Genomic DNA, 204190 nt, shown 5'->3' with positions numbered 1-204190 from the left:
AATTGTTGTTGCATTTGATTTCACTGGAAGCTGATAAGTTACCTTATCTTGTAAGGATTGTGTATTAAACGGGCGGGGTAGAGCCTCCCCCGAAATTTTATAGCAAATCCAACATAAAATGTAAAAATAAATGCAATGCAAATGCAATGTCAACTGCTGTGTGGTCAGTTACCCACTACAATGTTTCATTATAAAGTGGAAGCAAAAAGGGACACTCTGAAACACACACAACTTTGTCATTCTGTGATCTTTTTTAAACTATATGTATATATATATATAACTATAACTATAACTATAACTATATGTACCGTAATCTGCTCATTAACTTGTCTGCTCCACATCCTCAATAGTCTGTGGCAGACGGGCATTTTTTGTCTCAGGAAGAAGCATTGTCAGGGTGCCAGCAGCTAAAGCCATAAGGGAAAAGATGAGACTTGATAAACCGACCCACACCTCGTCCAGGAAATTAATCAGAGGGCATGCTGCCACGCCGAGACGGGCCAGGAAGGAACAGTAGCCCATCCCGTTTAGCCTGCACAAATGCAAAGAATGTGTCACTTTAGCAAACCACTGATTCAAATGTGGAGCAAAGACAGCACCAGCTCTTTAGATACTGTACATATTTCATAAAATGTGTACAGCTATGTCATAAGATATAGTTACTTGTTACCACATTTTTTTTATGAATAAGCTTTCAAATAGTATTTCAAATGAAGTGTACACATTTTCCACAGGTAATGTCTGAAAGATCTGAAATCATTTATCTTGGTGCCTTCCCCCCTGTTTACTTTTGAAATATGCAGCATGCTTTACCCACCTTACGACAGTAGGGTAGAGTTCTGCTGTGTACAGAAATAAAACCGTAAGAGATCCTTGGGCAAACATCTTGCCCATTGCCCCCAGAACTGTCTGATAAGCCCCCTTGTCTAAAAATAAGACACAGACAAAATATTGTAGTAATCTTTGCTATTTTTTTTTTACTTTCTAATTTCTGCAAGAGTCTCGCTCTCAATCACTTACCGAGAGGGATGAGCATGTTGCCCAACAAACACAGTCCAGTCAGAAAAAGTCCTCCAGCCTGATTTAATTGTCGGCCTATTGTGTCCAAAGTGAACAGGACAAACATTTTGGCAGGAATCTCACTGGCACCATGGATGAACTGTGTCAGATAAATGTTCACGCCAAATCCAGTCACATTAAAGCTGATTCCATAGTAACTGCATGTCAATCCGAACCTGCAAACAGATCAGCCAACATATGTTGATCAGTATGTATACATTACCATGGGTGATACTATGAAAACCACATTAGTAGACCAAAATCATTGACTTTTTTCAGATTACGTTACTGTTCTTCTTGTTTCATCAAAGTACAGTATTTCAGATAATGCTATCCACAGTCACTCATTTTCGGCTCTCCAGTTTTATACAAATAAAGTGGATCCCCGCATATTCTCAATTTAACATTCGGGTCCCAGCAAATTTAGTTTTAATAATTTTTTTTCCTCCAAATATAGTAAAACATAAAATGTACAGCCTACATTTGGATTACATTTCAGAGTAAGATGGCGGCGTTGCTATTTGACTACAGAAGCACAGCCTTCTACAGTCAACTTTACAATTAACAATCCGGCCCCAAAACTTGCAGTGAGGTGAACATAAGTCATATATGGTCGTAAGTCCATCCATCCATTTTCCTCCGCTTATCCGGGTTCGGGTCGTGGGGGCAGCAGTCTCACTAGGAAAGCCCAGACTTCCCGGTCCCCGGCCACCTCCTCCGGGAGGACACCAAGGCGTTCCCAGGCCAGCTCTGAGAAATAATCCCTCCAGCCTGTCCTAGGTCTGCCCCGAGGTGGTCTTCGGCGGCCAAATCTGGTTCTTGGAACATGGAGAGTTTGGAGGGGGGACAGCGAGCCGGTGTAGTGTATGGTGGCGCCTCAATGCAGCAGTATAATGCAGGCTTTATTAGTGTAAAAAATAAAAATATACTTTTTTATGGATGTCTCAATTACTCACGTTTATTTTCTATTTGTGTAACCCCCGCGAACATTGGGGATCTATGGTAATGTGGTAGTTCTCTTGATAGGTGGTATGGTTTTTGTAGTTTTCCATCTAATAAGCCTTCTAGGGATTTTTCTTCCACTGTGTTTTGTATGAAAAAGGAGTTAAACCATTCATTTTCTATCCAGCCTGTCCCAACTGACTTCGGGTGAGAGTCAATCACAGGACACATATAGACAAAGAACCATTCACACTCACACCTACGGACAATTTAGAATCTGTAATTGGTCTAACATGCATGTTTTTGGCATACGGGAGAAAGTACCAAGGGAAAACCTAGCACATGGACAACATGCAAACTCCACACAGAGATGCTCCAACGGTGAGTCAAACACGGATTTCCTGATCGTGAGGCAGCGATGCTAACCACTACTCTAATGTTCTCTGGAAGTAAGCCATCAAAACAATATATTCTGACATACCAGTGGGATAAAAAAAACCCCCACAGATTTATGTACTGCACCACACAGTGCCAGTAAGCACAGCCAGTCTCCTCATCCTGGGGGTCCTCACCAAATCCAGGACTGAATATTTTCTGTTTGCATTTTCTACTATTATTACTTTGGACAAATTCTAGAATGTAAAATTGGAAAAAGAGTGAAATTCATTACACTAGGTGTCAATTTATGAATTTGAAATGTACAGTTTATTTCACCTCTGGATTGAGCTGGTCCATGAACTGCTCTCTGTGGTTGACCTTTGCACATTTGCTTAAGTAAAAATGTGCACGGCTGACGTTCCCCTGGCCTATGAGCCATCTGGCAGACTCTGGCATAATCCTGAAAAAAACAACATTTTGTTGTAATTTTATTAGTAAGGCTCAGGCTTACCTCAGAAGGTTAAAACCAACGATGCGTGGTTGTAGACAACCTCAGTGCAGTTGATTAAAATATTTAATCACGATTAATCATATTTTTTTGCTCATAGTTATCTTACGATTAATCACATTTAATCCCAGATAGAAAGAAGTTGTTATTAATAATAAGTAGGGATGTATATATATATATATGTATATACATATACATAGACACATACATATACATACACACACACACATATATATATATATATATATATATATATATATATATATATATATATATATTCGGCACTATTTTCTGCTCTATAGCTAATGTAATCTGAATTACTACTGTGTGGGATCAATAAAGTTCTTATCTTAGCCATCTGAGAAGATCAAATACATTGTTTTTGGTGCCTAACTGTTTTCCAAGTATATTAGCTCGTGTGTGAATGAATAAACGAGAGGAATTAACTTAAATTTCTTAGTAGAAAGGCACTTCATAAAAGTAAGTACAGTACATTTATTTGTATTCACTTACAGCGCAGCCTTGCCACATCCAATATGGCGGCGACATTGACGACATTTTTCGGGAGTCACCTCCATGGTGCAAGTGGACATTTTATAAGCCCTCTTTTCTTTACTCCATAAATTCCATAAAGTTGTTTTGGCCACTGAAAAAATACACACAAAAGCATTTGCTAGGAAGATATGTTATGTTATGTGTTTTATTCTATTTATTTATGTATGTGATACGGAAGTGGATATGACATTTACATCTACGCTACGTGCATTGCGTAAGTGTTTACATAGTTCAGTTTTGGTGGATGTCATAAGACGATAGAAACATCAAGAGTCACTTATAAAATAACCTCCCAATATATTACATATATGCTATAACTACCACAGCACGTGACGTCGCAGAAGCGCTGTCGTAAAAATTTGGTATATCACGATATTATTGGTGGCCGATATTATCGGACATCCCTAATAAATATACATATATATACTGTATATACAGTATATATATATATATATATATATATATACTGTATATACAGTATATATACAGTATATGGTCAAAGCACAAAAACAGGTTCTACAAAATATCAAAGACTGATCCAAAAAATGTAGGATTATTATTTTGGTATGAATCACAATACGGGGGGAACCATGGCGATTGTCAGAGGTCCGAGTGCTTCTCTAGTTCGAGGAGTTTTCTGCTCTCCCCAGACTCTGTTTACTCTCTCACTGTAGGAACTAAACATCTATGTATTTTGTGTCTAAATATAACTGATGTTAGCGTAACAGGTATGAAAAAGATGTTTTTCTTTATTTTTCTCAAACTCCTGCTGAAGTCTCCTGGCGCCCCCAGGGGAAACTGTTGCTCTAACTGGTTATTTTGGTGTACATGTCACTCAACAGTTGTTGGCCAGACGACCATAAATCCCGAGTGTTCCTTGGTTTCTTTTAGTTAAACCCATCCTTCGTAATGTTCTGATGGAGGCTATGTTCAATGTTATTTTGAAAAAATAAATGCATATCCAGGCCGCACGGTGCCCTATTGATTCGCATGTTGGCCACACAGTCAGGCGATCGGGAAGATCTTGGTTTGAATCTTCGCTTGGGCTGTGTGGAGTTTGCATGTTCTCCCCGTGTGTGCGTGGGTTTTCTCCGGGTACTCCGGCTCCCTCCCACATTCCAAAAACATGCATGTTAGGTTAATTGGCGACTTGAAATTGTCCATAGGTATGAATGTGAGTGTGAATGGTTGTCTGTCTATGTTTGTCATCAGCCCTGCAATTGGCTGGTGACCAGTCCAGGATGTACCCCGCCTCTCGCCCGCTGGGATGGGCTCCAGCATAGAAGAGCAAGCAGCATAGAAGATGGATGGATGGATGGAAACCCTTCCATTATGTATACCGCTTGTCCTCACTAGGTGAGTAGGGGTATGCTAGAGCCTATCCCAGATGACTCGCCATCCAAACGCAGGGCTCATATAGACAAACAACCATACACACTCAAATTCATACCTATGGACAATTTAGAGTCTCCAATTAACCTAAAATGCATGTTCTTAGAATATGGAAGGAAGTCGGAGTATCAGGAAAAAACCCACGCATGGACAGGGAGAACATGCAAACTCCACAGATTCCCAAACGGAGACACAAACCCAGATCCCCTGACTGTGTGGTCAGCATGCTAACCTCTAGGCCACCATGCGGCTCATAAATGCATATATAAATATTATATAAACAAGTACAAAAGCCAAGCCAGATATAATAGTAAAGGACCGATAACTTTACTAATGTCCAATTGAAAAAATGTAATAAATAATTCTGGGCTAATGTGATTTTTTGGATAGTCAATTAAAGGCAATTATAATTGTATATAAATGGCGGTGCGTTTTCACCTGCTTGGTTTTCAGCAGCGCCTTTAGTTTTCCTTTTTGCCTAGTGGTATTTTTCCCTGCTAGTACTTCGAGTAGCACTTTGTGTTTTCTTTTTTGGCTTGAGCCCTGTGTCTTTGTCATCGGACTCTGGTCATTTTTGCATTGCTGTCTTTTTGTATTAAACCTTTTTGTTGTCATCTGAGTGTGTTGTCTCTGCATCTCTTACGCTGAGTCGTGACACAAATTGAGGCTAATACAACTTGTTTTTTGTAACCTTTTAACTGTTTTCTGCTCAATGCAGCTGTAACCATCTATTGATTGTAATATTCTGCCGCAGGGTTTTTTCTTTTTTTTTTTTATGCAAAAAACAAGCTGCAAGCAACAAATGGCACCAGGGCCAGACTTTGGATACCACTGATGAAAATGCTGAAAACAGTAAAGTCGGTCAATCATTTCTCCTTACCATGTACAACTGATTCCCAGCAAGGCCGGGATGGTTGCTACGGCTGTCAGGTACCTCCAGTCTCTTACTAAATAGGCCAGACCAGCAAGCAGCATTGTGTTCACACTGCAGTCCATGCCTATTAAAATACTCAGTGTACAGCTGTGCTTGATGTCAGTCCATTCTATACCTACAATATACCAAAATACACACATACTCTTATTAGAGCTGACTGATACAAAGAGTTTTTTTCAGAATAGCAAAATCAAAATAACTTCATGTTTTTGCTCAAGTGTTGTTGACATGATGATTAGATTAGAGCAACTCTGACAATACATCAAAACTTTTGTAAAAAGTAAAAGGAGCATTGATTGTAGCAACAACAAAGCAATCCAATGAGCTAAGTCAGTAACGAGTTTCCAAGTCAAATCATACATACAACCAATTCAACATCCTTAGTGGGAAGAAGCTGATTTATTTACCAATGACATTGATTAGCTTTGACCTGTTTTGCTTTGTTGCATAAAAACAACACTGAAAGGATGAGATCGACACTCACACAGGGCATTGGTGATTACGGTGATTCCGGAGCATCCAAATCCAGTAAAGAACCGCATGACTGCAAACATGGACAAATTGTATGACAGAGCACTTGCAAATCCAAAGCAGGTGGTTGTCACATAAGACACCAAGAGCACTGTTTGTTCTCCTGCCAAACCTGCAAGAGAATACATCATAGAAAAAAATAATCTTAGATGGAAAATAGTATGTTCGGAAGAATCTGTTAATAGTTATGCTGCATAAATAAATATCTCTTAGGCTTGGGGAGAATGAAACGTGATATGTAGTTATTTGTTATCGTCATTACTAGAGGTGGAACGTATGTGTACATGTATTTGTAATCAGATTTTTCATTAGAGTACAGCGCCGTACCGAGATCCTACATGGAACGTATCGAGTGAGGGACAGTCAAGTGTCTACTGCGTGTCACTGCGCAATACGTACCCGGAATGCAATCGGTCCCGCGCATGCACAAGGGCTATGTCACTTCCTCCTTGAGCTGATTTTTAAGACAGCGCTTGTGCGACGTCACGAGTGGTGGTGGTTATTTTTTTAATGAACATAAATGGTCAATAGCCGTACTTCATATAACATGTGTCATATGTTGGGAGGTTATTTTATAACTGAATCTTGGTACAATACTTCATAAGTATGGGGATGTTTCTATCGTTTTATGACATCCACCAAGACTGAGTTCCGTAAAAACTTACGCAATGCACATAGCGCAGACATAAACGTCATGTCCAGTTACGTGTAACCTACATAAATAAACAGAATAAAACACATATGTACACAATGTAAACAACTATAAATAGAGTGCAATGATGGATTCATCTAGAGCAGGGGTCTCAAACACAATTTACCTGGGGGCCGCTGGAGGTACAGTTTGAGTGAGGCTGGGCCGCATCAAGTATTGGGAGTAGGGCTGGGAATCTCGGGGTTCCTCACGATACGACACGCGATACATGGCTCACAATAACAATAATATCTTGATACAGTAATAGGGTGAATCAAATAAATAAATCAATAAATTCACAGTTTATTGCATTCAGCTGGGATAGGCTCCAGCTTACCCGTGACCCTAATGAAGACAAGCGGTATAGAAAATGGGTGGAATTTTTTTACCACATTTTTTAAGTGACTCACTCACTCTTAGTTCAGTGTAGGCTTATGTGTGCATCCTACAAGTAACATTGGCTTGTCGCAGGCCGTATCACAGTCATCTTTGAAGACAAGTTGCGGGCCACAAAATGTGACTCGGCAGTCCGCAAATGGCCCACGGGCCACGACTTTGAGAGTGTAAAGCTTTTTCAGTTTTCTTTGTAAACGGGGAAATACCATCCATCCAAACATATCTTCCTAGCAAATGCTTTTGTGTGTATTCTTTCAGTGGCCAAAAACAACGTAAAATTATTTATGGAACAAAGAAAAGAGGGCTTATAAATTATCATGGATATGATGACGAAAAAAAAACGATTGATTATGTTGTTACTTCTCAAATTTCTATCTATCTTAATGATGTTTTTGGGAGTGGAAGCGAGATGCTTGCTGTCGTAAAATAGATTGACGGATGGCGTAGATCAGTGGTCCCCAACTCCCGGGCCGTGGGTCATTTGGTACCGGGCCGCACAGAAAGAAAAAATAATTTCCATTATTTAATTTTTTTTAATGTTTTATTTTGAAAAGTGGCCGGATTCTCTCTGTTACATCCGTCTCACTTGACGCATGTCCATTGTGCGTGTGCTAACTTTATCTCATGCCGCACAGACAGACTACTACTGTATTTTTACCATTTTTCTTTCACCTCATATTTGGTGTCAAATGCTGATACTATGAGGGAATGCATAAAGGTAAGTTTTGATGACTTATTGAGTGCTAATGTGCACATTTGTCTCAAGTTAATTCATGCTAGCGCACTGCCTTTTCCCACACACGTCAAACAGCGATGTAATAATCTCTCTGGAAAAACTTGGCTGGAACTTGAAGTGGTGGATGGTGGGTCGGCATTCATTTTGTGCTTTTAATTTGATGTTATTCATGTCTTAGTTTTATAGTTTTACACAATACATAATAAATAAGATAAATTAGATCGCTATAATGTGCGAACCCCCACCACCACCACCACAAACCCCGGTCCGCGGGAGATTTGTGGGAACACAAGCTGGTCCGTGGGTCAAAAAAGGTTGGGGACCACTGATGTAGATTACACATGCCGAACATGTGACTGCCGAAAAATAGGCCGACCGGATGTAGACATGTTCTGCACATGTTCTGCACATGAACCGATTGCGTTCCGGGTACGTATTGCACAGTGACACTCTGTAAACAAATCCAGTTGCGGCCTATTCTTTGGCTAGTGATATCACCAAAAAAAAGCCAGAGCTTGAAAACCCTCTTCCGTCATTAAAAGCTTCTGTTTGGGAACACTTTGCTGTCCGGATGAACGGAGACAAATGGATGGGAAGAAAGTAGTGTGCCGGCATTGTTCATTCAAAATGGGGAACAGGGCTTGGAGCCGGAACTTTTAAGGCAATAAGAACAATAAAATAATAATTCCAACTGTTACTGTTAACCTTGGTGGCATCATTGTACTTTCCTAAACTGAAACGTCTTTTTATTTGAAAATGTTTGAAAATTCATTGGATAATTTACCTGCTAGCAGTTTGCAGCTTTTTGTTTCATTTTAAAAATCATTAGAGCTGCTTAAACAAAAGCTTAGCATGTTTTATGTTGTGCATTTTCTTCCCTTACGGTACTACAAATGAACCAAACCGCGACCTTAAAACTGAGGTATGTACCGAACCACGATACCGTTAAATTATAGAGTTAAATTATAGAGTATGCATGCAGTAAGGTAATTCAGACAGTGTTCTTTTTGGATTGTGATGTATTAACTATTGCAAGATGATTCCAATGACAAACAAAGCATTTAAGAACATATCCTTATGACCTGTCACTAAGAGTACCAAGCACTCCTGCTCCAAGCATGGCGCCCATGAAGAAGATGGTTGCTGTGGCTTTGTTCATTCTTCTTCTCTCACAAACCAAATCCCACTGTCAGGGGGCATGAAGACAGTCACTCAAGAATGAAGGATTTACAGTAAGTGATGCTGTGCAAAGCATGCAGTTGAAACTCACCTCTGATGCCAGAGTAGACTTGACGACAGACGTATCATACACCCATCCGTTCTGACAAAATACTGTTGGCAGCTCAGTAACGTTGGAGGAGTTGAGCAACAGATGATACTGAGGCTCAGCAAACATCTGACAAGAGCTCAGCGTCCCATCCTCCTGGACCGGAATATTAACAGCGAGCCTCTGCCCAGTGGACAGATTCCTAAAAACCCTCCCATCATTTAAAGCACTACTGTTGCAGTGGTGAGAAGGAATAAATGCGACGAAATTATTTAGCAGAAAGTGAAAAAGCAAACTCATACGTGGAATTACCAGCATTAGCACCAGCCTAAATTGGAATCTCCCAAAGCCGTTCAATTCTGCTATCACATCATCAAACTTCATCTTGAAAGCTCAACTGGAAATGTGGAGTCAATGGACTGTTATTGTGTCGCATGCAAGTAAGCAATCTTTAAGAATTAACATATAAGTTAAATCATTTGCCAACACCGTCATATTCATTACAATCTAGTACTGTACATGCCATTTTTGTTAATGTCCAACCGGTTTATCTTAATGGTCTTACCAGGTAAAAAAATAGCAAAGGTCATCATGCTGTGGCTGATTTGAGCCATGGCAAAGTCCATTTTTAGAAGACCTGTTATTTGTACGCTTGTTCAGAATGACTCGTTTCAGGGGCTAATATTTGATGACGAAGTTAAACTTTGAACGCAAAACTGATATACTTGAAGCAAAAGCTTGTCAATGCAAGCAAGAATTTCCATAGGACAGTTACAGTGTTGGAAAGTTGATGTCATGCAAAATGGGAATAACGAGATAACTGTAAAACATTTAACAGAATTAAATCATCATTAAATCATAATTCAATCATAAAGCTTGCTCTATGACCAAATTAAAAAAAGCAAGTTTCTAGTGCATATTTTTTGTCATCTTTTCTGGTTGCTCCAGGCTCTGTTTACAACCTAACCCAGAGGTCTCCAAACTTTTTTCTTCTAAAAGCTACTTTTACAAAATGAAAATGCTCAAAAGCTACTATTTCTGTAACATTTATTTTCATAGCTTATTTCAACCCAAACAAACTGAAAACATTTATTTTGCCAGAACATTAAAAGTGTTGGTGTCCACAACTGACATTTTGCATTAAAACACCAACAAAAAACATTGTTCATCTGCATCTTTTATTCTAGTACGCATTTCTTTACCCCAGCTTTCATCTCCATTACAACTACTTTAACAAAAACAAAGCTAATTGTGTTTAATGTTGATTCATCATTAATAATGTCTGAACTGAACAGTTATAAAAACACTAAGAGCCAAAGACTATATTCTTAGGCCCTTTGGTGAGCTGCTCAAAGTCAGCTGGCGAGCCACTGCTAGCTCCTGAGCCAATGTCAGAGTCACCATTCACTTGCCGTGTCCCTCATGCCGAGTGAGTCTAGTTTCGCAAGTGGTTCACCCGGGTGGTATTACCCAGGTTCTTTGAGTGCTCGGCTCACTGTTAGTGAGCTCGAACAGGAACAGGAAGCAGAAAGGAGAGTTGATTTGAGGCAAGGAGCATATGTGTAGCTTCTTCCACGGGGTTAATACATTTATACAAATGCAGTTAGAGTAACAATTGCACAGTTAATGCCATGATACCCGCTTTCCTTTTTAATTCAGCTTTAGTGGCAGCAGGGTAAACAAGGTAACTGAGATAATTACCCGCGAGTCCTGGTTCAGTAAAAAACGTGCAAGTTTTGAACGACTCGGCCAATACTCCATCTCTACCTGCAACCATAAGAACTAAAAAGCAATTCATTTAGCCTTTCAGCATCACTGAAGTTAGTTAAACAGGTTTGAGGGTGTGCTCATTGGCCCTGCAGCAGCAAGACTCAGATAAATCAAAATACTTCCAGCATACTCTCCAGTGAAGTAATGATATATGTTCTCAGATACTGTAAATACTGGATATCATGACATTTTTATCCGACTTTAATATTCATTTTAAACGGTAGCTAAAAGTGAAGGTAAGCTTTTTGTCACTCTTAGTTCTGTAGGTAATTGTTTGTGTAATCTCACCCTTGTACTCCTGAAACACTGCACACAAGAAGGTGACAATTCAAACCTTGCACTCTTACTGTGTTTCCTGTGGTGTTATTTTTTCTGACAAGCACACCACCTGGTGGCACTGTTATTAAACCCTAAGGTTTGGTCCCCTAAGTCAGACTGACTTGATATTTTCACACACAGTTCAGTACGTGCCACATAACACCCATTGTATGACCACAAATTGGTATACAATTGTTAAAGGGTACCGACAAGCATGTCTGTACAATTTGAGCAAAATTGTTTGAAAAACCGCCATCAAGCAAAGCGTTTTTGCAGGGACAGCGGTGGGACTTAGTCATTGAGCATTTGTCTAACGATTATAAAACATTGAGCATATCTGGATTCCATGTATGATAGTCTACCAAAGCATTTTGAGTACAACCCTTAGAGCAGTGGTCATCAAGGTTTTTTTCTTGTGAGTAACATTTATTTCCACAGCTTATTTCAGCACAAACAAAACGAATATTCTTGTTTTACTGGAACACTCACATAATGCTGGTATCCACAATTCATATTTTGTATTTCAGAATGCATTTCTTTCTCGTGTTCTCACATTACTAACTGACAACCTGAATGAAAAGCAGGCTTGCGGGCGCCTCATACGGTCGTGAGGGGCTACCTGGTGCACCGTGTTGGTGACCCCTGCCTTAGGGGGTGCCACAAATGTCATTTTCACGGGGTGTCGTTCACATGCTTGATATATTTCTGCATGGCTGTGTTTTTATAGCCCTATCTTGGCAATCTTGCTCCTGTTAGGGATTTACAGCAACCTTGAGGATTGTAATAGCCACATGTGATTTATCGGTATGAAATAAGAACCAAATACACCAGATTTTTTTTCAGAATATTTATTAAGTCATACACTACAAACTAGCCAGACCAATATTGTGTTGTGTGATATACAAGTTATGAAAGGGAGCAGTTCCAGTTATTTTGAGGAGGATTTTAACGGGACTTTTGCAAACCACATAATTAAAGAGGAGCGTTCTCGTCAGATGTGCAGTCTGATCTTCTGGAACATACAGACCATTGTCATTGTCGACACTCTAAATACTAATCATGTGTAATCCTGTCAAAATGAAGGTCTATTACCTTGTCTGTTCCACATCTTCAATAGTTTCCGGAAGACGGACATTCATTGTCTCAGGGAGAAGCATTGTCAACAACCCGGCAGTTAAAGCTATCACGGAAAAGACAATGCCTGGCAAAGCAACCCACACCTCCTCAAGAAGAGTCACCGGGAGGGACAGTGACACGCCGAGACGGGCCAGGAAGGAACAGCAGCCAAAACCATTCTGCCTGTGTTAATACAAAAACATTTCTAAGAATCTAACAATTTCAGTAGGCCAGTGCTTCGAATATGGACTCTTATGACTCTTACACGTTCTGGACAATGTGTGTTATACTGTATTGTGATTTACATGATGTTATACTGACCTCATTACTGTAGGATAGAGTTCTGCAGTGTACAAATACAAAACTGTAAAAGCTGCTTCAGAAAACATCTTGCCCAGTGCTGCCACTATTGTTCGAAATGCTGCGTAATCTGAAATATGACATCCAAGAAAGACATTTTTAATCCCAACAAGCTGCTCTTTATCATTTGCTATTTAGACTCAATCTTGATCACTTACGCGCTGGAATTAAGACGTTACAGAACAGACAAAGTCCAGTCAGAACAAGTCCGCCGGACTGATTCAGCTTTCTCCCGAGTTTGTTCAAAGAGAAGAGGATGAAAAATTTGGCAGGGAGTTCAGAGACACCGTAGATCAACTGTGTAAGGTAAATGTTCACGCCAAATCCAGAGATATTCAAACCAATTCCGTAGTAACTGCAGGCCACTTCAAACCTACAAACAGAAGATTAGAAAGTGTTTTCAGAATTTCCTACCGCTAAACGTAATACAGTAGAACCTCTGAAGTCGCAATATATATATATATATATATATATATACTGTATATACTGTATATATGTATGTTCTTAACATAGTTGAATGTGCTGACAACAGAATCACACTAAAATTATAATTGGAAATCATTATTATTATTGGGGGTGTCTTGCTGTCCACCTGTTGTATATTCCATTTGCATAACAGCATGTGAAATTGATTAAGTGTTCCCTTTATTTTTTTTTAGCAGTTTATATATATATGTATGTGTATATATGGCCCCTGGTCACTCTCTGGCCACCCCACTGGCCATCTATACATTTTACGTATCAACTTATTGCCACCCTTATGTGAGTAATTGTCTCACTTTGGCCACACCAATGAAAATGTTCTGGCTCCGCCACTGTAACAAGCAGAGAAAAAAAGCGTATTCTACTGATATATTATACTGTCACCTATGCGCTTTACTAGTTTTTGTGTGCTGAAGCACAGTTTGGTGCCCAGAGACAAACTCATGGCACTAACTCTTTGGCACACATCGTAAATGAACGAGTGGCCTCACCGCCAACTTCTGTCTCAACCACTTTCCTATTGAACCACTCTCACCTACTTTTGTTCTTTTGCCAACTACAAGGACACGATTCTGTTTCTCATCCGCTTCACTTTTGAGACAGCAGATTGTCAGTGGGATAAACGGTCACAATGTCAATGGTTGTTCATATCAAGATTGGTCAACTACTTTTTAAACATTTATATGCAAATTAGATTCTGAAACCGATTATTTCTATGGAAATAATGTTTTGAAATACAGTATGAACAAACTAAATGTAGACCAGTGAATGGATTTTGAATGGATACCACCACAGACGTTCTACTGTAGCACTCCACACCAACTCATTGCATGTAAGGTATGTATGCATTAAAGGGGCAGTTTTAAAGGTGTAAAAAAGGTCTAGTTATATGATACATACCACACAATGCCAGTAATTAGAGTCAGTCTCCTCATGCCGGGAGTCCTCACTAAATCCAATAAAGAATATGTTCTCTTTCCATTTTCGGACACTGTTAATTTGGATAAACTCTGAAAAGAAAAACTTGAAATAATTTATTCAAGTCAGATAAAATTGATGTCATTCTTGACCAAATATTCACAAATTTGTAAGATTTTGCACCTCAGGTTTTAGGTGCTCCATGAATTGCTCTCTGCGGTTTACTTTGGCACACTTGTTAAGGTAAAAATAAGCACGGTTCACCTTTCCGTGGCTTTTCAGCCATCTGGCAGAATCTGGAAGCCACCTGCCACACACATTTGAGCAATGACACACACATCTTCAACTATGATCTTTGGCCATGGTGAAATTGGTTTCTTTGTTCAATACAGAAAGATTGACGTTAATCTTTTTCCTCTTTTCGTCATTTCTCCTTACCACCAACAGATGATGGCCAACAAGACTGGGGTGTTTGTTGCGGCTGTCAGGTACCTCCAGTCATTGACTAAATAGGCCACAGCAGCCAGCAGGGTTGTGCCCACACTCCAGTCCAAGCTTAATAAAATGCACACTGTGGATCGATGCTTGACCTCTACCCATTCTATACCTAAAATGAGCAATGAAATTGGCACTAAAATCTGTGTGTTGTACTAAAAAAAAAAAAAGAATTTCTATGTTGGCAGTAAGTTGAGTGAGGGTAAGATTAATGTTAATAAATAAGTTATACTCCAATTAATAGACATGTTTTTGAACAATAAAATGTCATTTCACTTACAGAGGACAACAGTGATTATGCTGATTCCAGAACATCCGAATCCAGTAAAAAACCTCATGGCTGCAAACATGCTCAAACTAGTTGACATACTGCTTGCGAATCCAAAGATTGTGGTTATCAGATAGGACACCAGGAGCATTATTCTCCTGCCAAACCTGCAAGACAAAAAGAAAAGTATGAAATTGAAAGTGCTAAAAAAAGTAATACAGAGTCTGACTTTGGTGATTTATAACTACAGTACTAGAGATAACATAACTTTCGGCTTCAAACTCAGCTTTACAATGGCAGCCATGCGAGCTCAGACAGTGATGGAAATGGTCCTCAAAAGATGAAAAAATATGAATCTGTTCTCCTCTAAACTAATATCATAAAAGAGTGTAGAGCTGAACTAATGATGACCTGTCACTGAGAGTGCCAAGCACTGCTGCCCCGAACATGACGCCCAGGAAGAAGATGGTTGCTGTGGCTTTGTTTACTTTTCTTCTCTCACAGACCAAATCCCACTGTCAGGGGGATTGAGGACAGTCAAGACAGTCACTCAAGAATGAAGGATTTATGTGATGCTGTGTAAAGCATGCAGCTAAAACTCACCTCTGATGCCAGAGTAGACTTGACGACGGAAGTATCATACACCCATCCGTTCTGACAAAATACTGTTGGCAGCTCAGTAACATTAGAGGAATTGAGCAACAGATGATACTGAGGCTCGGCAAACATCTGACAAGAGCTCAGCGTCCCATCCTCCTGTACTGGAATACTGACAGTGAGCCTCTGCCCAGTGGACAGATTCCTAAAAACACTCGCATCATCTGAAGCACTAATGTTGCAGTGGTGAGAAGGAATAAATGCGACGAAATTATTTTGAAGAAAGTGAAAAGGCAAAAGCAAACGTGGAATTACCAGCATTAGCACCAGCCTAAATTGGAATCTCCCAAAGCCGTTCAATTCTGCTATCACATCATCAAACTTCATCTTGAAAGCTCAACTGCCAGTGTGGAGTGAGGGGCAGAGAAGATACAAAAGTCATGTTGCAGAGTTAATAGTCACTTATGGGGATCTGTGACTGTGTGGTAAGACATTGAAAACAGCTTGCTTGTGCAGTCATATGAGACTAATATGGAAAGTGATTCATTTTTAAGAATAACCTTGGTAGTTGCCGTTGTACGTTCTATGCCAATACCTTACAAACGCTATCTTGCTTGTTTTAGTTGTGGCTGACCTAATTATGCTTAAACAAAAAACATTAATAATTGGCATCAAAAAGACCCATTGTTGTCTTCCTTGGTGTTATTCTTGACCAGACAGTTAAAGTTGTCATAGGACAATAATTGACGACAAGGTAAACTGACCGACGAGTGTAAATACTGATTTGTTTTGAGCTCAAGCGTTTTCATGAAGAAATGTTGAACGTCTACATGTCTACATCACGGCTACGTTTTGAGTAGGACCTATGGTAATGGTAATGGTTTCATTTTATTTGAAAATGCATACAGGTTACAGTGGAATACATCACATAATTCAATTCACAGTTCCACATGTCCAAAACGAGTCGGAAGAAGCAAAGCTTATTTAATCCCACCCCGCATCCGTTCCACATCTTATGCAGTACATTTATTCACTTCCTGTATTCCATATGTGTTTTTTTAATACATAGAATAATGATAAGGTAATGTAACAATATGATGATGTAATTATACATTTTTTTCACAATAAATATAATAATCAGTATAATAACAAATAAATAATAATAAACAGAGACAAGCATAACAAAACAAGTTCAAGACTCGTCTTCCTTGTATTTTGCAAACATCAGTTGCTTGTATTGTTTGATGAATTCGCTCAACTTGGTGTGTTTGAGTTCCTTACTCAGTCCGTTCCATAGTTTAATTCCACATACTGAAATGCTGTGGGGTTTTAGCGTTGTTCTCGCACATAAGTGTTCCTCTAAGATCATATTTCTCCTATCTTGTAGGAAAGTATTGTATGACATTTTGGGGTATTAATAGGTTATTGTTAGCTTTATGCATTATTTTAGCGGTTTGAAAAAGTACTAAATCTGCAAATTTTAATGTTTGTGATTTAAAAAATAAGGGATTTGTATGTTCTCTATCTTCACCTATTCACAAGTATTTTATGCTTGATCCACAAATTCATGCAATGTTGGTGAACAGAATTTGGGGAAATCAAATTGTTATCACCACACAAATATGTAAAATATGTAAAACTTTGGACTTATCCATACATCCATTTTCTATATTGCATATCTGTTAAAGGTGAATATAAAATTTGTGGTCTATGCATCTAGCTGTCCACCCCATGTTGGGTACTGACAGCACCATTTTTGAGTGTCTCATGTCAGTGTTAAGTCCCTTAAAGGTGCTACCCCTTCTTGGCTCCAAATTACACTTTTCTCACCGAAAAATATAACATTACCACCTCGCCTGGTTTCAAAAAACCAAAAATGTCTATATTCTTCACAATTATGATTATTTGTTGGTTGGCCTGAAAAGGAAGAGTGGCGTTCATCACTGTCAATCACTCATGGCTCATGCACATGCACATGCCCATAGTGTGCAAGCACATACACATACATGCAGTCTCAGAAAAACTATTAACATTTAGCAGTGGCTGAGAAGTTGCACCGTATTCTGCCTGTACGCACTGGGATTTCGAGAAACGAGAAATAAATAAAATTACATTTTTCCACTTTTTCCTATGCTTGTGGTATGGCTTGCATGCTCTGAGGAGGAAACCGCAATATATAGTACGTTAGAACGTATAGCGCCTCGTTGCGGTACATGAACCTTACGGACAGCACTTTTAGAAGGCAGTATTGGGAAGGTATGCTGACAGAAATAGTTAAAACTAATGACAAATGTGTCAAGAAGATTGACTTACACCTACCTATTAGTCAAACAGTCAAGTTCTCATGTATTCAACATTTATTGCCAATTCAATTTGCTGTGTCACATTGCTGTGCTTCTTCTGTCTTGTGCAGACTGAATACATCTTGTGGACTGGCTGAGCTCAGCATCACGGTTACACTTGACAGGATTTTGTTTCTTCATTAGATTGCCTTCCCCCTTGTTGATATCTTCCTACAATGTAAACACATGATGAATTTGATACGAGGGCTACTTAGGTCAACAAGAACATGGATCATCACCCATATGGTATTGTCTTGGCACGCTTAGAAGCCAGGCTGACAGGTACTACAATGAGAATTAATTATGGTAGTACAGTGGAACCTTGGTTAGCATCATTAATCTGTTCCAGAAGGTCTGACGCTAACCAAAACTGAAGCTAACCTATAAGAAATAATGTAAATCCAAATAATCCGTTCCAGAAAGCCAAAAATGTTAAGACAAAACACGTTTTTACATGCAGAAAACAATTCAAAATGCACATAAATATATTCAAAGGAATGAAATGAATGAAAGGGATACAGTAAGTGAACATTTACTTTTGCCTTCACTGAACATGCCATTCTTGACTGACGGAAAGCAGGAATGCGGTGGCGGTTGAACTCGCTGCCACATCGTGTCGTTTTCAATGAATGTGGAAGTAACCTTGAATGTTTGTTTATCCCTTTCATTTGTCATTTACTGTGTATGCATTTATTGTTTCATCAATTGTTTCATGCATGTAAAAATATAATTGTCAACCGCTGATTCCATCATTGGCGGGTGACGTAACTTCCTGTTCCGGTTGCCATTTTGTAAGCTAGCTAATAGGATGCCAACAAGGGAGGATTTTTTATGATTAAAAAAATACATTAAGAACACAGTTGGACTCACGCAGTGTATTAACAGCACGACAACACGCGCTTTATAGAATGCACACAAACCGAGGCAACATTTTGTCGTAAATTTTCGACGTTAACAGAAAACCACACAAAAGCGTACGCTAGTGGAGGTTCCACTGTACCTGCTGGTGTCAGTGGGAAAGTGTCAATGGCTTGTTGAGCTGAGTGTACTAAGAACTATTCAGTGGAAAGTAACTGACATTGCCCAGTTTACCTCGGTTTATCAACATCCTCAATGAACTCAGGCAATCTGGTATTGTGCGTTTCAGGTAGGAGTAAAGCCACTAAACCAGAAACCACTGCCATTGTGCAGTAGATCATGGATGGTAGGAGATGCCACACGTCCTCCAGAAGCACGATCAGTGGAGATATGGACACAGCCAGTCGTGCCACAAAGGAAGTGTAGCCTAAGCCATTCTGTCTGGATAATAAGAGGTTAATGTAACGCAATACATTACACCACAATAGAAATGGTTTGCTTAGTGCATCGCTGACTAACCGTACAACTGTCGGATAGAGTTCAGTTGTGAAGAAGAATATGACTGTGAATGATGCTTCGGACATGGCTCTGCCTAGGACTCCCAAAACTGTACGAATGGCCCACTTTTCTGAGGGTGATCAGAAAATACGCTGTATGTAAGTCATGCCTGTGACTGATTATAAACTGAATATGGAGAAAAAAAAGAAACCTTTTGCAACAAACATGTTGATAAAAAGAAAGAGCCCTGTCAACAGCAAGGTGGCCGACTGGGCCAGCCGTTTTCCCATTTTTTCCAGGAAGAAATACAGGCCGATCTTCACTGGCATTTCGATGGATGCAAATACAAACTGTGTAAGGTATGGGTTTAATCCAAACCCGGTGATATTCAGACTTATCCCATAATAAGTAAATGCAACCCCAAACCTGAGAACATAAAAAGAGACACTCAGTACCTGTAAAATAAACAAAGTAATACATCAGCAATAACAGCAGAGTGGTTCCACACAAGGTGTTAACATGATAGACTGTATGTTTTTCATTGCAGAAACATACAGCTTCATCCATTTGAATAAGTTTCACGCTAATTTATCAGTTTACCGAACCTATACGTGCGTGTGCGAAAGTCAGACAGTGTTTGACTTTTATTAGTCGATGGAGACATGGAAAATCCAGGCTTTATCCAAAGTTCAGATATCCACATAATCTCTACTTACTATTTAACACATAATATCTAATTTGTGCAAAGCAAAACTTACAGTCTTAATACTTAACAAGGGAATAACCTTTGAGCGCCAGTCACACAATCAGTATTCAGATCAGACCTGTTTCATCAATGAATTGCTCAAATAGAAAGCAACTGAGAACATACAGTACATTTTCCCTTAAACAATCCTTAAAAATGAGACTCACCATACGATGCCTGAACATATGGCAATTTTCCTCATGTTTGATGTTCTGAAAAGATCAATAGAAGTGTACGTTCTGTCATCTTTTTTATCCTCTACAAACTCCAGTAATGTCTGAAAAGCAAAGATGCAGTCTGTTTCTTCATGGTCATCTCTTCACTAAACCAAAGCAAAAATACACCAAAATGTACCCTTGGAGTAATGGTGGTCATGTGCATGGCTCTGTTGTTCATCTTTGCACATTGACTGATGTAATAATGAGCAGCATCTACCTTCCCGTTAGCCATGAGCCACCGGGCCGACTCTGGAAGCCACCTGAAGACACAGATAATGGAGTCGTTTCTTCAGTATTTGGGTGCAAAGTAAAAGCTATGACCCTCGAATACCTCCAACCAACCAGCGCCAATAACAGTGGCGAGGTAACAGCCAGAATGAGGGGCCTCCACTCATTCACCAAGTATGCAAATCCAGCCAGAATCCAGGATCCGACTGTCCAATCAAGGCTGAAGATTATACCATAGAGGGTCCTTTGCTCCACACCAAACCACTCTATATCTGTAAGCAAAGTTAACATCTGCTTAAATCCCCAAACTGAAACTGTTGTTAGCCAAATCTGACTATGCCATTAGTTAACGTACTGAGAACAAAAGAGATGATGCTTATTCCAGCGAGCGACATCCCGGTAAAAAAGCGCATAACTACAAACAGTATATAGGAAGTGGAGAATGCACTTAGCACTGCAAACAGCATTGATGAGAGATAGGACAGCAAGAGCATCCGCCGCCTGCCAAACCTGGTGAGTAAAAGAAGAAGCAAAAGTGTTTATTTACTCAAGCAAGAGCTTGTTCCCAAGAAACATGTTATTTTTGTTCTTCTACCTGTCACTCAGAAATCCAAACAAAGGGGCTCCAAACATAACGCCAATGAAGAAGATGGTGGCTGTCGCCTTATTCATGCCTTTCCGGTGGCATACGAGATCCCACTGTAAACCAATGAAAATTTGACATGAGGCAAATGTATACGGCAAACATAAATTAAGGATATGTGCCACGAGTGGAATGAAGGCAAGTGACATAAAATATTCAGTATTTAGTTAGATACATGCTGATATCAGCAGCATGCCATTTGTTTTATGCGAGTAAATACGTTTCTGGTAATAAAAGTTCTGGGAAATATTGTCAGAAAAGGTGCTTACGTTTTCTTTATGTTTACAAGCAACATATAATAATGCATTTTGAAAATACAACTGTAAAAAATAGTGATAACTTACCTCCGTTGCCAATGTCGATTTAAAGTTGCTGTTGTCATACACCCATCCATTCTGACACTGAACAAGCAATGAGTCCTTACTGCTGTTCAACATATGTGGATGTCGAGGCTTTGAAAACATCAGACAGGAACTTGGTGTCCCATCTTCCTCTACTGGCGTACTAAGCGCCAACTTCTGTTCCAAAGTCAAATTGAAGAAGATGCTTTCATTATCCAGAGCGCTGATGTTGCAGTGGTGAGAGGGAACCCCTGCCATGAAGTTATTCAGCAGGAAGTGACACGGCAATGTGATCCGAGATAAGAACTGTATCAGGACTAATCTGATTTGGAATTTTCCAAAGCCATTGATGTCTGACAGTATGTTGTCAAATTTCATTTTGACAAAGTCACCTCGATGTAGAAGACATGAAGTGAAAGTCTGCTCTGTGCTAGATACATTTACCATCGCAATGTTAATCATTACAATTACTCGTACCCGTGTCTTCTTTTGTGTTTAATTTATGCAGAGTCGGTGCAGCTCAACTTGGAATAATTATTCGGAATTTGTGCTATGCAAACTAGGATCAACATGCTGGTAGGGTCATCGCCATCATGTTAAAGAGTGCAGAAGTGTTTAGTTTACAATAGAACTGTTATTTTATATGTTATATGTTTATATGTTAACTGTTATTTTATTTTCAAAAGATGTCTGCGCTGCATTCATGTACTTGTGACAAGGGTATAGGGATTTGTCCTTATTGGAGCTGTGTGCGATGCTAACTCAACTGTGTCCAAAGGGGCAAAGACACCTCTTCTTGCTCTTTAAATAGACTAGCCAAGGAGCAAAGCAGTACTTGAGCAAGTTGGTAGGGGACGTGAACATCTGTAATTCATAACACGTGCTTGGATTTAATTTATCCATCTGTGGGCCCTCTGAGAAGAACGATGCAAAGCTGGTTATCAACTACAGAGCCATAAAGAGTCACTTCAAGGGGAAAAAAATGAATAATGGGTACAGTAAGTAGCAATTTATCCATTTGCTCATCCTCTTGTTTATGTCTGGCAAAGGAAATATACATACATGTATCTATTTAACATCTAAATGGATAATTGATAATCCTGTTGTGCATTGATTTTTAACCGGTTTACAGAATGTGGTTGCTTTTGAGACCTTTGGGTTTCTTATATGTGCAATGTTCTCTTAAAATTAACAGTAGACAAATACACTACTTGCAACTTGTGTTACTTTTAATGAGTGTTCATAATAATAACATAATGTGCATTATGTTGTTTTACTTATCTTGACTGATAGCATTTCCACCAAGACAGTCACTATTTTCCATAGGAAACATGGTACCCAGTGCAGTAAAGCTGTTTGATTGATTGGTTTTATGTCATGTTATGTCACACTTTAAAATCACTAAAAACATTAGCTCCAAGGCTGTGGCTCCATGGAAACATCTAATCCGCTAGAGGTCAGGCCTAAAGGGGGTCATGCGTCAGAGCAGGAGTTCATTCATTTGTCAAGGATGCTGACTACTTGTTTCCATGGAGACAGGCAACCATAGCCAATTTAATACCATACTAGGAAGCAGACATTCTTGCTGGATCAGGAGGAAGTCTTGATGACGTGAATGTGCTGAAATGATGTGGAACCAAGTGTGAGAAGTGTGATAGAGACACACAACTCTTGGTAACTTCAACTAGCCAAGTAGCCAAGTACACAATGCATTAATCACTTTCTACATAGTCATGTAAAAACAATACACATACTGACATCAGTATTTCACAGGACTGTATGTGACAATATGTGATTTAGGTTCTACTTTTCAAAGCAAGTTGAACATACATATTCACACAATTCCGTTCCCTTCTCACCTGATGCTGTCAGGTCAGTTCTCAAATTACACGTGTGCACAAATAAAACATGGCCAATTGTCAAACCAAAGGCAAGATAGCAAGCAAAGTAACCAGTGACCCACGGAAAGATTGGCATGCATACATTTGGCTTTGCTTATACAGTACACACAGTACACGTCATTATTTATTAGCTGACTTCCAGATCCATGGGATAACCAGCAAGGAAAAAAATTGTTCTTTCAATATTATGACGCCACCTTGTGGCAAATGTTGAGATGTGTCATGATGAGATGGGCTTCTTTCTGCCAGCCACAGTTATTCTTCGGCTCTGGACCAATGTCTCTAGGGAAAGGCTTTTTTGATTCAGCTAAAAATATACTGACATAATACAACACCACTGACAAATAAACAATGGTTTTACTTGTTGGAGTCAAATGTAAGGAACAACTGATCCTGGTTTCAAGTCATAAATGGAATTGTTGACAGTCAATGCAGTGCTTGTTACACTGACACCGACCTTCCATGTATAAACAGGAAAATTTGGAGAACATCCAGCCAATTGTTTTTCTTGTGCAGTTGGAAATGAAGGCTGCTATCCTCATGATATTACATACCTTTCCATTTAGAGCTCTAATAAGTTGCACTCCTGCAAGAGCTGGAACTCAATTTGGTGTACCACTAAAGCTCAGTTGACTTAATCTCAGCAAAAAAATATTAATACATTTTCAACAGCTGTTTGTTTTCCATCTAAGGTATCACTGGTGATATCCAAGATGTTGTAAGTGAATCAGAAATGGAACCAGAAGCTGAAGACCCAGAAAACATGGATTGGTCAGTTCCTTGGTTGGGCTCCAATGGTTCTCAAGAACGTGGTATCCTTGAATCCCTGGCAGAGTCCGATAATGAAGATGCTGTCAGTGTTGCGAAGAGAAGCTTTGACCCACAGCCGTCTCCTTTCCCAAAGTCTAATGCAGAGTGCCCAGACTTTTTCGACTCACGAGACTCTAACTTAAGTGGAAGTGAGAAGGAAGGTTTATACGCAGAAGAGGATGACATCGACCCTAATGAATCAGGAGACACAACTACAGAGTCTCCATGCATCAAAGCCTCACCAACTTCGCTGTCATCAAAACCAGAGCGCCACGACTCTCAATCTCACAGTGGCCAGACACCGAGATCGCTCTCCCTATGTTCTTCCTCCTCCCATGGCTATGCCCCCGAAATGACCCCAGCCTTGACCCTGACCACAGAGGAGCCCCTAGGGGCCAATAATAGGCCAGGCCCAGGGACAGGGAACAGGAGGGTTGAATCTTCAGAGGAAGGAGGGAGCAGTGAGGCACCTCCTGCTGCAGTTTTCTTTGGAATTTCAGATGAGGGTGCTGAGCAGCCACAGAAGTGGAACTCGGAGTCTGAAGCAGATCCGTGCAGACCAAACAGCAACAGGGCAAGGTGGACACGTGAGTAACGTATTGAGTTTTTTTTTCTTATAATCTTTCTGATATTTGATGATACCGGCAGTGCAAACTTTACAGTGAGTAGTTGCTTATTTTCACATTTGAAATACAGTATGTACCATTTATTAATAAGGGAACATAAGCAAGTCAGCAACAGTTATTTCCCTTTATATGTTTTCATAAGAACACATTTAAAACTGTAAAAATAAACCCTGCAAAGCTCTATCTGCGATTGTCTATTTTAATATAGTTATGTGGAGCCTATTTGAGGAGGACTTGCCGTGAAGATTCCCATGGCTTTATTAACCAGAGTGGGATAAGAATAAAATATGACCATATGATGAGGGCGGCAGAAACAAATTTGATGGACACCAGCATATGTCAGGCTGGTCTGTCATTTGATCCTTCTTCCAAATGTAAGGCTGCAATGGAAAGTGTGTGCCTACTTTGCTTGCCTGACGGCCCTCCCCAAGTTAGCTGTAAGTGAATATGATGCTTTTATTAGTGCGCTTGCTTCTGTGGATGTAACTTTACGGTCTGTCAGTGTGCTTGCTTCATATAAAATGATTATCACAATGATGGATTTAACTTCCGACTGAAGTGGGACATTACCAAACCCAAAATGTTGATTAAAAGTAATTACTTTGTTCCTCTAAAAAACAGTTGCTTTGTTTAAATTTATATATTCATTCTTTCTCTCCCTTCCTATATCTTAGGGCTTGGTCAAGATGAGAGCCAATCACAAAGACAGGTCAAAGAGACCAAGTCCAAATGCAAGCGAATTGCTCGCCTTCTAACTGATGCACCCAACCCTCAAAATAAGGGGGCCTTGTTGTTCAAAAAACGCCGCCAGAGGGTCAAGAAGTACACTCTTGTGAGTTACGGGACTGGTGACAGAAAGCTTGACAGTGAAGACCAGTTAGAAGAAGAAACTGAGGAACTAAGTACAGCTGGGTATAACTTTGTTACGACCAGCGATTCTGAATTTGAAGAAGAGTATTCTGTATACCACTGTCAACAGGATTTAAGTCTGAATTGGAGAAGTGTTAGAGAAATGGAAGCCTTACCCGGGACAAAAGGGAAAGGAGTTATGATGTTTGCACACCGACGCAAACGTATGGATGAAATTGTGTCGCAGCATTTGGAAGCAATGTCAGAACCTGGATGTGCGGAACCAAACAATACCTATGACACAAGAGAAACGTACGATCATTCTGATTATGAAAACTACATGGACAGACACATTCAACAAATGAATCAACAAAGATCGATGGTTACAAATAGAACAGCAAAGCCCTTTTTGGGATTTCAAATTAGCCCAACTGATCACGCAATTCCTGCTGGTGCCTTTCCAGTGAGAAAGAAGTCTGAACCAAAATTGAAGGTACCTGTTCCTATTATTTCGAGTCCACGTGTTTGGTCCCCAACTGGAGACATCATAGCTTCCAGAGATGAAAGAATATCTGTGCCAGCAATAAAGACCTGCAGCCTTCCAGAGTCAAGGCGTAAACAGACATCGAGACAAAGATCAGACCCTCGTCATCAAAACAAAGGGCAAAGCAGAGCTTATATGGAGTCAGAGGAAGACTGTTTTAGTCTCGGTGCTGAAGCTTGTAACTTCATGCAACCCAAACCAATTAAGCTTAAGAATCCTCCTCCGGTTGCACCAAAGCCTGCCATCAACCCCAAGTGTCCACCTTGGCTAAGAGGTCCCCCTAGTGAACCCTGTATTCCATCAAGAAAACCAGGTTCACAACCTTCCAACTTTCCTGTGGGACATCAAAGCCAGCACCGTTACTTCCAACAGGATTTGGTTCAACCTCAAAAGTTGGCCAACTGTGGGGGAGTAGGTCAAGCATCAGCAACAAGTCAAACACCAGCCACTGGCCGAGCATTGGTCAGCTCCCCTTCTCAGCCTCATCCTCAGCCAACCACAAATAGCTGGAGCAAACAACTGCCAAGACCCACTGTGAGTATGCGGTCCTACAGTCCGACTTACAGTCCACATCACCCACAGTCAAGGAGTAAGCTAGATAGCTCTGTGAGTTCTGTTGCCTCTTCTGCACCAAAACCTACTGGGTCATTCACACCGAAGATATCAATGGCTCCTACAAAAGATCCAGTCTCAGGGAGAGGTTTTGATAGATCTGGTGATGCTCAGACCATGACAGGGAACGGGTTGCTTTCCAAAAGACAGCCCAGAATGGAGACGGTTCTTAGTGGTGGTCACGCAGCAAACCAGACAAGATCGTCCTCGCCAACGTTGTCCTTACCCAATTCCTGGAGATATTCATCCAATATTCGAGCACCACCTCCCTTATCTTTTAATCCCCTTCATTCCCCTTTTTATACTCCACCAACAGTGAAAAAATCCCCCTCAAGTTCCAAGGAGACGACAAAATCTTCCCCAAAACACCTCAACACTTTAGATATCATGAAACATCAGCCACATCATTTGGACTCATCACTGTTCAAGTATGATGCCCCCACAGAGGCTAAAAGCCCCAGCTCCAAACCTAGTCCACCCTCAAAGTTTGACATTACCAAAAAACTCAAACAAAGAGCTACCCATTCTCACTCTCCTATTATCTCTGAGCCTGATTTTGAAAGTAAGTCAGAGGCCTCTGCTAAGTCCTCAGCTAAGTCATTTGGAGCAGTAAGTTCCCCAAATTCCTTTACTCGGCAAAACACCAAGTCAGCTGAGCCTGTTGCAGTCGTCGAGCACTTGGATGAAAAGCACGTTGGCTATCGCACAACCACAAAGCAAGCACTGCGCATTCATCCTGCAAGCACCTCTTTCCGGCAGTCACCTAGGGATGATAGCATAGCGTCAGCTTTTTCTCCCGCATCAATAATTGCTAGAGGCGCACGTCAAATGGCTCCTCGGCCAAAATTCTCTGCAAAGAAGTCTGTTGCGACAACCAAACAGTGGAGGCCTGTCGCAATGCTGAATTAGCTCTATAAATAGTTTTGCTTTGGTGATGCAGTCAACACTGAGATGATGGAACACCTTGCTTAAACAAAGCAGCCTATGACTCCACAATGAGTCCAGCATGAGCTTGAGCATGCAGCATGCCAGCAAAACTAAACAAGGTGGTGTATGCAAATATAAATCCTTCATTCTATGTGGAATATAACTTTGGTCATCTTCCTTAAGACTGAAGAATGCTTCAAATAGGAAGTCAAAGTAAATGTGAGAACAATTTGATGTTGAATGTTTCTTAAGATGTACTTATCAGACAGAAGTAAACAATAGCAACGTGTATTACACTTACATCAAATCTACTGTACAATAATAGATCATCTGGTACGCACATTGCATATTCATACTGCATTTGTATTAATAGAGTGTGTGAAAGGCCTGTTTGGGAGAAACAGCATGCACTTCTTAATTAGTATATATGAATTCATTTTAAATTTCTTGAGTCTCATTCCGAAGTCATCAGACTTTCTGTGTCCTATTTTATGTCAAATTTAATAAGATCTGATTTCTCAGCTTTTAGTGACTCAAAAACAAATCTTGTCCAAGTCTTGTCTTGTATGTCGTCTCACATGAGACGGTTTTCATGCACATCTTGTCTTCAGCACAATTAAAATCTCTTTCCTCTTTCTTGTGCACTTCCTGTATTTGTCAAGCTTCTATGTATGTACTGTATTTCTGCTTTTTCCTTATATTTCCACTGTCATCTTTCTTCGACCTATATGATCTATGCTATTTAATATTTGTAGCATTTTAAGTACATAAGTACTTACATAAGTACTTACATAAGTTTAAGTACATCAGACTAATAGTAGTAAAGTCATCTGAATAGTGCATACTTGTTGAACGAACAACATGACTCTTTACCAGGACTCTAGACCCTAACAGCATTTTCTTTATTTTAGATAGAAATATTGTATCTACGTATCATAAGTAGGGGTGTAAATCTCTTTGTAACGATAACTACATCAAATTTCAGATAAAGGGATATAAATTTTGGAAATATGGGCCATTATTTTATTCTAAAAACAATATACAGTTAGAAATCCCACCATTTTTGCATGTTTAATGCGAGTGGCATTTTTTTCCCACTTTGCACCTTCTAACTTTGTCCCATGCTGCACAGATAGAGCACTATACTGCATTTTCCCCATTTTTCTTTCACCTCACATTTGTTCCGAAATGCTGATACTATGTGGGAATGCAAAAAGGTAAGATTTGATGACCTTATTGAGTGCTAATGTGCATATTTGTATGGCGCACTTTCTGAAGAACAAACTCTAGCACTATGGTGGGTCTGATGGTGGGTCTGTATTCATTTTGTGCTTTTAATTTGATGTTGTTCCTGTCATAGTTTTAGACAATACATAATAAATCAGATAAATGACATTGCTATAATGTTACTGATGCGTTAGAAAATCTTTCCTGGTGATGAGCTAGTGCGCTGCTAATGCTATTTACATTCATTCTTGTCTTCAGCAATGGTCACATTGACACAAGCCCCCAAATAGCTGTCCTCGGCTATGCCTACCAACCCAAATTTTAGCTCACAGTTCAAAGCAAAACCTCAGCTGAGAGATGGCTCGTATATAAAACACACTTCTCGCTTCTCGTTGGGAGGCGGCGTAGTCCGTGACAACTCAAATCACAGCGACAGCAGATACAAAAAACTTTGGCCTTGTTGCAATTCACCAAATAAATCAAAATACCCTTTTCTTTGTCAATTTCTGCTCAATTTTTGCTTCTGCTTGTAGCTCCACATTCACCGCTGCGTTTCCTCAAACTACGGTGTGGGCCGAAGGTTAAACAGGACTTCCGCATGCTAATTGCACTTTAAAAAAATACTGCTGTTATAGGAAATGTCCGATAACGTGTTATTATTTCTTTTTTTTCTATGTTTGTCACACTTAAATGTTTCAGACCATCAAACAAATTTAAATATTAGTCAATGACAACACAACTGAGCACAAAATGCAGTTTTTAAATGTAACTTTTTATTATTAAGGGAGAAAAATAATCCAAACCTACATGGCCCTGTGTGAAAAAGCCATTTGCTGGGCAGACTTACTGGGCACTTAAGCCAATTAAAAACAGTGGCGTACCCAATCCCGCCCCACAAACTGTGACGGTAACTACTGCAGATCACCGATTTTCAGCGGGGTTATGTTCATACATCAATTTTTGGAGAAAAAAAATGATTTTTTACCAAAAATCTGTGAATTTGTGGGGCTATGTATGCTGTATGTACGGAATATTAATTTTTTAAGACAATATTTCACAATTAATTAATTATTAACAATTAATGGACAATTTAATAAAGCTTAATTTATTAATTTATAATTTGCATAGAATGTATGCAATTAATATGTATATATCTATATTTAAAACCCTACATGATAATACGCCTGTGTTGTTGCTTAATTTTGTGAACCAGGTAAGTTCTGTGAAGTCATGCATCATGACACTATCCATGTGCATATTTATGTAGATTAAATAAAATGTTTTTCAAGGGAACAGTAAAAATAAACATTAACTGCTCAGTTCTCTGTAAGACCAGATGGTGGCAGCAAAGTCATCACAATGCTCATTGTGTATTTTCTTTCTAGGGACTTGGTAGAAGAAGCTCCCTTAGCCTGCCCAGGCGCCCCAGTTCTGAGTCTAAGTTACCTGTGAGCTCACCAGGACCCCGGTCATGTCTGCAGCAACAGCAGCAAAAGCCTCTCCACAAAGCAGCCTGCAAGCCACCCACACCCTGGGAGGCGGCATCCAGAAGCCCCTTTGGTTCGGTGGACGATGCCTTCTTCATCCAGAGCATCCCGTCATCGGTTGCTTCGCATGTCCAAGTTGCAGGCCCCCGCAGGTCTCTGCCAGAGCCTCCAGAGGAATGGAAGCGTAAGGTGTCGCTTGATGCTCCACTTGTCAGCCAGGGTCACTGTCGTACGACCTCAGCTTATCTGACAGTGCCCATGAGAATGAAATGTACACCTGAGAAAACAGCAGTATATGGGCCTCCATTTAGACCAGCCCAACTGCTTAAGTCTGCAAGCAGGCCCAGAATTATATAAAACACACAAGAAAACAACAACAACACCAAAGTGACACCCTTTGTATCGTGCAGTCCAAAGAGGTTAACTCAATTAAAACAGAAGATATACACTTTGTACACATAAATTGTATACAGCAAATATAGTAATGCAAAGTAATGTCATACTTGGGAGGTGAAATGTCTGTCCCAAATAAAGGAAAATGTGATCAGTTATGCCAAAGATCTACAGTATATTTATGGTCTTTGATGAGCAGGAATGTATTAATGACATAAATGAGCATCCATTTAGGCTGCAAATATTATTTATAGATTCAGTGTAGTCTTGCTGATTAAAAATGGTCTTAGTGATCTTGAAAGATTTAAAAGTTGTTTTGAGTAATATAGTTTGAGCTTTGTAATGAGAGATCATTTTAAGGTATAGCACAGAATGATTAATAAAGAATTAAACGTGTGAATGTACACCTCCAGTGCTTTGAGATCACAAATATTGCATGATTCCTTCATTTGTGTCATTGTTTCAAGGGCAGCTTTGCTAAAAAGACATTACCGTAGTGTACTAAACTTTGTATTTCAGCCATTTAAAAACCGTATTTCCTCTTGATGTACTGGTGAACACTGCCTTTATTTGTGCCACTTTTGTGTATGAAACGTTTTGTTTGTGCTCTCACATATTAAAATATGCAAATACTTTTGACAAAGTGAATTTCTTTCACTTTTAATGACAATATCGTATTGAATTTGTGGATAAATCACATTATATTTATTAAGTGTGATACCGTCGCTTTGACTGTAACACTCAGTATCATGCCAGGGCTGTTGTACAACCACAATAATAAAAATTGTTACATGAATACCTCTCTATCAATCAAAACATCTTTTCACATAGCTCTTGCATTTGGTGCACGCGATGTTGTTGCCAAACAATGGAACTTTATGGAGTTCTCGGATGCAGGCCAAATTCTGATTTGTTGACACTTTGAAACACCTTTTATCACAGCAAATAACATATATAGAAGTAATCTTTTCCGGGGTCAAAGTGTCACCATCGTAGGGTAAGGTACATTTTCAGCATAAAAGGAGATGTACTTGTGTTATTATTATTATTATTGTTATTATTATTATTATTATTATTATTAAGACATAAAACAATAAACCACTAAAGTGGTGAGTCTCACCTACTTTTTCCATTAGTCACACAAGTGTAAAAAGAAGATAACCACTGCGAAGTGTTGCAAAAAACCCAGAAAACATAAAAGTAAAAGTAAAACAAATATACAGTTAATCCTTTTGGTGACTGATGAGCTGAAGTATCACAAGAAATGCTTTTGGTGTCAAGCAGGATCCCGGTTAAAGTTTTGTGACTTTAGAGGTGTACGTTTTGGGACTTTAGTGGATTCCACTGTATTTATTAACTGTTATTTTAACGGTCACACTTTACAATAAGGTACACAAAAATACAGTAGTTACTGAGGAACTAATGAAGAACTAATGAGGAACTAATGACTAAGGCACGTACATTTAGACTAGTTACTGAGGAACCAATGAAGTACTAATGAGGAACTAATGAGTAGAGTAGTTACTGAGGATCTAAGGCACATACATTTTGATTAGTTACTGAGGAACTAATGAAGAACTAATGAGTAACTAATGAGTAGTGGTTAGGGTTAGGGTTAGGTAGGTTCATTCCTCATGAACTACTATAATTTTGTGTACCTTATTGTAAAGTGTTACCATGTTAACACCTAGAATGTCAATCACCAAGGCTGTACTAATGACCTTGAACTTGCTTTGGAATCATTTGGTAGATAATCATCTTATATTGACAAAAGTCAAATTTCTTTATTTTAATGAACTTAAATGCAAAACACAATCATTTCAACGCAGTAAAACAGTAAAGTAAATAGAAGGACAGACAGAATGGACAGGATTACACTAAAAATACCCCCATTTCCCCAACTTTGCAGAGGGGTGGTACATTCCCCCAAAGGCCAATTATATTTTGGTGAGGATCTGGATAAAGGGGGCTAATACAGGAATTTATTATTACAGTTTGAGTTATGATGGCATCAATGTTTTTGATTTTTGTCATCCTCTATGAACCAGGAAGTGGCCTGCTAACTAACTCACCAATGGACAAACTGCCTTGGTGGAGGTCCGTGATATTCTAGTTTTATGTGGTCATTAAAGTATTGCTCAAGTAATATATTTAATGGTGGACTGGTGGAAGACTTTTGCACATTACCACATGTTGTGTATACCATTATTAAAAGTCAGTAATCACACATGAGAAGAACAAGATGACTCTGTAGAGACAAGTCCTCAAGAGGCAGCCGTATCTTGAACTTGAACACGTGTTGCCTCAGAGGTTTTACCTTAACTCCTTCAGATATGTTGACAATGACAATTCAGACACAAGAAAATAGTTTTACCACTGTCAGGGGGAGGGAGGTTCTCCCCTCACCCCGACAAATGATCATAATTGGACCTGTGTCTTGTTCCATCCTCTACATGCAAGCTCTCCATGCCCTGTGGCGTTCAAGAGTGCTTTAGAGTGTTTGTCAGGGTATATTTAGCCTATTGATGTAAGCTGCATTCCATTCACAACAGACACAGAGACACACTGGCAGTGTGGCTTTAGTGTCCACGAGTGTGAAGATCAGGGAAGATCAAACCAGCGACTGTTGGTTGACCTCTGAGCGTCGCCCGCTTCCCCTCAAGGATACTTCTTGTACACTCGGGACACCATCACAGGTAAGCAGGGACCACAGAGTGTTTATTTGGCGAATGTTTGGTATATTTCACTCCCTCTATGAATTCCAAATTCTATTTTTAATATGTGTTTAGTTGATATGCAATATTTGATAAATTGACATTATGTACTCCTTCCTTTTATTTGGTAAGGAAATTATTCATATTTTCTTGAAATTGTGCTTGAATACTTCAAATCCAACAAATTCTGACTTTACTTCATAATAAAAATAATACAGCAATCTCTTTTAGAAATAATATATATGTCATATATTCATGCATGACCTCACAATGTTTAGTTACCACCACAACGCTTACATACACCAACATTCAACCAGTGTGACAACTTGAACAATGTGTGTGTTCCTGTCCTATTATAACATACTGCAACAGTACCATCAGATTATGTAATACATTTTAATCTGACGACTACAGCTATATGGGTACAATTTTAACAAGGCGAATAATAATATAAAAGATTTTTTGCAGCAAGGAGTTCAAAGTTGAAATGCAAAAGTACCGTGATTTAAAAGAAATTATTGTTATTGTTATTATAACAATGCAATGATAATAAATTTGAAAAGATGAATAAAAAAAGTAAATTTATGTAAAAAAAAAAACCCCACAAAATTAATAACACAAATAAGCAAAACAATTAATAATATAATATAATAATAGTTATTATTCTTAATTAGTTAAATAATTAATTAATAGTCATTTATGCATAATGTTGTGGGTTTAAAATGTTTTATTATTTAGGATGTATTTCAATGAGTTCTCTTCAAAGACTCAAAGGGGCTCCAATTTATTAATCTCTCCGACATTTGAATACCATATCCATCCACTCCAGTCATTCAAATATATGTATTATATATTGTATTATTATTAATAAAAATAAGAAACATATTTCAAAATATAAATTTGTTATATTTCATTGTGGAAATACTTGTATAATTATAATATTTAGTAATTTTTATTTTTCTGTGGTGTATTGTAATATAGTACAATATCCCTGACAAAACACAAAACATTATTCGGAATTTGATACACGTTAAACTTTTCAGTTTTCGTTATTGTAAACGAAGATAATAAAATATGACAGATTTATGACTTTTCTGTGACAGCTAATTTAAAATGGCACCAGACTCTTCAAGTTCATCTTTGGCTAGTCAATGCTGTCATGTTTAAAAGTCCAAGCAACCACATCTAAGGTCCTGTATTTGTTTCCAGCACTCCTGCTGCACTCTGACAACCTTGCCAAGCCCACAATGTCACAATTCTGTACAATGCCAGCTGGAGAGAAGAAGAAGCATGCAGCAGCTATTTGTCGTGAAGTCCACGGTACCAATGGTATGGCATATAGCCGAGGCTCAGCGAGCCGACACACTGCTGCAAGTCAATATCCCTCTGAGGGATATGAGTGCAAAATGTCAGGGTTGCTATCTGCCATAAATAAGCTAAGGGACTGATTTACCACCTATAGAGGCCAATCCTTTGTCTTTGCCCTTTACAAAGCTCTATTTCTGGGTGGGTCAATGGGTGGGACAGGGGAGGGATCTTGTGTAGCTATGAAGGTCTGTGACAGCTGGCGGCCATTCGGTCACTGTTTGCATATGAGATGGCAACGAGTGTATTCAAAAGTAATTCTCAGGGATGGCGACAACTCAGGTTCCATGACAGGGTTTAAAGAATATGACATGGAACTTTTTGTGAAACCATTCATCTGATGAAAACACATTCCAGTGCCTAAATTTATGTTGTCAATCCTGTTGGCTACTTTATGGCCATCATTCATCCTCTAATTGTGGCAGGAGTTGGCTGCTCCCCTCACTAGCTGTTCAATGGTAATTTATTTAATTTTAAATGTATTTCTTTTAATTTAATTTATAATTTATTTACACTGATTTATTAGGTATCAAAACAAATGTATATTTTGATGCTAGTGTAAAGGAGATTAATATAGTTTGATCAACTATGCTCTAAAAATATTCCCATCCTTAGGGAAGGGCATAATGGATAAAGGATTTCGCAATTAATTAGATAATAAACAAATAATTGCATCCTAATACAAATGTGTAAAAATGTTGTGCATAAGCAGATGCTCTTGATTCAAGCTCAACTACAGTGGTACCTCATTATTATTATTAATTACTAATAATATTATTGTTGTTATTGTTATTAATTCTTAATAATTAATTTAATATGTTTTCCCATAGGAAATTATGTTCCATACACCCAAAAATATTAACAAAAAACACATTATATAGAGAATAATTATAGTTGTATATGCAGAAAACTATATAATAATTATAAATGACGAATGGATGGAACTTATTGTTGATGCGGACTTCCTGTACATCCTGGTGAGAACACATTTCAATGTGTTTTTCACCTTCTTCATCAAAGTGGTTGCACTCGCAGCTTTCTTTGGTCCCATGGTGGGTTGTTTAGCAATCGTACAGACAGTGAGTCAGCAATGCCTAGGGTGCTTTGTTTAGGCACTGGATTTTGCGGAATGATACAGTACAGGGCAAACAGACTAGTTTGTTACGTGTAATATTATCCTGTGATCCCACGCTGGCTGCACAAAAGTTAGCCGAGTGAACCACTATACTATCAGAGACCTTTTGTATAAAAGAGACATATTTACTTGCTATATTCAAATGTTATTTTGCTGGCTCAAGTTGCTCATCCTAGTGTGCTTGATAATAAGATTGTATCTGTCTATTTACTAAATAATGTATTGTTACTTAATTGTATCTTTTGGACAGAAATATTGGGACAAATGACCATTAGACCCGCAGTAAGTAAAAATGGAAGATGATATGGAATTTGTCATAAAATAATGTCATAAAATCGTTTTTGAAAAACATTTTAAAGTCAAAATTAATATTTGTAAAATCATGTCTTATTAATATCAGTGAAACTGCTACAGCGAACCAAAATGTTGATAGCAGCTTCTTTCTAAAGCTTTGGGGCAAATGCTGGTGTTAGGCTAGTCCTGCATCTGGGTGACAGGACATTAGGTCGCATTACTCAGTGCTATCTACCCATGCTGGCGTTAAATTCTGGAGGCAGTATGTTGAACTCTGTGGCTATTTCCACTTCTATTGTGTAACAGCTTTGGTAATGGTAATGGCCATCTCGGAAAACCCCATCCATCCATCTTCTATACCGCTTATCCTCACTAGGGTCGCGGGTAACCCCCGCTATCCCCGCTGACTTTGGGCAGCCTATCACAGGGCACATATAGACAAACAATCATTCACTCTCACATTCATACCTATGAACAATTTAGAGTCGCCAATTAACCTAACATGCATGTTTTTGGAATGTGGGAGTAAACCGCAGTACCCAGAGAAAACTCACGCACGCACGGGGAGAACATGCAAACTCCACACAGAGATGCCCAACGGAGATTCGAACCCAGATTTTCCCAATCTCCTGACTGTGTGGCCAACATGCTAACCACTAAGCCAACGTGCGATCCGTCTCCGAAACCATTATTTTAAAATTTACATCATAACTCCTCCTCTGTTGTTTGCTAACTTGCTACAGTACAGTAGTGTGTGTGACAGGAAGAATGCTGTAACTCTCTTGGGGGAGAAGTCATTGGGCTGCACCTGCTGGTTTGCGTGTATAAATCTCAATTCAATTCACTTCAATTCAATTATACACTAAGTCCCCAACCAACGAAAACAATTGGTTCCAGACGGCCGTTCTTATGTTGAATTGTTCTTAAGTAGGGGAAAAAGTAATATTACCAATAATATAGGTACTACATGTACGTGTATACTGTACATATATACATATATGCATATGTATGTAAATATAATTTTGGATGCAGTAGTAATATTAAACGAGGATAATTAATGAAAAAAACAATAATAAAAATGATCTAATAATACGTAATGATAAACGTTATTTACCTGTGAAGAGGAGTGGTCGAGCATACGTCGTTGTGGAGGAGTTGGAGGAGGAGATATTGGAAAAAAAGGACAAATGGTCGTCGTCGTTAGACTCTTCTAAAAGAGATAGTGTCTGTTGGTCCCATTAGCAGTGTCACAGTGCCCTCTACTGGTCAAGCATTTAGCAGTATAAATAATGGAGTTAATGTACTAAAAAGCAAAATACATGAAAAAATAGACCAGTCGGCTTGTGTTCGTATCTCTGAATGTTCGCATGTCGGATGTTCGTAAGTTGGGGACCTAGTGTATAGCGCCAAATTACAGCAACAGTTATCTCATGGCACTTTACACATGAAGGTCACACTCATAAATGAAAACAGAGAACCAACTGAAACCCCTTACGAGCAAGGATGTGGCGACAGAGGCAAGGAAAAACTCTCTCTCACTGTGGGGCGGCCGCCTGTCTTGATGGGTTGGATTGAGATAGAAAAATAGTGATACATATCAATGTATCAGGGGTCAGGTCTAACTATATGCTTTAGCAAAAAGATGGGTTTTGAGTTTACTTTTAAATGTCTGCACCCCGTATTGAGTTGGGGAGCTGGTTCCATAACAGAGGAGCCTGATAACTAAAGGTTGAGACTCCTGCAGCAGTATTTGGGACTAACTGAAGGGTATTTAAAGATTTCTTAGGGCACCCTATTAACAGAGAATTACAATAATCCAGCCTTGAGCATGTACAAGTTGTTCGGCATCTAGTAGTGGCAGGAATTTTCTGATTTTTTTTCATGTTTCGGAAATTAAAATATGCTGGTCTTGACACTTGACGTCATATTTGGGAAAAGGGAAAAGGTCCTGATCGAAGATGACACCAAGGTTTCTGACTGTATTGTGGGGGGTGGGAACCAAGGGCTATTATTTCAGTTTTATCTGAGTTTAATAGTAAAAAGTTTCAGGTCATCCACCTCTTGATGTCTTTTAGACACTCCTGTAGTTTGGACAGCTGATTAGTTTCATTGATAAGTACAGTTGTGAGTCATCTGCATAGCAGTGGAAGTTAATGGAGTGTATTCTAATGATATTGCCTAAGGGGGACATATCAAGGCTGAACAATACAGGCCCTAGCACGGAACCCTGTGGGATGCCTTGATTTACTTTCACGTGTCTGGATTCTTTATTACTAATGGATAGAATCCGTAGGCGATCTGACAAATTGGACTGATACCATTTTAATTCAGTTCCTTTAATGCCAAGCGCATGTTTTAATCTCTGTGTAAAAATTTGGTGGTCAATTGTGTTGAATGCTGCTATGAAGGTCTAATAAAACTAATTAAAAAAAAAGCACTAAAATTGCACAAAAAAACCCTGCGAAACAGCGAGTCTGCAAAAGGTGAACCACGATGGAGCGAGGGAACACTGTACATCCCCTAAGCAAATGAAATTAAATAGGCTTCATGTTGAAAAAAATAAAAGGTTATTTATCAAAATTCCAACAACATATTCAAACGGATGTCCATTTTATATTCGGTTTAAAAAAAAAGATGCCTTTGAATTGCTTATGAATATCATTCTTCATCCCCAGAAAATAGAAAAAGTAAAATATTTAACTTAGTTGTTTTTTATAATTTCAAAATACTATTTGGGACACCCTGTATTTTAACAGATTATTCTACCATGCAAGCTGTAATATCATGGCAGCGGTACATGTAATGTATGTCAACTACATGATATGTTTTAAATTTGCATTGTTGCTTTACAGGGGATGTGATGGATCTAGGAAAGAAGCACAGCACTCCTAAAGACATCATGCTGGAGGAGTTGTCGCTGCTCTCCAACAGAGGCTCCCGCCTTTTCAAGATGCGACAGAGACGATCAGAAAAGTACACGTTTGAGAGCATACAAAACGAGGCCAACGCACTACTTAATGTGAGTCTGCCACCGACACAACAAACAGTGATATTTATCAGAAAATATACTTCAGAAAGTGCTAGAGCACAGTGATGATGAGAAAAGAAACTTGGCTGAGAAGCTACTTCGTTCGTTTTCGCGTTTACCAGTGTCCACTGATATGTGCGTCCAAGTGCATAGAAGTTAAGATAATCACCCTCACTTTCCTAAACTTTAGTATCTCAAGACCCAAATTACAAATATGTAACAACTATGTAAAAGTCCAGGGCCAACATTATATATGTGGGTTTTGTTTTAGTAATGCTTTAATGACAGCACATTAACAGCCAAAGATGTCAATGTATAAACTTGGGTGATTTGGTTGTATTCCATATAGGCAAGGCCAAACACATTGGCATCTTTGGCCAACAATAATGGAAACACTTGGCATGCCAAAATTTTTGTCCATGACTCTGACCTCCACCAAAGCGGAATGGAAACAAAAACAGGCGACTTCCTGGCTCATGGAGGATGAGAAACAGTTGAATAGTGCAGTTATGATTCTGAAGATGGACCATTTCTTTGATGCCATAATGCAATTTTGCCTTAAAACTTTTGCCCAGTGCTGCAGTTTAACAGATAAAAAACACAACAGCCATGTTATGCTGAACAGTCACGAAAACAACTCACTCTATTTTAACTTTTGAGTCCCGACAGCTTTGATGATATCCAAAACTGCCCCAATTAACTTTATTGTGTTTTGCAGAATGATATTCTGACTGAGAATGCACACATGATTGAAATTAAAGTGGAGGCACCAACCAATGGAAATACTCCTAACCCAGATGAGACACTTCAAGGTAATGAAGCTCCTGTTTTGCCATTCATTGTAAAGTGGATCCCCAGCAGATTCAGCATTCAAATTCACAGTTAAATTTATGTTTCTTGACTGGTCTGAACATTTTTTTTTCTGAAAAATATTTTGTGAAATGCTAGTATTCTCATCTGTTCAATGTGACTTTTGTTTCTGCACTCAGTACTAATCTTGCCTATGTCAGGGCAATAAGATATGACTGTGCTCTTCGGCTGTCCTTTGTGACCGATAATGATGAATTATTATTATCTTTTTATGTGTTCATGGTTATCTTACCATTGGGATTGCATACTCAAGAAGCTGCCTGCAGGTAAAGGCAAGGACCATAGATTTGGCTGTGACACATACTTAAAATGAAAAATTATAAACATTTTTTAAAAATTTGTTGTTAAAATTTCACTTCGAAGTCCAAGATCTAAAATAAACCAAAGCGAAATAATATATCGATAATAATTACATTAGTAAATAACCTTTTTTAAATTTGTCATGACTGAAAGAAGCCACAACAAGGAGGTTAAAGAGCCACATGCGGCCCCGGAGCTGTGGGTTGCCTACCACTGCCCTCGACTGGTCACCAGTCAATGTTTACACTCTCACTGATGGAACTAAAAATCTCTTCATGTTGCCTTTAAACATAACTGAAGTTAGCTTAGCAGGTTTGAACATTTTTTTCTTTAGTTGCTGTGCCTATGAACACCCATGTGCCAATCAGTTAAATAGAAACAAAACCAAAAACAAAGAACCCTACATCTCAGATTATAGACGTTATAGACACATGTCAACATTTCAGCTTGTTTTCATTATTATTATTATTATTATTACTAGTGCTGTCAAGAGATTTTAAAAAATGAGAGATTAATTCATTATGATCTGCAATTAATTGATGTAATTAATCTCTTTTTTAATCGCACCTAAAAAATGCTGAGAATATTCATTTAAATTGATTACATTATTGTGGCAGATTAAAATATTGATATACTGTAAAACAAAAAAACTGTCTTTATAAAGTAATTTATTGTTTTTAACAGACTTGAACATGCATGAATGCAGTCCTAACCATTTACATTCCGCTGTATTTCAGACTAGTCCCAAGCCTTTAGTTTCAAACACCAAGAGGGAATACTGCTTTGCTCTTTTGTCAATTTCCAAATAATTAAAAAATAAAAATAAAATAAAACATCAGGTCCAACTAAAGTGCTGGTTAACATATCAAAAACAGTAAGAACACCTTTCTGAGCAGTACAAGTATTGAACACCAAGGTCTCTGGTTATAGCAACACGATTGAGAGAACCCTCCACCAAAATCTTGCTGATTTTGGTCAGCAGTGTAGTCCTGCACAGTGGCTTGTATGATGGGTCATTGCAACACTTCTGTTAAACCCCTCATCTTCCACTCTGTTTATCGGCCTGCGGTTCAAGGCTATAATCGGATCCAAAGTTTTCTCATGGTACAGACAAACCACGCTTCAACGGATGTTTATCTTCTCTTCTCCAGGAGATACCATGAAAAACTATAACAATGCAATTATAAGCATTTCATGGGATAAAATACGTGAATGGAAATCAAAGCAAACAACCTAACAAAAATGAAACCGACCATACATTTCGGATCGAATCTGCAGTCATTAAATTCATCTTTATATTAGTTTTTTTATGCGCCGCATATGTTCTTGCATCATTCCTGAACTCTCCCTTAATCATGCGACAAGTACCTGCAAGTGTCCTCCGCCTTCATTTGGTATGACATGTCCCGCAATACTCAGTTTCTGCGACAGCTAAAATCGCTATCCACTCGGCAAGAACATTTGTCAGTTAAATTAAAGATTAAAAATTACATTAACGCGATTACAAAAATAACGCACTAAATAGGGCTAGAATTAATTAATCACAACTAATTTTTTAATGTGACACCCCTAATTATTCCATTTTTTTTCCATTGTGGCCTTTGTCCTCCTTCTAAGTCTTCTGATGCGGGCCCTGTTAAATTGGATTTGTAGAATATGCCAATGGCCATTGATAACACACGGTTATGGGCCGCAAATGGCCCACGCACCAGACTTTGGACACCCCTGATTTAAGGCTTTTCCACATTCAGTATGTGAAGATGTGATTTACAGCATTAAAGGATTTAAACGTGTTCACATATTCATTTGTTGCATCATATTTGCTGTATCAGTTTTTCTGGTCATTTGTCGCCCATATTTCCTCCACTGTCACTGTTCCACTGTGGGCTAAAAATAAGACCTACTGCCAAACATTCAAGCATGAGCTAGCGATTATGTAATGTTGTCATAAAAAAACGACAACACACTGTAGAGTCATAAGGGCTTGGATAGAAGTGATTTGAGAGAAGCACAGTTTGTCGCATATCACATTCTACAACGGCTGTTTACTTTGTAGAATCTTTTTTAAAAGGATGATTAACAACAAGTTTTCGTCTTGTGTGATCCGTCAAAGCTCCCAGCTTTAGTCCTGAAGGGGTGTCATCCCATGTGGACATGTTATATGATAAGAGTACACCTCAAGTATGCGCTATTTTAAGACCTAAGTTCATAATGATGGACAAGTCAGCCTGCCAAGGCTAAGAGCTTTCTAAGCACGCTCTCTGTTCATAATCCCACCATAAACCCCAAATCTTTGCTCTGTTGCTGCAAAAGCAAATGCGACATTGTTGTGGCACATAAATGATCGCATCATAGTCAGTGGTGTTTCTATATGAAAAAGTCTACATACCAGGAAAACAATGCCACTTTGTGTTTTTTAAACTACAATCTCTTTTTCAATGGCAGTGTATTAAACTACACAGACAGGTGTACCTCCCTTTTTTGGGGAAGGGAAGTGAGGGGGACGCCAATAAAAAAAATCCATTTGTGAAACTGCTAAACTAACGTAAGCTAAGCTGAAGGCAAAATGTATGCATTTTTAGTTGATAGCAGACCTCACACTGCAAAAAATGAAATCCAGCAAGAATAAATACTTGAAATGAAGATATTTTCTCTTACCAGGCACTTTGTATGTTAGACAAGTGTTTTTCAGTTATTTTCTGCCATGCCCATCCCTAGGGGACAGAATTTTTTTAATGTTTGGAGGTGTTCGAAATGATCATGTAAACTGCTAATGCTAATCATTAGCACGTACAAGGGGATTTCCAATGTAAATTAGCATGGAGCTAGTGCTTTTGTTTTAATGCATTTCATTTATGTTGAATGTGGGAGAGAAAGTGATTGTATCTTATGTAAATCATGATCATCATGTTTTATTTCTGTATGTTCAGTTTTACAGTGCTTTAAAGTAATAGCACTCACATGGTCTGTATAGAGAACCTATTTATTTATCTTAAATTTTAAGTACTGAGATCTGAGAAATATTACTTCCTTTCTTTTTCTATGCCGCTTATCCTTATTAGGGTCACAGGGGTATGCTGGAGCCTATCCCAGCTGACTTCGGGCGAGAGGCGGCGTACTGGTCGCCAGCCAATCGCAGGGCAAATATAAACAAACAATCATTCACACGCGCATTCAATTTAGACAATTTAGAGTCAACAATTAACACGCATGTTTTTGGAATGTGGGAGCAAACAGGAGTACCCGGAGAAAACCCATGCACACAGGGAGAACATGCAAACTCTCAAGCGGAGATTCAAACCCAGGTCTTCCCGATCTCCTGACTGTGTAGCCAACATGCTAACCACTAGTCCACCGTGCGATCCAGAGATATTACTTAATATAAGCAAAATCATCTCCCAACACAACAAAAAGTCAGAAATTTAAAACTGGACAAAAATGAAACTATGGTTTCTTTCAACGTTACCTCCCTGTTCTCTTGTATTTTAACCCAGGATGCAGTGGAAATTGCGAGGCAACGATTAAACCCTTCGAGACAGATCCAACCCAGAACAGATATGCCTTTTGCTGGAATTTTGCCTTAATACCACATATTTTCAATTAATGGGAATATTTTACAGATAAAAGCATGGTCGTTGGCTCTGTTAATATTTAAGGGAACAGCGCCAAGTCACTGGTGCACGTACTGTATGTACCAGGACAGATAAATATTTTGGATCCTGCACCAAACCCTAAGACAAAAGCTGCCCTACCTAGTCACACTAGAAGTGTTCTGTGATGAAGCCTGCTCGGATGAGAAGCAAAACTTCTAAAACAACCTGAACAGTCCAGGTGTGATCGAATCAATGCTGAGAACGTAATCTCCAAACACAACAAAAATATGTGACATCTGTTAAGAACAGCCCCTCATGGGTCACCACTGGTTATGATTTCATTTAAACTTTGTGTGCCTCTCTGCCAGATACAAATGCAGAGCAGTTAAATGCCTCCGCTATGCCCAAATCCTACCACTCACCATGGGAGGAGGCAATCCGTGATGACCCAGGCCTCGCTGACACTTTCAAAGTGAGAATGCCCGCCATGGACCCTCGACCTGAACTTCCTGAGTACAAATGCTTTAACCGGTAAGACAAGTGTGTGTTTTCATGTAAAAGAACAGGATTTAGAGTGTTGTGTACATTACAGAGTTGCGACCCCTTATGGAGGCTTTGACAAAGCCCCCCGAGGAATCACATTCAAACTTCCGGAGCTGGACCTCAACCCGCCCAAGTACCCAGAGCTCCAGGAGCCGGGAATTAAGCGGCCCACCTTCAACAGAACAGCCCAGGGATGGATACCTGAGGGTACCCACTTGATCTTACCCCAAATCACCCTAGAGTCCATTCAAGTGCCTGAGTCGGATGATCTGTAATCACACAGTACAGTACTCACTGTACTCACAAAGCTGCCATTTTTTGGTTCTTCCATGCCATGGACAACAGAATGTTTCACTCTGCTACCCGTAAATTATTGGTGTGTCTGTTGTACACTGGGATTAACTTCATGTAAATAGAGAATTGAATGTGATGCAAATGTTCCAATAAGAGTTTCCGATGGATCTGAACATGTGATGTAAATAAAGAATACAGCTTATTTATTGACTGCACACAATCAAGCAAAAGGAAAAGCAATAATACTAAAATGGCACTCAGTAGAGAGCAAACCTCTGTCAAGGGTGAATCATTCATAAAAATTATCTGTGTTGGTTTGTCTGTACGTGTACTATACTTATACACCTACATTCGTTCACGGAAGATCAGGTATCCAAACAGCAAAAACAGAATATAAATTAGTCTAAACATACAGGAGCACTGTTTTGTGTTAGTTTTTGTGTCTATGTGGTTTGCTTCCTGCTTCCTGGTTTGAGAATGACCTATGTTAGTAAAAGACCGACTGGACGAGAGACGAAACAGTATAGGCATTTCATATAATGTTTACCGTGACTAACATTATCATAATATTGTTCAAATTTGCAGAAAAAATTAAATCGCACTTGACCGTAGACCTCTTTGGAGGCACAAAAATATTTATCTAAATAGCTGTCAATTTACTCGCCTTTTGCCATATTTTGTTGTGGCTGAATATAGTAAATGACGCAGCATTGTAACACGCATTCACATTTGACTTCCTCTTTTTACTTTTTTTGTGAAGTTGGCTAACAACTTTTGCACACAGAAAGTCTCAGATGCTAAACATGGGATAATGGTCATATGTAAATACAACAATCAGGTGTCAAAAATGTGCAACAATATGAAATATTCATGAAGGTTTACTGATAAATTATATACAGTTTCATCTCTAGACAGGACCATGCCATTTGCACCCTCCCCCCAAATTTTGTAAAAACCTTTGGTGTAGTTTGTGTAATCCTGCTAGCAATCAAAACAATCAAGCTTGGTTGAGGTCCAAATGTTGCTCAAGTTGACTGAAATTAGGCGGTTTACAATGGCTTAAAAATCTGACATGCTTATGCGTTGTACACATAAATACACTGGGTTCTCTACTTACGAACATCTGACTTGCGAACATTCTGGTCTATATTTTCATGTACTGTATTTTGCCTTGTAGTAACACTATACAGTACTTATACTGCTACATGCTTGACCAGTAGAGGGCACTGTGACACTGCTATTGGGACCAACAGGTAAAGGAAGACGATGGGGAGAGAGTGTAAAGGAGAAATGGAAAGCTAAATTGTAGCTGTATGATGCAACCCTGACAGACTGTGTGATTAAAGTTTATGAAGAGTTAATAGGCCTGCTTAATTCTACACCACCCACAGAACACTACCTCTTTTAGAAGAGTCTAACGACGACGACCATTTGTCCTTTTTTCAATAACTCCTCCTCCTCCTCCACCACAACGACGTATGCTCGACCACTCCTCTTCAAAGGTAAGCAACATTTATCACATTTATTACGCATTATTATATCATTTTTATTAATATTGGGATTTTTTTGTTAATTATCCTCGTTTAATAATACTACTACATCCAAACTCATATTTACATACATACGCATATATGTATATATGTACAGTATACACGTACATGTATTACCTATATAATTGGTAAATTACCTTTTGTTTGACTTACGAACAAATCGACTTGCGAACGGTCGTCTGGAACCAATTGTGTTCGTTAGTTGGAGACCTAGTGTAAATCTAGAATAGCTCTCAAAAGGGTGCAGATCTCTGCCAAGGCCGAGCAAACCTAAACATGTCAGACTTGTGTAAAACTATACTGCTCAGAAACATTTGGAGGATTTGGTTGGTCTTTTCCCCACTTAGCACCAATGCAAGTGGACTACTGGATAACAACGAAAAAGGAAATTTTCACTGAATCTACACCTTTATTGCATTCTTTACCCCTCTACAATGCTGTTAATGTCCGTCCTTTCTTGAAACAACCACGTGGGTTCGAATCATGTTTTTCCCCATGCCTGCGTGTTTTCTCGCCCCACATCCCAAGAACATGCATGTGAGGCTAAGTGAAGACTCTAAATTGTCCATAGGTGTGAATGTGAGTATGGATGGTCCTATGTGTCCTGTGATTGACTGGAGACCGGTCCAGGGTGTACCCCACCTCTCGCCCAAAGTCTGCTGGGATAGGCTCGAGCTCACCTGTCACCTTGAACAGGATAAGCAGTAGAAAATGAATAAATAAACATATAGTAAAAACTAGAGAAATATACAAATAATCCTGTGGACAACATTAAGAGAGAGAGGTTCCAGACTCAGTGAGGATTATTGGTTATACACAGAAAGAAGATTGTTGATATGAGTGTGTATGGAAATAAAAGCTGTGAATATATGAATGATATCTCAATCTGCAACCTTGCAGACATGAATAGAAAGAATTTGCGTAAGTAATGATGGTGACTGTCTAATTTTGGTGAGAGTGATGATAGAACCAAAATGCTGTAGATTAGTGCACAGTGTGTGCGTCATGCGTCTCTTTAGTGCAGCGAGAAGACAGATGGAGGGACATTACAAACTTGGCTCCGGTTTGTCACAAGAGAGGACGTCCCCGACTAGTTCAGCGGCAATTAAACTAATAAGAGAAAATAAAGAGCACAGGAAGAACTCTTCATGTGTCTGTGGGGACATGATGATGATGAGGGAAAGGCTATAAACAGACACGCACACATGCTCCACTTTACTTTACACATGACACTTTACACACCCCTCAATGGAGCTACATTCATCAGACACTTCATTAGGGACACCTGTAATACAAAAAAATACAAGATTGACATGTTGGTGACCTCATTGAACTTCATATTCAAATATTAGAAACACTTCTCAGTAGGGATGTCATGAGACACAGGACGATACACGAGATTGGGTCTACGAGAACAAGACGAGATTTTAACATTACTTTAAAGAAAAGTACACAGAAAAAATCTAAAAAATATATGACAATATATTGCAATCTACTACTTTCATTTCTACTACGTTACACTTTTTTGCACTCTGTGTGTACGTATGCGAATGAGCCCGCCTCCACCCACCGAGACTGTATGTCTGACAAAAGGGCTAACTCTGTTCATGTCGTTGTTTTATGGAACAAACATGTGAAGGTGCTGAAACAATCCACAGAGTGAATCTTCTTCCTGCTTTTTTAGGACATGACAGACATGCACATGGCAATATATTATTGTTATTATAGTTATTATTAATTATTGCGTTCTTTTTCATTTATTGTGAGATGAAATAATTCATTTATTATAGTTCCAGGCCTGCCCACGAGACATTTTTTTAACGAAAAATCTTGTCATGTTTTAATTTCACAAAATCGTGTGACATGAGATCTTGTGACACCCCGACTTTTCAGTATGATGCAGTGCATGTACCCACAGTCCTGTACAGTATCTACAAGTGCCCACTGATACTGTGCCCAAATAAAACATGACTGCTGATATGCACATGAGTGATGGGAATGTCTTGGCTGTTATGACTATTTCCAATTAGACTGTTTTCAGAAAACATATGCCTGGAAAGTCGCATAAAACTTTTAACAGGCCGTGCATGACATCACGCGAGTCCTCAGCGAACCTTGTCTGTGTTTTGCCTTTTCTTTGGCTTTTTGTGGCCTTTTTACAACCCTTCAGTAGAAGAACATGAGAAGAAGAAATACACTGGGATTTTCTCTATTTTTTGCCAGATGGCTGTTTTATATGAATGGTACAGACACGGAATGGGGTGAACAAGTCATCCCGCCGCACATTTACAGATAGTATCAGATCTGGGACCATGCCTGTGTAAATGGTGCATGCCGAAATGGCGAGGCAAGGGTGTGAAATTTCACACTTCTCACAATTGCCACACTAGATGATCGCGCTGATGTTGTCACACATCTAATTGCTTGATTACTGGATGCCACGTTGTTGTGTGAAAGCATACGCAATTGTGAGAATATGTCGTGTAAAAGGCTTTTTTTTTTTTTACTGTAGTGCCCGCCTTTGTGCGTTTAGTCATTCCTTTTCTCTGGTTTAAATTGTAAATTCATTCTTTTAATAGAAACTAAAATAGAAAGTGGTTAAATGACGCTATCTGCAGGGGGAAAAAAGAGAGTGAATCCAGCAGAAGCCGCTGTCTCACAAGTAAATTTACTTAAATTTTTTGAGCAGGACGATGCTTTGACAAGATGTTTTATAACTGCATGCTTTAAGTATAGTATACCATATCCTGTATGCCTGTACACGGAACATTGGTTTTTGAACACTCCTGAACACACCCAAAGTTAAAACTTTTTTTTTGCTTTAAAAGAAAGCATTACAGAACCACCACAGAGGTTTCGCTGTTTGCCAAACAATTGTACAGGAGTGATGCAACCATCCCGCATGCTGTATTGCTTTTTTGCTGACCCGGGTTGGGGTGCACCATCAGCCTCTTTGAGTCTTTGTGTGTACTCTTAAAACCTGCTCAGCTCTGCAGGCTTTGCCCTGCAGGACCCTCCATCTGGCCCCCTTTTGTGAATCCATGTCCCGTTTTAAAGATGGAAATATCTCATTTATAACATTGGTCATCCTATCGTTTCAAGTATTCCAAGTTATTTAATTAGGAAAAGAGTGAAGATGAATGTTTTATAGCTAAAAGAAACGTGTCATATTTGCACATGTGCGGTTTGACTGTGAATGATCTAAATATAACACCAGTTACCTGACATTTGAGTCTTTCTAAAGCAGAGGCAGGGCTTACTCCCCACACTGCTGCATGATTATGAAACCGGTGCAGTCATGTGATGTCTTCTCTCATCATCATCATGACAAGTTGGAAGTCTGACCTTCCTCCTCCTCCTCCTCCTCCTCCTCCTCCTCCTCCTCCTTCTCCAGCACACTCTTTGCCATGCAGGGGATTGCAAAGAGTGCGAACACAGCGGCAGTGCACTTGAGGCTACACTAGGGGCGGAGTTTGACCTCCCAAGTCTCCAAACATCACTAATCCGCGTCGGACATTCTGGCCACAAACCATCACTGGCCTCGTTTATCACTCACACAAAAAGGGAAGGGGATGGGGGGAATTTTAAGCGAAATTAAAGTGTCCCGGACAGCTCTGTGGCACCAAGCAGAGGGTTAAGGCTGCAGCCTGCGTGTCGGAGGGATTGCCAATGGTGCACTATGACAGATAGCACTGCACATATCTGCAGTAGGCGCTCCTTGCCCGCTTTGGATTCGCACGATTTGGCGCAAAAACAGAAAAAACATTGGATTTTTGACAGACCACTGCGATAGATTCTGCATCCCCTCTTTTTAAAGGTGAGTCTGCATGCCTCATGTTTTGCTACGAGGGCTGCCATGCAAGTTGCGGCATGTTTTTTTTTTTTTTTGCCGTCTACACTGTTGGCCATGCTTTTGCTAGCCCTTGCAAACTGCAGCTTGTTTTTAACGCACACATTATCGATGTGCATGTTGTTTACATGCAAATTCAACACTGAGAAGCCCAAGGCACAACCAGTGTGTTATGTCACACTTGTATAGGCCACCCATTAAATGGCAGCACATGGTGTCACAGAGTGCATGGTGCAAAAAACGTGGGGGCACTGAAGCTCTAGGGGCTTTAATTATGGATTTACATAATGACCATAGTGTCATAGTTCATTTAATAAATGTGGGGACAGAAATTAGTGGAATGAGTTATTTTTTTTTAGCATGAAAATGCTCATTTATATTTTTTACTCAAATGCATTCTGTTTAAATCTAGACCGTGACTTGACTATTATTATTATTATTTTTACGTTTTTATTATTTTTTGGGGTGACAATTTAGATTGGGATCGCAGCACAGATGAAGCCATAAGTCAAAGTGTCATTTTGAATAAAATAGCTCGTATTATTGATGGGAGTGCCTCTTCCTCATCCTATCAAAGTGATAATTCATTATGGCCATAAAAGATTAATGTTCCAGTGCAAAGCTACTGAAATTTTAAATGTCCTGTTCACCAGAACAGATGCCATGACTGACTGTCTCCTTGAAAAATGATGCATTTGAAAGTTTTGAATTTGTGGTTGCTGATATTGAAATGTATACACTGTCCGGACACTTTATTAGGTACACCTGTACAGTCCCATTAGATCAAACACAAGAGCTGTATCGAAAATCTTGCCTTTAAAGGTAATAACACACATTTGATTGAAACTGTCAAGAGGTACTAACCTAACAATATGATTATTATTGTGGTGTGCAGTGGTGTAGGCATCATATTGAGAGGTGTTTGTGATTTATTGCTAATAGATAAATATTTTTTCTGCCAATTTCAAAAGCAATTTAGCATATACATTAACACAAGGTATGAGCAGGGTTCCCCCAAAGTTTTCATCTCAAGAGGGATATGGAAATTTGCTTCAAAAACTTACAAAAACACACAATGTGTTGCCATACCATTGACATTCATAAACAACACATCAGACATGAATCTATTATATTTAACAAACAATAAAAAATAAAAAAAATATAATAGTAAAAATAGACCCTAGGTTTAGAAAAGGATGGATATGAGCATTCAAACATTATAGAATTAAATGTATAGGTATTTCTCTGTTATTCTGGCTTCTGTATGTGTACAGTCTGTCTGTAGTTCCAGGAATGAGCATGATATAGAGCAGGGGTCACCAACGTGGTGCCCGCGGGCACCAGGTAGCCCCCCCACGACCACATGAGGTGCCCGCAAGCCTGCTTTTCATTCAGGTTTTCAGTTAATAATGAAAGAACAGTAGAAAGAAATGCATTCTGAAATACAAAATGTGAGTTGTGGACACTAGCATTTTGTTAATGTTCCAGTAAAACAAGCATATTCGCTTTGTTTGGGTTTAAAATAAGCTCTGAAAATAAGTGTTACAAAAATGAGTAGCTCTTGGCCATTTTCATTTTGTAAGTAGCTCTCACAAGGAAAAACTTTGGTGACCCCTGATACAGAGAATAATATTCTACCTGAACTACCATCCATCCATTTTTTGAACCGCTTGTCCTCACTAGGATTCTTCCTGAACTTATTGCATGTTTTACCTCATACTATACTTGCAGTGAGCTATTGCACTGTCTACAGTTCACATTCTTAACCGTTGTACAAAAACCTCCATAAAATATAACACTCTGTAACTTTTTGAAGTGCATCTGTCACGCAAATGTGCCTCATAATTGTATGTTTTGCATTGTATTCATTCATTGCAATTTCCTATACAGATATGTTTAAACATTTTATGATGCTATACTCATTCATTCAGTTTCTATACCGCTTGTCCGCATTAGGGTGAAGGGTGAGCTGAAGCTTATCCCAGCTAATTTTGGGTGAGAGGCGAGGTACACCCTTGACTGGTCATTAGCCAATCACAGGACACATACAAACAACCATTCACACTCACTCACATTCATATGGACAAATTAGAGTCCCCAATGAACCTAACATGCATGTTTTGGGGATGTGAAAAGAAGACAAAGTACCTGGAGAAAACCCGCCTTTGTCACAAGCCTCCCAAATAGCTGTCCTCGGCTTTGCCTGCCAGTAACTAGCGGCTCGTAACCCAAATTTTAGCCCGTAGTTCAAAGCAAAACATCAGCCGAGAGACGCGTTGCATCTAAAACAAACACGTTATTTGGGACACTCGTATGCCAAAGTAGCACTGTATAAAACACCAATAAAAAATACCTGCAGTGCTCCAGTACCGTCTCTCTTCTCTCTGGCATTTGACACTAGACCTACTCCCTGACAACTCAACTCACAGCGAGAGTAGATACAAATAAGTTTGGTCTTGTTGAGAGAGCCATCTGCCAGGGCTTTGAAGCTAAACTTACCATTCAAAATACCCTTTTCTTCGTCCATTTCTGCTCAGTAGTTGTTCCCGCTTGTGACTACACATCAACTGCCACACCACGGCGTTTCCTCGAACTGCGGTGTGGGACGAGGGTCAAACAGGACGTGTGCACATTAATCGTGCGTTAAAACAAATAGTGGCATTAAAGGGAATCTTCGTTAACTTGTTATTAACTCGTTAACTTTGACAGCCCTATTTATAATACTATAGCATTTTTTTAGGGCTAGATTTTTTCATCCAAAACGCATTTTTTAAAATGTTGAATTTATTTTATTTTGTTTTAGTAAGTAGTATTTTAACCTTTGTAACTATTCTATATGTGTGAAAAGAAGACAACCTCTATTAAGTTTATGTTATTGATGTATATCACTCAGTCTTAACTTTAAATCTGCATCTGTAATCTATGTAATCTTATGTGTCACACAAGTGTAAAAAGAAACGTGATAGGGTCCGAACATATTTTTACCATACATTTTGGTTGCACTATCTGCACCAGCGATTGCAACAAAACACTTTCTTGTGAATGTGTTGCTTTAGTTAGCGTGTTTATGGCTTGCATGTATGTTTTAACAGTTCCTTTCCCCCCCTCTGCCTTTCAGCTGCCCTTCAATGTCTAGAAGCGCATGTATGAAGATGCCCTGTGGCTGATCTTGACCATGCTTTCAACAAAGCGCTCGGCAGGAGCGTGGGGATGAAATGGATGGAGCCAAAGGCCAATGCACTGCATCAGCTCCCGCTTTCCAGCATGTCCAACGGCAGCAAGTCCCCCCCGCAGTCGGGAGAAGGTAGAGGATATGATGATGATTCATCTGGCACACCTCCAATTCACTCATTTGGATTAGTGATGTAATAAAAACTGTGTCCAAGATGAACTTTTATCAACATCAACTTGTTATGGCGCCATAGTTCACAGTGCCATGCAACGATGATGATGATAATCCTGCTGAGCTGTCAGTGTAGTAGCATCATTTGAACAAGACTGAATGTGAGCGTGTTTAGGCCACATTGGCTGCTTTGGACTAATGCAACAATACATGCAGCAGCCATAATGGTGCAGGCAACACTGGCCCTTAAGGAAAAACTCTGTTTGTTGCAGAAGTACTTTCCTTAGATAAATAGAGAGCCAGGATTAACAATTCGCAGATTGCGCAGAATTCTGTCAATTGTGCGGAATTGCGTTTTGAAGCAGTTGAGGCAACTAGTTTGCTGTCTAAAGAAGACGAAAATGACATCAGTAATGTCATGTGACGCATCACATCATTGTTTCTGTTTGTTCCAAAGCATTTAAAATTTAACTGTTACAAAAACTGTAAAAATAATGTAAAGTTTACACAGTAGTGTTAACATACAAATACAATACAGTCGTCCCTCGGCACATCGAATTTTGCGGCTTCACTCTATCACGGTTTAAAAAAAAAAAAAAAAAATCATGCTGTTTTGTGGTGGAATACAGCCCATTAGTAAAACACATTTGTACATTTAAGCAAATTGTGCATCTTGTTTTCCCAAAACTAAGCATTTACAAACATAAAAATGGCTAAATCAACTAAATAACAACTCTAAGGCATTCAGAAGATGCATTCAGACATGATGAGTTGTAGTATTCTTAAATTTTTTTGTAGATTTATGAAAGTAAGTACATTTACTTGTATTAATTTACAGCGCAGCCTTGACACATTCAATATGGCGGCGACATTGACGTACGTCTCAGCGCTCTATGTGGTGTCTATGTATATATGTGTACGACATTTACAATAGCACATACAGGTACCAGTCTTATTTATGTCTTAAATGACCTAATGTTATTATGTTGTTATTATGTTATTCTGTTATTATGTCTACTATAATGGATAATAGGTAAAGTAATAGTATAAAGGTGATTATAGGGGTGCTATTTCATGGGCTCTAATAATGTTAAAACCCGTATTTAGAAGGTCGCAAACATGTTTATGTTTATATTATATTATTTTAAGAATATTCTGTCTAAAAAGACGGAATTCTACTTCATAATTCACTTATCATGGTTGGGTATGGTACCAGTTAACCGCGATAAACAAGTGTATCGTTGCACATTCACAATTCAGCTTTCACGGCCCCGCAAATTTGCAGACTTTTGGTCAGAAATATATATCTTTAAATGTGTGGCAGTAAATAGGCCATTTTTTTCAAAGAAAACACATCTCATTCACCCGGAGTCAGTAGTAATTTGTAAATATGTGATAACATAGGTAAAATGTACAGAATATATGTAACACTGTGGAAAAAAAGCACACAATCTTTACATGCTTATTTCTTTATGCTTCACTGCTAATGTTTTTTGAAGGTAGAATGAAGGTAGAAAGACCTGCAAGACAACCACAGGGATAAAAGTAAGGAGTTGTTCTCTTTTTATTATTGTTTCATTTAACTCTTGTGTTTAATCTTTTTATTACTGTATTTCATATGTCCTTCATGTGTTCTGTATACAGATAGAGTGACTAAGGAGTTAGTTTAGGTATAATTTAGGTATAACTTTATAACTGTAACTCATATCACACACTCTAGGAACGGAACTCGTTTGTAACCCGAAGTGAAGTGGAGACCTGATGTTATTGTCCTTATCTGCTATTGAATATTCTACCTCGAAAAAAGGCCTGCACAGCATTGCAGTCAGGATCCAAAGGCCCGACAACTGTTATTCTTTATGGTTTAAATCAGGGGTGTTCGCAGTGTGGCCCAGGCACCATTTTTGGCACGTGGCGTATTTTAAAGATAAAATAAAAGCATTCATAATTTGATATATTATTAAATATTATATTAATTTGGTTTGTCACCCACAACACAACCCTAAGATGTTGTTTTGTTCAGGTAGCTTAGCAGTATAACAGCTGCAGTACATCCAGAATGCTGCTCACACTTGGCCTGTCACCCTCCCTCTGTAACTGGGTGTTTAACTTTCTAACAAGCAGGCCCCAGTCAGAGTCCACAATCACACATCCAGCTCAAGAATTGTGAGCACTGGGAGTCCACTCCTCTACACGCACTTCACCTATGATTGCGTGGCCTCCCAGAACAACACCAGCATCATTAAATTTGCGGATGACATTACAGTCATCGGACTGATCACTGGTTGTGTTGAAACATCATACAGAAGAGAGGTGGCGGACCTCATAGCTTGGTGTCATGATAACAATCTCATTCTCAATACAGATAAGACCAAAGAGATGATCATTGACCCCAGAACAAGGGAAAAGGAGCTGCATAGACCCCTGTTTATTGATGAGACTGAGGTGGAGAGGGTGAAAACCTTCAAGTTCCTTGGCACACACATCAGCGAGGACCTCACCTGGTCTCACAACACCCAACAAATTATCAAGAAGTCCCAAAGGAGACTGTACTTCCTGAGAAGACTGAGGAAATTTGGCATGTCCACCAAAATCCTTAGTTGCCTCTGTAGATGCATCGAAAGTGTCCTTACCGCCTCCATCACTGTTTGGTACGGTAACTGTACAACACGTGATAGGAAGGCACTCCAGCGGGTGATCAAGACCTCACAGAACATTGTTGGGGCAGCCCTCCCCTCACTGAAAGACATTTATAAATCTAGAGTCCTACGCAGAACACACAACCTCATCAAGGACAGCACACATCCACAACATTCATTATTCACACTCCTACCGTCAGGCAGACGCTACAGGAGTTTGAAGTCCAGGACCACAAGGCTGGCAAACAGCTTTTACCCACAGGCCATCAGGCTCCTCAACGAAGCACTCGCACACGCCGCACGCAACACACGCACACACTCATAGCACTTTATTTATTTATTTATTTATTTGTATTAATGTCTCTTCTGTTGTTGCTTAATTTATTGGTATTAATGTTTCTTCTGTTCTTATTCATTTTCTTGTGTTTTCTTTCTTTTTTTGGGAGAATGAACAGAATAAGAATTTCATTGCATAGTATAACTACCTGTCTTACTGTGCATATGACAATAAAACTCCGGAATCTTGAATCTTGAGAATGCTGCGGCTCGAGTCCTGACTAGAACCAGGAAATATGACCATATTAGTCCAGCACTCTGCACTGGCTTCCTGTCGCTCAGAGAATAGACTTTAAAACAGCTCTGCTTGTGTACAAGTCTTTTGCACCAAAGTAGATCTCTGACATGTTAGAGCCACATAAACAATCTTGAGCTCTGAGAAGCTCAGGGAGTGGTTGCCTGCGGGTGCCCAGAGTCAGGACTAAACATGGTGAGGCTGCGTTTCAGTTTTATGCTGCCAAAATCTGGAACAATCTTCCAGAAGATGTGCGACAATCCTCAACTTTGGCAATGTTCAAATCCAAGCTGAAAACACTTCTGTTCAACTGTGTATATGACAACTGAAATTATTTCATCTGCACTCTTCGTTCTTAATCATTTGTGTTTAATGGAATCATTTGTGGAACTTTATGTAATGATTTTAGGTTGATTTTATGGAATGATTTTATGAAGTGATTTTACTCTTCCTTTCTGTAAAGCACTTTGAATTACCTTGAGTATAAATTGGGTTCTATAAATAAACTTGCCTTGCCATAAATTGACTTACACTTGAACGGTTTTAGCATCTTTAATGCACAAAATGTATAAACGTGGCCCCCCGTATCATTCAATTTGTCTCTATGTGGCCCTCACGGGACAAGGTTTGGACACGACATGACAGAACACTACTACTACACTATTCAAGCATCATCCATCCATCCTTTTTCTACAGTATGCCGCTCATCCTCATTAGGGTCGCAGGGTTATGGTGGAGCCTATCCCAGCTGCCCAGCTGACTTTGGGCGAGAGGCGGGGTACACCCTGGACTGGTCGCCAGCCAATCGCAGGGCACAAATAGACAACCATTCACACTCACATTCATACCTATGGACAATTTAGAATCACCAATTAAACATTCATGTTTTTGGAATGGATTCAAACATCAAGAACTGATCATACAGTATAAAATACATAATTTGACATTATGACATTTCCCCTTGTGTCCCCAGCTGCAAGCTCTAACTCAATGGCATGGGTGAAGATGTTTAAGAAACCTGGAGGAGGCGGCTTGAAGAAGTCTTACCAGCCTGGCAGCATGTTGTCTCTCGCTCTCACCAAAGGCCTCCTGAATGAACCCGGACAGAATAGCTGCTTTCTAAACAGCGCTGTTCAGGTGAACTCTCTCTCCATATGCAATCCATTTTACTCCTTCATGTTATTTTGTACAAGCTAGCTAGTTTGCTGACTGTAGCTTCGCTGGTTTCAAGCTAGCTTGCTACCTAACCAGCTATGGCTGGGCTGGCTATCTACCACATGTCACCTTTTTGCTCAAATGTACACTTTTTGGGCCTGACAAATCCATTTAAAAATGTAACTTGCTCAATAATTGTAGCAGCAGCAGTGATTCTGTCACCCAGTCATTTAGTGTGTTTACATGTCAATCTATAAGCTGTCGCTACCTGATCTGGAAACACAATTTGGACACAACGTTGTTGCTAACAAAGGTGTCGCAGCGGTGCAGGGGCCTTTTTTGGCCCGCAGCTCATTTTTTTACTGGCCCTCAGCATGTTCTAAAAATAAAATAAATTAATAATATATATTAATACAGGGGAACCTTAGTTAGCATCATTAATCCGTTCCAGAAGGTCGGACTGTAACCAAAATGGATGCTAACCGAATAAATTTTCCCATAAGAAAGCAAGTAAATCTAATTAATCTGTTCGAGAAAGACAAAAAAAGATACCACAAAACATGTTTTTTTTTATAGTTGCACAATTATAGTTTTACATGCAGAAAACAATTTGAAATGCATACAAATGCATGTAAACGATGAATGAACATTAAAGGTTACTTTGACCTTTACTGAAGACGTGTTGTTGGCAAAGACACAATGTGGCAGCGAGATCAACATGGACCCCACCTATGTGTTTTGCCCTGAGTTATTTCTTCAATTCAATAGTGTTTCTTACCTCTGCTTTTCTTTTGATCACGGCTGCAAAATAAAGCAAAATGGAGCCAAAGAAATTTGCGAATGCCAGCATTTTGATAAAGAATGTCAGATACACTATTGAATTTAGGAAATAACTCATGGCAAAACACAAAGGTGGTGTTCTTGTTTGATCTCGCTGCCACATCGTGTCTTTCAATTTGTGTCAATCACGTCTTCAGTGAAGGTAAAACTAACTTTAAATGTTCATTTATGTCTTTTATTTTTATGCATGTAAAACTCCATCCATCCATTTTGTATGCCGCTTATCCTCACTAGGGTCGTGGGTATGCTGGAGCTTATCCCAGCCGACTTCGGGCGAGAGGCGGGGTACACCCCGGACTGGTCGCCAGTCAATCGCAGGGCACATATCACATTTTTATTTCAATCTGGGGCTACAAATAGAAATAGTGAAAATGAACAAAAGTTCCTGTACTGTTGTTTCGGAAGAGATGGCTTTTAGGGGCCAGTAATGTATTCATATTAATGCCATTTTTAACCATGCATTGTTTGTTCAGGTTCTGTATTTTTGTTCAGGTTTTACGCCTTTTCCAAATGAAATTTTAGATTGAATTCCAAGTTGTATGAGTGCTTAGAACTCAATCCAAAATACCACATTTTTCCAAAGGTAAGGTTGTGTAGATATAAGCGATACTGCTTTAGCGATGCGAAGGTATCATAGGAAGATCATAGCACTTACAGTATTCTCCATCATAGGAAGATCATAGCACTTACAGTATGTCCATCCTTACCAGGTGCTTTGGCAGCTGGACATTTTCAGGAGAAGTTTGAGGCACCTCTCAGGGCACTTTTGTCTGGGTGATTCCTGCATTTTCTGCGCATTGAAGGTTTGTTGCAGTTTCACTTGGTTGATAGTAATGTAGTAGTCAATGTTGTTATGGTTAGCTTTTATTATAAAAGTTGTGAGTGATGTCTTATTTTTTTGGCTTTCAGAGCATATTCAGCCAGTTTCAGCAGAGTCGTGAGCGTGTGCTCCCCTCAGACAGCCTGCGGAACGCCCTTGCTGAAACATTCAAGGACGAGCAACGCTTCCAACTTGGCCTCATGGACGATGCTGCCGAGTGCTTTGTATGTTGACACTGTACCTTTGGCTCTTAAAAGTCAGTGGACTTTTAAATGGAAGTAAATTGGCATGGGCCCGACTACTCACGTAGACTGCATACAAGAAAACAGTACAGTACGTCCCTCGCCACTTTGCGGTTCAAATTTCGCTCCTTCTCTCTATCACTGTTTTTCAAAAATATATTAATTAATATATCATGCTGTTTCATGGTTGAATATAGCCTATTATTAGTAAAAAATATGCATATTGAAGCAAATTTTATGTATTTTTGGCCCTGATTAAACATTTTCAAGCATAAAAATGGCTAAATGAACTAAAACATAAATACAAGGCATTTAGAAGTTGCATTCAAAGACGTTGATGAAACGTAGTATTCTGTGCTGGTCACTAGGTGTCAGTGGTGTTACTGTGATGTTTGGTGAGACACACAAAGGTCAGACTTTATGTTCTAGCCGTAACCCACACGAAGCTAAGCTCAACTCTGAACCCGCAATGTCACTTCCTGTCCGCCTACCACTTTTCTCCTCTAGGGAACACATTTATAGCTACACACAAAAGTCTTATTTCTATCTTAAATGACTTATTTACTCTTATTATGTCTACTATATTGGTTAATATGAGTGTAAAGGTGACTGGAGGGGTGTAGAGGTCTTCATGTGTAGAGGGCTGTGATATTGTTAAAAATCGTATTTAGACGGTCGAAAACAGGTTTTCTAAGCTCTAATTAATAATTAATAATTACGAAAATATTTTATTTATAAGTAGGGAATTATACTTTGTGAAAATTCACTTATCTTACTTGGGTCTGGAACCAATTAGGGATTGCTGTATTGTTTGTTGTGATGTTTCAAACAATTGACAATTCCTCTCCATCTGGAAATCAGTGTGACTTCACAATTAAAATACAATTTAATTGGGTTGTCGTGAGATTTTGTGTCACGAGCTCTTGCGGGATTAAAATGTGACGAGATTTGTTGAAAAAAAAAGTCTTGCGAGAATAAATAAATGAATTAAGCGCACGATAAATGAAAATGAACACGATAATTTGCCGGCCTCCATATTGCCATGTGCATGCGTGCCAGGAAATGATTGCAGTACATCATTTTTTTCTTTTAGTAACTTTATCTTACTGCTATATTTATACGAATGAAATCTTTCTTTGTTGATTGGCTTGAACACATGATTCTGCTGCCTTTTAGTGAGAGACATGTGATGTCAATTTCATAAGATAAACTAACCACCCCTGCACTTATTTATTAGGAGAACATCCTGGAGCGCATTCATCTGCACATTGTCTCAGACACTGCGACCGATTCTTGCTCATCCAAATCCTGCATTACTCATCAGAAGTTTGCAATGATGCTCTACGAACAGGTAACATTCTTATTTATCTTGCTTTTTTTTTCCTACAATACTCCTACAGTATAAAATGTGGATTCATGTCGACCTTTTCCATTGCAGTTTGTGTGTCGCTGCTGCGGTGCATCATCAGACCCTCATCCGTTCACAGAGTTAGTCCACTATGTCTCAACCACTGCTCTATGGTAGGTACTTGACTTACCAGTATGTCTTTAAAAATAGAATATAGGCCAAAATGTACAAACTAAAACTTGTACCGCTAAATCCTTTTAGTGGCGCCTGTACCAGTCGCAGTGCTTGTCTTTGGTACACGATTTAATAAAAACACATTTTCAAATCTGCCTTTGTGGATGACTGTGACGTATTTGAGTCAACTTTGACTTAAACCAAGTTTGACGGTTAGCGAAAGTGAAAATAGATGTGGCACATTATGCAGTGGAACCTCGGTTTTTGTAGGACTGTCTTGGGTATTGTATGGCCAAACAGTGAGCCTAACAAACTATTCTATTTACTCACACGTCACTCCGCTGAATCGAGTGCCCAAACAATGCATCTGTGTGTTAGCGACTCAGTCTTTGTAATAAATGGATAGTTGTTCTTTTAGAGTTGGGACACAAAAGACAGATTCCTGCCATGGAATCCTTTAATCATCTGTAGTATGTGTGGGTGTTTGTGGGGGGGGGTTACATGTTCATAGAACGATGAACAACTTGTATCGATCTCCTTCCTTCCTTATAATAAGCAAGGTTCAAGTGCACTGCGTGTCAGACACTAATTGAATGTGGCTGCAAAATGACACCAAAGAAAGTTGCAAAAAGAAGAGAAACACGAATGAATTCAAAGTACAAAGGTAGCGTCTTTTACAATAGGATTGTAATGTGAAGGTTCCTAGTTAACACATGTTGCAAGGGTAATGGTTTAAGAGAGACACATTAAAGAAAATGATTGAGCCAGTGTGTGTAATGATGATTGTATGTGCTGCTGAAAGTCCACATGGCTCTTCCATCTCCTCCCTCCACCCTCCACTCATCACCGTGATCAACAACAACAGTCTTTAATAAAGGTAAAAGCAATGTTAAATGCCCATTTATCCATTTCATCATTCATTTATTTATATTTTGAGTTGTTTTCTGCATGTAAAACAATAATTATTCTCTATAAAATGTGTTTTTTGTTCATATTTGTGGGTGTCTGTAACAGATTAATTGGATTTACATTTTTCCTAATGAAAAAAATTGCTTAATTTTTCTTATGCTTTGGTTTTGTCGGCCCTTTTGGAACGGATTAATGACCCAAACCGAGGTTCCACTGTATTAATGATTGTTTGTCCAATCACGTTCGTTAGCCGTCTACTTCCTGCTTTCACACTTTCATTGTCACTCAGTCAAAAAAACAACAAAGGTGAGGTAACCGTAAACCGCCTTATCTTTATTGTCTATTTGTTGGTGGAGCTACTCCCTGGTCCATGTGTGAATGACATAGGACGTAAGACTTAAGACACTCATCCCTGTGTGAATGACTGGAAAAAAAGCTTTGACCTGCTTTTGTGGGGAAATCGTTTGCTCCCACCTGTTGCTTTAACTCATGAGACCCCAAATATAAGATGACTTGTCTTTTTCAGACTTTTGGGGGCGAAAATACCGTCATATGTTCAACTTGGTCATGATTAAAGATACCAACAAACATGTCTATTAGCGCTGTTTCACTCGCTTGTCACTCGCTTGTCTCAAGAATATATTCATATCATCTGGTTTCTTGTGGCCCATTTCGGTTGCACTTTGATTTTTTACTGTGTGAAAAGAAACCAAAGCAGAGAAGGGAACGAACAGTTTTCAAACCCAGAGAAAGTGAATTATTTGGTCTGTGAGCGTCTTTTATATTCAGTTAAGAATGACTGATTGAGTATCATTCCAATGTAATCTCTAACAAAATGCAAACCATCTGTCTGCTGTGTTTGTCTATATACAGCCAACAGGTAGAACGCACAACAGGGAGGACAGAGCGTCTCAGGTCAGACATGTTTGGAGAATTGCTGCAGGCGGCAAACAACACAGGCGACCTCCGCAACTGCCCCGTATGTCATTCATTGCCTGCATGCTTCTTTGACAAGCTCTTTTAAAAAACAAGTCTCTTGTGAGCACTTAGTCACCTACTAGCGACTAATGATTTAGTCTCTCAGCTAAACGGTTAGCAGGTTTCTGTAGAATTGACACACCATGATGAATGAATGAACTTTTAAGAGTACATGTTGTTCTTTCTGCTGTGGTGCTGCACTTGAAGGAAGGAGATGGTGCCAGAATGGTGTTAGGATATAAATAGCAGTAAGGGCTTAGCCTCTGTTTTTTCTTTCATCTGTATTTGCTGCTGCTGCTGCTGCTGTCTTGTGTCAGTGTTGTGAGCCTTGCCAGTTTTCTTTCAAAATTTGCAATGCAAACATAACAATACGTTAATATTGCCCTATTATGAGCAGTACATTTAGTGTCAGATAGGTTTACTGTCAGCACGCTAATAAAGCCAATATTTATTTTCTAGCTTTGGATGATGCTTGCTCCTCTGGTTCCACTTTGCTATGCTAGGCTTAATGTTTTACACTTGACCTATATACTGTACACTTTAAATGTCCACTATTATGCAATTATGTGTCCCTAGAGCCTGTTTATGAACGCCAAACTTGAGAAAAATCTGTCATCTTCTTCACTTGCTTGCTCCACTTTTGAGAGACGAGGCGCACAAACGGTCACTTATCAAGTTCTGCGTTTGACATCATGAAGGAAAAACTTCCTTCCTCATGGACATGATAGTGCCTCTGACACGTACCTAGCTATAGAGCCTGCCTCGTGTATACGCCTACCGTTTCACAGAGGATAGCTTTGTATATATACATTTTAAAGGCTTCACTGCACATCTTAAAATGCAGCTTGGCGCTCTGCCAACTATCTGTCAGTCAGCTACAGACATGGGAGATGAAATTTTGATCATTTGGTTGTTCTTTAGCAAATAGGCTAACCTAGCATGATGTTGCTGTAAAATGTGACTGTACTGACTGACATAGCTATGCTAATGTTGCTAATGTTTTTGTCCTTCTGACCCACTTCTTAATGTTATGTTGTTGTATGTGATATACAATATGGCATCTATTATGGCGAACAAGCGCAGAGTTTACAGTGTATATGCAAAAAGTGGATAAAGTGCACGATAAAGCTTCTAGGAGCCACACACTGTCAGAGACAGGTATGGACAAACACAGTTCATTAGCGGCTACACAAGCAGTGTCTTCCCAATAGGACTAAAAGCACCTGGATAGATTTTGGGGAACACACTTGGACCTCGGAGACTTAAAATTGTTTCAGTATTGAACAAGTAACAGCTAGCAGCTAACGTTAGCAGTCACTTTTGCTTAATCATCATATTCATCTTCGTCTCTCATTTACTGGTGGCTGGCATTATGCCTGCACCCACTTTTGAGGTAGCACTGTATAGCCATTGTTATACAGTCAAACCTCGGTTTTCGTACGCCCCAGTTTTTGTATGATTTGGTTTTCGTCGAAAATTTTCACTAAATTTTGGCTCGTTTTTTGTACGCTGTCTTGGTTTTCGTACAGTATTGCACTTAAAAAACTAGTATATTTGCCCTTTACTGTATTGTTCCGCGCAAACCAAACCAAACGCACAAATAAAACTGCTTTTCATGCGTTGCTGACTCACCGCCTGTGCATTTTTTATGAGTAGGACTGCTAAATAACCCGACATAGGGCCAAAGAAAGTTGTGAGCACCAGCAATTTGATAAAAAAGGCGAAAAACAGATGAATCATTTCTTGCCAAGATGTACTAGAAGTCTACATCAACAATAAGTTCCATCCAGTCGTCATTTCTCATTATTTCACATTGCTTTCTGCATGTAAAACTATAATTATTCTCTATAAAATGTATTTTTTGTTAATATTTTTGGGTGGAGTCATTGGATTTACATGATCTCCTACGGTAAAAATTGCCTCGGTTTTTGTATGTCTCTTCTGTATGTCTGATCTTTTTGAACAAATTAATGACGAAAACTGAGGTTCCACTGTAAAAATATATTATCTTTATTTGGGGAATGCTACAATTTGCTTAATTCGAATTTTTTTCAGCGAGACTGCGGCCAAAGCATCAAGATCCGCCGTGTACTCATGAACTGCCCAGAGATCGTCACTATAGGTTTTGTTTGGGATGCGGAGCAGTCCGATCTGACAGATGACGTCATTCGGTCACTCGGCCCACGGTTGAATTTGTGTGGGGTAAGTTGATATAATAATGTTTGCCATCAAACCTAAATCAGACAAACGGTATGGTATCGTACTGTATGATTTATTAGTTTCAGACAAAAACCTGTCATACTTCATCCAAATGTTGAGATTGCACTCATTCATTGGTCATTTTTTTGGCATTTTCACCCACTTTGAAACTAATAATGGTGCTGTTTTGAGTGCTATAAACCCTCAAAGACTGAACGCTGAATGGCAAACACATGTTTCTCTTTATTTGTGTCTCAGCTTTTCAACCGTGTCACAGATGAAAACGCCAAAAGGAGTGAGCTACATCTAGTGGGGATGATCTGTTTCTCCAGCAAACACTATTCAGCCTTTGCCTATCACACCAAATCTTCAAAATGGATGTTTTTTGATGACGCCACTGTAAAGGAGGTAAAGGGGCCTCTGCTGTGTTTTATCTCCCCATCATTGTCTGTTAATTGCTCTTAAAGCCAACCCGTCTCATTCTCAGATCGGCTCCAAATGGAAAGATGTTGCCTCGAAATGCGTCAGGGGACATTTTCAACCACTTCTTCTGTTTTACACCAATCCTGAAGGGACGGCGGTGTCTAACGAGGATGCACCAAGACAGACCACGATGTGTCCTCGATACAAAGGCCAAGTAAATGGTGAAGGAACAGGTAAGGATCCACTATCACTCACACAGTGGATAAATGTCAATTAATTTAAATACCACATAAATTTACCATTGAGAGACTGGACTCCTATGTTCTATGACATGTTATAAAACATGTCTGCCTCACCGTCTGGAGATTCGGGTCAGACTCTGTGGATACAGCGGCTGCCACCCACATCCCAAAAACATGCATGTTAGGCTAGTTGAAGACTCTAAATCAGGGATGTCAAACTCGTGCCATGGAGGGCCGAGACACTGCAGGTTTTCTTTCCAGCCGGTCACTAAATCAGGTGATTTTAATGATCAACACCTTCAGTTTGAGGGAAGGAGCTCATCAATTCAATCACCTGCTGAAGAAACTGGTTGGAGAGAAAACCTGCAGCGTCTCGGCCCTCCAGGGCACGAGTTTGACACATGTGCTCTAAATTGTCCATCAGTGTGAATGTGAGTGTGAATGGTTGCTGTCTATACGAGACGCCCACAAAAATGTCTATTTTTTACACCAACCCCCTCCAACACTTCTGCTACTTTGACATTAACGTTCTCCTCCAATTTCAGATCAACATTTCCAATAACAGTGACTTTGGTTATATTAGAATGTTAGATTTGATTCAGCGCCAGAACCTTCCCAGTCTGTCTTCAGTATGCCTCACACACTTATTTAACATTTTTTCTTCTCATAGTCTCATATTAGTCTTCTCTACGCTCTTTACCCCTCGTTGAGGCTGGGTCCATACGTTGGAATACATTTTGCAGAGAAAAAGCAAAACACGTGTGTAGTTAATGATTCTTGCTGAACTGAGGTTCTGGCGGTTCCAACTTGGAATTTTTGTGCACCTTTAGTGCCATCTGTTTCATCAAAATGTTTGGTCACAGTCAACTGAATTGTACAATCTCAGCAGCGTTTGACTCAAAAGTTTCCACTGTCAGTGTCTCTTTGCAAAAATTCAGCTGCTGCAGAACAGTAAGGTGAAAATGGAAAATGCCTATCTTGCTAGCAGGATGAGATACCTCTAATTAACTCGAAACTCAAAAATTAATTAACCCCAAAACCATGAAAAACATCACTGAAGTAATGACTGTAAGTACCTCTGTAAGTTCTGATGGGTCTGCACATATGAGACTTATGACTGGCCTCGGGATTTGGGTGAGTGCTGTTAAATCGCAGGCAGAAAGATTTCCCCCGCCCTGTGTGCTGGCTTGAACTTGACGTGAGGATGATGCCTCTGTTGCATGCAGATTACCACCCACGCCTTTTTCCCTAATCCCTGCTCCTGTGGCCCAGTGTACTCATGAGCTCGCTGCACAGCCGTCACTCTTCCTACCCTGCTAGATGGACATTTCACATGTTTTGCATCACTTTATTTCATTGCTTGTTTTGTTGGCAATGAAGCCTTGCCAGTTCCCATGGATTGTTTTGCTTTAGTGTGGCGCCCGGACTCTTTGACTGGCATGGGAGTGGAGTCTTGTTTTGAGAGTAGTTGTAAGTAACTTGTTTGTCAAATATAGCAGTATATGTTGTGTACTTTTAAAAACATACCGTGTTTGGTACACTCGCACAGTCTAATGAGAACCAAAACTGAAACTGTATACACAATGATGCCTTTAAAAAGATTATAGTTTTCAGTTTTGACAGTTCAAACAATATGTTTGCTCTTGTGGTTGTAGTTTGCAATGCAATGTGCTCACAGTTTACATAATAGTCGCATACGGGAAAAACACCACAGGGATGGTGAAAGTGGCAGCACATTTAACAGCGTTAATGATGCAGTTATATTTTTTCACTTTACTAATGAGGCTCCTGCATTATGCAATCATTCTACAGCAGGAAGAAAGGTGAGCGTGTTGTATTTGTTGCTGCTCACAATTTTGTGATAAAATACAGGTATAATGGAAGAGCTGATAGCTAGCTAGCTAATAGCTAATAACTTTTTAGGACATGTCTACACAAACATAGGTATACATAAAAATTATGGATGTCAAAACAGGGCGTTAACAGCGGTAACAAATTTATTTCATTAATTATGTTACATTTTTTTGTGTAATTAACTCATACCATGATGGCAAACCACGTCTCTCTGTTAAGTAGACAGATGGCGACACAGTGTCGCTCCCCACAGAGTCACACAGAGTCTGACGCTCTGGAATAACTTTATTCTGACCTGAACACATCAACAGCAGTGCAATTCCAACACCATATATGTATCTCCAACTCAGAAACACGTCCGTTCAGCCTCGGAACGACACTTTCTCATTACACTAGAATTGTGAGATGCATTCAGGGACACTCCGAACATCATATTTATTATGCGTTTATGTGTGGTCTAAATGAACAGAAAGACAAAGATAGACAATAAGTGGATATTCTTATCAGTCACTTTGTAACTCTTAATGCGGAAGTACAATTTGCTGCATTTTAGTATGCTCATAAATCCCGGAAAATAAACTCAAAATGTGAATTCGACTTAAGTAACGTGGTGTCTAAATCAATTTTGAGACACGCGTGCTATCTTTTAGCTTGATTAAAATTTTCAGTTCATTTGGATTCTCAGGGCATTCATTCGATCGCGACTGGACTGTTCAGGTTGTCTTTGAAGACGTTTGGCCTTTCATTCGAGCAGGCTTCATCAGCTTATGCTCAAACACCAGGTGGGACACACACCAGTCAGACTAGATAGGACAGCTCTAGTCTTTTTTTCAGTTTGACTGATCTGTCCATATGTAAAAATCAGAATCAGGTTTATTGCCAGTTATAGTTCACAGTGGTTCCCAAACTTTTCACTTCCCTTTAGATATTTGACTCCTGCCCACTTAAAAAACATAAACCCCTTTTTTTTAAATCGTCATTAACTTGAAATATTGAAAATTATTAATTGGTTAAGTAAGTAATTGTGGTTCAAAAAGTTTTATTTTGCATGGTCAAATTAAGTATTCGTCCTACATATCTTTTATTTCGGCTGCATCTTGGGATCCTTCTGTTTCAATGGGTTGGAGCTTCACTTTTTTCCAATAGATCTGATTTAAGTCTGCATATTAATTTTATACCAAATTGAAAGGGGAATTTTAACAAATATGATAAAGCAGTTTCCAAGGTACAAAAATACATACGACCAGATATAGAGCCTCATTTTTGGGGGAATCCCCACTCTCTCATCCAGACACACATACTGTACATTGACAGCTTTTCACAGCGCAGGGATTGGAACACAAATATAAATTAAATTGTCAAGATTAAACACTCTTAACGCACAACATAATCATCAAACTTACTTGTTCATATAACTCACACGGAGCAATGACAAAATGCCGTCTCCTTCCTTCTTCCTGCTCTGACTATGCGTTATGTACTCTGAGGCGTTCAGGCGTACCTGTAATTGTTTTTCATTTTTATTCACGTACTCCCTATTGGCGTACCCCTGGGGGTACGCGTACCCCACTTTGGGAACCTAGGGTCCCCATAATATGAGGAATTAGTTCTTGTGGATTGGTGCAACAATAAAAAAGTAAATAGAAAGTATAAGATGCCATTACAAATAAAAATATAAACAAATGTAAAATTGACAGTTTACCAGTGCAAAACAGCAGCAGAACTATTGATCGAGTTAAATAGAAGCATGGAATTATAGCATTATTTACAGGCATATTGAGGTAAAATTTTACATGCTATATATGTAAGACGATCATAGTTAGTTTATTTTATATTCAAGCATGATATTTAAGTGTTTTCAACTATTCACCTCTTTCCTGAACTGACTTTCCTCATCTTTCTGGGATTTGGGGTATAGTGCCATCCATCCCATCTATTTTCTATGCCGCTTATCTTCATTAGGGTCGTGGGGGTTTCCAGCTGACTTTGGGCGAGAGGTGTCGTACACCCTGGACTCGTCGCCAGCAAATCGCAGGACACATATAGACAAACAATTATTCATGCTCACATTCATACGTATGGACAATTTACGGTAATTAAACTAACATGCATGTTTTTGGAATGTGGAAGGAAACCGCAGTACCCGGACAAAACCCACACACGCACGGGGAGAACATGCAAACTCCATACAGAAATGCCCAAGCAGAGATCTCCCGACTGTGTAGCCAACATGCTAACCACTCGGCCACTGTGCGGCCTGGTATAGTGCCAACTATATATATATATTTTTTTAATGGTATGGTATGGTTTATTTGTTTTAGACATGCTTAACAAGTTACATTAAGGAACATCATGTGGGTACATTTGCATAATTCAACATGTCTGAAAAGGAGTTGGAAGAAGCAGAGCTTATTTAACTCCAACCCTTCTCCATGTCTTGTACTAAAAATTCATTCACATCTTAACTTTTACATGACGCATACAATATTTTACTTGTTTACATTTGATCATTTACATTTTGTTCACTTCCTGTGTAAAGGTGTATCGAGATGCAGTGCAGTGTTAAGAAAATGTTAAAAATAAGAACAAATAACATTAAAATGTAATAAAGTAATAAAATTGAAAAAATGTTAATAATAAATAGAAACAAGTTAGAATAAATCGAGACGTTAAATAAGACAAGTAAATCAAAAACATTGAGGATAAAATACAGCTCTGGAAAAATCTAGGAGACCGCCTCAGACATTGACTATGCAAGTTCTTCTAATCTAATAATCTTCCTTATGTTTTCACCATGTTTTATTTTCTACAAATAAATGCTGCATGAAATGACAATATTTTGATTTGGAATGTAGGCGTAATGTTGTCAGTAGTTAAAAAATAAAACAAATGTTCATTGCTTCACAACACATCGTAAAATCTGGGAAAATAATCATTTTGCAGTGGCCTGTAAGACTCTTTCAGAGCTGTATATGACGAAATCACACACTTTATAAGTCATTTGTGTATCCAAATTGATCAATAGTGGTGATAATCAAATGTAATCAAATGAAATGTGTTTCTTAAAATTGTTGAATTTGGCCTAATCTATGTTATTGTGGAGTTGCTATTGTTGACCGCTTTTAACTTCCAGCTGTATCAAGTCTTTGTGAGTTGCGTCTTTTAAAACCTATGAATAAACTAAAAATGTTCAATATTAGAAAGCCTGTATACATTTTGAAATACTTTGAGGCTCACTTATCTAATTGCCAGATGTGCACTACTGCAGTATTATTGCGTACTGATTGTAGGAAGTTCCCAAGATTCAGTACAACACAATGCCATTATGCTTTGCAACATTTTTGAGTTTTTTTTACTTGGGATCATTTCCAATTAAATTATCGATAGACAAAATAACTGTGATTTTACTTCAATCTATCAGAAGTGATGATATGCTGGTGGTTGACGGTTGTTGATGGTTTATCTCCTCAGTGAAAAATCCTCTTGGCAGTCCAAATAGATTCCAGGATCCTTTTATGGAGAATTTGCAGAGACCAGGTGAAACAACAAAAAAGGACCGAGTACACAGAAGAATAGACACATCCCAACATAAAGGTAACATCTTTTAGTATGGGCGGGAGCATTAATAAGAACTGGTGATGAGAAAATTCTGGTTGTCTGCTTTCTGTAGATATGACACATACAAGATCGGCCTCTCCTCCTGGAAATGGACCGAAGGAACAAAAATGTAAAAGCTATCCACGCAATGAGAGGTCGCTGACCCATTCGAGCAGAGCATCTCAGGAACCACGTGGACAATCCCGGCCCACACAGGGTGGGGGGCACAGCAAAAAGAACCACTCATCTCCTAGTTGCTCCGATCAGGACAGCTCCCAGGATCAGTGGGAAAATGGCGGGAGTGGAGGAAGCCGGAATAAATCAAAGTCTACTTGGAGACCCATTCGTGAGGTGCTTAATGTAGATACGGTACTCAACGAACTGGAACAACGGCGTCAACAGCAACATGACAGCCCTCGACACACGAAGACCTCGTCTCAGGAGCGGGTGCATGCTGAACAAGGACGAGATCGCGAGCGGGAACATGTACGAACCAGAGATGACCGCAAGCAGAAGTGTTTAATGACCATTTACGAGGACGAGCAGCGACAAGAGACTGAAAGCCACAGCTCAGTGGAGTCGGACAGTAAGGCTACACAACAGAGGGGCAGCAGGCTGACGGGTGGTGCCAAGACGCTTCTGAGGAGCGACACCTGGACAATTCAGAGGACCGAGTCGGGCTATGAGAGCAGCGACAGGCTCAGCAGTGGCTCCACAAATCCGGACTCGCCGGGCGTTGACGGCTTTGCTGTCAAAGAGCAGAGGTCGACAACAGAAACCCAGTTCCAAAGGTAAGAAAGACCTGCTCTTGTATATGAAAACAGGTTCACATTTAGAAAGTGAACACTATAAGAAAAAGCACTGTCTAGTAGGACAGTAATAATCAATGAATTCTGTTTTCAGAATTTAATCTTGCAGTGAGGTCAAATTGAGTGCACTACTTGGATGCAGCCAGCAGAGGTGTTGTTTATTCAGTCTCAACTAGTTTGGTCTGAGGAAGAACATGGGAAGCTGAGCTACGTACAGCCAAGTACAGATCCACTAGGGCAGTGTTTGCCAACCTTCATTGAGCCAAAGCACACATTTTATTTTTGAAAAATCTCACGACACACCATGACTTTGTTGTTTGAATGGCAACAGGCGGATATATAAGTTAATTACGTACCTTCTGCCATTTACAGGAAGAACATTTCATTGTTCTGCCTGTCACTATACATCTACATTTATAATAAATAATCACTGCACGGCCGCACTGGCTTTGAAGCAACAGTTCAGAACATTCAAATACTGTGGTTCAATAGATGACCAATTGAAATAAAAATCTGGACTGTTTTCAATATTAGATGTGTTGAACTATTTAAATATATGTTTTGTTTTGTTTGCTTACTGCAAACTACTGCAATTTTATTAACTTTGCAAATAAACAATTTACATTGAGGGTTGAATAATTTTGAGTGCCACTGTACATACCTCAGTCATTACAGAGGACATTTCATTTTACACTTTTATTGCACCTCAGTTTAAGTCCAAAAGAATTATTTACTTGTTAAGATTACTTATGTTCAAATTCTGACATAACCCTACAGAGCTAAGAAAAAGCCGTTAAAAAATAACTTTGAAAAGGATGTGACTACTGCTATTTTATATCCATCCATCCATTTACTATACTGATTGTCCTCATTAGGGTCATTGGTGTGCTGGAGCCTATCCCAGCTGATGTGGGGTGAGAGTGAGGTACACTCCGGACTGGTCATCAGTCAATTGTAAGGCCACAAACAAGAGAGAAAACACATGAGCTCCACACAGAGATGCCCAAATGAAAATTCAAGCCCCCCTTCTCATGACTCTGAGGCCCATATGCTAACCACTAGTCCACCATGTGGCCCTACTATATACCATATTTTATTTAAAACCAAACTTGATCTGTAGTTATGAAGTGATGTTAAACTCTAGTCACAGAGCAGACAATAAAAATAGAGGACATACTTTACATATTCAGTGTGGGTAAATAGTATGCACAAGTAAGTTAGAGTCAAATCAGTATTATAGCAACATTTGTGCTATATATTCACTCATTTCTGAAAATCCATGTGTGTATGTGGGTTGTTTTGACTAAATTGTCTGCCTTTTGCTATTTTAGCTTTTGAATATTTGGTCTCACACTCACATATGCTACTGTTGTGTGTTTACTTGCGCTTTGTGGCTGTGAGAAGAATCAAATTCCCTCTTCGTCTTGAAAACATGCTGAAATTCATTGTCATGTTTTTGCCTTTTACTCTTATTCGCAGCCAGCTGCACCCAAAGGGAGGCGATGCAAAATCGAGTCTAACGTCCTCACCGTCACACAATGGTATGTTGTAAGTATTAAAAAGGCCTCCTCCAGTTTGTCTGGCATCATAAAACCCTTTGTTGCTCATAAAGTTCAAATAACTGCAAGCAAACAGTCAACTGTATGTTTGGTCAACTATATCCCTTCATGCCATGACCACTCTTGCACGTTGGTGATAATGGTGATGGTTTGATTTATTTGAACATCAGTATACATCACATATCACAAATCACACTTCCACATGTCCAAAAGGAGTAGGAAGAAGCAGAGTTTATCATGTAGTCTGAAGGATCTCTTAGTCCATAATCTAAAAGAACAAACTGGTGAGGTGTCATCTCCCAGTGCTAATGACAAGGTGAGTAAATAAAATGCAATTAATGCCAGAGGTCGGCATTGAAGCTTGGACTGACTTTCCTCACCCAGTGCAGCCTATGCAGGTTTTAATCTGATGATAATCCCACAGAGCTCATGCAGAAAGCACAGCTGGACACGGCTGCTGGCGCCGTCACAAATATCTTCCCGCCTCCTGCATGACTCCCCGTTGCCTCGCTCTGACGCACAGCAACAGCTTATATCCTGGCAAGGACCTTTGCAGGGCAACAACCAAGAAAATAGTCTATTTTTATAAAGGGCTGGAATTCAGCGCCATGCTGCCCCTTGCTGTGCGGGTGTAATAAGGGGTGTGCTGTGTGCTCATGCTTTCATCCAGCTGTGTGCAAGTGGAGGGGATGGACTCCTTGCTAATGCTGCCACCTTGTGTTTGCATAATATGGTAGAGTTTAGGGTTAAAAGCTTCACTGTCATTGATGATTAATCTCAGATTTTTTGAATTAATCTAAACAGATTAAAATTCTAAATATTTCCTGGAATTTTTGTTTAATCTCAGAATTGTGTAATGCCTTACAATTCTGATATATGTTGTAGTGTATAAATACATTTGTCTCATAATCATAATAGTGCCTTTGGTACTGCACAAATTCTGTGTAGTGGCCATGTGACCAGGAAAATAAATGCAAGTGAATGAGTGTTATCTATGCTAGCAAGCTCAAGGGTTATTCTATTATATAATATAATATAATACAAAACAATAAAATAACTTTTATTTGATTCATCATGATTAAATCAGTTACATGGATGTGTAGTTACATAGATGCATTATGGTTGGAAGAGAAAATTAACCGAATTGCAGCCCCTAAATCCTATTTAACATCCTTATTTTTGTTCAGTTATGCAGAAGATGCATTTTCTGTTTACTTCATAATGATTACTTGACTAACTCTGGATGGACTGCAGTGAATAGATTCACCTTCTCTTTATTTTTCCCTTTCAACCTCACCTTTGTTTTTTATTCAATTGCAGGTAAACATCAGGCAAAACCTCAGGGAAGGAACCACGACCAGGTTTCACATTCACATCTTAAGTGCAGTCCAAGTTCAAGGTATTTTTCTTGTTAAGTGGGTTCTCATGAAATGTGTTTAAGTGTTTAAGTGCAGGGCCATTTGCGGCCCATGGCTTGTTTTTATTGGCCCTTGGCACAATGTTGAAATAAAATTACATAAAAAAAAAACATTTTGAAAAATAGAGCAAAAGGGAAGAATGTGAAGAGAAAAATCAGAAATGTTGATACTAATAACTAATAATAAAATAAAGATTTGTCTTGAAGTAGATATATATCATTTTTTTGTCTTTTTAGAAAATAAAAAAAAGTATAAAAATATCAAAGTGTCCCCTTACATCTTTTGTTTGCTTTCGTTCAGTATGCAACCCTAGATGAAAAAAGTTTGGACACCCCTGTTCTATGTCATGGCTGTTTTAGACATTTGTTTGCCCCCTTCCTGATTTTTTACTTTTTGCACGTTTGTCACACTTAAATGTTTCAGATCATCAAACAAATTTAAATATTAGTCAATGACAACACAACTGAATACAAAATGCAGTTTTTAAATTAAACTTTTTATTATGAATGGGGAAAAAAACCCCTACATGGCCCTGTGTGAAAAAGTGATTGCCCCCTAAACCTAATAACTGGTTGGGCCACCCTTAGCAGCAACAACTGTAATCAAGCGTTTGCGATAACTTGCAATGAGTCTCTTACAGCGCTGCGGAAGAATTTTGGAGGGAGGCTTGGAGGGTTTTCCAGCACGGAGCATCTTTTTCAGGTCATGCCACAGCATCTCAATAGGATTCAGGTCAGGACTTTGACAAGGCCACTGCAAAGTCTATTTTTACAAAGTGCTGTGGGCCAATAAAAGCTGCAGGCCGCGAACGGCCCCTGGGCTGCACTTTGGACACCCCTGTTTAAGGATGATTGTCCCAATTGATTCTTTGTTTCAAAACTTGTCAAGGGAGTGGGCAAAACGTTTTTCAATTTTGTTCATGAAAAGTTGAATATACAGATCGCAATCTTGTCAAAGCAATCCCGGTTCACATGTACCTCACTGAACGGCACTGCAGTTTGTATGCCAGGCAAGTAGCTTGTGGATTGGGAAAGGTGTTGAACAAACTTTCCTGCCGGGTACCCACAGACGAGCCATCCATACCCCCAAATTAAACAACATCATTACTAAAAAGGCTATAAAAGGCTCCTTAATTTTGATGACTCACTTTCTCATAAACCCTTTTGGATGTAAGGTGAAACATCTTCCAAAACCAAGAAGAGGTCTTTGTGGATTATCATGTTTTTCAGTTGTTGATATCATGATGCTATTATTTGTGACTTTGGTGCAGGCGCAAGTCCAAGTACACTTCCAGTAACTGCAGAAAGGCTTCAGAGCGGGAGTGCGTGGCTCCAGATAACAGGCAGAGCGAGCAGCAGGAGCTGACAAGCAGTCGAGGCCATGCGGGGGAAAGCGTGGCCCCAAGGCACGTTACCAAGACCAGCAGCTCGGAGTGGAACAGCTCAGATGACCTCGCTCTCTCCGAGCCTGAGGAAAGAGACACTTACCGCTCCAATGACGCCGCCGCCTCCGACCCACAGTGTCCTCACGTCCCCCTAACGTATCATTCCCCTGGCAATGCCGCCATAGAGCCTCTCCAGCTGAGCAATCAGCGTCAGCTCAGCACGACAGGGACGGGCTCTCCCCACCTCCGACCCAGCCAGCGGCTCTCCCCTCATCAGGGCGAAACAAGCGAGGCCGCGTTTCGCCCCAGGACGCTTCAAGAACCCTTTCAACCAAATCCTCGCCTTTCCACCTCATCCTTCGTCAGCCCCCACAGGAAGCCTGACATCTCCGGCGTGCGGACCTTCTCGGACGCCAGCTCTAAGTCGGGCTCGGACCCGGAAAGGAGCACGCCGTCGTCATGCGAGAGTGACGACAGACTGGCGGGGTACAGAGCAGAGCAGGCGGCGTCTACTCAGGAGGTTTCTCTCACCACGTACTTCAATGTGGATAACTGCATGACGGAAACGTACCGTCTCAAGTATCACAACCAGAGACCGCTGCTGCTGTCGGCCACGGTGCCACGAGCAGCAGGCCCATCTGAGCGCCGAGATGCTGCACTCGCTGCAGACACGCAAGATGCGCAAGTAGCCAACCCTGAATCAAGTAAGTTGAATCTGTCTTACCCAACAGTTATATAACGACTGAGATTGTTGATGTGTTTATATTCATATTTTTCCAGGCAATACAAGCAATAAACCCACTGCAAAATGGAACCCAGTGACAGCCAAAGGCCTGGATGAACGAGGCTTTTTATGACTCTACCCTTTGTTTACATGCATGAACTGTGTGGTCACATGAGATTGAAACTGGATGCCAAAGAGTTTACAGAGTGGAAATACACCTTATGAACGAAAGTATTGGGACACCTGCCCTTTTCTATGACAGCAATGGTGCCCAAACGTTTTGAAGGAAAATTGAAAGGCAGGGGGGCACTTTGATACATTTTGTGCATTAACAATGCTAAAACCAATCCAATGTAGGTCAGTACAGTATATGCTAAGCTATCTGAACAAAACATTGACATCTTAGCTTAATGTGAAAGGTGACAAAGCAAATTAGTGTAATAGCTAATAACAAGACAAGAATTGACATTTTGCACTGTTGGATTTTAAGGTGGTTGTAGGTAGAGCTTCAAAATGCAAAAAGTAGAAATGGGAGTGAGACAAACACATTTTTAAGTAAGCCATTTATTGCAAACAACCATTAAACTGGGCGAGAGGCGGGGTGCACCCTGGACTGGTCACCAGCCAATGGCAGGGCACATATAGACAAACAACCATTCACACTCACATTCATACCTATGGACAATTTAGAGTCTCCAGTTAACCTAACATGCAAGTTTAGGACTATCCAAAAAACAAAACCCTCTTAAAATAGAAATAACATTTTCAAAAAGGACTCAGTAATGAGTAGCTGCGCCATTCTGGTTAATCTTTTCCAAAATGAGTTTGGGCATGCTTGATGCCAGTGTTTCCAGGAGGCTAGTGGGAATGTTGCTCCAGGTGGTGAAGATGGCTTCATGGATCGCATCCACTGCCTGGAACTGATTTTTGTAAACCTCCCTTGCCATCCATCTCCAAATGTTCTCACTTGGATTTAGATCAGAGGAACGCGCAGGATGGTCCAAAAGAGTGAATTGGCGCACAGCCAATTGGATCCTCCAGGTCAGGGCCGGTGAAATGTTTTCCTCTACCACGTGACTTTGTTGTTTCGTCACCCCCAGGATCTTTTAAGAAGTTTAAAATGAACAACATCTGCAGCAATGGCGCGCTGCAAGATCAACAATCTGACCACATTCCAAGAGAGAAAGCTTTTTTGCCTTTGCCATCAAGAGATCATGACAGTGTGAATACCTGACAGAAAATGACACATTTTTGCCAATATTTTGCCTTTTAAAGGCTGTGGTCTTAAACTTTTGATCAGCTGGTGAACAGCATATTTCACTTTAATGGTTTAAATTGCTTACTCAAATGTTTTTTGTCTCACTCCCATTTTTTCTTTTTGCTTTTTGAAGCTCTGCTTGGAATCTCCTTAAGCTCCAAGAGTGCAAAACGTAAATTCCTGCAATTTTTCAACTGGTCTTAAAATGTTGATCAGGAGTGTATATCTCACTAATAATTAATTACATTTCTACAATTTGTAGAGGTTTTAATAAAAAAAAAAAAAAACTAGCTCCAGGCCCTCTGGCCACACGTTGGACACCCCTGATGCACAAAATATGCTGTTGGTTCCCCTTTGCAGCTATACAAGATGAATAACTGCAAGATGTTGGAGTATGTCCATTTGTGAGGTCAGAGGTCACTGATGTTGGACCTTAGGGAGGGCTAGCTAGCTCACAATCTCTCTTCTAGATCATCCACACCAAACTCATCCGAGCATGCCTTCAGGGGACCTTGCTTTGTGCTCTGAGAACAGACAAGAGTCTTCCCCAAACTGTTCCCATAAGGTTGGAAGGAGGAATGTCCCAATTGAAATTGCCCGAAATGACTTCAGATTCAAGGAGGAGAATTCGTTGATTAAGAGATGTGTCCCAAGACTTTTGTCCTTATGGTGTATGCTGTGACACCTCTAAAATGTATTTATGCAAGCTTGTCACTGATGAGTGAAGCCTTGTTTAAATATGAAAGATTTTCTGTATTGCTTTTTACATTATTAACACACGCTCTCTTAGACACACACTGTCTTCCACTTTTGGTTTTCACCAACATCTGGACACGTTATATTTTGCACTGAAGCTTTTTCAATCCTATTTTTGACGCTTTATGCTAAAATGTTTATTTTTTTATTTGTGATTTAAACCTGCAGAGTTGCTGCAGAATCAAAAACGTGCGTTCTGCAATTGTCATGGAGTGTGATGCCATATGTTCTCAGCGAAGCTCCAGCAAGTGTACACTTTGTAAAATAATACTACAATACTGTATGTAGGCACCCAGGTTGAACATTGTACAAAGATTAGTGGTCATCTGCCAAAGATATTGCATAATATAACATGTGGTTGGCTAAAAATATCAAAATGATGAAAATGCGGATGTACATTTGAGTCCAGAAGTATTTCGAGCAGTGATTCTCAACTGGTTTGGCTGCGAGAACTATGCGGACAAAGACAAATTGTGGAAATTCAACTGAAATTTCTCAAATACCTTGCAGCTCGAATTTGAGGTACAGTCGTCCCTCGCCATTTTGCTGTTCGTATTTCACGGCTTTATCACGGTTTCTCAAATATAGAGTAATTAATAAATCATGCTCTTTTGTGGTTGAATATGACCTATTATTAGTAAAAAAAAAAATTAAAATTGAAGCAAATAATACAAATTATTACAAAAATACATAATCATTTTCAGGCAATGTTAAAAACCGTGTTTAGAAGGTCGTAAAGAGGTTTTCTATGCTCTAAATTCACTTTGGTCGGGTCGGGTCTGGAACCAATTAACTCCAATAAATGAGGGGTTATTGTAATGCTAAATAAAAGTGTACGAGCACAAAACAAGTTTAATGAACATTTCAGGAACAATAGTTTTTTTTATCCACAAACTGAAAATGATTTGATTCTAAATTATATAAAAGTTTGCTATTCTAACGTTTGGTCTACTTGCTAGCTCAGGAGACAGATAACAGCTTTTCAGTAAAGACCGAGTTGAGTTGAGTTGAGCCTTTACTTTCAAGTGAACGCACATAAATAAAACATGTCAATTATAACTTACATGACATACAAAATCATTTTCTCTGTGGCATTCAACATGAACAAAAATGCGCTAGCTCGATGCTAATTTACATTGAAAATCACATCCAAGCGCTCGCGATTAGCATTGACGATTTTACATGGTAAGTTCGAACGCTTCCGAATATGACAATTAAATAGACAAATGAGATGTACGTTCCACTTGAACAGCTGATATATAATATGCATAAAATACAGGCAAACACTTTCTAAGTCCCAACAAGAGACAGGGCTGGCACATTCAACACCTTAATGGCAATAGACTACTGATAAACGTTATCATGCGTCGTACAGCTATTTCAGCTCAAGCTAAAGGTCTACATTTCAGTCACATATTGATTGGTTTTATTTCAAATACGTTGAGGTGGGATATAAACGCAAAATCCTAAAAACACAGTCACTGTCCAAATACTTCTGGACCTCCATTAAGTGTGGGAGGTATCAGGTCAGGAGATCACATTGCAACATAAAGACTTATCAAGTTGTTACAACTGGTATCATTTATCACTTCTTTTACAACGTATGTTAATGACTGACCGGGGGATGTAAAAATGTGTTGATAAAGACGCGTCCTGTTAGTGATTTGAATAGGGTCCAATTAAAAGCAGACCGAAGGCCTGTACTTGTACAAATGGGTACAAAAGTTGCATGCCAGCAGTCTACAAATGTTGCAGCCATTTGTGTTTTACCGTCCATTTGTGCTGCTTATACTATTTATTTTTTCTCCTCTTAAAAGTAAACATCTGTACAGCGTATGTGCAGGTGTTGGGAGAATGACAGCAATGAAACGAACGCGCCAATCTGACCATAGAAACAGACACGCCAGAGTGTGCCGGAATTCTCGAAACGTGCATGTGGCCTTTGCTTGTATGTAACAGAAGAAGCATGAGCATGAAAATAGTCCAAAACAACATAAACTATCCAGTATTTAAGTGTATGAAAACATAATGTACTAATCCAATTGCTGTGTGTTATTCAACTGATTTGGGAACGTTTTTTAACACACTTGAATGTCGTTCTCTGTTGATAGGTTTTGCATCTGTTGTAAATATGGCGGTATAAGGCAAATAATGGACTTCAAAAACAAGGATGTCCAAGTTATACTATGCATTAGTTGTAATAATAAGGTTACTTTGAAATTTGTAATGTTTTATTTTGTAATGTCTTAGCGGAATGCATCTAATAAGACTCTCTGGACATTTCAGTGGGTACACTTGCACAATAGGTCTAATACAAGCTGGGTGAAAAATGTAAAAAATATTACATGTGGTTGTAGGCTGGAGTGGTCCACAATTGACTATCATAAAACATAATAAATATAATGAAACATGATCAAAAGATCATCTAAAATAAGTTACTAATACAGTATATGCGAATAAAAAATACAGTCAAACCTCGGTTTTCGTACGCCTCAGTTTTTGTATGATTCGGCAAAATTCACCAAAATTTTGCCTCGGTTTTCGTCCACAATCTCGGTTTTCTTACAGTATTGCTCGTAACAAACCCTGTACGGTATCGTTCTGTGAAATCGAGTGGCCAAACAAAGCACCCTATGCGTTGCTGACTCAGTGTCCGTGCATTTTTTTATTAAATAACCCACCATGGGGCCAAAGAAAGTTGTAAGTGCCAGCAATTTGCTAAAGATGGTGACAAACACTATTGAATTCAATCTTGCCAAGATGTACGGGGAGTCTACATCAACAATAATAACTATTAGACACTTAAAATTACTTTGCATTGTTTTTTGCATGTAAAACATATTGAAAAAAAATTTTTTGTCAATATTTTTGCTGTCTGGAATGGATGAATTGGATTTCGCATGAGAAAAATAGCACGTGAATTCAACAAAAAAGCGAAACATGCGCATTTTTTTTAAATAGCGCTTTTTGTTTTCAGCAGAGTCCCCAAGCGGCACACAAAGTTCAAAAATTGGCTTGATTTTTCGATAGACCAGAGTTCTTCAAAATGAGGGTCTTCGCCCAAAATGGATCACTGGTCAATTGCAAAATGATATTATTGTAATGAATAATGTAAACTGAGGTACCGCTGTATAAATAGTATAAATACAGGACCTTGTTTGGCTACAGTGGGGGCAATTTATTAAAAAGTACAACCACAATATTAAACCTCGTTGTCAATGACAATTATTGTACGTTTTTGACACAGCTTATTAGACGTGTAGGTGTACCTCATATTTTTGGCGTTATAATTTTTTATTTTTTTTTATTTTTTACAAGATCACTCCTTGCTTTATCTCATATGTATTTCTTATTACCGGTATTCTTTTCATTTGCATTCTTTTCTCTGCTAAACCAGTCGCTAATGTGTCTTTTTGTTTGTGTTGTGTTGTTAAGCATCACTCCTTAAATGTGCAGCTCCTGCTCCCACATGCTTTATTCAGCGGTACTGTTTCCAACGAGACACAGTGTGTGCGATACAAGGATGCCTTCAAAGCAGTTGATTGTGCGGTTGTGGCTAGAATTGATTGTTTCTTGTGGATTAGAGCTATTGTTAGCGTCTGACACCAATGATGTAGCACCTTTTGTCTTTTATGACGCGGCCACTATTTTTTCCCTTCTTATTGTTTTCAGTCTCTGTCTGTACAGAATTGTAATATTTTAGCTTGTCTGTCTGTTTGTTTGTTGCAGAGGTTGTATTTTACACTCTGCGTGTCTTCTGTTGCATCACGAGTGCCTTGACATTTTTACGAGTGACACCATGTTTGTTTGTGGGAGGCGAATGATGGAGAATGTGATGTCAAAACAATTTCAATATGCAGCGCTGCTGAATGACGCAGTTGTTCAACTATCATTGGCACACCATGAAGATGTTTCATAAGAGATTAGAAGTGCTAATTGTGTAAAAGTCTTTTGTCCCTCGTCGCGTAACGTCACCTTATTTCCTCAAACGGCAGCAGGTGCTGTGGTGTACTCGGCTGCAGAGAGTACCCGGTCTTTTTTGGATAAATGCTTGTTTATGTGTAGAGCTATAAGCGCTGATATCAGTTAAATGCCCCCTCCTGTGTGTTTAACTGGTTCACATTTGTATCCTTTTATGATTGGTTCCTTTCAGTGAGGCAGTTGGAGACAGAAGACGACTGAATAGAAGACAACCCCTCTTTTTCAAGACTGGTTTTTGACGAAAATAGACCAAATTGATCTTTTTTTAAGTTGTTTCCAACAACTTTCAGGTTGCAATAAAAAAGGATATCCTGTTCCTCAGCTGCTTGACAGTTGTTTGATGACTCTGCCGCACTGATCACCAGTCTCTTCAAATTAACATCGTAGCTCCTCCACTGTTGTTGGCTAACATGCCAAAAACCTTTTTGAGACACTTTTTTTGTGAGTGACAGCAAGAAAAGAGGGGACAATTTGTTTGGTGCCACCTGCTGGTTTGCAACTATAAATTTTTAATTAAGAAGGTTGGAAGAATTGAAGGCGACTCCTAAAAAAAAAATAGGGTTTTATGTTGAAGTCAGAGCAGACAAGCCTAAGTCAACCCTGCACTTGCAGGATAGCTGGAAGGTGACATGTTTTGTTTGTCGCACGTTCCATTAGTTAAGTGCTTTGTTTCTTTTTCAACCCAGGTTGGTTTGTCAAAAAATGGCTGTCCCCAAACATTTTCAGCCCAAATGAGAAATTTGATTCCTCCCTAGGACCTAAATTTACTAAAATCACGTACAGTAGATCCCCGCTATTTGCAGAGGTTACCTTCCAAGACGACCTGCGAATCGCCAGTAATTGAGATTATTTTTCGCGCACAGCTCGCCCTGCATGCTCCAAACCCTCCTACTAGCTTGATGTTGATGTTCTCCTTCGAGTTCAGATCAACATTTGCAATAATAATAAGTGATTATAGTTGACTATAATTATTACATTACATTCAGCTCCAGAAGCCTCCCTTCTCTCGTTGATTGCTATTGTTCACTCACGACACAATCCAGCTTTAAGCCCGAAATATGCCTCACACACTTCTCATTCAACTCATTCAATCCCAGCCGTTTTTCAATCACTCCCATACCGGTCATTTTAGACTATTTTTGATGTGTGCACGCGCGTGTGCATGCGTTAAAACGTCCCTACAATGCGTAACGTTCTGCAAGAGACACTCCCCCACGTTCTTCCACACCCTCCTTGCTGTCATGTATGTTTTTTCCATTCACATTCACATGCCAAGCGCTTATCAAATGCACTTCTGCCACCCTGTGGCCGTTTTTATGGCTTAAAACCGCTCTAAAAGTGACACCCATTAGCGTGCCGTTGCGTCTTTTTGCCTCTCAAACAAAAAAACTTAAAAGATGTGTAAATACGTCTTTGGGATCGGGCGCTCGGGTTTATAAAAACGTATAAATACGTCTTTGGTATTGAATGAGTACGATGCATTTAAAGTATAAAATGCATACTCGCCACTAATGGATAATAATGGAAGGTGATCAAAGTCACATGGAAGCCTTTTGCCTGGTCGTCAGGCAAGTGCTAGAGGCTAGCAGGCCAGAGAAGGTGTTTCTCCGAGCTGCGTCTAGATAATCCACACTGCTTCCAGTAATCATTTAAGATTATATATTACTTTGCGCTCGCCTCGCTGCGAGATTTGAGGCTGTTGTGAGTCAAAGCCAGTGCTTCATTTACTTTCACATCTCTTTTTCACACCACCATGGTGGGTTCAAGGACTGCCGAACAGAGTGCAAAATCTCAAAGCTTGCCGAAAAAGCATTTTTAGTGAAACATAAAGACATAAACATGTAAAAATGGTGGGCTGTCTAACAGTGGTACGTGTACGCTGTACATTTTACCTGTACTATCATCACATATTTATAAACTATGAGTGACTCATGGTGAATGAGATGCGTTTTCTGCGGAAAAAAAAACCCAACTAAAAATAATCGAAATACTTTTTTCACCAAAAATCTGAAGGAGGAATCGCAACTATGCAGGGATCCACTGTATTGCCAAAACATTTACACCAACAAAGGAAAAAACATCTTACTGGGACATTTGCAACCCAATGGAAATTGACCCAAGGAAAGGAACTTTGTGTGCTGCTTGGGGACTCTGCAGAAAACAAAAAGCTCCATTTAAAAATCTGAAACATGTAGCGTGTTTCTTGTTTTTTTTGTTGACTTCACTGTCCTGCTGCTGTGATGTCACCTATATATGAATACATATGAATCAGGGGGTATTGTACTGTACCGTGTGTTGCTATTTTTTGCCCTATCTATTTGAGGTGAAGTGTTTATGTGACAAACGGTCTCATTAGGCCACTTTTTTAGGATATGCGGTACATGACTCGTCGTTCAACATCTTTGCGGATGGTTTGCCCACGTTGACTTCCATTTTCCCCATAGGCATAATCTCGTGTCATCTCTGGTTCTGGTTCTGTGTGGTTCCGGCTGGTGCTGCCTTGTATGTAAGGACGTGTTTGCCTCAGTGGTTTTCGCCGAGGCTCCATACGAGTAGCAAATCGATTTCGGGAAACGTCAAAATCTGTCTTGCACTTTATATTTTTGTAGATAATATATATTTATTTTTTTTATTTATTACTGTTGAATAAATTATTGTCTCACATTACCCGTGTCTTGCTTGAAAGTGAAAGAAGAATTTGTGTGTGTGTGTGTTTTTTTTTTTATTACTGCAGTGTCAAATCCAGTGCATTTTTAGATTTATGCAGTACACACAGTGCACTTTGTCCAGGTTATGCAAGTAGACGCCATGACTACTCAACACAATACAGTACTGCCGCTAACCCGGACTAGAAACACCTCCCAAGGTTGTTCTTCAAGTTTGTTCTAAGCCCTCTTGAAAATTCTTTTAGCGTCCACGCCTTCATAGTTGTAGTTCTGCGGGAGGAAGACAAAAGCGTCATACAACCTAAGGGGCTCATTTGTGATGGATTGCGTGGTTCATCATGTGTGCCCCACCTGTATGAGCTCATCTCCTTGCACAATTCTGGTGGTTGTCAGTTGCTTGCCGTTGTCTTTCCTGTTGAAAATGCCCTTCAGCATGTCCCCCTCCATGGCCCATGCGCCCTGCAGGGGGTCACGTCCATTCAAATATTATTTATATGGCACCGATTCAAAGTTTTGAAGACTCTTTCTCGTTGAGGTAACTTCGGTTGTGTATTGTTCATAAGTTTCTGGACACATTCTCATTCAATAGCATGAAAAAGTGTCTCCAAACTTATGATTGGTTCTTTACATGAAAGAAAACCAACAGAACTTTGTCAAATGAGCCAACACTGGCGACAGAGGCAAGGAAAAACCTCAAACGGGGACTCAAATTTAGTTCAAAGTTGTTTTTGTGATCTTTTCCACATGAAATGTGTTCTTTTTCCACAGGGGCTTAAAAATCCCATTTGCGAATCATATCGGTACAAAAAACAAACAGCCAAAAGGTCATTACATCGTGCATTACGTCACGACTTCAGTCCAGCGAGCATCGTAAGCCAGAGAGTGAAGTTACTGCGACACGTCCTGGCTGCTCAGTATGTGTTAAAGTGACAATAAGTGTAATACTATAAAAAAGGGGGCTTAATATGAAGTGAAAAAGCCTGGCAATGTCAATTTTCCATCATTTCCTACAGGAAAAAACGATCTGAAACAAAACTGGAGGTTGACCCGATTGTGTTTAACATCAGAGGTTCCACTGTAAATGTAGAAGTAAACTATCAGTTGAACATGTTCACCTTAGAGTATTTCCCAGATTTCTCAACTATACTCCTCATTTCTAGAAATGTAGCATCACTGTTCCGCCCCGGTACAACCAGTGCCAAAATAAAAGCCCTGCTGTCAGTTGCAGGCTGTGTTGTCTGCACACAAATCAACTCTTGCAACCCTAAAGGTTCAAAATCTGATTTGTTGGGTTTATGAACGGAGCAGCAACACGCTGACACCAAACGTCAGCAGTCGTGTCTTGTTTGGTTTACTTACAGATAGTTCCGTCCCGTCGGCCAGGCTGTACTCAAAGGTGACACCCAGGGTGAAGTCTATTTCCAGGGTGCGGAAATTGCTGCTCTCCTTGACGTGGAACTTGTCTCCGTTCTGCGAGATGGTGATTTTGAGGTTGTCGTGGGCGGCCAGCTTCCTCTTCACCATGTTGATACCTGTCAACAGGCGCAAAACGTTAAAGGTGTGAATCACTCTTTGGGCCATGCAAAGGCATGGCTTTTTGTTTGCCTCTGTAGCTTTATGCACTGTAGGTGTGTTCAGGTGGGATAATCTTCCAATTCAAGTGGCTCGTAAACGTGATTTGACATTGTGGCCCTTAATAAGGAACCGCATTTGGGAACCACAGTCCTCACGAAAAGGCAGTAGAATAAAATCAACACTGGTAACAATAAAGACAGCTTGTAGTTGTATATACTGTACTGTAAAAAAAAAAAGTTAAAATAAATGATTATATTACATCAAGATGATTACTAAATGTTTTAAAAATTGTACTAATACACAAAAAGGCTTCAAAAATATACTTCAGTTCAAATTTATTTTTTTAAAGGTATTTTAATTAATGAGCGCCAAATAAAGTGTTAACAACAAATTATGATTTATGATTACATTTATGGTGAAAAACACAAAACATAGGCATACATAAGAGTTTTGATGCATTACGCATATATCATGTTAATTTTACATTTTTTATTTAAGAATGATTGCAATATTATTATGATATGACATTTCATACATTTTCCTATTTGTATATTAAGGCTATAAATGCATTATATTGTTTCGGTAAGTATTATTATTTAATTATATGATCAATAATTGTGAATCACATTTTATATATTTTCTTACTTATATGTAAATTATATCAATTTATTATGTTTATTTTTTAAAATGATTTAATTCTAATTATACATAATTGTAATAGAACATTTCATAAATTTTCCTATTCATACATTAATTACAGCCATTCATTTTAACCTGGTTATTTAATTATAATGATGAATCATTGTAATATCACATTTAATACTTTTCCTATTTATATATAAATGATATTCGCTTGCATTTATCACATTTGCATTTAATTATGTAACATAGCATTTTTCATGTCTACAGTACAGTATACAGTGTATATTTTTAATGATTTCAATCAAGGCTTTACACCTAATTCTGTTCCAAATATTACAATATGATTGTAGCTTGACAAATATTGTAAGATGTTCACCGCAGCACACGCACTGCTGTAACCCAATCAGGAACCCAGCAAAACAAACCATTGGCATCCTGTTTGCTCACATACCCATCTGCTCCATGAACTTCTCATAGTTCTCATTGCGATCCACTTTCCAGTCGCCGTTGAAAGTCATTGTGGTCGTGATACGGGTACACCAAGGATGGGGGCGGGGGGGCGGCCCTGACACTGCAGCAAAAGAGTGCTTTTTACCGCGAGCTCGCCTCTTTTATAAAACACTCTTATCTTTCCATCTATCGAAGTGCTGATGTGGCTGTCTAAAGCTCATGTCTGGTCAGGTAAATACTTACGGCTGTGTTTGATTGGACAGCTTTACCGCACTTCCTGACAGACAGAGAAGCAGTCCAAACGTGTGTGTGTGTGTGTGTTTACTTAGGGGGCAGGTCCATGTTTAGTGCGTGTCAAGTACACGCAGCATTTCTTTACAAAACAAAGTGAGAACAACTTCAGGTTTAAGAACAAAGAACGAATGTGTGGATTGCATTTCTGTGCACTGACTAACTCCTGAATGCTCTGTCAGTGCGCTTTTTCTGTGATGAAGTAGGTTGTTGCATTGTTGAAATTTTATTGGGGGGGGGGGGGGGCACAAAAGAGTGCTTAAAAAATGAAAAATGAACGGTCGACGCAGTGCAATATTTGCAGCGCCACCAGGGAGGGTGCGCCACTAACAGGATTAAACACCTCCGCATACACGGTGTGCAGTGGTTAGTGGGTACTCAGTGACGTAGTTAAGCTACACTTTGTCTATCCAGCACCATAAGACACTCTCCAACACACAAACAACAGGATATGTGTCGTTGCTTTTTCAGAGTGTTTTCAAAAATTAAAACTAATTTGTGAACGTGTACTCCGATGTAAAGAGACTTCCAAACATTTATGTTCAAGTTCAATGGTTTGATATTTCTATACTGGTTATGAATAGCCCTGTGAGGAATTCGTAATGAAGTAATTCATAAAAAGTTCATCCATCCATCCATTTTCTACACCGCTTCTTCCTCATTATGGTCGCGGGGGCATGCTGGAGCCTATCCCAGCTGACTTCGGGCGACAGGCGGGGTACACCGTGGACTGGTCGCCAGCCAATCGCAGGGCACATATAGACAAACAACCATTCACACTCACATTCATACCTATGGACAATTTAGAGTCATATCATAAAAAAATAATAATCATGGCTACATTCAGACATTTCATCCTTTGGTTAGCAAACTCATTAAAGCCATGCACACTTTTATCACCCTACCTCTGAAAAGAATCAGGAACAAGGAACCCGAATCCAAACGAGGAATCGGAATCGGAATTGGAATCGCTCAAATTCAAACGATGCCCTACTCTAATTATGAGAAAATATTGACTGTTAGACCACCGGTTCTGCACTGGTTCATATATAAGAACATCCAACAGCCAAGAACATCACCTCCGACCCCACTCACCCAGCACACCATCTATTCACACTCCTACCATCATGGAGAAGGTACCGGAGCATCACATGCAAAACCACACGTTCTAGGGACAGCACCTACCCACAAGCCATCCGCCACTTGAATATGCGCTAACACTAACAGGACTCCACCACCGAACTACTTCTGCTTATTTTGCACGCTGTTACTCCGGCAGCCCTGTACAACCATGCACTTTTACCAATGCACTCTTTCAATGTTCTTACGCTGTCATTCCTGTCTTCTATGTGCTATTTCTGACCCCTCCCTAGTTTTGTTTCTCGAGTTGTATTGTCGTGATTGTATTGTCAAACTGTGAGCACACCAAATACATTCCTAGCAACTGTATACCTATACTGTTGATCTGGCTAAGAAACGTGAAACTTGAAACTATAAGACAAGCCTGATTGTAAGACGACCCCTCTTTTTCAAAACCAGTTTTTGGAGAATTATTTTTTTGAGACAAAAAAATCAAAATCATGAATGTATTTTTTGTTTTATCAGATTTTGCATTGGGTCTGCGTCGGGTCACTTGTGTGTGTGAGTGACAGGAAGAAAAGCATGACGCGGGGAGAAGTCATTTGGTGGCAAGTGTTGCTTTGTATGTATAAATCTCTAAACCCTGACTTTTTAGAATAATGCCCGCTGTTTTTCCCCGTTTTAAAATATTACTATAAAAATATGATATCATTCATTTTTTTCTGTATGTGAACACCCCTGTTATAAACCCTTAAGGATCTGTTTAGTTCTTGTCAGAGAGCACACTACCACTTGCAGAAACTGCCTGCCACAATCTGGTGGGACAAGCAAACGGAAGCCTGTCTCTCCACAATCTTTGTCACTATTGCAAACAGTAAAACCTCGCAAGTGGTCTGCGCTGCCCTGAGTGGTACCTCCAAGTGTCACCAATAAGATCAGAGTGTCCCAATGTGAACCAGACTTGGCTCTGATTTGAATGTGAACACCTCAATCTTACCGCTGAGCTAAGCTCTCATGACACGATGGCCTGTAATCGCAGTCAGGATGATAACGAGTCTTCACTCATACCTTTGACCTTCATTTGGTCATGGCTCACGCAGGAGACCTTTGATATCTCAGGTTCTACTCTAGAATGTGCGTGTCAGCGTCTGATTACGACAAATGTTCAACATCGTGACTCTGCATTAACTATAAGCTTGCTTTGAGCCCAAAGACAGGACACCCCATACTGCTGTGCACTGCACTTCACTGTATCTTAACCACTGTAGTTTTGCACTACAAAAGCGTGAAAGCGTGGAGGGAGGCCGAAATGCAGATTAAGGAAATGCAGATGAGAGGGAAAAGATGCAACCACCTTCGTTGGGAGCCGGAAAAGAAGGGTGCGCATTTAAGTGTTTCTTGAATCATACATTCATTCGCTAATTAAATACAAGCCATCAACAAAGGTCTGGAACAAAGCATCTGCCGACGGGGCGCGCGGGAGTGAGCCCCATCTCCGTGACGCTGTGCTATGCATGTCTGAAAGCTGAAAAAAAAAACCTCCATAATGCAACCCAGCCCCTGACCAACATCGGCAAGAAGGCAGAGACAAGCATGGATGTCCTATGCTTGGCACAGAGACCATCAGTGGAACATGGCTCATTACACAAATAAAATAAACAAAAACCCAGCAAAAGTGGAAAAATACAGCAAAAATGCATAATGTAACTACAAAAAGCTAAAATGTTGATACTAATAACTAATAAAAACACAAAGATTTGTCTACAAATATTTGTACAATGTTTGTTTTTATGATAATTTGTTTTTTTTTATTCTAACTGTCAAAGGATAGCTGACGTAAATAGACCAAAACGAGCAGCAGGGCGACCCACCCCACCAAACCAGCCGGCGGGGCCCAACAGCCACCGGGAGCCAGACCGTCACCCCGTCCCCCATAACCAAAAGCGCAACACACCCTGCTGTTTGACGCCCCTGCAGAACAAGAAGCTCCATTGTTCCACTGAATGAAAAAGCACCCCAGATCATGATGGTGCCCCCTCCACTGTGTCATGTGGAGAACATCTCAGGTGGGATCTCCTTGTCATGCCAGTAACGTTGGAAGCCATGACGACTGTGAAGGTTACATTTTTTCTCAACTTTCTTCCACCTTTCAGTGTCCCAAGTTTGGTGATCTGGTGCAAATTCCAAACGGACAGTTTTGTGACGTTGAAGGAGACGTGAAGACGTTTTTGCCTCTTAAACCCTTTCTCTCGCAGATTCCATATGATGGTTACTGGACTGCTCTTGGCACCAATCACAACCTTCATTTGAGCTGAGGATCGTCCCGTGTCTTGACGGACAGCCAATCAGATCCTGCGGCTCTGGGCCACTGACATTTTTTTGGGTCTTGCACTTGACTTAATTCTACAATGTGCTGATGGCCTTCAGTGATTGAGTGTGTTATCTCCCTAAAGATTAGTGTCTAGTTTCATGGCAGGGATGAACTTGAACAGCTAATATTTAACACAATAATGCATCAGATCTGATCCAGTGAAGGCTAGATCTAGACCTGCACAAGCTAATGAACGCCATTTTATCTTTGGAAAAGTACCACATTTGCTGCAGCTCTTCTAGTGGATGTCTAATTTACATTGATTTATTATATGCTGTTTGTTTTTATAGTATCCATGGTAACGCTTCTCTCTGTGCACTTTGTCCAGTCATTATCTTCACACACTCCTGCTCTTTATTCCATCCAACATGTAAGGCTGCTATGATCCAGTGCAATAACAGTGCACACCTAAAACTCACTGTGAAAGGTCTGATTGTTACTTTGTTTAATTTATTATTCATATATTTTTCCTCAAGAGGCACCTTTTATGCAGTGAGCAGTAGTACATTAGACCAGTGGTCCCCAACCTTTTTTGACCCACGGACCGGCTTGTGATCCCACAAATCTCCCGCGGACCGGGGGGGTTCGTACATTATAGCGATCTAATTTATCTTATGATGTATTGTGTAAAACTAAGACATGAATAACATCAAATTAAAAGCACAAAATGAATGCCGACCCACCATCCACCAGTTCAAGTTCCAGCCAAGTTTTTCCAGAGATATACACATATATACATACATATATATATACATATATATGTATACATACATATACATATATATGTATACATACATATATATATATATATATATATATATATATATATACTGTATATACATACATATATATGTGTATATATGTGTGCATATATATATATATAAATATAGAGATATATATATATAAACAGGGTGCCCCAAAAAATGTATACACCCTTAAGCAGCTGATAACTCAATAGTTTTTTCTTTGCAAATTAAACCCATTGAAATGAATGATGGCAGACAGACTGAACTCTGAAGAAAGGAAATTCATTCTAAAAAAGCGGGATTGCGTCACGCTCTGGAGTGTCTGGAACCCAGATGCAGAGGCGGGAGGCAGGTGAGGTTTTCGAAGTCTTTAAGTCTTTCAAAGTTCCAAAACGCAAACAAAAGGCGACGGCACCATGGAATAAAACTCAAGAGAAACCTGGCGGGGGCAGGCAGCTGCTGGAGGCACAAAAGCTAGGCAAAAGATTTAGGTTCACCTGAGGAGACGCTGCACTTGAGTTTGTGGGAGACTTGGTGGAATAATCTGGCGTTTCACAGCTGACAGCACTCAGCATAAGTAGACGGGCAATGATAGGTGCCATGTGCATCCAGCAGCTACGCCTCCAGCTGGGAGTAGGGGATCTAAGACGACAAAACACAAAGAGAAGACAGCAAAACAGAACAAGAAAGCGTGTATGTGACAGTACCTCCCCCGCTACAAATGGGCGCCACCTGGCGGCTTAAATGACTTCTATGGGAAACGGGCCGCATCCCTCCCAGTCCACCAGGTACTGGAAACCCCTGCCCCTTCTTCTCATGTCTAAAATGGCTTTGGCTGAAAATGCTGGGTGGCCATCGATCTGAGAGGAGGCACCTCGGAAGGGCTTAGATCACTGGAGGTGACGGGTTTGAGGAGGGAGATGTGGAACGTCGGGTGTGTCCTGAGGGAATCCAGAAGGGGAAGCAAAACAGAGGAGGAATTAATGATGCGTTCAATAGGTTAGGGGCCAGTATACCTGCGCTGTAGCTTTTCGGAGTCCATGTGGAAAGGCAGAGCCTGGGAAGATAGCCACACCCTCTGCCCAGGCTTACAATCCAGAGCAGCAGTGCAATGTTGGCTGACGAGGCGTTGGTTTCGCTCCAAAGTACATGCCAAACCCCCCTGGTGTTGCACCATGCCAGGTGGGCACGGCGTAGGTGGGAGGACACAGAAAGGTCTACCGACTCCGATTCCAAAAAGGGGAAGGCACCAATGGGGCTGGTACCTATAGGCCCAATGAAATGGAGAGAGAGGCCGGTGGCTGAGCTAATGAGGGTGTTGCTTGGCCTGCTCCGTCTGGCCATTAGTCTGAAGGTGGTAACCGGACGGCCAGCTGGGCGATGTCCCCAACACCTTGCAGAAGGTCTCCCAGACAGCAGAGAAAAACTGTGGCCTCCGGTCGGAGACCTCATTGAGAGGGATGCCATGCAGCCGGAACACGTGGCGAACCAGCAGGTCCGCCATCTCGAGGGCTGAGGGATGCTTTGGGGGAGGGCGACGAAATGGATCAGCATGGAAAAGCAGTCCACTATTGTCAGAATGACAGTGTTGCCGTTGGAAGGTGGAAGGCCTGTAAGAAAGTCCAGAGCAACGCGGGACCAAGGACTGGAGGGAATGGGCAGTGGCTGTCAGAGTCCGGCTGGAGCCTGATGGGAAGGCTTATTCCGGGCACAGATGGAGCAGGGGGCCACAAAATCCTTGGTGTCCGCATGAAGGGAGGAGGAAGATATTGCGAGATACTCCCAGGTAGCACGCCAACTACGCCAACAATGTCCTGGGACCACAAACAGGCGTCCGGCCGGGCAGTTCTCCCGCTTTTTTAAGGTCATGCCACAGCATCTCAATAGGATTGCGGTCATGACTTTGACTAGGCCACTCCAAAGTCTTTGTTTTGTTTTCTTCAGCCATTCAGAAGTGGACTTGTTGGTGTGTTTTGAATCATTGCCCTGCTGCAGAACCCAAGTTGGTTTCAGCTTGATGTCACAAAGAGATGGCCGGACATTCTCCTTCAGGATTTTTTGGTAGACAGCAGAATTCATGGTTCCATTTATCACTGCAGACCATCACACTACCTCCACCATATTTTACTGTTGGTATGATGTTCTTTTTCTGAAATGCGTCGTTACTTTTACACCAGATGTAATGGGACACACACCTTCCAAAAAGAACCACAGAGTATTTTCCCAAAGGTCTTGGGGATCATCAAGATGTTTTCTGGCAAAATTGAGACGAGCCTTAATGTTCTTTTGGTTCAGCAGTGGTTTTCATGTTGGAACTCTGCAGGCTGTTTTTGCCCAGTGTCTTTCTTATGATGGAGTCATGAACACTGACCTTAACTGAGGCAAGTGAGGCCTGCAGGTCTTTGGATGCTGTTGTGGGGTCTTTTGTGACCTCTTGGAAGCGCCATCGCTGCGCTCTTGGGGTCATTTTGGTTGTACGGAAGGTTCACCACTGTTCCATGTTTTTGCCATTTGTGGATAACGGCAAAAACTATTAATGATAATAATGGCTAAGCCGCTGGACAAAAGGTAACGAAAATAGCTGCTAGCAAAAAACGTACTGCAGGGTAAAAAAATCCAGGCCAACAGGTGGTGAACGGAAAACGCTGCTGAATACTAACAGGAATAACAATAGCTGAGGTGTGCCAAAAATCGAAGCGCTGCTGGAGTAACCAAGCAGGATAAATATAATACTCACTACCACGTAGAACACAGAGGTAGGACAAAACATGAGCAGGCCAAGAATGGCGCAGGTTGTGAGCGAAGAGCAAGGGAACAATCTGGCGCTGGAGTGCTGCCTTCCACCAGCTTAAGAAGGTGGTGAACAAATTGGCTGCAGGTGTGTGCCGACAGCTCCGCCTCTGCAGGCCAGCATGCACTACAACGAAAAGGCAGCCAGGCGGCAGCAGAGCGACACCACAGACACAACATATTGCAGTTGTGAGTTGTTGAACGATATCAACTACTTTGATTGCCTGTAAACTTTGAAACTGTGAATGTGAAATACTGTTAGTAGTTAGAATAGCAGTTTCGAAGTTTACCAGTTAGATTTTATATTTACAGTTTGTTATACGTTTTATATTGAGAGATAGATCATGTCGACTTGTAATTTACATGCTGGAAAAATGTGTGCACCCCTGATATATATGTACGACGTACATAAATACTCATATTTTTAAATATAGTCAATATATTACACATTTATGTATTTATTATAAATATATTTTCTATGTTTATAGTAGGAGGTACATCTTTGAGACTTGGTCATTACCTCCGCCAAGCGCAGCGCAAAGCGCAAGCGCAGTGCACGGGTTACAGTATATTTTGCTTGCTTCTCTGTTTGTTTATGTTCAAAATAAATTGAAAAGTTCTCAATGGATTCAATGAAACTTTCAGGAATTGTCGGAAATGGGGTATGGCAGAACTGATTAAATTTTGGGAGTGATCCCGATCACCGTTTGGATCCAGGATTCTTTAACATTGCAAGATAGGACCGTTCTGCAAAAAATGATCAGAGCACTTTGAACAAAATACAGGACAAGTTTCTACAAATTATCAAAGAGTGATCCAAAAGATGTATAGGATTATGATTTCGGTGTGACTCACAATATGGGGGGAACCATGGCACTTGGCGGAGGTGTGCGCTCACCGAGGGCTTCTCTCGTTTTAAAAGTAGCTCGCAGACTGAAAAAGTGTGAGCAGCCCTGGTTTAGGATATCTAGTGGCCCACATAGAAAGAGTTTGGACACCCCTGCTCTACAGTATCTTCTATATTACTCTTCAGCCTGTTTGCACTCTTCACCTCTCTTTAATTGACATCAATAAAGTGTGTTTTTATTGCCGTGTTAAAGTGTATATAGTACACTGCTAACAAACATATCCGCTATCAGCACTGAGATAAAAGACAAACACTTCATAATCGCATAATGAAATATTGCTGATATGTTCCTTCCTACAGATATGCTTGGATATTCTTGCTTGGAACAATAAACGAAATAATGAGTCATCTCTGGTGACGTAATGCTGTAGTAGTGCTGAATCAAAATATGTATCATTATGACCATTGACCTCAGGTATCTCAAACAACTGGGGTTATGTCGTTAAAAAAATCTACCTTGACCTTTCACCTCATCCACGCTGGCTAAATTCGAAACACAAACAAGTAATTTAACTTCATAGAAAGACAGAAACAATGTTAACTGTTATTGTTATTAAAGGAGTGTGATCCCGGTACAGCCACTAGAAGGCGCCCCATACACAGTAAACGTTACATGAGCGAACAAAGGCTGATGTCGCCACTGATAAAATGTTGAAATGAAAAATAATGTACTGTAAAGCAACACGTTTTATTTTCTCATCTTGCATTTTACACGTGTAATGCAATTACATTGTCACAAATATTAGTTCAGACTCACTGAAATTGCTTCCTCCCACATTCTAAAAACAGTCACTCTGGTTTCTCGTTTCCATAAATAGAGACCTCCAGCAAAAATTAAACCTATCCAACAACATGATGGTAATAATAAATATTAAGATGTCGAAATGTCAAATATTAAGGTGGCTTAATACTATTCTATAAATGCAAACAAGTAGTAAATATGCTGCTTTGATATGAACTCACATTCCAAATTATAATGCCATCCATCCATCTTCTTTGCCGCTTATCCTCACTAGGGTCGCGGGTATGCTGGAGCCTATCCCAGCTGACTTCGGGCGAGAGGTGCACCCTGGATTGGCCGCCAGCCAGCCGCAGGGCCAATGTATAATGTACTGTACATATTTTGGTCAGTGGGCAAAACAGGTGCATCTCAATAAATGAGAATGTGGTGCAAAACGTTTTTGATTTCTGGAGTTTCATTCAGATTTTAGATACCAATTTTTTTTGCAGCTTTTTTAAATACAGAGCATTCCACTAGTTTACAACAATGAACTTTCTTTTGGCAATTTTAACACATTTGATGAGATATTGAATTTGGGGCTGTTAGTAGCAGTAAGCTCTAATCATCGAAATGATGAAACATATTCTTTTTTGTGTGTGTAGTGTCATTGATAGAATACAGTATTTTCCCTATTTGAATGAGACTTTTGAAATACTGTACATTCCAATTTATTGAGATTTCTTTGACTTCCAAATATTTTGGCAAGTATCAGACATCAGACCAAATAACGTACACATTCTCAAACATGGAAGCGCTTAAAAGATGGGTGACAAACACTCATCATTTCCCACAGGAACGTGAGGAATTCAGAATGTTTGTGCCATGATTTAGGTGAACTCAAATGAAGCAACATTAGGAATTTCTAACTTTAAATTGGTACCTTTCACACAGACCCATTCACTGCTTATTAACTTTAAAACATCAATATCATCATCTATATATTTAGACTTACGCATTGCTAACGGTAAAATCGAACTATTTCTTTTTTTATTTGTGAGTGTGTATTTTTACCTATGAAAAGTGCTTTCCAAATACAGTTATTATCATGAACAAATACTAAGCTACTTAAAGTCTTTATGACACACTGTATGCTAAAAAATATATATACTATGGTGTGGCAGAGCACAATGGCACAGTTTCATATAAATGTATTTGGATATCAAAACCAGGTTATTTCATTGAATACATCTGCTTGACTAGACTGATTGTTAGGCTTGAAATTGAAGGGGACTCAAGGTGTGCCAGTGGACTTCCTGGACAGGAACCACACCTTCATGGGCTCCTTCTTTCCCTTCATGGTGACGGGGCCACGATACTCCAAATTGAACTGGGGGTCTGCGTTCTCTGCTGACTGCAAACACCTGCAACGCAACATAAAATCACAGGTATTTATACCCCGCACCTTATGTGGTAAAAGGTGGCATTCAATTGCCATGTTTTCATCTGAAAGTGTATGCTTTTATTTTGAAGGCAATCTGTTTACCCACAATGCCTTGAGAAACCAGGAAGTGTCAGCATAAACATGTGTGGAGGGAAAATGCTCATTTGTTTTGTTGGTGTTCAGTTGAAGTCTTTAAGCCCCGAACTGGACGGAGTATCAGGGTACAGTATGTACTTAAAAAAGTTATATTAGTAAAACTTTATACAATACATCCACTCTTTTCGCCGACGTTATGATACGGGACCACCAGCAGTTGGCGAAAAACTGCAAGTAACTGACAGACCCATAAAAATGTCTATTATTGACACGTGGCTATAATATAAGGTTCTTGATGAATAGATAGAATTGGAGTCATGTCGTAGCCGAGCCGCTGAAGAAAATGCAAAATCTTAACACTTTATGAAAAAACATTATCAGTGAAGCACTTAAAGACATCGACATGTGAAGATAGTGGGCTTTCTAACTGGTACATGTACGCTGTTTAGTTTACCTGTATTGTCAAATACATTATTACTGACTTATGGTGCGTGATTTCTGCGGAAGGCCTATTTTTTTGAAAAAAAAAAACAAAAAAAAAACAATAAAACTGACCAAAAATACGCAAATTTGCTACCAATTTGCTTTAACGAGTATAAAGGTAAATATAGGGGTGTTATTTTATGTCTAGAGGGCTCTAATAATGTTAAAAAAAACATATTGTATGCTCTATAATTACAAAAATGTTTCACTTATAAAGGAGGAATCCTAAAGCTGCGGAAACCGACGGTCACGGTCGTATTTGGACCCAAATTAACCGCAATAAACGAGGGATTATTGTACTGGCTAACAAGTGACTCTTAGCTTAATGCAGCTATCTTTCGCACTGTAGCTGTTCATTTTCTAAAATCTAGCTAATTCTAACTAGCAACGTCTTTAAAGCTATCTACAGTACTATCAAAGATGGCGCCCTCCGTGGCAGACGTCTCTGTGACACTCTCCCGTGTTTTTCTATTTTTTGCTATTTTATTGTTCATTTTGGACATTCAACACACTCACGCAGTACATTACAACAGAGAGACACTTTTGAACATCGGCAGGGTTCACCATGAACTTTCATTTAGCCTCTCAGACTTTGCCTTTCTTCTGCGCCGAGAGAACGCAGCAGCCTGCGGGCCTGGTGAGCTGAATACCCGGCGAGCAAAGCATCCGAGGCGTAAACGAGGCAAGCGAGCCGGCCTGCATGCTAGGCTAAAAGCTAGAGCGACGAGGCCACCGCTACCAAGCCTGCTGCTAGCCAACGTCCGCTCTCTTGAAAACAAGATGGACGAACTACGAGCAAGGATTACAGCTCAACGTGAGATCAGGGAATGCTGTGTCCTCACCTTCACAGAAACCTGGCTGACGGAGGATATACCGGACTCGGCGATCCAGTTGGAATCATTTGCTGCTTACCGGGGAGATCGGACTTTAGCGTCTGGTAAACACAGAGGTGGCGGTGTCTGTGTTTACGTAAACAAACGGTGGTGCACAGACGTACAGACGATGGAAAAGCACTGCTCGCAGGACATTGAGCTGCTGATGGTGAAATGCAGACCTTTTTATTTGCCTCGTGAGTTTAGCGCTGTGTATTTAACTGCTGTTTACATCCCACCACGAGCTAACACTGCTAATGCACTAGGCCTCCTGCATGACATCATTGATAAACACGAGACCAAACACCCAGACGCTGTATTCATTATATCTGGCGATTTCAACCACTGTAACCTCAGGACTGTTCTCCCCAAATATTACCAGCATGTGAGCTTTCCCACAAGGGAAAATAACATCCTGGACCAAGTCTACAGCAACATGAAAGGTGCTTTGAAGGCTGTTCAAAGACCCCACTTTGGTAAGGCTGACCACATCTCTATATTCCTTTATCCAACATACAGACAACTTCTTAAAAAAGCTCCCCCTGTACGTACAGCAGTTAAAGTATGGAATGAAGAAACTGATCAAGTACTTCAGGACTGCTTTGGCTGCACAAACTGGGATGTGTTTAAAACTGCAGCGGGGAGGGAAGATTGTACTGTTGATTTGGATGAATATGCTTCTGCTGTTACTGGCTACATTAGCACATGCATAGAGACTGTTACCACCACCAAGTATTACAGAAAATACCCTAATCAAAAACAGTGGATGAACTGTGATGTAAGGGCTAAGCTACGTGCTCGTTCGACTGCATTTGTCATGGGCACCGCTGATGACTACAAAAAGGCCAGATATGACCTGAGGAGGTCCATACGAGAGGCCAAAAGACAGTACAGACAGAAGCTGGAGGGCTACTATTCCACCTCAGACCCTCGGCGCATGTGGGCGGGGCTCCAGCACATCACAGACTATCGACAGCAGAGTAGCGTAGCCACGTCCAGCCATACCACACTTCCAGATGAGCTGAACGAGTTCTATGCCCGCTTTGACACCCAAACTCCTGATGAGCAGAGAGGGTGGCTGAACCTGGGGAGCACACAGGACTCACCTCTCATGGTGACATCAGCTGATGTGCGCAGGGTTCTAAACAAAACAAACCCACGAAAAGCAGCAGGCCCAGACAACATCTCAGGACGTGCACTTCGGGTTTGCTCATCAGAGCTAGCTGATGTGCTTGCTGACATATTTAACCTGTCGCTTGCACAAGCATCTGTACCGACCTGCTTTAAGTCCACCACCATAGTGCCCGTACCCAAGAAGAGCAACGTGACCTGCTTGAATGACTATCGCCCTATAGCACTCACTCCTATTGTTATGAAGTGCTTTGAAAGAATAGTCATGACCCACATCAAAAAGAGCATCCCGGCGGCAACTGTGGACCCTCTACAGTTTGCATATCGCCAGAACCGGTCCACGGATGATGCAGTCAACACTGCCATCCACACAGCCCTTTCTCACCTACAGGGCCAGGACACATATGTCAGAATGCTATTTATAGACTATAGCTCTGCTTTTAATACAGTCAGCCCCCACAAACTCACAAATAAGCTCCTCACACTTGGCCTGTCTCCCTCCCTCTGTAACTGGGTGTTTAACTTTCTCACAGGCAGGCCCCAGTCAGTCAGAGTCCACAACCGCACATCCAGCTCAAGAATTGTGAGCACTGGGACCCCACAGGGGTGTGTGCTGAGTCCACTCCTCTACACGCTCTTCACCTACGATTGCGTGGCCTCCCAGAACAACACCAGCATCATTAAATTTGCGGATGACACTACAGTCATCGGACTGATCACTGGTGGTGTTGAAACATCATACAGAAGAGAGGTGGCGGACCTCATAGCTTGGTGTCGTGATAACAATCTCCTTCTCAATACAGATAAGACTAAAGAGATGATCATTGACCCAAGAACAAGGGAAAAGGAGCCGCATAGACCCCTGTTTATTGATGAGACTGAGGTGGAGAGGGTGAAAACCTTCAAGTTCCTTGGCACACACATCAGCGAGGACCTCACCTGGTCTCACAACACCCAACAAATTATGAAGAAGTCCCAAAGGAGACTGTACTTCCTGAGAAGACTGAGGAAATTTGGCATGTCCACCACAATCCTGAGTTGCTTCTACAGATGCACTATCGAAAGTGTCCTTACCGCCTCCATCACTGTTTGGTACGGTAACTGTACAACACGTGATAGGAAGGCACTCCAGCGGGTGATCAAGACCTCACAGAACATTGTTGGGGCAGCCCTCCCCTCACTGCAAGACATTTATAAAACTAGAGTCCTACGAAGAACACACAACCTCATCAAGGACAGCACACATCCACAACACTCATTATTCACACTCCTACCGTCAGGCAGACGCTACAGGAGTTTGAAGTCCAGGACCACAAGGCTGGCAAACAGCTTTTACCCACAGGCCATCAGGCTTCTCAACGAAGCACTCGCACACGCCGCACGCAACACACGCACACACTCATAGCACTTTATTTATTTATTTATTTATTTATTTATTTATTTGTATTATTTGCTTGTATTAATGTCTCTTCTGTTGTTGTTGCTTAATTTATTGGTATATATGTTTATGTGTTTATGTTTCTTATGTTCTTATTCTTTCTTGTGTTTCCTTTCTTTTCTTGGGAGTATGAACAGAATAAGATTTTCATTGCATGGTATAACTGCTGTTTTACCATGCACATGACAATAAAACTCTTGAATCTTGAATCTTGAATTAGCATTATATATACTGTAGTATATATGTAATGCTAGTGCTAATCTACTATATAACCAAATACCTTCCAACTCAAGGAATCGATTAATTGATCATTCAAAATTCTGTTAATTTTGTGGAACTAATTGTTAATTAATCAGGTTTTGTAGCAAATGAGGAAAAATTGATTGCACAACTTGGCTGAATACAAATTTGTTGAGACTCAATCAGCAGCGCCTCTGCTGGTTGCAGCCAAGTGGTACACTCCATTTTGCCTCAATTGCTTCAAGACATGACTAATCAACATCTGCACAGTTAACCATTACACGCTTAAGGATCGATTCCTACGAGGTGCTTTATTTAGTGTTATGTGGCATGTGTGTTTAATGTTGGGGTTCACGATTGATTGTAATTCCGTATGCTATGTTGTTGTTGTTTTCTCTTGTTTTTTGTTCCAAAGCTTTTGAGTGTTAAAAAAATTATATGGCATCTAACGCTCTCCTAACTATATCACTGTACTTTGTATTATCTAAAATTTACATCGAAATTATGTGTAGATATCTAAAAAAAATATTATGAAAACATGTCACTCATTTCCGAAAGTGAAAACCATTTATTGTATGAATTAATTACGCACAGAAATATGTCAAGCCTTTATTTCTTGCAATTTGGACGATTATGGCTTACAGATAATGAAAACCCCAAATTAAGTGTCTCAGAAAATTCTATTATTACATAAGATTAGTAAAACAAAAGGTAATAGAAACAGGTTTCTGAAAAGTATGTTCATTTCCATGTAGTCAATCAGTGGTCGGGCCTCGTTTTGCATGAATGACTGCATCGATGCGGCCACCTTATACGTAATGAATCTATATAAGATAGGAGTTTCACTCCCTGAAATGAGTGACAAAAAATATTGAACTTTTTAATGATATTCTGTTCCTATCGTATTGGCTTACCTGTAAGTATACTCTGAAACGTTGATTTGGCCCTTTTCGCCGGTGGTTTCAGTGCGACTTGTGAGGTTGACTGTGTTTCCAAACAGGCAATAGCGGGGCATCCTCTGGCCAATCACTCCAGTCACCACCTCTCCTGTATGGATCCCAATCGTAATCTGAAAAAATATTTTCCCCACATCTCAATCAGCACCAGGGGCGGACTTCCCATTAGGTAAACACAGACAACTGCCTTGGCCCCAAGAACTGCCAGGGACCCCAAACGTCTCATAAAAACGGCTTATTGATTTTTTCCCCTTTGATTTAAAGTACGTATTACTTTTTTAGTCTTAATTCACATGCTTAAAACTATATCAAAATGCGTAATCTGTCATGATCGTTTGGACTGCTCCCCCCTCCCTTCTCATGCAATGGACTATTCCATGTTACTGCATGTGCAGATTGATTCCGGTGGTGGCGTGGTTTGGAGAAAACTGATGCGGAGTTACCCCAGTGGGGTGGAGAAGAGCAGAAGGCGAGAGGGAAACAGTTTTTTTAATCCAACTTCGGTAGACAGCCAGAGGCTCTTGACAGCAGCACAGCTGACCGAATGCAGTCATGTTAGAGATGAAGCTGAGAGTGATGCTCTTCATCACAAGCATGTGAGTATTCAAGTGATAAACTATACTAAATGTTGCTTAATGTTCTTATCAATTACAGTAAAAGTGTTGAGATGATTCACTTGTTAGGTTATAATAATCCCCCCAGGAGGATTTAAAGGACTTTATCTATCTTAGGAAACTGGAGAATTTTCTCATACTCACACTTGTAAGTAGAGGATAATTTTCTTTTAGGGGTGGGGATATAAACATGTCTATCTAACTAGCAACTTAAGCTGACAGATAACTAGCAGAAACGTGAGCTAAATTACATACTCACCTTTTGTAAACATGGACGTTAAAAAAAAAAAAAAACTTTTGTCAGAGCAGTACAAGGATGTGGGGGGCCCCAATGGCTGGGTTTGCCTTGAGCCTCCAAATGGCTAAATACGCCCCTGCTGAGCACAAACACTATACTGTTGAACCTCTGAATTATGATGAACCACAGTCTTCACAAAACTCGTCAAATTTGGAAAGTACTGAACCTTGGTTAGCATCATTAATCCATTCCAGAAGGTCGGACTATTTGTTAATTGGTTCCAGAAAGCCAAAAATATTAACACAAAACACATTTTTATAGTTCACATGAAAACAATTAACAGAAAAACTATTCAAAATACACATGAATATTGAATTACTTTTACCTTCACTGAAGATGTGATTGTTGCCAAAGACACCATGTGGCAGCGAGATCAACACAGGCACCACCTTCCTGTTTTGCCATGAGTTATTTCTTGAATTCAATAGTGTTTCTCACCTCAATAACCCAAAAAGGAGACAAAAAAAGTTGCAAGTGCCAGCATTTTCATGCAGACAGTGAAAACCACTGTTGAATAAAATAAAAAATAAAAACTCATGGCAAACAAGGTCATGTCCATGTTGATGTTGCTGCCACACGATGTCCATCAACTATCATGTCTTCAAAGAAGGTCAAAGTAACCTTAAATGTTCATTTACCCCTTTCATTCATCATGTATATGTATTTAGTAGGGGTGTCATGAGACACACAACTCCCAGGATGAAACAAGAATGAGACGAGACGCGATTTTAACATTAAGTACAATGACAAAATATGACTGGAAAAGCAAACTTTTTATTTAACCGAATCACAAAACCATGCAGTTGCTTTTTGAAATGTTTATCGTCCCACAAATTGACGCTAAACGATATTATTGTCTACATTTTCTACAAAGTAAACCACTGGTATGATAATATAATAATAATAATAAATATGTCATCTTTCACTGAAGTAAAGGAATTGGCATTTGTGACATGTTTTTTCTGACAGACAAGTCATACTGTCTGTTATTATTTTTTAATTTTATTTTTGCAATGAGCTAAATTCCGCAGATGGCCCCTGGTGTGTTTTGCCAGCAAGATGAGGTGCTGCCAAGTGAAAGAATGTGTCTCTCTCTGTTTTAGAGCTTCCGGACCGGCATCGCACTGCTGCCGCACAGTCAGAGGTAGAGATTCTGTGTGGCAGATACTTCACCTTTGTTGACCGCTTGTATTTAATTACGGAAAAGATGCATCACACGAGAAACTCTTCCTGTCTTTCACTTGTAATGCGCGGATCTCCTCTACGCATGACGTGTGTTATGAAGCGGTAGCCACAGTACGCCATCATATCGGACACATGCTCCACGCAGCCCCGGTGCTGCCATTATTAATGTTGACTGTGATTAATGATCACGGTGATTAAGGTTGCAGACAAGTCCATACATCTACGTGTTTTGATCTGATAAATACTAAGTAACGTTGATCAAATGTAGAATTATTATCATTCATAACAGCGATGCCATAGGTCACAGTCTGGCTTCTGGCTACGCTGGTCTTGTGACCCACTTTTTCTTTAAATGAGAAATCTCGTGACACCCCTAGATTTAGAATTGTTTTATGCATGTAAAACTGTTTTTATAAAACTATAAAAATGTGTTGTGTGCATTTTTTAGACTTTTGGCGTAACTTTGTTAGTTAGCAAAGAATGACAGAGTCAACCGCTGATGACATAAAAGATGGGCGACGGAGCTGACTCCCGATTCCTGTTTCCATGTACAGTTGTTCTTTCAATACTGCGGTTTGATTATCGCTCCCTTGCTACATCATGTTTTTTCAGAAGTTAATTAATTAATTAATGATCGCTGTTTCATGGTAGATCATGGTCTATTATTAGTGATATGTAGTATTCTGGTCACTAGGCAGCGGCAGTAATGACACAAAACATTGACATATTACCAGGGATGTCCGATAATTATCGACCTGATATTGGCATAAAAATGTAATATCGGTTGACATCGGTATCAGGTTTTTCCCTAATGAAAACTGATAATGAAAAACTGCTATATACTGTATATTGGCCTATGGGCTCCCGTACATGCCGTCATCGAGGCATCCAGCGGCGCCAATACATGGAAATACTACACATCACGTCCTGTGTTAAAGGAAACTTCCATTAACGCGTTAACTTTGACAGCCCTAACTCAAACAACTTCACTTCATGCACTGGTTTTCAGTGCATGAAGGTACTACAGTGTCTGAGATGAATGAGAATCTATTTTTAGCGGTGGGATCGTGAGATGATTTGAGTCTGTACTCCTCTGAAATTTGACTCCTCTTCAGTCTGTGCCCCCAGCACAAAATAAGCCTTTTGTTGAGGCAGATGTGTTTTTCCAACAGTACGTCTTCACAATCATTGAAACAATAACAATCGCCAACGCTCATTTAAACAAATGTCTACTGTTTTGTGTCCACGTTTTCACTGCTTATTGTTTCAACCTGCAAATATGTGACTGTTGTAGTATTCTGCATTTGGCAGAACAGGAAGTGGTACATCTTTTTGGTATGCGCTTTTTAATGCGGAAACTGTTGCAGACGATGGTTAAATGTGCAGTTAGTTGAAAGTATTACACTGTAACACTGGAAAACTATTTCATGTGATCAATACATGGCTGTTCTGAAGATAATAATGCTTGGTTTTAAGTGACACTATCAGAAAGGTATTCATATAACTATCTTTATTGTTGGGGTTGTCGTTTTCAATGATGACTGCACTGCATCATTGTGAGACCTGTTAAAAATAAAGGAATAATTATATATAAACAATCAAATATATGATTATTATGATGAATCACCATTTGCAACTGAGTCTGAATTATGCCTGTTACTACTGTATTTTATTGACAGAAAGATAAATGACAGGACAGGATTAAACATATTTTTGTATGTATGTAAAGTTGTCCCTTGCTACATCACAGTTCGAATATCGCTCCCTCACGGTTTTTCAAAAAGTAATTAATAAATGGTTGCTGTTTGCTGCTGGACTATGGCCTATTATTAGTCCAAAAATATTGAAAGACAAGTCATATGTGGTATTCTGGTCACTCGGCGTAATGTTACCTTGATCAGATCTCTTATGTCCCTGCAGTGATCCCGTAGCCTGCGCATTATTGTTGCGCAATGTGGTGTAAACAAAGAGTAACAGGAGTGTAAAGGTGACTATAAGGACGTTATTTCATGTCTACAGGGCTCTAACGATGGTAAAACACCATATTTAGTCATAAGTCATCAGAACAAAAGGCAGTGGTATCATCCGCAAATAATACCAACTTTAAGTCCTTTGTGGCTTTACAAATATACAAATTGAACATTGGAGTACTCCATGGAAATAATTTCTGATCGTAGACATACTGACATACAGAGGTGGAAAGCTTGTTGCTATAATATTGGCCTCCGACATCCCTAATAAAAATATGAACTATATTCAACTATAAACTATATAACCTAAAGAAAAAAACTTGTAGTAGGAGTCTGTGCAAAACCACAATAACAAACACATGTATCGTAAATAAATACTTCTCTGCCAGTGTCAATCAGTGAGGAGACTTTTTGACATGTTTCTGTCGGATCTCATTTAATGCCTCCTGGAGCACTTATTGAAATACTTGTATTCAAATATAAATGTAAATGTATTACAATATTTGTAGTACTTTAAGTAACCATTTCATTTCATGGTAATAGGAAAAAAGTTGTAATCATTATCATCACATTTACAATAATGATATACGAGTCTAATACTGTATACATTTCTCTCATAAAATTCATTATGTGAAATAACATGCTTCTACTGCCTTCTGGTGTGAGGTTGACTGAAATCCGCTGGGAACCAAATATGGTTCCTTTACCTTTAAAGGGCTACATTGTGCACGTGTGCCCAAAGTGTGAGTGTGGCTTGTATAAAGTATGTCTACACAGCCTTCATAGCTCACCTGTACGGGCTCGTCATCCACTTTGACTTGTCCGGCAATCTCCATCATGTCCAGGGCGAGGTGGCAGATTGACTTGGCGTGATGCGTACACGGCTCTGGCAGGCCACTCACCGTCATGTATTTGTCACCGACCGTCTCCACCTGTGCATAACATTCCATCACATCCAGTGCGTGGGACAATTTGCTTTATTTTCAAGTGCATCATGTGATCCCACTGATTTCTTTAAATACACACAGCAGCCAGAAATAAACCCAAGCACTTGCAGATAAACACTCAAACACTTACATCAGCTTGAGACATTCAGGGCCTGAAATAATGGGACCACCAAGCCATTCAGCTTGTAGAGTAAATATTACTTCTTTTGGTGACCCATTCAGTGCCTGAAGCCAATGGAAGCCCAGCTGGAAGTGGAGGAGGTCTGTTTGACTTCTTCAAGTGCATTCTTGTCTGAAAGCCTGGAGTGTAAATCTGCTGCATGAGGCGTACAAAGTACTGTGGCGCTCTGCAAAGCTGTGTTGTTTAGAACTCTGTACTACCGTTCCCGTGGCGAAAAACTCAAGTCAACGGCTATAAATAGTCTTTTGTGAACACGCAATGAGGGTAATTGTGTCTCTGCTGTACTAAAACAAATGAAATTTTATCATTTGTACTTCTTGCCCCTTCTGTTCCCCCTTAGCGTCTTCGTAAAAGTAATGCTTTTCACCTTGTATACATAGGGGTTGTTCCGAGAGTCTGTCAAGATGTCGAAGCGGGTGTAAACATCATTGAGCAGGTTGACTATCTTGATAGCTCCCTCAGCAGATGCATGCTTGCTGCAGAAGGCATTGAAGCCCACGATGCCACTGAAGAGGATGGTGACGTTATCGTAGCGCTTCGCTGGGACAGGACGTTTGTGTCGTAGCTCGTTGGCAACAGATGGCGGCAAGACGGAGTACAGCAATCTGAAAAAAGCAAAGAAGTAGAAGTAGAAGGAGGAGGAGGAGTGATGGTGTTGTCGACGGCCAGACGGGATGCTGTCCTTTTTGGATCGGTGCTTTATTTGCTCACCCACCACCTTTTGGCCATTTCTGCACGCAGGCTGCATTTGGATGGGTGGTGTTTCTATGGTAACCAGTTAGATCATGGTGGTCTGTTAAAAGCAAATACTATGAGGCACATCTTTTGAAACACACAAAAATCTACCTTCCCAAGGCAAGCACAGTCTATTCCATGTCACTGGTTGACTTGAATTGGATTTCATTTTCATTTTTTCCCCTATGTAATAACAGAAAGTGATAACTCTTAACAGTTTTCTAGTGCAGTTACATCAGAAATGTGCCGCTGCCTAAAAGATTTAACTTTATGGTATACTATCTGCTATCCTACATCGCAGTGTGTTCTGGATCTATGGTCGTCATCACACTTTTCCTCTTTGCCAGTGGTGGAATCACATGAAAAATTGAGGAGTTAATCCTTGAACTTCTCACTAAGCGTGTGAGAGATGCTGAGGTTTTATGAGATAAGCTGATATTTCACATGACATCACTAGGGGTGTTACCAGAGCTCGCAAGATTAAAAAGTGACAAGATTTCTCGTCTCGCGAGAACAGGGCAGCCAGAAGCCAATCAGACTGTGAACTATGGCATGGCTACTATGAATGATAATGAACGTAATGTGGAAGTGGCAGTGTGCGTGGCGTTATTAGAACCACACATTAAGTGCTATATACACACACTTTAAACCCTGCAATCCAACCTACCTTGGTGTTCCCAGCGTCAGCGTGTGATGTGTGGCTGTTTTTTTGTGCGTGTTAATATCCAAGCAGAAGCTGTAGTAATTCTACATTTGATCAAAATTACTTAAAAGGATAGTTTGATTTTTTTTTTACATGAAGTTGTATGACATCACCATCAGCAGTGTAGTCCATCAGCAGTGACTTACCCCCCCCCCACTTGTTCCCGTCAGCCCAGTTCTGGTTAGATTTCGGTGATGAGAAACGTAGTTGCAGTTAGTTATTAGGGTTACTTAAGTAAAGAGTTTGGCTTCTCAAAACAATATGTGTTCGAAAGGGTAATACATTTGCATGACAAAAATGCCTCCTCGAAAAAAATCGGACCTCAGAAATCGGTTGTCCATTGTTGTGTATAGGCCTGTCACAATGATCGATAAATTGATTAATCGAACGTTTTAAAAAAAGGAAGTCGATAATTATGCCGGCCTCGATAAATTCACATGTGCATGCATTCGTGGTTGTTTCTTTGTTTCTCTAAACCACACAGGCTGGATGACAAGAGGGTTCACTCTGAATCTGTCTGTGCACATTGGTTCTATATGGGATTGAACGGAGAGAGTGAACCCTCCTCTCATTCAGCCTCTTTGTGGAGGTGGGGCTACTAGTGCGTGGGTACAGAGTACTCGAGTGCTAGCAGCAAGATAGCCTCGTGAGTCAGCATACGCTAACATGAATGAAGGCACAGACGTAATGGTTTCTCAGGCAAATGCCACATCTACAATGTGGGAATATTTCGGTTTTAAACAGAATGAACAAGATGAGCACATGAACACCCACAAACCGGTATGTCGCATTTATTCGAAAGTAGTGACGAGGAAGGAGGGGAACACGACCAACTTGTATGCACACCTGAAAAACAACCATCCTTTTCAGTTTTCCCAACTGGGGAAAAAAATACAGCTGGCGGTGCAGCAGAGCCTTCATCCCGACAGCCAATGCTTTCTGAGGAGTTTGGTCGGCAAAGTAAATACTGCATAAACAAAACAGCGCAAAACGATGCACGCTCATAGACAGTGTCGCCCGCTACAAATGCAACCTTTCAATACGGTTGAAAAAACAACATTTCGGGAAATGTTATAAATGTTTGACAGTACGAATTGCCTGGGAGAACATTCATGTACATGTCACAATCAGCAATTCCTGAACCGTATAACCGAGTGAAAGAAGACGTGTTGAAGGACATCAGAAAAATTGCATTGTGTTCCAGCTCAAATATGACCCCCTACATTAGTTTAACAATACACTGCATAACTGTGTGTGTGTGTTTCATTGGAGTGTTTTTTTTTCTTAACAGGTCTATTTTTGGGGGTTTTAGTTATGATTGTGATTTGCAATTGAAGTGTGACTTCAAGAGAGACCATTTTATTTTCATTCAATTTTTTTGTCTTTTTTTTGTTTGTTTAATTTTATTATTTAAAAGCTCTTGGCATTCCAATTACAATGTTAAATACGCTTGAAAAATTAAAGTTTATTGTTTTTGATACAAACTCTAACTTGTCCATAGGTATGAATGGTAGAGTGAATGGTTGTTTCCCTATATGTGCCCTGCCATTGGTTGGCAACCAGCCTCTCGCCCGAAGTCAGTTGGGATAGGCTCCAGCATACCCGTGACCCTAGTGAGGATAAGCGGCATAGAAAATAGATGGATGGATGGATGCTTTTGATACGATCTACTCTCATTATTATGCCATATAATTAATGTTGTCAATAATATCGATTAACGACAATAATTTGTAGGACAGGCATAGCAGCATGCTATGTTTAAAGTGGCGGCCATCTCTTGTGTGCCTGAAGTGATCCTCTTGCCTGCACTTGCGCCATGTCTTGTAAACCAAAAATAACAGGCGTGTAAAGGTGACTATTGGGTTGTTATTTCATGTCTACAGAGCTCTTATAATGGTAAAAATCTCATTTAGCAAGTCATAAACAGTTTTTTTATGCTCAAACTACGAAAATGTTCCATTTATTAATATTGAATCCTACTTTGCAGAAATTCACATCGCAGTCGGGTCTGAAACCAACTATCCACAATAAACGAGGAACGTATTCTACCTTCAAGGTACTTCAAAGTGCTTGAAACTGTTACCTCATTCAACTACTGATGATGCAGCACCAAATGCAACTAAGATTTCAGTATCTTGCTCAATGACACTGACAGGGTCACAGGGGGACTGAAAGAGGATTGAGCCCACAACCATCCGATGACCACTTTACCGCTTGAGCCATGCCGACACATAACTCATAATTCATATGTACTGTATTTTGTTCAGACACAGGCTCTCTTAAAAAACATTAACTGCAGTGTTACATTACTGAGTCCTTCAGTCAAAGGTCAGACTAAGAGAATCAATACATTCTGACCCTGCTGACACTTCATTATTTTTGTGAATAACAAATAGCATATACAATCTTAAACTCAAATAAAAAGAGTTAATATAAAAACATTAGGGGAGCAACTGCAATACAAATGGAGACTTCAATTGGTACACTCTCAAGTCACTGTGAGGCAGGAGTGTGCTTAATACTTACTACAGTAGTGGTATCTGTTAAAGGGGCTGTATCCAAGCCGCCCCTAATTATATTTTTGAAACCAAAAAGTATAAGAATGCAGCATGTGTTACCAATAGTGGTTTAAAAGAACAGATTGTACAATAAAAGTCTATCATTTTCACAATTACAAATTAAACTGCATAAAAATAGTCGTGCAGCCAAAATAAAATAACTGCCGTTCGCGGCTGTCACTCACTGCTGTCTCGTAGACAAGCCGTATGTCTCCATATCCGTAGCCAGTGCACACATGCAAATACAGTAGCAAGATTTGGAGTCATTGTGTGTTCGTAATGCTGGCAGTGCGTTTGAATGTTGGCGCCGTCTAGGTAGCCGGAGGACCCCGTTGCATAGGGTCCCTTTAAGAATAGAAATGAGGAGTAAATATAGTCCAACCTGTCTGTCTTTTTCTTTTCATCCTCCAGAGCCCGAAGTGTATGCTGCAGGCGGTCAGTTAGGATCTCCAGCTCCTGAGTCAGCTTGTACTCCTCACGAAACTGCTCCCCCAGCAACACCAAGTCACGCGTGGCATCATGGAGCGGGATGTCGCTCAGGTACAGGCCCCTTCGCGTCAGATCATCCAGGTTCATCACACTTTGTGAGGAAAAAACAAAGTACAAATGCGGAGATAATATTGCTACTGATTGGCACACATGGTTCTACTGCCTTACAGTGAGATGTGTATTTTGACTTAAGCATAAGTCACCATCATGCCCTTACTTCTAATAGAGTGTTGTGGTGTAAGGGGATTATATTGTGATGTCTATGTGAGCATCTTCTAGTCTCTTTTTTAGTCCCACACTAATTGTATTTTATGTTGGGAAACAACCTAGTGCAATGACTAATCTCTTGCTCCCTGCTGTAAAAGTGTCTTCGATCTTCGAGGCCCAGGTGTCTTGAACCCTTCTCTTCTCTTTCCAATATCATCTCAAGAAACTGGTTATACAAGGGTGATTGAGGTTAATGGAGGTAACAACGCACGATAATCAGTAATTGGCAGGTTTCATTGCTTGTGCACCACTGTGTCTGCAACAATCTCAATTGTTTAAAAAAAAAAAAACTCAGATTGTCCTCTGCAAGAAACACAAGCATTTCACATTTAACATCTAAAAACTTATGTGCACTGTGGACTTACCTAGGCGAGCAAAGAAAAAGGATGTTCTCCGCTTCAGGCAAATAAATCATCTGTCCTTTCAACCTCAGACAGCTGATTTCCACTCCCGTCAGCTCATCCTCATTCTCCACAGTCTCCACATTTAGCAGGCCCTCCTGCCAGGGTTATACCACCTTTATGAATATTTCATTGCCTATTCCTCCACAAAACAAGCCTAAAAATGGGTCACCAGTTCATCTCATTCTTATTTTTAAATTCCAAAGCTTGCTAACAATTCTTGCAGGCATTGTTGTCCAGTGGAAATATGAAATTGAAAGAGTAAATTATTTCCATGGCATAAGAATGGCTTTTTTTTTTAACTTAACCATTTTATAGGGTTACATTCTAACCCTGGAAATGTTATTTTTACTTCAGTAAAAAAGTAAATATGTTAGTTACCTTTTCAATAATAAACATAAAACATAAAAAAAATTACCACCATGTCTCAGTTTTCGTACACTGTTGCCGTCTGCTTCAACTAAGGATTTTCATAGTTGAATCTGATTTGTTAGATTTTGTCCATAGTCGACTAATATTCGAATGTCAGCAGAGCTAATGGCGATCCCGACAAATAAACAGATCTCATTTGTGACTTTTTCCACCTTATAGAAACAGGATAAAATATTGTAAATGAGCAGGATAAAAGCACTTCACTTTCTGGAGTCATCTTTAACCTTTTCAAAATACTTTCACACTTTGGATGATTTTTTAGTAGCCATCATGAGCCAATAAGTCCGTGTATGTCGACAGTAGGAGTGACAGTAAGGATGTCGTGAAATCTCGTGACAAGATTGTTTGGAGAAAAGCTGTATCATGAGAACAGGTCAGCCAGAATCCAATCAGACTGTAAGTGGCAGTGTACAAGGTATTATTGGAACCGCATATTATTAAGCATATCAGCATATCATTCACTTCTGATACATTGATCTACCTTGCTTCGCAGGACAAAGACAGTGTTGATGTGGGAAAGAATGCCGTGATAGCTGAAGTCAATGTGCGGGCGGACCAGGGAAAACACTGAAGTGAGGATGCAGGCGCCAGGCTGGAGCTGAAAAGAGTGGGGAATTAAAATATGCATAATTCAGTCTCACCAGATTCCAAATGGTTATGTATAAACATTTCAGGTGGCCAAAAGGTCACCGCTCAAACTGCAGTTCTCTCGATGATTAATTTATCAGTGGCGCTGCATGTCAAACAGACTAACCTGAGGCAGAACTCGGTAAATGGCGTTGCCGCACTGTGTGAGCGTCAGGTCTTTGTCAAACATCAGGTGGAAAGGAAAGGCCTTGCAAAACGTGTACGGGCTGATGCGTGTCTCCTGCGTGCCATTCTCCTCGAAGCCGTCAAGGTCCTCGTAGAAGGCCTCTTCCTCTGAGTCCTTTTCCTCAATCAAGAACTTGATGTGGTCGCACTCCTCGCTTTTCGGCTGGATCATCTGAAGTCAAATCTGAAGCTGAAACTTCCTTATATTGTTATAAAATAAGAGGGACACCGGTTCAGTACGGTATGTGTTTAAATGTCTTTAAACATGTTTCCATTGTAAAAGGTTCTGAAATATCTGACCTCAAACTGGCCCACTTTTCAGTACCCCTTCATTGGGGTGTCAATCACAGTGGTATGCTTCAGTACACAGAGTGGTGCTAGAAGCATTGCACCTATTTCACATGTTACAATGAAATTAATCAAATGTGAAGAAAACTGAAAGCTTCCATGTGATGGACTAGTGACCAGTCCAGGGTGTACCCTGCTGGGATAGACTCACCCGTTACCCTGAACAGGATAAGCGCTTGATCGAAACATGGCTTTACTCTCCTTGCATAAACATTATTACCTATTATTGCAGTATGTATTATTTGATCATTAATCTCAAGTATTTTATAATGGATATAAATAAAGATAATAGAAGCACAGACAATGACATTAATCAGTGCTGGCATAAGGCACGCTGATGTCAGGCTGCTGTCTCTGCCCTGTTTCCACAGCAACCGCGGCTAATATTTCCAAGATTGTGTCTCGCATTTGGAGCTTGTGCAGTATTTCTCCTCTTTTATTACACACGCACGCACACACACGCACAGGCATAGATAGATATAGATGCTGAAAAAATATCCTGTACAATATGCTTCGGGGACATAGAATGGACAGCATCGTTTGAATAAAGCTGGAGAAGGAAGGTGACCATTAATGTCACTGGTAGTCTTTACAAGGCTGTGGATCATTTGCTGAATGTTGGCATATAATTCAGACATGACCCGCGGACCACATCCGGCCCTTTGCCTGTCCCTGACTGGCCTGCGTAAGGTTAATCAAAATGTGGAAATAAAATTAAAATAAGTTTGCTTCACGCATCCATTTAAACATACATTTTTTGCGTATGTACGAACACCACTTATGTCCTTTGCTTATGTCTGTGAATCAGTGCGTGCGCACACCTTTACCTAAACCACGTCACTCATCAATTATTTATGTTGTTATCTTTCTTCAAAGTCATACATTTTTATGACTACAGAGAATCATTTTATGATTATTTGTTTTGCACAAGTTTACCACTGTCACTAATTTTTGCAAAATCAATGGTCACATGAATTAAATTGTCTTTATTACGCACATGAATGTGGTCGTAGGTGAGCGAGTGTGCTGTGGGACTGGCTTTTGGATCATTTTTCATCTCTCCTCATTATTTAGATTATGAATTGTGTTGCTGGTCATTATGGCCCGAGACCACCTCTTATGACTGTGTCAAAAGCGATGAAGAGTGCTGGGCCTGGGTGCGATTCAGTGTGCTCACACTAGCCAAACGTACCATGCTTTAGGTGTTAAGTGGGCCCGGGCATGTTAAGATTTGCCACTTAATTGCCCACCTATGATATAAATGGTTATAAAAGTGATGGATTCCAGTACAGACGCCCTGAGAAGACTATTACTTAGATCTAAAAATATCCTCTTTGGCACAGTTATTAGCCAAAAAATAATCTGCTCATCTGACACAGCGCAGCTCTTACCAGTATAATGTTCTTGTACTGCGATCTAATTGTAGCCGAAAAAAGAGGAATGGCATGTAAAAGGGCAAACCTTCATCTCTATCTCTGTTCCATGTATTTGCTGTGCAACGGTTTTAATGATGCCAATCACGATGTCCTGCAGGCCTTCTCTCTCAGAGTAGTAGTGGAGGATTAGATTGTTGCCCTTCTCCGCATCCGTGCACCGGAAGGAGGGAGCCCTCATTCCTGGATAGATGGTGCCCAAGTGATCGTGAAGGGCGTCCAAATTCTGAGAATCATTGTAAAAAATGTATGTGAAGTCATTCAGTTCTCCCGCCAATGAAAAAAAACAATTGTACAGTACTTTATGACGAGCAGCTAGCGGTCTACATAAGTACTTCTTTATGTACACTTACATGCCTTTTTAAAAAGATGTTGACATCATTGTACATATAAGAACCCTGTTCACAGCCTACAGATATGAGTTAAAAGGCAGTAATATGCATGGCAGGCAGGCCAGTATTTGGCAATGTCATTTTGTAAAGACAACTTTGAACATTGTGTTCTCAGACAAAACCGCCTTGAATATCCTTCATTTTTATAAAAGGGAAATGCCTGTCAAGTTCTTCTGGACTTGAGCCAGCCTGCACTTGAAAAGGCTGAGGCTAGGTGTCAGGTTAGGTTGATAGTCTTTAATTGTCTACTAAATTTACCAATTCCTTTACTCTTTGCACAAGAACAGAGCTTCTTATGATGCATGTCATATAGGTATCAAACAATCAAATAAGTCATTTTTTCATAATATTCATAAAAGAGATTTGAAAGACATGTACGTTTAGCATCATAATTGGCATAACAATCGTCATACTCTTTGAGGATTAGTGCAGTCATGTGATGTTTATATTTACCAATGTATTCTGAAATAAGCCAAATCTGGTCTTCTGCAAGAATCAACATGACATCTCTCTTACATCTCTATGAACAATCGTAGTTGGAATCCGACTTTTGAGTTCGCCTGGCTTCTTCTGTGATGTGATGTACTTTGTAGTTGATGCTGAGTAACTTGGAGAAACCCTAACTTCTATGTCAACTTCAACGACTCGGGACAGTTTGTACAGGACAGTCTGTCCTCTTAGCGTATTTTGGTCAACTCCAACTGTGACGTATGTATCCTTTTTATGCCATTTTCTTCTTACAAAAAGATTAAGACCACCACTACTTTTCCAGAACTTGCTGACCTCCACTTGGATGAATCTGAATCTCTGGGATGGGTATCCTTTGGGGGGGTGGTGCTCTGCCAGGCGCTTGGGCGTTTGTCGCCGCTGTTGTTTGTGCTCTGCTGGGCCGCTGTCTGCGTCTTTGCCTCCGGCGGTCTGTCTGCGGGCTTGTCGGGGGTGGTACTCCGGTGCGCGTGTGGTGCGCCGTCGGTTCTGGTGGCGTGTCTGGCTTCCGGTGGCTGGTGGGGTCTGGCGGCTGGTCTGCTGCTGGTCTCGCCTTCTCGGTGGTCATCCTGCCTGCAGCTTGGGGGTGCGGCACTCCCACTCCGGGGATTTGCTGCCCTGCGGGTGTCAGCAGGCTGGTTCGCCCGGCTGCTCGCCCGTTTGCCCACCCGCTTGCTCATTTGCTGGCTTTCCTCCTCGCCTGCTCCTCTGTTTGCCTTGTCTTTAGCGTCCTGCCATTGGGATGGGGTGGCCTAGGGTTTTCCTGCTCCCTGGTGGTCCGCGTTCTCCACGCCTCGGGTTCTGGGTTGTGTGTCTGCGCCCTGGGTCTTGCAACGAGGCTTCCGGGTGTCGAGCAGTCGACCACAGTGTGTGTGTGTGTGTGTGTGTGTGTGTGTGTGTGCGCGTGCTTTTATTTGTTTATTTTATTTATATTTATTTATTTATTTATTGGGGTGGGGGGTTACACAGGGGTTTAGGGGGGCTTGGCCTGGCTATGTTGGGCGGGGCTTACTGGGTGGTGGAGGGTGGCCCCTCTCCTTTCATGCATTCTCAGTGACAATTACACGCTCACACACTCGTGCACCTTTAAATATATATGAAGACTTGCACACATACAGAGATACCTGTACACACGTACATTTGCTCACTCACAGTACATACGTACTTCCCCACATTACTCACCGAGTTAACCAGGGTGTTATTGTGTTGTTGGTTTTATTACAGCGACGGTGATGTCGGCAATATGATTATAGTTTTTACAATGGTGTGCATTACAGTTATTGTCATTCTGATCACTATCATAGTTAATAATTTAATTGCTACTATTGTGTGTGACTGTTTCAATGCACTATTGTCCTTGTGGTTGTTGATATTATTTTGTCCCTTCCGTAAGGGTCTTTATAGCCGTGACAGACATTTGCTGATGTAGTCCTGTTTGTTTCTGTTGTTTTGTTACTGTTGTCACAATTGTTGTTGCTGCTGTTGTCCTTTTCTCTGTCTTGTTTGTCCCCTTCTTATCCCCGCACTCCCCCACGCCCCCTCTGTTTTCTTTTCTCTTCTCTATCCCCTCCTGCTTCGGGCTGGCCGCTCCAAATTTGCATAATAACAAAACATCTGTAGTTCCTAAAGCGCAGGTTTTGCACCTACAAAATTTGAGTCCAGTGCTTACATCCTTATAGGTTCCTAATCTATAAAAAGTTGCGGCCTGAATTTCTGTGGCATTTTGCACTGAAAGAAAGAGGTCCCTCATTGCTTCTTCTCGTTCTTCTACTGACAATGGTAACTTTTTGCCTTTTTGTAGGAACCGCCTCCAACTTTGGTTCAGCACTTTTCTGTTCCTTTAATTTGAGCCACTTTTTTGCGACTTGCCATACAACTTTCACCAATTTGGAAAGGCTACTGAATCTTTTCACGTCGATAAGGTTTTTAAACTGCTTCCCCGGCACGCTCTCGTCTTTCTGGGTGAGATAGTGTGGCGGAGAATACCCTTCTTTGGAGTTTGTTTACCTGTTCTCTGGCTCTGGTGTTATAATTTCTGCTTTCTTTCGAACACTTTTTAGGTCAGTCTTCCACTGTCCATTTCAGGAATTCGGCTCCATTTTGCCATGTGGCATTCTTACTTAATTCACCAGAGTGTGCATCCTCTTGTGATGATGTCGGCAATGTTGAACTCTTCAAGGATCCGCCATCAATCTTCTACTTATTTTTTTTTATTTGCCCTATCCTGTTGAAAAAGAAGGTTTGGTATCCATAGCTGTGTCTTTGAATGGCTGTGAGGACAGTTTGACTGTCGACTCCGTGAAACCAGTGAATAATCTTTAGTCTTTCCATACAGTGGTGTGAAAAAGTGTGTGCCCCCCTTCCTGATTTTTTTCATTTTTGCATGTTTGTCACACTTACTTACTAAATGTTTCAGATCATCAAACAAATTTAAATACTAGTCAATGACAACACAACTGAACACAAAATGCAGTTTTTAAATGAAATTTTTTATTAATAAAGGAGAAAGAAAAACAAACTACACTGCCATGTGTGAAAAAGTGATTGCCCCCTAAACTTAATAACTGGTTGGGCCACCCTGAGCAGCAACGACTGCAATCAAGCATTTACGGTAACTTCAAATGAGTCTCTTACAGCACTGTGGAGGAATGTTGGCCCACTCATCGTTGCAAAATTGTTGTAATTCAGCCACATTGGAGGTTTTTCCAGCATGAAGCGCCTTTTTAAGGTCATGTCACAGCAATAAGATTCAGGTCAAAACTTTGACTAGGCCACTCCAAAGTCTTCATTTTGTTTTTCTTCATCCATTCAGAGGTGGACTTGCTGGTATGAAGCAGCAAAACAGCCCCAGACCATCACACTACCACCATCATATTTTACTGTTGGTATGATGTTCTTTTTCTGAAATGCGACAGTACTTTTACGCCAGATGTAATGGGACACGCACCTTTGAAAAAATTCAACTTTTGTCTTGTCAGACCACAGAGTATTTTCCCAACGGTCTTGGGGATCATCCATATGTTTCCTGGGAAAATTGAGACAAGCCTTAATATTTAGAAGTGGTTTTAGTCTTGGAACTCTGCCATGCAAGCCGTTTTTGCCCCGTGTCTTTCTTATGGTGGAGTCAAACACTGACCTTAACTGAGGCAAGTGAGGCCTGAAGTTCTTTGGATGTTGTTGTGGGGTCTTTTGTGACCTTTGGATGAGTCGTTGCTGCACTTTTGGGATCATTTTGGTTGGCCAGCCACTCTTGGGAAAGTTCACCACTGGTCCATGTTTTCGCCATTTGTGGATAATGGCTGTCACTGTGGTTCGCTGGAGTCCCACAGCTTTAAAAATGGCTTTATACCTTTTTCCAGACTAACATATCTCAATTACTTTCTTTCTCATTTGTTCCTGAATTTCTTTAGATCTCTGCGTGATGGCTTTTTCACACAGGGCCACATAGGTTTGGATTTTTTTCTTCCTTAAACATAAAAAGTTTCATTTAAAAACTGCATTTTGTGTTCAGCTCTCTTGTCATTGACTAATATTGAAATTTGTTTGATGATCTGAACATTTTAGTGTGACAAACATGCAAAAAAACAAGAAATGAGGAAGGGGGCAAACACTTTTTCACACCACTGTGTATTTCTTGAGTGTGACTGCAAATACTGCCCCACAGATTTTGCTTTGACAACATCACCCTTCTGATCTAGTGTAGTCAACTTAGCTTTTGACTTTACGAGTCCTACTTGAATCCATTTGCCTGTGTTCAATCTTGGGTACATTACGGATTTGTCACTACCGTCAGAAAATGTGATCCCAAACGGCTCTCTCTGTCAGTTAGATGGTGTGGAAATTTGAGGGAATTCAATTTCTGCGATTTGTAAGTATTCCCCAAACAACTGTAAGGCTACGTTCACACTGCAGGGTGTGATGCCCAGTTCGGATTTTTTACGTGGTCGCTCACATTACCTAACAAAAACGACATGTTAATGTAACCGCAAAGGGTCTGGAAAGTAGTGTGGATGCACAAAAGCACAACACCAATCACATTTCCATGTGTTTACAGAAGTAAAGATTGTTGCAGTGTGTGCGCTCGTGATGTGCAATACCATTTATTTAATTTCCGATTCGATACTGGGTAAAAATTTAGGCTGATATCTGCGATACCGACCCAACACTGTGCAAATTCACCTAATGTGTCTGGTAAATTTTAAATAGTAGTGTACAGTATTTCAAATCATAGCATAAAGAATACAATACATCATAGTTATTTATTTATTTTAAACCTTTAAGTATAGTGAGGTAGTGGGTTGATTTACAATATAGCCAAGCAAATATACGTCAGAAAAAACAAATTTTTGGACACAATCATATAGCTGACGTATCAAAAGTATCACTATTTTGATTTCAGAATCACCTTTAGAGCATAAAGGAGCTGGTACCGAAGTACCAATACGTCAGTATCGATCAACACATGATTACCGTGCTCTCTTTAACGCGTTAGTGGTCATTTCAAGGATTTCGTGCAACAGGAGTCAATATTTTCTCAACCAAATGAGTCCGTGTAGGAGATTAAGAAGAAAGAGGGCAAGAAATTTGGCTATGGCAATTCATAAACAACTTGCTGCCGTGTCTGTTCCAATGTCCATGTGGGCGGACAGTAGTGGTGAGACATTGACGAGAGCTGCTTCGCTAACACTTTTTAAAAATAGTATTCGGCTGAGAAGAAGAACTTTTGCCTATATCGGTGAGTGCCTCTATTCAAATTTTGAACAATAAACCATGCCTTTCCATGACTGCCTACATCCGTCAGTACCTTTAACATCTCGATAAACACGGCATTACACGTCTTCCGATGACCTATAAGTCGGATATATGCAACCTGACCGTTCATGCAGCAGTCGCATCGCATATATCCAACCTATACGTCATCTAATTCCTACCGGTGTTCCAATGTATACCCTCGTGAACATCAGTTGAATGGCATTGTACCAGAGAAAGTCATGTATTGTGCTACAAAAATGGCAAGAAAAAAGGGAATTAAGAAGGGAAGGGAGACAGACCATTTTAAAACCATTTTAAAAATGTAGCTTTTTCCTCCAGAGAAATTGAGTGTTCTAAAACTTTCGACCGGTAGTGTACGTCTGGTCGAACGTACACTACACTGTGCATTGATCGTATTAACATTTCATATTGAATTTTCTTCTCGACACTTAGCTTAAAAAGTGAGCAAATCCCTCGGATGAAAATCTACATTTCTTACACATAATTTCTTCAGGGAATGCTAGCGGATCAGTGTGATCTCAAGAAGCCACTCGCATCGTAGTGCTGCCTGAATTATTCTTGCTCCCAGGTCCATCAGGTTGTCCTAAATGGTGACGCCATCTCCAAATAAGTTACACAGTGAAGCAGCGACGCTTTCATAGCCGATTTTAAACTGAAACTCTGGACATAACATGGTGATCTAGCCAGGTTCAAAGAGAGCCACCTTTGTAGTACATGCAAGCCTGGCTTTAGACAACAGACCTCGCCAACTCACTGAACTCACTTTGCAGGACACACCTTAGATTTGGTTAAGGACGTCTGGTCCTTTCAGTAGAATATTGCTCATACTTCTTCCTTCAATTCTTCCTTCAAACTTTTGACTGCTGTTCCAGATGAGTCGCACAGGAGTCACCGAATGAGGATTTGTGGCAATCCAAATAGCTGACGTCCCACAATGTTCCCCTCTAATCATTTAATGTCTCATCACTGAGTTTTGTTGCTGTTGCTGCTCCGCGTTTGACCATTTCATGGCTTTGTAGGCTTGTTTCCAAGATGTCTTTTGAGATGTAGTTGAGGCCCTTTTTGATCACTTCAGAAGTTCTCTTTCCTATACCAAAGTCATTTCCTTCCTGGTTTCTAAATTCCACAGCGACATCCTCCACATTGGGGTTTTCTTATACCTCATTTCATTTCTTGTCTCCATAATAGTTTGGATCCTGGTTTGTAGTTCCTTCATCTCACCCTGTGGTACCTACATTTCTCACACTGAAATAGCTCGCGTTGTTTCAGCCACCTCTTTTGCAAATTTGTCCAAGTGATTTGAAGTCTCGTTAACGTCAGCAGGGGACAGGCATTTAACTAAGTCAGTGTTTTTCAGCCCTTCTAATTACAATGAATGTTCAATTTCTTATATTCAGACAAACCTTCTTATGGTATGTTGAGTGGAAATTTGATCTTGATATGTTTCCACTGTCATCTGCAGTCTTCTTCAGAAGGGTCAGCTACCCACTGTGACGTGGCACTTATCAGCTGTACTTCCAAGGCGTTGCGAACCTGACAGGCCCAACTGGTGGGTTGCCACGTCACAGTGGGCAGATGACCCTTCATCCAATATGACAAGATTCTGACAATTATGACACAGAAGTTCAAAAGGTGTTGTATGACGCTCATAAAGGTCTATCTATAAAACAACAGTAAACTCCCACAGGCCCCTTTGTAACAATTCACAATTCAGAAATGGATCCGCTCCCTTGCGAGCAAAAAAATCAAGCATTTTACCTGAAGGAATTCACGAACATTTGATCCCAGCACTCGCAAGATAGTGTCGTATCCAGACTCTTGGCAAAACTCAAAGAACATCTTCCCAAACATCTGCAAGATGTCTCCCGCATCAATTTCTGAAAAAAGGGATAAAAACACAGGAGGGGTGTAGCTTGTGATATAATGTGGGAATTTGAGTTTAAATTCATGTAAATCCAGTGAAACTGCGTAACAGATTTATCCCAATGGTTGCCTCGACTAAAGCAGGTATAAGAGAAAAAAAATACTCACTGAGAACTTTGCTTGCAGCGCCAACAAGATCATATGTTTTGGCATCCTCATATATGATTCTCACGAGGAACTGTCCCTCGATGTCGAGTTGAGCCTCTCTCCTGAACACAAAAGCCTATTTTATATAGAGATCCTTCTACATTGCCTTAACAGTAGATCTGTCATTTATCTGCCTGTGTCTTTTATACAGAAGCCAACGAACTGGGATATTGCTGCACAGTGTCACGGTATATTGCAATCAGATAATTAGATGCGTGATGATGCCGGCAACAGAGACTGGTGTGACATATAAAATACTTGTCGGACAGAGAGACAATGGGATGGGATAAGTGAGTCTCAGCATTGCCGAGTCCCGCCTCTGTTCCGGCTCCGATACAACCTCTGAAAGATAGAAAATTGCTGTGCCCAATTCCGTATCATATACAGAAAAAAGGCATGAAAGTTATTTTAAAGTGTCTACAATTAATCTAATGACAAAATGATAAAATTCAACGGGCAGACACAACTCTTATTTTACAGTCACATCGGAAGTCATTGCAGTTACTATCTAAAGTACTGTAAGTGTAATCAGCTTTAAAAGACCAGTCAATCATGCGTATCACAGTGCATTTATAACAGCACATTTATCAAATAGAAAACGCTATTAAGTTGTAATTAGGCTGTTTGGCTAAGATAACAAACAGTATTTATAGCGCTGATTAGATCCCGCAACAGCTGAAAAAACATACCAGGCCCTAAAAGTCTTTGCACGGAAAATGGGGATTCATTTTTCAATTAGTCAACTGATAGAAGTTGGGAAACAAGACAACGGTGATGAGTTGTACATCATACATCATTGAGATATGTCTGCACAGAGTCGACGCCTGCCGGCCGAAGAATAACAACATAGAAAACATTAACAGAGGACAGCTGCTGCTCTTTTCTTTCAATTCGTTTTTTTTCTTTGAGGGTCACGGCAGGTTCAGGGCACGATGGAGCGAGCCAAATATTCCATCGTGCTAAAAAAATGTCATGTTGACATTATGCTGTGTTTGTAGCTGATAGAACTGAAGGCGCTCAAGAGCAACACATTGAAAAGCTGTCGTACTTTTCACATTTTTTGCAGCAATCCTTATACTTAACCCACGCTTTTTGCTAATATGCTACAAATAAATTGTAATTACATCAACATGAGACAAATTATTTTATCTTAAGTCAAGGACCTGCAAAGTTTGCACAAGTTAACTTAAAATATTGAATCTGCATGATAGTTAACTCTCTGTAAAAACAAAACCCATGGTTCACATCACAGATATAATGATGGATCCAAACTATCTAACCCTGACGTATGAATGCATTTGTAATGATCAGTAAATGTATCTGATGAAAGCGCACAATTTTTTTTAACCCATTTTCATTGCCAATAAAGGACATTACCTTTACACTCATGATCCAAAGCATACAAAGCATGTGGCTATGTTCCATCAGCGTTCAGTCATACGCCAATCCAGGCCAGCATTGGAATCAATTGCAATTACATTGATTATAAAACAAAATGGCAACCACTGATGGCAATACATGGAAAGTGAGTGTAAGAGCAGAGTGAATCCTCTGAATTTGAATGAACTTGGAAGTTGTACAATTTGGTATTGGTTGCAGTGGAGTACAGTCTAATTAAGCAAAAGTCATCCCAGGTAATGATGTATGCCTCAAAAGTAAACAACTCAATCGAGCGTTGCTGGAGCACTTGCTAGTTTCTCTCTACAGTATATGAAAAGAACAGCAAACAGTCAATAATGGATGTAATTATTAAGCATGCGTCGATCTGCGCCGTTTCTTAATTTTAGGGGATCTGAGATCGTCCGACCCTTACATATGAAACTGTTGTTATTGACCGATTTTATCCATTGAGCTTATCTACCCCCACAAAAGGTCTGAAAGTCAGCCACTGTCACCTCTTGCTCTGCCAGAGTGACAGCTAGCAATCGAGCTAAGGCCAGTTAATGCTAGCCCCAGCAAAGAGCCAGGCAGCAGTAGGATTTCCAACTCCCAGAAAAATAGATAGGGGACATCTTGAAACAAATTTTGAGCTATTTGACACAAGCCTGAGTTTAATTTGATGCCTGTTTTAGAGCAGGGGTCTTTAATTAAAATTGAAAAATGTCTGCTTATGATTTTTTTTTTCACAGCGAAGGTAAATACAATACAACACAATTATCTTGGCCACTAAATTGCATTTAAAAGAAAACGCGACCAAATTTCACACAAGTAATAAAAGGTTTGGCTGTACAGTGAAATGAACACTAGCCTTATTTTATTTAAAGTTAAATAAAACTGGCCGGTTTCTCTGAAAAAATACTATTAAATAACAATTTAATTAGTGTCTCAAAGAAAAGCTGCAACAGTACCTCCTCTTAGATTTTCTTGTTATTGTTGTAGCTGACATTGGGATTTGCCTGATTTTGTCACACAATTCCTATTTTTCTTTACTTTTGAGTAAGTCTCTGCAGCAAAAGCACTCCTTCCCAACTCTCCCGTCAGTGAAAGGTATTTTGTTATGCTCCAATATCCATACAATCCTTACTGAAAACTATTTGCACGTTGCTCTGCTCTAAATGCATGTGTTGTGACTCACATAGACTTTTCATACTGGGCTCTCATATCAGACTTCAGTGGACACTTCCCTTTGAATGATCTGTGTTTTGTGTCGTAATGGTGCGCCACATCTGCGCTTTTGACCAGCGCTACAGTTTCAGAGCATATGAGACACAGCGGTTTGGCACTAAACTCTGGAAGAATTAACATATATCGGTCCATCGATTCACTTTTAAATGCTTTTTTTTTTTTACTTTTCTTACTTTTGAGCAAGTCATAGTTCTCTCATTCCTACTTGGCAAGTAAACAAACTATTTCACTGGCTCATTTTGAGTGACGTCACCACGTTTGCTGTCACATAACCAAAAAACTAAAGTAATTACACCCGCACACTGGTACCGCGATCGGTCCGCGAGCATGATTGTATGTTATTATATTTCCCGTTCACTTTAATTGGTCACGGATCCATAAAGGGCCATCACTGAGTCCGTATCTGGACCGAGGTCCGCCATTTGGTGATGGCTAATGACCAGTTGTTTGACGCAGACAAGTTAGTGACATCAGTGGGACCGACTTAAAAGATGCTGTCTGTTATAGTTGTACACAATGGAGGCAGTAGCATTCGAACGTACTATATCCCGCCCTCTTCCTGCTCAGCCATGACTTAATTGTTGATAGCGTCTCTGAGACTGTGTGTATGAGCATGTGCACACACAAGTGACAACCATTAACGCAACTAGTAATTATGAAGAATGTAGACTTTTTTCACACAATCTGTTCTTTGAACCCACTATTGGTAACATATGCTAGTCAACAATGGTGATGTTAGCTCCCGATTCGCCAGCCTCAGATTTGTTTTAAAGTGAAATTAACCTAATAGGCAGTGCGATAATTTGTGCACTGATTGTCTGTTTGCCTGACACCCACTATTGTTTTTGTAAAACCTTTGTTTTATTTATGAAAATTCAATAAAGGCACATTTATATGTTTTTTTTCAGCATCTAGATTAACTTAGATCTGGTCCATTTTGAAAACCATTGGACTTCTCAAATCTGGACTGGATTCACCTACAGACCCTAAAGTGTTCATAAAAACAGTTTCTGATTTGTGAAACCTTTAGTCTACTTGTGAAAATGCAATAAAGGAACCATTGTTACATTTTTTTCAGTATTTGTTTCAGTGGTTTTTAAGTGGACCAGGTCTAATGTGGTCTACATGCTTAAAACACAGATATATGCCTTTATTGCATTTTCGCAAATAGACTGACGGTTACACAAATCAGAAATTGTGGTTTTATGAACTTTCATGGTCTGTGACATAATCCAGTCTAGATTTGAGAAGTCTAGGCACAGTGGTTTTCAACATGGACCAGGTCTAATGTGGTCTAGATGCTGAAAAAGCATATCCATGTGCCTTTATTGCATTTTCACAAATAGAGCTATGAATCTTCATGATCTGGAGTTAATCTAGACCAGATATGAAAAGTCTAAGTCAGGTGTCTCAAACTCCCTTTTGTAGCCCCCTAGTTGACATTAAAGATGGGTAGTGTAAGTGTGGTCTTTGAAGAGGGCAGAGGCCTTGGAGGTGCAAACACAAACCCACACTAAACTTAGAGAGCTTGTCACACAGAGAAATGAACAGGGGTGGTGACTAGACAGACCACTAGGGCTGTCCTCCACTAAGGATTTTCATAGTCGAATCTGAATCGTTTTGTCGGTTTTGTCACAGAGCTAATGGCGATCCCGACAAAGACAGCTCATTTGAGACTTTTTCCACCTCAAAGAAACAGGCTAACACCCTTAGATAAACAAATACGCATGGTAGGTGTGCAACAACAGTACCTTAATTCATTTAAGTGACACAGAAAGCAAGATGAACAAAACTGAAACACAGTCGCTGTCGGCACACTTCAGAAAAGTGCGCATAGAATCGGAACAACCTGGTTATGTTTAATTTATTTGAACATGCATACAAGTTACATTGAAATACACCACATATTACAATTCAGTGTTCCACATGTCCAAAAGGAGTAGGGAGAAGCAAAGATTATTTAATCCTACCCCACATCCGTTTTACATCAATTGCAATACATTTGTTCACTTCCGGTATTCCAAATGCACTCTTGGTTTAAAATACATAGGAAAATGGTAAGGTAACGGTAAACCAACATGGTTTGAAAAACAACAACTTGCCAAAACTGTTAGCAGCCTCATTTCTTGCATTAAAATTCACTGTCAGGATATAAAATGAAGTTGGCATATCAGCCTGTTTGTTGTGGCGTCAAGTGTAAGAAGCTGCAGACATCAGTTGCGTATCACTTTCTGGAGTCATCTTTAACCTTTTCAAAATACTTCCACACTTTGGATAATTCTTTGGTAGCCATTATGAGCCAATAAGTCAGTCGATGTTTGTGGTCTTCCTAGCATTCAAAGCTCACGCTCGCCTCAATTCTTCTGGATTGTGCCACTTGAAGCGTGTGTTTTTTATTAATGCGTAGTATAGGTCTTCTGTTAAACACACATCATTTAAATTTTTTTATTAACACACATGAGGCTGTTTTTGAATGAAAATATTTATAACAAAAACAAAGGCAATCTTTGTAAAAATGTTAGCGAAGCAGCAGCCGTGGCCTCCTCATGTAGTCAGAATGGTACAATCTTGATCACATGACATTTTTATCTGATTTGACGGCGAGATTGAAAGTTGAATCAAACTCCTCCGAATGGAACTGTTTAATAGTCGACTACTCTAAGAAACCCCTACTGACCACTACTACAATCGCGATGCCAACACAAAAATGTCAGCACATGTAACATGTACCCGTCAGTAAACACACATAGGGCCACTGCTGCTATGGGGAACAATCAACAACTATGTTAACTCTAAAAACATAACTTCAGCAAATTCTTACAAAACAAGTACTGCAAAGCATGCTGGGAGACGGCATCACTCTCAACACTTGATGCGGCCTAGCCTCACTTGGACTGTACGTCCAGTCTGAGACGCCCGGTCTAGGTCCAGTGGTTTTTGAACTGGACCATGTTTACTACGTTCTAGGTCAGTGATTCCGAACTGGTGGGTCGCAGGGTCTTTGCCAAAAAAATAGTTTAATGATCCGACGTGCTGTTCCCTTGCTACACCACCAAGGTCCGTGCATGGTTATGGGCGACTTAGACTGAATCCCAATTCTACCCCTTAACCCTTATCTTACCCCTTACCCCTAGATTTTACGCGTTCATGAGAATCAAATGGTGTCCCAATTCTTCTTGGGGTGTACAGCCCAAGAAACCAAGTGTGGTCAGGGCCACACTTGAAATGAACACATAGGAGGAGTCTACTTGGATACAACACTCCAGCGGCAGAGAGGAGACAGACAGAAGCATATAAATGTACGTAATTAAGCATAATTATTGATTTTCACAGTAACGTCGCTCATGTTTTATAAGATATTCAATCATTTGCTACTCCACGTAAATATTCGGCATGTTTTCAATTGCCGGTTGTCACTAGTTCTAACTAGCCGGCTGACACCAATATCACTCACTGCAATCCACAGCATTTCATAAGTGATTAGACAATGATTAGATAGCGACCACATTTGCCTGTTAAGTGTAAGTTGTATTTTTGCTCGCAAGGGGACTCTACAATACTGAAGTGTACTGTGACGTTCACTGCATATATGAGCTATCACTCATGTAATGCAGTACATCGGAGTGAAGTCTGTTTGCTGTGAATTAGCCACCGTAGTCCACCAATTCTCATGGTGAGATATGTTCATTGTATTCAGCATACAGTATGGATGGTCAGGAAGTGAGCTAAATAAAACATGTAAACAACATGGCCATATGGGGACAGCACGCTAGATTATCAAACTTTATTCAACTTTTGGAATAACATTGTCCAATTTTTGTTTTTTTACTATCACTCTATTTGTTTTCAGCACACTAATACTATACTACTATTGCTGTTTATAAAGAGTTAATAGTTGGAGCCCATCAATCATGCATACGTGTCATTCCTGCAGAAGATGCTGAGCCAACTGAAGTCAGCCGCTACATCACACAGCACTCACATGACAACTCAAAATCTGCAATCCCAGTATGGAAAAAAAAATGTAACAAAATGCCATCCCGGACTTTTTAATAAAAGAATCTGCGTGACAACAACAACAGGAGGACAGGAAGGTTTTTAAACATTGAAATAATGCTTGATAAGCTTTTTACATTTGTTGATGTTCATAAAGTTTGTTATGTTGTTATTTCTATTTCATATGTATATTTGATACATTTTCTATTTTTATAAATGTTACAGTGCTGGTTGTAAGCTGTTATTAGAGTTGTCGTTTTGCAATAAATGTCACAGTTTGTGACAAAAAAAAAAGTGTGCCTTTTATTTATTTTTTTTAAAAAGGTGTTCTGGGGTAGGCAATGTAACACTGAAAAAATGTAGAAATGTATGCACCTTAATTTATGGTAGGACATATTTATTATGAACAATTATCTCATCTGCCTATGTCACAGCCAGCAATGATATAATGAGAATCAAGTGGTGTCCTATTTCTTAGTGGGTTCTTCCCCTTGGCACTAGGTTGTAAAGGGTAGAGGAAGGGGTAAAGGCTGGGTTATACTTTCTGCTCGAACGAGCCGCGCTGAAATCCGCTCGAGAGACCGTGTGTGACTTTATACTCCGTGCAGCATCTGCTCCCAAACTGCAGGGGGTAGTATATCAAAAACACGCGTCTACGGTGGTGCTAAACTAGAGCAGAGGAAGTTTGCCATTGTTTACTTGACTTCCAACATGGCGACACTTGCGGGTCTACTTCTTGAAGAAGAGGAATTGTGTTGTATTTATTTGCTGCTGCGACAGAAAAGGAAGAGAAGGCGGTCCACTCTTCCTTTGAATAGGAGTGCTGCAATCGCAGCTTGTCATTCTTCCCACCACAGGGACTTGTACCGCGGCGGGAGAGTGTGCTTACAAAAGGCATGCTGAACACGGCAAAAGAAAATAAAACCAAACAACTTGACTTAAAACACAACTTGTTTCTGTGTTTCTTCAAACTCCACACAGAGATGCCCAACGGAGATTCAAACCCAGATCTTCCCAATCTCCTGTGTGGCCAACATGCTAACCACTAGGCCACAGTGCAGCCCATGATCTATTATATTGTTTAAAAATGACAGACATGTTTTCTTCTCTTCTTTTCAATAAAGATATTTCAAAATAATACATTTTAAAGCTGTAATTGTAATACCGTGAAAACGTGATATTTTGCCCAAGTTTATCTACCGTGAGAATCTCATACCAGCCCATGCCTAGCTGGCATACAGTGTTATTGAATTAAAATTACACAGCCAGTGCTTAGCAAAGGCTCCTGTGCATGTGTATGTTACCTGGGGCGCAGCTTACATGCATGGAGCAGGAAGAGGGCAGGATTTTTTTAATTTTTCCATTCAACTTTATTTATGCCATACAATTTACAATAACATAGCGTCAAACCATGGCCATTAACAAAGAGGGCAGGATATAATGCTTGGAACATAGTAAAATGTTAGCGCCCTCTCAGCAGCCCCGTAACCATTGCAAACAGTCTTTTTACATTTAAAATTTATATGTTATTTAATAAACAAATAAGATATTTCCGCAATTTGGGTCGCTGCTTGTCATTGAATGGTGACAGTGGGTCACCATTGCATTTTTACAAATAGATAAACATTTCACAAATCAGAAAATGCGTTTTTATGAATATTCAGGGTCTGTAGATTATTCTAGCCCAGATTTGAGAAGTCTAAGTCCAGTGTTTTTTCCAGGTCTAATATGGTCTAGATCAGGCCAAGCATTTGAATCCTGCCAGCCAGGCACTTCCAAAGTATTTTATTTAAACTTTTAACATACAAGCTTGCAACACGACTTGCAAGTAGTCTGAGTCAATCTGAAACAACCTTTTGATGGTTTAAGTAGTCTTTCACATGCAGCAATCCAGGCAACTATCTCACCCGCGGTGCCAAACAAACAAGTCAACAAATATGTGACACACAACTTAACCTACCCCCTGCACCGTATGGGAAGTAGAAAAGAAGGGATGTTTACAAACTCTCTTTAATAGTCAATGTTTTATCGTTCACAGTGCATATTGTCCATCACAAATCAATTATTCATGTACATTCCAGGTGTCTTATTCAGTAAAAAAAAAATTGTAAAATTCAATTTCATTATTTGTTGTGGTTTGATGTTTAAAGTGCTCCTGAAAAAAGGGACGTGACCATATAGCAGATTGTATGACACTGTTACAGATAAAATAGGACAAATAATTCCAGGTGGACTGTTAGAATTACAGGCTTAAAATAGTGTGTGTGTGTGTGTGTGTGTGTGTGTGTGTGTGTGTGTGTGTGTATCACCGACACCGGACAATTTTTTCAACTCAAAAGGTTTGCACACTCCTGGTCTAGATCCTGAAAAAACATATAAATGTGTCTTTATTGCATATTCAAAAATAAAATAAAGGTTTCACAAATCAGAAACTGTATTTTTATGAACCTTCAGGGTCTGTAGGTTAACCCAGTCCAGATTTGACAAGTGTAGGTCCAGTGGTTTCCAAACTAAACCAGGTCTAATGTGGCCTAGAGGCTGAAAACACACAGGTGTGCCTTTATTCTATTTTCACAAATAGAATAAACATTTCACAAATCAGAAACTGGCCTAGGCAGTGGTTCTCAACTGCTTTGGCTATGGGACCTACCATCACCCTTCATTGACAATCGGCAACCCAATTTGGAGAAATCTTTGAATGTAAACTTCTCAAATATCGTATTTATTTAATAAATTACATTTATTTATAGGGTTGGGCATCGTTCGAATTTGAGCGATTCCAGTTCTGAGTCCTTGTTTCCATTCCAGTTCCCGACGCTTTTTAGAGGCAGGGTCATAAAAGTTTGCATGGTTTATAAGTGCGCTAACCAGAGTTCTTTTGGATGGAATGTCTGAATTTATCCATGAACTGTGTGATGATATGAACGTTTTATCAACTTCACTATGAATTTCTTACAGGGCTATTCAACCAGCATATAAATATCAAACCATTCAACTTGAATATAAATATTCTGAAGTTTCTTTTTACAGGAGTACACTTTCACAAAAGATGTTTACTTTTGAAAGGCAGTATACTTTGTTGCCTCAATGATGACATAAGGTATTTTTTATTAAACCCTTATATTGTGAACACAGGTAAACAGGATATAACCGAAAGCGCTTATTTTGAAGGCGTGTGTTGTGTGAGTTGCTGTGTTGTGTTGAGAAGGTCCCTTGACTGTTGCTAACAGAGACATAATAAACTTGCCTAGCCGTAGCCATACACAGTATCCCGTCCTTTATTTACACAAAACTACCACATCAGCTAGCATCCTGAAACCCTGGGTTACATTGGCTTGAGACAGACGTCATTGATTGTTTGACTTCCCAGATTGTGACTGCTGAGAGGAAGTCCAACATAGCGTATCAAAGACGAGGTACTGTGTTAATTCTCCACCATGAATGTGTGAATATGAATCATGTTGATCGTGCACCCTACTTTGCGTGATATAATTGTGTTGCAAATGTTGCACTGAGCCAACCGCTCTTTTTTTAAGCCAAACTTTTCATCCGGTTCTTCTTGGCTGGTGCTCGCCGGTTTCTTCTTCGTTGGTGTTTACGGCTATTTCTTCCGGTCGGCGAAGTGCGCATTCAATCTAGGAATCGAAATAAATACATTTAAACGATCCCGGGAGAATCAGAATGTTAGTTCCGTCAATGCTTGCGACTCGATGCCCAACCTTATTTATTTATTGAAATGTAAAGAGACTTTTTGCAACAGGTATGAGGCTGCCGAGGGGGTGCTAACTTTTGAAAGTGTTGCAAGCATTATATCCCATTCTCTTCCTGCTCCGAGCATGTAAGATGTGCCTCAGGTAACATACACATGCACAGCAGCCTTTGCTAAGAAAGTGCAGTTTGAATTTGAGGTAGTGCACAATTACATTGTGTGCCAGCACAAAAGTTTCATGATCAGCTCAGCAACAATACGTTTTTATCCACACATTATTTATATATATTTATATTTTTAAAAAGTGTGTCAAGGTTTGCAGTAGAGTACATGTTATATCTGGGGAGTTGAATCAGAGCATTTGCACATGGACCTGGATGTGAGCTGAAAAAAGAAGTTAAAAATCAAACGAGTCCAGTCGCTCTGATTCAACGCTCAGTAGGTAAGTTTAATAATAGGAGGACCATTTCTTCTGTAGACCACCCCTCCGCCTGTGCCAATAGATCACTTTACAATGCAGTTAATTTCACTTAAAATTTTCCCTTAAGTGCCAAATCTAAATCTGGCAAATCGGAAGCCACTTTCAGCATCGTTACTAGCTGGTAGTGCTAGTGTTCTTATATTTTTGGGGTAAAAAAAGTGGAAATTGGAACAAGGAGGTATAGCACCTTAAGTGGGTTCAATTTCAACTCTGTAAAATGATCATATTGTTTCCTGGTCCGCCTGTAGTGTGAGCCTGCTTGTTAATCATTAAAGGCAAACATCCAGTGGCCTGCGTGATGTCAACTGTGCCTGCTCACATGCCAACATGAACGTAAAATAATTGTTTTAATAGCACTCACTTGATGTCTTCCCATACTTCCGGTCCGTAATTCCTTAAAACGAGCAGCTCCAAGGCGTGATTGACAAACCCATACTGTAAATACACGAGAAACAAGCACATTAATAGCGTGCTGATCACTGCCCCGATCAATTAAACTTAGCGATAGGCACTTGTTGTTACACACTATTTACTCAACATGGAACATTTTAAATTGTATGTGACCCGATTGTGTTCACCTGTTAATATGCGGAGTAAAGCCATTCAGGAAACGGCAAAAAAAACCCGTTACGTCGCCTGCTAAACAGCTAGTTTCTCCAGCGTTAACACATTAAACACGATCCAAATATACGTACCATACTGGCAGATCCTCTTCCTCTCACTATTATCAAGCAAAAATTGTCAGCTTTTGCACAACCTTCATCGTTTGACACAGATGCTGATGGTTTCCACTGCGTCCATACCTCCCCGCTCCATCCGTGTATGATTGACAACACTTTCGTCCAATACCTCGCTTAGAATGTCCATTATGTAACGCACAAAGGACCAATGAGAACGAATCTTGGTTTGTTTAGCTGATGCTAGTGAACCAAAGCTCTGCAGTGTGGGAGCTGCTTTTTCTCAAAACATTTAACCGACTTATTTCAAAATTACAGTATACGAATATCTGCATAATTATTCCTATTTACTTGTCATTTAATTGTATGCTATTTTTGTTCAACATTATTTACAAAATATGCTGATCTAATATGACATGATCAGTAGTAGCTATAGATATCAACTTCATCATCAGTATGAGTGCATGAATATAATAGTATTATAGCAAACTATTCACCCAAATGAACCAATCTACCTCATTTATAATGCATGATTCTGTTCACAAAACATTTTCTGAAAGATCCTAATAAACCAGTAGCACCATATGAAAAATAATTAAGACTTTGATTAAATGTTTTTATAGTATACAGTTTGTTCTGCTTCTTCCTACTCCTTTTCAAACATAATGCATGATTCTATTTAAAAAACATTTTCTGAAAAATCCTAATAAACCAGTAGCACCATGTGAAAAATAATAAAGACTTTGATTAAGTGTTTTTCCAGTATACAGATTATGCCCTGCTTCTTCCTACTCCTTTTCGAACATGTTGAATTATATAAACGTGATGTACTTCAATGTAGCTTTGTTAAGCCTGTTTGAAATAAAATGAACCATTCTCATTATGTTTTATTTTTGTTTCATCTCTTGTTGTCATTTGTGGTACAAAATGTTCTGTATATGCTCTGGAATCACAGTCACATAAGTCAGTTTATTTATTGCACTCTTGTTTACATTACAATAACAATAAACGCACATCCTTATGAGTGATAGGACATTCATTGGATTCTTGTGTTTTAAGCTGTTTGTGCTATGAAAACAATGTAATATATAGAGTATAAATGTGTACAGTGAAAACAGTAAAAATACTTCACTAGGAAACTGGAATGTATAGGCTCCATTATGGGAAAAGTACTTCAAATATATACTTTGTTGGAAGAATTTCTGGTTGCATTCATGTGAAGAAAACCAAAAGTCATAAAACCTTTTACACTAAATGTGCCGTACTGCTTCCATAAGGCACCTGAGTCAACTCTGTGAATATTAGATCAGAATACTGCATAAAATTGTAAATTAAAAATAAACCCCCCATATTTTACACTTTTTTCCAAAATCACCAATACACGGAGCAAATTCATTGATTTTGTAGACTTTTGCCAATCACGTCAAGGTGCAAGCAGAGAGACGGGAGAAATGTCTTTCTAATATCCACAAAAAAAAAAAAAAAAATCTAGAACAAATTGCTCATTTTATCATTGGTTCGGCCAAAAAAAACAAAAAATCAAAAAAAAAATAAACAAAATAGAAAATGTTTTTAATAGTTAATAGTTCATGTTAGCAACATTTATTTTTTGTGTGTATTGCAATCCTCTTATTAAAATATGATGACAAAACAGTCTTAAGATCTTCCGAAGAAAATTAATACCTTAAATGAGACCTCAAAATGAATATTCTATAACTCATTGTGGAGTGAGTGTTTGTACAGATGTAAAATAGCACAACATTTAAGTCTGATCATAAAGTGACATCTTTATACACGTAACAAAAATATAAATGTGGCACTTTTGCTTTTGCTCCCATTTTGCTCTTGAGCTGAACTCAACATTTTTTTTCCATGGACACAAAAGAACTATTTTCTTCAAATATTGTTCTCACATCTGCGTAAATCTGTGTTAGCGAGTGCTTCTGCTTTGCCAAGATAATCCATCCATTTCACAGGTGTAGCATATCAAGATGCTGATTAGACAGCATGATTATTGCACAAAGGTATCTTCAGCTCCACTTGACTACAGTTCAACAACAACTTCTATGGCATCATGCGGATGACCGATTTGCTGATGTCGGATTGAGTGACCCATGGCGGCAGTGGGGTTATGGTATGGTCATGTTCATATTATGAACAACTAACACGGGTGCATTTTATTGAGGGCTATTTGCATGCAGAGAGATACCGTGACAAGATCCTGAGGACAATCACCTCATGTTGCACCATGATAATGCACGGCCCCATGTTGAAAAGCTCTGTACATAACTCCAGCACCAGTACTTACATGGTCTGCATACTCACCAGACATGTCACCCATTGAGCATATTTCATATGCTGTGGATCGGTGAATATGACGTGTGTTGCAGTTCCAGTATCCAGCAACGTTACACTGCCATTGAGGAGGTGTGGACCAACATTCCACAGACCACAACCAACAACCTGATCAACTCTATGTAAAGAAGTGTTGCACTGTTTTAGGCAAATGGTGTTCACTAGGCATGTGCCGATCCGATCTTCAGGATCGTGATATGCCACACCTGTGAGGTGTATGGGTTCGCTCTGCAAAGGAGAAGCGCTTACTAACACAGATTTAGACAGATCTGTGTGCAATATTTGAGAGAAATGGGCCTTGTGTACATAGAAAAAGTTTTAAATCAGAGTTCAGCTCATCAAAGATGGGAACAAAAACAAAAGCGTTTATATTTGTGGTACAGTTAAATAGAATCTGAGAAAGCTAGCACTGGAGTGTCCAATCTAAGCATTGCAAAAAGGTGCTGTGTCTACTCAAAGCTTTCTTCAGCTTTAGGTCTTCGGTAACAGGTAACTTCGGAAACTTGTTTGTTACATTTATAATCACAATGTCATTTTATGCCCACATTGCAAACAAACTGCAGACTGCTTTGGAAAAATGGTGCTAGATCAGTGGAATTGGTAGAATGAATGAGTAAAGTTAAGTACAAAAAGGTAACTATTTCTTTGCTGGTCCCTATTGGTCTTGAGGATGCAACGGATACAACGCTAGCTTGCTCGGATTGATAATGATGCTGCATTTGAGACTGGTGGGAAGTCAGAAATACAATGTGTCACATGCAGCAAGATCTGATGACAAAGTGCCAATTGAATGTAAACAAAAAACCTGGCTGACGACCAAGATAAGAAAAGACATCCAGCTACTTTTTGCTTTGTTTTTTAATAGACAGTTTTCTATATCTCTACCAATATTCTGAGGTAGTAACAGGCTCTGGGCAAAGCCTGTGTAAATTTTGAATACTGTAAATAATGTTACTCAATACTGACTTCTCCCATGCTGTTGTGTTGAAAGCAAGTATTGCTGTCGAACAAGTATTGTTTGAATCATATCAGAAGTTGACTTTGATGTTGTCAATCAAATGGTGTCACTGTGTCAAAGCACACGCAGTTACACTGGGTTCTGTGTGAAAGGCACAGAAAAAATAAATGCTGGATCTTCAATTATGACTGATGCAGCAATGTGATATAGGAAAGAGGCTACTGTCCTCCAGTAACTCTCTAGGGGCACTGTTGTTCTTCAAACATTCCAATGCACGTTTCTTAGTCTGACTTCTGAAATTTCTGACTTCCCAGTTGCCTGTGATGCAGCATAACTGTATTTTTCAAATAACTGCAGGAGTGATGGACACTTAGCAACATCATCAATATCTGAACAACTCCAATATAGAAGCACTGTTTTGACGATATTGATAGAGAGTTCATGGTCGTGAGCTCTGCAGCAGCTGGACTTCATATCCGAGCCAGTTGTTAGGTTTTGAAGGAAGCCTCTAAAAAGTAACAAACACCAGGGATGTCCTCTGGGAAGTTGGCCGGAAGCTCCTGCCTGCTCCTGGGAATAAAGACAAACTCTGGACGATCCTTCAGCAATCTGGGACAAAGAGTACACAAATAAAACATGAATCAAATGCACATACAATGTGGTAAATGATTTGACACCCGAGGAAACACAGCACCCCTCAAGACTTTCAGCTTCCTGTCCAGAACATGTTTTCGTTCCCCTTTGTAGCCTGGCAACAAATGATAGTGGACAGAACATTGAAATGTGACATTGTAATAATTACCTGTGCGTTGTCGGGCTGATGTTGATTTTTCGAGGTTGACTGCAGGACTCAAACTTGTTGGCCAATGTGACGTTATTTCCAAAAAGGCAATAACGTGGCATCTTTACCCCAACTACACCAGCCAGTACCGACCCAGTGTGGAGGCCAATACGCATCTGCAAAAAAATTTCAAGTTGGCTTTCTATTTCTAAACCCACTTTCTAGCATGTGAACGGGGATATCAAAAGGATGCAGGAGCCATTTTGATATTTTTTATTTTGTAAAAAGGCTAAAAAAATATATTTAAAGTAAAGCTGTCAGAAATAATGCATTAACGGCAGTAACAAATTAATTAATTACGTTGATTTTTTTTTTGCCGTAATTAAAGCATACACATCATGGCAAACCACGCCTCTCTGTTTTGACAGCGGACAGAGGGAAGTGAAGCAGCCCACAGTGTCACATAGAGTGTGACACTCTTTTTTTTTTTTACTTTATTCTAACCTTACAGCAATAGCGCTGTTCAGGTTGCACACAATTTACAATCAAAACATTGGCATGTCCAACATGTCTATGTTTTTGGACACGACTATTTGTTTTTGTAAACTAACACTTCTTTCTACTCCTTAACCGCAACAAATCAAAGGGAGAGAATTTGTCAAAAAAGGCACCCCTACTGTGTTGCTCGTGCTATTATTTTCCTGACAGATACACCACAGAGTGGCACTAGTATTAAACCCCAAAGTTTGACCCCATACAACAAGGGCTTCCAAACAACGGCCCGCGGGCCATTATATCTAAAAAATTATGAACTATGGCCCGCATATAATATGTACTTAACGGTCGGGGGGCCTTGGGCAGCCTGCGGCTCCTTTTTATTGGGCTGTGGCACATGGTAGAAATATAATTAAACAAAAAAAATGCAAAAACTGGGAAAATAGAGCTAAAGGCACTATGTAAAGGGAAAAAAATCCTTGAATGTTGACACCACTAAGAAACTATAACACAAAGCTTTGTCTTTCATTGTACTGTATGTTTTGTTTAACCTTTTTACAAAATATAAAAAAAAAACATATACAACTATTAAAGTAGCGCCTGCATCCTTTAACTTTTCAGAATGCGGCCTTCAGTGGAAAGGGTTTGGACACCCCTGCCATACAGTCATGGCCAAAAACATGTGAAAAAAAATGTATCTCCATTTCAAAAACATGTCTCCAACCTAAATTTTTCATGCGACCCAGAATTCCTAGCTGCTACTGGCTATATGATATGAAAAAAGGGACCGTACAGTCACTTTAATTTAGACAAAAACATATTTGACTTACTTTAAGAGAACATACAGTATATCACTCATGAAACTTGCAGAGGATGAGACACCTTTTTTAAGGAGACTTTGGATGTGAGAGTACATTGTTGGAACTTCCAGGTTCGTGGAAGAGCACTCGTCGAACCTGGTGTCTTCCACCGCAGAGAAAGGCTGGTCATCTCATCCGATTAATTCAATTATTTTTCGGGTTATTTGCTTAGCCTTTTGACTGTCGTGGCATGTGTTGGCAGTTAAGTTGCACACAGCAGACGTTGTTTTTGTTGTGGTGCGCCTGCGCACTGTGAAGGAAAGTGGCAGGAGGACACTCCCCAAGATGTCAGTTAGGGCAAGACACTACACTCCACGCGGGGATCGCTGCAATAGTACTGGCCACAGGATCGGCTTATGTGATCAGCGTTGACAGACATTTATCGGCATATGCCGATTACGTGACTTTTCATGGAAATCAGCCGTTTTTTTGGAGCATCCCTAATATACTGCACATATTATATGACTCCTGATTAATTCATTTGTAAACTGTGATTAATTTGATTAAAAATTTTAATCATTTGACAGCCCTAAAGACAAAACCTTGTAACAGCTTTGTGTTATCGGTGAAAGCGTATTATTAATTATTAGTATCAATATTTCAGTCTTTCCTCAATTACACATTTTTCTTCTTTTTTTTCTATTCCTGCTGTTAATTTCATTTCTAGGATGTGCCAATAAAAAACTAGCTACGGGCCACAAATGGCCCCCAGGCTGCACTTTGGACACCCGTGCATTAGCATATACAGTAGTACAAGCTTTCGGGTATTCCTTTCAGAGTGGCAAAGGTTCCAAACATATGTTATTATACAATTATTATACAATACCGTAGTGTCAAAATATTTTTAAAATAAAAAAAATGTATGCAATACATTGTTAGTAATTATTGTTATAATCCTTACATCAGAAAACTTTTTCTGTATTAGGATTATAATTATTCCAAAGTTACTTAATTGTACTTTCCACAACACTGATGTTTTGGAATATGTCCAAAAATAAAGCTCTTGGGCCTTGGCAGATTTCCGTGCTTTCCCACGGATTACCGTACTGTCTTTCTAGTCTTTACCTCCTCCTAGTGCAAAATGTCAGAGCAAAATTTATTGTTTTAATCGCCACCAATTTCTATTAAACTTTGATTAGGGTCGGCACATGTGCTAAGCCAGGGGTGCTCACACTTTTCAGCCAGCGAGCTACTTTTAAAATGACCAAGTAACAAGATCTACCTCCTACTATAAACATAGAGAATATGTACTGTGTATTTACTATATTTATAATTATGAATATATATGTACATTGCACATGTGGGGTGCACACACTTTTTCAGCATCACATTTTTTGGGAGAGGCATGGTACACCCTGGACTGGTTGCCAGCCAATCGCAGTACTAAATACTAATGCTTAGTATTTCACATTCATAGTTTAAAAATGTACAGGTCGTGCTCGACGTAATGGGCACCCCTGTGCTAAGCAATCTGAACGATTAAATGTTGTCACAAATGTGTAAAAAAATGTGAAAACAGGAGCCTATTTTCTCCCTTTGTCATTACAGTCCACCTGCATTCGTCCCAAAAAGGGTGGTGATCATTGATGTACAGGATGCCGGTTTGGTGGCTGTCTGAGTATTCTAGTTAATGTAAATTTTAATTGGGGGGAGATATTTCCTACCTATTTCACGCTTGTTTTTAGTCAAATTGTAAGAGTATTGTACAAAGTTTATACATGTACATCAAGTTAAAAAGCGAACTTGTTCTCTCACCTGTATTGGTTCTCCAGTTGGTGTTCTAACTTCGTCAGAAAGCTCCATCATATTTAAGGCCATGAGTGCAATCTGAACAGCATGAGTCTCACTCTCCTTATGTAAGCCACCAGCTACACAATATGCATCACCGATGGTCTCCACCTGAAATGAATGAATGACATTTCTCGTAAATTGAAAGGTTTCCAACTTTCCAGGAATTTTGTAACACTAACTCACATAACTTTTTTTTTTTTTTTACACAAATCCTATGTACTTTCTACAGCAGTGGTTCCCAAACTTTTTGCAGTCACCCCTTCAGACATTTGATCTGAAGCCATGTAACCCCTACTCCTGCACACTTCAAAAACATAAGCCTGTTTATCTTAATTAACTTGAAATATTGAACCTAATTAATTGGTGAATTAATTTGATAGTAATTCCAAGTCAAAAATGTGTATTTTGCATGATCACATTTTGATAGTTTCACATGAGCACTGATAGATAAGTAATCATCCTACATTATCTTTTATTCCAGTCTGATGTTGGCATTTTTTCATCTGAATGGCTTGAATTTGAGCTTCACTTTTTTTGTCCGCTCAAGATGCCTGGTTTAAGTCTGCATATTAATTTAATACCAAATTGAAGGGGAAAGTTTAACAATGATGACGAAGCAGTATCCAAAGTACAAAAATACACACAACCAACAATAAAGCCTCATTTTCAGGGGAATCCCCACTCACCGTGACATGTTTTCACCGCTGCGCCTGAAGATTAAACACTCTTAAATGCACAAAATAATCAGCAAACTGACTCATTTGTTCATACTCTGTCTCTTTTCCGCTCTGTTTTCCTTGCACCGAGAGGTGTTCAGGCGCACTCATAATTGTGAGTGTTAGGCATAAAATTGTTTTTCATTTTTGTCCCCCATGACAATTGGTGTACCCCAATTTGGGAACCTAGGTTCTACAGGACTTCCATCACGGTGAACTAACATCTATGTTACAAGTGTATTGAAAATATTTAGCAGCATTAATAAAAATGACAAAAATGAAACCAAAGTGGACTGGCTCTGTGGTCATCCTTCAGCGGAAGACAGAGAACTGACAGCAAGCAGCCATAACATTTCAATTTTACTTCATCCTTTCCCATTTTAAAGTCGTCGTCTTCTTTCATGTACCTGGAGAGCACTCTACAACTATGTGAGAGACAAAGTGAAACTATTTTTAGACATATACACGTGGAGTGGAACCAGGATCCTGAAGGAGCTTACGTACAGCGTTTTACGATGTATTTGTCAAACATGCAGTGCTCTCAGTTAAGTCTTCACTGACATGTTTATACCATCCAGCCTTTGGCAGACCTCGCTGATACCCGATACACACTGGGCGTCAGTCTGCTGGTATTTGATGCAAATCACTCCAGTGCGTAAATCTGAAGGTACTATCTGGTGTGTTAAATTATGAATTTGCTGTCAAAAAGAAAAGTGCAGCTCTGTTTTTGAATGGTGCTCTTTAATTTGGAGCTTGCTAAATATAGATGTATATTATAGTGGCCATGACAGAGAGGCTAGACTCTTGCTTACGAACCAGTGAGATGTTATTTTAAGGTTCAATCACCATATCCACCAAGTGGATCAGCTCGGTTTTCGTTTTCTGCTGTCAAAAGTTAAAGGCTACTAATATAACCATGCCACTTTTTCGTACCCATCTTTGGGGATATGAGATATAATAAGGTAGATAGTAGGAGTGTCTCGGGACATCCAACTCACGAGACGAGCCGAGGCTCGAGATTGAGTCCATGAGACAAGACAAGATTTTAATATTAATTTGAAGAAAAGTACAATGGTCATTGTCCAATTACACCACTGTTGTGATAATATACTGTATAATAATAACAATGCAGCTCACTCTTTTTCTCTTATTTGCTTGTCTTTGCTAGTCAAATCACGGCTGCCCAGCTGGCCTTCAATATTGTTAATAAAAAAAATTATAATATCAAACAACATATACATACATTATACATACATATACATTTAAAAACAAATCTTTGTTTTATTAGTTATTAGTATGAACGTTTTAGCTTTTCATGGTTGTATTATGCCTTTTTGCTCTATTTTACACTTTTGCTAGGTTTTTATTTATTTTATTTCTGCAGTGAGCCACGGTCCACAAATGGCCCCTGCACTACATTTTGGACATCCTTGTGTGTTTTGCCAGAAAGGCATGGTGCAGAGAGGCAGCGGAGGATTGTGTCCAAATCTGTTGATTAGGGGCTTTGTTACATTCTGGAGGATTTTTTTATAGCTTCCAGACATGCATTGCACGGCCTTACGGCGATGGAGCCTGTCTCCCGCTCGCCTCCTCGGTGGATACATGGTCTGATATACCTTGGTCTATTTACAGCACTTTTTACTGTACTGTAGCTATGTTGCACTGCAATAATAATACCCCATTTATATTCAAAGGAAGTGCTGCAACGTACCTTGTAAACATCAAGCTCCCCACATTGGTGGTCAAACCTGGTGTACAGCTCGTTGAGCATGGTGATCACTTGCATGGGCGTACACAGCGAGCAAACAGCGGTGAAGCCCACCAGGTCGGAAAACAGCATGGTGACCCGTTCAAACTTTTTGGCCTGTACCGTCTGGCCCTGCCACAGCTGCTGCGCCACAGTGCCAGGGAAGATGGAGAAGAGGAGGTCTACCGTCTTCTTCTTCTCCTCCTCAAGTGCCTGGTGAGCCTGCTCCAAGGCTGCTTTGGCCTTCCCGAGACGTTTCTTCAGACCGTCTTGTGCTTTAGCCTGCTCGCCCACCAGGACGACGTCACGCAGTGCATTATGAATTGGGATGTCGGACAGGTAGAGGCCACGACCCGTTAGCTCCTCCAGCTTATCCACACATGGCGATCCCAAGAACAATATCACGTTGGATTCGGAAACGTAGATCATTTGGCCCTTAAGGTCCATCAGCTGAAAAGAGAAAAAACCTGATGAGAGGGATCAGTTTTCAGAACTACAGTACTCCCTTGTTTATCGTGGTTAATTGATTTCAGACCCGACCGTGATAAGTGAATTTCCACCAAGTAGGATTCCATATATATAAACTGAATATTTTCGTAGTTACAGCATAGAAAACCTGTTTCCAACCTTCTAAGTATGGTTCTCAACATTGTTAGACCCCTCTCGACATGAAATAACATCCCTACAGTCTCCTTTACACTCGCATTACCCAATATAGTAGACATAACAGAAAATAAGACATATTAAACACAAATAAGACATAACATTGACCCAGACGTTCGCATTGGGAGAGTTCCTTGTTGCTTTTTTTCTGGACAGCGTACGTCCTGCGGTGGCTATTGTCTCATCAATGACATTTCTGACACATAGTGACCAGTATAGAATACTACGTATGTCTTTGAATGCGTCTTGCGAAAGCCTCATATTTATGTTTTTGCTCATTTAGCGAAAATATAAAAATTTTGCTTGAAAATTCCTAATTCTGGCCAAGAGTAAGTAAAATGTGCATAATTATGTATTTTCTTAACTATAATACCATAGTCAACCACAAAACAGAAACCTTTTATTAATTTATATATTTTGAAAACCCGTGATCGAGCGAAGCCGTGAAATTCGAACTGGGAAGTAGCGAGGGATGACTGTACATCCATAATCCCATTCAGGGTCGTGGCAGGAGCGAAGTCTGGACTTGTCACTGTCCATCACTGTGTGATTGTGAACGAGACATTGCGTGGGAAATGATCTCCCATAAATCAGCTATGTGAATCACTACACAAACAATGACCATAGATAGAAATAGAGGACTTGGCTCTTGTGGCACACTTTAAGTCAACTTACAGGAAGTCAGATTTGTTTTGTGTGTCCTTGGACAACACACAAACTTGCTCAGGACATATGACTAAGAAACACAAAAGTATTGGCAGCTATACAGTGTGCAACTACATCAGCAATGCTAGAGACAGAATATTTATTTATATTGAAGCGGAATGCTATTTCTAAACATGACAAATGCCAACCAACCAAAGCCCACTTTGATTCCCCTCACTAACACTTAACTGTCTTCTACTAAACTTCTCTGGTCTAGATTAGAGCGTTGCATATCCTGCTTATTTCATATGTTTATTGTCTTGGGGATTTCATTTGGTCTATATTTAAATTGCTGTATTGACTGTATTTTTTTTCTTTCATGTGGGGTCAACAGATTTATACATGCGACCCAACGTGGCGCCTCAACAACTTCTCCTCCACCCAGCTGGGGTTTTTCTTCCTGTCGCTCTCGCAACACAGAAGCCTGCTTAAAAAGAATGTGTCAAAGTTTGGGTACGTTAGCAAACAACAGAAGAAGAAAGTCAGTCTACCCCCCTGGCAGCTGTGGATACATATGTAGATTACCATCACTAGCGTGTGACTGACGAGTGAAGGAATAATGGGTTCACTGTGAAGCGCTTAGGGTACCTTGAAAGGCATTATATAAATGTAATCCATTATTATTATCAATGAAGTCATCAAACAACCGTCGAGCATCTAAGAAATCTTTATCCGTTGTTATTTCACTGGTATTGCTAACATGATTTTTTTAAAAAAGATTCATTTTGCCTTTTCTTTTTCATCTTCTTCGAGGCGCCATTTTATATCAAATCCTCCTCATCCGTCAGCCAGAATGGCCCTTTTTCTGATTTTGGATGGATTTCCAGGACTTGTATGGTTTCGCCTTTTGTTTGGCATTGTTGCTAGGCATTTGCTTTCAACTTCAGCAGTTAGCCGCTAGTTTTGGCTTGCTACCAGCTATCAACACTTGTAACTTGTTGATTTCAAAGAATCTGTACCTCTCGCCTGTTTGTCTTCAAGTTGAGGATGGCAGCAATCTGTTTTGATCTTGTGTTCCCAAAGTGTCGTCAGGAAAGCACCAAAATAATTCCAAACTAGTATCCTAGTATCGACCGCAGACCTCTTGTCATGTACGTGCTTTCCAGTCAACAACAACAACAACAAAATGATGGTGATGATTTCAGTCACTTTACATAATACATGAAAACAACTTGGAAGTCAATCAGCATCACAGATTGTGTTCAGTTTTGTATGTTCCAATGTACTACAGTTTACAGTAGTTTGTGCTCACGACATCTCCTCTGTTGGACACCTGTTTGCCAAGAGGAAGGCCTCCGATCAAGTTTAGGGATGTTCTTAAACGTGACTTGTCTGCTTTCACAGACAACGTGAACACGTGGGAGAGTATTGCATCCAAAAGTCCATCCTGGCACTCTGCCATTGCTGCCGAGGAAAGCTGAAAGGCCCTTAGCAGGGCTATAATGTATTTTCTTTGGGGTTGTATCATCAAAGCTACTGCTTTTGTACACTGACCTTTTACAGCTTTGGAACATGCCTGTACCCTCTTGATCCTAGGACACTTTTTTTTTTAAATCAAGCTAATGACCTGGAGGCCTGACTTCCTTCAATAATATTATTTTGTACATAATATAAATGCAAGGCTATGTCATACCATAACATTCTTACAGTCATAAATTCATACAGAAGGAATATGTTTACACTCATCAAAGAGCCGCTATATGACAGGAGTGCTCTGCTGTTTTTAAGAACCTACTACAAAAAAAAAAACCCTCTTGTCAAAGATCTTCTGTAAGATAGGAGTGCTCTGATGTTGTTTAAGGACGTACGGCAAACATGCTAGTCAAAGATCCTCTCTGTGACAGGAGTGCTCTGCTTTTTTAAAGATCGCCTGCAAAAAAAACCCAAAACAAAACGCTTGTCAAAGATCCCCTTTAGGAGAAGCGTGCTCTGCTGTTTTTTATGGACCTACTACAAACACGTGCTTTTACTATACAGACAAACAATACAACAATATTAAACCAGACAGCAAGTTATCAATTCTCCACATTAATAGCAGAAGCATGAATGCAAATTACTTTTAACATAAGACAATACCTAAGCCAATTAGAGAAACCCTTCAAGGTAATTGAAATTTCAGAAACTTTGATTTATGCAGAGAAAGGCATAGATTTTGAGCTGTAAGGATCCGAAATGAACTATATGAACAAGAATAACAAAAGTGGAGGAGTAGTGGCTCTGTACGTAGATAAGCATCTGAACTACAAAGTGGTAAAGAACATTCATTCAAAATGTATAATATTTTAGAACGAATAACCATTGAAATCTGTAAAGAAAAGAGCAGAAATGTATTTAGTGAGTTGTTTATATGGAACGCCTAAGTCAAGCATTGAAATGTTCAAGGACTGGACCAAAGCAACCTTTCCAGACATCAGCCAAAAATATTCTTTGTATGTGGAGATTTCAAGCACAAGATAAAAGATGACTTGTTAGATACAATGTACAGTTTGAGTCTATATCCTAAAATCACCAGACCAAGCAGAATAACGGACCATAGTGCCACGCTAACTGATAATATATTCACAAATGATTTTGATAATAACATGACAAGTGGTCTGCTAATTAACAATATCAGTGAACCATCTTCCAATATATATGATTTACAATGTAAATCGAAGAGAAAGGTGGAAAAAAGACATTTCAAATACTATGAACAGAGGAACACTTTTCAGAAAGATCTGGAAGAACAAAGTTGGATGTCTATTGTAAAAAAAGAAGCATATAAACACTTTATAAATATTTCTATGAAGCTGTATGATAAGCACTGTCCATTGAGGGAACTGTCTGATAAACAAAAGAAGAGAAATCAGCAATCGATGACAAAAGATCTCCAAAATGCTTGTAAGAAGAAAAACACATTATATAGGAGATTTATTATACAAAAAACAAAAGAAGCAGAAAATCAGTCTAAGATGTACAAAAACAACTTAACAAATATCTTAAGAGTACGGTATGTAAGAGAGAATAGTATAGTAATCTATTAGACAAGAACAAAAAGAGCATTAGAGCAACATGGGGCATTCTAAACAGTATTATCAGGAATGGATCCAAGAAAGCAGATTACCCTCATTACTTTATATGTGGAAATGCAAAAAAATGAGCATATGAACAGAGTAGTAGAAATTAATCAATACTTTGTAAATATTGGACCAAATTTGGAAGAAAGAATCCCAAATAACTTATCAGCGGAAGTAGGGAATGAAAGTATAGACAGCAATCCTAACTCTTATGTTCCTCACTGGTGTGACAAAAAAAAAATGATAGTGTCAATAAAAGTAAAGCAAAGACATCAAGTGACTGTAATGGAATTGACATGAGAACGATAAAAAGGTCATCAACGACATTGCGAAACCACTGACATACATTAGTCATTTATCATTTCAGACTGGTATATTTCCAAGCAAAATGGAAATAGCTAAAGTAGTACCAGTTTTCAAAAATGGAAACAAACATAAATTCACTAACTACAGACTAGTTTCCTTATTACCACCATTTTTCAATCATCGAAAAGCTATTCAACAACAGGTTAGATAAATTTATAAATAAGAATGAATTACTTATGGGCAGCCAATACAGATACAGAGCTAACATTTCAACTTCCATGGCACTAAGTGAAATAACCGAGGATATTACCAACGCTATAGACCGTAGAGAGTGTGCTGCTGCAGTATTTAGGGAAGCATTCGATACAATTAATCACAATCAACACTTAACTAACAAATTAGAAATGTATGGAATCAGCGGGTTAGTCTTGAACTGGGTAAAAAGCTACTTAGCAAACAGGAAGCAATATGTGAGACTATAAAAACATACATCTGCAAGTTTAAATATGTCATGTGGCGTAGCCCAAGGGTCGATACTGAGGCCAAAACTGTTTAACTTATACATAAATGACATCTGTAAAGCCACAAAAGACCTAAAGCTAGTGTTATTTGCAGACGATACTACCGTATTCTGTTCTGGAGAAAGCACACCAGAGCTAATTTTTAAAAATCACAGATGAAATGACTATACTAAAAAGATGATTTGCCAAAAATAGATTATCCCTGAACCTAAGTAAACTAAAATAATGCTATTTGGTAATAGCAGAAAGGATACCTTTGCGCATGGATGGCGTGGACATTGACAGAGTGAAGGAAAATAAATTTATAGGCGTGATAATAGATGACAAAATGAGTTGGAAATCCCACATTAAAAATATACAACATAAAGTGGCAAGAAATACTTCTTTACTGAAGAAAGCAAAATTCGTTCTGAACCAAAAGTCACAACTCCATACTCTCTATTGTTCTCTAGTCCTATCATCCATTCATCCATCCACTTTCTATGCCGCTTCTCCTCATTATTATGCTGGAGCCTATCCCAGCTGACTTCGGGCGACAGGCGGGGTACACCCTGGAGTGGTCGCCAGCCAATAGCAGGGCACATATAGACAAACAACCATTCACACTCACATGCATACCTATGGACAATTTAGAGTCTCCAATTAACCTAACATGAATGTTTTTGCAATGTGGGAGGAAACCGGAGTACCCGGAGAAAACCCACGCACGCACGGGGAGTACATGCAAACTCCACACAGAAATGCCCAAGGGAGAATCAAACCCAGGTCTTCCCGATCTCCAGACTGTGACTGTGTGGCCAACATGCTAACCACTAGACCACCGTGCGGCCCCCATATCTAACTTATTATGCGGAGATACGGGAAACAACGATAATAGTAGACTTCACTCACTAACTGTACTACAAAAAAGATCAATTAGGATATTTTATAATGCTGCTTACAGAGAAAAACATCTATTCCTAAAATCACAATTATTAAAATTTGTTGATCGAGTAAACTTTCAAACAGCTAAAATTATGCATAAAGCAAACAATAACCTGCTATCGAAAAACACAATACAATTCTTCTCATCAAGAGGAGAAATGCAGTCTTAGGAAAGAAATTGCATTTAAAATACCTAGGCCCGAACAATGCTAAAAAACCTTTAGCATATCAGTATGTGGAATGAAATTATGGAACGGATTGAGTAAAGAACTCAAACAATGCACTAAAATGACCCATTTCAAGAAACAGTACAAGCAGTTGACATTTACGAAGTACGTATAAGGAAGAAGAACACTTAACCACAGAGAAATACTATGCCGAGCCATACAACAACTGCACTTTATGCAATTAGCAGCAGTTTGTCCATACAGATTTGTGCTTTATCACTTCTCATGTTATTCAGAACTGGCAAAGGGAACATGTTGAATGAATAATGAACAAATGTATCAGCAATTGATGTGAGATGTAAGGAGCTGTGAAATGTATTAGCAATTTGTTGCGAAACAAAGAGGGGCTAGGATCGGATAAACTATGTTTCTTCCTACTCCTTTTGAACATGTGGAACTGTCAATTGTGATGTGACGTATACTGAAGTGAAAAGAATGTTCAAATAAATCAGACCATGACACCATAACGTCAGTCAGAGTGAGTGACCGGAGTGCTCTGATGTTTTTAAGGGCCTACTTTAAAAACACTCGCCAAAATTCTTCTGTGCAACCGGAGTGCTCTGCTGTTTTTGATGACCTACTGCAAAAACGCTAGTCAAAGATCCTCTCTGTGACCAGATTTCTCAGATGTTTTTAAGGATCCAATTTAAAAAAGAGCGCTCTGTGTTTTATGGGCATGCTGCAACAACATATAGATCTTATGTGACCGGAGTGCTCTGCTGTTTTTAAGTAGGAAAACGGCAGTCAAATATCCTATTTATGACAAGAGTGCTCTGCTGTGTTTTATGGACCTACTACAAAAACATCAGTCAAAGATCTTCTGTGTGTGTCCAGATCGCTCAGATGTTTTTAAGGATCCAATTTAAAAACACTCATCAAAGACTTTCTATATCAGTGGTCCCCAACACCCTGGCCGTGGGTCATTTGGTACCGGGCCGCACGGAAAGAAAAATAATTTCTATTATTTCATTTTTTTTATGTTTTATTTTGAAAAGTGGCCGGATTCTCTCTGTTTCATCCGTCTCACTTGACGCATGTCCATTGTGTGTGTGCTAACGTTATCTCATGCCGCACAGATAGACTACTACTGTATTTTTACCATTTTTCTTTCACCTCATATTTGGTGTCAAATGCTGATACTATGTGGGAATGCATAAAGGTAAGTTTTGATGACTTATTGAGTGCTAATGTGCACATTTGTCTCAAGTTAATTCATGCTAGCACACTGCCTTTTACCACATACATCAAACAGCGATGTAATAATCTCTCTGGAAAAACTTGGCTGGAACTTGAACTGGTGGATGGTGGGTCGGCATTCATTTTGTGCTTTTAATTTGATGTTATTCATGTCTTAGTTTTATAGTTTTACACAATACATAATAAATAAGATAAATTAGATCGCTATAATGTACGAATTATGGCCCTGGTCCGTGGGAGATTTGTGGGAACACAAGCCGGTCCGTGGGTCAAAAAAGGTTGGGGACCACTGTTCTATATGACAGGAGTGCTCTGCTGTGTTTAAGGACCAACTGCAAAAACACTAGTGAAAGATCCTCTGTGTGTTTTGAACTGAACTGACCAAATCCAGCCCATCAGTGACATGAAGGGGCAGCCAGTTGAATAGCCCTGCCTTACAGGATACCTTAGCGTAGCTTAGACTGCTCTTTCTGTTAATGCACTGTGATGATTACAGCCTCCCTAGACTCTTAACTATTTTGAAACTAGTTCAACACGATGCTCATGTTCAGCTGAATAATCAGCTGAATAAGCAATCTTATTTCTCTATATTTGCTTCGCTCATCCCCGACTGATGTTTTACCTCTGATCTGAAAGGCTTCCTGCTGTGAGGCTATTCAAACAAGTATGGATCACCTCTGACAGGAAGTCAGCGGTCATGTTTACTCACAGAGACGTCTCAGTTCTCGTCATGGCGACCAGTTGCACCCTCACATTAATAGCACAAGCTGGGCTGTGCCTTTGATGGAAAAAAAGGCTTTGACATTTGCTTGTGATCTCGGCTGGTGGTAGAGCAGTGATCTCTACTTCGGGCTGAGTAGTGCCGCTAATAAGCTCGACTACTCACAAAAACGAGCCTGATTTCTTTCTACCGAATTTCGACATTCAAACAAACACCAAGAGTGGCCTCATTTTGAGTTCTTAACGTACCTTGCCTGTGCTGTCTGCTCCGGAAACCCCGTGCTTGATCCGAATGACAAACTGGGTGTTGAGCATGGTAAGGATACCTTGAAAGGTGCATTTGATCTGAGGGCACATGATGGAGAAGTGTTCTTGGAAAGTAGAAGGACGCCTTAGACCGTCCTTCCTGGTCAGTCGCTTCCTGAGCCCGTGACCTATTTGCACCAGAACCAAGTCCTGGTCCAGGATGAGATGGAAGGGAAAGATGGTGGAGAACAGAGAGGTAGGAAGGGTCCCAGCTGAGGTTGCTCTCAGTGGACTTGGGCTCAGGTTTTTATCCCCTTTAACAAGCACTGTGTATAGAAGACTGGGCTGTGGGTTGGACTGCAGGATGCTGTCTTTGGCCGTGGGTGGGTCCATCAACACATCCACTGTGATGTGATACAACAGGCGGGCTGCTGCCTTGATGACCCCAGGGAAGAAGAGCTCAGTGGTGGGACAAGGGTTGAAGAAGTAGACGGTAAGCAGACCCGGATCTTTGTCTAAGCACAGCACCGACGCTTCGTTTATACAATCCCCTCTGCCCGCTTTGGGAGCATTGCTCTGCTTCAGGAGGACATTGAAACTATTGAGGAAGTCGTGGAGCGCTCCTCCAACCACCCTCAAAATGTGGCCATCCTCCTCGTAGCACATGCGGAAGAGCTCCTCACCAAGAGACACTTTCAAGGCTTCCATTGGGGTTGCTGCAGGATGAGAGCAACAGAACATGATGTGTTGTACGTAAAGTACTGCATGCCACTTGTTTTGTTGCTTTGCTTTCACAACATCAAATAGTAGGACATTTACTGTTAGCAGGATTACACAAAAAATGCTGAACTCATTTGTAAAATCTTTGTAGAGGGTTTGCATTTTTGGTGAGGATGTGGATAGAGGTTATTTTGGCTGTTTGAGTCATTATGACACCATTGTCATATTCATGAGCCACTCTGAACCAGGGGACCGTTGCGCAGAAGTAGGACTCAGAGATGCAAGATAAATGACTGAGCTGAGCTCAACCAACCCAAAACAAGAGTGTCTCGGCTTAATTGGTTGCACAAAGCCCAAGCCAGGATGAGAAGACGCTGATAAATCAAGCCAGGTGAATCCAATCCCGCGCATACAATGCGCGTACAGGGCTTCCTTAAATAGACCCCGCCGTCGATCACAGAGTCACGGATTCACCATTGTAACAAGAGGGGAGCACTTTCCCCCTACAGAAGCGGAAATCCTCACGGAGGCTTACGAGAAGGTAACCATCATAACACCAATCCAAATAATTAATGTTGCGTTTGGTGCTTGTTTAACAACTCAGGAACAGCGGTGTACAGTAATATCTATGAACTCTTTATTGTTTATTAGCACACTTGTAGCTTCAACAGCCAGTTTCCCCTCGAGCGCTAAGCCTTGTGGGTAATGCAGTACACATCCACAACCAACACAATTAACATCTCCGAAAACGTAGTCGCACTGAGATTATGAATCAATTTAAATTGTTGGTGAAATTGACTGCAGATTTGTGTAAAATTGTGTAAATGTAACACCATTGCATATTGTATAACTCTTTTATCTTGTAGATGTGTATTTGTATTCATATGATATAAGTATTTTATATATAGTATGTGGGAAACTGTAAATGATCTAATAAATGACATAATGATGACAACATAATCTAAAGTCATTTATCCACAATGATTGAAATGAATGCTGACAAATGTTGAAATAATGACAGCGGGTGAAGTTGAATGTGATAACAATGTGTAGCGGGCAGTGGATTAATTATTGGTTTCCATTTATGGTGACTGCTGACAGAGATAAGGGATAGGATGAAATATATCCTGGACCAGGGGTCACCAACGTTTTTCCTTGTGAGAGCTACTTTTACAAAATGAAAATGGCCGAGAGCTACTCATTTTTGTAACATTTATTTTCAGAGCTTATTTTAAACCCAAACAAAGCGAATATGCTTGTTTTACCAGAATATTAACAAAATGCTGGTGTCCACAACTCACATTTTGTATTTCACAATGCATTTCTTTCTACTGTTCTTTCATTATTAACTGAAAACCTGAATGAAAAGCAGGCTTGCGGGCGCCTCATGTGGTCGTGGGGGGCCGCGGGGACCACGTTGGTGACCCCTGTCCTGGACCATAGCCTGGTCTGGAGCAGGCTAACTCCACAGAATAAATCTCCATGTCAGGACATATCCCACTTTCCACTATCCCACTTTTCTGCAACCGGATCACGGATAAGTTGAGCCAGGATAACCAAGATATCCTGGTTTAATCTCTTATCCTAGTTTTGTGCAAGTGGCCCATGGAGTGATGTTGTAGTTGTATATGGTCTGTAAATTACAGTACGTGCCGGTTTTCATTTGATGTGTTTTTAGTCTAAATTTTCACCAAAATTTGTCCTCCATTTAGTAAGAAGCATTATTTAATTACATCTCACCAGGATGTACGGGAGGTCTGCATTAACAATAAGTTCCATCCATTTGTCATTTATTTGAATCTCTTATAACCTAAGAGATAGGGCGAGGATCTCGGTCATCCATGAGGGGCTCACAGTAGAGCCGCTGCTCCTTCACATCGAAAGGAGCCAGTTAAGGTGGCTCGGGCATCTAGTCCGGATACCTCCCTGGTGAGGTGTTTCAGGCATGGCTAGCCGGGAGGAGTCCCTGGGGCAGACCTAGGACACGCTGTAGGGATTATGTCTCACAGCTGACCTGGGAACAACCTTGGTGTCCCCTCAGAACTGGAAGAGGTGGCCGGAGACTGAGAAGTCTGGGCTTCCTTGCAGAGACTGCTTCCCCCGCGACTCAGACCCGGATAAGCAGGAGAAAATAAATGAATGGATGGCATTTGTCATGTGTAATTATTTCACATTGTTTTTGTGTATTAACAGCTCCAAATGAACTGAAAATTTTAATTAAGATAGCAAAAGAGAGAACATGTCTGAAAATGTATTTGCCTAGAATTCGTCTCTTTAATAGTAACATCTGAATCACACTAACTGTGTTGAGTTCAAAGACACCACATAATTTTAGCAGCAAATTGTACTTCCACAGTAAGAGTTACTTTAGTGAGTGATAAGAATATCCACTCGCTGTTTTTCTTTGCCCCGTGACCCTAATGAGCATAAGCCGCATAGAAAATGGATGGACGGATGGATGTTTTTCTTGTTTATTTACACCACACATGCATCAGACATGTACAACAAAGACATTGTTGTGATGTTCGGAGTGTCCGTGAATGCTCCTCTCTGTCATTTAGTAACAATGAAGAAGTGTCGGACTAGAGACGTGTTTGTGGGTTGGAGATACATACTGTATATGGTGTTGGGATTGCACTGCAGTTGATGTTTACATATCAGAAGTCATTAAAGTGCGTCAGAGTCTGTGTGACTGTGTGGAGACGCGATTGTTTCTCGGTCTGCCGTCATAACCCAGAAGTGTGGCTTGACACGATGCGCATGCGTTAATCACGCAATTCATGAAATAAATTATTTACCATCATTAACAAGCTACTTTTGACAGCGCAAGTATTTTGGTTTACACAGACCCTGCCCTACCGAATTTTATATGGCGCCCCCCTCAATCGGTGATTTACATGTGTTTACAAAAGAAATTGAATGGCATTGTTTTGTCCATTGTCCTTCATTTGTAAATTGACATGTCACCCAGTTTACATGGTTAACAAATTACAAAGACTGTAAATACAAAAAAATCTTAAACACAATATAAATGCCCTTACCACAACATGAAAATATTCTAAATAAGTGAATAAATAACAATTATAGTAATAAATTATAAAAACAGCAATCAACAATTCCTTTACATTCGAATCCATGTGAACTTATAAATAATTATATTGAAGGTGAATTTTTTCTGGATTTTTGGCGCCCCCTGGAGGCCACAGTGCCCTTAGCGGCTGCCGATATTACCTAATGGGCCAGTTGGCTCTGGATTTACATTATTTCCTATGGGAAAAATTGCATCAGCTTTCATAAGTTTCGGTTTTCATCAACCTTTTGGAACTAATTAATAACCAAAACCCAGTTGCCACTGTATTGATAAAATAACAAATCAAATCAAATGTATGTCAGAGGTGTCCAGTTACCTGTTTGGGTCGAGTGAGCGTTCATCATCTCCATTAAATGCTCTGTTTCATCTCTACAGTCCGTGCAAAAAACTGCGGCGCTGCAGAACACAAAATTACAAGCACTCAGCTTTTGAAGATGTATTATTTTTGGAACTTGCAGTAACACGTCTAACATTCACGTTACATTTCTTTTCACTGGAACAACGAACCACAAGCATGCATTATGTGCAAGTATAGCAGAATGCTGTATCATGACAATTTCAACAACAACATTTTAAATATTCAATTTGTAATTGGCCGGCTTTCCACATTAATATCTTGTTTTAAATCACATGGTATTGGAATTACTGGAGAAATACAGAAAATGCGCCGTGGGACATGTCGTGGTGCTCTTCGGTGCATTTCTAATGATATTATCTTTTATGATGGCAGAAGTTTAATTACAGCTCTTGTTTGGGATGTGATTATGAGAGAATACATGAGTTGTGTACCACAAAACCTGCTCTCCTTTTTTAAAATAATGTAAGAAGGTTAAAATATTAGAAACAGCTCTCAGTATGAAGCAGTACTGCAACCACAACAATAAAGACATTGTTAAATTAAAGAGTTGTCTGACAGTGTCACTCAAAATGTAGCATTATCAGGCTTTATTTTTAAAGGCAGAGTTTAGCTCTTGTACCCTGAAGCTGTACTTAATTTTGTGGTTAATTAGCGTATGCAAAAATGTTTGAAAGGTATAAATATCTTTTTAAGTGTCTGAATCCTATTCATTTCATGTATCTTAAACTTATCTTATACAGTAGTTTTCTGACTCGGCTGTTTTTTATAGGAATCATTCAATCCATAACAAAAATGGATGTATTTAAGAAAATAAATAAATACAACTATAATATTACCTTTCAGATTCCATGGTTTCAACCGGGAGTCTCGTCATTCTTTGGAGGGCGGTGTGCAGCCTCTGAAACTGTATCATAAAGTTAAAGGTCATCATTTGAGAGACATCACGATTGAGGAAAATCATTTTAAGAATATTGATAAGACCTGCGCCCTGACTAAATGTTATTACATTCACGTTTCCACCCACCTCGGGACATGCCAGTTTGCGGATGCTCTCCCCCAACGTATGTAGGTTAACTTTGGCTCTGCTGCTGCTCCTCAGTCGAGGTGGATCCTCATCGTCTCTTTTGCCTTGCACGTCCATAGAAACAGGCAAGTACCCCGCTGTGGCGTCGCCTGAGCTCTCCCCACATTCTCCCTCCTCCTGCTGCTGCTGCTGGTGGTGGTGATGGTTGCTTTTGGAGAAAGGACACTCTCCAGATATCTGAAGTTCCTTCAGCCTGGCACAGAACATCTTCAATGCTGCGGTGTCCTCACCACACAGCCGCTGAGCTCATGCTGGATGGAGACAGTCGTGCAGAAAGCCATCATCTACTGCGCGCATCCAGGAGTTTTATTTAGAAATCCTCCACCATCTGCGCCACTGTGCACGGCGGCGCGATGTAACGTGCACTGGAACCTGCTTGGACTGACGATGGCAGGCAGATATCAGAATAAAAAAAAAAAGCCAATGAGAAGCTGAAGAGTGGGGTGGGGGGTTGAGAGCAAGAGCTGCAGGCAAATCCATGCGCAAGCACGGCTGGTAGAGCTGAGCGACCTATCAGCACCGAGACATTATTTCCAGGCGACTTCTCGCATGCAATGGACTTTTTTTTTTTTTTATTTAATGTGCATTTGTCTGCTCTTCACGTTATGCACTCAGTGGACACAGCATTAGGTACACCTGCACAATCTCATCTTGACATCCAATATATGAGCTAAGGTAATTATAATTCTCATAAAACTACGGTATACACTGCATTATACTGAGATATCACACTGTTTGTAATATTTTGGGTACCTACCTCATATAGCTACAGTTTTAAGAGGATCTAAGTATTAGAAATGGGTCATTAATACTGATCCATGGTGTTTTTTTTAAAGATGAAAGTCATAATGTGATGAGAATAAAGTCCTAACATTACAAAATAAAGTCATAACGTTATAAGACGGTATACAATACTGTGGGAAATACAATGTGATGGAAAAACTGAAAAAATGAGAGAAAAGATGTAATATTACAAATAGTCATAATGTTATGACAGTTAAGGATAATACTGTATTGTCATTTCCTGACAATAAAAGTAAAAGAAAAAAACATCCTAAGAAGAAAAACAAAGTTGAGATGAGAAGAAAAAGAAAAAGTCATAGTCACAATGTTACGTGAAACAAAAAACATAAAAACCAACAAAGTTGCAGGATTAAAGTCATAATGCGGGGGGTGTCCAAAGTACGGCCCCGGGGCCATTTGCAGCCTGGGACTATTTTTTTATTTGACCTCAGCACATTTGCAGCACAAAATACGATTAAACAAGATAACTAGCAAAAACAAACACAAAAATGGAAAAAACAGCAGTAATTTTGAGAGAAGAAAGTGGAAATATTAGAATAAAGTCATAACATTGAGAGAAAAAAATAGTTTGACTATGGGAAAAAAAATATTTTTGAGACAAAGTTGAAATATAGAAAAACAACTTTGACCTTTTAGCATTAAGAAAAAGTCACAATATTAGAAAAAAACAAACAATAACGTTGACGTTTTTGGAAAATTAAGTTGGAATTGTAATATTACAACAATAAAGTCAAACTATTGCAGGAATAAAGTCACCATGTCGGCAATGGGCTTGCGACCAGTCCAGGGTGTACCCCGCCTCCTGCTCAAAGACAGTTGGGATAGGCTCCAGCATACCCGCAGCCCTAGTGAAGACAAGCAGTACAGAAAATGGGTGGATGGAAGTCAGTGTTACAAATAATTATGAGAAGAAAGTTAAAAAATTTGTGAAAAACAACAACAGCAGAAATGGAAAATGAGCCGTGTGGAGAAAAAGTTCATCATAATAATTCACTTTTTTTCCTATAACGCAAAGCTGAGATGCAGGCTGTTTTTTCTTTAAATATATCTAACTTGTTAGCATATCTACATGGGTTGGTTCACAAAATGTAAAATATCACGGGCCCCTCACATACTATATTATTCGGAGAAAAAACTTACAATGAAGTCATAGTGTGAGAAACAAAAAGATGAGGAAATGACAAGAAAAGAAAAGAAAAAGTTGTCATTTTCTGAAAATAAAGTCATAATGTTATGAGAGAAAAAAAGACATACTCTTATGGGGAAAAAGTCGCAATGTGACAAGAAGCAGGTCAGAATATTGTGGGAAAAAATACATTCTGAAAGTAAAGTGTTAATGTCACAAGAAAAGCTGTTATATTACATGAAAAAGTCAGGACGACCATCCTCATCTGAACAGAGGCATACTGTATGTACATTTATGCTCATAATTCAAGCATGTTTAAAAAACACCTGATCTTACATTATAACATTGTCTTGTAACAACTGCCACTTTTACGTGTAATGTTACACTTTTATTGTCATAATATTAGGACTTATGTTGTAGGTTAAATTACAACCCCATTTCTTTTCTTTTCAGTGTGGCCCTAATACCTCCTGGCCAAAATGATGTCTTCTCCTATGACAAATAGATGTAATTTGGAGGTTAGTGCAACTGTAATCGACCAGTTGCTTATTACAGCAACTCAATAGCAACCACTTTGATTGTGTTTTCAATCACAGAATTTTTGTCCTGTGAGATGCATTGTGGTCATCTTCCACCATTTGTTTCTACGTAATTATAGTCTGGTTCTAAAGGCAGAAATTGATGATGAAATTGTAGAGGTGTACCTACTTTAGAACTTAAATGGCTTGCAGGTAAAAGTGTGCATACAGAAGCTTCTTTCCCAAATAATGACAATATGTGTTTGGGATGAGATTCCCTTCAAAGCGATTCCAATTCCCGTCCCAGGCTGCAGCAACGCCATTTCCCAACATTGCAACCTTCGCCGTGTTTGGGCCGAAAAGGGCATTTTATAGTGTGACATCATAAATCCATTTGAAAGCTTAAATAATGAACACCATTGTCATGGGAGAGTTCCAGCCGTGTCTCTATATGGATGAAATCTGCTTTTGTTGTTGGCTGTTTTTTCAACAACAAATGTTACAGGACATTAAGGACCTTTTCATTATTAAAATATACATTAGTATATATAGTCAACACTCTTTTTTTACACATATATTTCATACTTTTACATTCATCTGACCAAGTGTCATCACACGCAACCAAAAGAAATATACTGAAAGCCATACACAGTATTTAGGTCTTGCACAAACCTCCAGACAGATCCTGTTTATGATACGCAGAGAAGATAGCAAAGCCTGGTCACAAATCAAGCTTGGCACGTGAATTTCCCAAGAGATAAACAGCAAAGATTCCAGCTTTGGCTGCAAAAACTCACATTGCAGCATTCGGGGACAGGGTAGTCTTCAACAGATACTTGGCACTGTTGCATGCGTGAAATGTTGTTTTCAATTTATGTTAAAACCAAACATATTAACTGAGACTTGGAAGTACATACTGTGTCGAATTAGTACATACTGCGATTCTTTAAGTGGCGCTCTTTTCTTGACTAGACATCGTGTCGCAGTTAATTGCCAGTTGTGTTGTTCACTTGACAACAAAGACCATACTTCAAACACTTTTTTCAATTCAGGAAAGAAAGGTGGCTGTAATTACCTTTACAATGACTACATCATGTGTCAAAAAAAGATTTGCTTCTCCCCACTCCACTCCTTTTGGACATGTGGAACTGTGAAATGATTCATGAGATGTTGTCCATTGTAACCTGCATGCATGTTCAAATAAAATTAAACCGAACCAAACCAAACCAATGGAGATGTCGTTACTACAACACAACCTGCCTGTAAAACAGACATGGTATCTGTAAAACTGAACTTTATTGTGGAAATGTTCTGCTGTATAAAAGTTGCCAGAAGTTGCTAAAAACAGCAATGGAGCAATTTAATCAAATATTCACATATATTGCTAAAATATTATTACATCAAATATTGATTATACAACATTTCTTTAATTAGAAAAGTGTTTGCCCCCTTCCTGATTTCTTTTTTTTTTTTTTTTGCATGTTTGTCACACTTGAATGTTTCAGATCATCAAACAAATTTAAACATTAGTCAATGACAGCACAAGAGGAACACAAAATACAGTTTTTAAATTAACCTTTTTATTATTAAGAAAGAAAAAAATCCAAACCTACTTGGCCCTGTGTGAAAAAATGACCCCAGTTAAAACATAATTTATCTGAGATGAATTGAGCTCTATCAGTCTGGAAAAGGTTATAAAGCCATTTCTAAAGCTTTGGGACTCCAGCAAACCAAAGTGAGAGCCATTATCCACAAATGGCGAAAACATGGAGCAGTGGTGAACCTTCCCAGCATTGGCTGGTCAACTAAAATTACCCCAAGAGCGCAGGGACGACTCATCCAAGAGGTCACAAAAGACCCCACAACAACATCCAAAGAATTGCAGGCCTCACTTGCCTCAGTTAAGGTCAGTGTTCATGACTCCAGCATAAGAAAGACACTGGGCAAAAACGTCCTGCATGGCAGAGTTCCAAGACAAAAACCACTGCTGAACAAAAACAACATTAAGGCTCGTCTCAATTTTGCCAGAAAACATCTTCATGATCCCAAAACCTTTGGGAAAATACTCTGTGGTCACCTTTTGAACTTTTTGGAAGGTGTATGTCCCATTACATCTGTCGTAAAAGCAAGGTCGCATTTCAGAAAAAAAAGAAAACATCATACCAACAGTAAAATGTGGTGGTGGTAGTATGGTGGTCTGGGGCTGTTTTGCTTCTTCAGGACCTGGAAGACTTGCTGTGATAAATGGAACCATGAATTTTGTTGTCTTCCAAAAAAACCTGAAGGAGAATGTCCGGCCATCTGTTTGTGACCCCAAACTGAAACCAACTTGGGTTCTGCAGCAGGACAATGATCCAAAACACACCAGCAAGTCCACCTCTGAATGGCTGAAGAAAAGCAAAACAAAGACTTTGGAGTGGCCTAGTCAAAGTCCTGACCTGAATCCTTTTGAGATGCTGTGGCATAAACTTAAAAAGGCGCTTCATGCTGGAAAAACCTCCAATGTGGCTGAATTCTGCAAAGATGAGTGGGCAAAATTCCTCCACAGCGCTGTAAGAGACTCATTGCAAGTTATCACAAACGCTTGATTGCAGTTGTTGCTGCTAAGTGTGGCCCAACCAGTTATTAGGTTTAATGGGCAATCACTTTCTCACACAGGGCCATGTAGGTTTGGATTTTTTTTCGCCCTTCATAATAAAAAGTTTCATTTAAAAACTGCATTTTGTGTTCAGTTGTGCTTTCATTGACTAATATTTGAATTTGATCTGAAACATTTAAGTGTGACAGACATGCAAAAAAAAAAAAAAAATCAGGAAGGGAACACTTTTTCACACCACTGTGTTTTATGTTATACATAAATTGTGATTATTATGGTACATATTATAATTTTCATCATTATTTTTATTTCAGAAATGTTTTTAAAAATATCTGCACAATCATAAATACTGTATATATAACATTATTTAATAATGTGATAAAAATGCAAATAAAGGCCTGGCCCCCTAATAACTTCCTTACCCCAATAAATGTCTGTTACCCTCTAGAGTTGAATGAATTGATTTGATTCGATAACTTTTATTGTGAACATGTTATCAGAATAAATACAATAAAATCAAGAAATGAGACAATAAATTTAGAGGGGAGAAAACATCAAGCATGCATGCACTCCTCTTTTGTGGTGATTTAGATAGCATCATGTCAATTTTTAGCAAGTCCTCCATGAGAGCAATTACTGTAGATTGTGGAGAACAGTTAAAATGTGTTTCAGCATTTTTAAATCTCTACTTGTGTGCATGTTCCCGAAATAGCTTTCATCCAGTAGAAATGTACTATCATAGTGAAGGTTTTGCTGTGATGAAGGCTACTTCCACATGGACATGCATAGAGTCCCTCTAATGCTGTGTCCACTCAATCTGCCTGCTCTTGCATGCATGGCTGCCATGCAATTGCCTGCAGCAAACAGGCCATGCAAAAGGACATTTTTTCACTCCTCTACTATCTGCTATACTGACTCTTAAAATTGGATACCCACCTACAAATAGGCAAGAAATTGCAACTATTGTAAATGCCAAAGCAAAAATGATAACATACATGTTGTCCTATGTTGCATAAGAAGGGTGACATGGGCACTGATGCTGGAATAATTAGATATAGAATGCCTCACTCCATCCTAGTGGACCTTGACCCACCAGTAGACATGTACTGTATAGATAGCATTCCCTCTGTACATGTACAAGTGTACAAGTGTATGTGACAGCCTATAGAATCTCCCTGAGTTCTGTAGTCAGGGCAAATTTGTGTTTTTGCAGCAGATGACTGACTTAATGCAATAACACTAGCACTCCTTAAGGGTATTGTCTCATTTCCCAGTAAATTTACACGGACATGGGGAATAGATTGTTATATAATAATATATGTATGCAAGTCAATGTTCTTCAATTTTTAATATGTTAATGTGTTCACGTTTCACGTAGAAAATATGCTTTTCGTATGAACAGTATTGTTCAAAATGAGCACGATTAAAAGAAATCCACAGGTTTAGCGAAAGTATGTTGAAGTCCGTAATTACGAGTTAGAGTGAATGTAACACAAGTGGGCGGAGTCGTCATGGTCCAATGGGGTGTCGCGGCAATAGACACGTTGTAAACTCTGACAAACAGACATGGCTGCCCCCTGTGAATAAACAGCCCAGCTTCGTCATTCTATTTTTGGACAGAAGCTAACAATGGTGGGCATTATCATGATTTTAAACACACTTTTGTGACATTGTTAATGTTACAAAATCTTGCTTGCTGCTCGTAGAAAGCTGTCAAGTAGGCAGCATATTGTTGCCAGCTGCCTACATAGTGATCAGCTAGCTTATGATTTGTTTTGTGTTATTTCAGGTTGTGGATACACAACCCTGCGATCTGGGAGACATTTTCCGTGTGAGAGGTTCCCTGGAGCTCAAGTGTCTTCTGGACAGCACAGATGGTTCGACCGTGAACTGTACACTGTACACCTACAGTACATATTTAGAAAGACATGATGATCATGTTATTAACTAAGGTTACAGACCCCATTTACCGTCAAACAATATGTTCTTCTCTCATTTATGGAGGCCTCACTGACACGGTCATATATCAGAAGAAAGTTATTGTTGTTATTTTTATTATTATTATGTGATGTTCCTCTGTACAATAATGAAAACTAATTGAGATCATGTCTACTATCTACTTTCAGTGGCACTCAAACAAAAAACGATCTCCAGAACATTTGAGAACCTGCGCTCACATGTAAACTCGGAATCCTGTGTTCTGAGAGTCCGCGACAGCCCAGTTATCATTTGGCCAAACCAAAGTGTTCATGTGACACCAAAAGAGTTATCTCCGAGCACACTATGTGAAGCTCTACATCAGTGGATACAGTAAGTTGTCAAAGAATCTTATCCTTGATTTATTTTCATTCACTGTTTTTACTTTTATTTCAGGACAGATGAACAGGAAATTTCTGGCAAGAAATCAAAGAAGAAGAGCAAAAAGAGCTCAGCGCCTGTATGCAAACATTTTCATTTAAATTTGCTTTCCAGCTGTATTAGATACACTACCTTATCTTCCTTTTGCCCTCTCATTTAGAGAGTCATCAACCTTAACCTGATGATGGACGTGACAAAACCAGGTCCCCTCCCTGCACCAGTCCTCTGTAGAACCATCCAAAAATCCTACTTCCTGTCTACAACTCTTCCTGTAGACTGTGTTGTCTGCATCAGTTCCACTGACACCATTAAAGCGTATGTACCATCTTTAAAATATGACATTATAATATGACATTATTGTTACATTTGTTTGTCTATATGTGCCCTGCAATTGGCTGGCAACCAGTCCAGGGTGTAGCCCGCCTGTCGCCCGAAGTCAGCTGGGATAGGCTCCAGCATACCCCTGTGACCCTAATGAGGAGAAGCGGCATAGAAAATGGATGGATGGATGGATGGATGATTGTTACATTTGTAACTTCACTGTCTCATTGTGCAGTGCCAGTGAGCGCTTGTTGGAGGTGCTAACTAATCAGCTGTGTGAGATGGAGAGAGATATGCTGCGCCACATGACGGGAACAACACTGACTGTCCCAGAGCCGTTCCACTTCCTGCTTCCAGAAGCCAAGGATCTGGTCACAGTGTTTTATCCATCTGGGGTGCCTGACAGCCAGCTTGAGACGCAGCGTAAGGTATGTCATTCATGGAGTGCCCTACCAGATACAGCAGATGGTGCTGTGGTGAAAGAAAAATGATATTTGTATTACAGCTCAAAATGAGTAATCACTCAAATACAGTGGTATGCCAGTTTTTGTATTCCCTGTTTTTTGTAGGATTCGGTTTTGGTACACTGTCTCGTTTGTCGGATGGCCAAACTGTGGCCAAAGCATCCAAGCGCTGGTGACTCAGTCTCTGTGAAGAATGGATAGTGGCTCTTTCAGAGTTGGGATATTCTAGACAGATTCCAGCCAGGGAATCTTTTAATCATATTTATTATGTGTGTTTGTTCATAGAACAATGAACAACTCTGTGCACCCTACACAGAAGAAGCGTTCAAGCGCATGGCGTATTTCTGAGTGTCAGACAAACAGGCTTTCAACTGTCTTTTTTTGTTTGTTTGTTTGTTTTTGAGTATGGCTGCAAAAAAGTTGCATGTGCCAGAACTTTGAGAAAGGTGAGAAACACTTGAATTCAAAGAAGAACTCATTTCAAACTATGAAGCTAGTTTCTGTTACTTAAAGTTAAATGTCATAAGTGATAATGCAACAATATACTGCAATAGTTTTAAATGTCAAGTAATTAGTATTATGAATAAAGTAATACTGCGTTTTTAATGTCAAATTTTAATCATGACTCTTGCATGTTTTCTTTTTCCTTTTCCATAAAATATCTGCCTGAGTAGGAACTTCATCGCCGCTTTAAGCTACCAGAGGACCGGCCCTATTTTCGAAGAGCCAATGCTTATCACTTTGCCAATGAATCCTACCAAGATGGTTACCTCCGAAACCCTCACCTGGCTCTCACACATCCAAACCTGGACGATGGAAAGGTAAATCGGTTTAAATATATGGATGGCTGCTCTTGAAATAGCGGCCCTCATGTTTTTTCCGTGTGTTGAAGGTGTACTTGGTCCAAGGAGTCTACAGTTACCACCACTACATGCAGGACCGCATGGACGACAATGGCTGGGGCTGCGCTTATCGCTCCCTCCAGACCATCTGCTCCTGGTTCCAGCAGCAAGGCTATGTGGAGCGGCGCGTGCCCACTCATAAGGAGATCCAGCAGGTAACGAGAATGAGAGAAATTTATGTTTGTATTTGTGAGCAACATTACCCAAAAACTGACTTATATATAGTTTATATTACTCTTTGATAGTTTTAAACTCATTAGTTGTCAATTAATAATACAGAAATTCAAAATATACAAAATTTTGTTCCTAGACTGTGATGCGATGAGTTTTGGTGTATGTACACCTAAATTATAACTAAATTAACTCTTAAGTCACTCACACTGTACACAGAACCAGTGAAGTACATAAGATACAGTAATAAAACACTAAATGCATAATTATATGAAACAATAATAAATAAAAGCACTATCAACCTTTCGATCTCAATAATAAGACCACTACACTGCAAAATTATTACGGTCGCTTTCAGAGGATCAGCGACCTGGCAGTCATGTGTACTGTAGTGTTAAAGAGTTTTGTGATTTCTGATTGTCTGTGAATGTAATATGAGTCATCACTGTGTGTGGCTGCATGCAGAGAGGACAGTTGAGTTTGTTGATGTTGTTTTTTGTATGGTTCGGCTGACAGTAGCTTGTTTTGTTTTTGCAGTAAAGATATTGTAGCTTGGCCACCTCCTTGTCATCTTTACAACATTCGGGTAGACGTTACAATACCATCTTTCTCATTAATGATGGGTCGTGAGAGTCAAGCGATTGATACAAGCACAATATCAATAATCAGTATCAAGTATACAATATTCCGCAGCACACCGCACTGTAACTAGTTCTCAAGCAAGTCTTGTGTTTACGGACCATAATTAAGTTTTGAATTAATTAATGGGAGCGCATACTGTACATAACCACAAAATGACAAAGGACCAAATGACCGTTATTTTCCATTATTGGAGTTCATGGCCATACCGTTGCTACAATGGTGCCCTCAAGCTTGGCCAACCTGCAGTGCACGTTCACATGTTACTCAACATAACTTTGTGAGAGGTTGATACATGGACCAGAAATGGTGCACCATACAAGAACACCTCACAACTCTGTACAGGGTGCTGCGGATGAACGCTGTAAATCTTGTAACCAGCAATACTACATAAAGCTGCAAATATCAAATATTGATAGAAATGCACCCCATTGAGTGCCATTCTAGTTTATATTTCAACTTTTTGGGTCACTTGTCTCTTCAGGCTTTAGTGGATGTTGGAGACAAACAAGCCTCCTTTGTGGGGTCTCGCCAGTGGATTGGATCCTTTGAGGTCCACGCTGTCTTGAACCAATTACTTGGGGTGACGTCCAAGATTATGTTTGTGAGGTGAGGTTTGTCTGATGGATTTATGGCAACCACCCTGATGGTGATCACCTATTTATTATTAGATTTAGGTTACCGTATGTTGAATGCTTGTGCTCTCAGTCAAGGGTCTGAGATGGCGTCCAAAGGCAGAGAACTGGCCAACCACTTCCTCTCTGAGGGGACCCCTGTGATGATTGGTGAGGTCTTTAGTTTTAAGCAGCATTTTTTAAGCAGTGTTTGTATTTTTATGTAGGATCACAGTCATAATAAATATATTGGCTATTGAGTATACAATTGCCTGTTTGACATTGCTCATAGCCACATTTCAGTCTTTCTAGCTCATACAAACCATTTACAAATAGAACTGTTACTTTTCTATTTCTTTTTAGGAGGGGGTGTCTTAGCCCACACAATCCTGGGTGTTGCTTGGAGTGAGACCACCGGAATGATTCGCTTTCTCATCTTGGACCCTCATTACACAGGAGCAGAAGACTTACATGTCATCACAGACAAGGTAAGGATTCTAGAATAATTCCTGCTGTACATTTGTCTTTATTCCAGACATCGTTGACCCCCAACTTTCTCTGTTACTTTTCATTTAGGGCTGGTGTGGCTGGAAAGGACCAGAGTTTTGGGATGCGACCGCATATTATAACATGTGTCTTCCTCAGAGGCCAAAGGTTATATGAGTGGTGGTTATTCAAACATGCTTAACAAGGTTACGTTAAAGTACATCACATGTATACCTGAACAATTCAACGTCTCCAAAAAGGAGGCGGCAGAAGCAGAGTTTATATAATCCTACAGTTTCCCGAATTATGATGGTTGCTTCACTGTGTTTAATGTACCAGGCTACCAATTTTCTAATACAGAAAAAATAAAATGTGTAATAGTAAATAGTTTGTCAATAGCTTATTCAACAATAATGAATAAAGGAGTAAAGAGGCATTATGCAGTAATACATAGGGGTGTCACGAGACACTCACTTCATGAGAGGAGACGATACATGACATTGGGTCTACAAGAACGAGACAAGATTTTAACATTACTTTTAAAGCGATAGTTCGGATTTTTTTACATGAAGTTGGATGACATCCCCATCCGCATTGTAGTCCATTAGCAGCGAAATTAACGTAATCTACTCCATAGCTTCTCTGTTTGCATTAGTAGTTTCTATGCAAATAGTAGTCTCTAACTATTGTTTATCGTTTCTGTCAATGAACCTCTCAATTCTATGCGTGAATTTAAAAAATGTCGTTAAAAGACACTTTTCCGGTCGAGTCTGTTTTCCCACGAGTCAAAATGACTTTACTAAACTGCTTCTAGACACGGAACAGTTTAAATGTAAAGAGAATGCGCTATTAATTTAATTTCTACACTGGAACATCTTTATGTGGAGGTTGCATGTTCTCCCTGTCCTTGTGGGTTAAATTATTTATGCGTCAATTTACAATAAATTGGAGTGAGGTTTTAAGGTTATCTAGCCTCACTGTCCTGATTACATAAAAATATAAGGTATGTCATGAAACTAAAGCTTTCCGTGTTTAGACGGGAGATTTTCATAAGTTTACGTGTTTAGCGTACTTTAGTAAAAAGTGTGCATGCCTATCATATATCCAGTACAACACAAGTGGCTCCCTGCTGTTTTTATTTTGACTCTCATAGCGAATCGTGAGCTAATGAGATCACGACAACTACACTAACATGAGAAAATTGGCATTGTGATCCTTCTGAATGCACAAACGTGGATTCAAGATGATGCAAGTACCTAATACAGTGGTCGTCATTGTATGTGCTGTACGTAGTGAATACTGTTACGACAGTGGATGGTGACATGTGGTGGACAAATGGTGTAATTGCATTTAGACGTCGTCTGCGTCAGCTTGTGACTTAAACCTTAAAACGGAGACATCAACACGTAAGGCCTTTGAATAGTAGACGTGACACGTTGATGTAATTTTTGCCTTCATTCGTGTTTGGCTTTGAGTAAAGCTGTTGTCACTTTTTCACCGCATTCGTGAGAGAGTTGTAGTTCCCTCCGATGCTTAGCCGTGCGAGCTGGGACTGAAATGTGCTCCAGGAAGCCGTCCATCTGGCAACAAGGCCGCATGGCAACAGTTGCAAGGAAGTGACGTCAGCTAAATCCGGGGGGAAGCCATTAGCCAGTTGCCTTGTTTTTGAATCGATAACGCGGTGTCACCTGGACTCGTCATGTTTAACCCCAGTGACTTAGAGGGTGACGTCGACCACTCCTTCTTTGACAGTGACCCTGACGACGACAGACCTGGAGGCAGACAGGTCGTTCGAAGCGAGGAAAATGTGGCGGAAGAGTTGCCTGCTCGATCGCCCGGCAGCGCGTTTATGGCATTGCTGGGTAGAGAGGAGGGAGAAGGCAGTGCCAGCAGCACTGACGACTCTCGAGAACTACGTCTACGCCATCCGACGTCATCGGAAGAAATCAGCGATCAGTCCATCAAGAAAGGGAGACGAGTCAAACGCTCGAAAGGTTCCTCTTCCACCTCAAGCCACTACAGCTCGATGGGAGGCACGAGGGGGAGAGGTCGGGAGCTGTCAGACATCGAGCCCAGCAGGTCGTCGGATATGGGGCTGTCTTTGGCAGAAGAGTCGGACTACACGCTGGGAGACGAGGTGAGTCTTACCTCCTCATCTTACTCCCACCTCAGGTCTGTGGAGGCTGACGAGAGCAGCGCCAAGGAACAGACGCTGAGGGAGAGTGCGCCGCTAAGTGGTCACAGCGGCTTCCTTCATCCAGATGGGACCCATGCGGATGAGTGTGAGTACATCTGTCATCGTTTTTGAATAAGACATATTTACACTTCCACGCTGTACTTGGAGCATAGAAATACAAATAAAATAACCTACAGTATTAATAGATGTAAATTGGAGAAATCTAATCAAGTAGTGTAAATAATTTGTCGAAACAACAAATCATCTATTTAATCATTTATCATCCATTTAATCATTTACTCGTAGTTCACTGCGCTTCAGAGCAAGCTAAAAAAAGCTTTTCTTGAAAGATCAAATTAACCAACAAAACACACATGGCATCCTTATAAAAAATATTGGTGAAAGAATACCAGGGGCACGTTGAGAAAAACTAGAATAAGGGATTAAGCCAGGATATTTTGGTTATCCTGGCTCAATTTATCCATGATCTGATTGCACAAAAGTGGGATAGTGGAGAGTGGGATATGTTCTGACATACGTTTCCATGGAGATTTATTCTGTGGAGTTAGCCTGCTCCAGACCAGGCTAATGTTATCTCTGTCAGCACTCACCATAAATGGAAACAAATAATTATTCCACTGCCCACTACATTGTTATCACATTCAACTACACCCACTGTCATTATTTAAATGTTTGTCATCATTCCTTTCAATCATTGTAGAGACAGGATTTTAAATATGAGACTGGCTGTCAAAGATGCTTCTTAAACACTGCCGCCGAGCCCTTGACCCAAGCACTGAACACTTTTTATGACATCTCCGCCTATGAATCTGTTTGTTCACGTGTGTGAATGTATTGTGTATGCAATAATGCAATAATTGCAATGCAATAATTTACCTGGTGGGATTTTTCTCAGACTCTCAGACAGAGTCCTTTGTTCCTGAAAGTCTTCTCGAGGAAAATGTAGTTTATCACTGGCGAGGACGACCAAGCAGGAAGAACTACACCTTCAACAACAATGAAGTTCGACGTATCGATCACGAGAATCAGCGACTCCTTCGTGTGCTGTCACGGATTTCTCTAGCGCCGGGGGCGTCCGTGGGTCAGTTCACCCGAATTGCAAAGGCGGGTCCACCTCACATCCCTCACAGTGCTGTCAATAGGCTACGGGAGCAGAAACGCATCGATAAGGACAACCAAGTAAGTGGAATTTAGTCCCTGTCTGTTACATGCCTACAGATGCTATTGTACTCCATACTGATAGGCATTTCTAATGTATATTGCCCCTCATGTAGTTAAGGTAACCAAAATATTAGAAACTGCTCAGTACAACACAACACAGTACAGTTCTGTACCAAATTGCAGACAAGAACCATAACAGTAATGTCGATCACAACTGAGCATCATTATCTTAGCTCAGCTGGCTTCTAATTTCACTTCACACTGAAAAAAGACGCTGGACGGACGTGGACAGATGGCAGCAAGTGGGGGTGGCAGCCACCAGCAGGGGACATTTAAGAAAGTTCAACTCTGCAGTTTTTGGCTCTTCCTATATAGACACTGTCCACTGTCCTCAACAGATTGATACAAAACAAACAAGGAGTGCTGATAGTTGGTGTCACTGGTACGAAACACATTCCACAATATGGAAGTACACAGTTTGTGTACACAACATAAACATTTATTGTATACACAAATGTACAGGTAAAGTCATTAACCAAAAAGAAATGCTGATTTAAAAAAAAAACTAAAGCAGGTTTTCAATGCTACGACGACGGTACCTGTCTAGCTTTGCAGTATAATCGACAAAATTGCTCTGATTTAATTTCCTGGTTGTCACCTGGCCGCTTGTTGCTGGTAGAGGACTATGTAAGGCAGTTGCCATAACATGTTTGTAACCATCAATTTTGTCCTTAAACTTCTCAATACAGGGCTCCAGACTGCAACTAAATGGTCCTATTTTGCGACTAAAATTTGAGACATTGAATACATTTTTCATCTACACGTGCGTGTGCAACTAGATAAAAGTATGCGTCCTGTATTGAGTTAAGGGACTCGCTTTGTCCTTTATTACCGTGACAATGAAAAATAGTTCAGAAAATGTGGAGTCAATTGGCGACAGCTTGTCACAGTCTAAACCTGTCGATGCCAGCGTGTGTGATCGCTCACCTATCAATCTCATTATTTGACTTTTCTGGCATCTTTGTTTACACATTTTGTGTGGCCGTCATGCTACCTCACTGGCAGCAGCTAACCAACAAGCCAGTTTGACGTCTAACCGCTGGTCTTCAGACCCAAAATTGTGATTTTTTTTTTTTAACCACACTTGACATTTTGTCTTTAAAACATACAAGCAATGTTGTTAGTTGGGAGCTCATTTTTGTCCCACGGGGAAGCTACATGTGGCTATCATGTTCATTCAAGATTCAAGATTCAAGAGAGTTTTATTGTCATGTGCATAGTACAACAGCAGTTATACCATGCAATGAAAATCTTATTCTGTTCATTCTCCCAAGAAAAGAAAGAAAACAAATGAAAGAATAAGAACATAAGAAACATAAACACATAAACATATATACCAATAAATTAAGCAACAACAACAGAAGAGACATTAATACAAGTAAATAATACAAATAAATAAATAAATAAAGTGCTATGAGTGTGTGCGTGTGTTGCGTGCGGCGTGTGCGAGTGCTTCGTTGAGGAGCCTGATGGCCTGTGGGTAAAAGCTGTTTGCCAGCCTTGTGGTCCTGGACTTCAAACTCCTGTAGCGTCTGCCTGACGGTAGGAGTGTGAATAATGAGTGTTGTGGATGTGTGCTGTCCTTGATGAGGTTGTGTGTTCTGCGTAGGACTCTAGATTTATAAATGTCTTGCAGTGAAGGGAGGGCTGCCCCAACAATGTTCTGTGAGGTCTTGATCACCCGCTGGCGTGCCTTCCTATCACGTGTTGTACAGTTACCGTACCAAACAGTGATGGAGGCGGTAAGGACACTTTCGATAGTGCATCTGTAGAAGCAACTCAGGATTGTGGTGGACATGCCAAATTTCCTCAGTCTTCTCAGGAAGTACAGTCTCCTTTGGGACTTCTTCAGAATTTGTTGGGTGTTGTGAGACCAGGTGAGGTCCTCGCTGATGTGTGTGCCAAGGAACTTGAAGGTTTTCACCCTCTCCACCTCAGTCTCATCAATAAACAGGGGTCTATGCGGCTCCTTTTCCCTTGTTCTTGGGTCGATGATCATCTCTTTAGTCTTATCTGTATTGAGAAGGAGATTGTTATCACGACACCAAGCTATGAGGTCCGCCACCTCTCTTCTGTATGATGTTTCAACACCACCAGTGATCAGTCCGATGACTGTAGTGTCATCTGCAAATTTAATGATGCTGGTGTTGTTCTGGGAGGCCACGCAATCGTAGGTGAAGAGCGTGTAGAGGAGTGGACTCAGCACACACCCCTGTGGGGTCCCAGTGCTCACAATTCTTGAGCTGGATGTGCGGTTGTGGACTCTGACTGACTGGGGCCTGCCTGTGAGAAAGTTAAACACCCAGTTACAGAGGGAGGGAGACAGGCCAAGTGTGAGGAGCTTATCTGTGAGTTTGTGGGGGCTGACTGTATTAAAAGCAGAGCTATAGTCTATAAATAGCATTCTGACGTATGTGTCCTGGCCCTGTAGGTGAGAAAGGGCTGTGTGGATGGCAGTGTTGACTGCATCATCCGTGGACCGGTTCTGGCGATATGCAAACTGTAGAGGGTCCACGGTTGCCGCCGGGATGCTCTTTTTGAGGTGGGTCATGACTAATCTTTCAAAGCACTTCATAACAATAGGAGTGAGTGCTATAGGGCGATAGTCATTCAAGCAGGTCACGTTGCTCTTCTTGGGTACGGGCACTATGATGGTGGACTTAAAGCAGGTCGGTACAGATGCTTGTGCAAGCGACAGGTTAAATATGTCAGCAAGCACATCAGCTAGCTCTGATGAGCAAACCCGAAGTGCACGTCCTGAGATGTTGTCTGGCCCTGCTGCTTTTCGTGGGTTTGTTTTGTTTAGAACCCTGCGCACATCAGCTGATGTCACCATGAGAGGTGAGTCCTGTGTGCTCCCCAGGTTCAGCCACCCTCTCTGCTCATCAGGAGTTTGGGTGTCAAAGCGGGCATAGAACTTATTCAACTCATCAGGAAGTGTGGTTTGGCTGGACGTGGCTACGCTACTCTGCTGTCGATAGTCTGTGATGTGCTGGAGCCCCGCCCACATGCGCCGAGGGTCTGAGGTGGAATAGTAGCCCTCCAGCTTCTGTCTGTACTGTCTTTTGGCCTCTCGTATGGACCTCCTCAGGTCATATCTGGCCTTTTTGTAGTCATCAGCGGTGCCCATGACAAATGCAGTCGAACGAGCACGTAGCTTAGCCCTTACATCACAGTTCATCCACTGTTTTTGGTTAGGGTATTTTCTGTAATACTTGGTGGTGGTAACAGTCTCTATACATGTGCTAATGTAGCCAGTAACAGCAGAAGCATATTCATCCAAATCAACAGTACAATCTTCCCTCCCCGCTGCAGTTTTAAACACATCCCAGTTTGTGCAGCCAAAGCAGTCCTGAAGTACTTGATCAGTTTCTTCATTCCACACTTTAACTGCTGTACGTACAGGGGGAGCTTTTTTAAGAAGTTGTCTGTATGTTGGATAAAGGAATATAGAGATGTGGTCAGCCTTTCCAAAGTGGGGTCTTGGAACAGCCTTCAAAGCACCTTTCATGTTGCAGTAGACTTGGTCCAGGATGTTATTTTCCCTTGTGGGAAAGCTCACATGCTGGTAATATTTGGGGAGGACAGTCCTGAGGTTACAGTGGTTGAAATCGCCAGATATAATAAATACAGCGTCTGGGTGTTTGGTCTCGTGTTTATCAATGATGTCATGCAGGAGGCCTAGTGCATTAGCAGTGTTAGCTCGTGGTGGGATGTAAACAGCAGTTAAATACACAGCGCTAAACTCACGAGGCAAATAAAAAGGTCTGCATTTCACCATCAGCAGCTCAATGTCCTGCGAGCAGTGCTTTTCCATCGTCTGTACGTCTGTGCACCACCGTTTGTTTACGTAAACACAGACGCCGCCACCTCTGTGTTTACCAGACGCTAAAGTCCGATCTCCCCAGTAAGCAGCAAATGATTCCAACTGGATCGCCGAGTCCGGTATATCCTCCGTCAGCCAGGTGAGGACACAGCATGGCACATGTGCTAACTTACTTTTACTTTGTCACTTAACAACCTTGCTCTCATTATTACAAAATTACATCTTTCACATCTTTTATTCAAAACACTACTTATGTGCCTGTCGGTTAATAAACACAGTGTATCCAGCTTAAGACAGTGAAGCTATCACGGGGGTCTCCAACAGGTAGCTTGTGAGCTAACAGTTGCTCGCCATCTGATGTTGAGTAGAATATTTGCTTCAGCTTAGTATTTTTGTAACTGTTCAATTCAGACATGTCTGTATTTAATGGCAAGTGACCACACTGTTTGAGTGGAGATCTGCTTTGTAAATTGCAATAAAACACATAAAACAAAAATAGCTCACCTCTTTTTGTCAAAGTAGCTTTAATAGTGCTGGAAGTTGGATACACCTGCGCTGGACACTGAAATTATACTTTTTATATTGTCCTGTTAAGCAGGACAGATCTTTTTTTTTTAACATTGCTTCTGAAAGTTCTCCATGGCCCAGTTCTTCCCTGGCTATGGACTAGTACCGGGCTGCGGCCTGGTGGTTGGGGACTCCTATTTTAAATTAAACTGTTTTAAATTAAACTGAATTCAACATATGATGAGAATTCCCGTAAGCTGTTATGTGTGGTGACAGCTTGGTGGTTTCTGGTCTACAGTAAATATTGAAGGAGTAATAATTACGCAACGGTCATAACATCCCATGCAATATGTTATGACTGTTGAAAACACATGCTATGATTTAATTTGAAGGTGTATAAGATGCCACCCAGGGCTGTACGTGTAGCTTTTTCACTGGGAGCGCAGGTTAGATCTAGGTTTGATGCAAAACTTTAGGAGCACTATGACATTTCTTAAATAAACACAATTTTATTAACACTCAAACAATGTACACAGTAACACACATGCGCACTCACACATAAACACAGTGCCAACATAAGGCCTACTGCATCCCTCAAACACAGAACACAGCATGTCCCACAGCTTTTTGTAGTCAAGTCCCATGGCATGCTTGTAAACTTTGCTAGCACTGTCGGTTACACTAGTGCTAAGTCTACCTGTTACCATCTCCTCTGGCTCAACACTGTTCAGTTATCCCAGAGTCCACATCTTCTCTTGCTATTTTTTAAATGTTATATTTATTAGATATCTTGTATTACACCCTTATTTTGAACAATTAGACAGGATGTGGCAAACTCCCCTTATCTTGAAGGCCGGAAGTGCATTGTGTGTGTGTTGAGTAGTCTTTTGATGGTTAAGACGAGTTGAGTGCACGAATGAACATGCCTTTTGTCCTTATTTCACTTAGAACTGGCACATCAGCAGGTCATAAAACGCACTGTTTAAGTGGTAAAACACAACACTTGTGTAAACACTCATACAGCCGCACACGCACAGCCCTTAAGTTTTTTTTTAGCCAAATTCTGCAGGTGTTTCAGCCCGGCGTATCCACATGTTTAATTCGGGAGGAGGCGGGGCAGTATTTGTGATGAGATTCTGCCAAGATTGAGTGGTCCGCCTGGGAAATGCCCCACACAAACTCATTCCTCCTTTCACAAAATCCTTCTCATGAAGACAGCATTTCAACAGTAGATTCTGTTTTTATTCGACAATTCCGTGATTGTGTTCATGCGAAAATCATAGGGCCCTAGACACGGTTGAAATCTGCACTCACGTGTGTTCCCTTTTTATTTTTTCTACTCTCATAATCCATTTCTAGACTCCTATGCGAGTGAAATGCCTACACTGTACAGCCCTTCCAGAATCTAGTGACAGAAACACGCTGGTTAGAGTAGACAGTTGCCATTTATTGTTCAAGTTATTTATCAATAATACAGTGAAAATGGGAGGAAACATTAATATTTACTGCAAGTCCATTTCAGCGTGAGCGCCTAAATTTGCTCGTATAATAAGTTAGGGGCCACTGTGCTCCTAGTAAAAAAAAAAAAAAAAAAGTAAGTCCTGAGCCCTGCAATATGGAAGTTGTATTTTAAGAATAAAATAATGTGTGCAGGACAGACTGTTCACTCGATTAAGTGGCCTCATTATCACGCTGCACCTATTCCTGGAGTGCAGTAATTGAATATGGCGTGTGATCCATGTATCCACCCCCTCACGTCACGCATGTAAAAGTGCCAGCTTTACACTGCGCGAGCGGACTTTGTGGGCCTGCATGTGGGTGAAATGACATTAGGTCTTAGTTTGACACATGGATTTTGGTGAGATTTAAAAGGGCTCTTGATTGAGATGCTGCTTTGGTGTAGTTTCCACCTACGGAGACATTCGTCTGACAGCATGCACATGTGATTGCCAGACATTCCTGACATTTGGCGTCATACTCTGTAATATGTTGCCCATCTCATGTAGGTAAATGAGCAAGGATTATTGTTGCAACAGCACATCAGTAGCGTAAAACTAACCTGTCTCACGATGAAACCATCTCACGTTTCTTATTAGTGGATGAAGAGTCCCTCGTGTTAGTAAATGAAGTAAAAAAAACAACTACAATTTCGTGTATGTTTGGGAAACCTTGACCTAAAGAGTACAGATAGTAATTTACGCGATCCTATGTATGAAAAATTATTTACTTTGTCAGTAAATAGTTTACTTTTATCTTTTTTCCCCTCATTTAATTGCTCAGTTTCTTGAAAAGTGTTTCCCATTGTCTTTAAAAGCCTCATTTTGTCCAAAATTCAAAAGTTACTGTCATAAATGAGAAGTGCACTTGAGTAACTTCTCTAATTCTGATTGTTTATTCATTCATTCAAGTCCCTGCTTTTACTTTCAGGCTCTCCTGAAGAGACTGGAGTATGTCAAGTCTACACCTATGCTCAAGCGTTCAAACCAGCTGACTGACTACCAGCGTCAAGCCAGATATCAGGATACACCATGCCCTGTGTGTGACAACTCTAACCTGGCTGCATCCAGCGGTGCGTCCTCAACACACACGCACACATGCAAAGTGTCATGTATTTTGCTGGTACCGTAGTTTTATTAATCCCATTCTTCTTCAAGGATATTTTCTTAAAGGTGTTTGTGAGAGTTAACTATGAAATGTTGTGGTATAACACCTTTTAAGATCTGTTTTCTTTCTCCGATGCAGTCGGCCAGAGTTCCATGCGGGCCAGTACATCCCAGCTAGGAACACGGGCAACCTCAGGCAGCTCCAATGCAACCAGGTCCAAAATGCACCCCTCAGCACGCTCGCCTTTTTGTTGTTAGTCAGCTTATGTGCAGGTTGTGTCTTTACTGTAACTAATAAATGTGTTTGTTTTGCCAACTGACTTTTTCCTTTTTTTTTTTACATTTTTGATCATGTAGGTCATGTACACCTGAATGTGTGTGTGTGTGATACATTTTGTTTTTCATGCTAAAAAAATTACTTTAATGTAAAAACAAATACACTACGCATTTTGTTTTTAAAAAAATCATAAAGGGCACCGTAATTTACTTGAAATATGGTCTTTCTATGTTGATATATGTTATGGTGTATGTTTATACTTAATTGGTCATTGGGTGACACAAGGTTTTTTGTTGTTTTTTAAAAGAGGGCCCAATTCAATGGAAGATACATGTTTTCACCCCTACTACATTTAAATAAGGTGTTCCTGTAACAATCATTTTCTGTGCAGCTTGTCCTCACTGGGGTCGCGGGGGTCTGCTGGAGCCTATCCCAGCTGACTTCAGGCGAGAGGCTGGGTACACCCTGGAAAGGTCGCCAGCCAATCGCAGGGCACATACAACCAGTCACACTGACATTCATAACTATGGACAATTTAGAGTCGCCAGTTAAAGTGGGAGGAAACCGGCGAACCCAGAGAAAAAAAGTCAGTCATGCACGGGGAGGACATGCAAACAACAGATTCAAACTCAGATCTCCTGACTGTGGCCAACACTTGGCCACTGTGCGGCGAACCTAATGTGTTTTTGGAATGTGGGAGGAAGCGGAAGTACCCAGAGAAAAGTCTCGCACACACGTGGAGGACATGCAAACTCCACACAGATGTCCAACGCAGATAAGAACCAAGATCTTCCAGATCTCCTGCCTGTGGCTAACATGCTAACCACTTCCTGTAACATAGTTTTAGTTCATATTATGCAAAATTAAACAGTAATGTCAAAAATAACTATAATCAAATTTAGTTTTTGTAATTTCATTGAAATAAGGTGTAATAGCTTACTGTTTCTTTCGATGCAAAATAAATACCTATTAGAAAATGCACTTAACTGGTCACGGGGGGCACAAAAATAAAGACTGGACATTTAAATAAAGTACGGTAATAGATTTAAATCTAAAACTGTGTCAAAAAAGCTTTAAAAGTAAAAAAAAAAATGGTTCCTGATCCCAAAATCTCTTACCCATAAATGGAGTACTTTTAGAATTTAACGGGGATGTCATTTTAGAAATACTTTTTCCACAAAGTCCATCTGATATTAGGTTGGCAGCATAAGATGAGCGTGAGGAACAGAATAAATCTTTATTCCTATAATAGTGAGGCTGTGTACAGAGTAAGAGTGGTCACATGACACAACACATTGGACACTTTGTATGGTACACTTGCACAATCTAATGAGATGAAATGTATATTTGTGTAGGTGTACCTCATGTTGTGACTGTTGAGTGTATATACAGAGATTTATTTGAGGCATATTCCGTCCGCCTGGCTGCAACACGATACAAGAATTAAGACTGGATTATGAAGGGTTTCCATGGAGACTTCTAGTGGCCTATGTGTACTTTTTGATCTCGTCGTACAACACCAGCACGAAGGCGCCGCCCATGCCTCTGATCACGTTGGACCAGGCGCCCTTGAAGAAGGCCTTTGATCCCTCATCCTTGAGGATCTTCCTCCAGCAGTCGATTGTGCCCTTGTACATGATATCAGCTGGAAGACAACAGGCATTGGTGTAAGCTGCTGCAGCTGTAGCGGCATGACGTCACATGATTTGCGGCACTCACCTCCTTTGCGACCGGACTGCATCATCATGCGACGTCTGACTGTGTCGAAGGGGTATGACACCAGGCCGGCCGCGGCGGTCACTGTCTGGGCGATCATCCAGCTGACCACGATGTGCGTGTTTTTGGGATCTGGGAGCATTCCTGTGGGTTGGGCAAAATAATCCATTAGCAGCTGCTTGGGTCTTGAAGCAATTATGGTCAAATGGAGGCCATGACTAGCTGCAAACAAAGGCTCCCTTGATTCACCCCCAACCAGTTTTGTTGTGTACTGATTAATTTTTCAGTAAATTTAGTCAGATGCCAATTTGTATTTATGATTGAACCTTTAAGAAATATTTTATTTTTAGGTTGCATTGGTGTAAAAATGCACTGCACCATACTGAGCTGTCAAATAATATAATTTAAAAAATGCTTTAAAATACCATAGTGACCCACATATAAGACAATCCTGAATTCAAGACAGCCTCTCTTTCATGACCTTTTTGATGATTTTGCAAGGACCGATGTAATCTTTAACATGTTTTTGTCGAAGCAACTGTCAGTTCTAATGAAAAAGGATTTCATATTTCTTTGCAGTTTGACTCTGACTCGCTTGGGGAGAAGTCATTTTGCGCCATCTGCTGGTTTAAATAAATGAATCTCTAGACCCTGAATGTAAGACCACCTTTTTCAGACTTTTTTTCTTTAAAAAAAACCTCAACAACTTTCTTATATTTGGGTCAACACATCAAGTTATGAATATAATGTTTTAAAACATGAAAACCAAGGCAATTTTTCCCATAGGAAATAATGTGAATCCAATTAATCCGTTCCAGAGGACAGAAAATCATGAACAAAAAATAAATGTCATAGCAAATATAAATGAAGAATGTATGGAACTTATTGTTAATGCAGACATCTCGTACATCCTGGTGAAAGTGAATTCAATAGTGTTTCTCTCCTTTATGAAAGTGCTGGCACTGACAACTTTTTTTGGCCCCATGGCGGGTTGTTTAGCAGTCACTAACACGGAACGATACAGTGCAGGACAAACGGACTACAAGATTGTACCTTCTTTGGATAATTTATGACATGAAGTAATTGGGTTTTAAATGAACGTGTGTGTTGGAATGTGTGAGAACATCCTGAAGTTGCCCGGTGGGGTACATTGGGGTAATCTACAGACATTCATTTTCTACAACGCTGCATGAACCACTACACAACCATTGCTGCCATTTCTTGCCAGTTATCGTGATGACTCCCCATGCTGATCACTATTAAATGGTACCTCTTGTGTCACACACCTTTAGCTGTGTCGAAGCAGCCAAAGTAGGCCGCCCTGTAAATGATGATGCCCTGCACGGACACGTTGAAGCCTAGGTAGAGACCCCTGATGCCGTCTGTTTTAAAGATCTTGCTAATGCAGTTTCCAAGCCCGGTGAACTCTCTCTCGGCTGCCCCCTTCCCGATATCGGCTGCGAGTCTTGTTCTGGCGAAGTCCAGAGGGTAGACGAAGCACAGCGAGGTGGCTCCGGCCGCGCCGCCGGAGGCCAGATTGCCGGCGAAGTAGCGCCAGAACTGTGTTTTCTGATCCACGCCACCCAGGAAGATCTTCTTGTACTTGTCTTTGAAGGCAAAGTTAAGGGCTTGGGTGGGGAAGTACCGGATCACGTTGGCCAGATTACCTCTCCAGAAGGAAAGGAATCCCTGCTCCTTCGGGATCCTGACCACGCAGTCAATGATGCCTTTGTACTGCATCTCAGCCGTGATCTGCTTGCTGGCATGTTGCACCTAAACGCACAGGAAATAGCATGATTAGCAAACAAACAAGCTCCTGGAGTTAAATCATAGAAAATTTGTAAGAAGTCAAACACAGAACCAGGTATTTTTTCGAGAACTTAAAGCTCTAGTGAACTTTGGAGTTTGAAAAACAACCGAAAACGTGTTTTGGTTTTTCTTTTGGGTTTTTTGGTGACATTTACAGCAAAAGAAGAACATACGCCGGACTCACGTTCAAAACTTGTGAAAGTGTTTTGGTTTTCAGTTTTCAGGACCTGTGTACAGATCCTTGCAACATGGGGCCGTGCATTAACATGCTGCAATATGAGGCGTCTGTCGTGAATGAATGGCACAACAATGGGTCCTGGGGTCCCGTCACGGCCATCAAAATGCCATTAATAAAATGCACCTGTGTTGCGAGTGGTGGTGGTGGGATTACGGTATGGGCAGGCATATGTTATGGATAATGAAGCCAGGTGCATTTACACCAGAAGATGAAGATACACTGCACTCATGTTCAAAACCAAATAACTAAGAGCCCAGGTGTTGCCACCTGCTATGAAAGTTAGTTTCTTTTGGTTGTTTTTTTTTTTTTTTTTTACATTTTACAGTATTAAATTGTTTTTTTACACTTACAGGTAAGAATGCTGAAAAAACAAGATGTGTGACGTGCATCTGTAACGTCAATCACACCACTACAAATTCACCGTTTAAGGTAAGAGGTTTCTTTTTTTGTTTTATTGTTTTACTGATAGCAGCGGCTAACTTCTTTTTACACTTGTGTCACAATAATAAAAAGTGATGGAAAGTGGCAAAGAAGAACCTTTGGTTCCCTAAAGGTAAAGGTAAAACTGTTTTATTGTGTTTATTTGTGTTTTATTGTGTTTATTGTGTTTAGTGGTTCACTTTTTTTTACACTTGGAATGTTAAACAGATGGTTTAACCTTAAGCCTGAGTGTTTTATTGTTTTCCCGTCTTAACATTAACAGCATTTTACTTTCTTTTTTTTTACACTTGTATGACAGTAAAGACGGTTAAAATATTAAAAATGACCTGAACAGCTCATAAACATTTTTAGGATGGCACCAGTTTGACCCTGGAACACATTATTTCTACTTCCAGTATTTCCTATGGGTGAAAAAGTGCAAGTCCCATAAAACCTTGCATAAGTATGCTGTGGAAATTTGACTTCAACCCCACCAATCACCTTTGGGATTGACAACAATAGAGATTGTGTCAACATCAGTGACCTCTGACCTCACAAATAGACAAATCCCCGAAATACACGATCCAAAATCTGCCCCACAACTTTATATTTTCTTAATAATGTTCCTGTCCATATGTCAGGTGTAGTGCGTCTGGTAGGGCTGAGTGTCACTTGAGAGCAGTCTGCGTGTAAAGTTACACTCCAAGTTAAAATTAGCGCTTCACTTTCACTGCTTATTTGTGCAGACACTTTGCTAAATACTGCATTACTTTGGCTCATTAAGCTGTTAGAGGAGCGTTTCATTGAGGTACGCCCCACATTATCGTAACATGGCATCATGAGCACCAACAGTGCCGTGCGTAACACCAAATTGCGCCCCTTCTTTGCGCACCTCACACGCTCCATGCGCATTTACACTTACGTCACTCCGTTTACGCGCACATTACGCACATAAATATTATTTTTACCCGCATTAACAGCTCTTCTCGCTCGGTGCGCTAACCTTTACGCACAAATTACGCACAGCGATCGTGCAGTGGTGCTTGAAGCGATTTTTTTTTTACCTGCAGTAACAGTTTGACTCTCTCAATGGGAGCCACCGCTGTCTTGGAGATGGCAGCAGCTATGCCACCAGCCAAAAAGTCCTTCATAAAACTGACCACCGCGTCCGACATGGTTGCTCCTTTCCAGACAAGACCACAGATCCTCCAGGAAACCTGACGCTTCTCCAAGTGGAAAATGCACCCCAGCACATGCGTCCTAATATACTAGTGTGGTCTATCGCGAGAATTTGGTGATGGATTTGCCGTTGGTCAAACCGACAAAGGAGGCTAAATAAATATCCGAGGTTGAAGTTCACAAGGAAGTTCATCGACTCGTTCACACAGGGGACATTTAAAGGACATCTAACTATCTTAATACCGCACTATTGTAGCTAACCGTTATATCCACAACTAGTGGTAAAGGAGACAACACTGCATTTGGGCGGGGAAATGCAATGATTAACAAAAACAGGTGCACAATCATTGTGCAAGTGAGCATATGTAATTATTTCCATGCGTATTTTCCAACGAAAATAAACTTCACTATTAAAATCTATTTATGAATTGAGTGTTGATGTCCAAATTTAGTGGGCAGCAGCGAGCTTTGTCCTGGACGGTCCTCTGGACTCCGTGGAGGAAGTGGGGGAGAGAAGGATGTTGGCTAAGCTGACATCCATCATGGACAACACCTCTCACCCCCTACATGACACTGGGGGTTCCCTTAGCAGCTCCTTCAGCGGCAGACTGTTACACCCACGGTGTAAGGAGAGATTCCGCAGGTCCTTCATACCGACCGCTGTCAGGCTCTACAACACCTGCACCACTTGAACCATGTCGTAGTCACTATGTCACTATATATTCTTTACTTGCGTATCTTGCTTGCTGCTGTAACAAGTGAATTTCCCTGCTGTGGGATAAATAAAGTACAATACAATACAAGACAATTACTGACTGACTAGTTTTAGCTTCATGTATAGTCGCTTACTGTGATGAGGAAAATGGACATTTTAGAGGTGTATTTTTTAGAGGTATACAGTATGTGTCACGTGATAACACACTCCTGATCAAAATTTTAAGACAAGTTGGACAAATTGCGAGAATTTACATTTTGCACTGTTGGATCTTAAGGAGGTTCTAAGTAGAGCTTCAAAATGCAAAAAGAAGAAATGGGAGTGAGACAACAAAAATCCGAGTAAGCAATTTATTGCAAACAACCAATAAACTGAAATAGGCTAATAAGTATTAATTTTGCTAATAAAAATGTGTTTCAGCATGCTTGATTCCAGTGTTTCCTGGAGGCTAGTGGAAATGTTGCGCCAGGTGGTGAAGATGGCGTCACAGACAACATCCAGGCATTACCACACAGGTGAGGGTTGTCCCCTGCAATATCTCCACATAGCCATCTGCTGTTTGACGCCCCTGCACAACCTAAAGCTCCATTGTTCCACTGAAGGAAAAAGTAACCCAGATCATGATGGCTCCCCTGCACTGTGTCGTGTGGAAAACATCTCAGGTGGGATCTCCTTGTCATCATTAAGGTTACATTTTTGTCATCAGAGAATAAAACTTTCTTCCACCTTTCAATGTCCCATGTTTGGTGCTCTCACGCAAATTCCAAATGGGCAATTTTGTGGCATTGAAGGAGACGCGGCCTTTCAAGACATTTTTTGTTCTTAAAGCCCTTCCCTCACAGATGACGTCTGATGGTTATTGGCCTGCTCTCGACACCAGTAACAACATTCATTTGGGCTGAGGATCACCCCGTGTCTTGACGGGCAGCCGGTCAAGGGTGGGTGTCGCACTTGAAACTTGGTTTCATAACCCTTAGGATCTTTTAAGAAGTTTTAAATGACTGTCTTACTGCATCCACCCTCAGCAGCAAAGGCGAGCTGCGAGAGGTCTTGCTTGTGGAGCGCAACGATCCGACTGCTTTCAAAGAAAGAAAACTTATTAGTGTTTGCCATCAAGAGATCATGACAGTGTGAATACCTGACAGAAAATGACACTGAAGCCACTTTTTTTGTAAGATTTGGGCTTTTTAAAGGCTGTGTTCTTAAACTTTTGATCAGTTGAAGAACTGTCTATTTCACTTTAATGGTTGTTTGCAATAATAGCTCACTCAAAAATGTTTTTGTCTCACTCCCATTTCTTCTTTTTGCATTTTGAAGCTCTACATAGAACCTTCGTAAGAGTGCAAAATATAAATTCTTGCCATTTTTGAACTGGTCTTAAAATTTCCATCAGGAGTTCAGCGCTAATAACGTTTTTGATTGAAAAACATGATCCAAACTTACAAAAATACACTGACACATAAACAGATGTACTGTACTTGACTTGAAGCTACATGACTGGGATAGGCTCTAGCATGCCCCCGCGACCCTAATGAGGAGAAGCGGCATAGAAAACGGATTTGGTTTGTGTTTCAGTTGGTACTGTACCTATTACCAACACAGGGTGGCGCTGTCCGACTGCACTCACAGGCCACTTCATTAGGTACACTAGCACACTGTCGTAATGGCTCCCAAGAGTTGTACCAAAAAGTGTCTTTTCAAAGATAATAATGCCGATTTCTGATTGACAGTATCAAAGGGGTGAGATGATTCTAACGCAGTACTGTATTTTCATTGTAATAATAATGTAATATACAGTCTATGGTAATGTTTCTCTTTACAGACTATAATGGAACGCCATCATTTTTTTTATGAAAAAAGACCGAACAAAAACTGCTCATATATATTTGCACTGAATGTATCGTATTTAACGTAAACCAAATAGGGTGAAATCAGTTGATGATTCTAGTCTAGTCCGTCATTGTCTTGTGCTTCCCACACCAGTCAGTAGGGGGCTCTAGCACAACAAATGTGTTTACACCAGAGGTGCCCAAAGTGTTGCCCGGGGGGCCACATGCAGCTAGTTGCACATTGTAGAAATTAAATAAAACAAAATAAGCAACCAAAATGGGACAAATGGAGCAAAAAGGCAAAGAGGAGGAGTAAAGGAGTAAAGATAAAGACAAAAAGATGCAATCTTGATACTAATAACTAATAGTAACACAAAGTTTGTGTCTTTAAATACTTTTCGCCTTTAATTAAAAAAACATTTTTGGTCACCCCTGGTTTCCACAGTCAAGCAGGTGCTTTTACTCAGCACACAATTACAAATAACGCAACACTTAACACCAGGCCTCCACAGAGGAGAAACTATCTCACTAGCCCCCCCCACCACCACCACTCATGAGGTCAGAGGTCAAGCTCAGCTGGCAGACACAGAAGCTGCTGGTTGGGGATGGAGCGTCGCACTCACGTGAGCTCCTCAGTCAGGCAGATGCTTGCACCTGCTTGCTTTTCTACTCGACAAAGTCACTTGTTTCATTCTCACAGCACACACACACATACTGTAGTAGCTGTCTGCCTCCGTGTGTTTTATATTAGATTATTTTATTATTATATCATTTTAACATTAAATTAAACCTGAACTTGACAAATAAAGAGGGTTAAATGGCTGGTTTTGTGTAAATATGCTAACAAGGAAATGACCTTTTTAAATGAAGAAGCATTTAGAAAGTGCGGATTTCGAAATCATTACCATTATTTCAATTGAAACCCTTTTTTTTTGTTGGTCACATGGTGTGCATTTGATCCAGATTTGGAGAGGGAAAAAAAGTCGTTGCTCGATAAGATCTCTCGGTTTGAGGGAGGGGGACAGCGAGGGTGCAAGTGTGAGCTTGGATTTGCATTTTGAGTATGAAGAGCTGCAGGTGTCAGACAGTTAGAGACCCCCCCCGTCCGACATGCACATGAACGTGCACGTCCATTCACCAAGCTGTTGTTGGTGCGGGCCGCAGCGCTGATAAAATCTGTGATTAGCGTCAGTCTGCTGACGAGTCTCAGATCATCACACAAACCACAGCACACACACAAGGGGGTCAGTACACACCAGCGTGGGACCACTGGTTGCTTTTGTCTATCTACATGATGCTTTTTAAATTGTACTGGAAACCAGTGTGAGGGGTTTGCTTGTTTCTATGCAACTTTTCAAATGGGCAACCTGGAAGATACGCTAGCTTTGCATTCTTCTAAGTAAGCCTACACAGCCTGCTACTTGCCGTTTGCACTTTTTTTGTTTTCAATAGGTTCACTTTTTTCTCATCTCTCATCACTGCCTCGTTTTGCGTCTCACCTAATTTCATCTGATGCTATTTTATCATTTTGCATTTTGTGTTGATCTAATTTGATCTCGACTCATCCAATCCTATCCCGTCTCATCTCATCTTATTGTATTTCATCTAAACTCATATCATCTCCATCCATCCATCCATTTTCTATACCGCTTCTCCTCATTAGGGCCGCGGGGGCATGCTGGAGCCTATCCCAGCTGACTTCGGGGTACAGGCGGGGTACACCCTGTACTGGTCGCCAGCCAAACGCAGTCATGTCATCTCAACGGATTTAAATTAACTTCAACCCGTTAAATCTCGTCCTATCTCATCTGTCACATCATTTTATCCAATCTCTTCTCTCTTTTGGAAAAAAGCTGTGTCATGAGAACAGGGCAGCCAGAAGCCAATCAAGACTGTGAAGTATGGCTTTACTATTATAAATGATAATACAGTAATCCAGTACACCTTGCAATCCAACCTACCTTGGTGTTCCCAGCATCAGCGAGTGACCCGTGGCTGTTTGCTACTTGTTGATGTCCAAGCAGAAGCTGTAGTAATTCTACATTTGATCAACTTTACTTGAAGATTTGTCAGATCAACCCACGTAGATGTTCGGACTTGTCTGCACCCTTGATCACCGAGCGGTCCCACGGATGCTCGTTGCATTTGGCTCAGTGCCAACTTTCAAGACGGGTTGCATTTCATAACACGCCTCATACATAGAAGAGATCCGTGTTGACAATGTAGCGACATGGTCGCTATATTTAGCGAATCAGGTTGCGCATATACAGTACAGCGGTGTGAAAAAGTGTTTGCACCCTTTCTGATTTGTTTTTTTTTTTTTTGCACTTGTTGCACTTAAATGTTTCAGATGATCAAACAAATTCCAATATAAGTCCACGACACCCCAGTTGAACACCAAATGTAGTTTTTAATTGAGACTTTTTATGATTAAGGAGACCCCAAGAACGCAGCAATAACTCATCCAAGAGGTCACAAAAGACCCCACAACAACATCCAAAGAACTGCAGGCCTCACTTGTGTCAGTTAAGGTCAGTATTCATGACTCCACTATAAGAAAGACACTGGGCAAAAACGGCCTACATGGCAGAGATCCAAGACGAAAACCACTGCTGAACAAAAAGAACATTAAGGCTTGTCGCAAATTTATCTCATTGTTTTATCTCATCTAATTGTGCATCATCCATCTCACATAATCTAGTCTCATCTAATCACATCTCATGTTATCTAATTTGGTATCATCTCCGTTTATATAATCTCATTTAACCCAGTCTCATGTACGGTAATCTAATTTAATCTCATCCTATTGCTTAATTTGATCTCATCTCAATTTATCTCATGTAGTCTCACCTCATCCACTCAATCTAATCCAATCAGTCCAAAACAAACTGAATGAATATCATCTCACATATGAGCTAAACCCCTCTCATGTGATCTAATTTAGTCTAATCTCTGTGTGTATGTTGTCTCATCTAATCTCATCTCATGCAAACTCATTGAATGAAATCCTATTTCATTTAATTTGAACTCATTTCCTCACATCTCACATCCAATTGTGTCTCATCGAATTTTATATCATCTCACATTAGTAGGCCTTATTGAATCCTCTCATCTCATCTCATATCTTGTGATCAAATTTAAAATCATCTCATCTCATGTGGTCTAAATGGATCTCATCTCAATTTATATAATCACACCTTTTATCTTGAGTTGTTCTCTTCATCACACCGTAGTCCAGCCTTTCGAAACCCATTGGTGGTAGCGTAGCATCCGAGGCGTAGGACATCTAAAGTCCCTCTACACAAGACAAAAACTCACACACTTGTGCTCTTTTGGAGTGGACGTGCTGGCTCTGTTTATTCAACACAACATGTGAGCACAGTGTATCACAGTAACAGTCATGATGACCAATCAACCTACACCAAACCATACTGTTGCAGTCCAAGCAGTCAAAACAGAAGCTGTTGTCGTTTTACACTTGATCAAACATACTTAAGATTTGTCAGATCAACACAGGATTGCTGCACAAGACTTCAAAACGTGGTAAGAGTATTAGCGTCCACTTCACTGGTCCGCTTCACTACTTTCTGAAGATGCACTCTTAAATTAGCCGCACCACTGTACAAGCCGCAGAGGTCAAAACGTGAGAAAAAAGTGTTGGTTCATACACCGAAAATTATGGTAATCCCATCTCACATGATCTAATTTCATCAAATCCCATCTCATTTAATTCTCATTTAATTTTACATCATCTCCCATTGGTAGGTCTCACTGAATCCTTTCATCTCATCTCATCTCATCTGGAAAGCTCACTGGCCATTGTATTGAATGGAAACCAAGCTCTACAGTGTAATCATTTGGTATTTTATGGTTTGAAAGTGTGGATTATTTGTGACGTGTTATCCAGTGTTGATGTGGCAAAAAGCTTCATTTGGTTGTTGGATCCCATGACTGGAGCCTCCCCTTTAACGGCTGCAAAGACAATCCTGTGGCCTCAAATCCAGCAGGCAGGGAGGCTGACTGGAGCGCTGGAACTCAGGAGGAAGGAGATTATTTGATTATTTTTCTTGTCTTCTCTTGGCTTGTTTCCATAGAACTCCAAAGAAGCTAAGTGGAGACAAAGCATGTGGTAGCTTTGACACAAGTTAAAAACTCTCCGTATGAGCACAGTGTCAGGCCACAGGAAGGGCAGTCAAGGTGACTACACACACACACACACACACGTACACACATACACACAGAAATCCCCATGACCAATCAGGAAGACCTGGAGACACACAGTCAGTGGGAGACACAATGATGGACATTGCAGGAAAGGGGGTGGACGAATGAAGAAGTCTGTGAGGAAAAAAGGACGAAAGGAAGTAAATAACGGAGGGTACCCTATTATTATTATTCTTTGTAGTAGTAGTAGTAGTAGTAGTAGTAGTAGTAGTAGTATAATAATTGTTTTTTTTTTTTATTGTTAATTAAGGGTAGGCCTACAACAGGTCCAGCTCTTGTTTTGGGGGAAAAAAATCCAGATCCTTGCACTTTCTTACCAGTAGAGGCCACACTAGAGCACCCACAATGACTGATGAATCACTTTACACATTCAAAGTACACAATACGTGTCCATTATATTTGGGTTAATACTTACTACATCACATTCATTGTGAACTTCATCCCTTTTTGCTAATTTTGACTGTGCTTACTGTGTACAAGCAGAACCCTGACAGATTAGCACCACCAAATTGGATAAATTAGGCAAAGTAAATGCTGTTCACAGGGTTGGGGGGGGGGGCTGTAGGACAAGAGTAACAGGATCAGACCCAATAGAGGAGAAAAGGCTGATTATGTGAGCCTTGAAAACAGCCTTTACTTTGTCATTATACTCTCTTGAATAGGTACATCTATTGCAATGTGGGACCTGTGTGAACACTGCAAATATAGTGTTAATGTAGCTTTAAAGGGCGGGGAACCAAAATTGGTGCTTAAAGCAGGCAAAATGGCTGTATGACTAATAACTTTAAGACAGTGTCAGGCTGTAATCCGTTTTTTAAACGCTCATTTTGCTACATGTTTACAATGTACAATATAATATGATAGCATACTGTATGAAACAAAAACACTACGTCTTACCACTACTGTGATACTGTCTTTTAGGTTTTATTTTCACGAGGTGTTACAAAGATCACTTTATATATTATTAAAAAAAACATAATAAATAAAGATAAATAATTACATATATATTTTAAAGACGTTCTCAAATTAACTCAGCATATAACAAAACAATAAATATATATATATAAAGATATATATTTCAAGTTACTAATGCAGCATTCAATAGCGAAACGAATGCATTACCTTTTAAAAGTTACTAAGCAGTTTAAGTTACTAAAGTAACTCAGCATATATTCATCCATCCTGTTCCTTTGCCGCTCGTCCTCACTAGGGTCACGGGGGTATGCTGGAGCCTATCCCATCTGAAGGTATATAGTATGTCTCTTTTTACACAGTGCAAGTACATTTCTGGTTTACATTTTTTAAGTTAGAATATAAGTAATAAAAGAATATATTTTACTACAGTATGATATATAAATAAACAGATACATTAAAAATAAATCAATTTTGTTATATTTTATTATATTACTAGCAATAGCCAATTATAAATACACTAATTATGAATTATCAATATTCATAAACAGATCAATAAAAGCACAAACAGTTAAATAAGTTACTAAAGTAACTAAAGAATGTTACAGATATATTTTTTTAAAAGGTTACTTTCATCGATCAACTAGAACAATATGTCCATTCATCATCATATTTGTATATTTGTGTGTATATGCGTACATATGTTAACATTCACCTTTAAAAACACAACTAATCACTGTCATCATCGTATCCCAGATGAAAAGAGGGAGAATTGTTATGACCTCGATGAAAGTCCTAAGTGAGTAACTAAAGTTGGAACCCCCCCGCACCCTCCCCACCCCCATTAAGACGAGAACAAAACCTCACGACCTTTCAAGTGTAAAGCTATAAATGGTGTCCTCATTCACCAAAAATTCCCCAAACGAACGGTCATGTAGTCGGAACGCCCTTAAGGCGCTGGCCCCATCTTGTCTGAGTGTGCGGAAGGCATTCAGCTATTCTTCAGCAGCCTCTTCCAGGCTCAGGACCACTTAAGATGCTCGGTGGACCCTCTCGGTCCAGCACAAGCGAGGTGAAGTAATCTCACGTGGAGTGAGTGTGTAATGAGGCCACACTTGGTGAGAAAGAACCTGCTCAGGTGATGGGATGCAAATGTAGTGAGACGTGTTCTATTGTAGAGATGCTCCTTGAGAACATTTTTTCTACATTCAGCAGTTTGAAGGAAAGCATCCAATTAAAGGAAGGCTGTTACTATTAGAACATATTGAATATCTTCAGCATTTTTGAATGGCCGAATTGGTAACATTTAGTATGTTGACATGATTTCATTGTTAATTACTGTAAGAAATTTTCCAATATTATAGCACATTAACATAGAGTAATAAGATGAATAAAAATCCCGTATAAGGAGAAATAAAAACTGGTTTAATTCTTCTGATTGGAATTGCTTTATTTTCACCTACTGTGTCCCATGAATATTTTTTTAGAGGCCAATAAATGTCATCACAGTTAAAGCCAAGCAAATGTCTTCATAGTCATAATGACGTGAAAACCTTCAAAGGCGATCATATAGAACTAAGGCCTGATAAATCCATTAGTGTCCGTATGCATGACACACAATGCACCGCTGACCCTTTGGTTGAGGGATCAGTCGCCGCTTGTGCGTCCATCTTGATTTGGTGGCCGAAGAGAGGCCTGATTGACCCTGTGACCTGTCTGTGTGTGTGTAGGAGGCGGTGGGGGGAGCGATCCTCGCTGTCCGGCGCTCCTGTCAGCGGGTTAATGAGTGCCGGCTGCTCGGGGCACGCTGGGCTTCCACTACGTGACACGAACGGATGACCACCCTCTGCTTCCTGACTACGGCCATCTTAAAACACCGTTGTGCTCCCTCGGCCTTCATGCCCTAACACCTCCACCTCCAAAGACTGATGCTAAAAATCAGGCTTAAGCAGACGTCCTGGTAACACACACACACTACACCACATTACTCAGTAAAATAATCACCCTTCACATAAAGTACGCAAGGTCAAACAGTATTTTATGTGATTTTTTTCCCAGACAATCGGGGAAAAGTCATGACATTAAAACTTATAAAGAAAAACAAAGGAAGAAGTCCAACAGTCGTTTTTTGAGTTTGACATTTGTGAATATTTGATAAATAAAGGCTTCAACTTATAAAAAAGGATACAACATGTCATACAGTATATTGCTCACATGCACCATTCACCAGTTTCATACCTATACCTGCCAAATGTAATCTAATACGCTAGTCTATTATGCTTGATATCACCAGTATATTACTATATCAAAGCGCATCTATTAACTCTTATAATATGCTACTTGCAAATGCTTTTTTTTGTAGTAACTACTTGTTGATGTTCATAGAAAATATGTACCGGTATTTGAATGTTGTCCATTTATTATGGGAAAGGAAAAAAAAATATTTCCAACATTTTTTAATCCATTTTTGGAAAAAATAAATCAATAAATCTAAGAAAATAATAATAATAATAATAATGTAATGCATGTTAGGTTAATTGGAGACTCTAAATTGTCCATAGGTATGAATGTGAGTGTGAATGATTGTTTGTCTATATGTGCCCTGCGATTGGCTGGCCACCAGTCCAGGGTGTACCCCACCTGTCGCCCGAACTCAGCTGGGATAGGCTCCAGCATACCCCTGTGACCCTAATGAGGAGAAGCAGCATAGAAAATGGATGGCCGGATGGATGTTTGAAAAAATACTCCATGAGGTGTAACGTAAACGTTAAAGGATTAGTAATTGCTAATAGTTCAAATAAATAATAATATTTTTGTGACACTATACAGTAGCTGCATACTAGGGTAAAGAAGGTGACTGAAATATTAAAAGCCGTTTTCACTGTGAGCTACAACCACAATAATAAACAATAATGAATTGTTAATTCATATTGATAATTCAAACACAAATAATTCGATTTTTATATCAATTCCCCATAATATTTTTGATAGAATTAAAAAATCTATTTAAAAAAATCATCTTCACGGATTAGTCCTTACTAGGGCTGCAACTAACAATTATTATAATAATCGATTCCCTGGTCAATTATTTTTTAGATTCATTGATGAATCGAATTCAAAACAGCACATTTTTAACTTCCGCCTGTCAGCAGCGCTCCCTTTAAGAATGCATGAATGGACGTTTTCCCTCCCCAAAATCTTAGCAAAGATGGCGAGGAAGAGGAATTTCTCCGACACCAAAATTGAAGGAAAGAAGTATAAAAAATCTACTGACAAACATCGCAAACTCTACTGCAAATCACCAATCTCACACTCACATGTGCATCAGCAATCAATAAATGATAAATAAATAAATCACCTTCAGGGCCAGGCTTTGCATTTGGCATCGGCTCGTCTGCTCTGTGGGGGTGGGGTGGGGGGTGGGGGGGGTGCCTTCTTTGATGGTCAAGTTGTGAAGCACGTAGCAAGATGATATGGCCTGCGCTGGACAGGCACAGCCATAGCTATTTGTAGTTTCACCGTTCTACCACTAGGTTTACACATTGTAAGAGTTGTGTATGCATTTTTGTACACACAAGTACAAGTGGAGAAATCCCATACTTTGCGTGGGAATGTTCTTCAGGGGTTTGCTTTGCAAGATATCAGAAAGAGGCAAATATTGCTCTTTTCCAAAGTCAAAGCTGATGTGACTATCCTGTTTTGCCTAAAACGCAAAGATTATAGGTCTGCTTTCATGGATGACTAAGGACATTTTTTTAAAAAAGAGTCACATTTGAGGGGCTGAAATCAGTATATTTACAGTATATTTTTAAATGAAACGACTAAAAGATCAAATAAAATCATGCTTTCAGCGGCGCTAATGTTGTGGGTCATTGAGCACCAAACAATGTCAGGGGGCTGCACAAGCACCGTTATTACCTGTGTGTCTGCCGCTGCAGGCACTCAGCACTGCTTGAGGAGGGGCGGGGGGGGGGAAGAAGAGGGCTGTGGTGGGGGCTTGTGAGCGCCACCGAGCAGGCTGAGGAAGAATTCTCACAAGAACTCAAATAAATGCCCCGTGAGATTTTAAAACATAGTTGGGGATACCTGATGACAGACAGGGTATTTTTGATTCTTAAATGAATGAAAAAAAAATTGTGCTCCAGCAAAAAAGGCACTTTTCTCATGAAGGGCAAAAGGGCAGCTGCTTGAGCACCACCAGCGGTTCTATCTGAACACATGCCTGACAACCACAATAATAAACATAATGTTAAATAATTCGCCATTATTAGCAATTAACAAACTAATTGTTGGTATTTCATGTCACATATGCTATCGGATTGGAATTACAACTGGAAATGACTTTCAAAATAAAGTTGATGTAATCTGAATCCAGTCTTTCTGCAACAGGACCGCAGCGCCACATGCAAGACACAAAGTACGCTAAATAAAGTTCTAGTATGAAATGGAAGTGTGTAATTGTCTATACATGTCTTTTCCACGTTGTCTTAAGACGTCTCCAGCCTAAACGATGATTGGCTCGCATTGCAGCGCGGTCGTCTGTCCCTCCGTCCCAGATGAAGTGAGCAGGGGTAATGAATTTTAAACTGCTATAGTAACAGCTCTCAGACATGCGGTTTTAGTGTGTGAGCAAGGTGCGAGTGGGTGGGCGTGTGTGCCTTAGGGATTTGAGCTTGTGTTGTGTCTATGTATCGCAGAATTTAGGGGATATGTGCAGAAATGGGAGGAGGAGAAGGTGGATGGGGGGGGCTAGGAGTGCATGTGTGGAGGATAAAGACCTTGCAAGCCAGGCTGGCTTAGCTGACAGGTGACAAGGGTTGTTTTGAAAGGGGATTTTGTAATACCAACACTGGGGGGGGAGGGGGGAGGGGGAGCAAAGCAACGAAGGGACTTGTGAAAAGAAAGAAAGAAGACTTTTCTTCAGGCGCTGAAGGAGGAGAGAAAAGAAGGTCTGAAGGCTTTCGGGAGACTTAGGGATCCGGCTAATCAAACTGCTCCACCGTCTAGCGCTCTCATTTTTATTCAAAACGTCCAAATGCTAAATCATGCCAATGGGATTGATCCCTGTGTCAGCGCCTGTGTGGTATTTTCTTTCTCCTCTTTTTCCGCCCTGTCCTCAACTTTGACATATCAGTCAAGCTGCGTTACAATAACGACTGATCCACAGGCGCTGTAATGGTTAAAAAGTGACCATTTAAATGGTCAGTCGTCTTTCCATTGTGTAACTTTAACACTGGGGTGTTCGAACTTTTTCCAAGGAAGAATCGCAGGATGAAGGGGCCACTTTGACGCAACATCTTAGCTCTGCGTTATAGATAACAAATCAAACGTGTGTCATATCTAATAATATATCTCACATGATGATGCCAAGAGCCAACAAATGATTAGTTGCGAGATGAACATGGCTCTGGGGCCGCACTTTGGACACCCCCGCTTTAACATCCATCCATCTTCTGTGCCGCTTATCCTCCCTAGGTATGTCGGAGCCTCTCCCAGCTGGCCTGGACTGGTTGCCAGCCAATCGCAGGGCACATATAGACAAACAACCATTCACAGTCACATTCATACCTATGATTAACCTAACATTCATGTTTTTGGAATGTGGGAGGAAACTAGAGTACCTGGAGAAACCCCACACATGCACGGGGAGAACATGCAACCTCCACACAGAGATGCCCAAAGGAGATCTTCCTGATCTCCTCAGCATGCTAACCACTAGGCCACCGTGCGGCCCCTGCTTTAACATTTTGGGGAGAAAATGAAACCTCGTCATGCACTTTCAGACGAGCAACCATAAATGTTAACATAAAGCAACCCGGATCGCCTCGCTATGAAGCAGTCGTGAATTTTCCCGGTCAATCAACAGAGGAAAATGATTTGTGAAACGTGTGCAATGGAGATGCGCACAAAAAACACAGTGTGCTGACTTTGAACGCAAGCGATGACACACATATGGTGATGCTGGCCTCTTATTGCTGAGACTCACACTTACAGCGGAGTGGTCCAGGCCAGGATTCAAACCCACAACCACCTGGTAGAGGTAGAAGTATCGTTATTATTTATGCCAGGGTAGTATCAGTATCGGATCGATATTTTCCAGTTCTCCCCTATTTTTATTTACACAAATGTCTGCGTGTTTTCTGTTGTGTTGTTCACATATATTTTTATATTGTATAAACTGAGGGAATAAAACAGGAGGGCTTTGGGAGCAAAGGATTTGAATGAGCGCCAGTGGTAGTTTTTGCTTTTGCTTACTTACTTTGTACTATTTACTTTATTTTACTGAAATCATTGATCGACTCCAGCACACGCTTCCACAGCCCTAATGAGGATTAAGCGCCATAGAAAATCAATGAATAATTGAATATGGTATCACAAGGAAATAATCATATTATCTTACGTTGCTGTATTTACAGTATATCGTTAAATTGTTCACACAGGAGGTTTTTGATACTCATATTTTTTGCTTGCCAAAAACAGGGGGTTCCAGACTTTTTCCACCGAGGGCCACATCCTGAAAAATGGATGCAAGGGCCACTTTGGTATTTTGTAAAGCAACACATGTCGATGTGCTAAGTGGTTACATATATATTTCAAGAAAAAACTGCATCTCAGCTTTGTGATATACTGTATTATTGTATCAACTTGGGTCTTTTTCCCCCATTTTCGCTGTTTTTCCCTAATAAAGGCATATCTTATCTTATCTTATTTCAACTTTCTTCTAAAATAATCTTTGTAAATGTTCTTTTCGTAAAATGATGACTTTATTCCCGTAATATTATGGTATAACTTTTTCCGAAACCGAATTTTCCAAACTTGATGCTTCTAAAACGGCCTTATTTTTCCTCGTAATATTCTTCTCACAAAATCACAGGTTTTTCTCGTTAGATTAAAACTTTTTTCTCTTAATATTTCGACTTCATTCTTGTAAAATGACTGCTGATTTTCACATTTTTTGCTGTTGTTGTTGTTTTTTTTATTTTAAAGTTTTCTTGTTAAATTGCATTTTTAGAATGTGCTGTGGGCCCATGAAAAACAGCCCCGGGGCCACACTTTGTACCCTGCCGGCCTAAAATATTTCTTCTGGGTTTTTTCTGATGATAATCATGATTTAAAAAAAAAAAAAAAACACAAAATCTTGAAAATTGTCTAAGTAAAAAGTATCGGTATTGGTACTATTGGTATACTTCTGTATTTACTTGGCATGGCATCAATAAGAACGTGTAGTATTGCCCACCTCTACCACCTGGCTGCATAATCTGATATATTTAGGCTGTTTGCTTTTGGCACTACATGTGTGTAGAACAATGACTGAAGAAACAGGTTAGTAAAGAAGCACACGTTAAGGGTTAAAAGTGCCGTGCCGTCCCAGCTGTGCCCAAGTCGGTCCAACAGAGAACATTTACTCAGTCAAACAGTGATCCCCCTCCTCACCAAAAACAACTCCACCTCCTCCATGGAGCCTTGTAGGCCACAGTGAGTGAAAAGGAGAGCAGTGAGTCAAGCCTCCAGATTAATCATGAAACCATTGAGTGTTTGTGTGGTCCTAGCGGGGACGCTCCGAGAGATTGGGAGAGGAGGGATCCATCTCCGTGTGGGAACATTGGGAGAAATCCCTGGCTGATCCCGACCAAGACATTTTGTTTTTCCTCCCCTACGCTCCCACCCCTTCCCTCCCTCTCTTTACTATGTATCCATTTTTTAGGAGGTGGGTGGAGGGGTGTTTCATTTTTATTCATAGGGTGATCGGGGTGGAGGGAAGTGTCAAGAAAGCAGGGGGCAGTGTATGTGCGTGTGTGTGTGTGTGTGTGAGATTGTTGGCCGGCCCATGTCCGTGGATATTGTAGGTGCAGGCCTGCCAACAATAGTCACAGTGTTGTTTGGCTACTTGCAATCCAGGACTCTCGGACATTCTTCCCATGTCAGTATAATCACTACTGGGAGGTAGCTCCATTACGGATTACCATATCATTAATAGTATCCATGACTTTTGTTCAAAGGCTACTTGTGTAATGTTGCCTTGTGGATGACGGCTAATCCGCTGAGCTGCAGCTGTAGGCAAGAGGAGGCCCGGATCCCAGCGTCGGACCCTCTCTATCCGAGATTCCTCACACGGGAGAAGACTCGTCTCCGTGTCCACGCGGGCCCACGGGGATCAGGCCGCTCAAAGACACATACAAACAACGGTCAAATACAAAGTTCCTCCCAAAGAGGAAAAAGGAACATCCATTCTACACTTCCCAACTGATCCCTTCTCCTTAAAGCCAAGCGCCCTCCTCCTCTTCCACCCCCCCCACCCTCAGCTCTTTAGCGCAGCCCACTTCTCAGATGGTGGGCCAGATTAGGAGGCGAACAATAACAGTTTTCAATGTAAAAATGTGCATCTTGTTAGTCCTTTTTAGCTCCTCTCTCTTTCCCTCCTCTCTCCAAAGTGGTGATGTGCAGAGAAAAGGAGTTAGCAGCCCTTCACAAAGTTATCTGTTGGTGTCTTCTCCCCACAAATGGGGGGCTTCTTGTTTGGCTATAGCGCCCTAATCCTCCTACGGTCCTCCTGCTGCAGATGGATTGTAACAACCGACACTGTCCTTGGACAAGGTTCTTTAGGAGTGTTTGGGAACGAGAGCCTCTCTTTGCTCGATGACGTTATCGTGTTGCCAAAATGTTACAGTGCAACTGTCATTTCAACCAAACAGAAAAATAATTCCTTATTTCTTTGAGATTAATAAATAGACTATAAACGAAAAGGAAGATATGCACATGTACACAATAGTGAATGGTTGGCTTGGCTGTAAATTC

The 204190-nt window shown here is 40.1% G+C and overlaps 11 protein-coding genes and 1 pseudogene across 17 annotated transcripts; 5 read left to right on the top strand and 7 right to left on the bottom strand.

The window, feature by feature from the left end:
• Positions 1–321: 321 nt before the first annotated feature.
• LOC129182878 (solute carrier family 22 member 7-like) lies at positions 322–9773 on the bottom strand (annotated as a pseudogene).
• Positions 9774–12350: 2577 nt separating this feature from the next.
• LOC129182844 (solute carrier family 22 member 7-like) lies at positions 12351–16101 on the bottom strand. Its single transcript, XM_054779423.1, has 10 exons — positions 15721–16101; positions 15529–15632; positions 15130–15284; positions 14793–14961; positions 14538–14661; positions 14337–14446; positions 13112–13326; positions 12915–13023; positions 12570–12776; positions 12351–12489 (listed from the first exon to the last, which is right to left on the bottom strand). The coding sequence occupies exons 1-10, from the start codon at positions 16099–16101 to the stop codon at positions 12450–12452; spliced, it is 1614 nt and encodes a 537-aa protein (XP_054635398.1). The 3' UTR covers positions 12351–12449.
• A 2077-nt stretch (positions 16102–18178) lies between these two features.
• On the bottom strand, positions 18179–24386 carry LOC129182658 (solute carrier family 22 member 7-like). Its single transcript, XM_054779044.1, has 11 exons — positions 24379–24386; positions 21591–21969; positions 21199–21302; positions 20959–21113; positions 20707–20875; positions 20512–20635; positions 20325–20434; positions 19624–19838; positions 19434–19542; positions 19149–19355; positions 18179–18227 (listed from the first exon to the last, which is right to left on the bottom strand). The coding sequence occupies exons 2-11, from the start codon at positions 21963–21965 to the stop codon at positions 18197–18199; spliced, it is 1599 nt and encodes a 532-aa protein (XP_054635019.1). The 5' UTR covers positions 21966–21969; positions 24379–24386; the 3' UTR covers positions 18179–18196.
• Positions 24387–24579: 193 nt separating this feature from the next.
• On the top strand, positions 24580–31533 carry synpo2b (synaptopodin 2b). Its single transcript, XM_054779043.1, has 3 exons — positions 24580–24885; positions 25599–26851; positions 30469–31533. Exons 1-3 carry the CDS (start codon positions 24651–24653, stop codon positions 30925–30927), a joined length of 1947 nt encoding a protein of 648 aa, XP_054635018.1. The 5' UTR covers positions 24580–24650; the 3' UTR covers positions 30928–31533.
• A 1960-nt stretch (positions 31534–33493) lies between these two features.
• On the top strand, positions 33494–46437 carry myoz2b (myozenin 2b). 2 transcript variants are annotated; one of them, XM_054779279.1, is made up of 6 exons: positions 33498–33659; positions 34887–35006; positions 39324–39490; positions 40218–40311; positions 44631–44793; positions 44855–46437. In XM_054779279.1, exons 2-6 carry the CDS (start codon positions 34925–34927, stop codon positions 45078–45080), a joined length of 732 nt encoding a protein of 243 aa, XP_054635254.1. In that variant the 5' UTR covers positions 33498–33659; positions 34887–34924; the 3' UTR covers positions 45081–46437. The 2 variants fall into 2 exon arrangements, with proteins under 2 accessions (XP_054635255.1, XP_054635254.1); XM_054779280.1 differs by lacking the exon at positions 34887–35006 and having other exon boundaries at positions 33494–33659.
• A 3628-nt stretch (positions 46438–50065) lies between these two features.
• On the top strand, positions 50066–88236 carry usp53b (ubiquitin specific peptidase 53b). Of its 3 annotated transcripts, none has more exons than XM_054777943.1 (17): positions 50066–50466; positions 53618–53803; positions 58026–58189; positions 59758–59850; positions 59957–60091; positions 61347–61460; positions 61548–61630; positions 63414–63519; positions 65574–65720; positions 65976–66125; positions 66205–66373; positions 71708–71830; positions 71907–72624; positions 74122–74183; positions 75522–75600; positions 76890–77707; positions 77784–88236. In XM_054777943.1, the coding sequence occupies exons 2-17, from the start codon at positions 53710–53712 to the stop codon at positions 77858–77860; spliced, it is 3132 nt and encodes a 1043-aa protein (XP_054633918.1). In that variant the 5' UTR covers positions 50066–50466; positions 53618–53709; the 3' UTR covers positions 77861–88236. The 3 variants fall into 3 exon arrangements, with proteins under 3 accessions (XP_054633918.1, XP_054633920.1, XP_054633921.1); XM_054777945.1 differs by lacking the exon at positions 50066–50466 and adding an exon at positions 55342–55387 and having other exon boundaries at positions 53685–53803; XM_054777946.1 differs by lacking the exon at positions 50066–50466 and adding an exon at positions 55346–55387 and having other exon boundaries at positions 53725–53803.
• On the bottom strand, positions 86388–94749 carry fabp2 (fatty acid binding protein 2, intestinal). 3 transcript variants are annotated; one of them, XM_054777950.1, is made up of 5 exons: positions 89299–89540; positions 89057–89176; positions 87748–87920; positions 86740–86847; positions 86388–86658 (listed from the first exon to the last, which is right to left on the bottom strand). In XM_054777950.1, exons 2-5 carry the CDS (start codon positions 89121–89123, stop codon positions 86608–86610), a joined length of 399 nt encoding a protein of 132 aa, XP_054633925.1. In that variant the 5' UTR covers positions 89124–89176; positions 89299–89540; the 3' UTR covers positions 86388–86607. The 3 variants fall into 3 exon arrangements, with proteins under 3 accessions (XP_054633925.1, XP_054633926.1, XP_054633927.1); XM_054777951.1 differs by lacking the exons at positions 89057–89176; positions 89299–89540 and adding an exon at positions 94041–94749; XM_054777952.1 differs by lacking the exon at positions 89057–89176 and having other exon boundaries at positions 89299–89545.
• A 3068-nt stretch (positions 94750–97817) lies between these two features.
• Positions 97818–137365, bottom strand: gucy1b1 (guanylate cyclase 1 soluble subunit beta 1). 2 transcript variants are annotated; one of them, XM_054777949.1, is made up of 13 exons: positions 137220–137365; positions 136886–136959; positions 125675–125789; positions 125402–125520; positions 118021–118218; positions 116153–116383; positions 115880–115996; positions 114931–115064; positions 114192–114389; positions 110181–110418; positions 109477–109617; positions 104577–104731; positions 97818–99382 (listed from the first exon to the last, which is right to left on the bottom strand). In XM_054777949.1, the coding sequence occupies exons 2-13, from the start codon at positions 136898–136900 to the stop codon at positions 99253–99255; spliced, it is 1791 nt and encodes a 596-aa protein (XP_054633924.1). In that variant the 5' UTR covers positions 136901–136959; positions 137220–137365; the 3' UTR covers positions 97818–99252. The 2 variants fall into 2 exon arrangements, with proteins under 2 accessions (XP_054633924.1, XP_054633923.1); XM_054777948.1 differs by having other exon boundaries at positions 125675–125775; positions 137220–137359.
• A 727-nt stretch (positions 137366–138092) lies between these two features.
• gucy1a1 (guanylate cyclase 1 soluble subunit alpha 1) lies at positions 138093–161103 on the bottom strand. Its single transcript, XM_054777947.1, has 8 exons — positions 160663–161103; positions 160475–160542; positions 159597–159676; positions 155473–156185; positions 146869–147354; positions 144406–144549; positions 141317–141471; positions 138093–141123 (listed from the first exon to the last, which is right to left on the bottom strand). The coding sequence occupies exons 1-8, from the start codon at positions 160927–160929 to the stop codon at positions 141003–141005; spliced, it is 2034 nt and encodes a 677-aa protein (XP_054633922.1). The 5' UTR covers positions 160930–161103; the 3' UTR covers positions 138093–141002.
• A 6192-nt stretch (positions 161104–167295) lies between these two features.
• ufsp2 (ufm1-specific peptidase 2) lies at positions 167296–172106 on the top strand. Its single transcript, XM_054779640.1, has 12 exons — positions 167296–167398; positions 167556–167643; positions 167893–168076; positions 168140–168203; positions 168285–168439; positions 168681–168873; positions 169584–169730; positions 169802–169966; positions 171106–171230; positions 171330–171406; positions 171599–171723; positions 171812–172106. The coding sequence occupies exons 1-12, from the start codon at positions 167396–167398 to the stop codon at positions 171896–171898; spliced, it is 1413 nt and encodes a 470-aa protein (XP_054635615.1). The 5' UTR covers positions 167296–167395; the 3' UTR covers positions 171899–172106.
• A 154-nt stretch (positions 172107–172260) lies between these two features.
• cfap97 (cilia and flagella associated protein 97) lies at positions 172261–184970 on the top strand. Its single transcript, XM_054779641.1, has 4 exons — positions 172261–174003; positions 174814–175097; positions 181900–182041; positions 182215–184970. Exons 1-4 carry the CDS (start codon positions 173421–173423, stop codon positions 182331–182333), a joined length of 1128 nt encoding a protein of 375 aa, XP_054635616.1. The 5' UTR covers positions 172261–173420; the 3' UTR covers positions 182334–184970.
• On the bottom strand, positions 183581–187787 carry slc25a4 (solute carrier family 25 member 4). Its single transcript, XM_054779642.1, has 4 exons — positions 187600–187787; positions 185355–185841; positions 184072–184212; positions 183581–183997 (listed from the first exon to the last, which is right to left on the bottom strand). The coding sequence occupies exons 1-4, from the start codon at positions 187708–187710 to the stop codon at positions 183840–183842; spliced, it is 897 nt and encodes a 298-aa protein (XP_054635617.1). The 5' UTR covers positions 187711–187787; the 3' UTR covers positions 183581–183839.
• Between the last annotated feature and the right edge of the window lie 16403 nt (positions 187788–204190).

This window comes from Dunckerocampus dactyliophorus, chromosome 6, assembly GCF_027744805.1.
Source record: "Dunckerocampus dactyliophorus isolate RoL2022-P2 chromosome 6, RoL_Ddac_1.1, whole genome shotgun sequence".
In the NCBI taxonomy this organism is placed as follows: Eukaryota; Metazoa; Chordata; class Actinopteri; order Syngnathiformes; family Syngnathidae; genus Dunckerocampus; species Dunckerocampus dactyliophorus.
This window is presented reverse-complemented; position numbering and strand designations above follow the sequence as displayed.

Excerpts from the sequence above, each read along its gene's own strand:
- LOC129182844 (XM_054779423.1), bottom strand. The coding sequence starts at position 16,101 with ATGAAGTTTGATGATGTGATAGCAGAATTGAACGGCTTTGGGAGATTC. Across the intron at positions 15,633-15,720 it reads AGTCTACTCTGGCATCAGAG|TGGGATTTGGTCTGTGAGAG; the intron begins GTGAGTTTTAGC and ends TCCCCCTGACAG. Across the intron at positions 12,777-12,914 it reads CTCTATCCTACAGTAATGAG|GCAGAATGGTTTTGGCTGCT; the intron begins GTCAGTATAACA and ends GTATTAACACAG.
- slc25a4 (XM_054779642.1), bottom strand. The coding sequence starts at position 187,710 with ATGTCGGACGCGGTGGTCAGTTTTATGAAGGACTTTTTGGCTGGTGGC. Across the intron at positions 184,213-185,354 it reads CTGCTTCGACACAGCTAAAG|GAATGCTCCCAGATCCCAAA; the intron begins GTGTGTGACACA and ends CCCAACCCACAG. Across the intron at positions 183,998-184,071 it reads GCAGTCCGGTCGCAAAGGAG|CTGATATCATGTACAAGGGC; the intron begins GTGAGTGCCGCA and ends GTTGTCTTCCAG.
- usp53b (XM_054777943.1), top strand. The coding sequence starts at position 53,710 with ATGAAATGGATGGAGCCAAAGGCCAATGCACTGCATCAGCTCCCGCTT. Across the intron at positions 63,520-65,573 it reads GCGACCTCCGCAACTGCCCC|CGAGACTGCGGCCAAAGCAT; the intron begins GTATGTCATTCA and ends AATTTTTTTCAG. Across the intron at positions 66,374-71,707 it reads AGTAAATGGTGAAGGAACAG|TGAAAAATCCTCTTGGCAGT; the intron begins GTAAGGATCCAC and ends TTATCTCCTCAG.
- ufsp2 (XM_054779640.1), top strand. Across the intron at positions 171,231-171,329 it reads TCCAAGATTATGTTTGTGAG|TCAAGGGTCTGAGATGGCGT; the intron begins GTGAGGTTTGTC and ends TTGTGCTCTCAG. Across the intron at positions 171,407-171,598 it reads GGGGACCCCTGTGATGATTG|GAGGGGGTGTCTTAGCCCAC; the intron begins GTGAGGTCTTTA and ends ATTTCTTTTTAG.
- fabp2 (XM_054777950.1), bottom strand. The coding sequence starts at position 89,123 with ATGACTTTCAACGGCGACTGGAAAGTGGATCGCAATGAGAACTATGAG. Across the intron at positions 87,921-89,056 it reads GAAGTTCATGGAGCAGATGG|GTATCAACATGGTGAAGAGG; the intron begins GTATGTGAGCAA and ends GCCTGTTGACAG. Across the intron at positions 86,848-87,747 it reads CCGACGGGACGGAACTATCT|GGCGCATGGGCCATGGAGGG; the intron begins GTAAGTAAACCA and ends GACCCCCTGCAG.
- gucy1b1 (XM_054777948.1), bottom strand. Across the intron at positions 118,219-125,401 it reads ATGTTCGTGAATTCCTTCAG|AATTTGGACGCCCTTCACGA; the intron begins GTAAAATGCTTG and ends AATGATTCTCAG. Across the intron at positions 115,065-115,879 it reads TCTTTGTCCTGCGAAGCAAG|GAGGGCCTGCTAAATGTGGA; the intron begins GTAGATCAATGT and ends TAACCCTGGCAG.
- myoz2b (XM_054779279.1), top strand. The coding sequence starts at position 34,925 with ATGTCACAATTCTGTACAATGCCAGCTGGAGAGAAGAAGAAGCATGCA. Across the intron at positions 39,491-40,217 it reads AGGCCAACGCACTACTTAAT|AATGATATTCTGACTGAGAA; the intron begins GTGAGTCTGCCA and ends TGTGTTTTGCAG. Across the intron at positions 44,794-44,854 it reads GAGTACAAATGCTTTAACCG|AGTTGCGACCCCTTATGGAG; the intron begins GTAAGACAAGTG and ends TGTACATTACAG.
- LOC129182658 (XM_054779044.1), bottom strand. The coding sequence starts at position 21,965 with ATGAAATTTGACAACATACTGTCAGACATCAATGGCTTTGGAAAATTC. Across the intron at positions 21,114-21,198 it reads TTTGGATTTCTGAGTGACAG|GTTTGGCAGGCGGCGGATGC; the intron begins GTAGAAGAACAA and ends TTTACTCACCAG. Across the intron at positions 18,228-19,148 it reads GAGGATGTTGATAAACCGAG|GAAGATATCAACAAGGGGGA; the intron begins GTAAACTGGGCA and ends TTTACATTGTAG.
- cfap97 (XM_054779641.1), top strand. The coding sequence starts at position 173,421 with ATGTTTAACCCCAGTGACTTAGAGGGTGACGTCGACCACTCCTTCTTT. Across the intron at positions 175,098-181,899 it reads GCATCGATAAGGACAACCAA|GCTCTCCTGAAGAGACTGGA; the intron begins GTAAGTGGAATT and ends TTTTACTTTCAG. Across the intron at positions 182,042-182,214 it reads TAACCTGGCTGCATCCAGCG|TCGGCCAGAGTTCCATGCGG; the intron begins GTGCGTCCTCAA and ends TCTCCGATGCAG.
- synpo2b (XM_054779043.1), top strand. The coding sequence starts at position 24,651 with ATGACCCCAGCCTTGACCCTGACCACAGAGGAGCCCCTAGGGGCCAAT. Across the intron at positions 24,886-25,598 it reads CAACAGGGCAAGGTGGACAC|GGCTTGGTCAAGATGAGAGC; the intron begins GTGAGTAACGTA and ends CCTATATCTTAG. Across the intron at positions 26,852-30,468 it reads AACAACTGCCAAGACCCACT|GGACTTGGTAGAAGAAGCTC; the intron begins GTGAGTATGCGG and ends TTTTCTTTCTAG.
- gucy1a1 (XM_054777947.1), bottom strand. The coding sequence starts at position 160,929 with ATGTTCTGTGCCAGGCTGAAGGAACTTCAGATATCTGGAGAGTGTCCT. Across the intron at positions 147,355-155,472 it reads GAGCAGACAGCACAGGCAAG|CTGATGGACCTTAAGGGCCA; the intron begins GTACGTTAAGAA and ends TTCTCTTTTCAG. Across the intron at positions 141,124-141,316 it reads ATCAGCCCGACAACGCACAG|ATTGCTGAAGGATCGTCCAG; the intron begins GTAATTATTACA and ends TCTTTGTCCCAG.